Source organism: Pleurodeles waltl, chromosome 7 (genome assembly GCF_031143425.1).
Source record: "Pleurodeles waltl isolate 20211129_DDA chromosome 7, aPleWal1.hap1.20221129, whole genome shotgun sequence".
Taxonomy (NCBI): domain Eukaryota; kingdom Metazoa; phylum Chordata; class Amphibia; order Caudata; family Salamandridae; genus Pleurodeles; species Pleurodeles waltl.
This window is the reverse complement of record NC_090446.1, coordinates 85,046,041-85,322,264: the sequence shown is the minus strand read 5'-3', so window position 1 is coordinate 85,322,264 and position 276,224 is coordinate 85,046,041. Positions and strand designations below refer to the sequence as shown.

At 45.0% G+C, this 276,224-nt stretch overlaps 1 protein-coding gene and 2 long non-coding RNA genes across 3 annotated transcripts; 2 read left to right on the top strand and 1 right to left on the bottom strand.

Annotated features, from left to right (window-relative positions):
* Nucleotides 1-32,820: 32,820 nt before the first annotated feature.
* LOC138247203 (uncharacterized) lies at nucleotides 32,821-171,489 on the bottom strand. The gene is made up of 3 exons (XR_011194360.1): nucleotides 171,293-171,489; nucleotides 162,348-162,426; nucleotides 32,821-33,937 (listed from the first exon to the last, which is right to left on the bottom strand). It is a non-coding gene; the product is annotated as an uncharacterized lncRNA (long non-coding RNA).
* On the top strand, nucleotides 44,102-70,502 carry LOC138247202 (uncharacterized). The gene is made up of 3 exons (XR_011194359.1): nucleotides 44,102-44,203; nucleotides 44,637-44,701; nucleotides 70,283-70,502. It is a non-coding gene; the product is annotated as an uncharacterized lncRNA (long non-coding RNA).
* A 39,700-nt stretch (nucleotides 171,490-211,189) lies between the features above and the next one.
* Nucleotides 211,190-270,875, top strand: COPS7A (COP9 signalosome subunit 7A). The gene is made up of 8 exons (XM_069243079.1): nucleotides 211,190-211,337; nucleotides 229,703-229,883; nucleotides 230,229-230,304; nucleotides 241,166-241,254; nucleotides 245,386-245,588; nucleotides 256,781-256,886; nucleotides 257,978-258,141; nucleotides 269,226-270,875. The coding sequence occupies exons 1-8, from the start codon at nucleotides 211,321-211,323 to the stop codon at nucleotides 269,263-269,265; spliced, it is 876 nt and encodes a 291-aa protein (XP_069099180.1). The 5' UTR covers nucleotides 211,190-211,320; the 3' UTR covers nucleotides 269,266-270,875.
* Nucleotides 270,876-276,224: the final 5,349 nt, after the last annotated feature.

The window sequence follows — 276,224 nt, the reverse complement described above, 5'->3', positions numbered from 1 at the left end:
TATATTTAGCCCCTGTTACACCACGGGGATTATAAAATCAGTACTATTTCACATATGTGTCTCTTTAGGTGGCTATTTAGGGTTCGAGCTATTAGATATAACGAACAGATGCAGCATGCTTAGGGGCATATTTATAGCTTGGGTAGCATCACTCTTGCACGCAATGTGACACATGCGTGATGCAAGCCCAAAATGCGATTTATGAAGCCACGTAAGGCCATGCTGCGTGGCTCTGAGTGGCTTCTTAATAAGGGAGTAAAGCAACGCAGTGTAAATCACTGTGTTGCGTTACTCTCCACTAGGGAGGCCTAGGGCCCAGTAGGGAGGGGGTTGCGTTGGTGTTCTCACGCAACATCCATGGATTTTGACGCACTCCCAGAGTTACCAAAAGTGGTAGATCTTGGAATGCACCAACATGCTACGCCTCCCCAGATGAGGCGTAAAGAAAGAAAAATACTTAATTTCTCCTCGATTTTTCCTCTTTCTATGTGCGCTACAATTTGTAGCGCACATAGACAGAGGTAAGTGCCTGCGGGGATTGTTTTTGTGCAGGAAGGTATCCCTTCTTGCATAAAAACAGTCCACCCTACAATGCAGTCCCCCGTGCCCCATAGTGCACGTTGGCGCTAGGCAGCCAAAATGATGCCAGCGCAGGGACAAAGACAGGAATACGCCTTATTCTTTTTAATATGTCGCCTTCCTGCCCTTTCCCTGTGACGTAGCACAGCGCCGCAAGGTGACATGCCGCGCTGCATCACTCTTTTACAAATATGCCCCTTAGTATTTTTCTAAAACAGGAATGCCTTCTAGGATTATTCACTGCTTGGAAAACAGTGTCTGTGACATATACTTGGGATTTCATGGCCAGGTAGGAAAGATTCTTCACTCCTAAGTTAAACAGCATTGAACGTCTGTTTCCTGTTGCAGACAAAAGACACTGCAACTCCCTCTCCTCCCCCCATTAAATGAAGATGATGACACAATCTAAGCAAAACTGTCACAACTTTCAGGGACTGATTACAAACAGTTTAAAAACTAACCAGCTAAGTAATGAAAACTGTCAGGTGCATGGCTGCACCCCTTATGCAGCAATTTTAATATCTTTTTGATCTGGTTGAGCTAGACACATTTTTAGAAAATATTTGCAAACTATCGGGCAGACTGTAGATAGTCTGTCAAAAACACGAAATCAATATTTATGCAGAAAGGGCAGAGCTGCATAAACAGATCTTTCCAGTGGTCCTGCCTGTGATTGGATCTAAGTTTAGGTTAAATTGACTGTTCTCGGAGTTGGGCCACAGGCCCAGCCCTCAGAGACAAGGCTGTGCTGAGTTCTAGTGGAGAACTGAGCCTTCTGCCTGTCTATGAGGCTGAGGAGGGCACAGAATGCAGAGCAGGGAGAGATGTTCAGTTTCTAATGAGCTCCCTTGAAGCTTCATCACTTACTGGTTCACAAAGACTGGTCTGATATCCAGCCCCAAGCCTAATTACCAGGTCCTTGTGATCCCAATATATCAAATGAGCACAGGAACAGAAAACTTGCCCTGGCTCAGATTCTGCCAACTGCTTTTGTCCACTAGGAAAGAGGTAATGATTCCACTCTGAGTTAGGGGAGGGGTGTACCAAAGATGGGATATCTGGACAGCCTGTGCACTGTGACCACAATGAGCTTTAATAGTATTAAAAACTGAGGATAACAACCTCTTGTACCTGGGGAGGGGTCAAAAAGAGTGTTTAGAAGTTACCAAACCAGGTAGTCTATGCTCCTCCCAGTATTAAACATTTGAATAACTGGGCAGTTAGCGTCATTTATTGGAAAATTAGAACCGATTATTCTGAATCTTTCTAACGCCATATTGTGTAAATTAAGTGAAAATCTACTGTATTGTTACCAGTGTCCTCAAGTTCTGGTGGACTAGGTGGGGGGAGACCCAGGGCGCCTTCTTTCACCCCGCACTATCACAATGGCCTGGGCGGAGCTTGCGTCTGTCCAATCAGAGATCCAGATTCCGCACGCGGCCTGTGTCCACAAGGGCACATTCCATATACACAGAACGGCGGGGCTGGAAAGGAAGGAGAAGTAACTGGACCCATAACACCCATCTGCCATGAAAGTGGGCGTGGCCCCACATATGAGGGGCTGGACTGGTCCAGTGCCCATTTACTCCCCTTCTCATTGTCTCCAGGCTTCCAAAAGATACCTTTCTACAAGCAGCAGAAGCATTCACGGTGCACACCCCCTGTTACCACCCATCAACTATATTTAAGTCTGAAGTAAAGTAATTAAAACTATTTGATTTAGAGTATGAGGTTTAAAACCCATTGTTTGCAGGAAGGAGGCAATGCACAGTTAATGCCAGTAAAGTAAGACCATTGCTTGATTTACGCCGGTGTTTGCAGGGTGTGAGCATAGGGACTTATTTTTGGGGACTAAGGCACACATTGTCCCAGGGCGAGAATAGAAAGATAGACTACGGAGGGAGAGAAAAATAGGGAAATTTGGCAATGGAAAAAGCAGGGGTTAAAAACAACCTGCAAGAGAAAAAAAAGAGAGAGGAGGCGTAGAGTTTTGGAAAAAAGGCGTGAGTCAAAAGTAGGCAGCCTTAGTACTCAATGCCCATGACCTCAAAGGAGACCTTTGGTTCACTGCATTTTTTTCAAACTAAGCCCTGGCTGGGCTGCCCATCGGGCATCCAAAACACCTTCTGAAACAGGGTGGCCAGGTGACAGGACCTACCAGGCCCAAGAAGGTGCTCCAAGCCTGCCCCAGAGTTTTTACTAAATTAAATAGATATCCTGGTTTTACAGGAATTTTCATACCAGCGGGAATCAAGGCAGTGATGAGTATTTTTAAAAACGTAAAGCTGTCCTTCATCAGTCACAGTCATGCGCCGCAGCGGGGGGGTCTGCAGGGCCCGCAGGCGCTACCCATTAGCTGTATGCAGTGACTACAAGATGCAGCCGAACCTTGGTGATGCTCCGAGCTGAACACGCTGAGTTAAAAAAACACGAACGGGTGTATTTATTAAAGCCCCAGAATAAGCCTGCGCTGCTCGGCATTACGGATAACCCAGCCCCGGAATCCATCACTTTGCCGTGTAGCAGGCAGAGTCTCTGGCTGAAAAAGCTTTGATCTGCTCGCTTCCTGCTGCAAAAGCAGCAGAGCTTCTGTCTGGGAAAACAGCTTTGAACAGTGAAATGCTAAACAATTTTCAAAGTGGGTTGAAATAGCTCACATTGTGTGCACGCATTTTGGGGACCGAAGTCCTCAGCCTGCCTTGGTGAAGCCCCGCTGCCCTCCGCAGGTAGGTTTTTCTTGATATAAATGTGTATTTTTCCTCTAGTGGGCTTGGCACTCAGGTGAGCACTTTGAGATTATTCCTGTTTCAGGCTTGCCAAGTATCAGACCTGGGCTCTGATGAGGGCTAATGCTATCCTCTGCACTCCGCTGGTGGGCGCCTGCGTCTTTATCCATGCCCACCCCTGTGGTGGTACTTCCAAGAGATAGCCCACTATAAAAGCCTGTGGAGGTGCATGGAACTGCGGGTGTGTATGCATGTGGGCCATTCTGCATGTTGGCATGCATATGTGCATCCGTCCATCCCTTAGACTCCGCGTGTGCAGTGCTACATAAAATGGTGGTTGCCTTTGCGTGAAGACGCCAGTGTCCGTTTCCAGCCCGCGTGGTCACCAGAGCGAGGATTCTGTGTGTATGCATGTGGGCCATCCTGCATGTTGGCATGCATATGTGCATCCGTCCATCCCTTAGACTCCGCGTGTGCAGTGCTACATAAAATGGTGGTTGCCTTTGCGTGAAGACGCCAGTGTCCGTTTCCAGCCCGCGGGGGTCACCAGAGAGAGGATTCTGTGTGTATGCATGTAGGCCATCCTGCATGTTGGCATGCATATGTGCATCCGTCCATCCCTTAGACTCCACGTGCGCAGTGCTACATAAAATGGTGGTTGCCTTTGCATGAAGACGCCAGTGTCCGTTTCCAGCCCGCGGGGTCACCAGAGCGAGGATTCTGTGTGTATGCATGTGGGCCATCCTGCATGTTGGCATGCATATGTGCATCCGTCCATCCCTTAGACTCCGCGTGTGCAGTGCTACACAAAATGGTGGTTGCCTTTGCATGAAGACGCCAGTGTCCGTTTCCAGCCCGCGGGGTCACCAGTCTTCTCATTTAACATTTCAGTATTGTTGCTCTGGGTTGACCATCATCCCTGGGTGAGTCCCAAGAAAGAACAAATTTCCCTGCTAATATATACTTTTCACACACAGCTACGGCCATTGTTGTGTATTGTCATGAGCACCATCTCCACAATGTCATTCACAGATATCTGGTACCATGGTTCTGTTGCTACCAACAGCATATCTTGTCTAAATGTGTTTATCCTGCTTAATAAATAAATAAGTAATCACTAGAAAGCGGGCATATTGGTTCTCTTGCGAGAAATACAAGCCTCACGAAGACCCCCTTAAATCTGACGCAAAGGGAGTGATTTAGAGTTTGGCGGAAACAGTACTTCTGATATAAAAGCAGCGGACAGCGTGTCCATAATATTTAGCGTGTATGGTCTGAATAGGTCGGTCGGAATAGGGCAGACAGGATATCAACCAATTTTTTCTAGATGTTCCATAAACAGAAAACTCTACAAATCTGCCCTAGGGTCCCTCTTCAACATTTCTCCTGAACCTGTGGACATTTCCAGCTTCTCCCGCCCCTTCTACCAGTCTCAGAGAAGCTGGCATAAGCCCTATGGCCCTCTACACCCAGATTATGGAGTGCAATGGTTTGCCTACAATCAGCTGAAGATTATTGGTCACCATTGGCTATCACTTCTTTCCAAATGCTTTGTTCCTCTGCTTCTGTGGCATCGCTGGAATACCTTAGTCCCTCATAAACACTGGTATTTGGGAAATATTTTTACTTCCTTTAAGAGAACTTAAAGCAAGAAACCAAAACATGAGATAAAATAACTAGTCAATAAAAGAAACTATTGAAATAGTAAGGTCACGGAGAGAAGTATTTACGAAGACCTTAGGAACAGTGGTTGGTGACTGCTTCATTTGACATCCACACCTGAAATAAAATGCAATGACGATGGGAGGGAACAGGGACGCGGGCACGCAACATGATGGACCTAAGGGAGGTGGAGAATAGACAAGAGTGTGATAAAAAGGGTGGAAGAATGGGAAGATATGGAAATAGCAAAACAATTAAAGCCATTAACAACAACACAAACTACTGTAAAAAAACAACTGATAGAATAAATCAGAATTTTCTGGAGATGTAGGTGTTCTGCAGTCTAAAATGGTCCATAGCCTTGGTGCATTCTGATAACAAACAAAACATTAGGCCAGTTTGCAAGAGAATCTGGTTGAAACGAGACATAAGTTTGCCCCGGTGAGCAAAGATGCATTCTAGCTTATACTTTCCATGGAGCTCCCTCCATGGCAGAGGTGATCTTCCCAGGTCACAAGCAGACAAAGTCCTGGTGACTTTGGATGATCTTGAGGTTGGACAAGTATTAGGAATACACAAAAGAAGGAATATATACGCCAATGACCGGCATATTAGTTGGATCCCAGTGATTTGTTTCTTTGACTTGTGTTCTACGGTTAATCTATCAGAGTATCTTGAGTTCCTTGCCTGTATCTTGATTGGCTCAGGAGCTCAGTACCTCAATCCATCAGCCATAAAGTCATTCCCTCATACTTACCTAAAACGTTTGTGTGTACAGATTTGTTTTCTCAAATACTGAACTTTTGTTTTATATTTTGTGTAAATGATCTGTTGGATTTGTACTCCACAAACTAAAGGCCAGATGTGTCGGGATGCTGTACTTACTACCGAGACGGGTTCCTAGGTGTACCTCTCTTTCTATTTTGCTGTTTTCCCCAAAACTCTTCGATCTCACTCCGGGCAGTGGCCTATCGACTGGTCAATTTAGCAGTTTCTGTAAAATTGACACCTTTGTACTGTTTCTGGAGCTTATCTCCTTCTCCTTAAGTTGTTATAATACTCCTTTGATTTACAGCAACTGCTCTTTCTGGTGATGGCTACATCCTTCCTGGTTATGAAAAAGGCTCCTCCATAGACCTAAAGCCTTCATGCCCTTTCAAGAGTTGATTGCAAACTCCCTAGTCCTAGTTACACCAGCATCTTCTTTGATTATTACCATAATGGTGATTAATGCTTGGTATGTGTATATGATCAGCTACACCAGGACCAGGGAGGCTTGATCCTACTGAGTGAGGGACAATGAGTGGCCATATCCACTCGAGGCACAGTGCCTCTTTCTATCTTTTCCCTCTTTCCATTAATACCCTTGGTTGTAAGTGTACACTTATTGAACCGTCTCTGGCCCGAAGCGTTCACATCTCGTCATCGCCCTCAGAATTTGTAACATCCGCAAAACTAAGGCCCATATTTATACTTTTTTTAGCGCCACATTTGCGTCATTTTTTGACGCAAAAGCGGCGCAAATTTGCAAAATACAATTGTATTTTGTAAGTTTGTGCCGTTTTTGCGTCAAAAAGCTGCGCAAATGCGGCGCTAAAAAAGTTTAAATATGGGCCTAAGGGTCTAACTCTCAAAAGAATGAATACGTTTCATCAACATTAAAAAAACAAACGATGTCGTGTTGATGCTTGTGGTTCACCACGGTTTACCATTTGTGATGCATGATTGTTGATCTTTTTGATAAAAAAGATGAAATCTACATCAATGCAATTCCTTCAGTCCCCCCTTGTTGAGGCCTATTCAGCTGAATATTATGATCTCAGGTGTTGAAAAGGCAAGGAACATCACGGTGGTTACACTGTTGTAATCTATCTGTCTTATGGGACCGTCCACACTTGTAATAAGAACTAGTTAAGTGCTTCTAAAACCGCCTTGCTCCAAGACTCGAAGGTCGCTTTGTTAGACCTATGGTTGCAATTCGCTAGCAATATATGGGCGGTTTCAGAGGGGTCTCCAGCTGCACAAATAATCACCGGTCGCCTGAAATGTCTGCATTAGTTGGGCAGTGACTCTTTGAACTTCTCTCTTCTCCAGGATAACAGTAAAAATACCAGGAAGCATCCTGGTGTCACCAGGCCAGTGACACCATTTCCTTGAAGACAATATAGCCTCCTAGCCCACGGCCGAGGGCTGCAAGGCTATTCGAACATTTCACCCACTAACGTTAGAATGTTCTAAATGAAAAAAGGAGAAACATAGAGACAAACATTGGAATATTGGATCTCGGGGCGTATATCAGCCATTGTAAGCCAGGAACTACCCCTTGGCCTGCAGTGGGGCTCTCAGCATTCCAGTATTCTCATTGGAGTTATGTCATTTGTGGAGGCAGGTTGCTTGCTCCAGACAACCGCTTTGCAGCTGTGTCGAGTGATCTCTTCAGCTGGGTAAAAGGTAGGCCACCCTACCATATCTTTCTTTCAGACATGCAGAAAGTCTTAAGTGGAAAGCATCTTCTTGCCGTAGATCTCAGGGTATGTGATGTCCACGTCACGCATAAAATAGGTGGTTATTTACTTATAATGCCCTTAAGTGATGCCAACCGTAACTGCTGCTCTCTTCGAGTGCCTACCTTCCTGCTAGATGGTCCACAAATTATTTTGTGCTGATTGTGCCTAGTTCGGTCTATCATCATACCATTATGTTATTGACACATTAGGATGTCTCATTTGGAGCATTTTAGTTTTTTTTTTCATGGATCGCTGTGTCCGTGTCAGTTTTGCTCTAATATTTGTGTCATGATTGTTGAATATCAACCACAACTTTATCTGTTTCTTCAATGTTACTTCTTTTTAAGTGGTTATTCTGCACTAATATGTGACTAGCTTCCATTGTGTGTAACAAGGACAGCCTTGTACCCTGTCAACTGTATCATGAAACCTTTACAAATTCCGTGGCAAAATATCCAGAACTAACGCTGGCATATCATTTGGCACCGATGACATTAGCATCTAAAAATAACTTTGATGGGTCCAACCAAAATGGTTTCCCCTTTGTTCCTGTCACACATTTTTCATCCTCTCTCCCGTTTCTAAATCCAAACTTCACATTAAAGTTGTTTCCTATTAATGGAGGAGATGGCTTTCCTGCGAGCTAGTCTCATAATATCTAGTCTGTAAATATAAAAATATAACGCAACCATGCTAGATAACGTGACTATGCATTGTATTTGTTTTGCAGATGACTCAATCAACTGCTCGGGTTTATGTTCCCCACCATAACTGTATTTCATGCTTTGTACTGTTTCTGCCTTTATGTACGGCATTTCTGCTTGAAATGTTAGCCTGATCATGTTAAATAAGGAAAGAAGGAAAGGAAGAAAGAAGAAAAGAAAGAAAAATGAAGGAAGAAAGAAAAGAGAAAGAAAGACAAAGGAAGGAAGAAAGAGAAGAAAGAAAGAAAGAAAGAAAGAAAGAAAGAAAGAAAGAAAGAAAGAAAGAAAGAAAGAAAGAAAGAAAGAAAGAAAGAAAGAAAAAAAGAAGGAAGAAAGGAAGAGAGGAAGAACGAAAGAAATGAAATTTCTGCTTGAAATTTTTGTCTGATCATGTTAAATAAGGAAAGAAAGAAAGGAAGAAAGAAGGAAAGAACGAAAGAAAGAAAAGAGAAAGAAAGACTAAGAAAGAAAGAGAGAAAAGAGAAAGAAAGAAAGAAAGAAAAGAGAAAGAAAGAAAGAAAGAATCTTCACATTAAAGTTGTTTCCTATTAATGGAGAGATGGCTTTCCTGCGAGCTAGTCTCATAATATCTAGTCTGTAAATATAAAAATATATTGAAACCATGCTAGATAACGTGACTATGCATTGTATTTGTTTTGCAGATGACTCAATCATCTGCTCGGGTTTATGTTCCCCACCATAACTGTATTTCATGCTTTGTACTGTTTCTGCCTTTAGTACGGCATTTCTGCTTCAAATGTTAGCCTGATCATGTTAAATAAGGACAGAAAGGATGAAAGAAAGAAAAACGAAGGAAGGAAGAAAGAAAGAAAAGAGAAAGAAAGAAAGACAAAAGAAAGAAAGAAAAAGGAAGGAAGAAAGAAAGAAAAGAAAGAAAAGAGAAAGAAAAGAAAGGAAGAAAAGAGAAAGAAAGAAAGAAAGAAAGAAAGAAAGAAAGAAGCAAAGAAAGAAAGAAAGAAAGAAAGAAAGAAAGAAAGAAAGAAAGAAAGGAAAGAAAGAAATCCACCACCTTTTGTACACTGTTTGATGGTATATAGGCAACAATGTAAAGCAATGCCTGGGGAGTCTACCCAGCAGGCATGCACTCTTTTTGAAATGGGGAAGATCAACTTAATGAGGTGATACACAAAAGCACAGTGTATATGTGAAGTTGTCCTAGAGGAGAACGCTTTTACATTCTCTTAAATACTTTTGTGACTTTGTCCAAATGCTCCCACTCCCTATTAGTGAAAGTGCAAAGAGGGCACAGTCCTTCCCAGTTGAACTAACTGTGCATGAACAGTTCCTGAATTTTCACATTTTAATCCCATGTTAGATGTTTTGAGGGAACTATAAAGGCATATAAGGATATGTAAAACAGTACTACAGGAGTACTCTTTTGAGAGCTCTTACATGCCTTTTGGTAGAATTTACAAACAAATGTTAGAAAATGTAAAAGACAACTACAGAGGTATACTTTTTTTGTACTATTACATGTCTTTGTGAATCATCTCCTTTGTATTATTGATTTTTAAATGCCGTATTTACTTACATATCACTTTTATCAATATATCTTAATGAAAGCTGTCAGTATTTCAAACGAAATGCTGATTAACCAAAAAGTTCCATCTTATGCTTTTCAAAAAAGCTTCCCTTCATCAGGAGAATTATTTCACCTCTAAACAAAGTAATCACAAAGTATTTTTAGGTTTAACGTAAGAGAAAATTAGAATGTCAAATTACTTACATTGTATTGGATAGCACAATTCACACTTACCTTCTAAAGGCGATTGTTAGTTCATGTATGTAAGTCAGAGTTGTTCATCTCATTGTTGTGTTTTATTCGTCTTCCCAGGTCTTCTTTTCTATTTTTTGAATAGTAAATAAGGGGTAGTTCCACATGGAGTTTTGGTACTTAGAGTTCAAATTGCATTTGATTTTAGATAAATAATTTGAGTTATAGAAAATACAGCCAGCATTGCTCTTCATTAAGCCCACCTGGGCTGAATTTGTTCAGTAGTCCCATCCATTAAAGCTCATTTTCTGCAATAGTTTTGCATAGCTATACCACTTATTTAGATTCACACTTGTTCACAGATTTGATGCAAGTATTGTGAAATTTGACGTTTCTGCTCAATCCAGCGCTGCATTAGAATTAGTTTTTGTGGTTTTATTTTTCTTATTGTTCACTTGCACTCACTTATTCTCACTTTAAAATTTCCTTTACATTTGACCCATACACCCCCTCCCAAACAGTCATTTTATAAGATATTTCACATCCTCATTGTGTGCGCTTGAAATTCAATTAATTGTCCAGCTTAGGGATGCTGTCTTCGAGGTCCTTTGATAATTGTAATGCACTTAACCCGCCTTAAACATGGAGATGTTAATGTTTTAGTGTCATTTGTAATCGCATCTATTGCTTTATGTCTCTCTCATGTGGGACTTTTGTTTCTAAACTGATATTGGTTTTTCCTTTTTAACAATATATATATCCAGGAAATTCTGTAGTATCTTCCTTTTTCTCAATAGTTGTTTCTTATTTCATTTGATTGCATCTTGTGGATTTGCCTTTCTAATCTGATCGCCGCAGCCATTTTATTTGTCTATGCTAACTGCAGCACCAGGTTGAACCACTTCTGACGCATGGAGCTTCACACTTATGTTGACTGTAGTATGCAAGGCGTTTTTTCGTATCAGTTTGAGTCACATGATCTCAATTGGTATATAAGAAGAATATATCTATACATTTGTTCTGTGAGTGTGCATATTTCAATATTTCTGCTCACGGGGTGCATTGGTGGACCCTTGTTACTCTACTCGGTGAATTCATAGATTAGCGACTTTTAATTTTATTAAACTTGTTTAGGATTCAAGTAGACTTGAGACTTTATTTTTTTGACAGTGTAATGTCCTACAAATTGGAATTTTTTGTTTTGACTCTTCAGCTACATATGAAAACCTTCCTCGCTTGTTATTATTGTCACGCATCTCAGCAACGTTTTCAAACTTCTTAATAATTTCTCTCTCCTGTTTTTATAAGTATCTTCGTTGATTGTTGTCCAGCAATCCCTAACAACTGAGTGATTATGGATTATCCAGAAGCTGGTGAACACTCTCAATCCATCATTAAGCTTCAGACACAGGAGATTTTAATGAATTATTATCCATTGGCCTGATCATACTGTCCAAGCAGCGGAACGTGGGGTTCCCAACTCGTAGATCGAACATTATTGGATAAAGCACTGCTTGGAGATATTCCAAGAATCATAGAGTCCTCTATATTACTGCCTCATGTCTAAAGGTTTGCCGGTGAATCCCTAATGCGTTGAGTCCACTGCCAATGTCTCATCTCAGGCTCCCCTAGGTTAATTGCAGGAGGTACAAGGCAGGAGAGAGAGAGAGACAGAGAGAAGAGGGAAGAGGGTGTGAGAGAGAGGATGGCTGGGAAAAAAGAGACTAGGAAAGCTAGGAAAGGGGGTAGGGAGGGTTTGAGCATGTTTTCAGTGCTGCTGCTTTTGGTTCCTCAGTCAGCTGTGGTCAGGAGGTGCACTCTAAGCACAGAGATGCACTGAGCGGGAGGCTGTGCGTGGACCTTGTTGGTGGCAGACAGGGGCACAACTCAACTACACCCGCACTTCGAGGAGGGTCTTACAGATGAACCAGTGGAGGTGGGGCTTACACTCCAACCAATGCGGCAGAGCAATCCTTAGATACAATTCAAGAAAATCGAGTGATAAATTGTGCATTTTAAATGGATATGTCAAGCCTCATACAATTACATTTTTTAGCACATTTCAAATTGTTTCTAAGCTATTGACAGGGATCCTTTTAAAAGGGAACTTGTAATTTGACAGCTAAAAAGCAGCTTCCACAGATTTCAATACAAAACTCTTTAGAAACTGTTTTCACACCATTATTTCAAGACCAAGACCACTTTGCCAATGCTCAGGAAATTCCTTCTGTAAAATTACAGTGAGGTATGAAATATTTTTAATCCCATCTTCGGAAACACATTCCTGTCTGACTGTTGACCAAAGGAACGTGTTCAGTTGGCTCATCAGGACATTGCAACACATGCTTGTTTGAGGCCACGCACATGTACAGTCTCAGACTATTGAGCTTAGTGGGTGGGTTAATACTCTTGTTTTCAGGATGTGTGAACAACAAGGCACAGGTTTGATTCTCAATGCACCCTCCATTCCCCCTGAGATTGAATAGGTAAATGCTAATGAGTTGGTCATATTACCAACTTTGGATTACTCTGCCAGGAATCTGTGCTCTCCTAAATCAAGTTAAATAGCCACTGCACCCCACACTGAGCAGTTCTCATATGAGATGACAAAGTTGCCGCCACGCAGGAGGACATGAGGTCTAAAGTACTGGCAAAAAAAGATAATGAGATTTGGGTATCAGCATGCAAAAGATACAAGTATTACTTCAAGTTCCAGAACATATACAATGTGTGGCTGATGGGCAGTGTCCTCCAAAGAGGTCACTCCAACATAAAAATAAATTGTGCCTCCTATTAGCATATGTTGCCATCACAACAACAATGCTTTCACTTCTGAAGCCCCCAGCACCTAAAAAGTCAAATACACTAAAATGTAAATGTTTTTAAATCCTGCAGGGGCACGTGCATCATAAAATTCAACATCTGTTATGAATTCTTCCACAATCCCTTCAAGAATGACCATATTCTGTATCATGGTTGTTCCTGAATGCATGTACTAACTCTATCAACTAGCCAGTCTTGGGTAGGTAAAAGGACAACCGTGAAAAGGGCACGAGAGAAACACCAAGCAGACAGCATTGTTACGAGGTGACATTGTACCACTAGAACAAGTAGTGAGCACAGTGGTGTTTTCATTGTGCACGGAGTGAGCATTGTTAACCTATTAAACGCAATATCACAGTTATGTTGCTTTTGACAGATCAAGGCTTAGACAGCAGAATAAGATTTCACAAGCATTTTGCTGCCAGGCTACACTAGTCTGATGAGGCAAGGCACAGCAGTGCGACGCGTTCACAAGGGGAGCCCTGGTGTTCTGCCTCTGCATTGACACCTTCCTGGCTAAAAAGCACACAATGCATATGTTAATGCAAATTCTACATCTGCCTTACAATGTACTCTGAGAAACTGATCATAGAGGCGTTTGCTCTAAGAGGCAGAGGTATGCCTCAGATTATACATAAATTACATGTTCAGGCTTCGCATAGCTGAACTATCTCTCATTGTACCCGTAGGTCAGACTCCAGACAATGCAGCAGTCCCTTAGGTAACAATCCTCCATTACCAAAGGGAAGGAGTCAAAACCCACCATTTCTGCTCAATTATTTACAAAATTGCCACTCACCTTGTGTTTAGGTCCTGAGGTCACCCACTAAATATATTGAAAGCCTTCAGATGCAGCTTTTGGCGTGTCTCAAATTTCTGGAAATTCATGACTAGTCAAGCCTCCATATTCCGAACAGCTCAAGCTTGTAAATAGCTGGTTCGGGAAGGCCAAATTAGCATGCAATGCCATAGAAATGGCAGTGCCATTAACAACGGTAGCTAACAAGCAGCACAAGATGAAACTGACACAACTGCAATGGCAGGATGAGGCAGGTCGGGAGACCATCATCATAATATTGTATATTGTCTGAGAACATTCAATACAGACACAGTGACAGTCTTAAAGGCATATTTACAAGAAAGTGGTGCATCAGCTATGATGCGCCTCTTTTCTTGCACCCCCGCGCCTTGCTAATGTCACCATGCTAGTGCCGTATTTACAATACAACCCACCATGGTGCACGTTAGCACAATAGTGTGAAACCTTTTGACACTATTGTGACGCGTTAGTCAAAAAGTTCCAAAAATGATGGCGCTAGTCCAACAATGCGTGGGGAGGCCCTTTGGAAACATTGGGAGCATCACTTTAATGCCTGCCTCGGGCAAGCATTAAAAATGACGGGAAAAATGGTGCAATGAATTTTCGTAAATTTCCCTGCGCCATTTTTCTGGGCCTCTTAACGGGGGAACGCCTCCTTGCATACATTATGCCTGGCGCAGGAATGATACTGTGCAAGGGGTTACAAAGTGGCGCAATGCTTGCCCTACAAGACCATTGGTCTATGGAATGAAAAACAATATCTCCTTGTGGATAATACTTACCTGTAAGAAACTTGGGGCCCATCATTTGATATAATGCTCTCAGGCAATCCCTCCCTGGATAACACAATGACACCTTCAGATGTCACTTTCTGAATCTTTCTTTTACTTCAGGCTATTTTGAAAAGCAATTTATTGGAACTATACCAAATGCCTCCTTATGTAGCAAGACAGGAAAAGCGTCCATCAATATCGATACCCAGTTGTCACCATGGTCCCAAAAGAAATCCATTTATTTTGATTCCACCACACAACCCTTAGCTGATTTATCACTGTTGGAACACAAGCCACAATGCTTTAACACAGAATCTGTGGAATCTCATTTCTCCTTGGTGCCAACTTGTGCCTATTGGGCCCTGTGATGCACAATGACAATTGGGCCTGCTTCTGTTGAACACCGTATAATGCTAGATTAGCTAGGCCTTTGAGATGTGTTGATCTCTCTTGGAACGCATTATACTGCAAGGCTTGCTAACGTTAAAGCCATCACGAGACATCACTGCATGCTGCTTGAGCAATCCTCACTTTCAAAAGTACTAACGTATGCACTTATTGTTCCTATTTCTCTTAATACAGATGTATCACGCTCTATTAGATTCATAGGACATATTGTGAAAGTTCCTTGTCTATGATCTTACCCCTTATATGGAGCGTTATGAAGAATAAATGATAAATCACGTGTGCTTAATTGCAAATTTGATCATGTGTCGGTATCAAGAACCAATGAAATGTATTAATGTGCTTGCGGTTTAATTGTATAAAAGATCATGTATAACTTCCTCTTTTAGACTGTTTGAGCTGAACTAAGGCTCCTGAGTCTCCGTGTCTCCTTTTCTTGCACCTGTTGCTAATTTTATCAATCGCCGGCATCCCTTGAAAATCCCCATATGGTTGGTACTGCCACACCTATAACATTGGGAACCTTCTTTTTTATTCTTGGACTCAGTCACTTCCAATTTTTGATTTGTCCCCATTCCTGTTTTGTCCCTACCACGTAAACATCACTGATTTTTCCCTAATATCCTGTACAATTTTTTCTCAATTCTCAAGGTCCTTGCCATGTTTACAGTTGCCTTCAGGTTTAGATCAGAACAAACCCATAGTCTTCCTTGCACTTATTTCTGGTCTTCATCAAAACGTGGCCTTTGAGCATCTCTTCATATGCTTTTTGTTCAAAATCGCAAGAAGTATCCTCCAAGAAAGCCTCTTACCAAATCTTCCCAGGGCATGGATATGTCCCCATATGTTGAAGGAAGGATGGTGGCTGTGCAATGGAAGCCATACCCCGTAGAGTCATTACAGTCTGCAAAAAAAATCTAAGATCAAGAATAGAAGTCACCATTGTCTAATGCATTCACACTGGGTTTAGACGAGAAATTCAAGTATAGCAAAAGAAAGGCAATAAGGCTCCTTATAACTGGAACACATGCTCATTAATCTTACAACCATCACACTGGTATAGATTCAAAGCAAGCGAATGTCAAGAATACGGTTTAAGTTTCGCACAATAACTTGCAACTGAGAAATAACTATTGAGCGCTCCAATCACTATTGCCATCCATTCCATTGCTTGCTTGTAAGATATTTATGAACCTGCACAATGTTTAAATCCATTACCAAGCATTCACTGCAAATACACAAATATATTTGCCGGAGTACCACAAAAGGATCTTCAAACGCCTGGACCAAAAATGGCCACCATTCAGGGTCACATTGCGTAACCCCGCCAGCCAGTAATGTCACCAATGAGATGTCTCTCATGATGTCTAGGCAGCATGCTCATGGTGGCTTGTACCAGAGCTTTGCGTACACTCCAAGCTCCACCCCAAAGTTGCGGGTGAATATTATGGCAAGAAACTGTGGTAGCTGGCAACAGACTGACAGCTCCAGCACTGACAAAAGGCTTCAAATTCAACACTCTGATCTTGTTGTGATCAGTCATCATGGTCGCCAGATCTTCCCTCCTCGCCCCATCCTCATCAACATTGAGGAAAGGAATCACTTCGAGGCCAGGAATAGTGCATACAAGCCAACATTTTGAACCTGGAAAGAATTGACAAAAATCAAGGGCATTTATTTTCCTTATTGACTTACATTGAAGCTGAGATTTTAGGTGGGAAGCAGCCAAAATAGAACTATTATGGGCTTTAAAATCTGGGAGTCTCCCGTCTGAATCAGGCACGCCGCCCAATCCCAATTGTTCTTCGAAGCTCCTCACCCAACCATCCCACATTCCACCATGTACTCGTGCTCCAGCGCCTCACCACAGATTCCTAAAACAATTTAGCTAAGTGGTGTACCCGAATATCATTTCTCTGAATGCAGACAATTACTTAGAAAAGCAGGAGGTTATCCACTAAGAATGCTAGAGAAAACAGTTGTAAATAGGAAATAATATCCCCTAGTTTTAGAACCACTTTGCCTAATTATTAGCAAGTCCCTGGAGTAAAAATCAAGTACATTAAATGTTCACCTAACAAGAAAGCCCTTTTCCAATTGAACGAGAGTACATTTGCTGCCGAAATAAATTACTATGCTCTGGTATCAACTGCTACGTAAAAAAACAAGCTATTATTATAGCAATTTATTCATCTTTGGGGAAATATTAGTATTTTGCCATTCTGGAAATACAGTTATTTTTTTGCAGACCTTCAGTTCTCAAACAACCTGAATCTTAGCGGATAACAAAAACAGCGGGTTCTGTTTTTTTAAGGAATTGTTCTATGAATTTACAATCAGTTCACAACGGATGCATTAAACGCTGATGGCTCGGGTGGGGGGGCATTAATGATTCTTTGTGTGTAGAAGGTATGGTGTGGTGGATAAGTCGCGGCCTTTGGAACAAGAAGGCATTTGCTTGAATCCCAGCTTCCTAACTTGACACATTGTGTTATCCTTAGCAAATCACTGTTATGTCTTCCCAGTAGAATTTAATGCATACATTTATTTGAGGAAACATGATGCTCTTGGCTGGACTTGGCCATAACTATGTCTTGCTCACTGTGACCCAATTGCCAAATCGACGACCTGGTTCCTCCCCTGAACTGGACACAGGCGGCTCCTCCATTATAGCTGAGCCGAGCATCGCCCCGCTATTGAAAATGTGCCCAGGTACTGCCCAGAGATGAAAAATAAAATAGTGATAAAGTTAATTTATCACCATTTTATTTTTCATTCTCTGCCCTTAATCGAATGTCAGGACGGGGCGGGGCTACCTACGTGCCCGCAGCGGGGAGGAGTGGTGGGCTGCCTGTGCCCTTGTTTAGAGTGCACATGTCCCTTTGGCCGCCCGTCTTGCCAGATATGTGCAATTTAAACCTCACAACTGACCTGTCTCAGACAGCTGGGTTGAGAGCAAGCACGGGACTCCAGTGCCCTCGAGAGCGCTGAGAGAGGCCGTTCCCGCCATCCTGACACATCTCTCATGCTAGTCTAACAACATGAGAACCGCGCCAGGATTGGTTAAGGGAGTTGGAGCCTGGACAGAAGATGGAAACCAGAGTGTGGAGGACGTCAACTTGCACGAAAGGTAAGTTATTTTTATTTTATTTGTTTTATGCACCCCCTCCTTTGAATGCCCCACACTCGCAGAAGTTGTCGGCCGCCCCTGGAACTGGATTGTGGTAATGTGGAATGCCAGCTCATTAACAGCTCCGCACACACCTGAATTCACTTCTTGTGGTCCAGTCTCACACTGGCGCACCCTCAAAAATCTGATCTGTATTTGAAAAGGTGGGATTTCAAGGCCGCGTCAATTTTCGTAGCTGGGACACCAGGCTACAGAGGAAAGCAGAAACGGCAAAGGTTGCAGTCTGGATATCTCATACTAAATACTAAGTTACAAGAATACTGCGACCAAAATATAGGAGGAGGAGGTAAGTACATATAGGTAGGTATACATTTATTATTCCTATATCCACATTCCCTCCCCCCCCCCAAAAAAAAAAAAAATATATGTATATATAAATATATATGTGTGTGTGTGTATATATATATATATATACATATATATATATTAAAGTGGGGGAAATCTTATACTCTCTTTCATATATTATTTTAATTAATAAATCCCTTCGCCACCCTAAATACCTTCACTACCCATTACTGCTATCTCTCCTAAAACCCTTAGAAACTTATATACTACTTTTTATCCCTCTTTATGGCACGGTGCCATCCTCACTGAGCTGTAAATTGACAAAAGCCTTTCACCACCCCAGACACAGATTTAAAGATTGTGCTGTATAAGTGGCAAAAGTCAATTTCTAGCTCGGCGTGGATGGCACTGTGCTAATCCTATGCTTAACATCTTTGCTAAAAAACAGGCATTTGAGGTGAGCAAATCTAGAGTGTCGCTGGTGTTTCAGGGTGCTCCTCACTGGAACTGCTCTCCACCTAAACCTGGGAACTACCCAGAGTTCTCTCTTCTTTTTTGCATAATGTATGTGTTGACTTATACTGGATGCTCCCTTGTGTCTGGACAAAGCTATACCTCCCTGATGAGCTATAATAATAGCAAACACGTGTCAGAGGCTGCTTTTGCTCGTTCTAGGTTGGCATGGATGGTATTATACCAATCCAAAACTGTAATACTGTGCCTGGAGTGGTGAAAGGCTTTTGTCATTGTACAGTTCGGTGACTGTGCCAATACTATGCTAAAGATTGAAAGACTGTGGGTGGATCCCCGCCACGCGCGGTGTTGTCATCATCATGTCATTTCAGATGCTGCAATGATGTTATCAATGATGTCATAGAACATGTCATGAGTGATGCAATATGTGAGGAATTAGCAGTGCATGGTGATGGTGCGGGCTACACTTATTTTAGGGCATGAGTTACGGTTACTTGAGATAACTATAACTGGTGAACGCATTTTTGGAACACCCCCCCCCCCATTTTTCTCATTCCAAGCTTGACAAATCACCTTGGGGTTCTGAATGACATCATAGTCAACTCCAGTTTTGCTCTCATTTTCTATTTGATGTCACTCAGAACCCCTCAGTGAAAAACATTCCTGTAATTTACTGTTACGCATCTATTTTTCTATACATAAGTGATTATCATAGACATTGCGCGCAGCTCTGTAGTAAGGATGCCGTGGGGCACTAGAACAAGAAAGGACAATGATTTATTGCTTTCCAGTGATCTTCATTAGGCCGATTCATGTTCCATCTGTCACAGCCCTACATTCCCTCCCGTAGTCCCTCCTACCTCTTCTTCAGCACATGGTAATTTTATATCAGCAGATCAGGAAGAAGGGAGGAATCTACTTGTGGTTTTGTGGAAATGGTGCTTCCTTGATAGTGAAAACAGAAGAAATAGTTAGATATGAAACTGTCTAGAAAGTGCAGAACTCTTCAACTTGTAAGGTCTATGGTAGGGAGGATGGGGGAAGGGGTGATATACATAAGTTTGGTTTCAGTAAAAAAAAAAACAGAGCCACGGAAAGCATCCCTCCTTAAGCAGATGTGTTGAGATGTCAGCTGGACATCCGGTCAAGTACAGATTTCACGAGAGTAGTGGTTTTGCAATCAAGACTTTGAATGCTCCATGGGAAAGGTTGCTTCTCACTGTGTGTCAGGAGTTTCACTCCTTCATGGGACTCCGCGAGAAAGCTGGTTTAAGTGTTTTTTTAATCCTTACTAATAGGGATTTTGAGGAGGTGGCTACCTGAACACCAAAGAGAGTTGTTCCTGCTCCTTTTGTCAGTTTATCGCCCAGACATTGGATTTTATGCACCATGCATGTCTGATTAATTATGTCCCTGCTCCAAAAGGCAGGCTTTTAAGGAAGATTCAGCATGTGGTGATCTGGGCTCATCATCGGAATCGTTGGTCTTGCATCATCATGGAGGGCAACCTTCAGAAGGGTGGGATGCAGTCTGAGGATGCTTCTTAGTAATGCATTCCCATACTAAATCCTAGTAAACAGTCCTAGAACAAATGCATTTTAAAATCTTTATCTTTTATGTTGCTGGGGCTCAAAGCCCACACCACAAATTTACAGCACTATAACGAGGTCCTCTGGGGGTTGCTCAAACAAACTGAGTTTTGCTAGATACATAAAAATGTAATAATACTTTAATGAAGCTATTATATTATTACATATAGCATGGGTCTCCCGGTTGTGGTTCATCTGAATTCTTTGTCATTAGCTTTAGATCGTTAAGACTCTAAACTAAAAAGATTCTGCCATGCTTGTGTGCACACAACGACTCTCTGGTGGTGTCTCGTGAATTTTACATGGTCTGCATACACAAAGATATGCACTCACACGCTGATCGTCCACAAAGCGGAGAGAAGTGCTGGTTTGTTGATGTAAGGTTCAAGTAGAGTATGGGCATTCCAGGATCATGCCATTGTACTGATTGCTTCCTGGACCTCACCAGAGCTTGATGAAGCTAATCACGTGACCTGGGCTCCACCAGTCATGTTGTGAACATGGCTGCCATTGGAGGTTGCGTCACTCATGTGATGGGTGGAGCTCTATGTGCCTGCTCAGGAAATTAGAAGTTTTGAGGCGTGGTTCAAGGGCATGAGCTGATCTCAGAAAATCTGGATACGTCTACACAGGTGGAAGGTCTGCTGCTTGATTATGGTGTGTTTAAGCTGGTTGTTGATTGTTGGTGTTTCATGGAGTTGGGGTGTGAAGGAATAGAATAGTCTCAGCTCCTCTTTTTAACTGTGCTTGTTTTGTCATCAACTCACACTGTGACTGGAGTAGCTGTGAAGGCACAAGGCAAATAGTATTAACTAGCTAACTAGAGCATTACGAGGTGGGATGCGAAGTGGGGCTATGGACAAAGTCAGAGGCCTGCATGCAAAGTCCCATATTTAGGGCCTTCTGGAGATAGAACATTGTTTCAGATCAAAGGAGGTTCTTGCCTTGGCCAACATCATGATGCTGTAATTTCAAATATACTAGAGGTGAGATGACCTGAATGTGGGGTCCTGAATGTGGTGGCCTGTACATGGGGACTTCAAATTAGGGGCAACTGAAAGTGTGTATCCAGTCGTGGCTAGTGGCAGGGCAAAGTGGCGGCGGGGGTGGGGGGAGCTGAGCAAAAAAATAATAATAATTAAAAAAGAAACTTACCTCAGTCCCCACTGCATCGCCACATTGCAGCACCGCCACTCTTCAGGTCTCCAACTCTCTACTGCAGGCAGGCACAGGCTCCAATCCTGCCCTGTGGCCAATCCTGACACTGCTCTCATTCTGCTAGAAGCATGAGAGCAGTGTCAGGATTGGCCTAAGCGTTCTGGCTTTGTGCTCCAAGCAGACTGGGAGCATGTGCCTTCTTCTCAAACCCGGCAACGCAGCTCGGGTTGGAGACAGTTCAGTGCGCATGTGGGTTTGGCCGTCCGAGACGGTCAGCCAAACTGACATGCTCACTGAGGGGAGACCACACCACTCCCCCTCCCTGCCTGTCACCCCCCATGGCCTCCCTCCCTTGAAAAATAAAACGATTACAAACATGGTTTATTATTGTTTTATTTTTCAAGTTTTGCAGATGCTGCAGCTTGCAGGGGGGGAAGCTCCACCGCCATAGTGGCGGAGCCACCGCTCTGGGTACCTGAATGTTGTACAATGGATGTTAATCCATAATGAAGAACACTGAGAGATGTGGAATATGCAGGCTTAAATGGTACCAGCGGGGATATCATCTTTACGGTGCATCCTTTACTATTCATCACTTTACCATGCAGTTATTACCATACCGGTACGTACCACAAAGATGTCAATACCCTGCAGCTAAGTATTATGCAGGCTGTTTTGGCCACTTTACAACATGTGACTTTATCATGCTGATAAGTTATTTTTTTTAATGACATAAGGCCGTGTGCAGTGGGGGGGTTGACCGCCTGCAGGGAATTGGCAGCAGGGCGAGGCCAGTACAGGCCCGGCAGCCAATCACATGCACCGCACTACCAAAGGGCATGAACACCAGGAGTCGGCCACCTACGTGGGGTTGGCTGCCTGTAGGCAATGCAAAAGGTACGCTCAGTGAGGCAGTCGGGTGAATTTGATAAACAAAATCTCAGAAATTCACTGAAAAAACAGGTTAAAATGACTTTATAATTAGGTCTGGAAATAAGATCTTACTTTATGTTTTGAAAAACTCCAGAAATTAATAATATAAAAAATAATGTTTTAAAAAAAAAACACTGAAATTCACCAGTTCTAGTGCACTAAGTTAACTATAACTTGTGCCCCCACCATGCTCCGCTTATGACCTCACATATTATATCATTCATGACCTGTTCAATTATATAATTGATGACATCTCCGATGACACCTCAAATGGGTGGGAGTAAAGGGTAGCAAGCGGGTGTTAGGGCAGGGATAGCTAAGAGTAAATGGTAGAATAGATTTTTTAGAGTTCAGGGATAAGTAGGGGTGAGGCGTAGTAAAGGGTTTTTAGGTTTCAGGGCCGAATGGGGGTAAATGCTAGTAAAGTTTGTTTTTTCCGATTCAGAGATGAGTAGTGGTAAAGAGCACTATACTGTAGGTTTCTAAGGGTTTCGGGACAGATAATGCTAAAGTTTAGTGATGGGTGTTTATGGTGGCAAGTAGATTTAATTTATTAAAAATGTATATAAAAGAAAGGAGGTACAAGGATTCCCCAATAAAAAAATGTAGAAATATGTATGTACAGACACACACATAAACATATATATATGCATATAGCAAGACAATAATATATACGTTTATAAACAAGACTTTACATGAAAGTCATATTTCAAACGACTATATATATTTCTTTTTAATAAAAAACTACCTATCACGAAAGATGCATTGTAAAGGTATATATATTGTAAAGGGATGTAATGTCAATGTAATTGCAGTCTGATTACCGCATAGTAATGCCCTGAATTGTTACAACTGATATTCCTGCTGACACACTTTATATTCCCAGGAGTTTCTCCCTATGGATGTGAATTAAGTTTACTACCAAGAAGGAGGTTCGCCCATGAAGGACGTTTGCCCTGCACTTCCCTAAAGGTAATATACTCACCATTTTTCACTCGGCCTACCTCTATCAAGTCCAGTGCTTAATTTGAGCCAGGGGTTTCCGGTGTGGGGCACCTGCACTTATTTTCTGCATTAGCATTAACTGTGAGCAAAAGACACATATGGGAAAGACGGAGGAAGAGAAAAAGCGAAAAAGCGTCACAAAGGGAGAAAGCAGAAAGCTCCAAGAGTGAGCTGAAGGGGCAGGGAGTGGCTGTAAATGGATTAAAGAGGCCCGAGATGGCTTTAGGATTACGCTGCCTCAGTATGCAGTGCTCACACATTTAATTCCAGCCCCGCGTGTTTCAGAGAAGAGCTATGGGCACCGGCACGTTTATATTCACAAATTAAGCAATGATTCACGTCTCTCCACTTTCTCTCCTCCTCTTTGTGAACCTACCATCCCTCTCTTCCGGTTTCTCTCCCTCCCTCTCCACCTCTGTCCTCGCCGCCATTCCCCCCCTTCTGCCTCCTCGCCGCTCCTCGTCCCCTCTTCTCCCCTGGGCCCTGCGCCTCTCTCCCTTGGACACCTGTTGCCTAATGAATTCATCTTTCTTCACGCTGCTTTTAATAAGAGAAGGTGCAGCAACGCGGAACAGATCTGTGGTCTCCCGCGGCTGTCACCGCCTCCCGGGCTCCGCCTGCCCTTCCCCCGCCCTCCCAGCATCTCTCTCTCTCCAGCAGATCCCGTCTCTCTCCAGAGCCTGCCCTGCTCCCCACTCTGGCTTGGTTTCTAAGTTTCTACTTCCCTTTCGCTCTTGTCCCATTCAGTCTCCCCCATATCCTTAACCCTCCCCTCCCCCCTCCCTAACCTTGATCTGAACACCTCTCACCAGACTACATTGTTTGTACCCGGCCCCCTCCCTCGCTGCTCCTCTTCCTCTCATTTACTCTACAAACTTTCACTGCTCCACTGCCCCAATTTCTCTCCCCTCATGGCTTCTCAGGAAAAATATATGTTGCAATGTGGGTACTCCCTTTCAACTACCAACAATCTTTTGGGGCATCTTATTGCAATCTGGCATCCTCTTGCGGCAGTTTTAGTGATGCCATACAGAAGCTGTTTCCACTGGCTTTCATGTTGCGATGGTCGTGTGCATAAAACAAAACCCCAACCACATCCTTATTTCTGATGCAATCTTATGGTATAAGTCTACTACCCGTCCCGGGGATTTCCCGCCCTTTCCTGTCGAGGGCTCCATTACTGTAGCCCAAGGACTAAGATTCCTGAAATCAAGAGCACTGACAGAATTATTTAACTTCCTGGTTTCTGCCTAGTGAACTTTCTTCAAGGGGCTGCAGTTATGACTGGCCCTGGAGAGCTCTGCCCCTGGTAGATGTGCTCACTATCGTTAGAGGAATGTTAGTGGAGGTCACTCTAGTAGGTCTCTCTGAAGCCATGCAAGTCTCCCTCCTGGCTGTTATCATAACTCGGGACATGGAGAGCCTGAGGCGATGCTGTTGGTACTGGAAAGACCTTTCAGCCCAGGAAGCTTTGCCAAAGAAAGAACCATTGGCCCAAGGCACACTCTTCTAGTCCCTCAATTTTTAGTCTGCTGGGATTGCACAGCTGTCTGCAGGACCTATTGTTACTAATTCTTTAAAATATGCTTAGAGTGGGCTTTCGCTGCACCCAGACAGGTATCAACATCCCACCCTATGCAACTGGCTGTTTGGCGTATCATTCAGCCTCCTATACAGAAATGCAATGCATGAGAAAAGATTTTACATCTGAAAAGTACACTGTCTCATCACACATTAAATTTGCTATCTCATAGATGCAACATAGACAGCAAGCGATGGTTTGTGCCATTTGTTCACTGGCGCAGTCTTTGCTTTATCCAGGGCTCAAAACACAACCAAGACGTATTGTTTTTTCCAATGCTTGCAAGGTTTTGAGTTCATATGCCAAACTGATGTGGTTGTGCATGTGCGGCTACTGGCTTTGTGAGTGACTGAATGCTACTGCCCTGCATAAGGATGGGAGTCCAGCTCCTTCTCCATAGTTCTTAAATTGTATTTACTGAAGAAAGCAAATTGTGTCATGTCGGCAATCATTTTGAAGGTAGGCAGCGGGGCTAACATCTCCTAGCAGGGGTTTCTTCTACTGTTGCTCCCCTGTCCCTACCAGATCATGGTGCAGACCAAGGAGGAACCTCAAAGCAACCAGCTCATAGAGATACTGGTGAGTGAAGACCCCACTTCCGGTAAAACAGAAGAACCCTGCTTATCACACATGCAATGCACCTCACCGTCAGTCATTCACAGCTGTGGAGTTGTATGGGATCAACAGATGTAAAACTGTATCATACGTCTCACAAAAGCCTCCTCTCTCCTCTAGTCACTCATTCCCCTTCTGACCCTCCTCGTCAAATCAAACCTCTACATTCCCCCCTCTTCCCACTCCGCCGCCCTCCAACCCTCCACATCTCATTCATCTTCCTACCATCTTCACCACTTTCTGCCATGATCTTCCTCTTTTATCCAACCACACTGTGTACCTCTTAAGTTCCCCATATCCTTCTGTTTTCTCATCCCATACTTCATCCTATATCCTCACACACATCACAGCTTTCACCTTCAGCCACTACAGAGCATATCAACTACTTCTCCACTCCATCACACTCCCCAAGCCACCTTAAACAAACTAACAAAAGAACTTGACAGGTTTACTCTCACTTACCGTCTCTACTTTCTCTCCATAGTAATCCCAGCCCTGTCCTCTCTTCTCTCGCCTCCCAGCCTCTTCTCATCATAGATATACAATTCCTTTCACACCTTCTAACGTTGCTCATCTGTCCTCTCCCAAAACCCAATCTTACCCTACCCCGTCTCCTGCCACTACTATCACTGTCGGGGCCCATGCCAACACCCTGACGCCAGGTGAGTCTTTCCCATCTCTGCCTCAACTCACATATCTAACCTCTTGTTTACTTCTCAACGTCTGCAGTCCCTTACCTTTAACCATCTTCAACCCTCGAGCTACCTACCTCTCCCTGGTTGAGGTGCCTCTCCTGAGTAAAATTCCTTTGAAATCTGATTCCTTCACCAGCTTTAAAATTTAGGAGAACTTTAAAAACTTGGGTCTTTGTTCAATAACCTCTTTCGGTGCCCTTTACCATGTGATATCTGCTTCCAGGCGCCAGGAGACTCCTCTGAGAGATAGCTGCGCTATATAAAACCTCATGAATGAATAAATCAATGCAATTCACGAAAGGTGAACATGAATCACTTTAACAAACCTGATTCCTAGCTCAGAGCTGGATCACATATTCATCACCAAAACCTGGTTAAGGGACAATAATGTCCCTGTCCTCCAAGAAACCACACAAGGAAACCAGAGGGGGATTAGCAATGGTTTCATGGACATCTCAGAAACATCAAGCTTCCAAAAATGTGACACACCTCAACTACCTTTCCTCATTCATTACCGGTCTTATATAGACCTCCAATGAAGAAGGGGCATGCATTTATTTAATTGTAAAGGCCTTAGTTGTGAAAGATTGATTGATGAAAGTGTAAGTGGAAGTTCTTGAAAACTAGCCTTCACCGCTTGCTTAGAGGAAAACAGCATCCAGTTTTTAGAGGGTCAGATCATGAAAGAAGTAGCTTGAGATCAGATCTTTAGGCGATATTAAACTGAGCACATGTTCCTCCTTGGAAGAGGAGGGAAAGCCCTGATGCTCCCAGAAAGTTTTTTTGAACAGGACGGAATAGGAATGGTTTCAAGTTTTTTTTTGTTTTTAGTTTCAAGGTTAGATATATTCTTGGGCACCTAACATTCCAGATTTGGGCTCCCCATGCAAGTATTTAATTCCCGCTCTGCTCCTATTGCTTAAATCTGACCACGCTTTAGGACTGGAGTTTATCTTCTGTTCCCTAGTCTTCGAATTTTATCTACTGAATCTTGATACTGTAGTTCTTGCAGTAGTTCTGGTCAAGACTGAATGGTATGCATTATTGGATGGGAGCGGTTGCTGAGAAATTGGTGACAGGTAATGGTCTGGCATCTCTGACCTGTATTGGATAAGGTATGTCTAGTGTGCACTAAGTGGTCAAGTCGTATTTCTTATCATTAGGTTATGTTAGTAACACTGTGACAGCTACTTATGTGGCATATATATATACCATATGTAAACTGGTGAGCAGGTATCTCAAACATGTATGTTCATTGTTGGGCTGCCCTCTGTGCTTTATGTGTCCATATCTACGCACTCCCTTGAAGTCAGGCTGACTCAGCCTCTTACAATCCTCGTCCTTTACAGAGATTTAATGCATGAGACCCCCTTACCTGCAGGGAATACAAATAAAATCATTTTATGACAAGCTTTGGATGGCCCAGCAGTGTGAAAAATGGGTGAAATGTTCATCCTTGTTGCAAAATGCCAAACTTCAGTAATTTCTTTGAGAGCAGAAAAATAGTCACAGAAGACACCAAATGCATGTTTATTGTAGAAAATGAATCTCTGTACAGTTAATATATATATAAATTGCACCATAGAACTCAAGTTGTCAGAGCCTTGCATGCATAGTAAACACCATGATGCTAGTCTACATTTCCATTAAGAATGTTAGTCATAACCTAAGAGGATATCCATCGGACCGGGGCAATGGCGGACTCTTGGGCCGCAGAGGGGCATGCTGGGAGATAAGCAGATGCAGAGCCTAAGGGTGGCAGCAGGCTAAGACTGTTTCTGGGCACCAGTCTGCAGGGAATGTCATACCCTGGAAGGATACCATTACCTCTTCGTCCCCTTCCCTAGGAAATGAGCCATACATGCCTCCACAGACACTTTTCTAAGCCCAAATTCCTGTAAAAACTATACTTAACACAAACCCCACCTCTCCCTCCTGGTACATATAGCTCTGGCTTACCTGGAAACAGCCTGTAATATTCCAAGCTTCATATTCACTTGAATTAAATACCTGAGGCGGGAGGAAGGGATGTAATTATTGGATCACGAAGTCCGGACTCAAAGTAATGACATTACCGGTAAGTAATCTATGCAGTTAGAGCCTTGAGAGGGAAGACTGAGGCAGGCTCATTGGGAGCCGTGCTGGGACAGGCTGCGGGAGTAGGTCCGGCAGAAATTTCATTTTCTACCGTGTAATCTTGCATAATTTGGGGAATTTCATGTTACACTTTTTACACCAAATTCTCAAAATAATTTCAGTACGCCACATGCAGTGCTTAATCTGTAAATAAAAAGGTGCCGGTGCCCAAAGCCCTCCTCTTAAAAACGCGGCTGCTGCAATTAAATGTGCGAACACGGAATACTGAGACAGCGTAATCCTGAAGCCATCTCGGACCTCTTCAATCCATTTAAAGCCACTCCCTGCCCCTTCAGCTCACACCTGCAGCTTTCTGCTTTCACTCATTGTGACGCTTTTTCATTTTTCTCTTCCTCCGTCTTTCCCATATGTGTCTTTTGCTCGCAGCAAATGCAAAGAGGCAGAAGACTAAGCGCTGGCCCTCAAAAAACTACAAGCACAAATTAAGCACTTGCCACATGAAGTAATTGCAGAGTTCGCAACATAGCTAAAGTTTATCCTTAGGCTGTTGTTTCTGGCACTTCTGTTTTGTGCTCCAAAATATAGTGCTGAATGATAGTTTTGCGTTTCGCGTAATTTTTGCAGAATTTTCCTACATATGCATAGCAAATTGTGCAAATTTTGTACACACCCCTACTTGAGAGGCAAAGTTAGTCCCTCTGTGGTCTGTTTTAGAAAGTCAGCCATGATCTTCACCAAGTGTCTGTCTGTCAAAGAGACCTCATTTGCCTTTCTCAACCTGTCCCTCACAGATGGGCCGGCCTCCCTCAGGGGCCCTCCCAGCTGATCTCAGGGGCTCTGTCCCTCAGAGGGTTGGCGCCACACCGCTCCCTCCCAGCTAATCTGAGGCAAGGAGGGAGCATCGATTTTTCCCGCGCTCGCCGGCATAACCTCGAGCTCTATCTTCCTGCACTCGACCCCGGCCCTAATCTTCTGCTCTTAATAGGACATCAAATTGATTCATAACTGGAACAGATGCCGAAAGGAACACGGAGCCTGGATTAAAACCTTAGAGGCCATCCATAAATGTGAAATATATTCTGCATGCGCAGAGCTGTGCCGGCTCCTGAAACCACAACTTCAGGAGTAATGGAGACCTCGACAGGAAAAGGGCGGGAAAAACCCAGGATAGGACGCCTACGACTAGGAAGGTTGTTTTTTAAAGCGCTACACCTGTGTGTGAATCATCGGTAAAGTTCACAGGTATGTTGGAGTACAAGTGATGGAGGATGTCTAGAGGTGGGTGAGCAAAGAATTTAACAGGGCGAGCAGAGCCAAGGCTGTATTTCTTTAACATGTGGACGTTTTGACATGAACACGTCACATTATAGCACTGCGCTGAGAAGTACCTATTAAATGTAATAGTTTCTAAACATAAACTTAAAAACCCTTCTGCCTTTGTCCCCACACTGGCGACAGAGCCATTGTTAGTGAACCGAGCGGCAAGACAGTTGTCATGAGAACCCTGTGTGTGGCCCATATTATTACAGAGCAACATTACAGTCTATTTAATCAAACACAATAGTTTTTTTTACAGCTTTTATTCTGAACTCATTTGAAAGAGCACACAATTTAAGCAGGGAGGCCTCGATTTATGCATGTTTTCTGGTTTCACTTTGTACAAATCCGCTACTAAATGGGTATCTATTTGTCTCTCCTTCTTGTGTCAATGCTTTGTATTTATCTCTTTGCACATTTTTGTGTAGCTTTGAAACAGCTTTAACACAACCTGAAGGTATAGTAGGTCTTTACACGGGCACCAGTTACATAGCACACAATCACATTCATTTTTTTAGGCACTGCTAGCCTAAGGGCCTGAATTAGATTTTGTTGGACAAAATATGAATCCCATTATTCCCACAGGAAATAATGGAATTTATATTTCGGCGGACGGGATATCCATCTCCGTTCTGACGGAGTAAGCCATCCACCAAAATCTAAATCAGGCCCTTAAGTGATTTACCCAGAATCACAGGATGTTGAACCAAGGCCAAGACTGGAACCTTGTTCGTCAGCTTCAGTCAGAAGCTCTGTCCGTAACCACATCCTGGGGAGGGTAAGGATGACTGGCAGGAGCCACATGAAAGCTCAGCTGGGCTTGATTTTCCAACAAGACCTCAAGCTGAGTCAGAGCCAGGCTTCAGGCTAGAGCTTTCAGTGAGTAATCGCCTCTAAGCATGTCATATTTTAGATAAAATGCACACATGAATAGGATGCAGCTCCCAAGGAGAAGTTTTCATTTGTATCATCAGATATATAAATATACTGCCACAGCTGCCAAGTGACCACAGTTGTGGGTTCATGCGTGTTACGGTCTTTCCTTAGTGTCTAACGGCCTTCATTAGAGTGTGCCAGAACAGAACATCACTGTGAAAAGGCATATGTCTAATTAGGCTCCATTACATCTTGTAGAGGTGAAAGAACCTGCAAGTTTCTGATGGTAGAGTCTCAATGAGTGACCTATCTAGTGTTTAATTTGTTAAAAGATAAGTGCCCAAGGTATTTAATGACCAGCCACTGCAGGTTGTACACCCTGTGAGTGGTGCAAACTGCTGTGCCACCATTACCCAGGCAAGGTACTGTTTATTTGAACTTTCATGTTAGTGAATTCTGAATTAAGCTGCTGATGTGCTCTGTAAAAAAAGACAGACATCGCCACCATGTGGATGACTGTCAGAAAGAAGTGCCAGTTTTGAGCAATAGTAGACCGGCAAACACTAGCACAAATTAAGCACCTGGCCAATCCTCCACAGGACCACAGCCTTTTCATCTGAAGATGAATTGGACCCCACCATGTACACTTTTCTTATCAATAATTTTATTGGAAATATTGCACTTATATTTTCAATTATGTCATAGATGATGTCATGACTGATGCCATGGGGCAAATAGCACTGCATGGCAAGGGTGTGAGCTATAGTTACCTTAGGGCACCAGATATAGTGTATGATATGATATTATAACCATAGCTGTTGGATTTGTGTAGTTTTTTGTGTATATAATCGGAACCCAACAATAACGCCTGTGTAACCTTTGTTTTTAGTGAATTTCTAAGGTTTTTTTTAACACAAAGATTTAATTACCATATGTTAATGCAACAGCCGCAGTGTACAGCCTTTAGGAGTGTGCAGCGTGGGATAGGCGGCAGGGTCTGGTCGCACTGTTAGTGGCTGTATGGGTGTGTGACTGGGTGTGTGTGGTTGTGTGGGTGTGTAAGTGTATGAGTGGGTGTGTGAGTGCATGTGTGAGAGGCTGTGTGAGTCTGTGAGTGGCTGTGTGAGTGTTTTCTTGGGTCTGTGAGTGGCTGTATGGGTGTGTGAATGGGTGTGTGAGTGGGTGTGCGAGTGAATAAGTGGGTATGTGAGTGGGTGAATGGGTGTATCAGTGGGTGCATGAATGGCTGTGTGGGTCTGTGGGTGGGTGAACAAGTAGTTTTGTAGGTCTGTGAGTGGGTGTGTGAGTGGCTGTATGGGTGTGGGAGTTGTTGTGTGGGTGTATAGGCAGGTGTGGAAGTGTGTGAGTGGATGTGTGTGTTTCTGTGAGGGTCTGTGACTGGGTGAGATAGTGGTTTTGTCGGTATGTGAGGAGGTGTGAAAGTTTAAAATAGTGTGTTTGAGTGAGTGGCTCTGTGGGTGGGTGTATTTTTTGTTTGTCTGGGTCTAGATCCCCGGATCTGTCACGGATTCACATGATGGGCAGCACTGAGCGCCGCAGAGGATCCACAGATCCTTGCGCACCCCCAAAAATGTTTTTGGACAATTTCTTTCCTGGTACCTCCACCCTGACCTCTTCTATCAGTTTTCAATGTTATTTTTCCTGCCAGTAATTGTGTCCAGAATAACAAAATAATGTCAGCAACTTTCCTGCCAGGATGTGGCAAACCAATCACTACATTGCTGTTGGCATGTGGTTCTGCAGATCCGCTGCAGTGGATCCACGGTAGATCTGAGTCTCTAGCTATATATGATTGTTTTTATTTAAATACTTCAAAACTATTTAACAAATTTACACCAAATTACAAAAAGAGATCTTTCCTGACCAAGATCTAGCTTTCTGCCAAATATGGTGTAATTCCGTTCAGCAGTTTGGGTTGTAATCATGCCTAAAATCCCTAAAGGAAATTATATGGGGGAAATGCGTTTTGGGGCCCCCTCTTTTCTCGGGTCCTGCTTGATCAATCACCCCAAAACTTTGCAGACAGCAGCTGAATTAACTGGTACACTAGCTTAGAAAATGTCATGAAGATTTGTGAAGCAGAGCCAAAGTTATAAGCAAAGCAAAAAACACACTACAGAAACCAGATCCTAAATATAACTGCCTACTGGCAACCACCAGTTCGTAATAAATATAAATGTATATACTAAAATTCCCAAAAATCACAAGAGATGACAAGGACTCCAAAATCTGGGTACAGATATCAGTGTTTAATATGTTGGCTTCTCAAACGCGTTTCGGCCGTAGCCTTGCTCACGGTTACCAGTCGAGGTAATTACAGCCATGTTTAAAGTGAAATAATGTGGAAATCAAAAACAGACTACCACTGGTACCTCATACTAGTGTAGTAAACAGCCACCATCTTAGCATGTTGCAATTCACATCAAGAATAGTAAAACATTGGTTACAGTTTGTCAAATATTCAATTGGTAGAAACATAAGTCACAAAAAATATCACAAACAATATGTATCAGTACATATATGATGTCATGAATATCAAGACTGCTCGTTCAAATAAACATGTAACCAAATGTAATATTGGTTTCTATGTTCGCCGTTCAATTAATATGCATATTGTTGATTTGATCCATAATGGTGCAAATAAACAAATGATGTGTCCTTGACTATGATTTATCAGTACAAATGACTTGACTTGTGTCAGTAGGATAGAATTCTAACTAGCATACAATGTATCAATTCATGTCCCGAGTGGATACTATGCCTTCCCAGTATGGTATTAGTAGAAAGACAAATTCTATGCACCATGTTGTCACCCTTGTGGGCTAAATATGGTATTAGCAAAGAAGCAAATTGTGCAGTGTTATGTCGGTTTGGTCGAAAAACAAATAAAGTACAGCACTAAATAAAAATATATTTTTCAAGTCCCAAAAGATAAAGTGGTTCTTTAGTGCGCCGTCTCTTGATGTGTATGTCAAGGCCAGTACCACAAATATCACCCATGTGGGCTAATAATAAACTAACCCTGGGGGCAGGTTGCTCATTGTAACAATAACACCAATGGAATAATGACGATTATAAGAACAAACTAGAATCTCGTGTGGGGCAATGCTCAACTGATGCTGAACTATCTCTGGTTGAAGTGTAACTATGCTTTCTGGTGATATTGGAAATGATGATATCTGAGTAAAATGTAAAAAAAGTGAAAGTTAAAAAACTTCAACCTCTAAAAACATATACACCATAACAGTTGAAGCAAACAGGAATATTTACTAATGATAAGAAAGTTGAGCTCAACTGTAGAGTATGGCGGGTCTGTCTCCAAAGATACCCCAAATGGACTGATAGTTCTTCACTGGAATTGAGGCCCTTAGGGATGAAAACATCAAAATTAATGATATGTTTGGATTCCAGAATATAAAGTTTGTGTTCCCTGTCCCCACCTCTAATATCACATCCTATGGTATCAATAACAACAAATTGTGCAAATTTTCATTACATTCATGGTATTACTCAAAATGCCTGGCCACGGGTTACTGACAATAGTTGTGCTTGATTGCTCTCATATGTTCCAGGATTCTCTTTTTGGCCTTGTGTATGGTACTGCCTGCATACAATTTGTCAGAAGGACATGTCAAACAATAAACACAACATTCCGTGTTGCATGTATACAATTTTCTAATCTGATGGTATCCATTTTTTGTAGGTATCCACATTTTTTTGCAGAAGCTTTGCAGTTCATACAACAAAAGGAACCAACAGTATTTAAATTTCTAATGTCATTCACTGTTGTGGTAACCGTTTTAGTACACATGCTGTCTTGTAATGAAGAACATTTACGGAATGTGATTTCAGGTGTGCTATGGACAAACTTGACAATGTTACAGTCAGTTTTTAGCACATCCCATTATTTGTTAAATATACATTTGATCTAGGATACTTAGTGGGAGAAAGTAGTAATAAACCCCATGGCTTGATCCTCACCTGATGTTCCGTCTCATGGGTGTAATAACTGTTTTTTTCTACAGAATTTACAAGAGAAATGACCTGTTGAATGACCTTTTCACTGTAACTCCTCTCTCTGAGACTAGTGTACATGATCCCTTTTTCACAATCAAAATCTATTGGAGTACTACAAATTCTTTTGGCTCTCAGGACCTTGTCATAAGGGATACTGTGGACAAGACATTTGGGGTGGGCACTAGCGGCACACAACAGGCTATAGCCTGCAGTATGTTTGCAATGTAATGTTGAGTTTATAATTTTCCACAAATAATTCAATATCTAAAAATTCAATTTTGTGCTTGTCAATGTGTCAAGTAAACCGTAAATCGAGGTTATTGGAATTGAATTCCCCAATTCAGCTAAGATTGCATCGCCCTTCAAATGATAAAAATGTAATTGATAAAGCGTGTCCAAAGTATCACATGTTCCTCAAATGCAGGTGTGCTATTGGACACCTGTTCCTTCCACCAGCCCACAAAAAGATTTGCGTAGCTGGGGGTGAAACAAGTGCCCATAGCTGTCCCTTGTACTTGCCTATACAATTTGTTATCAAAGAGAAAATAGTTATTGGTCAAACAAAAGTAAATCATATTGATGAGCATTTCTAGATGCAATAGGAGGACAGTGATCTAGCCCTGAAAAAGAGTCTGATCACTCTGATACCCAGCTCATGTTGAATACTAGTATACAGGCTAGCCATATCCAGTGTTATCATAAGAAAGGCCTCCTCCCAATGTAATCCATCAATTATAGTAAGAAAATGGGTAGTTTATTTCAAATATGCTGGCAGGGATGTGACAAAAGGTCTTAAATAGTGATGGATTATAACTCACGCCCTCGCCATGCACAATTTTCTTATCAATAATTTTATTGCAAATTGTGCAGTGATAACATCAAAAATGCCAAAGAAGATGTCATCAATGATATAATATGTGGAGTAATTAGCTGTGCATGGCGAAGGCGCGAGTTATAGTTACCTTAGGGCACGAGTTATAGTTACTTTAAATAACTCTAACTATAACTGCTGAATTTCTTTGGTTTTGTATGAATAAATTCAGAACCTAACTATAATCGACCCTATAACCTTTGTTTTTTTCAGTGAATTTCTACGGTTTTTAATGTAAAGTAATTTTAATTACTTTACATTAATCCAACTACTGCCACACACGGCCACAGGACATGCGCAGTGGGGGTTGGTTGCAGGCCCTGCAGCCAAGCCCTCATAAACACACAACCCTGCACAGCGTGGGGCCTTTGGCCATGAACAGCGGGGGTTGGCCACAGGGCCTGTCTCTGCCAGTGGATCTTTAAGTGGGTATGTGAGTGTCTGAGTCCGTCTCAAAGTGGGTGTGTGAGTCTATAAGTAGGTCTGAGTGGGTGCATGAGTGCCGGAGTGGGTGTGTGAGTGGGTGCATGAGTCTTTGAGTGCATGTATGAGTGAATGAAATAATGTCTGAATAAGCCTATGAATGTTTTTTTTTTGCATATTCTTGAATGTCCTCGAATATTCAAGGATATTCTCGAATATTCACGAATATTACACATGGTGAAGAAAAATCATTTTCAACCCATAAATCAACCCTCAAACACACCTATATCACACCCCTGGAGTCAGGGTACCTCCACCCTGACCCCTTATACCACTTATCATTTCTGTTCTCAGGCCAGGGGACCCTCTCCCATAACATAAAATGGCAGTTGCAACTTCCTAGTCAGGTTGTGGCCAGCCAATCACAGCATTCCTGTTATGCATTCACAAATTTGCCACGATCATCGTGAAAATTTCACGGCCAGAGGTATACAAATGCATTTTCCCTTTAATTTCTCAAAAACTACTGAATGGCTTTACACAAAGTAACTGAAAGCACAACCTGTGTACCGAAATCTAGCTTTCTGCCAAATGTAGTGTAATTCCAGCAAGTGTTTCGATGTGTAGTTGTGTCTAAAGTTCCTATGGAATTCAATGTGGGAAGCACAACTTTTTAGACCCCCCCCCTTTTCCTTAGTCCCTTCTTGACAGATCACACCAAAACTTTCAGTGCACAACAAGAATCACAGGGGCTCTTTTTTTGGAACATTTTGGGAAGATTCGTCAAACGATGCCAAAGATATAGGCAAGCAAAAAACATGTCTTTAATGAAACATGGTCCTAACTATAACTACCTAGTGGCGACCGCCACTAAGTAATATATCTGTCATGTATTTTTAATGTGGATGATGTGTGAGAGTCTATTACAGACATTTAGAAAAGAAATGTGGTGTTTGTTTCATGAAACATCCACTAAAAAGTTACTTTTAAATCACAAAGGACCTCATATGTGAGAAATGGGAGGGTGTCACAGAGATTATGTGCAGTAATATTAGTAAATTGCTGCTGTGTTATAATACTGAAAACACATGTCACTAGCCCTGAATATTAGATGTAAACACATTTAGAATTTGACAGTCTTATACTAAATTTGTTGGGCGCACAAGCAATAAAGTAAAATATATTTACTTTCAGTTTTTCCTTTTGTTTCTAACATTTCATAGTCCAAATATTTTCACATATACAGTTAGACGATTGTGTTGAGTATTGCCATGAGATCATGTCAATATTAAATTCTATTAGATTGGATTGGTGTGGACGTGCAAAGATCTTCCTGCAGTACTAAAAAGCCTCTTCTATCTTAATGCACGAAATGTGATACAGGGATATATTTGGAGATTTGATGGGTGGCGAACACCAGTTATAATCGGTATCTATAATGTTCTCTGATTTGTATTGATGAAGATTAGGTTTGATGATTCACATGGTCTTACTATTGATCCATGCTTTTACTTTGTGCTCTAGAAGCCCTGAAGAAGCAGCGTAATATGCTGTAAAGCACGTATTGGCTGAAAATTAGCAAGCTATTATTTTAGAATACAATGATGTTTAGTTGGTTATTTGCTTTATATTGATATGAATTTAGTATAAAAAATTAAATCTGATAGGGTAACAGACTTTGTCGTGGCAGCTGCGCACGGCCACTTTCATCTTTTTGCCTTGAGCCTAACTACGTTTAGAATTTGGACCAGTGTGTCTGTGCCCCGTCAGTGACGTGGCCAAAGAGGACATGAAAGAGGTAAAATTGGATTATAAATTCAAAGCTGTTACAAACAGGGCCCCCCAGCATATGTTTGGCCCAGGGCTGACAACATCCTTAAGATATCCCTGACTTCAGGTACAATATAATACGCCATAACAACATTGGGCAATGACAAACCACAATGTTGCACATGACAACAATATCATAGCACAATTCACAATAACCTGGTAAAAAAAAAGTGAAGACAGCACTGAAATTAACTACAAAATTCTATTTATTTTTAATGTATACTGTTATGGTTTTCAATCACCTTATGCCTGCTCTATTCAACGTTTCTGCCTGTATCGGGACTCCTTCTGCTCTTAATGACAGAAGCCTTGAGCTCAGCCATGTGCCAGAAAGTGAGCAGCTTGGAGACTGAAACAAGTGACTGTCTATCCAGCCAAGAGCATTTTGAACTTCATCTGTTTGTAGGACATGGTTTAAAGAGGCCTTAAATACCCACCCAGTCAACTCACAGATGTGGGGGAGATATATTTAATAAAATCCAATACCATAAAAGTGTGAATGTTAAAATAAAACTTAGTTTAGGCAGTGGATGTCAATGACGTTTTACAATGGAAATTGATTGTTATCCTTGTCAAAATAATCCTGCCCACTGCTGAAGTAGGGCTGTGAGTGGGGGTGCCCTCGGGATGGTCACTGATTGGCTCAAGACCAAGAAAACACCTTCGGATTGGTCATTAATCCCTATCCTGGATTCAATGTGTTCTAAGACTTTTTTTTTCACTAGGTAACAAGCGACATCTGTAGGAATCTTTTCTTTCTCTGAATAAGCATTTAAAAAACTCAGGAAGGTGCCTGGAGGGAGACGGGTGTAGGACTGCTCCATACCTCTGTACACCATGACATTGCCTGAAATCATCTAAGGACAACAACAGTCTATAGTAAAAGACAGGAACCCAACCCAGGTTCTCTTGCTGTTCCTCAATCCACAATGATACTGGTGAGTTAGATAACTGTTCTAGTGCACACAAGGAGCAATCCTGGTTGCAACCTGAAAACACCTGCAGAAATCAGAAATACTGCATGGCGGCTGACCGATGCAACAGTCATGGATGACAATTAAATGGCAGACAAGAGTAGGGGCTGGTACCAACTGCTTGCACTGTCTAGTAGTACAGAATACAAGTGACTACAAGAATGAGATCTTGAAGCAACTGGCAGATATAGGAAGTTACAGGAAATTTGAACGTGACCCGACGAGTGAGGTGGTAGACTTGATTAAAAGAGTTACAAGTGAGGGTTTGCTGATGGGTTTTCTCACTGATTTGGAATATGATTTTTTGAATAAAAAGAATCCTCGTATCCATATGATTTACTGTAAGGAAATGCCTCCTTGGCATGGTTACCCCCTGACTTTTTGCCTTTGCTGATGCTATGTTTTGAATTGAAAGTGTGCTGAGGCCTGCTAACCAGGCCCCAGCACCAGTGTTCTTTCCCTAACCTGTACTTTTGTATCCACAATTGGCACACCCTGGCATCCAGGTAAGTCCCTTGTAACTGGTACCTCTGGTACCAAGGGCCCTGATGCCAGGGAAGGTCTCTAAGGGCTGCAGCATGTCTTATGCCACCCTGGAGACCCCTCACTCAGCACAGACACACTGCTTACCAGCTTGTGTGTGCTAGTGAGAACAAAACGAGTAAGTCGACATGGCACTCCCCTCAGGGTGCCATGCCAGCCTCTCACTGCCAATGCAGTATAGGTAAGACACCCCTCTAGCAGGCCTTACAGCCCTAAGGCAGGGTGCACTATGCCATAGGTGAGGGCACCAGTGCATGAGCACTGTGCCCCTACAGTGTCTAAGCCAAACCTTAGACATTGTAAGTGCAGGGTAGCCATAAGAGTATATGGTCTGGGAGTCTGTCAAACACGAACTCCACAGCACCATAATGGCTACACTGAAAACTGGGAAGTTTGGTATCAAACTTCTCAGCACAATAAATGCACACTGATGCCAGTGTACATTTTATTGTAAAATACACCCCAGAGGGCACCTTAGAGGTGCCCCCTGAAACCTTAACCGACTATCTGTGTAGGCTGACTGGTTCCAGCAGCCTGCCACAACCGAGACATGTTGCTGGCCCCATGGGGAGAGTGCCTTTGTCACTCTGAGGCCAGTAACAAAGCCTGCACTGGGTGGAGATGCTAACACCTCCCCCAGGCAGGAGCTGTCACACCTGGCGGTGAGCCTCAAAGGCTCACCCCTTTGTGCCAGCACCGCAGGACACTCCAGCTAGTGGAGTTGCCCGCCCCCTCCGGCCACGGCCCCCACTTTTGGCGGCAAGGCCGGAGAAAATAATGAGAACAACAAGGAGGAGTCACTGGCCAATCAGGACAGCCCCTAAGGTGTCCTGAGCTGAAGTGACTCTAACTTTTAGAAATCCTCCATCTTGCAGATGGAGGATTCCCCCAATAGGATTAGGGATGTGACCCCCTCCCCTTGGGAGGAGGCACAAAGAGGGTGTACTCACCCTCAGGGCTAGTAGCCATTGGCTACTAACCCCCCAGACCTAAACACGCCCTTAAATTTAGTATTTAAGGGCTCCCCTGATCCTAAGAATTTAGATTCCTGAAACTACAAGATGAAGAGGACTGCTGAGCTGAAAAACCCCTGCAGAGGAAGAACAGAAGACACCAACTGCTTTGGCCCCAGACTCACCGGCCTGTCTCCTGCCTTCCAAAGAAACCTGCTCCAGCGACGCTTTCCAAGGGACCAGCGACCTCTGAATCCTCTGAGGACTGCCCTGCTTCAGGAAAGACAAGAAACTCCCGAGGACAGCGGCACTGCTCCAAAAGAACTGCAACTTTGTTTCAAGGAGCAGATTTAAAGACCCCTGCAACTCCCCGCAAGAAGCGTGAGACTTGCAACACTGCACCCGGCGACCCCGACTCGACTGGTGGAGAACCAACACCTCAGGGAGGACCCTCCGGCGACTCCAAGACTGTGAGTAACCAAAGTTGTCCTCCCTGAGCCCCCACAGCGACGCCTGCAGAGGGAATCCCGAGGCTCCCCCTGACCGCGACTGCCTGAACTCCATTTCCCGACGGCTGGAAAAGACCCTGCACCCGCAGCCCCCAGCACCGGAAGGAACAGAACTCCTGTGCAGGAGTGACCCCCAGGAGGCCCTCTCCCTTGCCCAGGTGGTGGCTACCCCGAGGAGCCCCCCCCCTTGCCTGCCTGCATCGCTGAAGTGACCCCTTGGTCTCCCATTGAAATCAACAGAGAACCCGACGCGTGGTCCCACACTGCACCCCGCCGCCCCCGCGCTGCTGAGGGTGTACTTTTTGTGCTGACTCGTGTCCCTCCCGGTGCCCTACAAAACCCCCCTGGTCTGCCCTCCGAAGACGCGGGTACTTACCTGCTGGCAGACTGGAACCGGGGCACCCCCTTCTCTCCATTATAGCCTATGTGTTTTGGGCACCTCTTTGACCTTTGCACCTGACCGGCCCTGAGCTGCTGGTGTGATAACTTTAGGGTTGCTCTGAACCCCCAACGGTGGCCTACCTTGGACCCAAAACTGAAACCTGTAAGTGACTTACTTACCTGTGAAACCTAACAATACTTTACCTCCCCCAGGAACTGTGAAAATTGCACTGTGTCCACTTTTAAAACAGCTTATTGTGTTTTATGTAAAAAGTATATATGCTACTGTGATTATTCAAAGTTCCTAAAGTACTTACCTGCAATACCTTTCAAATGAGATATTACATGTAGAATTTGAACCTGTGGTTCTTAAAATAAACTAAGAAAAGATATTTTTCTATAACAAAACCTATTGGCTGGATTTGTCTCTGAGTGTGTGTTCCTCATTTATTGCCTGTGTGTATGTACAACAAATGCTTAACACTACTCCTTGGATAAGCCTACTGCTCGACCACACTACCACAAAATAGAGCATTAGTATTATCTCTTTTTGCCACTATCTTACCTCTAAGGGGAACCCTTGGACTCTGTGCATGCTATTCCTTACTTTGAAATAGCACATACAGAGCCAAATTCCTACATTTACACACTCCCTAAAATACACAAGAATCCTTTAAAATCTCCAGGATGCCCGATTATATCAGGGTGTGGCTCAATTTTATAACCGGTTTGTAAGTATGTTGATTTCTTTTTAAAACCTCTAGTACCAGTGACCGCGGCTTATGTGAGAGATACAATGGAGACTATCAAAATGATTGAAGATTTACATTTTGATTGTGAGAACCAAAGTTTGGTAACAATGGACATTGTTTCATTATACACTAATATCCCTCAGGGACATGCGTTACAGGTGATTAGAGTAACATTGGACGGTAGAGCACAGCCAACGCAAGTGCCTATGGCTTTCATTGTTGATCTATTGGAGATAGCAATGACCAGGAATGTTTTCTTCTTTCAGGGGGATTGTTATTTACAGACGAAAGGAGTAGCTATGGGTGCAACTTTTGAGCTGGATGTAGCGATTTTGTATATGGATAAGTTTGAACAACAGTTTATCTTTGATAGTACACTACCATATTATGCACATATAACCTTATGGAAGCGGTATACAGATGTTGTATTCATGATTTGGACAGGCACGCTGTGTGATCTGTTGGATTTTCATAAATGGCTAAACAGGAGATCAGAGGATATACAATTTACTATACAGTATAGCTCTCTTGAGATACGTTTTTTGGATATAACTATTAGAGTGCAAGAGAACCGACTTTATACCACTCTGTATAGGAAGGAAAGTGAGAAAAACTCTTTTTTACAATATACGAGTCATCATCCCCGCAATTTGAGGGATAATTTGCCTTATGGCCAATTCCTCCGTCTCCGGAGGAATTGTTCCCTGAATCAGGATTATTTTGTGGAATCTGAAGATCTGATGAACCGGTTGCTTATACGGGGTTATCCAAAGGGTGCAGTGAGGAAAGCACGTAAAAGAGCTTGGTTCTGCCATCGAGAGTTTTTACTTGAACTCAGGGTCCGTACAGATTGGGGTAACAACAGGATGATTAATGATACTCCCATGCATTGCTTTTAAGAGGCGCAAGAACATCAAGGATAGGGTGGTTAGCCATTTGCTGGAGGAACCTCTTTGTTGTCGATGTTGAATTTACGGAAGATTGTGGGTCATTTCAAATGTGGATCATGTAAAGCATGTGTACAATGTTTGGAAATGAAAACATTTAAACATAGACGTGTCTGTGACATTCAAAGAACATACTAATTGCAATAGCAATAATGTAATCTATGTAATTAAATGTCCTTGTGATTTAATATATGTCGGGCAGACAAAACAGAAAGTGAAGGTGCGGATTATACAACATTGTTGACCGATTAGATGTAAAACACAAGATGCACCTTTGGTGGATCATTTTACTCATTGGGATGGTTTGTGATTGACAAAATCAATGTCAACCAACGAGGGGGGAGTGTATCAGATAGTCTTAATTTACAAGAATGTAAATGGATTCATCTTTTGGACTCTGTCCTCCAGGGTTTGAATGAATATGAGGAAATAGCAAGACAAACAGCCAGTCTATCGAACGGCTGAGACACCATGGGCCTGATTCTAACTTTGGAGGACGGTGTTAAACCGTCCCAAAAGTGGCGGATATACCACCTACCGTATTACGAGTTCCATAGGATATAATGGACTCGTAATACGGTAGGTGGTATATCCGCCACTTTTGGGACGGTTTAACACCGTCCTCCAAAGTTAGAATCAGGCCCCATGTTCTTGGGTTTAAAGCAAGTATTTTGATCGATTGAGTCTGGGCTATTTTGGTTGATGATATGGCTGAGATCAAGGGACAGTAGGTTTGCCCCGGTGGTACTAGTAATAATATTTAATATTTAATATTACTATTGCAGGTCTGTGGTGGGGTACCATGTGAGAATTGGTTGTCTAGTTTTGGGGTGGATACATTTTCCTCCTAAAGAACTGGGGTTAAACAGGAGAAGTGAAAAGATTGAAGTTGAGCGGCACTAATTTGAAAATAGACTCATTTATGATTTAAGCAGGGATGATTCTGCTTTTCGACTTCTTTGTAGGTCAGCGTTTTTAATCAGTATGCATTATGCGTGGAGTAGTGAGTCTTGAATGACTAAGCAGTGCCCTAGATTGGTCGTGTTGATTCTGCCCTTAACCCCCTCTAGGTCAGCTTTCTCAAACTACCACGCATTATGCGTCGGATGGGGAGTGTCATATACACAAATTGTGCCATGAATTGAATGTTTTGCGTTTTCACAATTGTTGTTTCAATTTAGTTGTCGGGTTTCAATTAGTACTCAGAGAAAGGTGATATGAGCGAGAATGCTGATAGTTTGAATGGTACCTCTCCTTCCGGAGTTATATGTTTAGACGAATGCAAGTATATCCGCATTCTTGACATTTTTGCAGACGACACATGTGTGCGCGTCAACCGAGGATATTTAAACGCAGACTTTTCTCTTGCAGCGTCTTTAGATGACAGAGAGAGGCCTTGCAGACGGACGGAAGCAATACCGGCAAGTAAAAGGTAATGGGCCCTTTGGGGTTTTCCCGATAAAAGAGTTTTCAGTGGTTTAGTTTGGATTGGGTTTCGGTTTTACCTTAAATGAGGCTATGTTTTTGAAGAGTGAGGTATCTGATCATTTGAGGGGTCAGAAAATGTGGCTTTTTAGTGAGTTGGAGTTACAATGAAGCTACTAAGCCTTAATATGTATATAGGCTTTATTTATGCTTGGAGGATGCACAAATGAGACTTGTTAATTTCTGTTTAAGGCAAGAAAATAGAATTGGAAGAAATTATATACTGAAGGTTTCTGGTTTGATTGGGATTCAAGAAGAAAATTGGGATAATTAATCATATGAATTTGGGGTAAAAGTTAGTTGTGAGAATTTTTCGGTGTAAGTGTTTGATTGGCATGCGAGGTGACTAACTGGGTTAGTCTTTTGTTTATGTCTTTTAGATTGGTGGATTGTTCAAGTGATATTGGTGAAGATTGATGTTTTAATGTAATACGGAGAAATGGTGGTGAGTATTAAGAAGGATGATTGTGCAGTGTAGTGTTAAGGAAATTGAGAGGATAATATGAAGGCTGATGTATTATTTTGGATAATTTTCGGTGTCCCCTGTCGATTAGTCCTGAGGGAGACCCGTTGTGGCATCTGGAGTTGGCCCAAGAGCTAGAGGGGGTCGAAACGTCGACGATGGTGCTTTAGCCTGGATTTAGTTTTTTTTTATATGTTTGAAGGACTAAATTGGTGATGGAATCCTGTTTAAAATAATATTTTGATTCAATGTGGTAAAAGGAATAACCAACAGGCTGATATATATTTTTTAGTTTATTTCTTGGATTGGTCTAGTGGGAGATTGACTATCCTTTTTCTTCTTTTCTAAATCACAATCACTTGATCTTTTTGCACTTTGTTCTGTCCTTCTTTTTGTGGTGATACAATGGGGGATTGTATATATTTGAGGAAAGAATTTATTTTGTATATGTAATAAAGGATGTTCTCCTGAATAGGTATGGGTCTGTGCTGCATGTTTGATATGAGGGATGGTGTGATCACGGTGATAATTAGTTCCTTGGGGGTCAATGTTGTTTTGCAATAAGTTTCTACCCAGACCCTTTAGGTTTTCATGGGTTACCCTCTGTGGTTTGTAACAGAAGCCCAGGTCCAAATGGCCATGAAGGCAGCGAAAGGAAGAGCAATCAATGCTGTGATTTCAAAGGGTATGTGATGCTGCTTTTGGCACCACTGGTATTTTGGTGTATCCAAGGCTCCTTTGGCATGTATGTCGCACAATCGAAGCCACAAGCTTCCCTGGGAAACACAGCTCTCCACAATCCACTGTCAAGATAAGAGGTCGGTCACTGTCAATGGACCCACTCTAGGTCCTAATTATTTAAAGCAATGCTTACTTTGAAAAATAATAAATGCCAGTGCCCAAGGTTTAGCGTAGAAACTCATGGTGGGTGGTATTCAAGGTTGCTGTGTCAAATATCAAGGCTGAGTAGCATTGATTCCACCCCGTGCTGCTTTCTTCATCAACAGATACTCCCTTCCCCCTTATCTCACAAGCAAGGATCTTTTTCATCCTCGCTTTCTTTCATTGTCATTGTTTTTCCATCATTCTCTTCCTCCTTCTTTCCCCTGTTGTATTTTTCTTTCTTTGCTCTGGGCTAAAGTCTGATAATGACAAACAAGTGTCAGCACCCAGAAATGAGAGCCAATGGACCCACCTGCAACCACACCCTCAAATTAAGCACTAGTTTAATGGGTTTGTGACCCAAACTCAGAGCCAAACAGGCCATTCTCCCGCTGTAGCATTTCCGCAGTGGGCTGAATCAGAGCAGGAATGTCACGACTCAGCCATAAACCCTATGGCTCCTTTACACTCACAGCCTCCTGCATTGTGGGACTGGTTTGAACAGTTGACTCATTTTGGTTTCTATTATGGCCCTTCCCAAATAACCCTCCTCCAGCCTTGAATCTGTGCCATCCAGGCTTCTGACAAATTGTTATCTGAAAAAAGGAAAACAACCCTGAATCTGTAGGTCTGTCAGTTTAGAACACTCCAGAAAATGTTACGTCCAGATTAAAGGCTCCAATCATGTTTCTCAGTCTTTGCTGCAATACTTACAGCAGCAAATAAAAACAGTCAAACACAAAAAGTACATTTCTCATAAACTTAGTAACCAATCAGAGCATACATCTCCCATTATCTATGAGAAGCACCAAAACTCATCTTGTTTCTTTGCTGCTGCAGCTAAAAATTGAGCCCATCTCTGTGATTGTTTTGACTAAATACTGTAATTAGCATGGTTGGGTTCACCGAATGGTTAGACTGTCATGAATTCATATGTTCTGACTGGGGATTAAACTTGCGCTATGTTTCACACATTTGTGACTCTGTCCACTGCTGTTCTTGGCTAACTGGAATGAGGTCTTGGGGGGAGCACCTCACTGTAGGGTCACAGGGCCACACGGTATGGCGAGGACAAAATGACACACATGCACTCAGGACTGCAGTCTCAAGGGGAACTGCGTCAGCGCAGCCCCGGCTTTATTACGTAAGCTCGGTTCCGCGTTCCGTCCGGACACGCGGAACCTGATACAAAAGAAAAGGAGAGCCCGGGTGACTCTCTACATCCCTCCCATGTTTTACTTCACACAGAAGAGAAGAGAAATATATAGGAAAACTAAAAAACGCAAAATGAGACGGAAACGCAATAATAACAGAACAGAACAAAACAAAAGGATACAAAGTCTCGGGAACAACGCCCCTCTGGTGAGCAGGCGGCGATGATCCAACATTGCTTCCTAGGGCTCCAGAGTACAGACAAAGTCTCTGAGCTCGCTGTTCGGCACCGGGTTGGGGCGTAGATGATAATGTCCACCCCTGGGAAGTGATTCTCCCCGGTCGGCATTTTCACCCAGAGGGTGTCGTGCACTGGGCGCTGCTACCTGAGCACCTTCGGTCTGTACCTCCACAGCCGGGGGCTCAAACATCGAGTCATCGATCTCTCCTTCCTCCTCGGATGTGACTGAAACCCCTGCTCTCCTGAAGTGTGATACGTTCCTGGTTACTCTCTGCCTGCCTCGTGCGGCTGTTATCATGGCACCCCGCACACTGATGACCTGCCAGGCTTCAGGCTCAAATGGAGTTTGGAACTTTCCGCCTGGCCGGCGGTTCTTCACTACCACCATATCTCCTTCCTGAAAGCCCCGGTACCAACCTCGCCGTCGTTCAGTAGCTTTCCGATTAGTGCGTTCTCTGCGTTGCTGAGTGGCTTCGACATCCAGTTCTGGGGGTGTCCACTGAGGACCAGACGGGATGCAATCCCGAGGTGGAACATAAGTGCAGCCGGGGCACACCCTGTAGTGCTGTGAGGTGTCTGGCGATAAGCACCCAGAATTTGCTGTAGACATTGCTCACTGTCTGCTCTTTGTTCAACACCTATTCGGAGGGCTCGGTTTAAAGTTCGCATAAACCTCTCAACATCCCCATTAGCCTGAGGCCAGTAGGGCATGACCTTGCGATGATGTATGGCTAGCCTTCCTTTCTGGTTTCCTTGCCAGCCTCTTACTGACCTGCACACTTTTCGCAAAATTATTGTCTTTGCCGCACTTATCACACATTTTCCCTTTTGCCGGGCACACCATTGGTGGTTTGTGTTCGTACCCACAGCTCCTGCAGGTGCGCGCGCTCTGTCTGACAAAGTTTTTCGTCCTGGCAGTTGACGAGTCTGGATGGCGTCTACCTGCTCTTCTTTCACCTGGACTGGACGTGTGGTTGACGCAGCGGCCAGTGATTGTCCTCTTACTGCCGCCATGGATAGTTTGTGCGTACATGCCAAAACCAAAATGTCGTCGAGGGGCATGCCTTGCTGGCATAGGATGAGCTTCCTTAGTGCGTTCGACCAGCATCCTTGAATAATCTGTGCTCTAATCTCCTCTTGTTGATTGAGGCCTACACACGAACTTGCTAGCTTCCTTAGTCACGCATAGAACATGTCCATTGACTCAACATCCGTCTGCTGAGCCTGCCAGAGTTTGAAGCGTTCAAAGTCTTAGTTCAGCTGTGGATCAAAATGCTTGTTCAGGGCTTCCACTGCCGCATTGAAATCTGACTTATCACCTGTGTTTGGGAGTGCATAGAACAGTTCTTGCAGTTCATCACCCCCCATGAGCAGCATGAAAGATCTGCGCACGACCCCGTCTGTCTTTCTTGTGACGCAGAAGTAGTTTTCTTATCGGTTTAACCATAGGCGCCATCTTGGCGATGCTGTGGCTGGATCAATCAGTTGGCTAAATGGGGGCAGCGCAGTGACTGAGGAGTGAGCACTGGCGCCTGCTTGCACAGGCAGCTGGGGGGTTTCTTGCGGTGGGGCGCTCATGATGTCCTGCGGTCTGCAGGCGCTTTGCTGTTATATTGCAGGTTCCTTTCTTATAGTTTCTCTTTAACGTTTGTGGTATCTGTGTTTTTTTTTTTCTCAGGGTACTTTCCACCTTTTCTTTTCCTCTTTTATTTTCGTCCAAGGCCACTCTTACTTGTAGTTATTATTATCAAGAGAGGAGAAGAAAAAAAATCCTCTTTTTTTTTTCATTACATTTTTTTTCTTGGGGGTCTACCCCTCTTTCTTCATTCCCCTTATGCCTCTTTATTGTACAGTCTTTATTCGTTTTTTTTTCCTCTTCTCTCTTTCTTCTTTTCCTCCTTCCCCTCCCCTTTTCCAGGGTCTTTCAGGGCTTTCTGCCCTTCCTCGTTACTTGCTCGGGGCTCCTGCCCCTCTGGCTCCTGTGCTGCGTTCCCCTCCCTGGGGAATGCAGCCTGAGCGTCGCGTTGCCTAGTACTGGGGCATGCGCGCGTGTGTGTTTAACTGCGCACAGACCCCGCGTGGTGCTGCAGAGCCTTCCGGCGAAGACGCTGTGTTTATACCAGCGCCGTAGGTGAGGCTATTTCCAATCCTTTTCTTGCACGCGGGCCGCGGCAAGGATTCACGGGGCACCAGGCTCGGCCGGGGAGCTCACATGAGATGGAGGCGGGGCATACCTTCCTGGAGCAGGGCGGCGCGCCTCCTTCATATGCGGCCGAGCGCCGTCCTGGCCACGCATTCTTCTGCTTTTCCTCGCACTGCACACGGGCGCTGTGCCAGTCACGTTCTTATTTTCTTTCCGCTGTACAGGGCAGCTCATCTGCGACGCGGGAGTGTCGGAAACCCGCTCGTCACCATTGTAGGGTCACAGGGCCACACGATATGGAGAGGACGAAACGACGCACATGCACACAGGACTGCAGTCTCAAGGGGAACTGCGTCAGCGCAGCCCCGACTTTATTACGTAAGCTTGGTTCCACTTTCCTTCCGGACACGCGGAACCTGATACAAAAGAAAAGGAGAGCCCAGGTGGCTCTCTACACTGACCACCGAGAGGTCTTCCCCTGGGATGACTGGGGAAGTGGAGCAGCCCGATGACTGCTGGGGTTTGGGCTGTGTTTGGCTATTTTATAGCCCACAAGTAAATCACGGGCATTTTTTGTATGACCAGTCGCCATTTGGTTCAGGTGACACAGTGGCTGGTATGAGGTGCAGTAGCGTTTTTGTATTAGTGTTTCTGAGCATATGTTAGTAGCATTTCAGCTTAGTTAGTGTAGGTTATTACGCTTAGTGTAGGTTATTACTTTGTTGCGGTGATGGCGGCAGTGGATGAGGTGGTCCAAGCAATGAGGGAGGGTTCCTCAACGTTCTGGTGGCAAGTATCCAGCCACACGGAGGTTGCCCTGCGCATAGGGCCTTGGAGGTGGTCGCAGCCGCAGTACTGGCATGTTCGCCGCTGCACTGTACTCCTCATGCTATGTCAAACAAGGTAGCTTCCTGGGCCTACTCCCACATGCGGCCATGGGTGTGTGTGAGGCAGGGTGTGGGGCAGCGGGCGAGGCAGGCTGAGGGGCATGTCAGGTACCCAAGCGCCGCCAGTGACACGAGTGCTGCTAAAATGCACTGCGTGAAGGCTGGGGGCACCAGTGCTGTCAGGATGCCCCCGTCAGGCCCCTGGGGGATGCGGCTCTGAGCCAGGATGCGCGCAAGCTGCGCAAGCCCTCTGGAGTGCTCTGAGAGGCCTGTGCACTCAAGAGGTGGGCAGGTCGGTAGGAATGCCCACACAGTATCGGGGAAATGGAGGGGTCAGTGGGAGCTGCAGGTTCAGACCGGGGAGGCTGAGGAGAGACGGGTGGTGATGAAAGAGAGGATCGGTGGGTGGGGCCAAGGTGGCACATATAGACTGCCAATAGTGGGGAAGAGGAGAAGGGTAGGGATGGGTGTTGTATATCAGTAGATGAGGTAGGAATAGAAGACAAGGCAGTATTTCCTAGCCAGTGCATAATTTGTAAATAAAAACGTGCCGGTGCCCAAAGCCCTCCTCTTAAACATGTGGCGGCTGCAATTAAATGTGCGGGCACGGAATACCGAGGCAGTGTAATCTTGAAGCCATCTCGGGCCTCTTTAATCCATTTACAGCCACTCCCTGCCCCTTCAGCTCAGTCTTGCAGATTTCTCCCTTTGTGACGCTTTTTCGTTTTCCCTTCCTCCAGCTTTCCCTTATGTGTCAGTTGCTCGCAGCAAATGCTTGAGGCAGAAGAATAAGCGTCGGCCCTCAAAAATAAGTGCCAGTGCTCAGCACCGGAAGTAACAAGCACAAATTAAGCACTAGTTTTGCAGACCAGTAAGGAACTAATAACCAGCACACCAGGCCTGTCTTATTCCTTTTTGCTGGTGAAGCAGGCAACAGCTATGGCAGGCTCGGGAGAACTCAGTGCACCTCAGTGACCCTGGGGTGAAGATAAGGCAAGGCCCCGGGCAGCCAGCTAGATGTTGGCGTTGGACAGCCAGATCACTGCCTCAAGAAGGTCCGGTGTGGCCTCAATGGTGCCACGAGGAGGAGGATTCAGTGCAACCTCCGGCAGAAAGTCACACAGGATATGACATCCTGCATCTTTGGAGAGCTTAAGAGAGCAGGAAAGGGCCCCTCAGCATTAAATAGAACACAGCCCCTTGGTACATCTGGAGGTATATGCTTAGCAGTGGGCACACACGGATCCCTCACGGACAAGGGTGCCCAAGCTCATTGACGTGTCTATGTTTGATTATGAGGGAGGAAGAATAGAGGAAGGAGAATTGTGGGAAGAGGATGACCCTCAGGTGGCGGAGTCAAGGTGGTGGCACGAAGAGGTGGGGCGGGGTTAGGGGGGACACTCATGAGCCTGTACCGCATATCTTTTAGGTTTCAGGTGATTCGCAAAGGCATGATGGCAAGGTGTAGCAATACGGCAAGAACGGAGGGTGCGGCAGTGGGCTCTGGAGTAAAGACCGACTTTGGTGCCAGGTAAGGATGTGCAGGGAGGGGCGTATGCCACTAAAACGTTATCTATTGGGGTTGAGGCAAAGGAGCCTCATGAGAATAGGGAGTCCTGACTTTGCAGGAGTTTATATGTGAAAGACATGAGAGTGGAGACAGACAGAGGTTGTGGGGGACAAGGAACAGCCTTAGCAACACCCCCAGGAGAGATGAAACACAGGATTCAGACGCCAGTGGGTGTGAAGTCAGGGAAAGAGATAGAGAGGGAGAGCCCATAGTGTTGTCAGGGTAGGCAACAGACAAGAGTTTTGGGGGAGAGACTCGGGGAGGGGAAGCCGGGGGGAGCCCAAGGGTGCATGGAAGACAAGCGAGTTGGAAAGTAAGGAATTGAAGGTTAAGAAAATGCTATAAATGGGAATGTCCAAATCCCTGGGGGCACATCTCATGCTAGCAACCAAAGAAAAGGTGGGAAAGGAGAGTATGTGGAGATGCTGAAGTTGCTGCATAGGGAACTTAGAGAAAAAGAAAGCACAAAAGATAAACAATATGAATTAGCCACATGGCCAAAAGTGCCAGTCACTATAGAAAATTGGACAGTGGCCTTCTCCATTTATGCCAGTGATTACTGTGAAAAAGTACCCAGTGAGGTCTGTGGCGCTCTTTAAATATATCGATGTGATCAGAAAAGCACAGATAAACTATGGGGGTTATATCTGGGTGCAATATGATGAGGGTGTTTGCGTGCACGCTCACAGCCCTGGATCCCAAGGTGCAGCATGGGGGAGATTGACACAGATCTGTGGTAGCACATGATGGATCCAGCCAAATTAGGCAAACCAACTTTTATGGCAAGTGACCTACAAATAATATATTGCCCCTTTCAGGGGTATCAGACCGGACTACATCAACCACCATCTACTCTTCCACCAACCCACCAGACACCTGCGCTCTTCCTCTCTGACCCTGGCACACACCCAAAATCCGGCACAGCTGCAGCAGCGACCACTCTTTTTCCAACATCACCGCCGAGGCCTGGAATGACCTACCCCTCCACTTCCGAACTGCGCCCTCACTGGCAGACTTCAGGAAGAGACTCAAGAACCGCACCCCAGTGCCCAGATACCCCCAGGGGTGGCATTGATGTGCTCTACAAATGACTAATTGATTGATTGATTGATCCCATGTGGGGAGGGGTGGGGGCAACAGGAAAAAGTCACAACAGTACAGCGGGGGGACCAAATAGTCAGGTGGTAGCCTGCTGGGATTTCAGTAGTCCCCGTCTGTCACTGGTGGTGGAGCCTCTTTATTTACCGGTTCGGATGTGAGATGTTCCAACCCATATTTCTGTTCGGTTAATATGTTACGGCCTTGTCGCACATATAATTTGAGCTCCAGGTGGTGCATACGAGATCACAGAAATGATTCATGCACTGTGACTCCAAGGTGATTTATTCACTTAGCGCCTTGTTGGTGCTTCCTACAATATTTCTTGGTCCTGATGATGACCCATTGGTAATCTATTTAACACTGGGGTCAAAACATGAACAACAATTTAATGTGCACTGTTGAAAAATACATAGCAGTTGATTTATGACAAGCAAATGATGGATTCTGCATTACTTGAACAAGGAATCTTTTGACAGCCACATTTGTGCGTGTACATATACTGTAAATAACACTGGTGCACTTTACGTTCACTTACTCACTTGTGCACTGCACCGTCACCTTGTAGGAGCTCCTTATCGCATTTTCATTTTAAGAATTTTATGGTTACTTTGGACATTATAGCGGTCATTACAACATTGGCGGTAAAAGCTGCTTACCGCCGTGCAGAAGACCGCCAACACAGCGCCGCGACCGCGGAAATCCGCCACAGCTATTATGACCCACAGCACGGAATCCGCCAATATTCAGACACCCTCACAAGTCCGCCACACCAAAGGTCAGTGATAAACTGGCGATAACAAAACCTCCACCGTCACGCCAACAGAAATATGCCCACACCATCACGACCCACGAATCCACGCGGCGGTCTTTCAACTGCGGTATTCCATTGGCGGTACACACCGCCTCGCTCAAACTACACACACACATACAAAACACAGCCACATTGGACAAATCGAAATACACACACCTGATACACATACACACCCCACTCCCACACACCCAATACAATATAAAACACACACCCACATCACCCACAAACCCCTACGACCACAATTACTGAGAGAAGGCCAGAGAGATTCACCACCATCAACAATACTAGCATCCACAGGCACACAACACCATCACCCACATAACTTCTACGCATCTCACACTACACACCACTACATATCAGCACACTTATCACCACACACACCACCCCACACATCACCCACACCACCCCATGGCACGGAAAAGACACCCCAGGTTCTCGGAGGAGGAGCTCAGGGTCCTGGTGGAGGAAATCATCCGGGTAGAGCCACAGCTATTCGGATCACAGGTGCAGCACGCCTCAATTGCAAGGAAGATGGAGCTATGGCGAAGAATAGTGGACAGGGTCAACGCAGTGGGACAGCACCCAAGAAATCGGGAGGACATCAGGAAGAGGTGGAACGACCTACAGGGGAAGGTGCGTTCCATTGTCTCAAGACACCACCTTGTGGTTCAGCAGACCCCCACCTCCTCCCCCACAACTAACAACATGGGAGGAGCAGGTCTTGGCGATTCTGCATCCTGAGAGCCTCGCAGGAGTAGGTGGTGGAATGGACTCTGGTAAGTTAAATCTTAACTATTACATCCCCCACCCAACCTGCATACCAGCACATACCCCCACCCTCACCCTCACCCCCAGCACTCCAACTCCTCACACATGTCCAAATATCACAAACCACACATCCTAACACCAAGCCCTGCATGCAACAACAAAGCATGGACACCCATCACTAAAGCATGGCCACTGCACATACCCATACACCCCCCTAAACCATCATCACACAAGGTCCCACACAGGAATGCAAGCACTGGGGTACACGGTCACCCACCCATTGCACACCATGCCACACACAGATGTAATAAACATCCTTTTATACCCCTGCAGTTCCCCTACCCAACATCACCAGACAGGAGGGTCCACACATGTCCACACCACCAACAGAAGAGGCCCATAGTGATGACAGCGCCTCTGTCCAACTGGATCGAGATGACCAGCCTGGCCCATCGGGGACCTCAGGACAGTCCGTTCCCCTGACACTGGCACAGGCCACCACAGAGCTTCCCCCCTCTGGAAACACCAGCACAGCACCCACCCAGTGGGCCCATACCTCCGTCCCCAGGACACGTCAATCAGCAGTGTGTCCACCACTACAGGGAACCCAGGCTAACTCACCACCCCAACAACAACAGGGACCTGGGGGCAGTGGTAGTGGGCACACAGTCCAGGGGACGGAGGCCCAGGAACACAGGGGAACTGGGAGGGCTGCTGTGCGACAGGGGGAGGACAGGCGAAGGGAACCCACTCTCCACAAGGCCCTCTCCAACATCATGGGAGCCTACCACCACTCCCAGGAGACGATGGCAACGGTACTGGCCAAGTTTCAGGAGACCCAGCGCCTGCAGGAGGAGCAGTATTTGGGCTTCAGGGAGGAACTCAGAGCCATGAATTCCACCCTGGGCACCATCGTTGGGGTGCTGAAGGAAGTACCCCTCACCAGGAGGGACACTGTGGCACTACAAGGGGCCCGTGACACTAGCCTGGACGATGAACTGCCCACCACCTCCGCCGGTGCTAGTGGTCAGGAGGCACCGCCACAGGACCACCACACCAGCACCCCACCCCCTGCAAAGGGAGAACCACCTCGCAAACGGTCCCTGAGATCCAGGACAAAGACAGAGAACGATGCCAAGACCCCAGCCAAGAAATTAGACCACCCTGAATGTCATCCTTCTGTCCCACTTTGTCACCCTGTCCATCCTTAAACTGCCCCAGCTCCACTTCCTATGCCCATTTGGACAATGCACCTGTGAGACTAATAGACTGGACTCTGCCATGGACATTCCTCCACCATCACCCCTCACCATTTTACAACCCCCTCCAATATTGAGCACTAAAATAAACACTCTTAAAGCACAAAACAATCTGGAGTCAGTCTGTGATTTCGGAATAGTGTATTAGCAATTACTGTGGCAAAAAGCTCTTTCATTTGTAATGTCAAAATACCTATGTAACACAGCTGCAGTCCATGAGGAAGTGACAACTCAGATACCATACACTGGGTGAAAACGAAAGAAAGTAGAGAGGTAGTAGTGTTTAAGTACATGTAATAGGCAGGTTTGTATTCTTACCTGTTTCACTGGAAATATTGCTGGATCACTGAGTCCCTGTTGTCCATGTCTTCTTCTTCTGCTTCCTCGTCTTCACTGTCCACAGGCTCCACAGCTGCAACAACACCGCCATCTGGACCATCCTCCTGCAGAAAAGGCACCTGCCATCGCAAAGCCAAGTTGTGAAGCATACAGCAGATAACGAGGATCTGGCACACCTTCTTTGGTAAGTAGAATAGGGATCCACCTGTCATATGGAGGCACCTGAACCTGGCCTTCAGGAGGCCGAAGGTCCGTTCGTTCACCCTCCTAGTTCGCCCATGGGCCTCATTGTAGCGTTCGTCTGCCCTTGTACTGGGATTCCTCACTGGGGTCAGTAGCCATGACAGGTTGGGGTAACCAGAGTCACCTGCAAATGGCGAGGGACAATTGTTAGACACACACTAACCTGTAGGGATATCCCCAGACCCAGACAACCATTCCCACTGTCTTGCTTCCAGGTGCTCACCTAATAGCCACACACAGTGCCTCTGGAGTTGACCCATCACATAAGGGATGCTGCTATTCCGCAGGATGTAGGCGTCATGCACTGAGCCAGGGAACTTGGCATTCACATGGGAGATGTACTGGTCTGCCAAACATACCATCTGTACATTCAACGAATTATAACTCTTCTGGTTCCTGTACACATGTTCACTCCTGTGGGGGGGGGGGACCAAACCCACATGGGTCCCATCAATGGCACCTATGATGTTGGGGATATGTCCCAGGGCAATCACCTTTCACTGTAGGCAAATCCTCCACCTGAGGGAAAACGATGTAGCTCCGCATGTGTTTCAGCAGGGCGGACAACACTCTGGACAACACGTTGGAAAACATAGGCTGGGACATCCCTGATGCTATGGCCACTGTTGTTTGAAATGACCCACTTTCAAGGAAATGGAGCACTGACAGCACCTGCACTAGTGGGGGGATTCCTGTGGGATGGCGGATTGCTGACATCAGGTCTGGCTCCAGCTGGGTCCACAGTTCCTGGATTGTGGCACGGTCAAGCCTGTAGGTGATGATCACATGTCTTTCCTCCATTGTCGACAGGGCCACCAACGGTCGGTACACCGGAGGATGCCGCCATCTCCTCACATGTCCCAGCGGACGGTGCCTATGAAGGACAACAGCGAGCACAGAGTCAAACAACTCAGAGGTACGTACCCACAACTTACACAGAACACCAATCATAATCCAAAAAGTGGCCTGTATGCGTGTTGAGGCTAGGCCTAGGTATGTGTGACGCAGTTAAAAATGAAGCCATGTGGGCCCCGGAAATGGTGGCTGCCTGACCTGTAAAGTGGGACAATTGGATGTAAGGTAACTGCGCTGGCGTTGTACACCGTCGCGGTAGGCGGTCGAAGACCACGGCGCAATGCTGCATTGGTTAACATTGGACCCTATGGGTCCCAGGAGCCAATGACGATGTACGCCGGCGGTGACGGTACACACCGCTGCGGACGTGACCGCCATTTTCTATCTGTTCAATCACTCGATACCTGATCTTTGACAGGGGAGGACCTACACTGCAAGTGCTGCTGTGACCTCGGTCTGGAAGAGACAATGGCTCGAGTGTCTGGGGAAAGGGCCCCTGCCTTCACATCGGAGGAGTTGGAGAAACTCATGGATGGGGTCCTCCCCCAGTACACGCTACTCTACGGTCCTCCAGACAAACAGGTAAGTACACTGGGAGCATGCTGTATGGGCTATGCCTGTGTGGAGTTGGGTGGATGTAAGAAGGGGGGGGGAAGAGTGCGGCGTGCATGAAACGACGGTGAGTGCATGTGCCACTTGCCAAGGGTAGTCATGGGGGCCAATGACTGTGATGGTGCAGTTGGTAATAAGTTCCTCTTCCCCCTGTACAATTCATGTAGGACAGCGCCCACCAGAAAAAAATATTTGGTGTGCCATCGCCAAGGACGTCCGGACCCTGGGGGTCTACCACAGACGGAGCACCCACTACCGGAAAAGATGGGAGGACATTCGCCGCTGGAGCAAGAAGATGGCGGAGGCTCAGCTGGGGATGGCCTCCCAACGTGGGAGGGGTGCCCGTCGCACCATGACCCTGCTGATGTTCAGGATCCTGGCGGTGGCGTACCCGGAGTTGGATGGGCGCTTGAGGGCATCACGGCAGCCACAAGGGGGTGAGTACACTCTCATCCTGCTGATTTTGCGTGCAGTGGAGGGGTCTGGGTGGGGGAGATGGGCTGTGGGTTTCCCTAGGCCAGGGCGAGTTTAGCAGGCAAGGTCCCTCCATAAGGCAGGCCATGTGGCACCCCACCCCACCTCTGTAGAGTGCCAAGTACACCTAGTCATGCCCCTGTGTCATCCATGTGTGCAGATGTCGTCCATAGCCTAGTAGGCCATTTCCAAGGAATTGAACAGTGGAGCCCAAGAGAGCGGCGTAGTGCAGGGGGCTTCTGTGTCTGTCGTGTCTGCCAACAGTAGCGGTAATGCATGCACTCAACATGTCTTTCTTCTGTCGTCCCCCCCCCTTTTTGTGGTCTCCCTGTTCTTGTGTGCATTAGCATCATCAGGCGGAGGAGCAGTGGCACCGGAGCAGGAGGGAGCTGCATCCCTCATGGCCCTGGAGGGCGAAACTACGGACTTGGAGTTCACCAGTGGGATGGAGAGCGAGGGGAGCTCCACGGCGGGGACAGGAGCTGACACCAGTGACACAGACTCGTCCTCTGATGGGAGCTCCCTTGCAGTGGCGGCAACATATGTGCCCCCCGCATCTACAGGTACAGCCGCCACCCCCCCTACCAGCACCGCCCTCCCAGCAGCCCCTCAGCCTTTGCCCCGTGCCCGCTCACCCAGGAGGGTGGGCATCACCTTCGCCCCAGGCACCTCAGGCCCTGCCCCAGTCACCCCTGCTGCCCTCAGTGAAGAGGCCATTGACCTCCTCAGGTCCCTCACTGTTGGGCAGTCTACCATTTTGAATGCCATCCAGGGTGTAGAAAGGCAGTTGCAACAAACAAATGCATTCCTGGAGGGCATTCATTCTGGTCAGGCGGCCCTTCAGCGAGCTTTTCAGACTCTGGCCTCAGCACTGATGGCAGCCATTGTTCCCGTCTCTAGCCTCCCCCCTCCAACTTCCTCCACCCAGACCCAATCCCCTGTACCCCAGCCTATCCCAAGCACACCATCAGACCAGCATGCACACACCTCAACACTCAAGGGAAGCTCAGGCAGACATAAGCACCACACATCCCACAGGCACTCACGCAAGCATCACACACATGCAGACACATCAACATCCACTGCCTCCACTGTGTCCCCCTCCTCCTTGTCTCCCTCCTCCCTCCCAGTCTTGTCTCCACTCACACCTGCATGCACTACATCTACAGCCACTACTGCCATCACCAGCACACCCACCACCACATCCCGCTCACGTGCAGTCACCACCCCCACTACCATTCACACGTCCCCTGTGTCCTCTCCCAGTGTGTCTGTGACGCCACCTCCCAAGATACACAAACGCAGGTAGACACCCAGCCAACAGCCATCCACCTCACGATAGCCTCCAGCGCATGCACCTTCACCCAAAGTCAGCAAACGAACACCTCCTACAACCACAACCTCTTCCTCCACTCCCAAACCCCCTCCAGCTACCCGTCCGAGTGTCTCCCAAAAACTTTTCCTGTCCAACCTTGACCTCTTTCCCACACCTCCCCCACCCCGTCTGTCTCCTAGGTCCCAAACTAGCACCTCAGCCACAACATCTCCAGGACCAGAGGTGCCTGTAGTCACCGGAATATGGAGTGCACCGGCCACCAGGGCAGCCAGTGTGGCACGGAGCCACAGCACAGACAGTCCCCCACCTGTGAAGCATCAAAAGCTGGCCAGTGCCCGTCGGGAGAGGGGGAAGACTCCAGCCACCAAAGCCGCTCCCAGGGGTCCCGGTGGGAGTGTGGAGTCAGCTGCGACACCTTCCAAGGTGGGGAAGGGCCACAAGAAACCAGGAAAGTCTGGGAAGAGCAGCACGACGGAGGAGACCACCATTATCCCCACTGCCCAGGGGGCCACAACCGTCATCCCCGCTGCCCAGGAGGCTACAGCCATCATCCCTGTTGCCCAGGAGGCCACTACCATCCACCCCCCCGGGCCAGAGAGGACTGCTAACACAAGCCCTGCTGGGCTAGAGAGGACCACCAGCACAAGCCCCGCTGGGCTAGAGAGGACCGCCAGCACAAGCCCCGCTGGGCCAGAGAGAACCGCCAGCACAAGCCCCGTTGGGCCTGAGAGGACCACCAGCACAAGCCCCGCTGGGCCAGAGAGGACCGGCAGCACAAGCCCCGCTGGGCTAGAGAGGACCGCCAGCACAAGCCCCGCTGGGCCAGAGAGGACCGCCAGCACAAGCCCAGCTGGGCCAGAGAGCACCACCAGCACAAGCCCCGCTGGGCTAGAGAGGACCGCCAGCACAAGCCCCGCTGGGCTAGAGAGGACCGCCAGCACAAGCCCCGCTGGGCCAGAGAGGATCGCCAGCACAAGCCCCGCTGGGCCAAAGAGGACCGCCAGCACAAGTCCCGCTGGGCTAGAGAGGACCGCCAGCACAAGCCCCACTGGGCCAGAAAGGACCGCCAGCAGCTGAGTCACTGCAAAGGAGCCCGCCGCTCCAAGCACTGCTGAACAGGGCACCGCCACTTCAAGCACCGCTAAACAGGGCACCGCCGCCTCAAGCACCGCTGAACAGGTCACCGCCGCCACAAGCACTGATGAACTGGGCACCGCCGCCTCAAGCACCGCTGAACAGGGCACCGCCGCCACAAGCACTGCTGAACTGGGCACCGCCGCCACAAGCACCGCTGAACTGGGCACCGCCGCCTCAAGCACCGCTGAACAGGGCACTGCCGCCACTAGCACCGCTGAACAGGGCACCGCCGCCTCACGCACCGCTGAACAGGGCACCGCCGCTCCAAGCACCACTGAACTGGGCACCGCCGCCTCAAGCACCGCTGAACAGGGCACTGCCGCCACAAGCACCGCTGAACAGGGCACCGCCGCCACAAGCACCGCTGAACAGGGCACCGCCGCCTCAAGCACCGCTGAACAGGGCACCACCGCTCCAAGCACTGCTGAACAGGGCACCGCCGCCTCAAGCACCGCTGAACAGGGCACCGCCGCTCCAAGCACCGCTGAACAGGGCACCGCCGCCTCAAGCACCGCTGGCCCATGAGCGCCAAAGGCACTGACGCTACTGAGTCCGTCACGGGCAGGATGAAGCACTCTGGGCACAAAGCTCCCTCCAGAACCAGTGGAGAGATACATCCACTACCTCTGTCCTTAGCAGGATGAAGCACTCTGGGCACAGGGCCCTCTCCAGAACCAGTGGAGAGATACATCCACTACCTCAGTCCTTAGCAGGATGAAGCACTCTGGGCACCAAGCCCCCTCCAGAGCCAGTGGAGACTGTCATCCACTTGAGAGACTGTGGCTTTGCACTCCCCAGGATTGAACAGTGGGCAACCCACCCACTGTAGAGACTTGAGAGACTGTGGCTTTGCACTCCCCAGGATTGAACAGTGGGCAACCCACCCACTGTATAGACTTGAGAGACTGTGGCTTTGCACGCCCCAGGATGGAACAGTGGGCAACCCACCCACTGTAGAGACTTGAGAAACTGTGGCTTTGCACTCCCCAGGATGGAACAGTGGGCATGTGGCCCTCTCGTGGATTTGGCGTTGTGCACTCAACCGGCTGAGGTGCCCCCCCTTTCCCTCTCCCTGAGGTGCCTGTTTTCTTGCTCTCTGATGCCCCTGCAGTGTTCTCTCCGTCATGGTCGGGGATCTTGTGTGGGCCTCGCCCATACCATGTGGGCCCAGTGTTCCTCTGACTTAATTGGAGCACTACCTGGACTACTATGCTTGGTGTATATTTTGCTTATGGTGTATATATATATTTTTGCCTACTTGATTTTAATATATTACAATGGTTACACTCATTTCCTTTTGTCTTTGCATTCTTCTGGTGGGTTTGGGGGGTGTAACTATCATGTATTAATATGTATTAGTGTGTGCGTTGTAGTGGGTGAGGGTGGGGGTGGGGGTGTTGCATGTGTGTGTCCCTGTTTTTTCCCTCCCCTGTGTCGTAGGTGCAGTACTCACTGTGGTCTTCGCCGCCGGCGTTCGTGCTCTTGGTAGAGGAGCAGGAAGACTATCGCAGGGAGAATTTGGAGTTCCGGCTCCATTGTGTCCTAATTCCTCGTGGGGTGTGTAGAGGTGAGCGTTTTCCCTTCGGAATCCTGTTTCCGCCGTGTTTTTATCCGCTGTGAATCTGCCCTGGAAAAGGTGGCGGATTGACCTGTTGTGATACTGTGGGCGGTACTTTGTCCTCCGCCTGTCTGTTGGCGGTGACCGCCGCACTGTTTGTTTGTACCGCCGTGGCGGTCGGAGTGTTAAAGTGGTTGTCTTTGATGGCAATGCAAATTCTTTACCGCCGGCCTGTTGGCGGTCTTATCGCCGCATTAACACCGACCGCCAGGGTTGTAATGACCACCTATATGTGGAGTCTGTTCCTGATGTGTATTCTTGTAATTTGTAAATTATTTACTAAAGACTTTGATTATTGTAGTATAATAAAAAGAAATATTTTTTATAAAATTGATCTGTAAGTACCTTACCTCTAGTGAGGGTGAATTTTGCCTTTGAGGTCAAGGCTGACATTTCCCCCGCACGGACCATTTTTCGTTTATAAAAAAAACATAATTCAAAAAAGGCCTCTGCACCACAGAGTATTGTAAATTTCAGCATGAATGCCCTTGTTAACTGCTATAGTGAAACGGGCCATTGGCACCAACAACAAGGGAGCATAGGTGTTCAGCAGCATCCAGGAGGGTTGCTCAGGGCCTTGGCGGTAAAAGCCCATACTTATATTAAATTGGATGGACTGGACTTTTGGCTGTCGCAACAGGAGTAGACAGATGACGATATGTTATTGTTGGAGGGTTTCACATGGGGATTCAGATTTGAATACAAAGGCCCAAGGGTGCGTAGGGGGCGGACAATTTGAAATCAGTGAACAAACATAAGCAGGTGGTAAGGGACAAGTTTAGGAAGGAGATACAGGAGGACAGGATGGCAGGTACGTTTGAAGATTTACCCATGGAATACCTGATAGTGCCCCCTATCAGCATGGTCCTGAAAAAAGAGAGGGCAATTCTGCTTGATTCAGCACTTATCATGGACCGAAGCGAGTTCTGTTAATGACTTTATTCTGGAAGAGCAGGTGTCTGCGTCTTTTTCATCTGTGGGCGTGGCTCTTTCTTTGGTGGAAGCGGTCAGATGAGGGCTCTCATGACCAAATGTGACATCAAGTCTGCCATGAGATACAAGTGTGGTTACAAAGGTCAAAAACGAATCAGAGGGGGCAAGGTAAGGCCATCTGGCCCGAGCTTACCCTGTGGCAAATATTTGCCCTGTAAGATAGGGGTCGTTTCTGCTGGCTCGAAGTGCCACAGGAAGGGAAAGTTTTCCAGCATGGTGATGGCAGGACAGTTACAGCATTTCGGCTGTTGGCCATCCTACGCAGGGCACTGATGTTCTTAAGTTTGGACTCTTCGGGTTGTGGTATGCACCTCTTACGAATAGAGATGACAATGGAAGCGAGCAGAAGAGGTTGAACCAGCGCAAACATCATGGGGACAGGCAGATGGGATTCAGACTCTTTTCAGCATTATGCCTGGAATGATGACTGTTGAACCATTGCTAGCTGCCAACTGTTTGCTTGTGTTTTTTAGGTTTGGTTCCTGGCCCGGAGGCTGGTGGCTTGTCTTTGTGGATCGTGAGACATTCTTTCATTAGGTAGGCAGAAAGGCAGGTGAGACAGGGCAGTCACGGCATAAACATGGGCCTCAACCACAACTTGTACCATGTGCACCGGAATGGCAAACGGGGCAAGCATTGGAAAGAGGTTTTACCATGTTTGAACAGGTCGTTACTGAGGGCCCAGTGCCTGGATCTTCTGCTGTCACATCTAGGTGAGAATGGTTTAGTTGCAGAAAAGGTTTGGCTTTGATGTAATCGAGGAAGGAGGACTTGGAGATTCAGAGTCAGTGGTCAGGGTACCACATTGTTTGGACAGAATGTGTGCCTAGGAGGATCTGGTGCGGGCTATTCAGTAAATAGCTACAGACAGGGCCAGGAGAAGGCTCAACAGGGAGATGCAAGCCTTTTGTAGGGGCAGGGGTATAGGTCGGATTGAACACTCGGATTTACAGTATGATGACGCAGAGTTTTTCCGTGGAGATGGGTTGCACTTGTCTGTATTTTACTGCTGAGAGGTGCTAGCTAAGGTGTTGAAGGTCCAGTAGCAGGCTCAGGAAATGGGGCAAGAAAAGTCTGGGCACACCCTTTTTCTGGGTGGCGGTTGGCCGTGAAGTTGCCATGGTTTACAGAAGTTTATGGTTGTTGACAGCAGCCATCCAGGGTGAAAGGAAATGGGTAGACAAGGTGGGCGAGCCAGAAAGTTAAAGGTTCATTAGGAAATTTGGTTAGTTAGAGGTTACACTAAACTAGAATGCAGTTTAAAGTTAGCAGTTGCAGAAATCAGTACTGAAGGAAATAGAGTACTGCAGTATTAAAGTGTTGCAGGAGAAGGAAATATCATGGGTGGAGATACTTGACATAAGTGACCTCTTTGTACTGTGAGGTTTGTAGTACTGTAAGTCAAAAGGCCCAGGATAGTTTTATGTGATGTGCACCTGTTGCAATAAAGCGGCCTTTTTCACACAAACCTGGTGTCAGTGGTCGCTACTGCGTCCCATGCAGGAAATTGAAGGTCCATGTATGTTAAATGTAACCTGATGTCATTTTGCATTTAATGCCCGGATTGGATATGTTGATATGATGCCCCTCCTTGGTATCTGAATCTTCAGCTCTAGGGTGGACGTTTCCTCTTGTTTCAGGTGCTGAGCAGAAGCAGGAGTGAAGGGCCTTGTGGGTAGCTGATGAGGTCACATGGGCACTGTGCCAGGAGCGGTTCCCATCCTGTCGCTCCTCTGGAGTTGTCATCTCTGGTGGCAGCTTGCATTTCCGTGCCCTGCTGGGTTCGATGCCACGGTGCAGCTTCGGGTGGTTAACTCCATGCTGGAGTTTAAGTGACTTTTTATTCTTCTGGAAGTGAAATTTGACCTCCAAGTTATTGGTCCTTTGTCAGACTGAGCAAATAAAGTGGAATCGTTTTGAAGCCTCTGGTTGGGAAAAGGAGATGTATACTCTGATTCGTTGCAGTTTATGGGAAATTTCGTTTTTTGTGCCTGACTGTTTTTATTGGCTGCTGTCAATATTGCATTAAAGATTGAGAAGCATTAGTCTCGTCTCCTGTCCTTGATAGAATAGAACATTTGTATTCACGAAAATGATAAGGGGTTAAGTGGAATACTTTGAAGAAAGTCCTCAACGGGGTGAAGTATAACTTTCTCCTCTAGAAACAGGGTACGCGCAGACCACGCCCCCGTGACTCACCATCATTCACAAGTGTGCCAGTACTCAGCCTTTCTGACAGACAAGGTACAGCATCGTGTCAGCTGGCACTGAATTCCCATGGCACAGACAGAGCGGTTACCACTGGGAGGAACATGCAGTGGGTTCGTCTGGGCACCGAATCATAAACAATTCCATCAGCCAGTCCATTAAATAGTTACACCTCATTATAGCACATACCAGATGAATGCGTGAGATTTTCCTGGGTGCAACCGAGCTTTCATTACCAAGGTCAAAAACATAAGCGAAACATTTTTTTTTTAAATGGCTGGATGCTACCGCAGATGGAATATAGGTGCCCCTATTTAAGATGAAGAGATAAGCCCATAGCAACAATGAAGCGCTTCATTGGGCATCCCCTGCTGGGGAGAGAGCTGAGCTGGCACCCGCACACCCACAGGACAGGCTCCAGGAGCTGGTCCTACGCTCTCATTATCTCTGTGAACCGAAATGTGCTTATTTCCATTCGCAACAAGAGAACAATCTCATTGCCATGGAAACGCACAAAGATGCTCTAACATCAGGCTGCGGACTCGGGAGTCTGACTTACAAGTGGCCTGTTTATATCCCTCTCACTACAGACCTACTGCCTACCCAGAGAGAGAGAGACTGCATCTATGCTTCTCACCACTGACCTAATGCGTCCCACACAAGGAAAGGCAGTCTCTGTCCCTCTCACCACACACCTCCTTCCTCCCCACACAGGAGCACACGAGGAGGCTGCATTCATCCCTCTTACCTCCGAGTTTATCGCCCCACGCAATGAAAGGCAGGACAGCTGTCACTCATAGTCCCTATCCGTGTCAGAACAGCACCGAAAATGCAGAATGCCCTTACACCTAGGGAGAAAACTCCCTGCGCACCATGGTCATTTGTTTTTGTTCAAATACAAACTCACACTTTTCAAGTTTATTGTTTCTGAACTTTAAATTTGCTGAGTGGGTACTTTAACCATGGGAACCCCTCGGCAAACCATCAATGCTTTGAAGGAAGGTGCCATAGCGTGGCTCACTTCAGAGCGCTGAGATTGCCACCATGGAGGTGGGGATCTCTGAATAGGGTGGAAGGTCCTCTCCTAGGGGGTGGTCACCCCAAACCATCCTTACATCAGGTTCTTTGCCTCCACCCGAGTAGTGAAAGCAGTTAAGGTATCTGAGACCATTAAAAAGTGTTTAGAATTGATTTACCAAACACAGCCCCAAACCTTTAAAAATATTCAGGCAAATGGCAGATAATAGTAGGACGGAGAGAAGAGGTGGAGTACTTTGGGGAGGATGATAGGACTTCCTGCAAAGATAGCACCACACAGTAATTATGTAAGCACCTCTTCACTGCACTCTGCACCCCCCCCACGAGCTCAGCCAACCTCAGCCCGAGATGTGCCACTGATGCGTGATGGTGGCTCAGGGTGCAACCTTACAGATGTCAGCTACTGAAACCCCCTCTGAATTCCACCCTCGAGTCTGCAGGCTCCTGGTGGAGGGAGGTGGGAGCAGGTACTTACGTTAAAGAGCCAGGATTATCGTTTCTTCCATCCAGTGGTTTACCGTCGCTGTGAATTCATGTGTGATCCTGTGGCCTGGGCTGAAAGTTGGGAACCGGTGTGTGGATTTCTAGTAGGTGCAAGCATGCTTGATGTGGAGATGCACTCCCGCACTGCACGAGCTGGATCCGCCCCAGGGACAGGAATAGCAGGAGGTCTGGGGACTGTGAAGCACAGGTGCTAATAGTGAGGCTTCCTCTTGGGTTTCTGCAGAGGAGCTATAAAGCACAGTACCTTTCCCATTCTATATCAGGACCGGAGGCGAGGATTCTGCAGATCTTTCTTCACTTTTTATTATAGAGCAAGTTCAAAGTTAAACAAAGAATAAACAGAAAAACTACAAGTTCCATGAAGCCGCCGCCATGGTAACCAGTGTCCAATGAGGATCCGTTCCCAATGCTGGTATAAATATCCCAGAGTGCGTCATACTTCCTCTTTCTTCACTGCTTCAAGCCAGATAAGTGCCTTTCTGCCTCCCAGTTATTACGCGTATTTCTTAACATTGTTTGTTTGCTTTAACACGTTTCTCTTTAGCGTTACTCTGTGGTAGCAACAAGCGTTGCTACGAGCGTGTCTCCGGCGCGGGAGGCGTTCCGCTCGAGCGCTTTTATTTTTTCTTGGAGACACATCCGGCCCGACAGAGGGTGCGCGCTGGTATTTCAACGCGCGTTGAGCGCTCGTGTGTTTTTTCAAACACTTGGCGCTCGTTTTTTTCAATTTCATTTTGGACAAGCACCATGGTGCTTTACCAAACTCCTCAAACCAGTGGTGGAAGTACTGCGGTTACAAGGCATACGTCTCATCATCTATCTGGATGATCTTCTAATGGATCAATCCAGGTCTCAACTCTTATCCAATATGAACACAACTATTGCTCTTTTGCAGGATCTGGGGTTCGTGATCAACCAACAAAAGTCGGAACTTACTCCGGCCCAATCGTTGGTCTTCCTGGGTTTCCTCATAGATTCCCGGTCAGCATCCCTCAGTCTTCCGACCCCAAAGATATCCAAGATAAAGAAGGAACTGAGGAAGGTCCTTCGGCGTGACAGGATTTCGCTACGTCAGTTAGCCAGAGTAGTCGGCCTGCTTTCCTCCTCAATTCAGGCCATTTTTCCAGGCCCCCTACACTACAGAGCCCTTCAACGTCTGAAGGCTTTTCACCTCCGTCGGGGGGTGACGTATTCCGAACTAATCTCCCTGTCTCAGGAGGCAAGGACGGAATTACATTGGTGGCTGGACCACATGGAAGCGTGGAATGGCAGGGCCATTTTCGGGGCCGCCCCGGACCTGGTGATAGAATCGGACGCCAGTCGCCAGGGATGGGGGGCACGATGCCGGGGCATCTCGTTTGGGGGACGCTGGACCCCGCAGGAGCTCACCATGCATATCAATTGTCTGGAACTCCTGGCGGGATCTTTTGCGATCAGATCTCTAACGAGAGACAAGATCTCATGTGTAGTGCTACTATGGATGGACAATGTGTCTGCTGTGCAGTACATAAATCGTTTGGCGGGGACACGATCAAGGGCCGTAGCGGAGCTAGCAAAGGACTTTTGGCATTTTTGCCTACAGCATCAGATCTCTGTCACGGCAGAGTATCTTCCGGGGTCCCAGAATACCTGGGCAGATTGGAATTCCCGGTTTCTCACGGATTCCAGCGACTGGCAACTACATCAATCGATTTTTCAGGCGATCATGGCTCGTTGGGGTCCTTGCTCAGTGGACCTTTTTGCGTCCAGGTGGAATGCTCATCTACCCCTATACTTCAGCTGGCGCCCGGATCCGGGAGCTGCGGCAGCGGATGCGTTTCTCCAGAACTGGAGGCAACTTCAAGGGTATGCTTTCCCCCCTTTCCTTCTTATCCCGCGGGTTGCAGCTCAGGTTCGCCGTCAAGAAGCAACAGTGATCCTGATAACCCCCTGGTGGAGGTCTCAGGCGTGGTTCCCGACTCTGCTGGAACTCTCTTGCGAGTGTCCTATTCGTCTCCCGGTCTTTCCCTAAATTCTCCGGGACCCGTCAGGTTTTTCACACCCCCTGGTCCTTCAGGGCCATCTAACTCTCATGGCTTGGAAGATTTCAGGTCTCTTTGGCAGGGCAGACGACTTTCGCAAGAAGCTAAAAAGTTCATTGCACAGGCCTGGGCCCCTGGAACATGCAAACGATATAGATCCGCGTGGAATAGATGGTCTCGTTGGTGTGTGGGCAAACACTGCGATCCCATGGGGGCCAGTATTACCGACATCATCAATTTCCTTGCAGAATTAGCGGAGTCCGTCCTGGCTTATTGTACGATCAATTCTTTTCGATCAGCTATTTCAGCGGGTCATCCCCCTCTTAATAACCGCCCGATCGGCGAACATCCTTGGATATGTAAACTTCTCAAGGGTATTAGACTCTCCAGACCTCCACAACCTAGATATGCAGAGCTCTGGGATGTAAACATAGTTCTTAATCTTTTATCCTCGTGGCAGGATAATCAGCATCTGTCAAGGAAAGAGTTGTCAGCCAAATTAGCCATGCTTTTGTGCCTCATCTCATGTAAACGGGTGTCAGATGTCAGAGCCCTGGATATATCGGCTCGAGTGTTTACTCCAGAAGGAGTCACTTTTACTATTTCAAGGAGAACGAAGAATAATACCAGGTCAGTAGCCTATCCGGCTTTTCCTAATTCCCCAAAATTATGCGTGGTTAGATGTCTCAAAGTCTATGAAGAAGTGACAGTGGAACTTAGACCTCCAGGTGAAAATCAATTGTTGATTTCCCTAAAGAAACCGTTTAAGGCAGTTTCTTCTCCTTCCATTGCCAGGTGGGTCGGATGGATTTTATCCGAAGCAGGTATCAATATTCAGGTGTTTGGCACTCATTATACTCGGGGGGCCATGGCTTCAAAAGCCATTCAGATGGGGGGTAGATTAGAGGACATCATGCATGCGGCTGATTGGTCTTCTGAATCTACTTTTAAAAGGTTTTATTTTAAACCAATTCATGAAGCAGTCTCATTGGTGGTGGGTAAGCTTTGAACTTGCATAATCCCCGACTCCGGTCCTGATATAGAATGCGAAATTTCCTAGCTATCGTGAAGGAAAGTTTAGATTCTATTAAGGACACGGAGGCGAGGATTATCCCACCCATTACTACTCACAAGTTTTTTTCCCACCCGAACACTTGTAACTTCGTATTATGGTGGTATGCTTGCATTTATCCTCTTATTTATTGTTTTTTCCTTGATCAAATTTCTAGTTAACATTAAGCTGAGTTAGTTGCTATTATAACTGTATTTTCAGATTCAAGTATCTACGACTTGTATGAACTATTCAATTTTGTGACTTGAATACGACATTGTCTTATCATTTTAGTTTCTAATTATACCATTTTTTCGTAGGATCCGAAACTACAACCAATTGAGTCTTCTAGGATTCCTTCCGCAGTGAAGTCGAGGAAGTATGACGCACTCGGGGATATTTATACCGGCATTGGGAACGGATCCTCATTGGACACTGGTTACCATGGCGGCGGCTTCATGAAACTTGTAGTTTTTCTGTTTATTCTTTGTTTAACTTTGAACTTGCTCTATAATAAAAAGTGAAGAAAGATCTGCATAATCCTCGCCTCCGTGTCCTTAATAGAATTGAAACTTTCCTTCACGATAGCTAGGAAATTTCGCATTCTGCTACAGTCACCCATCGTGCGTGTACAGCTTCCCTGTGCTGGTACTACAGGAAGAGAAACCCTGCTTTGATGTCAGCACCCACCAAGGCAGGACGAGGGATCACGAGTGAGTGGCTTCTTGCATCATTCTATTCGCTGCATCCCCATCCCGAGAGGGGGGTCTCACCCCCACTGGGCCCTTGTCAGCGAGGCGACCAGGGCACAAGCCTGAAAAAGACTAATGCATGGACTAATTGGCGTTGTCAATGCGCAATGACGCCACACGGAGTGCCGTCACAGGAAGTGACATTACAGGAAGTGATGTCACAGTGCTATCATATCCCTGATTGTAGAGGGAATCAAATATTTTCCCTTCCCTGTTTCTCCCAACCACCTCCCGTGAAGGACTGAGCAGCGCGTGCACAGTCAAAACATTTCTGAATTCCTTATTTCATGCAAACCTCACTGGAGCGTAGTTGTTCAGGTGGGGTCTGGGCTGCTCCAAAGAAAACCCACCTAACTGGTTTTGGATCCATAAGTAAGCTTCAATAAAGGAAAAGTAAAGAACGAACATGCAGCTTTTCGTAAATGCCCTCAAAAGTTTCTTTTTCATTTTACTATATTTCACCACGAAAGCTTCGGGACATTCGTTTATGTCCACAGTCTTGCACAATATTTGCTCCAGACATAATCAGAAGGGCCTCCAAGATGATATTCCATAAATTGTTAAGCTCGGGTTTGTTTTTATCTGTGCAAGGTTCAAAGTTATCAGTCAACACTGACACTCCTAATACGTTTTTCTGTTGTATTTTGGTGTGAAAAAAGAAACGTTTCCATTATTTAAGACCTTATTACCTCAGGTGTGTGAAATAGATGTAGTTAGCTTTCTCTTAATTTGGTGACGTTTCTGGAAAATTATGCGAAATTACAAGAAATGCAAATAAATCACTTAGGTCTCCATTTTAACGTGACATGTGTCCTCTCGTCAATTTTTAAAGCAGAGGACACATTTGCACTGAAGTGTGAAAAACACAATTATTGTAGACAATGGCTGCTCACATTATGTTTGTCCCATTGTTTCTCCTGCATTACAGATTTGGAGCGTGCTGCGGTGTAGTTACGCGTATGTGAAATTCCTAAAATTATGCAAATTATACATGATCATTTCAATTTCGCTCACATCTATTATCAACCCCTGATGCACTCCCTCCACAAAGGTCCTACCTTTCTGGATACTTGGTGCACAATAGATGCATCCAGACCCCCAGCCCTCCTCAAACAGTGCTAGTCCTCGAAGCAATTGTTTATCAGTCATGTGGAGGAAAAAGCACAGATAAGCCCTTGAAGTGCAGATGCTCACAAATACTGCTAATGGGAAGACATTAACACTGCTCTGAAAGAAGTGGAGATGCTAAACCTACTTCTCACCCAGAACAAGAGGAGTCTGCTCTCTGGTAAACTCTCTACCCTCTTCTGAAGACCCTGTCCACCAGCAGCTTTGACCTGTCTGAGGAGACACAGAAAAAGACCCATGTGCTGGCAATAAAGGGGTGCCAGTGTCATCTCACAATAAAGGGGTACCACCAGCGGTTGAAGTGCATTAAAAAAAGTATGGGAACTGTGATGCTGCATGCAATGGGGTGGGGTCAAAGGTGTGGGTAAAAAAACAAAATATTCTGCTTCACGTAGCTACATATATAATAACTCACGCATTAAATGGAAAAATAAATAGAAAAAATGTTACGTTAATCAGTGGTATGTGCACTATTGTGCATTATGAAATCTCTATTAGTTAATGCACTGAGAGGTCTGTGTGTAACCAGAAAGCCAAAGAATGAATTCTTGACTGGTGCAATGGGGAATTGGGACTTGTGAGTTTTTAGTGCTACAAGGGCCCAGCCTGTGGCGAGATGCACTGAGTGAATGTAAGTCATTATGTTAAACTTTGATTACACGCAGTATTAGACAGACTGCTACCAAATGTGCAATAAGGTTTCTGATAGAAGGGTGCTTCCAAAATATAGATTTTAGTAATACCCAGACTGTAGGTAATGATTTATATTTATTTAACTGCCCTGAAAAGCACGCAATACACAGCTCAGCTGGTAACTCCCTTGCACCACCAGTCTAAAATAATGTGATTTGATCAATTAAACCACTACCTGCTACCAAGCCCCCTTTACATTTGCAGATTAACTAGTTGTGCTCATTTGCATTTCTTTAGGCGAGGAGGCACCCAGACAGGAAGGCCTGTTTATTGTTAAGCTGCCTGCCCCTCCCTGGCCTCATAGCAGAGAAGACTCCCTGAACGAAACTTAAGCTGAAGCATGTGCACAATCAGAGTTTACCATCCCAGGACGGTTATCTTTTAATAAGAAGTGGGGAATCGTTTTTCCATAAATTAAAAAAGTAGGGGCACATCGTGCCCCTACAATCCCACCCACTTTGACCACTGAGTACCACCAAGCCTTTCTTGCCAAAGAGCTAAAAGGGCGGCATCCACTCTCTAAAATTAGTGACTGGAATGCTCACTTATAGGTCTCACACACATAGGTCCGGCAGGCTCTCCCCATCCACGTTATCTAGGGGTGGGCAATTGCAGCAATAGACTCAATTAATGAAACAACATAGCAACAGAATGCTGGAAGCGAAATGTCTATGTAACTGTAGCAACAGAACAAATACAGGACGTGATGATTGGCGGCGTGGGACATTTATTCCTTTTGGCGTTGTGGGGAGGAGTTTAGTTGATGGTTTATGAAATATTAACAGGTTCTGTTACTAGATGGATCACCTCAGAGTTACAGAACTGGAGTGAGGAAGAGGAGGGATGGGCTGATGTGTGTCTGCATAATTTAGGTAGACTGATTTGGTTGTTTGCTGAACTACTGAATATTCCACTTTTTACTTTAGCCTTATGCTGCATATTACTCCGCTCAAGAAAATGTGATGAACATGCTGTCCATAATATGCTGTAGAACCGTCGGACCGCTGCCCTCATCACGTCTTCATCAAAGGGGAAAGCATGTGGCATAACAGCCAGAGCGGTCGCCTGATGGAACTGGGGAACCATGTTTGAGTCTCAGCATTGGCTCAACATCCTGTGATTCTGGGCAAATCATGTAATCTGCCCATGCCTACAAACAAAAATGAATATCTCCTTGTGTGATGTAACTGTTTTTCATGTAAAGCACACCAATTGCTTTGGGTCAAGTTTGCGTTATATAGATAACAAAAACTGAAAAAAGTACTAGACCCCACCAGTGCAGTCCTCACCCTGACCCTTAACAACTCAATCATCACAACCACATACCTGAACACCTGGAAGCATTCCACGGTACTCCCGCTCCTCAAGAAACCCTCACCAGACCTGAAGATGCTACCCAATTCAGGGGTGTGGAATTTATTAAAATATCTACTTGTCCAGGGGACAGGTTGCTTCTCAAAGCTACTTGTCCTGTAAAAAGATCTACTTGTCCCTTTGGTGCCATGTAGTGTGGCGACAAATTATGGCAGCAATTAATAGCCTCTCTGATTATGCCAGGGCTACTACCATAGTAGGGCTTGAATACTTGCAGTTTCAATTCCTACTGTAGCAATTTCCTTATTTTGCCACCTTTCTGCAGATCTGCATACTGGGGCTGGAGGAAGCAGTAAGCAATAGTTCCAGGGCTGGAATGCCTTTGAGTCTGCAAGCCTACTAACCTGCATGTTTTAAAGATTTTTACCAGCTTCTCTCGAATATTTTCCCATAATAAGAAAGTTTGGACATTTACTCCGGACAATAGCAGAATTAGAACTTCTTCCAGAGTTGGGAAGAAAGTGGCTGGAGGGAAAATGAACTTGCAAATGCTTAATAGATTTTCACATGAGCAAATCTACACATCGTATTTACCCATGCTAAAATACAGTTCACAAATATTTTACAGGGGTACGACATATACCATGGGTGCACTTTTGTGACTTTCTTTAAAAATTTGGGGCCACATGTAGGTAGGTTCAGATTTGTGACCTGCAAATTGCGAGTCGCAAATCCGAATGTAGGATGGTGTCCTTGACACCATCTGTGATTCGCAAGGGCTTTGCAAATGCCCACCTCATGAATAATCATGAGGTGGGTCGCAATTTGCGACCCCCTCGCGAATGGTGGCCTGCTGGAGACAGCAGACCACCATGTCTGTGACTGCTTTTCAATAAAGCAGTTTTTTTTTGTAATGCAGCCAGTTTTCCTTAAAGGAAAACAAGATGCATAACAAAAATGAAACGTTTTCGTTTAATTTTTTCAGAGCAGGCAGTGGTCCGCAGGACCACTGCCTGCTCTGAAAAAATGTTTACAGTGACATTCACAATGGGGAAGGGGTCCCATGGGGATCCCTTCCCTTTTGTGAGTGTGTTAGCACCCATTTGAAATGGGTGCAAACTGCGATTGGTTTGCGCCAGCGTTCGCGGTCACAAAACAATCCTACATTGCACTGCGAGTCGCAATTAGGAAGGGAACACCCCTTACTAATTGCGAGTCGCAAACCCGTTTTGTGATTCGGTAAGCAGGTTACTGAATCGCAAAACTGGGTTTGTGCATCGCAATGTGCTTTTTGCATGTCGCAAACAGCGAAAGTCGCTGTTTGCGACATGCAAAAAGCTACCTACATGTGGGTCTTGGTCCCTAATTAGGTCTGGTGTGAACAAAGACATTTTGTTTTTATTAAACTTCTATTTCTCTCTCTTTCGGCTGGCTTTACTGTGAGTGATCGCATTCTGCTCTTCCACAAGGAGCATATTGCCACACAAAGTAGTTTTGTTCAGTGTCAGGAACTACAGTGGCAATCAGTGACGTAACGAAACTGGAGGGTGCCCCTTTGCAAAGAACATGGAGGATCCCCCTCTCCAGACTCACTCAGGGCAGGTGCTGTGCTGAAGGGGCCCCCTGGAGGGCGGCTGCGGGCCTTTGTTATGCCGCTGGTGGCAACGTGTGCTTTTAGAGTTCAAAAACTTTTTGGGGGGTTTTGCCAGTGTTTGTTACAATGTTGAGGGCCTGGTAGCTCCCACAACAATAAAGTGTTACAAAAGCCATGTCAAAACAAGACACGCATTGATGAAACTAAAAGACTTATAAAAATATGTCAGATCAGTTGGCTTTGTCAGTGTTTGTTTATTTTCATGCTTCCTATAATTGTGTTGAAAATGGTTATACTGATTTTCCATTAGAAATATTTTTGGGAAATACTAGCATGCATCAACACATTTTACTAAATGACACTTCATTTGCATATAATCAGAGAGCATTCTGGGAGCATTATACTTAGCCTCTTAGCCTAAACTTTTCAAACATGTATGTACACGTATTTTTTTTTGTACTGGAACCAACGTCAGTAGTGAAGTGTGACCTTAAAACATTTATTTACAGCACTCACTCTAATAATGAAGACTTTCAAATAATGAACCATAAATACAAGTTCGAACAGCATTATCTTTTGGAAACACATTACCTCAACTGCAGAGAGTTCCACACTCTGTAAACAGGCAGCCAAAGGGTTTGTCCTGCAGGGGGTTGGGCCTACTTGTCCCAAGGACAAAACAAACATAAAAACTTGTTGCCCTTGACCAAGATGCGTCGGCAAGAATATAAACAAATGTTTAGCCACCCAGCTCACTGATAACCACCTCTTTGACACCACTCAATCCGGATTCAGTCCCAGCCACAGTACAAAGACCACCCTCATCGACATCTAGATGATCATGGACAGAGGTGACACCGCAGCCCCCATGCTAATGGATCTTTCCACAGCCTTCGCCATTGTCTCTCGCCCTATCCTTATCCAATGACTGCATGAAGCTGGCATCCAAGGTCCCGCACTCTGATGGATTTTCTCATTCTTGACAGGCTGCACCTACCCAGTCAGCCTTGGCCACTTCAACTTGGATGCAATTTACCTTATCTGTGGAGTTTTCAAGAATCCTCATTCAGCCCCAGTCTGTTCCATACCTATATGACCCCACTCACCAGCATCATCGACGCCCACTGAATCAACACCATATCCTGTGACCAAGCTAATACTCTCTTTCTCCTACAAGACGCCAAACACTCAAACCAATTTCACCGGCTGCATGACCAAAGTTTTCAGAAGGATGAAAAACAACTGTCCCAACCTCAACATAGATAAGACAGAAGTAGTAATCTTTGTCAAAGACACCTTGCTCTGGGACTCTACCCGGTGGGGTGCCGAATTCAGACCCACCCACTCCAGGCAATCCAGACAAAGAACCTCAGAATAATAGTAATTGAAGACCAACTCATCACGACTGGCCAAGGGAATGCAGTCTACCTTCCTGCTTCCAGACACTCAAGATGCTTAAGAAGATCTTCAAAAGGCTCCCACAAACACATTGCTAAGCGTCACCCAAGCCCTCATCACCAGGAACGCTATGCTGGAATCAATGCCCAACTGAGCAGAAGACTCCAGACCAAACCAAACTCAGCAGCAAGTTTCGCCCTTAACCTACCACCCTGCACTCACACCATCCCACACCTGAAAACACTCCTTTTGCTCTCAATCCTCAAACGAGCACTCTTGAAGCACCTCACACACATACAGAGCCATGCACAACATCTCTCAACAAGCACATAAACCTTCACAGATCCATCAGACACTTCTGCTCAGCCAGACTCTTCCTTCCATAGACACCCTGCATGTGCAGAACCAGACCCAGTGCTCGTGCCTTGACCTATTTCACTCCTAAGGCCTGGAACGACCTGCCCTGCACATCAGAGCCTCCTCCTCAGTTCTTGAACTCTGCAAGAAACTGAAGGCCTTGCTCTTCACCTGGTCCAGGCCCTGGCTCTGCCCATATAGCTCCTGCTTCAGCACCAGGATACCCTCCCAGGTGACTTGTGCTGTATACAAACAAACCTAACAAAATGTCTCTTCTGGCTTATGTCCTTAGTCACAAACAGACCAGATTGTAAAATACCCAAATAAAATGCTGTTGATGCACCGTTTGCAGAGATATCTGTGTACACAGCAATCTAACCGAGAATAATGATAGAATCGCTCAGGTGCTTAATGTACTTATGACTGTAACTCGCTAGTTGCAGGTTCAATTATCAGATGGTTTCAATGTCAGTGTTCTTGCTGCAGAGCCTTGTGTGTAAAGTCTCTCAGTGAGGGTTGGATAGATTCTTGTGTACCCTGAAGGCCACAAGGGCCGGCTCAAGTTAAGCAGCCCAGCAGGCTGTGCATCCACTTCTAACACAGGTATGCAACCTGCACTACATCAGCTGGAATCCGGGGCAATCTGAACCCAAACTTTAGTTAAGTTTGCATTAAGTGCTTTGTCAATGGTCAGTCTTAACACACATCAATTTACATGAGTCCAATACATTCATAGACATTATTTGTCTCATACATGTTAAATACGATTGTAGGAAGTTGGCTCTGTATGTGCTATTTCAAAGTAAGGAATAGCATGCACAGAGTCCAAGGGTTCCCCTTAGAGGTAAAATAGTGGTAAAAAGAGATAATACTAATGCTCTATTTTGTGGTAGTGTGGTCGAGCAGTAGGCTTATCCAAGGAGTAGTGTTAAGCATTTGTTGTACATACACATAGACAATAAATGAGGTACACACACTCAGAGACAAATCCAGCCAATAGGTTTTGTTATAGAAAAATATATTTTCTTAGTTTATTTTAAGAACCACAGGTTCAAATTTAACATGTAATATCTTGTTTGAAAGGTATTGCAGGTAAGTACATTAGGAACTTTGAATCATTTCAATTGCATGTATACTTTTCAAGTTATTCACAAATAGCTATTTTTAAAGTGGACACAGTGCAATTTTCACAGTTCCTGGGGGAGGTAAGTTTTTGTTAGTTTTACCAGGTAAGTACGACACTTACAGGGTTCAGTTCTTGGTCCAAGGTAGCCCACCGTTGGGGGTTCAGAGCAACCCCAAAGTTACCACACCAGCAGCTCAGGGCCGGTCAGGTGCAGAGTTCAAAGTGGTGCCCAAAACGCATAGGCTTCAATGGAGAGAAGGGGGTGCCCCGGTTCCAGTCTGCCAGCAGGTAAGTACCCGCGTCTTCGGAGGGCAGACCAGGGGGGTTTTGTAGGGCACCGGGGGGGGACACAAGCCCACACAGAAATTTCACCCTCAGCGGCGCGGGGGCGGCCGGGTGCAGTGTTAGAACATGCGTCGGGTTCGCAATGGAAGTCAATGAGAGATCAAGGGATCTCTTCAGCGCTGCAGGCAGGCAAGGGGGGGCTTCCTCGGGGAAACCTCCACTTGGGCAAGGGAGAGGGACTCCTGGGGGTCACTTCTGCAGTGAAAGTCCGGTCCTTCAGGTCCTGGGGGCTGCGGGTGCAGGGTCTTTTCCAGGCGTCGGGACTTAGGTTTCAGAGAGTCGCGGTCAGGGGAAGCCTCGGGATTCCCTCTGCAGGCGGCGCTGTGGGGGCTCAGGGGGGACAGGTTTTGGTACTCACAGTCGTAGAGTAGTCCGGGGGTCCTCCCTGAGGTGTTGGTTCTCCACCAGCCGAGTCGGGGTCGCCGGGTGCAGTGTTGCAAGTCTCACGCTTCTTGCGGGGAGATTGCAGGGTTCTTTAAAGCTGCTCCTTTGGATAAAGTTGCAGTCTTTTTGGAGCAGGTCCGCTGTCCTCGGGAGTTTCTTGTCGTCGTCGAAGCAGGGCAGTCCTCAGAGGATTCAGAGGTCGCTGGTCCCTTTGGAAGGCGTCGCTGGAGCAGAGTTCTTTGGAAGGCAGGAGACAGGCCGGTGAGTTTCTGGAGCCAAGGCAGTTGTTGTCTTCTGGTCTTCCTCTGCAGGGGTTTTCAGCTAGGCAGTCCTTCTTCTTGTAGTTGCAGGAATCTGATTTTCTAGGGTTCAGGGTAGCCCTTAAATACTAAATTTAAGGGCGTGTTTAGGTCTGGGGGGTTAGTAGCCAATGGCTACTAGCCCTGAGGGTGGGTACACCCTCTTTGTGCCTCCTCCCAAGGGGAGGGGGTCACAATCCTAAACCTATTGGGGGAATCCTCCATCTGCAAGATGGAGGATTTCTAAAAGTTAGAGTCACCTCAGCTCAGGACACCTTAGGGGCTGTCCTGACTGGCCAGTGACTCCTCCTTGTTATTCTCATTATTTTCTCCGGCCTTGCCGCCAAAAGTGGGGGCCGGGGCCGGAGGGGGCGGGCAACTCCACTAGCTGGAGTGTCCTGCGGTGCTGTGACAAAGGGGTGAGCCTTTGAGGCTCACCGCCAGGTGTTACAGCTCCTGCCTGGGGGAGGTGTTAGCATCTCCACCCAGTGCAGGCTTTGTTACTGGCCTCAGAGTGACAAAGGCACTCTCCCCATGGGGCCAGCAACATGTCTCTAGTGTGGCAGGCTGCTGGAACTAGTCAGCCTACACAGACAGTCGGTTAAGTTTCAGGGGGCACCTCTAAGGTGCCCTCTGGGGTGTATTTTGCAATAAAATGTACACTGGCATCAGTGTGCATTTATTGTGCTGAGAAGTTTGATACCAAACTTCCCAGTTTTCAGTGTAGCCATTATGGTGCTGTGGAGTTCGTGTTTGACAAACTCCCAGACCATATACTCTTATGGCTACCCTGCACTTACAATGTCTAAGGTTTTGTTTAGACACTGTAGGGGTACAATGCTCATGCACTGGTAGCCTCACCTATGGTATAGTGCACCCTGCCTTAGGGCTGTAAGGCCTGCTAGAGGGGTGACTGACCTATACTTGCATAGGCAGTGAGAGGCTGGCATGGCACCCTGAGGGGAGTGCCATGTCGACTTACTCGTTTTGTTCTCACTAGCACACACAAGCTGGCAAGCAGTGTGTCTGTGCTGAGTGAGAGGTCTCCAGGGTGGCATAAGACATGCTGCAGCCCTTAGAGACCTTCCTTGGCATCAGGGCCCTTGGTACTAGAAGTACCAGTTACAAGGGACTTATCTGGATGCCAGGGTCTGCCAATTGTGGATACAAAAGTACAGGTTAGGGAAAGAACACTGGTGCTGGGGCCTGGTTAGCAGGCCTCAGCACACTTTCAATTGTAAACATAGCATCAGCAAAGGCAAAAAGTCAGGGGGCAACCATGCCAAGGAGGCATTTCCTTACACAACCCCCCCCCAAACGAAAGAGGATGAGACTAACCTTTCCCAAGAGAGTCTTTATTTTCTAAGTGAAAGAACCTGGAAAGGCCATCTGCATTGGCATGGGCAGTCCCAGGTCTGTGTTCCACTATAAAGTCCATTCCCTGTAGGGAGATGGACCACCTCAACAGTTTAGGATTTTCACCTTTCATTTGCATCAGCCATTTGAGAGGTCTGTGGTCAGTTTGAACTAGGAAGTGAGTCCCAAAGAGGTATGGTCTCAGCTTCTTCAGGGACCAAACCACAGCAAAGGCCTCCCTCTCAATGGCACTCCAACGCTGCTCCCTGGGGAGTAACCTCCTGCTAATGAAAGCAACAGGCTGGTCAAGGCCATCATCATTTGTTTGGGACAAAACTGCCCCTATCCCATGTTCAGAGGCATCTGTCTGCACAATGAACTGCTTAGAATAATCTGGAGCTTTTAGAACTGGTGCTGAGCACATTGCTTGTTTCAGGGTGTCAAAGGCCTGTTGGCATTCCACAGTCCAGTTCACTTTCTTGGGCATTTTCTTGGAGGTGAGTTCAGTGAGGGCTGTCACAATGGATCCATATCCCTTCACAAACCTCCTATAATACCCAGTCAAGCCAAGGAATGCCCTGACTTGAGTCTGGGTTTTTGGAGCTACCCAGTCCAGAATAGTCTGGATCTTGGGTTGGAGTGGCTGAACTTGGCCTCCACCTACAAGGTGGCCCAAGTAAACCACAGTTCCCTGCCCTATCTGGCATTTGGATGCCTTGATAGAGAGGCCTGCAGATTGCAGAGCCTTCAAAACCTTCTTCAGGTGGACCAGGTGATCCTGCCAGGTGGAGCTAAAGACAGCAATATCATCAAGATAAGCTGTGCTAAAGGACTCCAAACCAGCAAGGACTTGATTCACCAACCTTTGGAAGGTGGCAGGGGCATTCTTTAAACCAAAGGGCATAACAGTAAACTGATAATGCCCATCAGGTGTGGAGAATGCTGTTTTCTCTTTTGCTCCAGGTGCCATTTTTATTTGCCAGTACCCTGCTGTCAAGTCAAAGGTACTTAATAATTTGGCAGCACCTAATTTGTCTATGAGCTCATCAGCTCTAGGAATTGGATGGGCGTCTGTCTTGGTGACAGAGTTGAGCCCTCTGTAGTCCACACAAAACCTCATCTCTTTCTTTCCATCTTTGGTGTGAGGTTTGGGGACTAAGACCACTGGGCTAGCCCAGGGGCTGTCAGAGCACTCAATTACTCCCAATTCCAGCATCTTGTGGACTTCCACCTTGATGCTTTCCTTAACATGGTCAGACTGTCTAAAAATTTTGTTTTTGACAGGCATGCTGTCTCCTGTGTTCACATCATGGGTACACAGGTGTGTCTGACCAGGGGTTAGGGAGAAGAGTTCAGGAAACTGTTGTAGGACTCTCCTACAATCAGCTTGCTGTTGGCCAGAGAGGGTGTCTGAGTAGATCACTCCATCTACTGAGCCATCTTTTGGGTCTGATGACAGAAGATCAGGGAGAGGTTCACTTTCTGCCTCCTGATCCTCATCTGTTACCATCAACAGATTTACATCAGCCCTGTCATGGAAGAGCTTAAGGCGGTTCACATGGATCACCCTCTTGGGGCTCCTGCTTGTGCCCAGGTCCACCAGGTAGGTGACCTGACTCTTCCTTTCTAGCACTGGGTAAGGGCCACTCCATTTGTCCTGAAGTGCCCAGGGAGCCACAGGCTCCAGAACCCAGACTTTCTGTCCTGGTTGGAACTCAACCATTGCAGCCTTTTGGTCATACCAAAACTTCTGGAGCTGTTGGCTGGCCTCAAGGTTTTTGCTTGCCTTTTCCATGTACTCTGCCATTCTAGAGCGAAGGCCAAGTACATAGTCCACTATGTCCTGTTTAGGCTCATGAAGAGGTCTCTCCCAGCCTTCTTTAACAAGAGCAAGTGGTCCCCTTACAGGGTGACCAAACAGAAGTTCAAAGGGTGAGAATCCTACTCCCTTCTGTGGCACCTCTCTGTAAGCGAAAAGCAGACATGGCAAGAGGACATCCCATCTCCTTTTGAGCTTTTCTGGGAGCCCCATGATCATGCCTTTTAATGTCTTGTTGAATCTCTCAACTAAGCCATTAGTTTGTGGATGGTATGGTGTAGTGAATTTGTAAGTCACTCCACACTCATTCCACATGTGTTTTAGGTATGCTGACATGAAGTTGGTACCTCTGTCAGACACCACCTCCTTAGGGAAACCCACTCTGGTAAAGATACCAATGAGGGCCTTGGCTACTGCAGGGGCAGTAGTCGACCTAAGGGGAATAGCTTCAGGATACCTAGTAGCATGATCCACTACTACTAGGATGTACATATTTCCTGAGGCTGTGGGAGGTTCTAGTGGACCAACTATGTCCACACCCACTCTTTCAAAGGGGACCCCCACCACTGGAAGTGGAATGAGGGGGGCCTTTGGGTGCCCACCTGTCTTACCACTGGATTGACAGGTGGGGCAGGAGAGGCAAAACTCCTTAACCTTGTGGGACATATTGGGCCAGTAGAAGTGGTTGACTAACCTCTCCCACGTCTTGGTTTGTCCCAAATGCCCAGCAAGGGGAATATCATGGGCTAAGGTCAGAATAAACTCTCTGAACGACTGAGGCACTACCACTCTCCTAGTGGCACCAGGTTTGGGGTCTCTGGCCTCAGTGTACAGGAGTCCATCTTCCCAATAGACCCTATGTGTTCCATTTTTCTTGCCCTTGGACTCTTCAGCAGCTTGCTGCCTAAGGCCTTCAAGAGAGGGACAGGTTTCTTGTCCCTTACACAGCTCCTCCCTTGAGGGTCCCCCTGGGCCTAAGAGCTCAACCTGATAAGGTTCAAGTTCCAAAGGCTCAGTTCCCTCAGAGGGCAGAACTTCTTCCTGAGAAGAGAGGTTCTCTTTTTCTGACTGTGTTGCAGTTGGTTTCCCGACTGACCTTCCTTTCCTCTTGGTAGGCTGGGCCATTTTTCCAGACTCCAGCTCTACTTTTTCACCCTGTGCCTTGCACTGTGCTCTTGTTTTTACACACACCAGTTCAGGGATACCCAGCATGGCTGCATGGGTTTTTAGTTCTACCTCAGCCCATGCTGAGGACTCCAGGTCATTTCCAAGCAGACAGTCTACTGGGATGTTTGAGGAGACCACCACCTGTTTCAGGCCATTGACCCCTCCCCATTCTAAAGTTACCATTGCCATGGGATGTGCTTTAGTCTGATTGTCAGCGTTGGTGACTGTATAGGTTTTTCCAGTCAGGTATTGGCCAGGGGAAACCAGTTTCTCTGTCACCATGGTGACACTGGCACCTGTATCCCTCAGGCCCTCTACACTTGTCCCATTAATAAAGAGCTGCTGCCTGTATTTTTGCATGTTAGGCGGCCAGGCAGCTAGTGTGGCTAAATCCACCCCACCCTCAGAGACTAGAGTAGCTTCAGTGTGGACCCTGATTTGCTCTGGGCACACTGTTGATCCCACTTGGAGACTAGCCATTCCAGTGTTACCTGGATTGGAGTTTGGAGTGGAACCTTTCTTGGGACAGGCCTTGTCTCCAGTTTGGTGTCCAGGCTGATTACAGCTACGACACCAGGCCTTTTTGGGATCAAAGTTTTTACCCTTGTACCCAGGATTGTTTTGTGAAGAGGCTCTGGGCCCACCCTCCTGTGCAGGTTTTTGGGGGCCTGTAGAAGACTCTTTACTATTTTTATTTTTGGCTGTCTCACCACCTTTCCCCTGGGGAGGTTTTGTGACCCCTTTCTTTTGGTCACCCCCTGTGGAAGTTTTGGACACCCTAGTCTTGACCCAATGGTCCGCCTTCTTTCCCAATTCTTGGGGAGAAATTGGTCCTAGGTCTACCAGATGCTGATGCAGTTTGTCATTGAAACAATTACTTAACAGGTGTTTTTTCACAAATAAATTGTACAGCCCATCATAATTACTTACACCACTGCCTTGAATCCAACCATCTAGTGTTTTTACTGAGTAGTCTACAAAGTCAACCCAGGTCTGGCTCGAGGATTTTTGAGCCCCCCTGAATCTAATCCTATACTCCTCAGTGGAGAATCCAAAGCCCTCAATCAGGGTACCCTTCATGAGGTCATACGATTCTGCATCTTTTCCAGAGAGTGTGAGGAGTCTATCCCTACACTTTCCTGTGAACATTTCCCAAAGGAGAGCACCCCAGTGAGATCTGTTCACTTTTCTGGTTACACAAGCCCTCTCAAAAGCTGTGAACCATTTGGTGATGTCATCACCATCTTCATATTTAGTTACAATCCCTTTAGGGATTTTCAACATGTCAGGAGAATCTCGGACCCTATTTATGTTGCTGCCACCATTGATGGGTCCTAGGCCCATCTCTTGTCTTTCCCTTTCTATGGCTAGGATCTGTCTTTCCAAAGCCAATCTTTTGGCCATCCTGGCTAACTGGATGTCCTCTTCACTGGAGTTATCCTCAGTGATTTCAGAGTTGTTGGTCCCTCCTGTGAGGGAACCAGCATCTCTGACTATTATTTGTGGAGTCAGGGCTTGAGAAGCCCTGTTCTCCCTAAGTAGGACTGGAGGGGGGGAATTTCCCTCCAAGTCACTATCTTCATCCTCTGTGTTGCCATCCTCAGAGGGGTTGGCTTTTTCAAACTCTGCCAAAAGCTCCTGGAGCTGTACTTTGGTAGGTTTGGAGCCCATTGCTATTTTCTTTAGTTTACAGAGTGACCTTAGCTCTCTCATCTGTAGATGGAGGTAAGGTGTGGTGTCGAGTTCCACCACAGTCACATCTGTGCTAGACATTATGCTTCTAAAAGTTGGAATACTTTTTAAGAAACTAAAACTGGTTCTAGAATCTAATTCAAACTTTTAACAAACTTTTAAACTCTAAAAGAAATGCTAACAGGATCTAACACAAGGCCCTAGCAGGTCTTTTAAGAATTTAGAAAACTTTTCAAATTGCAAAAATCAATTTCTAATGACAATTTTGGAATTTGTCGTGTGATCAGGTATTGGCTGAGTAGTCCAGCAAATGCAAAGTCTTGTACCCCACCGCTGATCCACCAATGTAGGAAGTTGGCTCTGTATGTGCTATTTCAAAGTAAGGAATAGCATGCACAGAGTCCAAGGGTTCCCCTTAGAGGTAAAATAGTGGTAAAAAGAGATAATACTAATGCTCTATTTTGTGGTAGTGTGGTCGAGCAGTAGGCTTATCCAAGGAGTAGTGTTAAGCATTTGTTGTACATACACATAGACAATAAATGAGGTACACACACTCAGAGACAAATCCAGCCAATAGGTTTTGTTATAGAAAAATATATTTTCTTAGTTTATTTTAAGAACCACAGGTTCAAATTTAACATGTAATATCTTGTTTGAAAGGTATTGCAGGTAAGTACATTAGGAACTTTGAATCATTTCAATTGCATGTATACTTTTCAAGTTATTCACAAATAGCTATTTTTAAAGTGGACACTTAGTGCAATTTTCACAGTTCCTGGGGGAGGTAAGTTTTTGTTAGTTTTACCAGGTAAGTACGACACTTACAGGGTTCAGTTCTTGGTCCAAGGTAGCCCACCGTTGGGGGTTCAGAGCAACCCCAAAGCCAAAGTTACCACACCAGCAGCTCAGGGCCGGTCAGGTGCAGAGTTCAAAGTGGTGCCCAAAACGCATAGGCTTCAATGGAGAGAAGGGGGTGCCCCGGTTCCAGTCTGCCAGCAGGCAAGTACCTGCGTCTTCGGAGGGCAGACCAGGGGGGTTTTGTAGGGCACCGGGGGGGACACAAGCCCACACAGAAATTTCACCCTCAGCGGTGCGGGGGCGGCCGGGTGCAGTGTTAGAACAAGCGTCGGGTTCGCAATGGAAGTCAATGAGAGATCAAGGGATCTCTTCAGCGCTGCAGGCAGGCAAGGGGGGGCTTCCTCGGGGAAACCTCCACTTGGGCAAGGGAGAGGGACTCCTGGGGGTCACTTCTGCAGTGAAAGTCCGGTCCTTCAGGTCCTGGGGGCTGCGGGTGCAGGGTCTTTTCCAGGCGTCGGGACTTAGGTTTCAGAGAGTCGCGGTCAGGGGAAGCCTCGGGATTCCCTCTGCAGGCGGCGCTGTGGGGGCTCAGGGGGGACAGGTTTTGGTACTCACAGTCGTAGAGTAGTCCGGGGGTCCTCCCTGAGGTGTTGGTTCTCCACCAGCCGAGTCGGGGTCGCCGGGTGCAGTGTTGCAAGTCTCACGCTTCTTGCGGGGAGATTGCAGGGTTCTTTAAAGCTGCTCCTTTGGATAAAGTTGCAGTCTTTTTGGAGCAGGTCCGCTGTCCTCGGGAGTTTCTTGTCGTCGTCGAAGCAGGGCATTCCTCAGAGGATTCAGAGGTCGCTGGTCCCTTTGGAAGGCGTCGCTGGAGCAGAGTTCTTTGGAAGGCAGGAGACAGGCCGGTGAGTTTCTGGAGCCAAGGCAGTTGTTGTCTTCTGGTCTTCCTCTGCAGGGGTTTTCAGCTAGGCAGTCCTTCTTCTTGTAGTTGCAGGAATCTGATTTTCTAGGGTTCAGGGTAGCCCTTAAATACTAAATTTAAGGGCGTGTTTAGGTCTGGGGGGTTAGTAGCCAATGGCTACTAGCCCTGAGGGTGGGTACACCCTCTTTGTGCCTCCTCCCAAGGGGAGGGGGTCACAATCCTAACCCTATTGGGGGAATCCTCCATCTGCAAGATGGAGGATTTCTAAAAGTTAGAGTCACCTCAGCTCAGGACACCTTAGGGGCTGTCCTGACTGGCCAGTGACTCCTCCTTGTTATTCTCATTATTTTCTCCGGCCTTGCCGCCAAAAGTGGGGGCCGGGGCCGGAGGGGGCGGGCAACTCCACTAGCTGGAGTGTCCTGCGGTGCTGTGACAAAGGGGTGAGCCTTTGAGGCTCACCGCCAGGTGTTACAGCTCCTGCCTGGGGGAGGTGTTAGCATCTCCACCCAGTGCAGGCTTTGTTACTGGCCTCAGAGTGACAAAGGCACTCTCCCCATGGGGCCAGCAACATGTCTCTAGTGTGGCAGGCTGCTGGAACTAGTGAGCCTACACAGACAGTCGGTTAAGTTTCAGGGGGCACCTCTAAGGTGCCCTCTGGGGTGTATTTTGCAATAAAATGTACACTGGCATCAGTGTGCATTTATTGTGCTGAGAAGTTTGATACCAAACTTCCCAGTTTTCAGTGTAGCCATTATGGTGCTGTGGAGTTCGTGTTTGACAAACTCCCAGACCATATACTCTTATGGCTACCCTGCACTTACAATGTCTAAGGTTTTGTTTAGACACTGTAGGGGTACCATGCTCATGCACTGGTACCCTCACCTATGGTATAGTGCACCCTGCCTTAGGGCTGTAAGGCCTGTTAGAGGGGTGACTGACCTATACTTGCATAGGCAGTGAGAGGCTGGCATGGCACCCTGAGGGGAGTGCCATGTCGACTTACTCGTTTTGTTCTCACTAGCACACACAAGCTGGCAAGCAGTGTGTCTGTGCTGAGTGAGAGGTCTCCAGGGTGGCATAAGACATGCTGCAGCCCTTAGAGACCTTCCTTGGCATCAGGGCCCTTGGTACTAGAAGTACCAGTTACAAGGGACTTATCTGGATGCCAGGGTCTGCCAATTGTGGATACAAAAGTACAGGTTAGGGAAAGAACACTGGTGCTGGGGCCTGGTTAGCAGGCCTCAGCACACTTTCAATTGTAAACATAGCATCAGCAAAGGCAAAAAGTCAGGGGGCAACCATGCCAAGGAGGCATTTCCTTACAACGATCTAACTTATTTTTCTGTCTTTTATTGCTGTCGAAGAAACACACATAGATTTCCTAAAATTTAATTAGAACGTTTTTTGTGTTTTTTACATCTTTATAGTAGAACAAGCTCTAGTTTTTTGGTTTGGAGGCAGACTCTATTGAGTGGGGAGGGCACACTGTCTGCATAGAGAATACAATAGAAATGCTACAAATGGAACCGGAACAGGATATTTGCTTACCCAAAATCCTTTGCAGGCAATCCAAAGTTTTCACTGACTTTATGTTTTGTGGAGGTAATTAAGGCCCATATTTATACTTTTTAGCGGTGCATTTGCATCATTTTTTTACGCAAAATGGGCGAAAACTTACAAAATACAATTATGGCCCATATTTATACTTTTTTTGCGCCGCATTTGCCTCATTTTTTGACGCAAAAGTGGCACAAACTTACAAAACACGATTGTATTTTGTAAGTTTGCGCCGCTTTTGCATAACAAAATTACGCAAATGCGGCCCTACAAAAAGTATAAATATGGGCCTAAGTGTGGGCCACAGTAGAACAACTACATGCACACAAGTCTTTCCAGGACAGTACTATTTATTGCCTCCTCACCAGAACACTCTGGGTTAGAAATGCACATCCACCTTAACTGCTACAAAGCATTTACTAAATAAAACACAAGCAAACAATATCTTATAAACGAGAAAAGGCGGTTTGAGGATTCCTTTGGTCTTAGACTTCTGCGCACCGTGTTGCCCTTGTCAATGCTATTTCCAGATTGTGGCCTCCCCCCCCAAAAAATGTTGTAGTTCACTTATTTCATCTTTCGTCACCGTAGTTCTGATTGGTGTATCCTTTCTTTCAGATGTAACAAGAAGTGCTAGAAGAAATATAATTTTCCATTTAATTATACAAGATCAGTATTTCTAAAGTATTATAATTCAAAATTGGCCAAGTTGGCATCAGACACAGAGAGAAAGAAAGTTATGGAAAGATGGAGAGAACGGGAGTGCTGTAAGTGACGAACGTGATATTTGCACACCCATAATCCTTTGGGAACAATAGATTTTTTTTTTACTGAGTTTATGTTTTGCGATCATCAATATTTGGGGCAGACCTTAACTACTACATGGAGACCTTTTCAGGAAAAAATATTCATTACTCTCTCGCCATACTATGGCGTAGAAGTGTACTTATCTGCTTCAAGCATTTCTCAATGGTCAATATTTAATAACTGTTCAATATATTGGAGGCAGCTAAAAAAACAAAGAAATTACTCTGCTTGAGTTCTGTATTGTGGTGGCGGGAAGGCTAGATCGCTGTCTTACCTAAGCAGTAGGAACAAACAAGCTACTCGAAACCCCTCTTAATTTCAGTGGGCTCGGCATTAGAAACAAACTTTGAACTAGATTCACCTGATCATGAATGAGCTGATGTTTATGTTGCATTCATTTAATAAGTTGTCAATGAATTAACAAATGCAAATTTAATTGGATAGTTTGTATAAATGAAATACTATTGCAACATTTTTCTTAAAAGAGAATTGTTATAGTGGTTCCTTACATGAGTGCTCCCTCCCAGACTTCAGAATTCATTGTGGTGTTCTGTTTAGAAGTGTTATTGATTTTGTGAAGATGTTAGGGGCTGAGCCATCTGGGTGGGTTGAGTATTAGCAGGGTCACTTAGACATACTTTTGATGGAATGTTTCTTTACATCCCATAAAAAGACCTGCAATTGAAACTTCCTTATTAGAGTAGGCTTGATTCTATGCAAAGAAACATGTTTAATGGGCACCTTAGCAACAGAGCTTACCTTGAGCCGGTGGTGTCTGGTGCTCGGCACCAGCACGTAATTGTCAACACCGGCACTTATGACAGTCTGCCACATGGTGGCACTGTTTGTCTAATGTAGAGATGAGCACAACATCACTTGTTTATTGATTAAATATACATTAAAAATGACTAATGCCTGCCGCCCAAGTCCTTCTTATAGCTTTGGGGGTCTGGAATAGTCTGGATTGTCACACTTGTAGGAGTGTGATGGCTAGTAGTTGTGGTTGTACTGTCATTGACAGCACTGTCAGGGGCAACAGGTGGTGCACGTTGCAGGGCCTTCTGACGAGGGCACTGGCACCTATTTTGTTACAAATTAAGCACTTCTTGGAAGCATGCTGTGGGTGCACGCTAGGACCCGCTGGAACACATTTAGCACTGCTTCAGCTGGACTTCAGACTGCAGCTCAGCTCTGCATAGATTATTGTGTCTGGGGGTACCCCCAGGCAAGTTGAAGATAAAGAGGGGCCCAGATCAGAACAATGCATGTGGCACCCGAAAAATTCTGGGCTACATTCAAATGAGTTATGTACGATATGGAAATACCAATAAAATAACATAACTTTAAAAGAAATACTGCAAAAGTCAGGATGAAGAAGTGATTAGAAGTGATTGATACTAGCAGTGTGTGAGCACCTGGGGTGAGTGTTGGGGGCAGAGCATAGCATGCGTGCCCCAGTGTATGAAGCTGTAGTCTCCAGCTCTCTCCGTCATGGGAAAGAGGACCCAAGAAGTGGGGGGCCCTGATGCCACCATTCAATTTGGCCCTTGTTGCCCCTTGTCCCTTTCAGCTAAATATTCTCAGCTCTATGCGATCTTCAGAGCTCCCAGTGTCTCCCTCCTACCTCGGGGCTCCCTCCGTCTCACACCGTAGGGGGCAGTCTCTATGATCCTCAACCAGAGCTCTCTCTCACCGTAGGGGGCAGTCTCTATGATCCTCATCCAGAGCTCTCTCTCACCGGAGGGGGCTGTCTCTATGATACTCATCCAGAGCTTCATCTGTCTCACACCAGACCCCCCTCTGTCTCACACTCTAGGGAGCTGTAGCTATGATCCTCTTATAGAGCTCTCTCTCCCTCACCAGAGGGGGCTCATCCAGAGCTTCATCTGTCTCACGCCAGACCCCCGCTGTCTCTCACTGTAGGGAGCTGTCGCTATGAGTCTCATCCCACACTCCACCGCCTGTCTCACACTGTTGGGGGCTGTCTCTATGATCCTCATCCAGAGCTTCATCTGTCTCACACCCCACCGCCTGTCTTACACTGTTGGGGGCTGTCTCTATGATCCTCATCCAGAGCTTCATCTGTCTCACACCCCACCGCCTGTCTCACACTGTTGGGGGCTGTCTCTATGATCCTCATCCAGAGCTCTCTCTCCCTCACAGCGCAGGGGCTGTCTTTACCCTCTCACTCCACAGCTTGTCTCACAATGCAGTGACTGCTCTTCCTTCTTGCCCATCCCACAGGCCCCCTCCCCGCCTAACACATGGCGCCGTCTCTCTGGTTCTCGCACAGCCCTCTCTCTCCCTCTCTCTGCCTCCGTCCGTCTCACTCAGGAGCTCGCCCGCCTCTCTCATTCTCACCCAGAGCCCCCTCTGCCCCCCGGGGGAGGAGGCCGGCGCCTCCCATCTGACCCCAGAGCTGCTGGTAGCCCCGGAGGTATTGTGCGTCTGACTGTCCTCCAGTATCCCAGCATACCATCTTTTCTTCAGAGCATTTGATGTTTTCATCTCCAGGGGCTTATTAAAATGCTGTAGAACATTTCTGTTTACTAATCCCAATAAAGCCTCCCTTCAGCAGCCGCAAGGCTCCAGTGGCAGAGGGGGCCGGCGCGCTGGATAATGAAGTCAGTCCTCAGAAGATCCGGCCCGTCCTCCCTTGGAGGCCCGTCTGCTGCTGGGAGCTGCTGGTTGTCAGCCCTGAGACTCAATGAAACCCTGAAACGCCCCTCAATAAACAGAGGCTTGGTCTCGGCTCAGGGTGGACTCGTTTTCCGCCAGAACCAATAAGTGCATGGTTTTTACTTAGCGCTTCACACCGCAGAACTGCTGCTTCTAAGCACTATAAACAACTGGGCCATATTATACGAAGTGCCAAGGAGGTGCAATGGCGTGCGCGCCCCCGGCGCACTTTGGAATTACAGATGCTTGTGCGGCCCTATCTGTATTATAGGTAGCGCTGGCACACAAATAGCGCTTCTGCTATCACCAGAGAATGTTCCCTCATTTGCATGGGGGCGTGGCTCCATGCAAATGTGTGAATCTCTTTGCCTCGCAGCCATGCTATATTGCAGACGAGGGTGCAGAGGCAAAGAAGCTGTCAGGAGGCGCACTGGCACCTAAAAGGTGGCATACTGTCTGTGTGCCACCCCTGATGGCAGCCTCCTGGGGGGAAGGCGCACCTCTGGACCCACCTGACACCTCCTTGCAGCTGGGTGCACTCACTCCCTGCCTGCAGATCTCTCTCCCCTCTTAGAAGTGCAGGCGTGTTGCCACTTGCACAGTGAAACATGAAGCACTGTTTCAATGCCGCTCCGTTTTTCACTTGAATGCGCTGCCCTGGGTCAGCCCATTGAATGTAATAGGGTTCACTTATTGCATTTGAGCCCGGTGCACCTGTTTTAAGCTGTGCCATGGCACAAACAGAGAACGTGTGCCCTTTGTGTAATAGGGCCCCTGGTGTTACTGTTACCTAATTTAATCGTACTCAATTTACCTACCTTGAAAGGCTAGGCCTGCCCTGCTGGGATTTAAATTGGTGATCTGCACATCATTGCTGGCATCAGCAGCGAGTATTAACTCACTAAGCCAAGGGGCTTCACAGTGCACCCTTGCCACTTGGTAGAAGAGCAGGAAAAGCTCTTCCAAAGGGGTGTGCAGGTCTGTGCAATTAATATTCATGCAGAACACAGTACGCATTTGCCCCTGCCAGGGCTTTCTAGCACCTCTGGGCTGTCTGGGCACAGCTGCACCTGTCCTGGACCATCTGGAGTGTCACTGGCGCCCCCGCGGGGGGGCACCTGCAGCACGAGCTGCACCATGGCAGGGGAGGGCCACAGGCAGGTGCTGTGCAAGAGGGGTGCCAGCACATTGTGTTTCCTTTCACAGTGTCTCTTCTGCTTGCATCCTTCTGGGAAGCAATGTCCTTTTAGCATGCAGTCTCATCCTCGAGGAGCATTAATGTTAGCCCATTAGCAAGGAGATGTTCTCGTTTGCATCTGAAAGGCTGTCTCTGCCGCTCACCCACTGGGCTGTTTAACCCTGGAGGAAACATGCAGAAAAAGCAGGAATTAAACTTTATTTTGCATTTAAATAGTCTGTCGAGTACACTATAACACATAAAGCATCCCTTGCTTTCCCTCCAAGAGCACATTTCTTTCTGAGCCTTGTGTTTCTGCCTTAACTCTTACTTTGTGGGTTCAGAGCACAGAATGCAGTGATGCTAGCTAAAAGCCAGAACTGGCTGGAGGTGTTATGTGTGTCATGAAGTCACGTGTTAACATGTTAAAACGTTACAAAGTCATTTAGTTCATTGCAAAATCTGCTTTTTGAGATATAAAACCAAAAGTAAACTCATATTTTGTGAGGCTTCACTCTTTCTTTCACGTCATGAATTAAAGCAACCATTAGCAGTAGGAACTCTTTTTTGCTTTTAGAAGTGGAAATCTTTTATACCGAACTTCACAACAGCAAAGGTACCCCATGGGCATGCGCAGTGCAACCTTCCATCACGCACATACGTTAAGGACAAGTGGCAGAAGGAGGAGGGACATCTCACGCATACACACACAACACAGGTAGCTGGCACAATAACTAGGGAGTGAGAGGAGTTACATCATTGTTGTGCACTATCCATACACATACAAGAAGCAGAGTGCATCAGGAAAACAGAGCCCAACCGTCAGTAGGATTCCCATCCATCCATGCACTCATGTAGGATGATGCAACTCCACCTACCTAGTGCAGCCTGGTCCTCAGTGGCTTCCGCGAGTCACACTGTGGACACACAGGGTACCTCTGCTCACTGGTTGCACAGTCGCCTAGTAATGGGTGCCCTAGTTTTGGTAAGCTCGCCGCTTTGGCCAATATTTATGGTCCCCCTTTCTTAAACTCTCAGACCTACATTAAAATTATGTGTGTGGGCTAAGCATGTTTTTTACAAGTGTCTTCCTGCCAGAAGATTACCAGTAGAGGGTGGAGGAATGGACAATGCTGCTTTTTCTGTCAACATGTTTTGGTGCTCAAATATTGTCCCTTAGGGGACCAGAACTTCATCAGGACTACAGACATCTCACATCAAATATGGGGGGAATCCCTGTTCATAGAGCACACACTGCAAGTACATTCTATGTATTCTTTTTTGATTCATTAGCAGTGAAAACCCCATCATTCTGCACTGAAAACACCCCTTTGCCATAGAAGAGGTACACCTAGGGCGGAAATAGTGCAAGCATCCCTCTTCAGAGGACAAACATAAGTAGGACAACAGCAGTCAGGCTTCCCCTATCTCAGGATGGGTACAAATTGGGCAGAAGCAGTTCAAGTTTTGCTTCCTCAAAGAATTGGTACAGAATAGTAGCAAAGCAGAATTATTTCTCTCACGGATGGTAACAAATGCAGTCCTCCATTTCCAGCAGAACAGATTAGTACACGTTTCCATCAAACGCAGAACATGTACAGTTAAGGCATGATAACATGCAGGTCAGATCTCTGGAGGGGTTGCCTGACTCACAGAAGGTGGATGGATGAGTGAATCTGCGAGTTCAGACAACAACCTCACTTAGGTGTTATTCTATGTCAACATCCTGGAAATCCCAACTTTTCCACATATTGAGAGGTAGCCATTACGTAGTAGGTCATTGTTATCTGGAGCAGCCGCAGCCTAAATATCTATGCTCTAGACAGGCACACCTGTGGCAATCTCTTTGAACAGGTTTTGAAGGTGTGTGCCAATATCAAGAAAAAGGATAGAGCAGGCCCCTTACTAAAAAGGGGGATGGGGCAACCACATCAATTAAAAGAGAAAAATATTCCCCTAAGCAAACCTTATCCGCACTCTCACTCAATCACATACTCCGCACAAATCATATACTATAAAAGTAACTTTTATACAGTATCACAACAATATAATTCTCACAACTCTATTACAAAAATATACAGAATCATTTATTTGATAATAAATAATCAGAGTAAATATCACTTGGCATAATACATCATAAAACCATGTTTTCAATCCAACCTATATTAAACAGACTCCCTATACATCCACAAAGAAAACCACAACCTCCCTCCCCTTTATTTCAAATTATGATAAAACCAAACCAACCTATAGTATCTGATTTGTGCGGAGTATGTGACTGATTGAGAGTGCGGATAAGGTTTGCTTAGGGGAATATGTTTCTCTTTTATCTGAATGTGTGTGCACCAGGTGTTGTGCATCCCCAGCCTCAGTGCTGCACCTAAATGTTGATGGCCGCGGTTGTGGAGTGTGGTTCGCTGGCATTGCCCACATTATCTGGCCTGTCTTGCTTGTGCTTTACTACATGTATCTTCGAAGTCCGAGTGTGCATAGTTACAGGACTGTGAGAATCGTACTTTATGCATGTGTGTGTTTGTATGTGTGTTTGTCATGTCATGTCAGCATGCAGGCCATTCCTTCTTAAGTGGGGTGGACTTGCTGGAGGGGACACGTCTAGGACAGTGAGCTGTAACATTGTGGTGTTAACATTTGCTCATTCATCTGTTTTGCCTTTGGTACTGTGGTGTTTGTGTAATGGCACAAGGTTTGTTGCAGCTGGGAGTGGGCGGATGCAGGGCACAAAAATAAATGAAGAACTAATGATCCTAGGTAATGTGTGTTGACTTCACAAGAAGTAACACCACAAGAAGTAATACCACATAAGTACACCACAAGAAGTAACACCACAAGAAGTAACACCACAAGAAGAAACACCACAAGAAGAAACACCACAATCGTTTGATCTCTGTCACTGGAAAGGGAATGCATAACAAAGACCAGCTCAAGTATAAACTTTGCTATGGATAAGTTGTGTGATATACATTCATACAATATATGACTATACTATATATGTAATCATATCTAAAGCACATATCTGTTTGTCCATTCACAAAGATGTGAATGTTCTAGTCAACACACGTGTTTACATTTAAAGTACTCTCACCCACTGTTTCTTCACTTGGGATCACACTTGACTCCTCTTTACCAATGATCTGCACGAATCAGCCTTCTTCCTGCTCCTTCCGGAGAAGTCCAGCCCGAACTGTAAAGCCAGGTCCACCCTGAACCGGAACACAAGCAACCCTGGACTGGTTTCCCCTATGGCTCATCAACAGGGTACAGCTTTGTTCCAGTCATAAAGTGTGCACAGGACCCACGTCTGGGCATACTCGTCCCACTTAGGGTGACACACTAAAGAATAAAAAAAAGTGATGGATAGAATTAAATTAATCTCAGCCACTGGTAATTACTCGGGCCGCATCCCAATCCATCGTTATTTTGCACACCATGTCACCTCGGTTATATGCAAATCAGTCTTGTCCCTGCTCCATTTGGAACAGTCCAGCCCAAACTGCCAATCCGGGTCCTCCCTGAACTGGAACACAAGCAACCCAGGACTGGTTTAGCCCAAGTTATCAGCTCATCAGCCAGGTACAGCTTGGATCCAGCAATACAATATGCGCAGGACCCACGTCTAGGCATACTTTCCCCACTAGTGGTGACAAACTAAAGTATGCAAAAGGTAATAAATGGAATGCTTGAATTAATTTCAGCCACTGGTAATTATTGGAGCTGGACACAGCTTGGTTCCAGTGACACAGTGTGCATAGCCAAGGAACCAAGATGTAACTGGCTAATGAGCCCATAACCATTGCGAAAACAGTCCTGGTTGGACCTGGCTTTGCAGTTCGGGCTGGACTGTTCCAGTTGGAGCAGGGTCAAGACTGATTTGGCTGACGGCTGGGTCCAAACTGAGGTGGCATTGTGTGCAAAATTACAAGGCACCGGGATGCGGCCCCAAGTAATTACCAGTGGCTGAGATTAATTCAAGCATTCTGTCCATCGCTTGTTTTTATACTTCTAAAGACGGCAGCAGGTGCACTAATCTTGTCGCATCCGAGCTTTGGCAATGCCGTTCTAGTGCGGGGTTTGCCAGTCCTCCTACTTCCCACTCAAATCTGTGTTACCCATCTTGGCACAGTTCTCTCATCTTAAAGGAAATTAGATCACATCACTGCAAGCCTAACTGATGTACTCTGGGCTCCTACTGAGGCCAGAATAAAGGCTTGGCTTCTCAGTTTAAAATGTAAAGTAGTCCAAGCATCCCATTCACCTTATCTCTCTACTCTTTACAACTATGGGGCGGCACGAGAGGTCCAAGCAAGCCCTCCACTTTGCCTCCCTACTCTTCTAGAACTACCTGGCAGTATGAGAGGTCTCAGAAGCAAAACAATGTTCTTTTGAAAACTCTTAGATACAATACCTCTCATGCACAGCACCAGTGTTTCTCAGGAGCTGCTACTCTCCTCTTGAAATCTCTCTCTGCAGACCTCAGGACCAGACCTACCTGCATCCCCTCTGCCAACACCTAAGGTCCATGTCTTCAGACTGAAGTTAACTAATAAGGTCTAAATGTTATTAAGCTGTATATGGACTTAAGCTTCTTTTCAGATTACAGTTGACTATCGCTGAGTCGAAATGCGGCTCTGACCCTTCATCCTCCCAGGGTCCCCTCTCTTGCTGCTAGTACCATAGCAAAGATGTCATGGGCCCTGGAACAAGCAAGGTAAATGGGCCTTTTAATTGCCACTGGGTAGCAAATGCTGCAATTATCAGGGTTCACTGGGCCCCTAAGGGCTCTGGCCCCCAGTCAGACTGCACCTGTTGCACGAGTGGTAGCTACGACCCTCCTTGATGCTCCTCCCACCCCATCTCCCAACCCTGTGCAATATCTTGCTTGTCTCCTGTTTCCACTCTGGCCCCTGCTCGACCTCCTTGCTTTGGACAATAGCTCGACTCTCGCTCTCATACCACTTCCCCATCTAATTTCCACATCCTCGCCCCATCATCCCCTCAAGTCGTATTCTCTCTGCACCTCTGCTCTTCCCCATCCAGCTCTCTACTTGCATCTCCTTCCATCCCTCCCTTACTGTTTCACTCCTCCTCTCCCCCTCACACCTCACCACTCCTAGCTCCTTCTAAGGTCCTCATGCTCTCCTCCCTACTGCTCCTTTGAGACCCTTTTTCCACCTTCCTGTTTTCACCGACCCTCCTCCCGTCCTCTTCCCCATCCACCTCTCTCCTTGCTTCCCTGTATCGTGACTCCCTCACACTTCACCCTCCTCTCCCCATCTATTCTCTTCTTTCTTTTGCACCCCTCTTAGCCCTTAATTATTCCCTGTTACCCAGTGCTTAATTTGTAAATGAAAAAGTGCCGGTGCCCACAGCGCTGCTCAGAAGCCAACGGCCAGACTTATTAAATGTCAGCATGCCGAATACCAAGAATATGCAGACTGGAATCCACCTCCTGCCTCTTTAATCCACTGCCAGACACTCCCTGCCACTTTAGCTCACTCCTGCAGGTTCCTGCTTTCTCCATTGGAGGTCGTTTTTTTATCTCTTTCTCCTTCTTTACAGTTTGTGTGTTTTTCCACTTTTTTGCTCTCTGGAAATGTCTGATGAAGAAAAATAAGTGCTGGTCCCAAAAAATTATGCCCATGGGCTCCACCAGCAACCACTGCCTCAAATTAAGCACTGCCGTTACCTCCTGTTCATCACTTTGTTTCCTCGTACTGTTTTCTTGTCCAATTTAAGAATCCTGTGCAACGATTCATATTATTTTATAAAGCACCCTTATACTTCTTGGCATTATAAAGCATAATATATACACACATATAATAATTTAATTAGTTGCATAATACTAAATAATGAAGAAATGCCAATATATGCTACACAATTAATAAATTAAGAAACATGGAGATTGTTTTAAGAAATATTAATTAATGCTCTTAATATTTATATTTCAAACTTATTGAGCTGACATCAAGAATGGCATTTGAATTTAAAGGCATTTATCTGTAATAAATGTAAAATGTGATTTGGTTGTAATGTCTGTAACCATGTTGTTATTTTGTAGAGCCAATATACATATAAACAGCATTGCACAGCTGCAGGGCGAAAAATACATCCTGATTAGTGCCCTGAAGTATTTTCCTGACTGCATGACTGCTACAAAAATATAGGAAATAAAATAAATATATTCATATATAAAAATGTGAACTTCATTTCTACGTTTCGTAAAACAAGTTTATGTTTTCCTCCCATAAAGGGAGACTCGCGCTTACAGATGTCTCATAGAGGATTCTTAAATACATCTTTGTAGATTTACACTTAAAATCTTCCATTTTCACTGACCTAATAATATGTGTGGCTCGTATAGTTTTCAACAAAGTCATAAAGGCTTTGGAGTTAATTACTTGACTTCCAGATAGTGTGTTTTAAACTAGAATTACAGCAGAATCGTCCTCTATTTACTGGAGATTTTCACACTTTGATGAGGGGGGGTGTGAAGTTAGGCTACTGGTTTGCATCCATATCTTCAAACAAGCATTTGCAATGAAATAGGTCTTTCATTTTCTTGAGTTAGAGCTATTGGCGTTGTAAATTCATAACTGGACTTTTCTTGCCACATAAATTGGTCAACCCTGCCTCATAATTTCATCTCTTAAAACATATACAATTATCATATAACCTTTAGCAGAAATAAACTTTTGGCTTTAGAGTGTAATGCTCAAAACACCATAACAAAAATATAATTTGGGACGGATTGGAGGGTGAAAGGAAAGAGGAAGTGAGGAGTAAAGATGGAGAGGAGAAGTGGCGTAGTAAGGGTGTCATGGGCCCTGGAGTAAGAAAGGAAAATGGTTGACTGGAATTCGGTAGGAAAATAGAGCAGTAATTAGAGTTGAGTGAGGTCCATAGGACTCTGGGCCCAGGTCCCATTGCAACTATTGCTCTATTGATAACTAGGCCTCAGGAGAGAAACCGGATGTGGCAGAAAAAGAAAGCAAAAGGAATACAACGGACAAAAGAAAGACAGAGAAGGGGGTGCAAAGAAATATAAGAAAGAAAGGAAAGAAAATGAAAACACAGCTAAGAGAAGAAATAGAGCAAATGTGTGAGAAAAAAAAGCAAAGGAAGGTAGCGAACGAAAAATAAAGAGGAAAACATAATTAAAAAAGTGTGAAAAGAAAGAGAAAAGTGAACATTAGAGAAAAAAGAGAGATGGTGAGAGACACAAGCAGTGAAAGAACCAGGGCATGTATGTACCGACACAATTCCCACGGACACAGAGTAGGGAAACCACTTTGACACTTCGGGTCCCGACAAGCAACATATGGCTTCCACATACAGACGGGAAAAATAGGAATGTATAGTAAAACGTGAATTGACAGATAAAGTTAAGAAAAACACTAGAGAAAGGAAGGAAGAAAGAGCTTAAAAAAAAGTGAAAGGATGCATATCAACACAAAGTAAAGAGCAAATAAAAAAGACAAAGAAAGAATGATGGGAAGAGAAAAAATAGTGAAAGAATGAATGCCTGATGAAGAAAAAAGAGAGGAACGAAACAAAGAAAGAAATAACCACGTTTTTACGAGTTGGAAAGAGGAGGTAGGAAGAGGGAAATAAAAAAAGGGGAGAGAAGTAGAAATAAACAGTTGAAAGAAAGAGTGAAAATTAGCGTGTGGATTTTAAGAGGTGGAAAGAGAAAAGTGGGGGAGAAAAAAAAACATTGAGAGTAAACAGAGTAAAGAAAAGTAAGGAATGAGATAGGTGAAACAGACCCTCCCAAATAAAGATGACAGCTGAAACTAGATGTAATTGGCTCCACCACGTCCTCAAACAGAAGTCAGATTGTGAAACAGCAGGGGGCACTGGAGAAGAGCAGGAGGTGCACTAGCAGATTGTAGGTGAAGCAATATTGGGGCGCTTCAGATCAGGATTGGGGGTATAGACAGAGCTGTGTCCCAGCCCAGTGCTGGAATAACAGAAAAGTAGTGGGTAGGGGCGGCTCCTCCGCAATGCGACAGGAGCTCACCCCCCCACCAGCTGCACGAGCTGTAAACCTTTAAAAAAAAAAAAATGATAATAAACAATGTTTATTACTGCTTTATATTTAGGGGCAGGGCAATGGGGGTGGCGAGCACTGAGGGTAGTCCCCAGAGCACTCCCCTCAGTGCGCATGTATGTTTGGCCAGGCTGGCCAAACATTCATGCGCACAAGGGCTCTCTACAACCCAGCACTATGTTGCTGGATTGGCAAGAGCAAGCCCAGGCTGCCAGTCTGCATTGGAGCACCCTGCCAATCAAAACGCTGCTTTGAGCAGCATCATGATTGGCTGCAGGGCAGGCTGGGTGCCTTTCACAATGGCGGCGAGGTTCAGTATGTTTTTTTTTTTGTATTTATTTTTTATTTTTGCTTTATTTCCACCACCCCTGCCCGTCACATTTCTCAGTCGCCAGCCGCGACTGCCAGCAGATGAGGAATGAGAAACGGAGCGCCATGTTATTCCTGGTATTGGAGTAATGGGGTGCTGCATGTTAGGGTTGGGGTACACAAAGAGAGTTGTATGGGGGCTGCAGTACTGGAAGAACTGAGGTGCACTGATGGAGCTGTGTCCGAGGTCCCAGTACTGGAACAGCAGTGTGTACTGACTGTAAGAACTGAGGTGCTCTGGCAGACAGCATGTGTGGGGTTCTGGCACAGGCATGGCTGAGGGGTTTGGAGTGTATGAACTGAGGTGCACTGATGGAGCTGTGCTTGAGGTTCCACTTACTGGAACAGCAGTGTGAACTGAGTGTAAGAACGGAGGTGCTCTGGCAGACAGCGTGTGTGGGATTTATTGCATGGACACGGCTGAGGCGCTTGGAGTGTGTGAACTGAGGTGCACTGATGGAGTTGCGCCCGAGGTCCCAGTACTGGAGCAGCACAGTGTACTGACTGTAAGAACTGAGTTGCTCTAGCAGACAGCATGTGTGGAGTTCTGGCACAGCTGAGGGCTTAGAGTGTGTGAACTGAGGTGCACTGATGGAGCTGCGAGTGGGAACTCAGTATGGAGCAGAAGTGGGCACTGTCTCTAAGGATTGTGGAACCCTTTTAGAGCTGGGTGCCTAAGCTATAAGCAATTACGAGCGATCCTCCACCCTTTGGACCACAGGCAGGCACACTTGGTAAAAAAATCCAGGCCAAGGAAGGGCGGGAGCCAGGCAGCTGAGAGAGGGTGCAGAGAGCCTACAAAAACCAAATGCGACCAAGATAAAAGCCTGATTTATAGCCTTGTTTACAGCTAATCTCAGAGCAAGAATGCTTTGCAAATGAAAAGGGACACTTCCCTGGACAGGAGCAGGAAACAAAGTAAAGAAAGGCCCCTGCAGACCAGATAAACAGGACAACGCGTACTTGTACAGTAGTTGGTCCCTGCTCCCACACAGAAGAAGGAGGGACAAAGAGGCATGATTGACCACTAGCAAGCAAGGATCTTTAAATGACACTGAAGCTAACAAATGAAATAGCTGGAAGCCCACAGAAGAAGGTATACTTCAAAGCATACAAGAGGTTGTACGCTTACGCTCGACCTAAAAAAGAGGACTGAGAGAAATTCTGGTCTAGTATATATTTCCCCTAGTGATAACAATGTCAATAAAGTATACCATCCCATTGTGGGCCCAAGTTACTGTATCAGGTATCCAGACCCAGAGAGGCCAATACTAGTGATACCTACTTGGACCACAAGCCATCACCCACCCAAAGGTGACATGCTTCATCATCGCCCCGCTCCTCGTTGGGCCGGTGCTGCAATGCCCGACTGGCCCCTCAAGGGGGCTCTTTGCCAGAGGTCTTTTTGTAGATGGTAGCCTTAAGGGTTGCAAGTGTGCAACTCTAATGCATTCAGTTTATGTGAGCACCAGTGTTTAAGAGGTTTGGTGAGGAATTGTGCAGTGTAAAATTAACTATAAAACCCCTTTCTTGTATTATTTGTTCTTGGGATTCTATGTTACGATTTGAAAATCTGAAGGAGAATGTCCAGGAAATTAATGTCCCTTATATTCTCACACAATGGTTGTTGGTCAACATATTTCTTGCTCATCCTGTCCCTAAGAATCTAAGGCAATTCGCCAGGACCTTGAAAACTAACTAATCTTCTACTGTGTGGGTTTTCCTATATTGTTCTGAAATAAGTGAACCCTCACACTTTGTAAAATCATACAGACATACAACAGAAATTGTTGTTTGTTGGATTTACTTCACTTACTTAGATGTTTAGTTGCTAGCAAATGCTTATGACCCATATTCCTTAATAAAAGGGCCCTTTTGGGATTTGTGAAGTCTGGGCTGTTCCGAGGTCATTACCCCATTGGGTAGTCCAAGCTTCTGCTTCTATCTGTCTTCCATCTTCCTGAACATATATGAGCTGATGATGAAGCATGCCATCTTGGGCGGGTGAGGGCTTGTGCTCCATATAGCTACCACTATCATTGACCTACCTGGTCTGGATACCTAATACATTAACTAGTAACGTCAACAAAACAGTATTCTTTATTGATGTTGTTACTAGTTTGCATCACTAGAATTAAAGTGCGAAATTTCGAAAAATATGTGTACTTGTCTGGCTGTTTCTGGAACCAGAACCATAGAAATGTTCTGGATAGTCCCAAATTATGTACCATCTCTTTTTTAGGACACAGGGATCCTCACCCACCAAGGTGGCATGCTTCATCATTGGGCTCTGCTCCTCGTCGGGCAGGGGATGCAATATCCCATTGAAGCCTTTCCTTTGTTAATACTATGGTGGGTGCAACAATACAAGTTGGCATGCATGAGGAATGGGTTGCATGTAGTTTAGTAGATGCTGAGGCAATTGCCAATGCATTTATTTAATTCACAAACCAATACAGTCAACACAGTAATGAAACAGTAACCAATGTGCTGTCAATCCATTTCTAAAGATAACAGAAATCTACTAGATCTAAAACCCTAAATATAACTAAAACCCAAATGGGAGTCTTGGAAACAATCCCTGTCTTAAACGTAGCCATGTAGCAACCTACAACAGGCCTTTCAGTGATGCTGCCTGGGAGAGGGATACATAAAGGTGTGGCTCACTGATAAAAGGGCAAACACATGCCTACGGTTGAGGTGATTGGTCGTTGAGACATCCTTTGGGTTTAGCCATGGGTGCAACTGGAGAACCTGCAGTCCAGCCCCAGCCTCACATATCTGTGCTCCAGAGCTTCAATGCCAGTTCAACCTGCAGGGAGTTCTACCTGAAATAATGTATGTTCAAAATTAGGGTGGGTCGATGAGAGTGGGCGTTAATGAGATGTCTTCCAGAAATCAGCAGATGTCCTGTCTGCCCCACTATTGTCACACTTAGTCACTAGTCCATTCACCACAGAGGCTCCAACTTCACAGCGCTACAAGGCCCGCCTTATTAACTGCAGGCCTTCCAATACTGTTTTGCATATTTGTGACTGCCATTAAGGGCATGGTTACCCTCATAAGAAAAAAATTAGAACTGCTCCCCGCATGCTAATTAAACCCCCCTCCGCATCAGGTGACATTGATTTCCTTCTTGTTTTAGAGAAACAAACCTCATGACACCCAAGCCTGATTGCCCTTTGGTTAGTCTCAGAATGGATGGGTTAGTGAGTGAGAGGATGAGAAGGGCAATGGATCAGTAGGTAGATAAATAAATGCTAAAGATGGTGGCCAGACTATGTTGGAGCAGATGACCTCTATATTTCACGCCTGATTAAGGTTGTTCCAAAGGTGCTCAAACAAAAGGAAGTGATGGCCACACTTCTGAGCCTCAAATTCAGGTTTTCTCCAAAATACTCTACTCAAGAGCTTGTAAACAATCAAAAGAACATGCATGGAATCTTATCTAAGTCCTGTTACTTTATTTCCTTCTTCAAGACAACTAGCCAGAAAGTGTTTCATCCGGGATCATCGCCTGGGCTTCATCAGGGATAGAACATAAATAAACAAATACTAAGGCTACCACAAACATAATGGCTCCAAAATCACCAAAATTGTATCATCAAAAACACAAAGGAAACCAAACCTGTGACTCACGAGTCAAGTTTACAGTGTCAACAAATCTAACTATTCCTAACCACTAAAGGTTTTCAATGCAAAGTAGAAAAGCCCATGGAAGCTTAATTACATAGCACATCATCATTAAAGTGGTTGACAGTTCATTAGCAAACCGCTTATTCTGCGGGTCATGCAATCATGTCTATAATTACAAAGTGATAGAGCCAGACAGAACTTCATTAGACGAGTATTGGTGCAAATGGGAGTCGTAATCAACATCCAAGGTCGCGACATACACTCAAACATCTTTGTGAGGTGTCACACTAGGAATGGATTCCTAATATTAATACTAAAGTGATAGTGAGATCCCCCAATAAAATAAACTGAAATGTAATCAGGTTTGCATAGGTTGATAAGCAGTTCCGTGTATGTGTAGCTGGATGGATGAATAGGTACAAGGAGGAGTGGGTAGATGGATGAGTAGTTGGATGGATGAGTGTGTAGTAGGTCATGCGAGTGGATAGTTGTAGGGATGTGTGCATAGGTGCATGGCTCGGTGGATGGCTGTGTGAGTCGGCGGATGCGTGTGTGGGCAGGTGAATGGGCGTGCAGGTGGATGAGTAGAGGAGTATATGTGGAGATGTATGCGTAGGTGGATGAGTAGAAGGATAGATGGATGAATGAATGAACTGAAGGGTATAAAGATGGAAGAGTACCTGGATGGATGTGAAGGCAGAAGAGTATTTGGTTCGACTGATGAGTGCATGAATGGATGAGCGACTAGTTGGATATGTGAATGAATGGGTGGGTGGGGAATGGGTGGCTGAGCATAATCGCTGCATGGCAAGGTGAAGGGATAGATACATGGGTCATTGGACAAATGGGGAGCTTGTGGATGGGTGAGTCAGTGGAAAGGAGGGTAAATGGTCTGGTGAGGAGCTGGATGAATGAGTGCAGGTGGATAAATGGGTGGGTGAGCTGTGGTTGAACGAACAGATACCTACATTTTGTTATCTTTTAGAATTTGTTTTGTGTGCTTTGTTATGTGAATTCTATAATATGTGTACAGCATATGTTTGTCAAACCTTAAAGAAGTATACACAAATTAAAAAGGATAGTTAGATTAATGTTGGGCTTTGCATTAGATGTGTTTCAAACAGAGCACTAGACTCATCCCGAGGCTGGTTCATGGAGTTCAAGCACTAGAACGTGCCTTTAAGACTGGGGGCACAAAAAACATCAGCAGACGCACTTTGAATTCACCGATTGAACTTGTAAGCATTGCAGATCACCGGCATGGCACAGTTAATGTGTAGGGTGTCACGGAAAGTGTCACAAACATGTCATTTCCTCTCGCTAATAGTAACAAGTGTGTCCAGCAGCCAAGCCATAGAAGGAAACTTTGCTCTCTGTATATTTAAATACACACTACAATGAATATAGAAATATACATTCACACTCCAACCACACATTCGGGCCTATGTGTTTGTCTAATAACTGCAAAGAAATTAACATTTAAGGCGACACACAGGCCTACACTTAAAGAATAACGCATTCATTTATCAACATCCATTCATTTCTAGGTCACTTGAGAACCAGGCTGCTGGTCTTTACCTTAAACTTCATAAACAGACGCATCAAACCAGACCTTAAACACTGCACTGGCTCCATGTCAACAGCAGGGTTAAATGTAAGTAGTGCTTAATTTGTAAATAAAAATGTCGGTGCCCAAAGCCCACCTCTTAAACCACGTGGCTTCTGCAATTAAATGTGAGAACACGGAATACCTAGGAGGCGTAATCCTGAAGCCATCTCGGGCCTCTTCAATCCATTTACAGCCACTCGCTGCCCCTTCAGCTCACTCTTGCAGCTTTCTACTTTCTCCCATTGTGACGCTTTTTCGTTTTTCCCTTCCCCGTCTTTCCCATATGTGTCTTTTGCTCGCAACAAATGCTTGAGGCAGAAAAATAAGCTCGGTGCTCCGCACCGGAAACCGCAAGCACAAATTAAGCACTGAATGTAAGGTCTTGTGTCCTGTCTATCCAGCACACTCGGGCAAAGGCCATGCACACCCACAGAAACTGACATCTAATTGCACAGTAACCAGATTCTTTTGCCAGTTTCTGTCCTTGGGAACAACCAATGACCATTCAAGAACCTGACACACAGAGGCCGGACTGGCTGTAGCAGGCATCGGGCATTTCCCTGGGAGGCTGGAAGGGTGGGGGCCGGTTTTGCAGCGGTGAGGGCAAGTTTTCTTTACTGGGGGCCGGTTTTGCAGCAGTGATGCGAACTCGGCCCCCATTAACAAAAGCAGCAGTGCTTCGCACTTGCACCTCCCCCCCCAGCCCCCCACCCCCGACCCAGGGGCTGGTCTGGCAAAATTGCCAGGACTGATTTGGGTTCCCAGTCCGGCCCCGGGCACACAGGTGGCACTGGAAGTGCACGCAGGTACCTCGACTCTGGGACCCACTGAGTCTGAAATTGAAATCCAAAACAAACTAGATGTGGTTCAGGAAACCTATTAAAATCGTATGATTTAGACTTGGGTTCACAAGAACCTGAACCAAAGCAGGGTTCGCGAAGGAAGAATTTCGGACATGGATATCACCTCCTCTGTGGGACTCTTACCCGCTGAAGTTGCGTTGTACTCGTTTACTTCTCCATCAAGCGTTATGACAGCCAGAATGGCACACGTAGCGCTTTATGAGGAGCCATAATAAACAGTGCTTTGAGGGGACACAGAAGCGCCATTGCGCGCTATCCCAGAGTACCTGTTTACTACTGAGAAGCTGACCCATCAAACAGGCTTCAGAAAAAGTACACAAATGGTAGATAACTCCATGGATGTCAGACTATTGGACCACAAAGCACAGGGGCAATGAACTTCAGCATATGTATGCTACCTGGACTAGAGTGCTGCTTTTGAAAGAGTCAACAGAGAGATCCTCTGGAGGGAATGTTTGGCCTGTGGCATACTAGCACCCTTGCCCATCACCATCCGTATATTACACTCAAACACCTAGGCGAGGACCAAGCTCGGAAACTGCACCACATCTCAAGGAAGATACCAACAAACTGGGGGCTCAAGCCAGGCTGTGTCCTCCCCCCACTCTTATTCAACTTGTACACGTCCGACCTGATCACTTCCCTCAAAAGATAAGAACGTTCCGGCCCAAATTAAGTACCTTACACATCCCTTCCTCCAGTATGCAGACTATACCATTTTCCTCGATTGCACCATCATCAGATTACAAATGTCACTAAATAGTTTGCATAATTACGATAACGATAATGAATTAAAACAATCTCAAACCAACTAAGGTTGTGCATTTTGGCAAATCTACCCACCTCGATACATGGTGGATTGGAGGAGAAAAAAATACAACAAACTGATCCTTACTTGTATCAGGGTGTGTCGCAGGACCAAAAATAAAACCTAAATAGCCAAGCACTAGCCATGCGCAGTCGCACTAGATACCTGCAACAACATATAAGGAAATTATATCGGTCCTTACAGAGTCCAACGGGAAAACCCATCCATGAGCTACAAATAAAAATAAATAAAATAACACCTATGAATAAAATTGAAATTATAAATAATTAAATTAAATTAAAGATAAATAAATAAATAAATAAAACAAAAATTTAAATAAAAAAATAAAAACATTCAATATATATATATATACACAAAACACAATAATAAATAAATACAAATAAAATAATATAAATGTACTCTCTTGTAAGCTTTGCTTTGTCTACCCATCACCATATGTCATGTCTCTATCAATCTATCCTCCACCCCCACTCTGACTCATCCCAAACCCATTCTACTACTTTCATCTCCAAAATAACCCTGCCTAAGCTCTTACCTCCTCTAGCGCATCTAGCTCACTCCAAACCTCATTTTACTACTATGATCTCACAAACAACTCTACTAAATTCTCCCTCATTTAGCTCACCTTTTACTCATCCAAAACCCCTCCTGCTACTATGATCTCCCTAACCCTTTCCACAGACTCTTCCATCCTCCATCCCCCCTTTACTAATCCCAAGCCTCATCCTATTACTATAAACTCCCAATTAACACTTCTGGATTCTTCCCTCCTCTATCCCTTCATTACTCTAGTCAATCCAACTAACAAACTCACATATCCTCTGCTCAAATTAACTCATAATAATACTAAAACTGTACTCCTATTTCCCTATACTAATCCACCACTAATTTCACTTGCATTCCGGAGTAGCGTGCTACTCCAGTTCATAAAATACTGTTTCAGACTTAAGACACCAGACCCAGACTCCTTGAAAAAATACATAGAGAAAACTACTTGAACCACCAAAATTCCACACCGTCAATGGCATACAAAATTTGTAGAAAATCCTAGAAGAGATGGCAATGAAGGATGAATGGGACTTGAACACTAGGTACAACCAATTTAAAAAGCCTCCCGAACTGCCACAATTGCCCTTTTACTCTGTAAGAACATTTAGAATTTAGCAAAGATATCCAGAGGGAGATTATTGATGTTGTCATTGTCCTCTCCAGGGCCACGGCTTTATCTGACCACGTGTTTAAAAAAAGCCATCAGATCATAGTTTGTCAGATTTAGATTTCTTCTCACCCCACACCTGTCTCTTAACAACAGTAAGAGATAGTAGTCACTTGACCAATGCAATGCTATGTATATCCTAAGAGGATGTGGGTATCGACAAGAGTCATTAACTGTACCGGCTATTAAAGGCCCGCTTCTGCATTAAAGGCCCGAGCCGGTATAGTCCAGCTAATGCTCCATGGTCTTTAATGGATCGCGCAACATTCCAATGTTCTAATCTGCATTAGGCCTTACTTGCTGGATCTGCGAAAGAAGCTTCTATGATAGGGTGACCAGACGTCCCGGATTTGCCCAGACAGTCCTGGTTTTTGGTCGGGTGTCCCAATAGCTTTCTACATATAAATATATATGTCCCAGTTTAGAGAAGGGGTCAGGTCAGCCAAAGCTCTGCACTTAAAATGCTACTCCTAAATCAGGCCCTCTTTTTGGATAATTCTTATACAGTTTAAAAGATAAGCATCTAATTTCCCAAACCAAGTACACGTTCTCCCAACTTAATTCAGAGTGAAGCAAGTGATCTGCACATGTAGCATGCCACACAGCATGCCTTTCTTTTATGTCATATGCCATTTAAAAAAAAACAATTTAAAAAACGTTCTTTTGTGACTTGCAAATCAGACGTGATCATAAAATGAACTAGCTCAATGGCTCTCAAACTTTTAACGGCTGGGGACCCCCATTTAATCATTTTTGGAATCTGGACCCCCACTGAGTCATTATTGAAAGGTGGGGACCCTGGCTAAGCATTTTCAATGATTTGAATGCAAAACAATACACACAAAATACAGAAAGAAGCATTCATCAAACAATTGCGGGTGTGATGAAAAGAGCTGCCGACTTTGGAGCTGGGGAACCACGTTCGGGTCCCGCATCTGCTAAACGTCCTGTAATTCTGGGCAAGACACTTGGGCCTAATTTAGAGTTTGGTGGAGGGGTTCCTCCGTCACAACAGTGACGGACAACTCATCCACAAAAATAAAAATCTCATAAGATATGATGGGATTAATATTACGGCGGACGGGATATACGTCATCGTTGTTACGGAATACCTTGACCGCCAAACCCTAAATCAGGCCCTTAGTCCCCCCTACTAAAAAATGAATGTGTCTTTGTGTACTGTGACTGGTGCCTATGTAAAGCGCCCAATAACTTTGGGTCGAGTTTGCGCTATATAAAACTGCAAAATATAAAAAGTATATAAATGATTAAATATTATATGAATGTCACAAACAAATCCAAAAAAATACAATTTGATTATTTTTTTTATATACATCTCATTAATCTGTTATTATTTAATTTTCTAAGCAGTCGTGGACCCCCATGAGAAGGCTTCACGGACCCCTAGTGGTCCCAAGACCCCAAGTTAAGAACCACTGTACTAGAACTTCCACAGTCCTAAACCTCTCATGACTTAAATGGAAATGTAATATAGATCAGAACATTTACATTTAATGTCCTCCATAATTACTCAATAAATACCTGCCTAAAGTTGTGCAACGAGTATTACTATTCGTATAATTGTCATACGTTGATAACCTTGTATCTAGTTTTTCTGTTATTCGAGAAAAAGTCCTGGGGTATGGATACAATCACATGTCATTTTAATGTTACTGAACAGTAATTTTGCACCAGTACTGTGCATGTAAGCAGTAAACACCCCTTGGGGTTTTATCACATGCATTTACCATCTGCTCTGAGCAAGTCATAAAGATATGTGCGGGCCTGGTGGTGTGGTAGATGGGTGAGGGAGGGGTTGGATTCTATGGAAAAAAGAGAACGATTTTTTCTAGCGGAACAAAAAGTGTAATAAGGCTTGGAATCTGCTGCAGCCAAAGTTTAATACATTTTTTTCCAGGTGGTTTACCTACAAGAAACATCATATTTATTTCCCCCATACCTAGCAAAACTGGTTGAGGGAACCCAAACAACGTATAATCGGGTGGAGCGAAATAAAAGGCAGCAGAAATTTTGCTCCGCTTAGGTTATAATGAGGTCCGATGTGGACGAGGGCAATCAATACAGTCCTACTTCTATGTCGATGAAATATGCCTGTTATTGTTTTAGAACATCTGGTCACCCTTTTCTACGGCCTGTTTTATAAGGATCACACACAGTTGATGAAGCAACAATTCCATGCCTTGGAGAGATGGATCGTCAATTGATTTGCAGGCTCACATTGACCCAGCAACCAAAAATATAAATAATTGCAATCAGGGCCGGTTTTAGGGCAGTGCGAGAGGTGCGGCCGCACCGGGTGCTCACCTGGAATAGGGGCGCTGACCACAGGAGGGCGCTGTGTTTAGCAATAACTTTCAAACCTGCAATTTAAAAGCACCTGCTGAAAAGTTCCTTGTGCGTCCAGCCTTCCGGAAACAATTATAATGCCAAGATACCTCTTTAATTAATGGTCCTGCTGGGGAAAGAGGTGGGAGTTTTGTCTAGCGCAGCTTTGATTTGCCATAAAGTAGCACAGAGGGTTATTGTGCCTGCTGCAAAGAACAGAACTATATTTTATGTGGATAGCTGAGTGGATTAGTAAAGCAGCCTTTACAAGCGCTTTAAAACAAATGAATGTATGTGAAAGGGGGGCTATGGAGAGATGAGGGGCACTTTTGCCGGGTGATAGTGAGGGAATCCGAGGAGGTAGTCGTGGGGTGGGAGGCGTCAAAAAAGACTGTCGCACAGGGCGCCACCAGCGCTAAAGCTGGACCTGACAGCAATGACGAACAACATCCAATATCTTGCCGGGAAATAACAAAGAACCTGTGATCTCTCCAAGGTCTCCCAATCTTTTCTGCTGAATATCGTCCAAGTTGCGAAATTTCAATTTGCTTCTCTTTGTTTAACTCACAAAGCACTGTTCTGCCAGTTAGGGCTGCCAGTGTCTGTCCTTATATCTCTGTATGATATTCTGAAACACAGAGTGAACTTACTGCACCCACCGGACAGTCACATTAGACTAAGAGAAACTATTGCTGTGGGTAACACTCTAGCGCAACGTTCAGGAGGATGGAGGGAATTGTACACAAGTGCTGCAGCCCACTTGGCAGAGGCACTGCTATTACTACCCAGAAGTACCTTTACTGTTACCCACCATGGGCAGAACTTGCCAGATTGTAATTAGAATATCAGTGCATGGACAAGTGAGTGGAGACACGGTGGGTAAATGGGTAACAGGCAAGAGGGTGAATGAATGTATGAGTAGATGGATGCTTAGGTGCTGATGAATGGGGGAGTCATTATGTGGGTGAATGGGAGAGCTGATAGAAATAGCTGTGTATGGGAATTTGTTTTGTGTACTTCAGACATATCCTCACCAAGGAAATGAGTTGTGACTCGCTAAAAAAAACCTGATATCTTTTGTGATTAAATTATGGTTTATTTCTACAATGTGGCATTCATTTTATTCTATGACCATTAACCATGAGTAAATATACCTCACAGCCACCGGAACGTACTAAAAGGCCATACTACTGGGAGTGTCTGTATTGCACATAACATATAACATATAACATATACAAAATTAAGAACAAATATTTGGATCGTACAAATATACAAAACAACAGGTACAAAAAGTATTTCTACCTATTGCAGAAGTATTTCTACCTATTGTAAATCATATGTTTCTTTTACGCCAACAAAGGGGCGCTCTAGCTTATAAATTAATCAAAATGGGGGTATTCTAGAAGTCATGCAAGGTAAGCTTGTTGGCACGTGATTGAAAATATCTGTTCTCACTGAGTAAAGAAAATGTGCTGGGTGTCCTTGTATTAAATATGGAATGGTTTAGTGTTATTGCTCAGACACGATGTGATGGGAAAGCCCGTAAGTAGCAGCCATTAGCTGTGGTAGTTACTTAATGTAACACTTGTTTACAAGTTCATTATAAAAGCCGGTATTATTAATAATATTATTATTATTATAGTTTCTTGAGCACTCAATTACACAATGGTGTCCTGGCATTAAAGAAAGCAAGATACAATTTCTGCCTAAATCATTTAAACAAGCGTGTTTTTAGAACCTTTACGCCTTCTGATACTTTAGATGTTGGGCTCCATGCGTAGGGCCGGAGGAGGTTTCTTCCAGGCCTGAGTAGTGACCACAGAGGAAGCACCCTCCGAAATTACAGCACAACAAGAAATTGAAGAGGGGTTGAATGAAGGATTCTGGTAGGAATATATGTTTTAAATACATTAAATGTAGCTAGTTTGGTGTGTTTGAACAATGGCTGTACGGCAAAGGTACGAGGCCTTCAATTCACGCCTTTCCTGATCAGGAAGTTTTCTAAGATAGACGGAGACTTTGTCAAATTTGCTTAGATTGAAAATCTGTCTAGCAGCTGGATTCTGAATTAATTGCATTTTTTGCTTTAAATATCTTGGAAAACCTACAGACAATGATCCAGTCTGTTTGAGATCAGGGCTTGGATCAGAGGTTGCCTATCCTGTTGCAAAATAAAAGGAAGAATATTTTTAGTTTCTTTATGATTAAAAAAACAGGTGGTCATGAGTTTCTTAACATGAAATTCGAAGTACAGTTTAGTGTCAAATCCAACACCTACGTTGCAAGCAGCGGTAGCCTACTCTGGGCACAACCCTAACGAATGAGGCAACAAGGCAGAAGACCAACAGGAAGAATTTGCTGAACACCAGTATTTCCATTTTACCCACATTTAGCCGGAGAGATATGGCATTGATCCAGCTAGCCTCTTGAACAAGACAGTTTTAAACAAATTGATTTGGTAAGAGGCCCAGGTTCCTTCCATCTTGATTGAAGCACCCTCACAATAGTTCATCCAAATGGAGATGAAAGGGTTTCCTTGATCGGTCCGTCAGCTTCGGGGTGAACTTGTACCCATCTTTGTTTTAATTCTCTAATCATCACCCCGAAGGCTTTTATTCATTGTCTACATCATCCAGGGGCCTGTAGCCTGGCAACAATGTACTCCACAAGGCCAGCAAAGTTTATGTGAGCCATTTGCGTGAAAAATAATTCCAGTGCTCGCTGCTTAGAACATGGGGTAAAGTCTAAGACATAGTATGGAACAACATTTTAATTTTCAACAACATACATCTGACAGGTGCAATTTGCTTTTACAAGTGATTACATATGGTTCCTGTGTTTGCATTTTCCAACAGCATGAGTGAACCAAACTTTGTTAAAGCCAATAGATCTAAATATTTTGACATATTGGCTTTGCCAATGCTCTGCTGTGAGGTTATGCTCCAGAAGACGAAGGAGCACAAGAGGAGGAGGAGGGAACAGGACAAGAAGAGAAAGGTAAGATATTGAATAAGAAGCAAATGAGAGTGACAATTAAAAACAAGCCAATGGTAAGCAGTGAATGGGCTCGACGCCCGCTGTAAGTTTTTGGTATGGTCCAGAAGAGGTCTTGTGGCGAGATCTAAAAAGCAGATTTGTTACCCTGAATATTCCTTCCTCTCTTGTTCATTACTCTCTCTTACATTTACCTGCCAGGCATGAAAAGGCCCATGTAGTAAATTGTTTTAGTGGCAAATGAGGGAAACCGGAGCTGCTGAGACATTTGACATTAGTGACCTAAAATGAGAGTCCCACAACATGGAACTAGACACACATGCAATTACATCAAGTGCTTGACCTTGAAACACATTCTTCATAGTAGGACCTGGTATTTAACAGCACCATCATGAAAACTGTTTCCACGGTATCTACAGGGCAATGGTCATGTCCTTCTTCAACAGCAATGGGTACAGATTTTACAGTCAGAAGGATCTCTAAGCTATACAAAAAGTTGATTTTATTGCGTAAAAAAAGGGAATGGGGCAATTGTGTCACTATCTTCACGTGTTCCCCCTAAAACCTCACTGTGTTTGATTCTTCTGTCATAATGAATGCACGGGTTGCAGGGGCATTTCTAATGAATTGGGCAGAATTGGTGTAAGTATATCTGGATGCTCGGCAAAGTACTTGACTCCCATAGTGCAATCTGTATTAGTGCCAAACAGTTATAACCAAACACACATGCTACACATGACATTATGGCCATATAGGGGGTTATTCTAACTTTGGAGGAGTGTTAATCCGTCCCAAAAGTGACGGTAAAGTGACGGATATACCACCAGCCGTATTACGAGTTCCATAGGATATAATGGACTCGTAATACGGCTGGTGGTAAATCCGTCACTTTTCTGTCACTTTTGGGACGGATTAACACCTCCTCCAAAGTTAGAATAACCCCCATAGTGTCTTGAAGTGAATTATTGAATTATTATTTAAAAGCATCATGGGAGTTGTGATTTTGTTGGTAATGTATTTATCATAAGACATTTAAATCACATGCCTCCATATCTGTCGAGTTAAGGAAGAATATTAAGAATGTTTCAAGCTTTTTAAAATGTAGTTGTCATGGGCCTTCATCAGGAGCAGATTCGTTTTGTTGCCAATACGTCAGTGTGGGTTCACAGTACAAATTACCACCATATATTGTTCCAAGAATTGTCTCCATTCATAAGTAAGAGTATCAACAGTTTTTTGTAGAAAAGGGTCAATCTTTGGAATTATTATGCTGCAAATATATATTACTGTTCAGCTATGAACCGTTGTCTTCCCTTAGATAACTGTACTGGAGATTTTTCCTTGAATACAAATCTCTCAAAAGACCCCTCTCCCTGGCTTTGCTTCATTGCATAATTGTTAGATTTATGTTTTGTTTTGTTTTTGTGTGAGCGCCACCAATTGCATCATCTGTGCACAATGTTTTGTAAAGATAGGGGCACCGGTCCTGAGGCACCACTTTTCTTGCATTGCCACTGCTCCACTTAACGACACCATGGGGCGCCGTATTTACAATGCGGTGCACCATGGTGGTCATTAGGACAATAGCGTACAAAATGTCGACGCTATTGTGGCGCTTTGCTGCACTAGCGTCAAAATTTTGATACTAGCACAACAAAGCACAGGGAGACCCATTGATTAAAATTGATGCGTCATTTTAATGCCTGCCCTGAGCAGGCGTGAAACATTACGGAAAAAATGGTGCAGTGAAATGCTGTATATTTCACTGCACCATTTTTTTCCGGCCTCCCTGACACCTTAGCGTAAAAAAAAATGACGCTATGGCTGCACAAGGTGGCGCGAGGGGCTTGTAAATATGGCCCATAGTGTTGCACAATTTCATACCCTTCAAGCGAATCTAGTGTTGCAGATTTTCACTTTACACAGAACTTTCAGAATTTAGGTAAATCTGGGACAAAGTTTCAGTTAGGGGTCTAATTAGCGACCCTCACTCCAAAAAAGTGGATACTAAATGCTTTTGATCTATATGATGGTGAGCTGAACCAATGCATATTTCAGAATCCAGTGGGATTAAGACTCACTCAGACAGAGAGGCTACAGTGTCGACTGGCCCAGAGGGCCATAAAGCAGTGCCCAAGGGGCCAGTCGGATAGATCACTGTGTGGCTCGGTTTCTGTGTTGGTTTGTTTTATGGTCTGATGGGCCGGGTTTCCCCATTGGTTTCCCTGATATCGCCCCAAACTCTGTCTGCAGCAAGGAACTGTGTGCAGTCTCCTACACCTTGCAAAACACCTACATACGGCCTGTCATTGCGATGTGAAAACTGATTCGGTAATAGGGGCCACTTTTGTTTTCGTGGCCAGGCCTATTTCCTGTCGACCCTGCTGGTCATTTATCCACGGCTAGTGCGTGAGTCGCCGGTCCCATGTTTTATCGTCTCCAGGGCAACGGGGGCTCATTCCCTCCCGCAGAAGTGGAACAGGGCGGGTTCCTTGAGCCTGCAAGCGGTAGGTGGTGATCCATTTCACTGCATCAACAAAGCAACTGAAAAGGCGCCAAAGTGCCTTAGTGTTCAATAGCGCCTCTTCCGCTTTAGTGCGCATCTGAAGCAGGGCTCCTGGATCAGCGCCTATTGTTACATGCCACAGGCACATTTGTGCGCCGAGATTTGATCTCAGCGCACGGGTTTAAACTCTTGTGCTCCGACCGTGTTATGCGATGCAGCTCTGCGTGTTATCATTGTGCCCTGAGAGCAGTTCGTGTTATCATTGTGCCCTGAGAGCTGTTCCTGTATGTAGGCGCCGAATGAGCTGGTTTTGAAAGCTAATGCAGTTCGCCACCTCCACATCCCTTTTGTTCGTTCAGTGAAAGAGTTCCTTAATGCAGGAGGACAAAGCAGTGCTTAATTTGAGGTGGTGGTTGCCGGTGCGGAGCACCTGCACTTATTTTTCTGCCTCAAGCATTTACTGCGAGCAAAAGACACATATGAAAAAGACGGAGGACGAGATAAAACGAAAAAGTGCCACAATGGGAGAAAGCAGAAAGCTGCAAGAGTGAGCTGAAGGGGCAGGGAGTGGCTGTAAATGATGTAAGAGGCCCGAGATGGCTTCAAGATTACGCTGCCTCAGTATTCTGTGTTCGCTCATTTAATTGCAGCAGCCGCGTGTTTGAGAGGAGGGCTTTGGGCACCGGCAGGTTTTTATTTACAAATTAAGCACTGGGACAAAGTGTGCCTTCCAAGGCTTTGCATGAACTGAAATGAAGTGGGTGACTGTTCTGTACCACCCAGAGGTACAATGGACCAAGGAGGACTGTATATGTCGATCTAAGGCACCCCATAGACTCGTGAGTGTGTTGGATAGGAGAACCTGCTCACTTGCAATCTCCACGATAAACCATGTCCAATAAAGAGATGTCCTCATTCTAGTGCAAATAGTTTATTAATATGAATAGCATGTGATGAATGATTGAATGAATGAGGAGTTTATTAAGCCAGCGGCTACTCAGAAAGGGTGTCCCAGCACTATGCAGAATGTGAGAAAGAAATGGCGTGCAGAGAGACTAAAGAGCATCGAGCCAGGCCTGAAGTTTGTTTCCAAAAGGCCACTCGCCTTCATTTTGGCACAATTCTACTGGAAGCCTATTCCAGGCCTGTGGTCCGAGAAAGGAGATGGACCGGCCTCCTGGTTTAGCTAGACGAACCCAAGGAATTGTGACCAGATGGCCACAGAAGGGCGCAGACTTCTGTTGGGTCTGTAATGGCTTATACTGGAAGACAGATACCCTGGACCAGATAGGTTCATTGCTCTATGCATGTTTCAAAATGTGCTTAGTCTGTGTCTATTTCTGTGCCTTCGCTGTTATTTCTCACCTATACCCTCTGTCCTCTCCTCATCCTCCACTCCCACTTCCTGTTTACCTGTTGGTACCTCCTTCAGAATGTTGATGTCAGTCCAGGGTTTGCTAGTCAGTTGTCCTGCGGCTGAGCCTGGAGGTGACCATTGAGGATAAATCCTTCACACAGTCCTCCTGGTCGCGATGGATTTAAGAGTGCGCTTATTTCTTAGTACCATATACGAGTGGCCAACTATTGAACGAGTTCGAAGGGAGCTTCAGGGTGCAGGGGGTAGGGGGTGTGACACTATGTACCCTTTAACCACAGGAGGCATTACAGGACTGGGACTGTTTCACAGTTCTTGCCTTGCATCAACCTTTATCTGCTGCCATGGAGGGCAATTTGCCAAAGTAACACAGGTAGCGGGGTGTAATGTCACACAACTTTGAACCCTCATGCAACAGAGGCTCCTCCGCTAAGTCCGAGGAGCGTCGCCCCACTGCTTTGTGCAGTGAAGAAAAAGAAAAAAGAAAATGATAATAATGCAATGTTATAATTTTATTTTGCCTTGGGGAGCAGGTTAGGGCGGGGCTGGAGGGGAAGGGCTGGAAGAGGAGTGGTGAGTGCACCATAAGTGCACATGACTGTTTTGCCGGCTGTAGACGGCCGCCCAAATAGCTATGCGCACTTAGTATTTCTCTACCCACCTGGATTGCACAACCGGGAGGAGAAAGTACACAAGGTGCCACTTTCTGTACGAGCGTCGAAGCAGGCCGCTCAGACCAATCACAACTCAGCTGTCATGCTGGTGAGAGTCGGGGAAGAGACGCAAAAGGTAAGTGTTTTTTTTATTTGATTTCATTCTTTTTATACCTCAGACCCGCCAACCGTGTTGAGAAGTAGCCACACTGCCCTCTTGGCATCCCTTGCCCAATTCTTCGTCCTCACCAGTCTCCGATTTGCTGTTGAGGTTTGTAAGGCAGTGCTTAATTTGTGTATGCCGTTGCAGGTGGTGGATACAAGAACTGATCTTAGAGGACCAGGCAGGATTGGACAGGAAGTTATTGACTCAATTGTTAAATAGTTATGAGCTACACTGAAACAATATAATGACTGCCATAATGATGTAATGTTATTTGGTTTTATGAAGAATAAAGATGATGCTATAAACTACAATTATACTGTCTGAGCCATTGGTAATAGAGCATTGAGCAAGTAAAAATAAGTTATGTTGCCGGGGGTTTCCTTTCAATGTAGGATTGGATTGGAAACCAAGGCCCAAATTGATTTAAGAGGGCCTAGCGCCATGTATTGCCACATTAGCGTCATTTTTTTAATGTTGGGACATTATGGCAAAAATGCAGCGCCATATTTACAAAGTGGCGCAATGCATGCATTGCACCACTTTGTAACTCCTTGTGCCACATTATGCCTGCACCAGGCATAATGTATGCACAGGGGGCATTCCCCCGTTGGGGGGTGGGGGGGGGAAGGCACAATGAAATCTAAAAGATTTCTTTGCACCATTTTTAGGGCATTTTTAATGCCTGCACAGAGCAGGCGTTAAAAAGAGGCACACCATTGTTTTCAATGAGCCTCAATGTGCTTTGCAGGCTTAGTGCCAAAATTTGTGGTGCTAATCCTGCGAAGCGCCAAACTAGCATCACGTTTTTAGACCCTAGTTCCCTAACTACCGCCATGGTGCACCATATGTTTAATATGGTGCACACATTGTGGCGTTAGGGGGGGCACTAACAGGTGCAAGAAAAGTGGCACCGCATTGGATGTAGCTCCACTTTTCTTAAATTCGGCCCCAAAATTAGCTCTGTCAAAACATTGAAAGCTGCGCACATTTCAGGAGATAGTGACTAGAGTGGGAGATGGGTCCTTCCCGGTTGGGTTTTGGCACCACAGCCTGGTCTGAGAGTAGCCCCCTAGCGTGCAGTTCTGCAGGAAAACGCAAGAGGGCAGCAGTCGGCAATGGGAGCAGGCCTTCATCGTCATCATCAGACTCTGACCCAGATAAGAGAGAAAGGTATAAAAAGAAGGAGAAAGGAAAAGAGGGTAAAACCGCAAAAAAAAAGAAAAAACAGGGATGAAATACAACCCACAAGAATGAGAAAAAAATACAAAGAGTTGGGCAGTGAAAGAAGGGGCATGTAATGGCATCAAGGCTCGGCCGCCTTGGTATTGGGCAACCCTCGCACTTGGTAGCGACGCTGATGGCCCCCCAAGAAAAACTTGGAGCCCTGCTTTTATTATCTTTATAATTAAGCACTGTACAAGGGTGAGGAATAGTGGTACACAAATACATAAAGTTAGCAGGACTTTCAGAGCTCTGTTTGCCTTGTGTTCCTGCTACCTGCACCTTCCGAGGCGTGGGGCTACCAGGGACACTTTAGTGGTGCCAATGCAGTAGGTTCTGTTTCTTCCTTCTAAAGACAGACTCAGAAGTTTTCAGTGTCCAGTTCAGTGCTTAATTTGTAAATAAAAACGTGCCGGTGCTCAAAGCCCTCCTCTTAAACAAGCAGCTGCTGCAATTAAAAGTGCGAACAGGGAATACTGACGCAGCGTAATCCTGAAGCCATCTCGGACCTCTTCAATCCATTTACAGCCACTCCCTGCCCCTTAAGCTCACTCTTGCAGCTTTCTACTTTCTCCCTTTGTGACACTTTTTTATTTTTCTCTTCCTCCGTCTTTCCCATAAGTGTCTTTTGCTCGCAGCAAATACTTGAGGGAGAAGACTAAGTGCCAGCCCTCAAAAATAAGTGCCGGTGCTCAGCACCGGAAACAGCAAGCACAAATTAAGCACTGGTCCAGTTATGAATTCATAAGCGAGTCTAGGGGTAACCCACCAAGGCTGGAAGCAAAGCAAGCTCAAACACACCGCAAGGAGGGGATGCTTGCCAGTGGAGACGGGGGCACTGTGGTACAGGCTCACTTCAGAAGTAGGCCAGTAGGGTAGCCCGGGTGCCAGGAGTCCTGGTTCAAGCAAGGGAAATGACCCCTTTGTCTGCTCTTGGGGTAGTACAATGCGGCACTTATCAAAGTTTAATCAGCCCCGGTGCTACTGCACCTGCTGCACCAATGGTAGGTACGTCCGTGAACAATCCATCCGGTGTCCGCAGGAGCCCTTTAGCAGGCAAGGTACCAGCGATAATTGACCACCTGCGAGTAAGGGCCCAGGACTGCTTGGATCAGGGATTCAGGGGCCAGCAGAACGGTTTGTTAACCGCGCTCCCATCGAGGAAGCCGTAGGTGGCGATCCATTTTTTTTTTACCGTCGTTTGAATTGCAAATAGATGATTTGTGCAATTTCTGGTAACTGGGAGAAAGTTGAGCTCTAAAGACCTTCTGTTTTATTTCTGCTGCACTAACTTTGTAACTATGGTAACTAATACATTAGGGCTTCAAAAAGCATAAAAAAGTAGCAAACAGGGAACGCACAAGCAACAGGATGGGTGGGTGGCGGGGAGAACCCGGCAGCAATAGAAGCAGCAGGCTCTGTGGATGGCACGTGGGATTTAGGCCACCAGTGCCCACACTGCGCAGCCCTGGTGGCAGTCCACGCCATGCGTCCTGCTGGGCATGGATAACAAGGAGGCCTGAGACAGGAGCCCCTGCTCGGGATGCAGAAGAGGTGAAGAGAGGATGCGGGCCTGGAACATGTCTCAGCAGTTAGGGCGCCTGCCGCATACGTGTGTCCAACCTCTGGGGCGCAGGCTTGAATCCCAAGCCAGACCCCCTCAGCCTTTCCTCTTTAGGACGAGCATCAACACTGTGATTGGTGCCTCAGTAGATACTGGTGGGTTGGTTGGTCCACAGGAAACTAAACCTCTCCATATCTAAAAGCTTGGGTGCACTTTGATGAAACTGCATGCAGTTTGGCAGATGCTTCTATCCTTTTCTTATGGAATTTCATTTAAAATATGACACAGCCTGGTCAGGGGAGGGCAGAGGGCCCTGCAGGGCTTCACTTGTGAAAGAATAAACACTAGGGCACAAAGTTTGGTCAGAAATCCCTGGCCGACATTATTGCAAGTTGTGGGTGTTGAGTACCAAGGATACTTAGTCTTGATTCCACCTGATGCCTCTTTCATCCACAACCTCTTAATCTGACTCTTGCAGGGTCTGTATCTTCCCTGCCTTCTTCCTCTGTCACTATTTTCCGTCATTCTCTTCTCCCTTCTCACCTCTGTTGTTTTTTCCTCTGGTTTGCTCTAAATCAAAGTCTGTTGAATAAAAATAAGCGCTGGGTTCCTAAATTGAGTACCAGTGGGCCCCACCTCCAGCCACCTGCTCAAATTAAGCACAGAGGCAGTGTGACTTGGGATGATCCCAATACTGAAGTATTTACAGCAAACATGGCATAAATACAGACCTTTACACGAAATAATAAATCATTTAAAGATTGGTTTAAATCTGCTGGTAGTCTTTGGGATATGTGTGTTCCAACAAAGGTCTTAATGGCTCTGAAAATAAATCTTTCACATTTTTTTACTGTTAGCTGAAGGCACGTACTCCATTCCGCTGGACACTTTGCTGCCTCCACTGCACAATGTAATCAAACAACACGGCTAGTGCTTGATTTGTATATTAGAAATATTATAATAATAAGTTGCAGAGCCTCATCGGGAGGCCAGTTCAGCATACACCACCCATTGCCCCGCCATCACTGCCGACGGCAGAACCAACACAAGTACTAACACTCAAACTCCTTTCAGTGTGACAATTCTGACTATTCCAGGCACCCAGCATTATAAAAATGGCTTGGGAGGCATGTATTAGTTATTTTTAATGTATATTGAATTAATAAACAACTGGTGTTGTGCTAATTTCTAAATTAGACAGACAGCACCACCCTGTGGCAGATTGTCATAAGTGCTGGTGTTGACAATTAAGTGCCGGTGCCGAGCACCGGAAACCGCCAGCTGAAATTAAGCACTGAACTCTCAGATGCCTGTGCACGTATTGAGGAGACAGGAAGTGGAGAAGCAGGCGCACCCCAGTAAATAAAAAAGACATGGGGCTTAAAGGGCACCACCCATAAAAGAAAAAAGAAGCAGACCGTGGAGGCCCAAATTCACATCCAGGTTGCAATCCATTAAATAAAATAAATTAAGCTTCTCTTTCAAATAATCATAAAAGAGCCGACCTAACTCAATTGTAGTGGTGTACCAGGTTTGGAAAGGCAGGTGTCTGGCATCTGATCACTGACATTGGCCAATCACACAAATGTGCTACAGTGTTTGGGATTCATGGACATAAGTAAAGCATGTGCTTGACTGACGACTGAACATGACTCAGATGATAACTCTGGCTGTTCCATTCGTTTGAGATAAAGTCTGAGTGGCAGTAGAGGGCAGGAAAGAAAGGGGTGTCTGACCACAGGTGGCCTTTAGAGAGTCCCATGGAAGGTGCACTTTGCTGAGCTAGACATTCCTAGGAAGTAGCATCTTCTCATCCCTTGAGAATGAACCCACAGGTTGTGAAGGGCAGTGAGATCCCCTCCAACAACAGAGAAGGAGTCTCTTCATGGCAGTGAGATATTCTCCATCAAAATGCCGAAAAGGAAAATAGAGTGACAATCTCAGAAGGGCAGGGAGATCTCCTCCAAAAAACAGAGAATTAACCCACAGTCTTTGCAGGGCAGTGAGATCTCCTCCATCAACAGAGAATGGACTCACAGGCTCAGCAGGACAGTGAGACCTCCTACAATAACAAAGAAAAGACACGCAATTTTTACAGGGCAGTGAGATCTCCACCAACAGCCCAGAACTGACTCAAAGTCTCAGCAGGGCAATGCGATCTCCACCAGCAGCATAGAATGGACCCGCTGTCTCTTCAGGTAGTGAGATCTCCTCCAACTACACAGAATTAACGGACTCTGCAAGGCAGTGATATCTTCTCCATGAAAACAAAATGTGCTTACAGTTTCTGCACACTGTGAGACCTCCTGCAAAAACATAAAAATCACTCAGTCTCTGCAGGGAAATGAGATCCCCTCCAATAAGACAGAATAGACGTCCAGTCTCTACAGGCACTGAGATCTCCACCACCAACACTCAATGGACCACTCTTTGAGGCAAGGCAGTGACAACTCCTTCAGCAACACACACTTAACTCAGTCTCTTTGGAATAGTGAGATATCTTTCATCAACAGAATGAATCCAGTCTCTGCTGGGACTCGTAGTCTCTTCAAGGCAGTAACATATTTGCCAGCAACATAAAATAGACTCTAAGTTTCTGCAGGGAAGTGAAACCTTCTCCAGCGACACACAATGAACTCATTCTAGAGACCCAGTGGGAGCCTGTCTAACTCCTTACGATGAAGGCCACGAGAATAGAGTCATGGTACTTGATTTTGAGTTTAATTCATGTGCTTTCCTCCTACAATCATGGCAAATATACACCGACTGCCAAGGCAGCAGCTGAAAACCTGCCATATCTAGGATGGCCTGTCAGGGTGGTGGAGGTTTCCCCACCAAAGTGGCTCTATGTATCATGCGAGGAGCCACTTTGACAGAGAAACTTTTGCCTGGGAACTCTTGAGAACATTGTACCAGTACATGAGGGCACTGGGAAAAGTTCCTCAAACTTTAGGGCACTGAAGTAGTAGTCTTCATACCATGCGGGGTGTGATCCAGGGATTGAAGGCAAACTATTCTTACCTTTTCATGAAAGTCTGTCTTCCATTTCAATGGCTGCTTACTATGGAGTTAACTCTGCAGACATGGTAGAGGAACAGTTACCCTAGATTGACCTGCTTTCCACATATTCTGTCTGATGGAGTCAGCACCAAGATAGAGGGCCATGGTACTGTTGGGAGACTTTCAATGATTGGCTCGTCATGTGTCCATAACACCCTGGGATGGACCACCCAGCATGGTATGAGGCTACCACTTCAGAACTGATAATTCACCTCCAGTTTACCAGTGCTCAAGTTTGATGGGGACACTTCTGGTAGAACTGAGAAGCACTTGTGAGTTTTCCAACCAACTCAGCTCTAAATTAATGTTAACAGCCGAATCGATATTACCTTAATTCTCCTACCAATGGATTAAATGTGTCGTCAGCAAAGTGTTTGTTGCCATGGTGGACGCAGCGGGGTCTTTGCTGGTGACATATCCGCTATCTTGCGTAAACTAAAAGGGGAGCTGAAACCCCCGGAAGTGCAGATGGGCAATCGACCGCTTCAAGTCAGATTTCCTGTTACCACCCACCTCTAGCTCAGGCGCATAATTTCTACCTGGCAGTGAGATCCTGCCTGAGGAGGAAGCCACAGCGTCTTCAGAGCAGCGGTGCTGCCCACGCCATGAGAACACAGCCGCGGTCGCTCTTCCACAGTGGGGTCTCTTTTCATCTTTGGTTCGCTGTAGGCTGTGCCACCTATCACGGGCTCAACAAAGGATGCACGGGAATGACTCAGCGCATTAGCATTCACGAGCACACTGGTCCCCTCCTTCAGATACAATCATCTCAATTCAGCTGGAACTTGCTTCTGAAGGAGGCACTGTGGAGGTCTTGCAAGCCGAAGCTAGTTTACTTTGCTATCATCATTTCATCTTTGTGCATTCAATAAAAGACATCACAGCTAAGCGCATACCACATCCGCTTTTGCGCCAAAATGCAGGTAAACCACATTTTATGCCACTTTACATGAGCAATGTTTGACACAATGAAGAGGGTTCTCTTCAAAAGGACCCAGGGATGGATCAAAGGGAAATAGTATTTGCTACAAACCCCTGTGTATAATGAACCAAATGCAGACTCCTTTCAAGATACCATTAGTGTTGCTTGAGTAAGAGATTCTGGCTTTTCAGTTAAAAACTTTATTTATTGATTAGGAGCTTTAAAGAGCACCATCTGTCACATTTTGCCTACTTCACAGAGAGTCAAAGAAGGGGGGAAATCATTTTAGGCCAAAAGGGAGGCCGGAGTCCATCTGAGGGTGGTGGGTGGACAATGTCAAAAGTTGATCACTGGAAGCCCCTCTGCTGTGTTGAATCCAGTTGAAGGCCAATCTGAATAGCTCAGTTTTCCAGAGTTTCCTAGTTTGCATGTAGCTGGATTCAGCTCTCTGTTGTGGATTGAGGGGTCTAACTCCTTAAATGACTGATCAGCTACCAGCTTCTGTAGGTATCCATGGCCTTGCGCCAGAATGCCTTGTGGACATGGATAATACCGTAACCAGCCAAACATCCACTGTGTACGAATGGGGTGCTTAACAGGAGCATTTGATGGTATCTGGCTTACAGATCAACTCACAGCTTCGAGCTGCCTAGTTCTGATTCCTTCGGACGACAGTCAATGATTGTTTTGTACTCCAAGTATGCCAGGATGAGGGTTCTCCGCAGTTTTACTCTGTGATGGGAGGGCAAACAACATGGATGCTTTTTCACAGAAGGGCAAGATGTGTGTCACACTCTTTGACACAGTGATGACCTGGGAAGTGAAAGCAAGATCAGCATCAAAGGGGGTTCCCAGGCTCCTGTATTTTGATGAGGTAAATAGAGGGTTGCCAAAGTGCGAGGGACAGTTTACTGGGACCTGGCAGTGTCTGATTACTAGAATCTTGGTCTCCACACCATTTATGACCAGGAAACTCTCTCTCATCCTGTGGAATATGGGGACCAAGAACAAAGAAATAGTGGTTGGGTCCACTGGCCAGTTTTAAAATACAATGTCTTTGCAGCAGCAGTGTATATTTAGAAGTTCCCCTGGTATTGCTTAAGAGTGGTGCCAAGCGACTTCAGAACTGCTGTTCAAGCCCTCGCACCCTTGCATCTGCATGGTGGTAACATCCTGTTCCATGGTCTCCTAAGCTCCATACCTGCACCCCCTTAATGGTGTCCTCTAGGCTGCTGCATGTCCAATTGAAGGTATGCAGAAGTATGATCACATCAGCCCATCCGGATGAAGCTCCAGGGGCTCCCTTGGAGGCCGCACCATCTTTAAAACCAGATGCACCATTTACAAAGCTATCACAACCAGCGCTCCTGCTTATCTTGCACAGACAAGCTCGCCATCTCCTGTGGTTCTCTGCACCATCACAGCCACGACACAAGCAGACTACAGACTGAGAAGTGTAAAAAAGAAAAAAAACAAGGCAGCAGGCCTGTTCCACCTATGCACCCAGGATCTTGAATAACATTCAATTTCCATGAGAACCGCCTTAGCGCTGCTCACATTTGTGAAAGAGTTGAAGGTGCTTCTCTTTTAAAGAACACATCATCACAATGCATTAACAGTCCACAAACCTGCTATTACTCCTTCGATCTAACTTGTGCTCATCTTTGACCCTGTACAGCATTTTGCTGCCTTTTACTATGTCTGCTGTATAGAAATATCACGTACACTCAGACATGCCAAGATGCTGGAACCAAGAGAGGGCTGGTCTTTGAGGAATTCCATCAGAAGACATGTGGAAGATTCTAATGTACTAATAATGTTTTGCTCGGGTTGATAATAATTCAATTGACCCATTACGGCATGTGACACTTTTGGATGTCCCTCTCCAGTGCTAGAGCCTTTTCAACAGAGTTAAATGGTGAACAGTGTTGTATGTAGTGTTGTAGGACAGGACAATGTGTAAAAACGTTGATCTGGAAATAAGTAGAACAGAAAACTACAAAATAACTAGAACAGAAGTATAATTTAGGATAGACAGAAGATAATTTAAAACGAAGAGTACGAATGAAGCAGATACCAGCTGTTCCAAACCCATCACCAAGTTCAACAAATTACAGTGAGCCACTGATTTACAGGTATTTATCAACAACCAGCATGACAATTCTATCATCACTGACTTGCATCAGGTCAAAGGCGGTAAATGGCGGCAGCCACAATGGAATACACAAACTGGAGCATCTTGTCGAACAACAAAGCCGTTTGGTGATGACAACACTACAAAGCACAAACAGTGAGAAACAGCACCAAGACAATTTAACATAGCTTGGTAACAGGGTAGGTCTAGCTACAGTTTTGGTACAGTGCGGACCCATGGTTGTCCTTTTTGTCTCATGTACTAGCAGCGCAGGGCGGTTGTGGACTCGATGGGAGTGTGCTCGGATCTCAGCAGCAGTGAGGGCCACTGCTGGGAGCTTTAAGGTAGCAACATAAACGTTTGAAAACTGCATAAGGTGTTTCTAGGGATGAAGCACCTTGAAAGAAAGAGACAGGGTTCTTATTGGTTGTGAGCTGAAAAGATCAAACAGGGCACATGAAGGCTTAGAGGGTCTGAGTATGGAGGCCAGCTCGGTGAGTAGAGTGGCAGAGAAGTAAGATGAATAGATTGCATGCGATGAGTAGGACCAGAACCGTACAATCACTGCAATGAAGAAACTAAGGGGCATATCTTCATGGAGAAGTGTGGAGAAGTGTGGCTCAATGGTTAGAGCTATATAACAAAAGTATACTGTTCCAAAACTGTCTGCCTACGTTAGTTATCACGGGCAGGTAATGTCGTTAGGAGTACCCTCAAGCATCAATTCCGACGCTAGGCATCATCATCAGGCTGACTCCTCGCCAGACCGGCACTGCAATATCTGACGGGCCACCACTCAAAGGGTGGTAGGCTCTTTGACCGAAAATGATGTTACTGATCAAGTAGAATCAGTAGAATGTGATACTGTGAACCTGGTAGGTTCCGTGCGGATCAGTGAATATACGGAATGGTTCCGTCTCTGGTCGGAGGTTTGAGCGTCCTCATGATGCCTTATCTCGAAATGGGATGGGCGACCTAATAGATGACTGACTGTGACTATTTAGTCCATACACTGTAAGTGACCTTCCAGCACTTATTGTTATCTGTTTTCAAGGAGAAGTTGTTTTTTGTAAGGTCCTGAAGAAACGCCGCTGGATCTTTTTTAGACCATTCAGGCGTGAAACATGTCGACCTCTCAGTGTTAGGATCGAGTATTTCTCCTTCTTTCCTCACTCTATGTTAAGGAGTATAGGGCACATTACTCCCCTTTAGACTCCTTGATTCATTTTTAATCTTGGCCTGACTCCTATATATAGTATTAAAGACATTTGGTGTTCAGAGCCAATTTTAATACACCTCTTACTCTCCTTTTTTCACCTACAGTATCACATTCTACTGATTCTACTTGATCAGTAACATCATTTTCGGTCAAAGAGCCTACCACCTTTTGAGTGGTGGCCCGTCAGATATTGCAGTGCCGGTCTGGCGAGGAGTCAGCCCGATGATGATGCCTAGCGTCGGAATTGATGCTTGAGGGTACTCCTAACGACATTACCTGCCCGTGATAACTAACGTAGGCAGACAGTTTTGGAACAGTATACTTTTGTTATATAGGTCTATATGTAGGGAGTACGTATACTGGACCTTTAACTCTCCCAGTCCCTCTCCGTTTATTATCAATGGTTAGAGCGGCAGACCCTGAAGCAGAGATCTGGCTCAAGACCAGGGTTCAAGTCCCGCTTCGGCAGGTCTTGGGCTCAATTCCCCTTGACCAGATAATTCTCGCCTCAGTGCCTAATCTAATTCATGGGTCCCACTCTGCAACTCTCGGCAATAGCTTGCTTAATCTCCACAACGGCCCCAACAGCGCTTGGATGCCTGGCTTCACCCTGGGGGTGCTCAGGAGTGGGTGCCTCACAGGGAAAAGCCAGGAGGGGTTCCATAGCGGTATGAGTACAGCGCCTTGAGACCCTAACGGGTGAGTAGTGCGCTATACAAGTGCTAATTTACATTTACATGGACATCAATTCACCAAAATCCGGGGTAACGGAAGTGACATCACACGCCATTTCATCTTTACTTTCAATCTCACACACAGGAGCTACACATCCACACACATTCATTCTTATACACACTGTATTTTACCATAAGCACAGCCTCACCTGCAAACATGCACACAACATACATTTAAATGGGTTTTTTACTTCCCTCACCTACCAAGGAGGGTCATATTCCAGCTAACTGTGCTCCATATTTATGACACGAATAGCGAATAATATATTATTAATCACTATTAATGTAATGAAAAAAACTTTGAAAACATGGAAGTGGAGCCCCAAGCAACCTCCATAGGACAGCTGCCCCTTTGTTCTGAGGCCAAGGGTCGCAAAGGCAGTGCCAGGGGTCGCAAGGGGCAAGCTGAAGGTTGCAGCTATGACCACTGGTGACCCCTAAATGACATCCATGCATATTTTCAAGAAAGTGGTGCATCATACATGATGCACCACTTTTCATGCCTCCCCCTTTACCGGCACCTAACGACACCATAGTAGTCGTTAGCACATTAGCGTCAAAATATTTTACGCTATTGTGGCGCTTTGCTACACTAGCATAAAAAATGTTGACGCTAGAGCAGCAAAGCGCAGAGAGGCCCATTGAACTTAATGGGTGCATCTTTTTAACAACTAATCTGAGCAGGCGCAAACCATTATGCAAAAAATGGCACAGTGAAATCTTGTAAATTTCACTGCACTATTTTTTCATGCCTCCCACCGCTGGAACGCTCTCCTTGCATACATTATGTCTGGCGCAGACATAATGAGGCGCAAGGGGTTACAAAGAAACTTTGTAAATATGGTGCATTGGAAATGCCTACCTACCAACACATTAGGGCCAAAACAAAATGACAGTAATGTGGCACAAGGGGCTTGAAAACATGCCCCAAGATTAAGGACTGCAAACCATAACTCGCATACTATATGCAATGCCTACAACCTCACAAAACTTGTCCGAATAAGTAACAACACCTGAAAGGCCAACATACTTAAATAACAATAGATACTAAAACCAATAAATAATGCTACACTCACAGTTGTCGCTTTCACAATGTTAAGGTTTGGATGGCAGTTGTGTGAGTAATTGATTGCAGTCTTAACCATAACTTGTGAATTTAAGTGTTTTTATAGTTTAAATTCGTGACCATAAACAGTGTTTTTTTAGGTAATGTCCAAGGTGTGCTTTTTAAACATATGTTAAGGTGCTAGAACCAAAGCTTACCATAACTTTTTTTTTTACCTTTACTTTTAAATTTTGGAAAGTATGGTAAATTCACATCGAAGGGGCCTCTGACTGTTAGAAGAGTTGTTACCAGTTCTCATTTTGTAAAAGAAAGAGATGAGGTGGTGGAAAGGCTGCTCAGAAGTCTGCCACCACTGCAAATAAACCTTGAGGCATCGAGTACCAAGGCTGGTAACCTCAAATCAACTGCACGAATCTTTAATCGACTATCAGGCACTCCTTACCCCTTCATCTCCCTCTTACAGGTTCATGCTTTCTTATTTTGTGAGGATTTTTCCATCCTTCTCTTTCTCCGTCTATCCGTTTTGTGTTTTTTCCTCTCTTTTTCTTGGTAAAGCTGATGCATATTTTTTTTTGTTTACAGAAACATAAGTGCCAGTCTCCAAACAAAAAGGGTACTCGTGGCCCCAACCAGCTCAAAATAAAGCACTGGTTATTACTCTCTGTAAAGAGGTTGTTACAGTTAGTCTGTAATGCAGTGAAATGTGTTTTTCTCACGTCAATGTTGCTGTAATCTCGGATTTCTCCTTTGCACTATAGTAATAAAGGTGTGGCTGTGCATTTATTAGCAGAGCTAATCTAAATAACAATTGTTTTTGAGCCACATTTATTTCCACTGCCTTGGAATAAATATACATACGCACATTTTTTACTAAAGTTCAAAGGTACAACTTCTAGATTATTTCCACAGGACAGAAAATGTGTAATGACTAGAAGGCCTTTTACTGCCTCCGAAATTGCATGTAACAATTGTTTTACATGGGTAAATAACTCCCGTACTAGTTACCAAGTCTATGCGGTGTGATCATTTTACCATACTGCTTAAGTACACATATGCACATATATATGTGAGTGTCCGTGTTATTTAAATTTTTATACATGTTAAAACAAAACACATATTACTATGAAACTTTGTTTTTTCAAATCGACTGTCCGGACGCGCTCCACCTTATGTTTAAAGACGGATGGCAGGGGCTTAAAAGTCCCAGTTGGCCGCCTACATGCCTTCCCGGTGTGTGTAGCCAAGCAACAGTGGCTGAAAGATTCAGTTATCCACCTCAAGAGTGTCATGCACCCCTGAGTTTGCAGACAGGTGACACATTCTGACAGTGTTGAATCAGCTGTCAGGATTCGCTCACTCCCCTGTGTTTGCAGACACGTAGCGCTATGTGACAGGGTTGGATCATCTGTCGGGATGCGCTCTCCGCAGCGTTCACAGCCGTGGAACTGTTTCACAAGTCAGAAAAAATGTCATGAAACCCTTGTTCCCCTGCGTTTGCAGCCTAGCGACACTAGAGGGCACCATCTGCCATCACAATGAACTTTCTAGCCCGCATTTGCAGACAGGCGACACACTCTAAGACAGATAAATAAGCTGTCAGCATCTTATGTCTTCCTGTGTTTGCTGACAGCGGGTACGCTCTGACTCGTATGTGACAGGCTGGCGCCAGGAAGTACTTTCTACCCAGTGTTTGCTGCCAGGGAGCACCGTGTGATGGGGTGGGACCAGCTGCCAGTATTCACGTCTTCCCTCGTGTCTCCTGTATGTGTAGCACAATCTGATAGGGCTGAATCGGGAGCCACTTTGTACATGTAGCACTATTTGATAGGGCTGAATCGGGAGTCAGATTTCATGGATAACTCTATCCAATGGGGCTGATTAGGGAGTCAGTTTTCGTGTATTGGAAAACCTGATAGGGCTGAATTGGGAGTCATTTTGTGTGTGCAGCACTATCTGATAGATGAATTGGGAATCACTGTCTGTGTATAGCACAATCCTAGGGGGCTGAGTTGGGAGTCAGTTTGCATGTGTAGTGCTATCTGATAGGGTAAATCGGGAGTCACTTTATATGTAGCACTATCTGACAGGGCTGAATCAGGAGTCACTTTCTATGTAGCACTATCTGATAGGGCTGAATCAGGAGTCACTTCCTATGTTGCATTATCTGATGGGATGTATCAGGAGCCTGTTTCCATGTGTAGCACGATCTGATAGGGCATGGGTACTCGGAAACATTTTTCCAGGGGCTGACCGAGAACCGCATTGATGTTAGAAGGGTGGCGGCTGGGGGTGTGTGTGTGTGGGGGGGGGGGTAGCAGTATGGTGGGTGCAGGGGAAGCAAAGCATGTACATCTAGTTGATGAATTGCACAATGTGAAAGTAGAAAATCTGGGATGAATCCTGGCTTCCCCACTTTACCAAATCATGTGATCCTCTGCAATTGTTTTATTTCACTTTCCTCCTTTTTCTTTATTATTACATATGAGAACCTCAAGGTACAACTTTAGTATGTGCCATATACAAAACCTTATCCTATGTTTAATTTAATAAACACCAGTGTTACTCATGTCTAATAGGATCCCAGGCCACCCAAAGAGTGCACATAACAACTGGCTTGCCTCTTAGTTCACTGTTGGCATTGTTGTCAGAGAGTGGGGTGGAGAATAAATATTTCTGAATTTATGTTTGAAAACTATCACTTTAAAATAAAATACTTTTCAATGCACTTATATAACCTGATATACTAAGGAGAAAGGGCTCTGCATGTTAATAGAAAACACTTATTTTTTTATTTTTGAAGAGACCTTATCATATTTTTATACTGTGCTGCAATGTCTTTAAAAATGAACCTGTTCCTAAAGGGAAAGGTACAGGCCAACCTAGTTACTGCCTTCCTTTACTTCAATTAACATTTAAATGAAGGCTTGCCTGTTTATTTGACATCTTTTTAATCATAGTGCTGAGTCGATTAAACAGCAGCCCAGTGCTGCTGTTGACCGGGGGGTGGCATGTAAAAGTCAGGAGGGCCACATGCGGCCCGAGCCGTACTTTGAGTATCACTGTGACAGGGTGACTAGGGAGTCACTTTATATGTAGCACTATCTGATAGGGTGATTCAGGAGTCAGTTTGCATTTTTAGCACAATCTGATAGGGTGAATCAGGAGTCAGTTTGCATGTATAGCACAATCTGATAGGGTGAATTGGGAGTCAGTTTGCATGTATAGCACAATCTGATAGGGTGAATCGGGAGTCAGTTTGCATGTATAGCACAATCTGATAGGGTGAATCGGGAGTCAGTTTGCATGTATAGCACAATCTGATAGGGTGAATCGGGAGTCACTTTGCAGTTGGCCCTTTTGCCCCGACTTCAAGCACCAGACCTGAGTCCCCTTGACCTGCAGCAATAACGTGCAAGAGGAGAAAGAGCCTTCCCAAGATCAGAGGCTAGTCTCCTCAAAGTCAATAATTCAAGGAGGGTTTTTCCGTTACAGAGGAGCTGGAAGCGGCTTTATTACTGTTAGTCTCTGAAATGAGTTTTATTTCAGAAACTGTAGGAATACCTTTTCAAAACACTGTAATATATCAGTTGTAGCCTGGAAATTTAAGTGTTCAATAAAAACTGCTTCACAACAGACCTGGAGCTAACATCTGGACCGATGCAATCATCTCTGTTGGCTTTTGGGAAAGTCGATGGGGGAGAGGGTGAAAACCTCATTGTGTTCATAGTGCTTTAAAAAAAGTGCCAGGGCCCGCATCAGGATCCCTCTGCAGGTTGCATCACCAATTGCTCCTTCCAGCGCTGCCAATGACAGTACTAACACAACTACTGACCATCTCCTGCCTACAAGTGACAATTCAGGCTATACCAGGCCCCAAGCTATAATAATGGCTTGGGCCAACAGGTATTAGTCATTTTTAATGCATATTGAATTGATAAACAACTGTTATTGTTCCCATCTCTTATTTAGACAAACAGCACCACCATGTGGCTAACTATCATACATGCTGTTTTCAACAATTGAGTGCTGGTGTTCATCACTGAAAACCACCACCTCAAATTAAGAACTGTCCTAGACTGTACTCGCAGGATGTTTCTGGAAGATATAAGGATAAGAATGGTCTCTTTGTCACACTTTATGCTGATATATACATTAGACACTCCAAAGAAATAACCAATCTGCCCCTACTAGATGTGGTGGGAAGATTTAGGACAGTGTGGGATCTGTTGGTTTACTGGATTACAACCTGCGTGTTCTTACTCCGGACAACGTGGCGGCCTCATCTGGAGTAGCCACAAGGGATACCATAAAGGCAGGCCTTGTAATATTTAGTTGTGGTTTTATGCAGCACCAGCAAGAAATAGATGAATAATAATGCATCTTCTGGAACACATCAGGGAGAAAAAAAGGGCACCAATGTACAAAACCCAGTCTGCAGTCAGAGATTCATCTACCCCACTCTGTCCGTCACAAATGTGAGAGTGTCACTGAGCAATACGGTGATAGCACTGGAGCCGCAGAGCACTTTTGAAAGCCTACTAAACTATTGATGAAGGGGGTTTCCAGTTTCAAACCCTGTCATTCATAACATTACAGGGTTTCAGACTGCAAAAACCCTACTTCTTATGTATTAACTCTATTTTGCAGTTTGGAAAAGTTATTCTGAGTTGCAGAATTGGGATAGCGACCCATACCGTATCGTAATTTGGAAGTGACATGAAATGGGCGTTCTTGTCAAATTGCTATTCGGTATAGTTAGAATCATGAGTTGCAATCCCAATTCCATCAAGTTGGTGTGGTAACTAATTCACAACGGGGAAGAGGTTATCTCTGGATTACTTCCAATTTGTGAATTGGGGTGGTAGGCTTGTGAGGAGTAGTTAGTGGTCCAGAGGAACAATGCCTGCTCCCCTCATTTTTTCCGAAACGTTAACTTTTACTTAAAGGAACATGAACTGCCATATAAAAAAAAAAGTTTTCCATTTTGGAATGCAATCAAAGGGATGGTGGTCTGTCTTCCCTTGCAAGTCACTGTTCCTGTGATAGCAGCCAATCACAGGTGGTTGCAAACTGTGGCCTGCCTGATGTAAACTAGTTAGGCAGGAAGGTCTGTGACAAACGGTGATTTGGTATTTTGTGAACTGATCTATGAGTACATAGATCGATTTGCAAAATCTAATTCAAAGCGTACAAAAGACTGGAAACATGAAAACCTCTCCATATGGATCAGACCTGTCCCTGCAGTTCAGTCCCAGTTCTGTCATATGGTATTTTCCAAAAATGGGGAATAATAAAGGACAGGGATTTCAAAAGGGCCTCTGTGTTAAAGTATGAAATGGAAACTCAGTCTGGTCATTTTGGTCTGGAAATGTAACTAATAAACCTAGTCAGAGCATAGCAGGCTTTACTTCATTTTTGCCAGTCCTTTTATTTTGAAATTTACAGTATTTGGAACATATGTTCTCCTGTAGCCAAGCATTTTTGCAAAAAATAGAATCTTAGTACTTCTGGCCACATACTAGGATGATTGTGGGGGCGTTACGCAGGGTGGACCCAGAAGCACTAAAATGAACATGTGAAGAGTTGCACTGGTGGCTGGTAGCACTATGCCTGTACAACTGGATGATTGATTCCTTCACCCCAGAAGCAAAGAAAGCTCTCGGGCAGCATGATCAATGCTCACATATGGCCTGAAGAACAAAGCTATTTGCGGCCATCTAACCTGCAATTCACAAAATCACAGGGTTTGCAACTGCAATTCACTAAATCCACTTTGCCAGCCTGCAAAGCCTTTTTGAACTACAATATGTGTTTTACGATCCATTCCAAATCATAACTAGGAGGGGCGTGAAAAGGTGTGTCGCCACCTAAGTGAGGCACATTTGTATGCATCAATGGCATGCAAGCACAAATGTGGTTGTGAGCTAATGACAAATGACTGACACCTCAAATGAGATGGTAACTTATTCGCATAGGGAAGGGTATCTCCTTCGGACACCTTCCGCTTTCTGAAATTTTTTGCTAAAAGCAGCACCGGCTGCTTTAAGGAACACAGGTTGCCTTAAAAAATTAAGGCCCATATTTATACTTTTTTAGTGCCACATTTGTGCCGCTTTTTGACGCAAACACGGCGCTAACTTACAGAATACAATTGTATTTTACAAGTTTGCACCGATTTTGTGTAAAAAAATGACACAAATGTGGTGCTAAAAAAGTAAAAATATGGGCCTAAGTCTTTAGCCTCAGGCTCACGCCACATCAAATCCAACGTCTCCAGGGGTGTTGCTTGGTCAGTATGATTAGCGGGGGTGCTAGCTTCAGATTTCCTGATAATTACATTAGCAAGTGATGTTAAAATACATTACAGACAAGAAAGAAACACAAGTGGAAAGGGAGAGGAATGCAGATTGGTAGATGTACTAAGTGAGAGAAAGGGCATTATTTTGTGAAATAACCAACATTTTTAAAGTCTTTCCCTACAAAGAGAGGGAGACAGTGTGCATCTGTTTTTGTCCGTATGTTTAAAAATTCCTGATGAAATCCGACAGACACCTCAGCATACCCGACTGAAATCACCTGCACCCAACTATTTATCACAAAATACATTTATTAGGGGTCGTAACACCCCCACATGCCCCGAAGCTACACCCCTGAACTTCTCTGCAATTAATAATTTAATCATTTGTAGTTACAATCTTGAATGTTCATATAGTTTTATTGTTCTTAAACTCCTGGTTAGTCAACAAGTGTTTCCTCATACTCACAACTTCATCAGGGCTCAAAAATATAACATAATACCACTGTTGTTATTTCAACCAGTCCATCTGGTAACAGTAACAACACAGCCCCATGTGACATGCACATGCGATAACTATGATACAAGTCGAATCAATGTAAATTCACAAAAGGAGTAGTGGGAATGGTATGAAATATGTGGGTCCAATAATTAATGACATTATCCTGTGAATACCAAAAGTACATATTTAATCCAATACATATATACATACTGAATAAAGTGAAAGATTGCCACTCTGCCACACTGTGTAATGTATACAAAACACAAACAAATCCCATTACAAAAACAAGTGGTAAGCTGTGTTCCAAACCAAAAAAACCCTATATTAGACCATGCATCTAAACACACCCACTCGGCGTCTCGTGTCAAACCCAACGGAATCATCTCTACCTTAGAAATACTTTTTAACAAATCCTGTAAAAAAGACAAACCTTTGCCTTAAGTAATATACATAACTATCCAAAGCTCAACATTTGCATAACATCACCAAAAGTTTTTTATCTCTTCTCGTAATTCTCTATTTATACTTGCATCACAAAACCAAAAATTGACTCTCGTTCCCTCTCCCAAAAGCGAGTACACTTTTAGAATATAGCTACTGTGTGGCGCGTCTCTTATACTGATAGCCAATCCTCTGCCTGATCATTATGTCCCCATCGTGCACCGAATTCCAAAGTCTTCACGCTCCTCAAAATAGGTTAATATGTTACCTCCAAATTTTACGTCATGAATAGATACCTAGCTTAAATCTTTTCACCCCGACGGCTTCCCAGCGGAGCTCTATCACAAATGTAGTGAGATCATGAGTCCCCACCTGCTCAATATGTACACAGAAGCCGAAAGAGAGGGTTGCTTCCCCACCGGAATTGATCAAGCCACAATAGTGGTGATCCCCAAGTCCCAGCCCCCATCACGCATTTGCTCTGCATACAGACCCATTTCCCTCCTAAACACCGAAATCAAGGTGCTATCGACCGTGCTCACCTCCAGATTGAGAACCGTACTCCCTACATTGATACACCCGGACCAGTGTGGATTTATGCCTGCACGTAGCACTAGGCATTGCATTAGACGCCTACAAGTCACCCTAGCACACCGTGGGACCCTGGCCCGGTCTCCTCTGGTGAGTCTACTGCTCGATTTTGAGAAAGCCTTCGATACCGTTGACTGGTCCTATCTAGAACGGGTCCTACTGGGCAACGGGATCGGTCCGAAGTTCCGAGGTCTTGTGAGACTACTTTACTCTAACCCAACCGCGCGGGTCCGGGTGAATGGAGTGGTCTCGGAACAGTTCCCTATCCGTCGCGGGACCCGCCAGGGATGCCCACTATCCCCTTTGCTGTTCGCACTCACAATGGAACCATTAGCGAAGCTACTGATGGAGGATCCCCTGATTGAGGGATGGTCATGGCCTGCGAGCACGGATGACCGAGTAGCCCTTTAAGCGGACAACGTCCTTGTATACCTATCAAACCCAGCACTAAGCGGCCCACGAGTCCTACAGCTGCTAGACCTCTTTTCACAAGCCTCCAGCCTGAGTTTGAACCCGGGCAAATCTCTACTGGTCCCCCTACATCCCTCCAGAGATTGCATTGACTGGCAGAAAGACATCCCGATCCGGCGTAACAGCTTTAAATATCTCGGCGTGCACATAGCTTTGTTGCCCGATTTAGCATGAGAGCTAAATATCACCCCACTTACAAAGAAAACCAAAGGTGACCTACAGAGATGGCGGAGCCTGCCCCTCAACCTACTCGGTAGAATAGCATTGTACAAAATGATGATACTCCCCAGGTTCCTATATGTACTTCAAAACTTCCCGCACCACGTGCCCCGGAAGTGGTTCAGAGAACTGGAGGCGATGGAGCGTCAGTTGTTATGGCATGGCTCCCGCTTAGACTAGCCCTCAGCACTTGCCAGAGAGATATCCATGACGGCGGGTTGGGGATGTCCAACATCTACCTTTACCATCTCGCAATGCACCTGTTAGTGGTCAATGACTGGCTGAATGGGGGTTGGTCGGACCCAGCCTATAGACTAGAACTCCACACAGTGGGTTATCCTGGGATCTTTGATGCACTTTACGGGGGTCCAGTATCTCGGGATGTCCCGGAGGTGACTAGGATGGTCCTGTTGGGTTGGCGAGCGGCACAGAGGGAGACGGGCTGGTGGAACCGCCTCACCCGGCAGACCCCTCTCCGGCGGGGGAGGCGACTGGCTGAAGTCTCTGCACTGGAAGGCTTCCAAAAATGGGACACCATCGGAATATCCACCCTTGGCGACGTCTGGGGAGGGTCTCATATGCGGTCCTTCGAAGCCCTCCAAGGAATCTATTCATTAAACAAGACCCAATTCCACAAATATCTGCAACTTAGGCATGCCTTACTAGTATATGTCCAGTCAGGAGTTATTATCCCGGAGTATAGTCCCCTAGAGGCAAAAGTTCTAATGGGAGCACTGGGCAAAGGGGGGATCTCCCAGATTTATTGCTCCCTACTCACAAACACCGGGGCCTCCCTGGATGGACTCCACCGGAGATGGGAGGGTTGGGTGGGCCCAATTGAAGAAGAGGATTGGAGGGAGGCGCTGATGGCCCCTCGAACACTGACCATGACATCCCGACTACAAGTGCTGCAGACTTACTATCTACATGCAGCGTACCTCACCCCTAAAAGACTGTTCGGGGCAGGCCTCCAATCCACTGCAGACTGTCCCCGCTGCTCTAACCCTGACGCCGACTTTTACCACATGGTTTGGACCTGCCCAACTATAAAGTCATTCTGGAGAGCGATTATGAGGGAGGTATCCGGGGTGCTGCAATCCGAAGTGGAGGTGGCGCCCATACCACTTCTGCTGGGGGCCATGGAGTGGACAGGGCTGAGTAGAGCAGATCGCACATTCCTGGGGGTGGCTTGCCTGGTGGCCAAAAGGGACATTATGGTCAATTGGAAAGCAGGGGCAGCGCCAGCGCTCGCCGGGTGGAGACGAGGAGTGGACTGGTGTGCACAGTGTGAAAAACCTGTGTACGAGGCAAGGGGGTGCCCGAACAAACACAATAGAATCTGGGGAAAATGGGTGTCTGCACGGGCCAACTAGTATCTCCGGGCCGCACTAGCCGTTCCGGGGGTGTGCCCCAGCGGGTACAAATAACTGAAGGGAGGGAGCTCCGGTTACCCCCCCCCCCTTTTTCCCCTCTATGTGAGAGACATGAAACTGAATGATACTGGACGACGTCCAGGCTGCCCACCTCATAGTTTATGCTACCCTGCATGATGTATTGTTGAATGTACTATGCTACATGTTATTGGATTCTTGTATTTTCGTGTCATGGACCCCACCGGGGCCACAACAGAGTCCGAGCGAATTGTCATGCCGCTACTGCACTATTATGTTGTTTGCTTCTTTTTCTTATACATGTTTTTCTTCCAAAATCAATAAAAGCTCTTTATAAAAAATAAAAAAAATTCTTCTCAACCACTTAGCCCGCACGTTTTTGGATCCTGATATGCTTAACGAGCGCCATTTTAATATAACTATCCTAACAAAACAAGTGAACATAAATAGAATTCTGAGCCTTAGCCTACATTTTAACGATTAAGAAGGACTCTGTCTCATGTGCGACATCCAATTTTATTCAATAATCAACATTCCAAAATCAAGTATGACACAGTCTTGAATCTTGTGTGACACACCTCTATATATTAGAGTGGTAAAATGGGGAAAATAGTGACCCCACTCAGTGGGTAGCAATATGTATTGTGACACAGTGGCAATCTTGCTAACATAATCAGGCATGAAAGTGTCATACCAAAATATTATTACCGTCATTCATATACATAATCAACTACTTGGTGGGTGACCCCTAAATTGGTCTAACACTATGTCAATCATTGAAAAGTCCTCCTATCTAAGTCTCCCAAAAATACTGTAATTCATGATCCCTGTTTAATCCAATCTCCACTGCCTTCAGTCACAAAATCCAAGTTGCTTCCTGCATCTAAGGCACAATTCCCTATTACCACCGTGTGGATCTATGTTTATATGGTCCATATCTCCAGAACTGGAAACTCCTATATTGTCTCTGTGCCGGACATAGCATGGCATGGGCTGCAGTCGGATATCTCACATCCCAAGATTTAAGTGCCGTCCTGTGTTGGCCCACCCTATTCCGCAGTGGCCTAATAGTACTTCCAACATAAATTCTTTCACATTTGCATTTAAAAATGTACCACACAAATTTAGTGCTAGAATTTATATTATATTTAATTTCAAACTCTTGTGAGTCTTCAAAATTACATCTTTTTATTTTGTCTAATGCCCATCTGCATACTCCACAATGTCCACAAGATAAGAAACCAAGGCCTATATTTATATTTTTTGTACTGCGTTTGCGTAATTGTTTGATGCAAAAGCGGTGCAAACGTACAAAATATATTTGTATTTTGCACGTTTGCAGCACTTTTGTGTAAACAAATGACACAAATGCGGTGCAAAAAAGTATTAATATGGGCCCAACTGTATACTGTGATAATCAATCACTTTTCAGTTTCCCTTTAGGGTAACTGGGGCTCAAAAGATTTTTAAATTGTCTACCCTTCCTGAACGTAATATCAGATCTGTTGGAAACGAAATCCTATAGCATTTTGTTCGACTGCAAAATGTGCCAAAGTTTCTGAAGGCAATTGCAAAATCTCTGTGACATCCAAATATAGTCCATAACCAATCTTATCTTCCTAGACTTCACAGTGTTGCATTTGGTATCACTTAGTAAACTTCCTCTACTGATATTCGAACCCCTTTTCTTTGCTCTCCTTATTTTGTGTACATTATGACATTGATGCAAAAATCTCAATTCCATATCATCCAGACGTTTGTGCAACTCCTGTGTGTTACTGCAAATACGTCTGGAATGTAATCTCCCCATAGGATATGGCATTGATCTGGCATTTAGGAGGTGCACTCAATGTGTGTAATATTGAATTACATGATGTTGTTTTCCAAAAAAGTCTATTATGAATTATATTCTCTTTCAAATAGAGTTCCACATCTAAAACCACAATCCGCTCAGCAATATGGTGGTCATTACGAGTTTGGCGGTCTTTTCCGAAGACCGCCACGTTGGTGGACGCTAAAAGACCACAGTGGAGGTGGTAAATCGACCACAGTATCATGAGTCACAAACACAAATCAGCCAGAAAGCAGCCACAAATCTGACACCACCCTCACCGCCATGCCAACATGATACCGCTGAATAAGCAGGTCCCAAGAGCTAACCAAGAAATGGCAATGTCAGTAAAAATACTGATACGTCATCACATATCAGATGTGATCAAATAAATTAAACTCCAATCGCCACAAAGCAATAAATAAACTGTCTGCTGCCAATGCCATACCTGGGTAGCAACCATTCAGCACCATGTCCCAGGTTAGGCAATGTGAAAATGTGAGGCAGATATGAATATCTCTTGTTGCTGTCCACTGGTACCACTGCTAATGTCAGCCGGCAGCAGGTGCCACGAACACCCTGTCCTCCACCAGAAGAAGGCCCTAGTGATGACAGCAACCCTGGATGTCTGGATCTAGAAGATCTTCGTGGCCCATCTGGCACCTCTGGTCAGTCACATTCCACAAGTCTCACTCAGGCCACGCCAGACCACCCCCCCCCCCACTACTGAGACAGATACTACACCAGTCGCCCAATGCCCCCAGACCCGTGTCCCCAGGACACGTCTATTAACAGTGTGCCCATCTGTACAGGGTCTGGAGTCAACACCTACGAGGCAAGATGATGAACGACCTGGTGTAAGTGGAAGTGAGTTCACTGTTCCGGGGACACATGCACAGGGTGCAGGGCCAGTGGGAGGTCATCTGTGGGCCAAGGGGTTGGGCAACCCAGGGAACCGACTGGCCAGGAGGCACTGTCACAAGTCCTGGGAGCATATCAAAATTCCCAGGACAGTATGGGCCAGGTACTCACCACTTTGCAGGAGAAGTAGAGGCTGCAGAGGGAACACCACCAGGAGGCCATGCAGCAGTGGCAGGTCCACAATGCCACCATGGCTTCCATTGCAGGGGGGCTTAAGGAATTAGCCACAATTCTGCATGTGTCATCCAGCCATCAGCAGGCCTCTTCCACTAGCCAGAGTCATGCCCAGCCCTCTACATCTGCTGCAGCTAGAGGACTGGATCCCTGCCAGAGAACTCACAGACCACCAGCACCCCTCCCTCTGCAGCTGAGGAACCCCCCCCCACAAACGTTCCCTGGAGCCAGACATCCTACGGAGACTGTAGCCAAGACCAAAACCACTGCCAGGAAGGGACCCTCTCCTAACATGTCTCCCGTGTGTGCCACTGACACAGCTTGTTGACCTTGGACTGCCATTGCTCCATTTTCCAATGGCCCCACGGATGCTGGACCTGTGCTACTGACTGCTTGGGCCACTACACTGAAGGCTTCGTCCACCATCACCCCACACGTTTGCACTCTCCCTTCCTTTTTGCAATAAGAATAAACACACTTAAACACAGCTGATGTATGTGTGATTTTATTCAATCACTATGCAATGTCTGTACTACAATGTGACAGTGTAAATCCTGTTGAGCATCAGTTTTCATCCAAAGTAGTGTCAGCTTGTTGTAATGTTTCTCAGTGTAAGCGCTTTTTACCATTCACCACCCACCAGTCTCAGTGATAGCGGTCAGCAGCTATTCCATGGATACACCGTAGTGACCACTGCAAGATCTGAAAAAAGGGTAAAACATCCATGGCATACACATTGGAAGTAGATTATTGTCAAACAACATGATCCTGTGTCATATACAATACTAGATTCACAAGCCTCGTGTCCTACAAATACAGCACTGTAATAAACTTTCAACATTACTGCACACATCACACATCCTCAGTAATGGCCTTAGAACATACATCAAGAATAGACCCGTGCCATGTTGTCTGTATGGCACACTCTCCTGCATGGCATCCAGTGCTGGGGAAACTGTCAGGGAGACCCAATCACAGAGGTGAAGTGTGAGGCCATCAGTACAGCCATAACACTACCAACAGCACTTCCCAACTACAGAGGCACTCTGAGTCAAAAATGTGAGTTGGTCAAACCAATCTGAGCAAACATACAGTGGAAACAGAGCAAAGGCAGGAGTACATTAACCGCATATTTCCCTCCTGTACCACTAACCACACTGAGATGACTGAGGCAGAGCAAACCACATACTACTGAACTGAATGTAAGAGATGCCACACTGCACTTTACGAGGTGCTTGTAATAAACTCCACCACAAACCTACCTGACTTTCATTGGAAGTACTGCTGAATCATCTGAGTCCTGGTGTCCACATCATCCTCCTCCTCCATCTTCTGTTCTCTCTGCTGCCACCGGTGCATTGGAACCCCCCTCCTCTTCCAGTAATGGCACATGCCTTCTGAGGGCCAAATTGTGCAGCATGCAGCAGGCCATTACTATCTGGCAGATCTTATTAGGGTAGTAGACCAGGGATTCACTGGACATGTGCAGACAGCGAAATCTTGCTTCAAGAAGGCCAAATGTCCTTTCTATCACTCTTCTTGTCCTTCCATGTGCCTTAAGGTAGATACTGTCAGCCTCTGTCCTCAGATTCCTCACCAGTGTCAACAGCCAGGATAGGTTAGGTTATCCTGAGTCACCTGGGAATAGTGGAATCACACATAACATATGTACAATAATACAGAGGAGAAGGGAAATGATATATGCTGTGACAGACACCAATGAGCCAGCGTCTCTGTCTGTAGTTGTGCCATCAGGTGTGGGACAATTCTGTTCCTCATAATGTAGGCATCATGCACAGATCCAGGGGAACTTGGCAGTCACTTGTGACATATACTGATCAGCGAGGTACACCATCTTCACCTTAATAGAATGAAAACCTTTTCTGTTTCTGTATACCTGTCCATTTATCCTGGGAGGCACCAAAGCAATATGAGTACCATCAGTGGCCCCAATCACATGTGGGATGTGTCCCATTGCATAAAAATCTGCCTTATCTGTGGCCAATTCTGCACCATGTGGGGATTTGATGTAGCTATCAATGTGTATGAGCCAGGCAGATAGAACATCCTTCAACACTAAACTGAACATTGGTTGAGACATACCTGCTGCAAAGCCCGCCGTCACCTGAAATGACCTACTGGCCAAAAAGTGGAGCACTGAAAGCACCTGTACAGTAGTAGGAATTGCATTTGAATGACGATTAGCAGGCATGAGATCTGGCTCCATTTGTGGACACAGTTCTCTGACTGTCACACTATTCAGACGAAGGATGAGCAGTACATGTCGTTCTTCTATTGTAGCCAGGTCAACTTGGGGCCGGTACACGGGTGCATTCCTCTGCCTCCGTATTGGTTGGTCTCTACACATAGCAAACAATACAAGTGTAACAAAGAAAAACATATTGAGAACCCATTTTATCAATCAATGCTGAAATATCAACCTCACAGGCAACCTATTTGCCATCTATGCTCTGGTTGCTCCTACATACTGACGGACATCTAATACAACCCCCTTTCCTTAAACTGTATGTCTACAGCATAAATGTACAATGAATGGAGACATGTGAAGATATGAGTCAAGAAACCATATAGTACAGCACAGTTCCCTAGGTCTGGCAGTTTGTAGCAGAGTTTTGATTATGATAAAAATGGTGTAAAGCATAATCATTTCAGATGAGTAACTTCACAATGTGTAGGGCCTGGCATGTAGTGTGCCAGATCGAGCTATGACGCACATATAACTGGGTAAATGATAAATAATAGTGTAAAATGGCAGCCGCCTGTCCTGCATGCAGAGGATAGATGGAAGTGACCACACTCCGCCAGCGTTAGTCGTCATGGCGGTCAGAACCGCCGTGCAACTCCTCATTGGCTAACATTGTTGTCTATGGGGAACAGGGGCCAATGAAGATCACCACTGCGGCCCTGACCGACATTTTCTTAAAGTCATTTCACTTGACCCCTGACTGTCCAGCTATCAAGACCTCCACTGCTTGAGCTGCTGTGCCCTGTATCTGGAAGGCACATTGGCACGTTCTACAGGGGATTGGTCCCCAACCTTCACACCAGAAGAACTTGGGAAGATTGTGGATGGGGTCTTATCCCTGTATGGATAGTTGTATGGGGCTCCAGATAAACAGGTAAGCACCTTTTCTGTATAGTAGATGCAACATGGTTGTATGTAGCTGCATGTGTGTGTATGCAGTATGTCCTTTTGAGAGTGTTGTGTCATGAAACCTTTATGCGCACATAGGTACGTGTCATGTGTAGCATGACTGTGATATGTATACTGTAGGTAGTCCATTGCTGTAACTGGTTGAGGAGTCTACGTAAATGTGTCCTTATCTCTGTGTCTCCCATGCAGGTCAGCGGCCATCAAAAGATGGGATTGTGGCGAGCCATCGCCAAGAAAGTGTGGACCATGGGGCTCCATAGCCGGCAGAGCACCCACTGCAGAAAGCAATGGGAGGACCTGAGACGCTGGGTCCAGAAGACCGCAAAGGCCCAGCTGGGAACATCCTCCCAATGAGGGAGGGGTGCCCGTCAGACCCTGACCCCCCTAATGGCCCTCATGCAGACAGTGGCCTACCCAGTGTTGGATGGGCGCTTGAGGGCAGCACAGCAGCCACAAGGGAGTGAGTACTCACAGTGTCCTTCATGTAGGTTTTGAGTTGCATAATGATTGTATAGTTTGCTAATAGCTAGTGGATGTCTAAGTAACCTCTGGTCGGGTATGTAGCCGAGGTCCTCATTGTAATGCTTATTGGTATGTCTGATAGGTAGTTGTAAGTTACAGACATGGCTACATATGTAGAGGGCTACATCATGGGACTAAAGTGAAGATTGGTGACTCTCATGTACTGCTGTTTCAACTAGCCTATGTCCAGGCAAATGCAGGTGTTCACACACTGTCATGGGGTAACTGAAGGTGTCCCTAAGTTAACTCCCACACATGGTTTAGTGAGTAGTCACAGTCTGCTGCTGAATCAGTGTAGTGTTGTCGATGGAGGATGCTAGGGGCTTCAAATTGCATGGTCTCTTGTTATCAATAGCCAATCGTATGGTCTGGTGTTTGGCACAGAATACTGAATATTACTTGTGTATTGTTGTAAAGTGTGGCTCATATGTGGTATCAGTGTTGAAATTGACCCTATGCTCCCTTTCTTTCCCCCCCACCCTCCCTTCTTGTCTTCTTCTGTCCTTGTGTGCTTTCGCATTATTAGACGAAGGAGAAGGGGCACCTGCGAGTGGGGAGGCTGCAGCCCACAGACCCAGAAGGAAGAGTCTACTGACGCCGAGGGGCCCAGTGAGTTGGAGGGTGAGGGGAGCACCACGGGGAGACAGTAGCTGCTACATCTGACTCTGATCCTTCTCCAATGGAAGCTCCCTCGTGGTGGTAGACCCCTCTGGGAGTACCCCAGAAACCACATTGTCTGCCACCTCCCTTACCAGCAAGGTCCTCCCAGTAGCTCCCCACCGAGTTGCTCGTGCCCGCTCACCTAGGAAGGTGGGTGTCTCTTTCGCTGCAGGCACCTCTACCCCTGCCCCAGTCAGCCCTGAGGCCCTTAATTAGGAGGTTATTGACCTCCTGAGATCCATCTCTGTGGGGCAGTCAACCATGGTGAATGCCATCCAGGGCCTGCCATCCCAGATGTAGCACAGTAATGCCTACCTGGAAGGCATTCACTCTGCGTTAGCTGGCCTACAGAGATTGTTTAAGGCTCTGGCCTCCTCTTTGACGGCAGCCAGTGTCCCAACTTCTTCTGTGCCCCTTCCAGCTACCTGCGCCCAGTCCCAGAGTCCTCTCCCCCCACCCATCCCAAGCACACCATCAGACCTGCATGCACCAAAGACAACAGACAAGATGCACAAAGACAAATACAAGCACCACAGGTCACATCACAAGCATACACACACCACACACACACACACACACACCAGAAAACACAACAACAGCCACTGCCTTCACTGTCTCCCCCACCACCTCCTCCATCATAGTCACATCACCACTCACATCTGCCAGCACTGCATCCTCACTTTCAGATCCAGCCACAAGTTCAGCCTTGCCAACAATCACCACCAGAGCAGACACGCAGACATGCACTCCATACACCACATCTGCACTGACCACCACCACCATCACACCCACCTTACTTGCAGACACCACCTCAACATACATTCACACAACTTACCTGTCTTGTCCCAGCCTCTCTTCCCCCTCCTCCCAAGACACATAAACGCCCCCACTCACCCACCCAACAGTCATCCACCTCACACATGCACACTTTGCATGCACCTACATCCAAGTCCAGCACACCTACACATCCTACAACCACTCCCTCTACCTCCACTCCCAAACCTGTTCCCACAATCCACCCCACTGTTCCTAAAAACCTTTTGTATTCCCGCCTTGACCAGTTGCCTCCTCCAGCCCAACCCTGTGTTGTCCCTAAGCATCATGTTCCCCTCCCCCAGCCCTGTCCCTTATGCTCCCATTCCTCCCATGGCCCCCTAGTGTTTCCCATGTCCCTCCCCCAGCCAAAAAGCCTCCTTCTAAGAAAACAACTGTGCCTGCTCCAAACCCACTCCCCCACCATCTAAACCTCAGCCCAAACTCCACCCCCTCCCAAACCAAAGGACAAGGACCCCCCTTCCAAACTAAAACCCCTGCCACCACCCCCACCCCCTGATCCCTGAGGTGCCGGCCTGCCCCATTGATGTCCCTGCCTAGTGGAAGCCATGAGGCTCTGAGGAGTCAAGTTGGGGCAACATCATGCCCACGTGTGCATATTGCACTTGTTGGACAGGCCAATGGCCCATTCTTGTAAATAGGTTTATATTTTATTCATATCCTTCTCACCTTCTAATACATCTGCCCAACTGATGACGTTGGTGTCGATTTCAGTGACTTGTCCGGCCTTTAATTTTGTGAGCTTATGTTATTTCTGTTTTTTTTAGAAGTTTTTCATCCATGTGTATGCTATGTGTGTGCCGTATGTTGGGAGTGGTGTGTAAGTTTTGGTTGTGCCTGTCTGTGATTTGTGTGTGCTTGTGTGTTTGTGGCTCTGTATGTGTATCGGGATGGGTGTATGTATATGTGTGTGCATGTGCATCTCAGACCGTGGCGGGGGGGTGTGTTGCGTGTAGGTGGGTAACTCTCCCCTTCCCTCCCTTGTGTGCTAGACAACTGTACTCACGGTTGTCGTCTTCATCTCCGTTGCTGGTCCTGTACTTGGATTGAATGGTAGAGCATTGGGAAAACTTCCAGTTCTGGTTCCATGTCGGCCGCGGACTCATCTGTGTTCCTGGAGGTGAGTGTCCCCTTATGTACTAATCGTTTCCGCCAGGCTTTTTGTGGCGGTCGGTCCACCCCGGAAATCGGGGTGGTCTGCTGACTCGTAATGTGGTGGGCAGTGAAAATCTTTTCGTTGGCCTGGGGATGGCAACCGCCGTCGGCGGCAGTCGGACCACACTGGCGGTGATATGGCTGTGTTTGGGTATGTTCACCGCCGCAGTTGTAATATGGCAGTCTTCCCCGTTGGCCTGGTGGCAGACCGACCGCCACCGCCATGGCAGTCAGATGACCGCCAAATTCATAATGAAGGCCTATATGTATAGGTAAATCGTAAATTGTAATCATTCCTATTCAAGTACTCACAAAAGTCCCGGAGTTGCGTAGTGTTACCTGCCCAAATCATGAAACAGTCATCTATAAAATTACCCCAGTACAGAATATACTCCATCCATTTGCCCTGCGTGGGCCCCAGATCCACTCCTCCTCCACCCACCCGCCTCATAAAGAGGTTCACATAGGAAGGCGCGAACCTTGAAGCCATTGCAGTCCCTTGTAACTGTCTATACCATTCATTTTTTTTTAAAAACACATTGTTATTCAAAATCAACTCTGTAATCTCTAACAGCATCTTTGTGTGATCCCATAGACTAGCAGACCTATCACTCAAAATCTGTTGTAATGCATTCAACGCTAGTTCATGACCAATACTTGTATACAGTGAGACAACAACACGTTTCACCATAAGCATACCTGAGTCCCATGTAATATCATTCAACAGACTTAATATATGCTTAGTGTTCTTAAAGTACAAAGGTAAAATCTTAACAAAAGGTTGCAAGAATACATAATACATACAAACCTGCCATGTCCACCTGGCAGGCATATTATTTCAAGTGAAGGGGGGCCAACGGAAAGAATTTCTGAATTTGTAGATATATTCTTGCAACCTTTTGTTAAGAATGTACCTTTGTACATTAAGGACACTAAACATATATTAAGTCTACTGAATGATATTATATGCTATATTAGGGGCGGCGGATGCGGCCTACTCTGCCCTACACCTGAAGGCCAATCAGCACCAGGGAAGTGCACTCCCCGCCTCCTGTAGGCTGCTGCGGCCACGCTATTAAGATGCCTTACCAGCAGAACAGCCTGCTCCCAACAGGGGCAGAGGAGAGTGAAGAGAAGCACAGCACTGTCAGCTACATGGAGCATGCGCGACACCACCTGGGCCCCTACTGGGAGACAATACCTTCAGCAACTACTCCATTGATAGCTCGATCAAACTGTGCCACCACTCTGAGAGGTCCACAGCCCCGAAGAGGAAATGCCACATAAAAGAGACAAGGAAACATGAAGATTGAACTGCAAAAACAAACCTCACACATGATAAACCAGTAGCTGTGATCCTTAAACTTTGGGAGTGGAAGAAGACAGACCCACTTTGTTCTGAGAACACGACTGTGGTTTCTGGAGGACTACCTATACACTCTGACAAGGAGTATATCTGACATATCGTGAATGACTTGCCATTGGTCTCGGGAACATCTTCTGAGGGGATCTGGACACTGCTAGACACCACGCTGCTAGGGAAAGACACTACTAGGGCTCCCAAGACCACTCCGTGTTTGCAAACTGTCGTTCTCCCACGTACTGCATTTTCTGGGACTTGCTCACACCAACATTAGCACGAGGTGCTCCCTCCAGGTGTCAAGATCATTTTTTACTCTACTGTGCAGGATGTCTCGAAGAGGTAGCCCGTACAGGGGCTGACATATAACCCCTGGACGTGCGTAGCAGGCTTGGACGTGGTGGACTCCATCTCTATATTTGGGCTGGGACTTTCAACAGTTTAACTCCCACCTCATGCCTCCAGCAAGCACCATACTCGACAGGGGATGCCCATAGAATGACAAGACATCGGCACAGACTTGTGGAGGGCGAGAAGACCAGTCGAGAGACGGTGAAGTGGATGCCTCTGATGGCTATCTGACAACTATGTTAGCGGAGCACACCCCCAAGTTTGATGAACTATTATCTGCACTTCTTGATATTAAATCCACATTGGGATCTAAGATTGACACGTTGCACATATATATGGGGCACATGCACGAGGACCACAAGAAATTAAAGAAAGAGTCGACAACATGGAATTGCTGCTGGCATCCCTACGCCCCTCTATTTTGAATGCTGGAAAACAACTGGAAGTCCTACAAGATGAAGTCAGCTTCCTTCAGAAATGGGTAGAAGACCAAGAGGGTAGGTCAAGACGCAATAGTGTACAAATAGTAGGTCTCTCGGAGAACGTTGAAGGGGCAAGCATGGAACTCTATCTGGAAGACTGGTCCGCTAACACCATCCTCAAGGGTAAACGTCAGTGTATTTCTCAGTTGAACAAGCTCTCAGAGTCCCAGGCAGCCCCCCCCTTCCTGGTGCTCCCCCCACCCAGGGGTTGCCCGCCGCAACAGGAGGCAGTATTGGTGGTGCTTCCTAAACCAGATAGGGACCCCCTGTTATTAGTCTTCTACCGTCCACTTTCACTGTTGAACACAAATTACAAAATCCTTGGTAAATTATTAGCCAACCATCTGATTCCCATAGTTAAACACGTAATACATCCCGACCAAAACGGGTTCATACCTGGTAGGAATATGTTTTTGAACCGTTGTGGCCTAATCTCACTAATAGACTCGGCAGAAGCCACAGGTGCCCACCCCTGGGTTGCTTCCTTCAACATTGAGGAGGCATTCGACACCCTAGGGTGGCAATATCTCAAGGAAGTTCTTTGCCAATTTGGAATCGGACCCAGGTTTCTGAACTGGATAACATTATTATATAATTCATCACTAGCCTGAGTGAAAACTAGTTCAATTAGACCAGGTCCATTCGGTATGGATCATGGCACATGCAGGGTTGTCCCATGTCCCTGATCATCTTTGCACTGGCCATGGAACCCTTGGCATGTGCACTTAAAAAACAGGCTCCTTACTGGGGGTTTTGTGCAGGGATTCGCTGGCACATAATATCAATGTATGCAGATGATGCCCTTGTATATCTTGGAGATGATAATGCAGTGATCCTCCACCTAATGGCGTAGCTGGAAGGCTTTGGAGACGCCTCTGGTTTGTAGGATAATTGGGAGAAATCTGATTTGTTCCGGCTCAAATTTCTATCAACAGAAGAACGGCAGGCGTTACCACACACCTTACTCCCCTGGTCCTATGACTCAATTAAATACTTGGGGGTGCGTGTATATCACACGCATACTGATCTGGTGGAAGGTAATTCAGGCAGGGTAATAGCAAGGGTGCAGGCCTCCCTGCCAATCTGGACGAACTTGGAGTCCATGGAGCGTGTAGCTACATCTAAGATGTTACTCCAACCTAGATTACTGCATTTTTTAGCCCTCCCTATGTTAGTGCCTGAAACGGATATTCCAACATCTACGTTGACTCCTGATTGCCCTCATATGGGGCAAAGGCAGAAGACGTGTAGCGCTCACTAAAATATATGTGCCCTTGGAGGAGAGGGGTTTGGGTGCACCAAATTATGAATATTATTATGCAGCTGCACAGCTCCAGTGGCCTACTTGCTGGGTGGCGAACCACGATTTAATCAAATTGAACTGGCAGTCTGGGAGCTGCATTTAACCCGGGTATCACAGTGGCTATGGGGATCCGACACGGGAGCCACTTCAACCACTGAAAACATTTTAATGTGAATGGTAAACGCGTGTTGGGTCAAATATGTGATCAGAGCTCACCCGTTCCCCCTACGCACCAGCATTGCCTTTATGGGTGATGCCAGAGTGCGCAGACCTTGGCTCCAGATTGGACGCACACGGTTGGAAGAAATCTGGGCTTACACCATGGGGAGACCTCTTCAACCATAAAATACTCTACATTTGACAGCTTAGAAGCTGATTATGGCATATCTCCGGGCTCCTTCTTAATTCATGCTGCATTGATGAGACACCTTTACAAAACCTGGCACAGAACACATGAGGAACCGGACTACTGGAAGTCCATCAGCTAGTATTGTTCCGCGGGGGCAAACTGCCATGCTATCACGCAGTTGTACACAGCAATATGTGCAGACTGAATTGTACCACTCAGTGCTTATTTTGTAAATAAAAAGGTGCCGGTGCTCAAAGCCCTCCTCTTAAACCCGCGGCTGCTGCAATTAAATGTGTGAACATGGAATACTGGGAATACTGAGCCAGCGTAATCCTGAAGCCTTCTCGGCCCTCTTCAATCCATTTACAGCCACTCCCTGGCACTCCAGCTCACTCTTGCAGCTTTCTGCTTTCTCTCATTGTGACGCTTTTTCGTTTTTCTCTTCCTTCGTCTTTCCCACGTGTCTTTTTTTTGCAGTAAATGCTTGAGGCAGAAAACTAAGCGCCGGCCCTCAGAAATAAGTGCCGGTGTCCGCACCGGAAACAACAAGCACAAATTAAGCACTGGTACCACTCCTCTCACTATGTGCTTACTGGGACAAAGTCTTGGACACAAGACTTACGCACCAACAATGGGCACAGTGCCTGGTACTACCGAAAATTGTCTCCATAAACGCACGCCTTAAATATACTCAATTTAATTATTTACATCATATATGCCTCACGCCTGCGAAGCTGTCCCACATGTACTCAGGGGCCTCCAGCGCATGCCCCCGATGCCAGGATACTGGGGCTGACCTTGTACATACGGTTTGGGTATGCCCCAGGCTTGCCCCCTATTGGGAAGGGGTGGAGGTGCTCCTCACTGAGGCCCTGGGCCACACATGCGAGACAAATGCCTTGCGCTTCCTGTTGGGCGGTCACAGCCCAATCAACAACCTGTACACCTCTAAATAAGTTTGTGGTTTGGTCTTGGAGAAGCGGGGAACAGCTAAGGAAACCCACCCCACCACTGCCTCAGTGGTTAGTGGTCCTGGGAAAAAACACACTATCTAGCAAGAGGCTCAAAAAACATGCTGCCCTGGGACACCAGAGCCTGACATCCTCTTAACTGGCAAAAATACGTAGAAGTAGTAGAGGCCAAAATTGTCAATACACAACACTAACAGCTCATTGTACACTAAATAGAAATAGAAGGTAATGCCCCAGGGGAGCTGCCTCCTAATGAGAGTGTCCCCACTCTGGCATGGGTGATGGGTGGTAGGCACTGGCTCGTCAGGGCTGTGAGATGGCGGTGCCCTCCCCCGGAACCCCCACCACCCCTCTTTCCATAGGAGGGAGGGGTGATATTGCTACATCCACAGTTGAAATTGTTATTATTACTCTGATAATCTCGATTACAGTATGATTTGCATCATACATTATATGGCTTGAAGTAACCTCAACAGGACACCCGGAATCCCCACCAAACTCTTAATAACAATGATACATTTATGTACCGTATTAATGCACACTGAAGATGATACCAAATGTGTCATGCATACTTTGTGATTTGTCAATGTCTAAGTTGCAAATAAAAATATATTTTAAAAAACGTATAAGCGGACACACAAGAACCTTGAGGGCTCATAGCTCCTGGGAAGGGCAGCCAGGGATGTATTACAATTTGTTAGCACTGATTACTAGTCACAAGACAGCACTATGGAGGCCACTAATATGGTGTCGCAAGAGGGCAATTACTACCAGGTCTGGAGACATGGGCGTCATCCACATTATAATCTGGGGATGGGAAGAACTGAAGAGCAATGTTTGCTTTACTGCTGCATTCATCGCACAAAGGATCCCCTAAAACTGGAATATCTGCTTATACTGGAAGGAAATGGGTAAACGAAGGAATGGGGCCCAAGTAAAAGCGAGAGATTATGGAAAAGGGCCTAGATTGTCTCTCCTACTCGTTTCCTTTACTTTATATCTAAATAGAAGAGTTTATGTAACACTGAGTAGTGATACTGACGTGACAGGTATGTACACATACATCAGCTATAAACATTACATGGCAATGAACACATCAAAATTTAATTAATCCGGAATGAACTTTGTTCAGTATGTTTAATTATTTTTTATTAATATTTTTTTTTGTTTCTGCTTCATCACCATACCTAAGGAGTAGCAGCAAAGCGCCCGATTTGCTCATTTAACCCGTCCCATGCCCTCCTTTCAGATTTCTACAAACATGGGGCGACCCCGCTGCAACCTCCCGTTCTTCCGTCCTTGTATTACGCTCTGCTACCATCCAGCCCCAACGCCCCGGAGGACAAACCCATCATCTCTCTAACATCCCTCTGCCACTGTTCTTTAGGGCTCGTCTACCAGACACTGCAAGCAGTCTGTCGGTGAAAATACCTACTGTCAATTACACAGGGCTCAGAGCCCACCCACTGCTTACCATTGGTTGGCTTTATTGACACTCTCATTTACTTGATTTTTATTTGTTAGCTTGTGTGGGTTTTCCTTCCTCTTCTTGTATTTGTCACTCCCCTGGAGCATGGGCACACTGCTTGATCCCTTCCACTCTTTGCCTTTCGAGCACTACTTTTTTCTGTTCGGTAGCACCAGTATTGTAGCAAATTTTTTGTTTTCTTTAGCCATCGGTGATGCTGTACAGCATGTCTAAAAACCACTGGCAAAGCACACAGGTGAGACCTATTGGTTTTGTCATTATCTTACTGCATCCCTCTGGCATTCGGCATCCCTGCAATACCTCCCCCCACACCTCATCCTGCTCTCTACTCAATATTGGATCGGCAATTCCCAACTATACATCCCAATTTGCAGCTCACGTCTCATTGCTGGTTCCATCTGTCTCTGAGTTTTGTTACATGCTGGAGCTGTCCCGCGTCACTGTGACTTAAAAGTATTATAATTTAAGATAATATATATCATCTAAGTAGGTATGAGCAGAGTAAACTGCATTGTTCTTACCTCTATAAACTTACCTCCATGATATATCAATGCGATATCCTGTAGTCAAATTTATGGCGGAATACCTTAGTGATGGCAGAACAGTATGGCAAGGTTAAGCGGGGTTCATTCTTAATGTCATCTTCAAGAGTGCACCCAAACCTTTTGGGTGTGGTCTTCAAAAAGAAGACTTACTTGTGTTATTATTTATAGTATCAAACTATTTAAAATATGAATGGAGATAATAAGTGATAATGCAGTGAGTGAGGAAAAACACCAATCAGCATGCTCTTTCCCTGATTGAAGTGACATTAAAGTGCTTGCCCAGAAGGACTTTAATGCACACAATTTCTTCTTCATTCTCTACTTGATCCTTCACCATGCACAGTACCAAACTGCTGCTTCCTCTTCCCATGAGACCCTGAACGCAGAGTTTGCACTCTCTTCCCTAAGGCTCTGATCTAAGCTGCAGTCGGATAGAGAACAGCCATCAGGCAGCTGGAAATATCAATTCTTTGGAAGAAGAGTGCTAAATTAATGGGGAAATGTGCTGTGGCTGTGACAGGAACCTGGTAAACACTACACACAAAGTAGGCCTGGGTAAGCGAACTCTGCAAAGTGACCAAAAAACTATACCACGCTACATGGAGTTCCGCAAGTGGCAGAGTCCATTAGATCACGCTGTTCACACTGATTTTTAGCACCGGGTGTTTGTCCCGCGCTCACACCTCAAGAGAGGGCTGCTTCTTTTCCGCTGCTCGTGTAGATTTTCTACTCGAGCAGCAGCTTTCTCAATGTGAACAGAAGGTTTCTCAATCCAAACGGTCGCGACCATCCGCGATCACCCGCACTGAGAAATCTCGCTGGGAGGTGGTCTGGAGTAAGATTTTCCTCGCTTGCCTACTTAATATTGGCGATCGCGAACGAGGAAAAACTCCACTCAGCTACAGGTAGTTTTTCGGAACTCTGAGATCTAAGCGGAGCGAGTAGTGGGAAAACCTCTGAAAACTTCGTGAGTGGAGCGGAGCTCACCGCCCACCTCTAACACAAACCACTTTAATTAACCAGCATGTCATTTAACAGCATTCAGGTGCTTTGAGTTGCATGACTGGTGCATTCGTAAGGAATCAATGTGATTCCAGGGAATCAATGTGTAGAAGTTGGATAGGATTGCTGCTTGTCAGAATGTAAAGCCCACATTCTTTTCTGACATCCTGAAATCCTTAACAGGGCTCAATAGTGATTGTCAACATGGGCACATTATATGCTCATGCATATATTTTACATGGAAGACCATTTCTAGTTCTGGTTTCCTTTGTTTTAAAAAGTACGAAGCCATTCCCTCCATTGTTGTGAAACTTGTTGTTCCCCATTAAGGACAATGCAGTATTTTAGACACAACCAGGTTACTGCCAGCCAGCAATAAGCACACCTTTTCACTATTTCTTCAACTTTAAGGACATTGAAAATCCTATTGTCCTAGATTCACAACATAGATCACAAGTTCAAATTGTTATTAAAAGGAAATGTTTTTCATATATTTAGTTAGTATAAAATTGTGTTGCCCTTACAAAATATTATAATTCTGTTGTAATTGATTCACTGTATTATTGTAATTCACCCTGTGTCATTCTGTACAACTTATTATTTTTTCAGTCAAATTTTGTTTTGAGGTTTACATATTTCCTAGGTAAGAGCACGATATTTGATTTGGAGTTCAGTTATCTCAGAAAAAGAGTAACACATTTATTCCCATGACCACTATGCTCTATTGAACCTACCAGTTCGTAAACGACCAAGCACAATTCGCACCCACACTTTCAAGGCACTGCATAACACTGGTCCAGCATACCTTAACAATTGCATCTCTTTTTTTCGCAAAATGTACAGGCACCTCCACTCGTCCGAACTCCTACTCGCATACATCCCATGCATACAAAAGAAACAGATCTGGCAGTTGACCCTTCGCCTGCACCACACTTAGGGCCAGATGTAGCAATGTCAGAATTTGCAATTCTGAAATTGCGAGTCGGTGCGACTCGCAATTTCAGAATCGCAAATCCTGATGCAGAACGGTGTCTCAGAGACCGTCTGCGACTCGCTATGGGGTCGCAAAGACCCACCTCATTAATATTAATGAGGTGGGTCGCATTTTGCGACCCCATAGCGTGTCCCTGCACTCACAGGGATGGTGGCCTGCTGAAGTCAGCAGACCTCCATGTCTGTGACTGCTTTTTAAATAAAGCAGTTTTTTATTTTATTTTGCAGCCCGTTTTCCTTAAAGGAAAACGAGTTGCAAAATAAAAAAAATTACGAAACTGTTTGGTTTCGTTTTTTCAGAGTAGGCAGTGGTTCATTGGACCACTGCCTGCTCTGAAAAACACTTTTTGGCAACATTCACAAAGGGGAAGGGGTCCCACTGGTGGTAACTGCGAATTGCTTTGCGACCGCATTCACAGTCACAAAGCAATTCTGCATTGCGATGTGAGTCGCAAATAGGAAGGGAACATCCCTTCCTATTTGCGAGTCGCATTCACAATTTGCAAGTCGGTACCGACTCGCAAATTGTGAATGTGCATCGCAAAAGGCTTTTTGCATGGCGCAAACTGCGATTTTCGCAGTTTGCACCATGCAAACAGCTTTCTACATCTGGCCCTTAAAGTGGACAGCCTGATGCTAAAAATAAGAGCACCTTCCTCACTTCTTGTATTCTGCAAGAAGCTGGAGACCTGCCTCTTTGATTAGTCCCACTAGGCCCTAGGGGTGCCTAGACTCACACCTGCTCAGCACAGGATGCCCTTCCGGGTGATAGTACGCTCTACAAATCTGCATAACATAAGATGATATGTTACACGTCAGTGATTGGCGCATGTGCTTAAGAGCTGCTGACGTTAGGGTACGCGTAGAGTAACATGCGTGGAGACTGAGGGCATGATTAAGACCTTGGCAGGTGGGATACTCCATCACAAATGTGGCGGATATCCCATCCCGATGTTTTGCAAGTTCCCATTGGATACAATGGAACTTGTAATACAGTCGACAGGATATCCGTCACCTGTTTGAAGAAGTATCCTATTCACCAAGGTCGTAATCAGGCCCTGAGTGTGCATGAGTTCATTTAGAACAATGACTGTTAATCATTGATTAACATTTTGACAGGGGCAAAATAGGCGTTGTTAATCGTTTCTTAAGCAAATGTAAAGTATTTATCAAATGTGATTTTTAGAAACAGAATATTTATAATAGTAAAGGACGTAGGTTTAAATAATGTTTTTTTCTTATGATCATAAAAGAGTTTTGTATGGGAAGAGGGGTGAGTCTTGAGTCCTCTCACTGATCCTATGAGCCTGGTCAGTGTTGCCTGCAGACTTTGAGATTCACTATGAAAACCTCCAAGACTGGTCTGTTTCTCCCAGTTGTGGGTCTTCTCTGTGCAGGTCTTCGTGGAGAGGTGGAGATGAGTCATGCAACCTTCTGCCAAAACGATGCGAATGTTAGTCAGATGCTTATGCATACTGTGGGGCATATTTACAAGACTCCTTGCCCCACATTAGCGTAATTTATTTACGCTAATGTGGCATTAGGTAGGTATTTCCGACAATCCATATTTACAAAGTGGTGCAATGTTTGCATTGCATCACTTTGTAATCCCTTGTGCCACATTATGCCTGTGCCAGGCATAATGTATGCAAGGGGGACATTCACCCCCAGGAAGACCTTAAAAAATTGCGCATTGAAATCTACAAGATTTCATGTCGACATTTTTTGCGTAATTTTTTATGCTGCCTAAGGCAGGCGTTAAAGTGACGCACCCATATTAATCTATGGGCCTCCCATTACTTTGAAGGATTAGCACCATCCTTTTTGTTGCTAATCCTGCAAAGCGCGACAATAGCATTAAAATTTTTGTTGCTATTGTTCTAATGTGCGTCATGGTGTGCCGTATTGTAAATATGGGGCACACATGGGGTAGTTCGAGTGGCGCAGGACAACCCAAGAAAAGTGGCCCCTCAGGAGTGATGCGTCCCTTTCTTGTAAATATGCCCATATGTTTGTCCAGTCCAGGTCCCTTGTGATGCCTTGTCCTTGTGTCCTGTTAACCATGTCTCCCCGTCTCTACCAGTTTGTGTCTCTTCGCCCATTTCTTCCTGTCTCGTAACTCACTCTCCCCCTCTCTGTTGGTCCACATGTCTTCTTGTTCCAGAATTCCTGGACACACTGACCTCTTCCTTCCCTGTTCCTATGCCTTTGTCTCTGCCATGTTTCCCTGTTCCCATCTCTCCATGTTCCTTTTCCCCAGAGTCCCTCTGTTACTCTGTCTCCCTGTAGCATACATGCCAACATTTCAAAACTGGAAAGTAGGAGATTTCGGAAAACAATCTGAGGAATGTATTTTTACTATTAACTTACTGAAGGAGAGGCGATTTTAGATGGGAGACACATAAAATAACGCCATTTTGTATTTTAAAAAATCGTGAATCTCCCACCTGAATCAGATCTGTTGGCATGTATGTCGTAGTCCAGCCTTCCTGTCCACGCCATACCTTATCCCCACGTTTTCCTGCCCTTTGGTGAAAAAGAACATGTATGTAAGTCATTTTATTAAAAGCAAATGCACTTTTGTACTTTTAACCAGTATACAAGCAATGGAGACAAAAAGCAGTGTTACCATTTCCAATAATAATCAATTGCATCAAAAATAAAAATAAATACATCAACATTAACAGCTGTTGCATAGCTAATACAAGCAAATCTTGGTTCTGGCTGGTTTGACAAACTGAGATGTATATTTCATTTATTTTAAAAAAACAGGCAATAGGATTGCAAGTAAAAAGCAGGACAGTCTGAGAGGACTCAGGCTGAGTGTTGCTGGTACATTTCTATTTTTCATTGCAGAGTTTATTCAAATAAATTCACACAGAACCCTAAAACATAAAATTCACAGGCATTTAAGTCACCATGCAAAAGGTAACACTGCATTGTTTTTATGTAGGTTGCAAAATGAAACAGCTACAGAATGGAATGTTCGGCGGATAAGGGAGTACGCACCAGCTGCCTCAGTGCATGTTGTGTGAGCGAAAGCTAGTGCTTAATTTGAGCCAGTAGTTGCCATGGGGGGGGCACTGGCACTTATTTTTGGGCCTGGCACTTATTTCTGCACATTAGACATTTGCAGAGAGGCCAACAGAGGGCAAAACAAGCAAAATAAAAAGACGGATGAAATGACATACGGAAAATCCATCAGCAAGGGAGAAAGCAGACACCTGTAAAAGTGGATTAGCAGGCCAGGAAGTGCCTGGTACTGAATTAAAGAGGCCTGATGTGGATTTAGGACTGTGCACCCTTGTTATTCGAGCTCCTACATTTAATAGAACCAGCCGTGAGTGTCTGAGCTGCACGTTGGGCGCCAGCACTTGTTATTTTACAAATAAATAAAGCACAGGCAAAAGCGATCCCCATTGCCTTTCACCATCTCTCCCGCCCACCTCTGGCATTCTGTAAGGAATACTGCACATCCTTACCGGAGGTAGATTTGATAAAAGATTAAATTTCATAAGAGGCAGACTTGGGCATACATACCAAATTTTCAGTTTGCTCATGTGTGACATTTTCATGTTTTCAAGGTGACTATGTGTGACATTTCAGTGCCTTATGTACAAGGTTACTGGAATTGTGCAGTAGGGAAATCACCAAATTATGTGGCAAGGTTGATTAAATTATGCGGGCAAGAAAAGGCAAACTAGGCAAAATAATGCAGCACATTTTCTGATACTATTATTTTGCTAGCAGGGCCCAAGCCCAGGATGCCTAGAGGAGCACATTTAGAGGAACATTGAGTTGATATAGGTAACAGCAGCTGTTCATTTTCTTTATAAAACTTGATTTTCTTTGTTAGTCACCCTACAGTCCCCTTTCTGCCCTTCCCATCTCCTCCCTATCCATAAATGTCAATTCAGCAAAATGCCAGGGAGGAGTGGAGGTGACATCACACGCCCTTTAACCTTTACTTTCACACACTCACATGCTTACATACACACACATTTATACATACACACACTCGTTCTCTCATAAGCACACTCACTTGTAAGTGAGCTCACAACATACACTTAATATCATGCTTTACTTACCCCAGCTGCCAGGGAGGGTCATATTCCAGCAAACTGTAATCTATTCTTCATTACACTAATTGTGAATAATAACACATTATATGCTATTGCTATAATAAAGGATTGACACAAAACAAGGAAAGTGTGGCTTCCCTAGTGTGTCTGGGACTGGTTTTTCCACCTTTGAGGCCAGGGGTCGCAAAGGCAGTGCCAGGGGTCGCAAGGGGCAAGCCGGGGGACAGCTGCGACCCATGGTGACCCCTAAATGACGTTCATGTTCTTATCCACATCCCCTCCCATGGCCTCTCACCTGCAATTTAGCATCTGGACAGGTGATTCAGGTGAAGGTGGAGATGGGATTTGTGGTCACTGCTGAGGTAATAATCCTGGATCTGCCTGCAAACACACTAAGAACCACACACTCAGCTCAGCAGCAGGAGAAAGGAGTAAGAGTGAGGGAATATAGAAGGTCAGGGACAGGGAAGGTAGCAGGGCGCAAGCCTTCCATCCTCTCATCACCAGACAGCAACATTGCCCCCTTTCTCTCCCAGACTTGCCCCACACATCCCCTGCTGGAGATCTTCTGCTGAAGTCAGTGGCTGCAGCTAGAAGGGCACCAATGAATATATTATTCATGAGTGGGTGAGATTTCTAAATCAGCAGGATTCTGGAAACAACAGTGTCAGGCAGCAGAACAAGTTTTCCTTATTCTCACAGAAAGTGTAGTTCAGTAGCAGCTCTATTAACCTGTGCCTTGGTGATAGCTCATACTGTGCTTAGAAAAGACAGAAGTGTACAGCTGGTGGCGGGGAGTTGGAGGTGGTGGATTAGGAGGGGCTCCAAATTTGGTTTACCCCGGCACTATTTGAGCAAAGACCAGCCCTGTCAGCAAGTCAAGACTTTGCCTAGAAAATGTAATGTTGCAATCTGGAACTTGTAAGGTTGTGTTTTTTAACACTGCTGACTAACAAGTCAGAGCCCGTGGTATAACATTAGCCCCGTAGCCTCTGCGGGGCGGGGCGAGCTTCAGGGGGCCCCCTCAGCACAGTACAGTACAGCACAGTACATTAGACCGGGCGGCGGATACCTGACCTGTGAGCTCCTGGCTGGGTCCGCGGGTAGCGCAGGGGGTCCCTCCATATATAGGGTACCCAGATTTTGAAAAGAAAAACCGGGACAAGTTAGACATAAAAGTAGGACTAAAGCCTTTAGTCTAACTTTTATATCTGGCCTGTCCTATATATATATATATATATATACACACACACACACACACACACATAAAAGTAGGACTAATGCCTTTAGTCTAACTTTTATATCTGGCCTGTCCTGTGTGTGTGTGTATATATATATACACACACACACACACACCTACCCGTCCTACTTTTATGTCTAACTTGTCCCGGTTTTTCTTTTCAAAATCTGGGTACCCTATACATGGAGGGACCCCCTGCGCTACCCGCGGACCCAGCCAGGAGCTCACAGGCCAGGTGTCCGGCGCCCGGTCTAATGTACTGTGCTGAGGGGGCCCCCTATATATATATATATACACACACACACAGGAGCAGGCAGCCGAAGTTTTTAAGACTCTAGACGTGCATGTGAAAGGCGAACATACCTTTCACTTCTGATTCGCAGGTTGACCTGACCTTTGTCCCAAAAACCGGGACATTTATTTCAAATTAACAAAGGGGTTGGCCTGACCTTTGTCCTTAAAACTGGGACATTTATGTAAAATGAACAAAAGCGTTGGGACACTGGGACAGTCCTCTGAAATCCGTGACTGTCCTGGGAAATCCGGGACGTCTGGTCACCCTATCCATGTACGTTGCAGGGGGTTCCCCTCAAGTTTCGCTAGGCCACTGTTCAGCACTTGTTGAAGATGTCACACTTGACACCATAGGCTTCGCCACATAAATGTTCCTTGTCTTTAGTTAAACAACAAGTAGCAGGTGCTATTGGGGGGAGTGCGGAGGTGGACAGTGTACTGTACATTTCAACATGGAAATGCACTCAAACTGAGCAATATGAAAACTAATGCCAGCAGCTTTACTGACCAAAAAAAGAAACAAGTCTGATATGTATCCTCTCCAATTGATAGTTGTTGGTCCACGGGCTGCTGAGGTCATTGGTACTTCTCAATGACACCATCTCTGCAGGGACACAGTGACCCTGCAAGGGGTGCATACAGTTTCTGGAATACCACAGCTGCTGATCAGCACTTCTCACGGGGCTGGAATACCCGTACAGAGAGAAATGCACAAACTACCCTGGATGCTGAGGTCTCTAGTCCAGTGGTTCCCAACCTGTGGTCCAGGGACCGCTGGGGGTCTGTGAAGCCTCCCTCAGGGGGTCCGCAACTGCTTAGAAAATGAAATAGTATTAACAGATTAGGTTCCCAGCTTTCAGGAATGACTCAGTGGGGGGGGTCCCCGTAATCCAATAAAGATTTGGAGGGGTCCCCGTGCTCCAGTAAAGATAAAGTGGGGGTCCACAAAAATCAAAAGGTTGGAAACCACTGCTTGCCGCGTAGTGTCAGTAGGCCAAGACTCACTGAATGAAAACACACACTAACCTTCTTCCCAGCAGGGGTACAAGCTCTACAGTCTATTTACAATAAAATAAAGTGTCCTGAAGTCTGCTCAACAAGACAAAAAAAGACAAAATCATGTGATGCTTCAGTTTGTTCACACCCTTCTCTTAGGGAACGTATTCTAAGGAAATGAGAATGTAAAACAGAAAATGTCAATCTCAGTAATGTGACTATCGCGAGACTTTGAAGGAGGACAGATAACATTGAGGGATTGCAGGAGCTCTCAGCCTCCCGTCCCCAGCACTAGGCGGTATCTATCTGTACTGCTGGGGTGCAGGGCAGGCATTGCTGGCTGTGAGGACCAGATCCTACATACTGCAGTGCTTAATTTGTCAAAAAAACGTGCTGTGCCCAAAGCTCTCCACTGAGAAACGCGGCTGCTGCAATTAAATGTGCGAGTCCAGAATACTGAGGCAGCGTAATCCTGAAGCAATCTCAGGCCTCTTTAATCTATTAACAGGCACTCACTGCCTCTTTGGCTCACTCCTGCAGCTCTCTGCTTTCTCCCTTTGTAGTGCTTTTCCGTCTTTCTTCCTCCGTCTTTCCCATTAGTGTATTTTGCGCGCAGTAAATGCCTGATGCAGCAAACTAAGTGCCGGCCCTTAAAAATAAGTGCTAATGCCCTGCACCGGAAACCACTGGCTCAAATTAAGCACTGATGTACTGCCTCCCACTGACAGCAGAACGCATACACTAAAAGTTTTTCTCCCCTGTGGGACATCGCTGCACAGCTCTTCTTCCTCTTACCTTTCACTTTCAAAGTCCCAGCAGCTCTTTGTTCCGTGTGCCAGTCACTGCACCTGACCATGGTCTAGCGAAGTGAAAGTACCCACAAATTTAGCAATGTCCTTAACTAAGCAATCACCAAATAACTGTCCCTTTGCTAGGGGACCCGCTTCAGCAGACGCCAAATGAACAAGTTGAGGGTAAATGCGAAGTAGGACAGATTTACATCTTTCGGAGGCCAGGGCGCAGTTTTATTGTCAAAGAAACAGACGACTCGTTGGGTCCATCCGGGCAGAACTTCTGGGTGAATGGATGCACCAGTTTCCTTCTCTTGAAGTTCCAGTTCTAGAATCTTGGCTAGCGCGCCAGAAATGTCCTGGAGCTTGTCCTGACATACCCGCAAGCCCTATCAATACCCTTCTTAGGGTCTTTGTTGTACTTTTTAAGGAAAGTCACCATGGTGGCATCAGTTTCAGGGGTGACAGCAGCCTTATGAGGTAGGTCAGGACGGGGGCATTTGGATTTTAATCTGGATCTGACCTCTTTCTCAAATCCTTTCCTAATATGCAATTGTATATATTAAGCCACTGCCGGGGGTGGAGCCCAATCAGAGAAACGGGGATGAACAATATCAGAGGGTTCAAAGGTCAAAGGAGAGTGATTGGAATGGGAGGAGGATTATGTGCGTTTTTTGGATCCTTTCCAGAGAAGAATCTGAAGAATTGGACTAATATCTGAAGGAGGGGCTGAGACTAGAGGGATAGACATTTTAGGGGCAGCATCCGCTGCATACGTATGTTTGGGGAGGGAGGGCTGGGACAGTCTGGCCAGGGTGGTAGAATGGGGCCATGGCTGGTCAGAAAGGAAAGAAGGGGTGGAAGATAAATCCCCAGGGGGAGAGGGGGAATTACAGTCCCAGAAAGCTTGTCTAGATGTTTGGATAAAGGCTGAAGGGCTGAAGAAATTGCCTTATCCAGAGATTTTTGAACAGAGGAGTCAATTACTTGTTTCATGCAAGGGTCAAAATAATAATCTTCATCTTCGTTGGGGCCATAAAGTTCAAGGCCCTGTTCATAGGACTCATAGTACGACATGGTAATGGCCAATTTCGGAATCTACAGTCCGAGAGGGAAGCAAGGGTCCTCCAAACTGAAACCAAATAATTCAGGGGTGCAGGAGTTAAATACAAAGAGACCCAATCAAATTATTGAAGCCCCAGCCTTCCTTAGGTTTGGGACGTCAGTGGAGTGCAGCTGGCCCAAATGTTTTTAATTAATCTCTAAGGATTAATTGTCCCAGAAAAGGCTATGCAATGCCCCTTATATGCAGACAAACAGGTCCAGAACAATGTTCTGCGTGTATGAAAATCCCCCCGTTATTGCAGCCTGGGGAAGGCGTCTTTCTGCATGTAGAGCGGACATACGAGCGCAAGGAGCATCACGGATGCCCCTCTCTTGCACAGCGTGATCGCGTAGCCCAATTGGGCTACGTTGCACGTCTTCGAACTGAGATAGGCCTAGGAAGGCCCGGCAATGCACTGCTTGAGCGAGGACGGAGTTACACGGCCAGGGCAGTCTGAAACTGAGAGGCAAGGAGGGGAAGGGGAGGAGATCAGAGAGAAAAATACTATCAATACATAAATCAATAGGCTCAACGCGCACCTGTAATGAATGAACAGACTTGACCCAAGGGGTCGGGTGAAAGAAGCGGCACGTCGCTGCACAAAAAACACAACCCGGCAAGTAATAAACCTTAGTATAAATAATACAAGTGTAATGGCATAAACTAAATGGAGAGGCACTTATTTTGAATGCGGAGCAGCAAAGAAAGAGGAAGTCAGATGGCGCCTCTCTATTTTGTAGAATGTGTTGGGCTTCTATTGGTGGGTTATCTGAGAGGCGTGGTTCAAAGCCTCTGGTTTATAGTGTTTTCTGTTTTTTAATTGGCTGCTGTTTTGGAGTAGTAAAGATTGAGAAGCATAACCCTTGCCTCTGTGTCCTTAATAGAATCTAAAATTCTTAATGCAAAGCTAGAAAATGTTGTATTCCCAATACAAAAATGTCAGAGGAGCACTTCTGAGTCATAGAAGGAAGTGCTAGTACTATTTAAGTCAAATGTCGCTAGCAGTTCCCTTGTGTAGCAAAGCTTGGGGATACTGCAAATGTATCTTACTCTACGACCACTTCATACCATTCCCTTGTTTCTACTTGTGTCTGTGCATGTTTTTAACATTGTACAGTTATTGTTGTTTTTTTTTTTTCTTCTTAATGTGTTTTTTCCTCTCTCAAGACTTCATAAGTATTGTCTTGGAAGAACGTCATTATTTCTTATTTCTGACACCTTACTTTGCATCATCTGGCTACCTGTAGTTCTTTAGAGGTAGTAAGATCAGTGGTGTACCAATGGCCCCCACAGCCCCCGCGGTGCAGGAGGCCTCCTCTGGAACTGTGCAAGGGTGGCAAGCCCCTGGCAAGAGAGCTCCTGAATGGGTCCAGAGCGCGGGTGGTCCTCCATGAATTTTGCAGGGGGGCCCCCTCGGGTTTCATTACGTGACTGGGTAAGATGGCATAAGGAACGGACTGCTACTATCATTCTTTCTCAAAGAAAAGAGGGTAGAGAAAGACAGAGGTAAGACCTGCTATTGGCAGGATGCAAAGCCTCAAAAGTAATATAAAGCAAGATTTGAAAAGTATAATATGATCCTCCGGTCTTGCCTTAAAACATTTAGCTCCCTCTGCAACTAAGACTGATACGCAAGATCTATATGTTGCTACTCAGCCTCTCGCACAACAAGTACAGTCCTTGGCTGTTGAAAATGTGGCTTTATGCCAAATAGTAGCATCTTGTAGTAAAATTTGCTGGAGATCCAAAGCTGTTAAGGAAATTTCTTAAGACTTGCGCAATTCAGTTTGCATCACTTTAATAATGATTGGTCTAAAGTGGGGTTTATTAGAAGTTATCTTTCAGGAAATGCCCTTTCACGAGCTACTCCCATTGTCACTTCGGACAATGTAATGTTAGTTACCTATAAGTCCTTCTTGAAGATATTTAAAGAGATGCTTGAATGTGCAGATTATGTCATTTCTGCCAAAAAGTCCCCTACAAATTGTTATCAAAGAAATCTTGACATGCTCTTATATATAAATTGTTTCAAAACATTCACTTTAACAACAGGTTGTTTCGAATAAACACAACTCCCCATTTTCACACGCGGTTTATGGGATGGCGTAAAGGATGAGTTATCCAGAGGAGCCAGACCTCAGTCCTTGAAAGTCCTTATGGATATGTCCTCCGTGACTAAGTAGCGGATTATTCTGAGAACGGCAGAAAGATGAAAGGGCTCATCTTTTCATTCCAGACCTCGCTCAGTGATCTCCAAGATGCCTTATCCTCCTGATGGGGATGTGTCAGAGCCTTTGCAAATAGGGAAAGTGAATGGCTGTCAGAAATTGGATTATTATTTAGAGTGGGTGACTATTCACCTCAAGGAATAATCGTAACACTTGTCAGGGTGAACCCCCTAAGTCACTAAATTAACCTGATCTGAACTCTGTGATAGCTGTGATACAGAACAAATAGGCTTAAATTAGGCAATTTGTAAATTACTTCTTCAGTTCTAAAACGATAATAAGATTGAAAAGTAACAAAAAGACATCCTGAACTGAATTAGAAAAATAGAATAAAATATGTAATAAATAAAAATACACCAAGATGACAAAAAAACAACAGGGAACCCGAGTTATGAAGTTTTAAAGTTTTAAGCAGGAATAGCACCAAGAGGCTAAAGTGTCAATGATAGTCAGTGGTCGCACCAGGAACACAGGTGCTATTGACACCGACCACAATAAATATATTTTAGTATATAATGATATATATATATATATGTGTGTGTGTGTGTGTATATAGATTATATTTATAAAATATATTTATATGTGTGTGTGTGTGTGTGTGTATATATATATATATATATATATATATATATATATATATATATATATCCACTTACACTTTGCGGTTTGCCGGCGTGCTTCCTGAACGCTGGTGGTGCCATGAATGGCGCTATCGCTGGCGCCTAAACATACCACCACTCCTCACTCCAAATAAGAAGGGTCCGGCATTCGAAGACGTGGAGAGCATAACTTTTATTAAGACACCATCGGAACAAAAGGAACGCGTTTCAGCTGGTAATCCAGCCTTTATGAACCTGCGAGGCACCATGTTCCATGGCTTTAAATGCACCCTTGAAAATAGACATAGACAAAATCCTTCATCTCAGCTTTAAATGCACCCTTGAAAATAGACATAGACAAAATCCTTCATCTCAACTTTAAATGCACTCTTAAAAATAGACATAGACAAAATTCTTCATCACAGCTTTAAATGCACCCTTGAAAATAGACATAGACATCTCTAAAATGTTTTTCAAATACCATTTCGCATTGGGCATCTCAATAAAGCAAAAGGGTTCTGTGAAAACATAACAAACGATAGTATTGCGTTTTTTTTTAATAGTTCACTCTATTTAGCTGTGAAAATAATGACTTCTAATAGTTCCCAAAGTAGTGATAATGTCTCTGCTCCAGTTCATCCGCAAATATAAATCGGATTTACTCCTCGCTCCGCTTATAAATCAACACTTCATTTCCGTACCGGTAGAATGAAATGCTCACACGTGCTGGGCCGCTTAGCTAACTATTCGAGGCACCGCCTGGTACCCGGCACGAACACCCTTCACCTGCACCCGTCAAATCCAAATGTTTCCAGCAGGGAATCAAGCACTTGAGTACGCACCACTTAGCGATATTACAAAGTGTTTTACGTCTCATTAACCTACACCTGCTTGTTATTGCTCCTGCAGGTGTCTCAATTTTTATGATTTGTGCTTTTCTTAAGGAAGGCTGCTCCCTGTGGCAAATCTCAAATCCGATGTTACCATCCTTCCAGGTTACCACCGCTCGGAGCTATCATCGCTGTTCTCCCTGCGGTGCCCAGCTCCTAACACAGTGCAAGGCCTGACCGCTGGTGAAGCCGTGAGTGGCCCTACCGCTGGCGCCTAAACATCTTCGGGTGCCGGAACCCCCCTTATTTGGAGTGAGGAGTAGTGGTATATATATGTGTATATATGTGTATATATATATATATATATATATATATATATATATATATATATATATATATATACCCAGAACTATAAATAGGTGGGGACTAAGAACTAATTGGCAAAGAAAATGCACAGAGACAACACACAAAGTGAGGTCACAGAAGTGCTGTCACAGTCGTATTATATTTCTCACTTTAAAGGGAAGTGGCCTATTTTACAGTCAAAGCTAAAAAGCTAAGTTACAATCATTATTATTTATGTATGTAAATATATGTATTAATATCTAAACCACACATGTATGTACACCTACCAGTTGGCTGTGAATGCAAAGCAGTGAATGTTTTTGAAAATGTAGGAACTTACATGCAGAGTAATGCACGTACTTAGATTATAAAATCCTGGGCACAGCTACTTTGCTGAAATGTAAGTAAATATAATTGAAAGCATAAATATATTTCTCAAGAAGCTATTCATGGTTAAAGGTATGATGTAAAGCAGTGGTTCCCAACCTTTTGACTCCTGAGGACCCCCAATGAATCATTACTGGAAGCCGGGGACCCCCAGCAATTTATACGATTTAATTTTCAAACATTAAAACAGTAATTCGCAAAAAATACAACAAGTACACACCAAACAAATACTCATATTACTAAAGATAAAATTCTTTTATATTGAAAAAAAGATGCAAAAATCGAAACATTTTATTGGGAAGGTTGACGCTGCATTTCGGCAACTACCTTTTCAATGTTGGGTTCTATTTAGAAAAGGTGAATCCTCAGGTCAGATTCTACATTCCCAGAGCGATTTCTCTTTTTAATTTTTAGGGATGCTAGATCTGAGAAAGCTTTTTCACATAAATAAGTGAAGCGGAAATGAAATAAACCATAAGGGCCTCTCATCTCTCCCTTTTACAAGTACTTAATTTGTTTTATAGCACCTCTCATACCACTGTAGGGTGTCAGGGCACTTTACAGGGGACTACAAGGTGTAGGATTCACGCCATCCACACTGGTAGGTATTTTCTAAGAGTGCTTGGTCCGGAGAAGCACAAACTTAGAATTCAGAACACAGCACAGTGATTAGCGATGACGTTAGCACAGTGCTTAATTTGTAAATAAAAATGTGCCGGTGCCCAAAGCCCTCCTCTTAAACATGCGGCTGCTGCAATTAAATGTGGGTACACGGAATCCTGAGGCAGCAGAATACTGAACCATCTTGGGCCTCTTCAATCCATATAAAGCCACTCCCTGTCACTTCAGCTCACTCTAGCAGCTTTCTACTTTCTCCCTTTGTGACACTTTTTTGTTTTTCCCTTCCTCCGTCTTTCCCATATGTGATTTTTGCTCGTAGCAAATGCTTGAGGCAGAAGAATAAGCCCCGGCCCTCAAAAATAAGTGCCGGTGTTCAGCACCGGAAACAACAAGCACAAATTGAGCAATGCGTTAGCAATAAGAATGTATTTCTACACAAGCAAACCTTTTTTAGCAGCATAAGGAAAATGAAAGACTAGGAAAAAAACAACTTTCTAATTTGTGCCATGCGGTTTGCATGCAGCTCTTTAATGGCAGTTCACAGCTCACTGTGCTAAATTACGATTATGAACTGCATAGTAACAAAAGAATCTCTGTGACAAAAGCAGTAACCAACTGTGCCATGCTCATAAAATACTGGTTTTTGCATGATACACATTCTTTGCAGCAGGCATATTAACCATCTGCGCTACCTTTGAGTCAAAACTGCCACTGCACAAAACTCGCATCTCTCTCCAGCAGATACATTAATCACTTGAGTTAGCTTGACACTTTTATTTTTGAAGTACAAGGAGCTTTGCAGTCAGTTTAAAACTGCTCAACAAAGGAAGTAATAAATATAAAAACACGCACAGACGTGTTTGTCAGAGGCCCCAGCTGGAAAAGTGCCATCGTCCCAGCCCCCCGGACCCCTTGGGAATGTGTCACGTACCCCTGGGGGTCCGCGGACCACAGGTTGGGAACCACTGAAATAAACCATAAGGGCCTCTCATCTCTCCCTAGCCTCTCTTTCACAAGTACTTCATTTGTTTTATAGCACCTCTCATACCACTGTAGGGTGTCAGGGCACTTTACAGGGGACTACAAGGTGTAGGATTCACGTCATCCACACTGGTAGGTATTTTCTAAGAGTGGTTGGTCCGGAGAAGCACAAACTTAGAATTCAGAACACAGCACAGTGATTAGCAATGACGTTAGCACAGTGCTTAATTTGTAAATAAAAATGTGCCGGTGCCCAAAGCCCTCCTCTTAAACATGCGGCTGCTGCAATTAAATGTGGGTACACGGAATCCTGAGGCAGCAGAATCCTGAACCATCTTGGGCCTCTTCAATCCATATAAAGCCACTGCCTGCCCCTTCAGCTCACTCTAGCAGCTTTCTACTTTCTCCCTTTGTGACACTTTTTTGTTTTTCCCTTCCTCCGTCTTTCCCATATGTGATTTTTGCTCGTAGCAAATGCTTGAGGCAGAAGAATAAGCCCCGGCCCTCAAAAATAAGTGCCGGGGCTCAGCACCGGAAACAACATGCACAAATTGAGCAATGCGTTAGCAATAAGAATGTATTTCTACACAAGCAAACCTTTTTTAGCAGCATAAGGAAAATGAAAGACTAGGAAAAAAACAACTTTCTAATTTGTGCCATGCGGTTTGCATGCAGCTCTTTAATGGCAGTTCACAGCTCACTGTGCTAAATTACAATTATGAACTGCATAGTAACAAAAGAATCTCTGTGACAAAAGCAGTAACCAACTGTGCCATGCTCATAAAATACTGGTTTTTGCATGATACACATTCTTTGCAGCAGGCATATTAACCATCTGCGCTACCTTTGAGTCAAAACTGCCACTGCACAAAACTCGCATCTCTCTCCAGCAGATACATTAATCACTTGAGTTAGCTTGGCACTTTTATTTTTGAAGTACAAGGAGCTTTGCAGTCAGCTTAAAACTACTCAACAAAGGAAGTAATAAATATAAAAACACGCAAGGACGTGTTTGTCAGAGGCCCCAGCTGGAAAAGTGCCTTCCTCCCAGCCCAGGACTGCGGACCCCCTGGGAATGTGTCACGGACGCCTGCTTAATGGCTTTCTACAACTGGCCCCAAGTCTAGAAGTGTAATCCTGTGGAAAGTTTGGGAAACAGAAGATGAAAAAGGTGAAATAGGCCTAAATTGAGAGATCTGTTCTGTAGCTCACTGCCAGTGCATTTGGTGAGAGCCCCATTTCACCCCACCAAAAAACACACATCACCACTGGAGCGGAGACGCATGTCTGTCTGACATGGGTATTGCCCCCTTGACTGCTGCTGGGATAGTAAAATACAGCTACTGTCGGTGTTAAATAGGCACATCAGAGCTCTGAGCCCCGGTGCCACTGCACTTGCTGCACCAGTGGTAGCTACGTTTTCTACAAGACGCGCTTCATATTTTTACATAAACATGTGCCTGTTGTGTGTACACACACCCAATAAGGCGTGGGCGTACGAGACAGAATGAGAAACATCTAATGATGAGTATTTCCAGACTGAGCGAGGCCCCCTTAAAACTGGACCATCTGGCAGTGGTGCCTCTAAAAATATCTTTTGGGGTGGGGGCACCGATAAAACTGATGGGGGCACCTATACATAGCATTGCCACTTGTGATGAGCTGTGCACAACATGTGCTTGTGAATTGCAGCCCTGCCAAGTTTCCCAGGTCCGTTCGTGATGTACAGCGCAATTCCAGGCAATTTCTTTGAATTCTGCGATTGTAGTCTTGTTTTTTCCCCATTATACAACAGGACTACAACTCCCAGAATGCAAATAAAACACATGGCATGTAGCAACACATCCCGGGACTGGGAAACTTGACAACTATGGAACTGACGATTACAGATTTGGCCTATATGAATGCAGGAACCGATTAAGGCTGTCGGACGGGGAGTCCCTAACGCAATGAATGTCCCGCACGGTTTGTGGCGAGAGTGCTCTAAGATGGCAGCGAAATCTACAACCGCCTCCCGGTGACTTTACGCATCAGTTTACGCATCCTCTGGTCCCTGTCGCCGGGACTGCAACCCTCCTGCAGCAGCCGGACATGGCAAACACAGAGAGCGCAGCCGTGAACCCTGGCGGGAAGCCGACATCACAGCCCCGGGAAGCTGCGCCCCTAGGGGCTAGTTTTAGGAGGCGCAGTCACTGGCAGTCACTCTTTGGAAGGGAAGATGTTTGTTTCATGTGCGCTCTATCAACTGTAATAGAACTGCACACTCATAGACTAGTCCCCCAGATGTACCCCAGCTTTCAAAGCCATCAAGATACACATTTATTGTGCGCAGTATTTATTTCATTTTCAACAAATAAAGTGCGAAGACATGCCGCAAAGCCTGAGAGCACCATGTTTACTAGGGCTAGATGTACAAATATTTTAGCGGAAACATGTTTTAGAAAAGTGGTTTTGAAATGGCTATTAAATCGCCCTTTGGAAATGGCGTGTTTAGGGTGTTTCTTACACATTTCTATTCAGTATTCTACGTATCAATGGTTTACAACAGGAATTCCGGTCGGAAGCCATGGATCAATAAATCAATCAATCAGTGTTTGTAAAGCGCAACTACTCACCTGTTAGGATCTCAAGGCGCTGGCGGGGGGAGTGTAGCATTTACTGGTGGTTCTTTAAAAAAGCCATGTCTTCATTCCTCCGTGAAGCTGAGGAGGGTGGTGGTTTGTCTGATGTGGATGGGTAGGGCGTCCCAGGCGGTGGCTGCGAGGTAGGGAAAGGAGCGTCCCCCTGTTCTGGTTTTCCTGATGCGGGGTACTTCTGCGAGAGAGAGCTGCGCTGAGCGTACGGTCCTGTGGGGTACGTGGGGGTTGAGTCGCTGGTTCAGGTATGCTGGTCCGGTGTTGTGGAGAGCTATGTTGTGTACCCCCACAAGTTGTGGTGCTCAGTGATTCACAAAGGGTAAGGAGACCCCTTGCACCCCTCCCCTTTGGGAATCGGTGTGGCAGCAGTTGGGGAAGCAGGCAGTGGGAAAGCAAGGTAAGGTGGTCTACTGTCCCTCTTAAGCCACCATCACTGAGGTTGTAGCCAATCGCAGAGGTCGCAAACAGCGACCTGCCTCGTGAATGTGAATTAGACAGATTGTTCTGCGACCTGTGCAATTTGGTATTTTCTAAACCGATCTATTTGTTTATAGGTTGGTTTGCAAAACCTGATGCGTTCACAAAACATCAGTGCACTATTTGCAAAAGTTTTTTTAAATAAATGTAATGTCAGTATAACTACTCCCTTATTACTTATATGATGTTATATTCTTTTGTTCTGTTCTATGCCAAATACATTTTATAGGACACAAAAAATAGACTTCTAAACACCCACAAAGTATAAAGAGCCACAATAGCGTGTGACACAGCATTGTGAGTTAAGCCCGTGCTGCGGCCATCTGTACGCAACCCGTCGGTGATAAGTTCAACTCGCTGAGATATGAACAATGTCCACTTATTACATTCAAGAGTTACAACTCACAACTCATAAATGTCCTCTAAGCTGAAGGACAAGAAAGTACATCTCTCAAGTTATTCGAGGTACTTGGACACGTTTGCTGTGTTATGTGGAAAGTCAGTGTGAAGCAGGAGCCACGTTTTATTAAAAATAGGTAACCCGGAAAGGCCAACTATAAAAACAAGTGAGTTGAAAATAGCTCGTGCAGCAGGCAGCTCTACAACATCCTCTATCAACACCTCAAGGGTTTGAACTATGTGATTATTTGGGCAACTTGAGTTCAAAGTCTACTTTTGGAAAAAAGTAACACCTTTTGTGTCACCCTACGCTGCAGCATGGAAACCAAAGAGTAAATGGGTATGTATACAAATCTCACCTGCCCTCCTACAGGCCGCGGTACGGGCAGACGTGCCCTCATTCTGCCCACCCTAGAGCAGTCCTGCATCCCGGGGAAGGATGCTGCATCCTCAGGTTGGTTGAGATGGTGCTCAGTTGCTGAATGAGTGAGAGGAGTGGGTGATGAGGCTCGAGTAGGGACACCGCAAACCCTGAACTAATGGTAGATGCTCCACGTCCCTTAAAATGCTCACAGATTTTTTCAAATATGTGAGGAATTCAGAAATGGAGAGATCTTCCTAGGACTACACAATAGGCATAAGGATTAGAACTCGTATCTCGTGGTCCCGTGGGCAACATCAAGTACTTGGCCACAGGGCAACAATTTGCCCTGAACAATGAGGACTAGAATGCTAACCACAATACCAGGACTTCACACCGACCTGCCATCCCTGACTGAGCCACGGTGTGCATCCTTCCTGTCCATGTAGTTGTGACAGTCCACTGCCCTGTGCTTACTTCGTCTCCCAGTGGGTGGCCCTCTTGGCACAGACATTAGGCCTTGTCATCTGGCCTCGTTCAGAATCAAGAAAACTACAGCAAACCTAATAGCCTTCAAGTGCACACCCTTCTTGTATGTATTAACACTTCTGCCAGATAGCGGAACTGTGGCACACACCTGGATGTAAAGTGGTTTACTCCAGATCATACTTCTGTGTTGAGTCGCGATACTGACATTATAAATCAGGGATTATGGCACTCGTCATTATTCAACTACTAGAGCACATTTCATCCCTAGGAACCAGGCTAACCCCCCTCACAGGTCCCAGGAGCCACCAGGATCCCTGGCTAGACCCAGTTACAGTGACTAGTAACTTCAGCCCCCTTGCCCTACCAACCATGATAAAGTCACTGCCTAGAAGTGAGAGTTTTCTACAGCTCCATTCCTCTTGCCTCACCTGTGTGGCATTAAACAACTGCTGGCAAGATATATTAGTCAGATTGATGCTCACCACTGCCATCTGCAGCAATCTACGGGTCCTGACTTTAAATCCTGACAGTCCAGGTCAACCTTTCATCCTTCCAATGTTGCCAAACCGATTGTAATGAAACCAGCTAATCGGTACATCTGTGATGTACAGCACCCAGAAGTGGCAGAAGAGTGTTTTAAAGTGCTACATAAAAACATATTACTATTAATGCTGCGCTATGCCAAGGCCATACCTTATCCCCACTTTCTGGCCTGCATGGATGAGCCTACTTCGGGCATGGCCAGCTCACAACACATTGTGAATTGCCCTTGTTACATGGATGTTACATTTTATCCTACAGTATATCTGCCCCTGTCTCACTTTTAACAGTCTGGTCAGGGGTGACGATAACTGGTGGGGCGCAGTGGGGGGTTGGGTGAGCCATGTGGGTTCAGGGCAGCTTGGAGTCCACTTGCTTTCAAGCCTCAATTAAAACACACACAGGTACACTGGGGTGCAGATTTTATTTTAACACCTTTCAAATCAGTCTACTGGGGCTTCAGAACCTTAAGCCATCATCACCCAACAACACAGGTCCATAAAACAGTGAGAAAATTCACCCCACAAGGAGTAGACTAGAGTGAAAAGGCAACGTAAAAAAAACACCTTAAAGCATTGAAGGTGGCCAAGAAAGTATAAATTAGGATTGAGATCATAATGGAGAAAATTACTATCAGAGCATGGGCTTTTGTAATACCAGTGATTTTGTGCACTTGATTTGATCCTGCTGTTTACACATTTTTTGGCTGAAGTCACCTCACCATCACTGAATCACTGACATCACCCCACCCTTCTTTTCCCAGCGCCTAGATACACTCATGGGTTGTTAGCAAGCTATACAAATCCTGATTGATTGATTGATCCTCTGAGAAGTCTTCACCCTCCCAACTTCCTGATCAGTGTTTATTTCTTGGATGACGTAGTCAGCATGGGGGTGCCAGTGCACACATAAGGGGTGTTGTGTAATATTTGGGATCCCCTGGAATTCGAATATGCCCTGCCCTTCGGCAACGTCTAGAAGCTAAACACTCTGTGGCGGCTGCTACTGAACCGGAGTGGCGCGGCAGGGGGGTGGGGTTTTTGGGCGTGGTGGCAGAGGGGGTATAATGGGATAATAAAAATAAAGAAAAAAAACACTCACCTCTTTACTACGGAGACATGTTTGTCTCCTCTGTCTTTTTCCTGGAAGCACACAGGCTTCCAGGCCCCCCTCCAATCACAACGCTGCTGTCAGCAGCATGAGAGCAGTGCCTTGATTGGTCTGAGCGCCCTGCTTTGATGCTCACACAGGGAGTTGCACCCTGTGTACTTTCTCGTCCCAGGTGTTCAATACAGCCGGTTGGAGAAATGCAAAGTGCGCATGTGTGTTTGGCCGTCCGAACACGGCAGGTGAAACACACATGGGCACTTATGGTGCACCACCCACTCTCCCTCCAGCCCCGCCCTAACCTGACACCCTGAAAAATGAAATGATAATAATGCTTTGGTATCATCATTTTATTTTTCCTTCCCCTTCTTCTGAAAGCCTTAGCGGAGGGGGCCCCCATCCGACTAAACACCTGCTGGCTGGAACAGACAGAAGAAGCAGATCTCTTCTCTAAAGCTGAATTACTGGATACACAATTCTATGGGATCTCACATTCAGCTCAGGCTATGCATTATGTGACACTTGCCAGGGGCTACAGAGGTTCACTGATGTGCAAGAGACAGAGAAACCAGGTGAATATAGAGACTGAACAGAACATAAAAGACAAAAGGAAATGGCTGCCTCAAGGTGAAGAGAGAATGAAGCAAAGGAAAATACTGAGTGAAAAAAAAATTAAATAGAAAAATGAAATAAACAAAAAGGGACAAGAATATAAGGAAATGAGACACAATGACAGAAAGGAGAACAAGCATTTGCAATGCAATAGGTCTCGCATATTTAGAACAAGTTAATTGTCATCTTTAGACGACAGCACCCACAAGCAAAAACAAAAGAAAACATGCATGGAAATTGAGTAAAGATGACTTGGCAAAATAAAAAGTTAGCTTTAAAAAATAAAACTTTGCAATTTTGTTTCTCCTGCTGGGCACGTTTTTGCCAGTCACAAGCCTTCTGTTTGCGGGGCACTAGAACTTAAAAAGAACAAACAGTACCTTGATCACCTCAGGGGCAGCAGATGGGCAGTAATTAGGTTGCATCAATTAGTGCTTGATCCCGGCTCCACACAGAGGATTGGAAATTATGCCAGACATGCCTTGACAAATTACGAGGCTATAAATAAGAGTGCCACGCAAACCAACAAATGGTGAGTGACAGGCGGGCTCCAAGCCCTTTAATGTACACAACAGAGTCTCACAAGCAAGACACATGCGCTAGCCCATGCACTCGCTGACGCATGCACTCGCAGGCTTGACCCCAAAAAAAGAAAGCCGAGGGGGCGTTCTCGTCTGGGGAGAAGGGATTAAGGGGGAAGGGAGAGACAAACTAGGTGAAACTGATGGAAGCCATTTTTGGCTTTCTGTAATGAAACGTTTTTCAAAGCTACAGGAAGGGCAGCAATGGCGGAAGTTTCCCTAAATTCCTACAATAATGATGAACTAACTGAATGTTATGTGTGATATCAGTCCTTCCTTTTTAGCCTTCACCGAGTTGCATTTTGGGACTTGTATTTTGTCTTGTAAGACTGAAACTATGGGCTAAAAATTGTAGCAAGCAAAGTACTTTTGAGGCTAAAAGGGAAGATTGACTGGCAAATAAATTCTAAGGGTTAAGTAAGGACATCAGCAGTGCAATATTCACCAACTCACATAGAACCAGGGCAAGGGCGCTGGTTGCTGGTAGCAACTGTAGGGCTTCACTGGCTACAGTACACGCTTCTCTTGTCCTATAACATTGTGCAATCCTCATTTCACAGGATTTAAAAATGAGTAAATAAGACAACATGGCCATAGAGAGACCAATAGGAATGTGGAGTGTAGAGGGTAAGATGCTCAATTGTAGGGTTATTTATATAGTGCTTCCATATCCCACGTGAGAACTAAAGCACCTTTCAGGGTGGTCTGGTTGCATTATTTACATGGACCTTCATAACCCTTGCATGGTTGTGAAGCACTCCACTTTTCATCGGGTTACTGGGTGGTCTTAGAAATGCATGATTTGAGAGGGTGTTTTCCTAAGGATAGGCTTGTAGGAGAAATGCCTGCTGCACCTGAGGGATGACAGTGTGGTGGACGCAGGATACACTGCGCGTTGCTGTACCTAAGAATGGGTGTTTATTACCAGTCGATGAAGAGGGTTATTTTATGAAGGTACAGTGTACACATCACTGTTGAAGTATCAAAAACGCAGTACTGCTTTCAGGTTTGTAGAACACTTTTGAAATGTGTCCAATTGAGAAGGTGTGATTTAAATAGTGTGCTCATCTGGTGGTTTCTTCTATAGTACTGTGTCTGCTTCTAGAATACAAATCAGATTGTGTCCAGTTTCAAAGAGTACACCAAGTGTTTTGCCCAGTTCTTGATGTCTTATCTGCAGTACTTTTCCTAATTTTAGAAGTGATGTATTTGATATTATGTCCAAATTGGAGCCACATCTTAAGAGACTACTGCTAGTTCTACTTTAGGTACCACCTCACAAGTTCTGTGTTCATTTGTGAGGCTGCACATGCATTGTTACGTCTCATACCGGAGTCCACTACTGATGTATTGGAACTAGTTCTGGAGGTCACATTTGGAGTCAAGCGGCCTGTTCCAGGTGGCTACCTTTGTTATTTGGCTTAAAGAGACCACCTCCAATATATTGTGTCCAATTCTGTGGGCTACCTCCCAGTTGGAAATATCAATTCTGAAGGCCTTATCCTGGAGTGGTGCATTTTTTTATGCAGGCCCAAACTAAAGAGTTAAGTTACTTTCTTGAGGACATTTCTGACCCGCTGTGTCTGTTTCTGATATCTACTCTGGTTAAAGTTACGTCTGAATACAGTGTCCAGTTTATGATGCCTCATCCGGTATACTTCTAATGGTTTTAGATGACACATCCTGCATGTTGTGTCCAGTGAGGAAGCCAGGGATAGAGTTGGCCAATAGGAGATGCTTCATTTTGAGTATTGTTTCCAATGCTCACAGCCAGGTCTCATGAGTTGCTTCTCTTTGTAAAGGCCGCTTAAGGCACATTGTGGCCATTGCTGGGCAGCACCACCGGCATACTCTCTAATATGTCTGTTGGCTCATTTGGTCTATTGTGTGAATTTCGGAAAATATTTGCACTTCTGAAAGAAGATGACAAGCAAACTGGGAGAAGAAGCTGATTAAGATTAGTCAGTTAGCAAGTTAGCGTATAATATATTCCTACTCTTGCACATTCTCCTGAGATCATAAATAGCCTACATCTAGAGTATATGTAAGGTGGTTCTGGAGTCACTCATCTTTTAACTTGTCTGATACATTTAATGGGCTGGACTCTGCAAATATAATGGCTGATTGATTACTATAATATCTCATATCCCCTACTCTTCAAGGGTTACCTTTTAGTTAAATGCAAACTGAAATGGACTTTTCTTAGAAAGGAGAGTACAATTTGTTATATACCTTTCTTTTACTATTACACAAGCTGTCACATACGTTTTTATAGGAGATACCATATATAATGGCCCATGTAGTTCTATTACACAAGCTGTCATATACATTTTTGTAGGAAACACCATATATAATGACCCATGTAGTTCTATATTTGTCATCCACCAGTGTTAAAATGTTAACTATTGCTGATACAGCATATGAAATGACCTCACTTTGGGCCGCTGAAGAGAGTATTTGTTTGCCTAAAGCCAACCTTCTTCATATTCTCTGATGTCTTTTTGTTTGGGGATATCAAATATAATGGCTGATAGTTTGCTGCAGTATCTCATATCATTAAAGAGCTATCTTTTAGTAATAAACCATTTGAAATAGATTTTTTATTTGATAGGAAATTACAGTGCGTTTAGGTATTTATTTTTACTATTCAACAAGTTTCTCATCCCGTTTCTGATGAGAATACCAGAAATAATGGCCCTTTTAGTGCTGTATTGCATTGGAACCTGGAATCCCTGTATAAAAAGCTGTCTCTAATGACCTTATTACAGTCAAGTTGTGAAGTCTGTTGTCACCTGTAATACGAAAATGATGTAGCTGCTGAACTGTAATAGTTTATTGCAATTGAGCTGTGACCTCACAATGCCTGCTCTGTTGCCAGAATTCAAAGTGAAAGACAGGTCACATGGCATAATTTCTGCTGTTGTTCAAACAACAATCTTCATATCTGTTTTTCTAAAATGAACAGTGATCATCAGAAAATATATATCTATGACAGAATGTTTATTTTTGCACACTATGGGTCATTACAGTTAACATAAAACCACTCTTAATGTTTCTACAGGTTCTGAAGTACAATATTTTTAATCTTAAACTGATTGTGATATCTTTTGCAACAAAAACATCTGCTTTTTGGTGTGTTTAATTTCACAATACAGATTTGGCTTTTATTCTTCAGGTTTGCACCCATACTATCTCTTTCATATAAAAGAGCAATGCATCAAGGATTTAAGCAGATTTAAAAATAATAAAACACAATCTTCAAATTGTTAAACGGATATTGCAGGTCATGTCAGAGTTCCATTACTTTATACAACGTCAGCTTTGTTCCTCTATATGGTCATGGAACTCCATGGTGACTTGTAATATCATTAGAAGATATGGCAAGGGATACTTTTTCCAATACATCCAAAGTATTCCCTAGTTTTCAAGGGTTAATACTTCCTTTTATGCAATTTGACATGGTCTTATATTGACTGGGTAATTACAGTATTTTTCTGCTTTATGTCACCATTTTATTTTATTTCTCTTCTAATATTTTTTTGTATGGGATACCAAATATATAGTATGGTATTTTGAATCCCCTACTTTTGAATCTTTTTTTTAAATATTGAATCCCCTACTTTTTAAGAGTTACCTTTTAGTGAAACCCCAAATGAAATTGTCTTTTGTTCAATAGGAGAGTAGAAAAGGTTAATTTTATGCTTTTTTTTACTACTTCACAAGTTTCACATCCTATTTTGTCAGGTATGCAAAATATAATGGCCCTATGAAAAGTAATATATGTTGTATCTCTAGTTTTCAATGAGTAACTCTTGTACTTACTTTTAACAGGGTCTTATATTGGCTAGGTGAATGAAGCATTTTCAGCCTAATGTCACCCTTCCTCATGTTTACCACTGTGTTTTTGGGTGGGGATGATACGAAATATAACAGCTGATGTGTTGCTCTGCTATCACATATACCCTGCTGTAGAAGGGCTTCCTTTTAGTAACCCACCAATTGAAATTGCCTTTAATTCGTTAGGAGATTTCAGTAAATGTATTTTCTTCTTTTTCACTATCCCACAAGCTTTAGATGATATTGTTGAGGTAGATATCAAGTACAATGGCTCAGATAGTGCTAGAACACTGTATAATCCCTTCCTTTCAAGAGATAACCAATATACCACTTACAGTGGTCTTACATGGGCTAGGTGTCTAGAGCAATGTCATGTCCTTTGACCCCAATGACCCAGTACTGAAGAAGGCACACCATAGGCTAGTTTCCACAGCCCCTGAAAGTGGACGGCAGGCCTAATGACAAATGGCAACTGTAAAGAAATGGCTTCCTGTTGCAGTTACCCCCCACTTTTTGCTTGATACTGATGCTGACTTGACTGAGAAGTGTGCTGGGACCCTGCTAACCAGGCCCCAGCACCAGTGTTCTTTCACCTAAAATGTACCATTGTTTCCACAATTGGCACAACCCTGGCACCTAGGTAGGTCCCTTGTAACTGGTACCCCTGGTACCAAGGGCCCTGATGCCAGGAAAGGTCTCTAAGGGCTGCAGCATGTCTTCTGCCACCCTAGGGACCCCTCACTCAGCACAGACACACTGCTTGCCAGCTTGTGTGTGTTGGTGGGGAGAAAATGACTAAGTCGACATGGCACTCCCCTCAGGGTGCCATGCCAACCTCACACTGCCTGTGGCATAGGTAAGTCACCCCTCTAGCAGGCCTTACAGCCCTAAGGCAGGGTGCCCTATACCACAGGTGAGGGCATATGTGCATGAGCACTATGCCCCTACAGTGTCTAAGCAAAACCTTAGACATTGTAAGTGCAGGGTAGCCATAAGAATATATGGTCTGGGAGTCTGTCAAAAACGAACTCCACAGCTCCATAATGGCTACACTGAATACTGGGAAGTTTAGTATCAAACTTCTCAGAATGATAAACCCACACTGATGCCAGTGTTGGATTTATTAAAAAATGCACACAGAGGGCATCTTAGAGATGCCCCCTGTATTTTACCTAATTGTTCAGTGCAGGACTGACTGGTCTGTGCCAGCCTGCTGCTGAGAGACGAGTTTCTGACCCCATGCGGTGAGAGCCTTTGTGCTCTCTGAGGACAGAAACAAAGCCTGCTCTGGGTGGAGGTGCTTCACACCTCCCCCTTGCAGGAACTGTAACACCTAGCAGTGAGCTTCAAAGGCTCAAGCTTCGTGTTACAATGCCCCAGGGCACTCCAGCTAGTGGAGATGCCCGCCCCCTGGACCCAGCCCCCACTTTTGGCGGCAAGTCCAGGAGAGATAATGAGAAAAACAAGGAGGAGTCACTGGCCAGTCAGGACAGCCCCTAAGGTGTCCTGAGCTGAGGTGACTCTGACTTTTAGAAATCCTCCATCTTGTAGAAGGAGGATTCACCCAATAGGGATAGGATTGTGACCCCCTCCCCTTGGGAGGAGGCACAAAGAGGGTGTACCCACCCTCAGGGCTAGTAGCCATTGGCTACTAACCCCCCAGACCTAAACACGCCCTTAAATTTAGTATTTAAGGGCTCCCCTGAACCTAAGAATTTAGATTCCTGAAACTACAAGAAGAAGAGGACTACTGAGCTGAAAAACCCCTGCAGAGGAAGAATAGAAGACACCAACTGCTTTGGCCCCAGACTTACCGGCCTGTCTCCTGCCTTCCAAAGAAACCTGCTCCAGCGACGCTTTCCAAGGGACCAGCGACCTCTGAATCCTCTGAGGACTGCCCTGCTTCAAGAAAGACAAGAAACTCCTGAGGACAGCGGCACTGCTCCAAAAGAGCTGCAACTTTGTTACAGAGGAGCATATTTAAAGACCCCTGCAAATCCCCGCAAGAAGCGTGAGACTTGCAACACTGCACCCGGCGACCCCGACTCGACTGTTGGAGAACCAACACCTCAGGGAGGACCCTCCGGCGACTCCGAGACCGTGAGTAACCAAAGTTGTCCCCCCTGAGCCCCCACAGCGACGCCTGCAGAGGGAATCCCGAGGCTCCCCCTGACCGCGACTGCCTGAACCTAAAGTCCCGGCGGCTGGAAAAGACCCTGCACCCGCAGCCCCCAGCACCTGAAGGAACGAAACTTCTGTGCAGGAGTGACCCCCAGGAGGCCCTCTCCCTTGCCCAGGTGGTGGCTACCCCGAGGAGCCCCCCCCCTTGCCTGCCTGCACCGCTGAAGAGACCCCTTGGTCTCTCATTGAAAACCATTAAAAACCCGACGCGTGTTTGCACACTGCACCCGGCGGCCGCCGCGCTGCTGAGGGTGTACTTTTTGTGCTGACTTGTGTCCCCCCCAGTGCCCTACAAAACCCCCCTGGTCTGCCCTCCGAAGACGCGGGTACTTACCTGCTGGCAGACTGGAACCGGGGCACCCCCTTCTCTCCATTGAAGCATATGTGTTTTGGGCACCTCTTTGACCTCTGCACCTGACCGGCCCATAGCTGCTGGTGTGGTAACTTTGGGGTTGCTCTGAACCCCCAATGGTGGGCTACCTTGGACCCAAAACTGAGACCTGTAAGTGATTTACTTACCTGTTAAAAATAACAATACTTTACCTCCCCCAGGAACTGTGAAAATTGCAGTGTCCACTTTTAAAACAGCTTATTGTGTTTTATGTAAAAAGTATATATGCTACTGTGATTATTCAAAGTTCCTAAAGTACTTACCTGCAATACCTTTCAAATGAGATATTACATGTAGAATTTGAACCTGTGGTTCTTAAAATAAACTAAGAAAATATATTTTTCTATAACAAAACCTATTGGCTGGATTTGTCTCTGAGTGTGTGTTCCTCATTTATTGCCTGTGTGTATGTACAACAAATGCTTAACACTACTCCTTGGATAAGCCTACTGCTCAACCACACTACCACAAAATAGAGCATTAGTATTATCTCTTTTTGCCACTATCTTACCTCTAAGGGGAACCCTTGGACTCTGTGCATGCTATTCCTTACTTTGAAATAGCACATACAGAGCCAACTTCCTACAGCAACCATTCTAGCTATGAGAAAAGTTATACTTCTACTCAAGCTGAGTCAATGGCCACTGCAGAGACAGCCACAGGAGCAAAGACGGCCTTCCCATTTCCTGTGTTCAGCTGCCACCGGCCAGGAGAAGTGTCTGTGCAGCGATGCCTGTACTCATGCTGGAGGAGAGCCAGGCCTGCACAGTCCTAACACTGAGGCCCTCATTACGACCCTGGCGGGCGGCGGAGGCCGCCCGCCAGGATTCCGCCCTCCATAATACCGCTCCGCGGTCAGAAGACCGCGGAGGGTATTATGAGTTTTTCCCTGGGCTGGCGGGCGGTCTCCAAAAGACCGCCCGCCAGCCCAGGGAAAAACTCCCTTCCCACGAGGATGCCGGCTCGTAATCGAGCCGGCGGAGTGGGAAGGTGCGACGGGTGCTACTGCATCCGTCGCGTATTTCACTGTCTGCAAGGCAGACAGTGAAATACATTTTGGGGCCCTCTTACGGGGGCCTCTGCAGTGCCCATGCCGTTGGCATGGGCACTGCAGGGGCCCCCAGGGGCCCCGCGACTTCCCCTCCCGCCATCCGGTTCCCGGCGGGAGAACCGCCAGGAACTGGATGGCGGGAGGGGGAGTCGGAATCCCCAAGCCGGCGCAGCAAGCTGCGCCGGCTTGGAGGATTCCTTGGGGGCAGCGGGAAACCGGCGGGAGACCGCCGGTTTCCCTTCTCTGACCGCGGCGGCCGCGGGGCACCGCCGGCCTGTCGGCGGTGCTCCCGCGTGCCGCGGCCCTGGCGGTTACAAACCGCCAGGGTCGTAATGAGGGCCTGAGTCTCTTCTTTCCTTTCACATCCTCTATGCAATGCATGAACAAGAGCATGAGCAGGGAGCCAGGATGAAGCGCTCCTCAGCTAAAGAAGTTCTATTGACTGGTGGACACAGGGGGCGTGAAAGGGAGGTGAAATGATGGAGCAGATTGGCCAAATGGTGTGGGCACCTGAGAGGTCTATTGTAGCTGTTGCCCCAGTGGTGTGTCCCACACTGGCTTGAGCTTCCTCCTGCTGCTGATTCCACAACACAGCTGATCTAGAGCCCATTGCTGACCTTCCAGCAATCTCACCTTGTTCCATTTCACACCACAAGACCGGTTCTCCGGGGGAGGTGACTTTTGATGCACACATAGGTATATGTCCCTCACTGAAGTAACGTCACCCAACTTCATCTCATACCACAAGACCAATTCTAATGAGGGAGTGACTTCTGCCTACATAGCTCTTTGAACTTAGTGTTCAGACTTCTTTTTAAGTTCTTTAAATTCATGAAGTACTTTTTCCTGTCATTATCTTTCCTTCTAACCCTACTGAGGAGCAGTAATATCAGCCGCCTGGCACAGATGCCAAACATGTTTTAAGCTAAAACGTCTAAGATGTTACTGCCACATTAAGCCAGAAGATGGAAATCTGTCCCAATTAGCACATCTCACACCACACAGGGGTTGAAAGCAAGCTGAAATAGAATGGATGTGACATCCACATTCTCGTTTCTAACATCCTAATGTGTAACATTAAGGAAAGTGTCATGAATTTGAGACTGCTCTCTTCTGCAAACGGAACCAAATGTGCTTTCTGGTTACCGCTGATTTTCCCTTCCAGTTATCATCTATTCAATGACAGTCTGTACCGTTTCCCTTCCATAGTTATGTTTTTAGGTTGAGCATAGCAGCGCATAAGTGCTGCTTTTCCGACGTCTCTGCATGTGTCTGGGCTTTTAACCACCCCCACCGCACGCCCATTACTATCACTCGTTCATGAGCTTGCCTTTCAAAAATCCTTGGTTTTCATTGGTAAATGTTTGTCCCAACTTGGGGCGGTATTTGTTACTGCCTTAGCCATCGACCCTGTTACATGGATAATTGCACTTTTGCTGATAACTTTGACTGCAAGCTAACTTCTTTTTCCTTTTGTGTCTCTCCTCAGTGCTCACACTGATGGCGGCGGTGGTGCTTTGAATCAGCTTGCTTCTGTCAACTATTTTACTTTTTATTTTCAGTTTGTGTGGCAAGAAAAGTCCATCCTCCTGCAGTTCTTTCCTACCACGTTGCAGTCCCCTCAATGTCTTACGTTGAGTACATGAAAGTTGTTGTTAGGGTGTGCAATGGAGGCAGCTCCTTCCTGGAGCATCATAATGTGAGTTCTGCCTTATCCTGCTTTAGGCCTTCCTGAAAGAAGGTGGTGGACAGATGTACAACATCCAGATGCTCAACTGCATAAATTATAGATCCCATAATCCTGAGTGCAATGGGGACAGGGCCAAGATGTAGGTAAAAAAGAAAACATTCTACAACTATTTCATTAGCATATCAGCATGGCCCGAGCCTGCAGCCTTTTTCCAAAAATGATCACCCCCATTGACTTGCACTGAATGCCTGATTGTGTGCTGGAATTCAGCGGTGTACAATGCAGTATCGTAGAATGCAGTGGCGCAGATTAGAGTGATGCATACTAGAGTGCAGTAGTGCAGAGTGAAGTGGTACAGAGTGGAGTGGTGCAGACTGCGCAAAGAGGAATGGCACATACTAGAGTAGTGCAGTAGAGCAGAGTGGCATAGAGTGTGTAGGAAAGTACCCTCTTTTTGGCATGGTAACTCCCACTTTTTACTTCATGTCAGTATGTTTTGACTGCGTTCAATGAGATCCGGCTTTGCAGGACCCCAGTGACTGTGCTCTCTCTCTCTAAACTTGATTGCTGGGACTTCACACACCCCACATTTCGAATACCGGTGCCCCCATATATGTCCCTAGTATATGGTACCCCTGGCATTGGGGCACCAGGGGTTCCCCATGGGCTGCAGCATGTATTATGCCACCCATAGGAGCCCATGTAAAATGTGTTTGCAGGCCTGCCATTGCAGCCTATGTAAAAAGGTACATCCTTTCACTTCAGGTCACTGCACCAGGTCACTGTAAGTCACCCCCTATGGTAGGCCCTCCTAGCCCAGAGGGCAGGATGCAGGTACCTGTGTGTGAGTGCACACATGCATGAGCAGAGGTGCCCCCACGAACTCCAGTTCCATTTTCCTGGACTTCGTGAGTGCGGGGACGCCATTTTACGCATGTACTGGACATAGGTCACTACCTACGTCCAGCTACATAATGGTAACTCCAAACCTGGGCATGTTAGGTATCAAACATGTTGGAATCATATCCCAATTCTGTTGCCAGTATTAGTTGTATGATTCCAGGCACTTGGGGGCTCCTTAAAGGACCCCCAGCATTGCTCCTACCAGCTTTCTGGGGTTTTGGTGGCAGTCCATGCTGCTGCCACCCCTCAGGTGGGTTTCTATCCTCCTGCTGCATGACCAGCTCATACCCAGGAAGACAGAACAAAGGATTTCCTTTGGAAGAGGGAGGTGAAACCCTCTCACTTTGGAAATAGGTGTTACATGGCTTGGGATGGTAGCCTCCCCAAGCCACTGGCATGCTTTGAAGGGCACATTTGGTGCCCTCCTTGCATAAACCAGTCTGCACCAGTTCAGGGTCCTCCAGTCCCTGCTCTGGCATGAAAATGGACAATAGAAAGGAGAGTAACCACTCCCCTGTCCATCACCACCCCATAGGTGGTGCCCAGAGCTCCTCCAGGCGGCCACTTGATTCTGCCATCTTGAACCCGAGGTGGGCAGAGGCCTCTGGGACCATCTGAGTGGCCAGGTCAGGCAGGTGTCATCAGAGCCCCCTCTTGATAGGTGGTCACCTTGCTAGGTGACCAATCCCCCTTCCAGGGCTATTTAGGGACTCCCTCTTGGGTGGGTCCTCAGATTCAATGTGCAAGGCTACAGCAGGACTCCTCTGCAAGGTTTACTTCAACTTCTGGCCACTGGAACCGCTGGAACCACAACTGCACTCCAAAGAAACCTACAATCTGCAGCTACAGCTACAACTCTGCTCTGCAACATTGTTTCTCCGGCTCCTTTCAGCAACTGTAACATTTCCCCAGCTGGGCATCTTCTGAGGGTGGAAAGTCTCAGTCTGCACCAAGAAGCAAGGAGGAATCTCCCTTGGAGTGAAGGAGTCACTCCCCTGCATCTGCAGGCAACAACTGCCACGACGACCGGCTGCGTGGATCTCGTGTCTTGCTGAGCTGTGTGGATCCTGCATCAAGGGTTGTCCCCTTGGTCCTCTCTGCCAGCTGTCTAACTTTGGTGACAAGTCCTTGCCTCTCCACGCAGGACAGTACCCCCGTGCACAGCGTCTCTTGCAATTACCAAGGTTTGTTGGCATCTCCTCCAAGGGATCTTCAGACTCCATGTAGTCCTGTACCCAGCACTTTTCCCTGCAATGCACAGCTCTCTGCATGTTTCTCCTGCGACGTGAGACTCCTTTCTAGGTGTGCTGTGTGGGACTCCCGCAACTCCAATGCTTTTTGCCTATGGGTCATCTGTGGGGGCTGCTTCCTCTTCTTGTGACTCTTCTGGTCGCTGATGGTCACCCGGGACTCTCTTCCATGGGTTGAGTCCCCCGGGATCTTGCTGGTCTCCGGTAGCTCCACTTTTCTTCATTTGTGACATTTGCCAAGGTTTGTTGGTGGTGTTCTTGCACCACAGACCGACTGCAATTCTTCATCCAGTGTGGGATGTCGACTGCATCACTCAGGAACTTTTTAATTGCTCCAGGGCTCACCATTGACCAGATTCTGCATCCAGAGATGGGTGGGTAGTGGCTCCTGCCACCACCGGACACTCCAACGTGAACTGGACTTCGTCCTCTTCTTTTCCAGGTCTTCCTCTTCCAGGATCCACCTTTGGTTTCTTATTTGGGTCTTGCAATATCCTTCTCTGAAGTCCTTTTGGTGGGTTTGGGGAGAACCAGTTACATAGCTCTTTTCTCCTGGTCGCTGGGGGACAGTCTGGTAATTACCTAGTTGGCTTACTAGTTCCTCCAGCTCCCTTCTACCGAACCGATCCCACTTCCTTGGGTGGGGACTTGACTTTCGCATTCCAGTTTCGTAGTATATGGTTTGCCCCCCCCCCCCCACCCCAGCCAGGCCTTCAGTATTGTCTATTGCTTTTGCTCTTTCTATTGCATTCTATGCAAATTCTTGACCGCTATTTTACATAGAATAGTGTGTTTTACTTACCTCCAGTTGGATTATTGTCTATATAGTATTTAAGCATTCGTATCACTACCTTTATTTTTGTAACACTGTGTGGTTATTTCATGTATGTAAGTGCTGTGTAACTATAGTGGTATTGCATAAGCTTTGCATGTCTCCTAGATAAGTCTTGGCTGCTCATCCACAGCAACATCTAGGGAGCCCTGGCTCCCTAGACACTGACTGCACCTCACTAATAGGAGATACCTGGACCTGGTATAAAGTGATAAGACCATAGGTATGCACCACACACCAGGCCAGCTGCCTACAGAGTGCAGTGGCATAGAGTAGTGCAGAGTGGAGGAAAGTTGAGTGATGCAGAGGGCAGTGGCACAGATTAGAGTTGAGTGGCATAGAGTACAGTAGCACAGAGTGTAGAGTAAAGTTGAGTGCCATAAAATGCAGTAGCATAGAGTGGCGCAGAGTAGTGAAGCATAAAGTGGTGCAGAGTAGAGTATAGTACAATAGAGTACAGTAGTGTAAAGTGGAGTAGTGCAGAGTAGAGTGTCAGAGTGCAATGTTGGAGAGTAGGGTGTCTGAGTGCAGTGGTGTAGATTTGAGTACAATGGTGTAGACTGCAGTGGCATAGTGTATAGTGATGCAGCGTACAATGCAGTGACATAGAATTCAGTTGTGTAGAGTGCAGTGATGCAGAGTACACTGCAGTGGCATATAGTGCAGTGGTATAGAATGCAGTTGTGTAGAGTGCAGTGGTCAAGAGTAGGATGGTGTAGCATGCAGTGGCATAGAGTGGAGCGGTGCAGAATGGAATAGAGTGACATAGAGTGCAGTGGCATAGAGTAGATTATTTCAGAATAGAGTGAAGTGGCATAGAGTTCAGTGGTGCAGGGAAGAGTGCAGTTGCGTAGAGTGGCATAAAGTGGTGTAGAGTGCAGTGGTGCAGAGTAGATTAGAGTGGCATACAGTTGATTGGCATAGACTGCATGCGCATAGAGTTGAATCTTACGGAGTAAAGTGCATTGGCGTAGAGTGTATTGACATACAGTGCAGTGGTGTAGAGTGCTGCTGATTGGCATAGAGTACAGTGTTGTAGAGTGGGATTGTGCAAAGTAAATTGGTGTGGCCTAAGCTGAAGTGGTGTAGAGTGCAATGGTGAAGAGTGCAGTGGAGTAGAGTGGCAAAGAGTGCATTGGCATAAAGTGGAGTGGTACAGGGTAGAGTAGAGAGGCGCAGCATAAAATACAGGCAAAGAGTGCAGTGGTGTGGAGTGGTGCAGAATAGAGTGCAGTGGGGTGGAGTGGTGCAGAGTAGAGTGGAGTGGCATAGAGTGGAGTACTCATGGTGTGGTAGCACAATGCCATTACAAACAACACATTTTCAATTGAAATGACCATTACGTTTGCACAGACATACAGTTGTACTAATAAAACTATACAGTGCACAACTGAGAATGTGTAAAAATGGCATCACCTAGTTTAATGATTTGTTTTGATCACATTAAAGTATTTGTTTCTACAAACTTCAGAAATTCAAAAAAAATTGCTTAATTTGTGCGTTCATAATTCTGATATATTCTGAAATACATACACAGTTCATTTAAACATTCTCGTGTGCTAGAAAAAAACTCTTTCCTACCCCTAGTATCCAGGAAGATTGTCACATAAATCCTCTCATTTTGAAGTTAGAGAAAGAAAAGTAAACAAATGAGCTTGGAAGACAGCACCTAACATTTGACCTGGGTCTTACAAACCACAAAGCCAACGGTAATAAACAAGCGGAATGCATTCCTAGGTCCGCTTTCTGAAAGTCCCCAATATGTTGTTAGTTAACCAGACAGCTGCACTGTCTGGTAGGCCATGACCTACAAAGGAGGACAGGGAGGGTGGGAGGAGCAGCAAATATCGAGTTGAAGGCAAGGAGGATCCACAATTGTAATTATTATAATTGTAATTACAATCTTCCTAAACTTTCAGCCTTTCAGGCATTTCTGTACAATATACTGCTCTCTCATTATTCACATGGATTGTGTCAAGGCTCCTTGTTGGCCAATTAGACATATGGCATGCAGTATAAATAAAAGCCCACAGGTGAGAGACTCGCCCACGTCCCCTCCTCGATCTAGTGAAGGTGGAGCTTCATGGGGATGGTAAAGCTGTGCAGAATGTTGCCTCGAAACCAAGAAGTCAGCCTGGGTGTACATGGTGTGGTCTGAACATTGCCAGTATGGAAACTTTTCATTAGAATCCAGCAGCAATACCTCCTTGGATAACAAAACATCTTCCACACAGGAGAAGAAGCTAGAACTCTATCCAAGTGTCTATCTGCAAACGCACTTCAAGATGCTGCCACCATTTGGCTCTGGCACTGTCTTCTCAGATTAAAAAACCTTCTGGCTCACTCTGTTTACAAGAGTTGTGGAGGGCAAAGGATGTGGCTTTAAGTGAGGGCTGCTGACTGTGAAAATGGTGAACCAGGTTTGAGACCTGGTGTTAGCTCACCATCCTGTGATTCTGGGCAAATCACTTAACCACTCCAAAAGAATGAATACAACCATGTGTAATGTAACTATTGCTCAATAAAAAGCACTCCCATGCACATGCGTCTGATTTCCCACCAGGTATAGAATCAAAACAGGAGAGAGTGGAAAGGAACACTACTGAGGAGCATAGGGGTTCTTGCACAGAAACACGCTGTTCTTGGGATTTGGGAGGGGCAGAAGAGGAGACGGCTAGATAAAACATGTTCCCTCATGGGGTAAAATAGTTCATGATTAGCAAGCACTGCTGGAAGATAAAAGAAGCCAGTCAGAAAGGTGGTATAAAGGCTATGCTCCACTGGAGAGTTTAAGACAAGCTGGACAGGCTAAAACAGATAGAGCTAGCCAACAGAAAGAAATCAAATGTGAGTGACAAAACAAAAAACCATGGGTAAGCAATGGTCAGAATTCATTCCTAGGTCAGCTTTGAGAATGTCTCCAGTATGCCTTTGCAATCAGACATCTGAGCTGCCTGCTAGGCTTCAACATAAAAACGACTTTGTGCAATACTGTTGCAGTACTATTGCAACCATGTTTTTTGCCTGGTGTCTTTCGTGTACCTCTAAGGATGTCCCTTTCGCTTCCCTGGTCAAGCTAATTGCTTTAATTAGAACAGGCATATAGGAAAATATGGTTATTCTTCTTAAAGGAAAATTGGAGAAATTTGGAGTAAATTATGCATTTTATAAAGTGCATTGCCCCTACAAGATTTAAAAACATCACATATTTTATTGAATTTGGCACTGTCTGGGCTGGAGGCATAAGAATTGAATTGAAAGTGTGGTTGCTAACATAATATACGCTATTAAGAGGCACAATGTCTGTTTCTATTGGAGTGACCTCTTTGCGGGTCTTTGAATATCAGTCACACATTCTATTTTTTTTAGAGCTTGAAAGAATACTTGTATCCTTTGCATGCTAAAACAACATTCATTGTAAAGACAGTTTACTTTTTTCACCAGTTCTTTAGGCCTTGTGACTTCTTGAATGGGTTGGGAATTGACAGCTATTTTACTATGATTTAAAATAGCACAGATGGCATCAGATTAATGGCACAGTAATTACCATGTAGTAACCAATCTCAAGAGGAATGGAAAATGCATTACAAATTAAACTTAAGATTCTATGTCAGGACCAAAGACTCAGGTTATGCTTCCCCATTTTTACTGCATCATTTTGATAGCAGCAAAATACATTCAAGAAAAAACTTAAACTACATTTTCCATGAACACTAAGACCACATCACAATCACCAGCTCTAATCACCATGAAGCTAGTCCTTTAGGAATTGACCCCACCATTCTTTGATGCTGCACAGCCAGAAAAGTACATTTGTTTCTTCACTGTTTCAGTATTTCTGTGCTTAATTTGGGTTATGACATTCATTATCGTGTTGAACCTGAGGTTCGTTACCCTGTTGTCTAACTCTCATCTGTATTGCCGCTCTGCCATGCTTTGAGTGTTTTGTCTCCGTATGGCGTTCATGTGTTTAACGCGCGTTGTCTCTCTGCATTAACCTGTTTTCCCCTACAGAGACAGCACAGTCTGCCTCCTGATTGTCAATGATCTTGGATGCTGATTTGAAAGGTAGAGGGGGACACGCTCGTCCCTAGGACGATGTTATCACTTCTTCTGTGTTCATGAGGGCATTTCGTATGCATGCGCGCTGTGAGGCTATGAACTTTTCAGGAGATCGTGGGAATTTCAGATGCATTGTAGCGTTGCATCTCCTCGCTACTTGACTTTGGCCCACATTGCTCTCTAGTGAAGCCCTGCTGCACCAGAGTTTGCTCGGGTAGTGATAATTCCTTAAGGCTTTGCCTAGAGTGTCTTCACAGGTGGCTCCCTCCAACCTCTAGTTACTTACAATCTACCTGTTTGGGGTTATACACTCCCATTGAATTAATCATGGTAGGAGGTTACCCCTCCTCCTTGGCTGCTGGAAAGTGGTTTGTTCCACCAATTGGGTACCAGAATGTCCCAATACGATCCTTTTGAAGAAAATATTGAATCCTTCCAGGACGTGCCTGAAGGCTCCCTGGAGCAGGACCTTGTGGAGGCCTTAGATTTGAGTGACCAGCAGTCGGTGAATAGAACTCTGGCTAGGGCTTTGAGACCTTTTAACTAGCAACTGTGAGGCTGCGCCCCCAGCAGGGCTGGATCCCTGCAATCTCCACTTTGAAGGATAATGCTGTTCCTACACCTAAGCCGAGCAAAGCTCAGCCCCAATCCACTAGAAAGTCTCATTCCGAAGCTTTTAAAAAATTGCCTGGTACCTTGATTGGCGACCATGGCTTCAGCATCATTCAGCAAACCATTGAGTGTTTCCTCGCCCTCTGGTCTTCCCACAAAAGATTCATTGGTTGACATTGATTTGATCTCACAATCCAGTGATAATGCCCAAGAAGATGAACCTAGACCGAGCAAAAAGAAACGCTCTGAGCACCTGAGTTAACCCTTTTAAGGTCTTGAACATGGTAGATTTCGAAGCCAATTACATTGTACATTACCGGTCATTTAGCTGGGATCCCCCTCAAGAAGGGGCAGCCTATGTGCAGGTGCACATTAGGTGGATCTTTGAGAAAGAGGTCAGATCCTGACCATGCAGAGTGCCTTAGATTGGACCTCCCTGGCATAGTTACTGAGAGCCCTGAGGTGAACCCTATGAATGCCAATTTCATGAAAAAGTATTCTAAGGATCTTGACAGAGCTTGGTGTAACTGTCAAGCAAATTTTGGCACAAGTCGAGCCCCCTGGCAGATTCTCGAGCTTGCCTATCAAGCAAAAGACTCTTCTATCTCCATAGACCTGGATGTCCTAGGCGGTTGAGCCCAGTGTGCCATGTGTCAATTAAAGAATGTAAATTGTGCTTGTTGGAAATGGCCCTTTTTGCAGGGTTATCCCTAAACTTTTAACCTTCTTCCTTCTATTTTTTCTGATTTGTTTTTGCTGTTTTATTGCCTCTGCGCACTTTACCATTGCAGATCAGTGCTAAAGTGCATGTGCTCCTGATGTAAATTGTATTGGTGATTGATTTATCTGTGATTGGCATATTTAATTTAGTGGTAAGTCCCTAGTAAAGTGCACTAGGGTGCCCAGGGCCTGTAAATCAAATGCTACTAGTGGGCCTGAAGCACTGAGTGTGCTACCCACATTAGTAGCCCTGTAAACATGCCTCAGATCTGTCACTGCAGTGTCTGTGTGTGCGGTTTCAAACTGCCAATTCGACCTGACATGTACCCACTTGCCGGGCCCAAACCTCCCCTTTTTGTTTACAGGTAAGGCACCCCTAAGGTAGGCCCTAGGTAGCCCTCAGGGCAGGGTGCAATGTATGTTAAAGGTAGGGTATGTACTGATGTACTGATGCTTTTTGCATGCCCTGACAGTGGACTACTGCCAAATTCGGTTTTCACTGTTGCAAGGCCTGTGTCTCTCATAGGTTAACATGGGAACTTCCTTTAAGTATCTTTTAAGTGCAGATCCCATTAGGAGCAGATAGGGATGTAGAGTTTGGGGTCTCTGAACTCACAATTTAAAAATACAACTTTTGGTAAAGTTTTTTTTCAGATTGTCAATTTGAAAATTCCACTTTTAGAAAGTGGGATTTTTTCTTGTTTAAACCATTCTGTACCTCTGCCTGCTTGTATTTTCCACGTCTGGGTCAGACTGACATTTGGGCTGTTGTGAATTCCCTCTAGACAGTGACGCAAAAGGCACTGGGGTGTAGCCTGCATATCCTAATGAGTCTCCTGGGCTAGGAAGGGGAGGGAGGAGCAGATACTTACACCTGAAAGGGCTGTGCCTGTCCTCATACAATGCAGCCTCCAACCCCTAGATGTGTGTCTGGGGCCAGGCCTGGGCAAGGCAGGATCTTGTGAACAACAGACTTTCTTTTGAATTTTGCATACTTCAAAGGCAGAAAGGGGTATAAGTAGTGGACTCAAAACCCCAGACTTTTAGAAATCGTCTGGATCAAGGGCAACCTCTGCCAAGGAGAAGAGCTGAAGAGCTGGAGGAGGAGTACTGCCCCTTTGCTGTGTGTGCTTTGCTGGGTTGGCTGGAAGACTTCAGCTTCATCTTTCTAAAGCACTGTGAACTGTGTGTTTTGTTCTGCAACAGAAGAAAAACCACCATGACGCAGTCAATGACGCCGCTGCCTGCACTGTAACCTGGCGCACAGAGCTGTATCTCAAGTTGCACTGCAACCCTAGTCCCACCGACGCTGCTACCTGATGCCGTCACTGAGCCCCTGCTTGCACCGTGACCTGTGGGCCCCGCACTCCACATTGCTTTGCTCACACTGCAGCCTTGGTATCTCCGACGATGATGCTCTGTGCTGACACAGATGCTGCTGGCTGCACAGTAGCACATGGACACCGCTCGTGAGGTACACAAAGCACTGTCCCATCCTGCACTGCAACCCCGGTCCACCGACGTAAAAGCCATTGACTCTAGTGTCGTCAACAGATGCCCCTGTCTGCACCGTGACTTGTGGGCGCAGCACATAGCCCGCCCCGTGTCGAACCGCCACCTTGGGCCTACTGACAAACAGCACTTCAGCAATAACGACGACGCTGGCTGCACCACGATCTGGAGACACTGCACGTTTCACCACCCCACTGCACACCACAGCCCTGGTCTCACTGAGGCGCCAGACGCTGTCACCGAGTCGATGGCTGCACCGTGGCCTGTGGGCACCACACATCGCATCATCCCGCTTCGTACCACAGCCCCAACGCCATCCACGCCAGCGCTCCCGACTTCGTCATCAGCCCGGGGTTAAATCTGCAACGCTTGTGACTTCAAGGGCCAGGTGACCCCCGCACTGACCTCCGGAACCGACTCCTGCGATGCCCACCTCTGGATCTCATCGCAAAGATCACGATGCCCTGCATATCCAAGGTACTGTCTCTGAGGGTCATCCTGACACCGCAGCTGGCCCCTGACACTGTGGCTGGCCTGAACTGTTGGATTTGTTGTTCATGAAGGCTTGTTAGCCCCAGGCAGAGCTATCAACTTTAAGGAACTGTATTTTAAGTTAATTCTTGCAAAATTAATATCTCTATTATTGTATGTTGGATTTTTCTTTTTTTGGTCTTATTTTAAACAGATAACTATTATTTTTTTCTAAAACTTGTGTGGTGTCCTTTTGTAGTGTTTTCACTGTATTACTGTGTGTTATGTGCAAATGCTTTACACATTGCTTCTGAGATACGCCTTACTACTCTTCAGGCCGTGGATTCTATCAAGGCTCCAAGCAAGAGTATTCACCTCATGGTTGGGGAGGATAGTATAACCCTGCCTCTGGCACCATGTTTTTTCCCTCTCGTTCCCTGTCGTCTTTGCGGTGTGACGGTCATACCTCGGGCCACAGGTGCTGCAGCGGGGTCGGGTGTCCTGGATGATGGGGATATGGCACTCAGGACTCACGCTGTGGGGGGACTTTGTGGGCGCTGCAGGGGAGTCGGGCCTGCGGCGCCGGTCACTGCACTCAGCATGGATCATGGCCCCGGTGCAGGCAGTGTCATGGAGTCGTACAGTGGTAATGGTTCCAAAGTCGCTCTGGAGTCAATGTACTTGGTTTCTTCTTGGTTTCTCCAGAACTCACTTCCAAGTGCCCAGAGACTGGATTTGGCACCACTTAGCAAGTCAGTAGTCTCAGCAAGAAAGCCCAGGGGCTAGCAGATGAAGTCTTTGATATCCCCAAGACTACTAACAGGAAACAAGCTCATTTCGGCCCTTGGAGAACCTTTGGAAGCAGGATGTAGAAAGCAAAGTCCAGTCCTTTCACTCCTAGGACAGAAGCTGCAGGCCAGCACAGCAAAGCAACAGGCAGAGTGACAGTCCCTCCTACAGCATCCAGGTCTTCTTCCTGGCAGAATGTACTTAGCCCAGAAGGATTCTAAAGTTGTGAGGTCCGAGGTCCAATATTTATCATCATTTCTGCCTTTGAAGTAGGCAAACTTCAAAGGAGTCGCTGTAGTGTAGAAGATCCTGCCTTTCCTGCCCTGGCCTCAGACACACTCCAGGGGGTTGGAGTCTGCTTTTTGTAAGGACAGACACAGCCCTATTCAGGTGCAAGTGTCAGCTCCTCCCACCACCCTAGGCCAGGAAGACCTATCAGGATATGCTCAGCACACCTCAGCTCCCTTTGTGTGACCGTCTAGAGTGAATTCACAAACAGCTCAACTGTCATCCCGACCCAGACATGTATTGCAGCAGACAGGCAGAGGAACAGAATGGTTTAGAAAGAAAATGCCCACTTTCTAAAAGTGGCATTTTTAAACTTACAATCTAAAAACCAGCTTCACCAAAATATGTATTTCTAAATTAATCTCTATCTACTCCCAAGGGAAACTACACTTAAAAGATATTTCAAGGTAATCCCCATTTTAACCTATGGGAGAGATGGGCCTTGCAATGCCGGATTTGGCAGTCAGGGATGTGTAATTCCTATCGCCCAATGCCCAGGACATATTGTTTGAGGTCAAGGGCAACAAGCTTTCATGTTTATTTTGTTCTTGGGACAGGTAGGCCCAGCCCCCTGCAACACAAGCTCTTTGGCTGCCAGTTTACAGCGAGGGGAACTGTCTGTAGTTCCGAGTATGTGTCCATATACTAATGCCGTTCGAACTTGTATTTATGGTTCATTAATTAAAATCCTTCATTATTAGGGCGAGAGCTGTAAATAAACGTTTTAAGGTCACACTGCACTACTGGCAGTGGTTCCAGTAAAAAAAAAAGTGTACACACATTTGAAAAGTTTAACAATTTGAGGAAATGTATAATGCTCCCAGACTGCTCTCTGATTAGATGCAAATGTTTGCCAAAGCTTTGCTTTCAAAATAAAATGTTCAGAAAAAAATGCAAGTAGCAAAACAAAAACATTTCACTACTATGACATTTTAGGTGCTATTTCCTTGAAGTGTCAGAAAAACGTGTTGATGCATGCTAGCATTTCCAAAAAATATTCCTAATGGAAAATCAGTATAACCATTTTAAACAAGATAATGGGAAGCATGAAAGTAAACAAGCACTGGCAAAGCCAACCGATCTGACATCTGAGTCTTTTGGTTTCATCAATGTGTGCTTTTTTACATGGCTTTTGAAACACTTAGGGGCATATTTAAGAACCACCTTTCTTGCGTCCTTTGCCGCCTCATACGGTAACCATGTATGCGCCGTCTTTAAAATACACACACCATGGCGCAGGGTAGAGGGGAAATAGCGTCATTTATGACGCTATTGATGTACTCTGCAGGAGTGGTGCCAAAACTTTGGTGCTACTCCCGCAGAGTATGTTGGGCCCATTATAAATAATGGTATGCCCTCATTTAATGCCTGCTCTTAGCAGGCTTTGAAAGTGCCCAAGAAAATGGCCCAAGAAAATCTCTTAGATTTCCTAGTGCCATTTTTTTGCCCCCCATAACGGGGGAACGCACCCCCTTGCATACATTATGTCTGGCTCAGGCATAATGTGGTGCAAGGGTTTACAGAGTGGCGCAACGCATGCATTGCGCCACTTTGTAAAGAAACATTAGCATCAAATAAATGATGGCGCTAGGGGCTTTTAAGTATGCTCCTTTATTGTTGTGGGAGCTGCCAGGTACTCACAACTTTAACAAACACTGGCAAAAAGAAAAAAGGTTTTTGGTCCAAAAAGCACACATCGCCACCAATGGCGTAACAAAGGCCCTGCAGCCCCCCTCCTGGGAGCCCTTCAGCACAGCACCTGCCCTGAGTAAGTCTAGAGGGAAGGGGGTGGGTGGGTGCTCCATGTTCTTTGCAAGGGGGCCCCTTCCAGTTTCGTTATGCCACTGATTGCCACAGTAGTTCCTGACTCTGGTAGTTCCTGGCACTGAACAAAACTACTTTGTGTGTCAATATGCTCTTTGTGGAAGAGCAGAATGCAATCACTTACAGTAAAGCCAGCCAATAGAGAGAAAAACAGAAGGTTAATATAAACAAAATGTCTTTCTTAACACTAGACCTAATTAGGGACCAGGAAATTGTGCTCATAGAAAACATTTGTGAACTGTATTTTAGCACGAGCAAATATGCATGTGTAGATTTGCTCATGTGAAAATCTATTGAGCGTTTACAAGTTCACTTTCCCTCCACCCACTTTTTTCCCAAATCTGGAAGAACTTCTACTTCTGCCATTGTCAGGAGTACATTTCCAATCTTTCTCATTATTGGAAAAGATTAGAAAGGAGCTGGTGAAAATCCTTAAAACATGCAAGTTAGTAGGTTTGAAGACTCAAAGGCATTCCAGCCCTGGAACTACTGCTTACTGCTTCCTCCAGCCCAAGTATGTAGATTTGTGTATGGTGGCAAAATAAGGAAATTGCTACGGTAGGGATTGAAATAACAAGAATTCAAGCTCTACTATAGCAGTAGCCCTGGCATAATTAGAGAGGCTATTATCAGAGCTCTTACATAATGAGATTGCTGCTATAATTTGTTGCTGCACTACACAGCGCCAGAGGGACAAGTTGATTTTTTTACAGGACAAGTAGATTTAAGAAGCAACCTGTCCCATGGACAAGTAGATATTTTATTAAATTCCACATCCCGAGTATTTCACTATTAGCACATGTAAAACACACCAGTATTTGTCCTGACTATTTAATACACTGCACCCTGACCATGGAGCTGCCTTGGGCCTACCTTGGGGTGATTTACATGTATTAAAAGGGAAAGTGTGGGCATGACAAGTTGGTGCACTTGCCAAGTCGAACTGGCAGTTTAAAACCGCACATTCAGACACTGCAGTGGCAGGCTTGAGAGAGGTTTACAGGGCTACTCGTGTGGGTGGCACAATCAGTGCTGCAGGCCTACTAGTAGTATTTGATTCACACGCCCTGGACGCACATAGTAAACTTTATTAGTGACTTACTAGTAAATCAAATATGCCAATCATGGATAAACCAATTACCAATACAATTTAGACAGAGAGCACTTGCACTTTAGCACTGACCAGGAGTGGTAAAGTGCCCAGAGTTCTAAAGCCAACAAAAACAGGTCAGAACAAACAGGAGGAAGGAGGCAAAAAGCTTGTGGATGACCCTGCAAAAAGCGTCAGGTCAAACAATGCCTCATAGTGTATGAAGCGTGTACTAGCAAATTCAGTTTGGAGCTGAGGCCAACTGTTGATCATGTTACAGAAGAATTTTAAACCTGTGGCACTGGTCATTTTAAAAGTTGTGAAGAAAAGGGGGGAAAATTATAGGGATAGGCGCTAAAAGAATATCACCAAAACATTACTTTAACAATAGATAGTAAATACGGTGCTCCCGAACGGAGGGTCCTCCCAGCACCTCCAGTGTTTCTCCAATAGGAAAAACCAAACTGATTCAAAAGGCTAGGGCACTCATATGAAATAAGATAAGAGTCTGTACAGTTAGGTTCTTGGTCTTCGGAAAATCAATATATAATCCAAGCAGAGTTAAAGTTCAGTGCCTTTATTCTTGTGCGAGGTTTTCATGCATGTTCATCACATCAGAAAGATTCCATATGTGGTCATCATAACAACATCCAACAGCCAACACGTGTTTCGTCTCAGAGAAATTAATCTCATTGACTTCCTCAGGGCAAAATATAAGTAAGGTGTTAACATGAATGGATGGCTTATCCTAATCAAGTAAAACTCTTCAAGATAATGTACGATCAATAGAGAAAGAGTAGTGGGAATCACGTGACGGGGTCAAAACACTATTATCCCCGAGTCTTTGTGAGGGAGTGCTCATAAGTCAGCACGTATGGATCCAAAATCTTTTACGGTGCGATCTATAAACAAAACAGTTCTTTTGGGTAAATTCTTGTGTTGGGAGCGCTGACTTATGAGCACTCCCTCACGAAGACTCGGGATAATAGTGTTTTGCCCCCGTCACGTGATTCCCACTACTCTTTCTCTATTGATCGTACATTATCTTAAAGAGTTTTACTTGATTAGGATAAGGCATCTATTCATGTTAACACCTTACTTATATTTTGCCCTGAGGAAGTCAATGAGATTAATTTCTCGGAGACGAAATACGTGTTGGCTGTTGGATGTTGTTGTGATGACCACATATGGAATATTTCTGATGTGATGAACATGTATGAAAACCTCGCACAAGAATAAAGACACTGAACTTTAACTCTGCTTGGATTATATATTGATTTTCCGAAGACCAAGAACCTAACTGTACAGACTCTTATCTTATTTCATACGAGTGCCCTGGCCTTTTGAAGCACCTGTCATTTTAGCCAGATGGGTGCGTTGGCTTTTGTCCGAGGCACGTATAACTACTTCAGTTTTTGGTGCCCACTCTGCTAGGGGAGCGATGGTGTCCAGGGCATTCGCTTTGGGTTCACATCTGGACAACATCATAAACAGGCCGATTGGTCCTCAGAAACTACTTTCAAGACTTTTTATTATAAGCCTATTGTGGTTGGGTGCTACAGTGGTGGTAGCGCAGCTTTAAACGAGCCTCTGGTCCGGACACAGAATATAAAATTTTGTTTAGCTTACACGTAAATAATTTTTAATTCTATTAGGGACATGGAGATGAGGATTATCCCACCCTGGCATGTTGTATATGACTTTTTAGGGTCGAGCCTGCTTTGCATGCGCTCGCGCATGCGTATAACAGGGAGACTCTTTAATATTTAGAAAAGGGCTCCGAGCCCTATCAACTTCACGTCAGTGCTTTTTATTGGTTCGTGGGCTTCCCTAATTAAATCGGCTTGCTTTCATTAGTCGAAGGCACGCATAGGTCATGCCTTTTCTGGTAGCTAGCCCTCCTCGAGCGCAGCGACCAAGTACAGAAAACATGCGAGGCTCGCTGTTTTCCATCCAGCTGGTGGACTTTTTTTTTAACTAATTTACGAGCCCGATCTCGCTTGGCAGAAGTCGAGCGCTTTACCTACTTGATTTAACTTTTTCGGGTTACGTGCATAAATGTACTTTTGCCCGATAGGTGAAAAGTCGGGTTAGGAGTTTACAACGCGATCGGCTCTAACACGAGCAAACGTGAGACCTGATGCATTGTAACTGCTTGTTTATTATTATGTTTGTGCATACTGTAAGAATACATAATGTGATTGCATTGTTATGTTTGCCGTCATTCATGAGATAATTGTAAACAAATTCTGAGGCTGGAAAACTCCAAATTCCTGATGGCTGATGATGATGGACCAGGGCTGGATCCTACCTTATACAACATGGCATTATCCACTCTCGAGAGAACCAGTTCTGTTCCAGATCACCTTGAAGTTATCAAGGCTGGAGATCAGTTAGCCCTTTGCTGGGGCTTTTTTGACTTGACATGGTTACAATATAGAATGGCTATTAGCCTAAAGGTTTTTTTTTTTCGTTATGTTTGCAAAGAAAGAGGATCCATAATGGTAGGTTGATGCTTAAAGGACTGGCTTCATGGTGATTAGCGCATGTGGTGGTGATATGATCTTAGGGTTCATGTGAAATGAGGTTTAAGAAAAGATAGAGAAGTAGGAATACTCCTTGCATGAGTGTCCTTAATAGAATTGCAAATTCTTGGTGCGTAAGTTGGAAAACATTTTGTCAGCCACACACCGTAAAATCAGTAAGTTTCATATTCTGAGCCAATTATATGTGTTCAGCCTCTAACATCCCAATGAGCAAAATGAAACAACCCCTTGGTCAACAGTCAAGAAGTAGACCCTTTCTGAAAACTGAATTAAAAATATTTCATGGGTTTGTCATTTCATAGAAAGGATTTTCAGAGAATTGTTAAAAAGAAGACCATGGTCTTAAATCAACTTTCTGAAAACTGGTTCTAAAGTACTTTATACTGAAGTCAGTTGAAGCAGTTTCTTTTTAAATATGCAATCACTCCTTCCCTTTTGCAAATCTCTGCCATTTGCCTATAAAAATTGAAAACTCTACAAAAACATGTTTGTTCTAATCATATTGGCACACATGCCAACCATCTCAATTGAGGCGGGAGTCTATTGATTTCAAGGCTAGTCTTCTGTCTCTTGAATCCTGCATGCAGAAACCCGTATCAGAGTTTTGTTAACATTGCTAAAAATAATACCTCTCAAGAATGCTCCAATCAATCCCCACAAGAACTAACTCTGACATCAAAGATTAACGCTTTGGTCTTAACTCCTGGAGTGGGAAATTATAGCATGTATCAGGCCCAGTGTTTTATTTTTGCAATTTTACATTGTGCAAACAAAAACAGAGCTTAAAACTCTGTTTTTGTTTGCACTATATTATTAAACTGACAAAAATTAAATGCTGATTGTCAACATGCATTCAAATAGACTCAACTGAGGCAGATTATCGCCGCTTAAATATAAATTTGTGAGGAAAATACACGCTCTTATTTTTTTTTTAATATCCCACCTGTCTTCTCTAAATTGTAGGCATATATGTACTGGGTTTGAACAATACGTTTAAAATGAACAATTTATCACTCTATTTTCTTCCACTGACTCTAAGGATACGCTGCATTATTTACCTAGGTTTTTAATCTTTTTATTGCAGGAAAAACAACCAAGAAGAAACACTGTGGCAAAAGCATCATACACAATAGCACCATGACATAGCCGAAGGAGTTGCAAAGACCCATCATTGTTTGAAAATCTCTCCGCCGACCACCCACTCCCAACAAAAATTCACAGGGTGATTCCAGTGGACAGGCTCTCCAAACGCAAAGCATCAATGCCAGCACTCATAAGGCGATGGGGAGGCGATAGGAAGGGGTAACAAGAAGTCCACCTCTACAGTAATTCCCCCCTTCATACATCACCCTTTCAGCCAGCACGAACTAGTCCATATCATTCTCCCAGGCATGCGCTTGGGGCACTCCGCCACACTACTTTAACTATTAGTCCCGACCAGTTTGGTTTGCCTGAACTCACAAACCTCCTGCCAGGTTTGTGTCTAATTGCTCCCCAAATTATGAAAACTACTAAGCAACCAGATACTTCCAGGACAGGGCTCGAAAAATCTACTGACAACTCAGACAACTCACTATGGGGAGTTTTATTTTATGAGGTCAAGCTATTTTTAGATTCCACTCGACCCTTCTGGGGAATGGACAAACAAGGGGTGTTCTGTTCAGTCAGAAACTGAATTAGCAATTAAGATGCCTTTAAATCTTATTCTTGCCACATTTGCTCTGTGTTCAAAGACAGAGGTCAAAAGTCAGTTTGTCTTCTTGCAATGAAAATACTTTTCCTTGTGACTGCAGAGAACCAGGATTTTGTAAGGTGAATTGTCTGACTTAGGTAAAATTAAAGGCTTTTGGTATCAGGTTTATCCTAACACACAACATTTATATAACTCAATCAACTTTACAAACATTTCAAAATATATTTCAGTAACTGTGAAAGACTATTTTTGAACTTGTGAGTGATGAACCAAATATTTTAATAGGATGGAAAAAAAGTCAGAACACTACTTGGTGATGTGCAAATGAGAACTGTTTTCTGAAACACAATTTTACAGATTGTTAACACACTATGGGCCTCATTCTGACTTTAGCGATACCGCTGCGCAGTCAAAAGACCGCCGCGGTAATTCTGAGTTTCACGCTGGGCTGGTGGGCGACTGCCAGAAGGCCGCCCGCCAGCCCAGCGGGAAACCCCCTTCCACGAGGATGCCGGCTCCGAATGGAGCCGGCGGAGTGGAAATGGTGCGACTGGTGCAGTTGCACCCGTCGCGATTTTCAGTGTCTGCTATGCAGACACTGAAAATCTTGGTGGGGCCCTGTTAGGGGGCCCCTGCAGTGCCCATGCCATTGGCATGGGCACTGCAGGGGCCCCACGACACCTGTTACCGCCAACCAGGTTCTGGTGGTCAGAACCGCCAGGACAAGGCTGGCGGTAAGGGGGTCGGAATCCCCATGGCGGCGCTGCCTGCAGCGCCGCCATGGAGGATTCCTCAGGCCAGGGGAAAACCGGCGGGAAACCGCCAGTTTCCCTTTTCTGACTGCGGCTTTACCGCTGCGGTCAGAATTGGCCTGGATGCACCGCCAGCCTGTTGGCGGTGCATCCGTGGTCCCCGGCCCTGGCGGTCCATGACCGCCAGGGTCGTAATGACCCCCTATATAGTTTTATCAGGAAAGCTGCAAGTTAGTCAGTAGGTTTTTGGACATTTCTTTGAAATTTACTGTCTGTAAATGACAGTGCTCAACCACATCATGCTTTAATAATATAATTATTAAAAGTGAGTGTTTAAACATAAACTGAGACACACTCCTGCCCTGATGGCAAAGCAAATCGTAAACTAAGAGGCAAGGTGCGCATGGATCATGCGTACCCTATATATATGGGCTAGATTGATTATACATGGTGTAAACATGTTGTGTGTTTAATCAAACAAAAGAGGAATTTTATTTTTAACAGCAGAAACGCTGAACTCACATATTTGAAGGTGCACTCATATGTGAGAATGAAGACAAAGGTGACTGTAAAATACAATATTTGCCTAGGATCACACAATCAATTATATTACAGTTAGGTCGAGTGGTTTATTCAAGCTACTCGACCTGCAGGTCTAGTAACATTATTATGATTTTTCCAGGCCTGCAGGAGTATGTTGCTCGACCTCATACTAATAGCATACAGGAAGAAATAATCCGCGTGAAAGAATAATCCCTTCAGCTGTTCACACGACTCTGCAGATGAGAAAGGAATATTTGTGTAAAAAAAAAATTTTAAAAAAAATTAAAACTCCACTATCAAAGTGCCACCGCTCCCATTCACTCTAGGCAATGGGCGGATGGAGTCCGCCGGTCGTCCTTATGTGTGGGTGGGCGGGGCTATAAGGTACAGCCGTCCAATGAAAAACTAAGGTTGACACGTGCCAAAGTGCACGGGCTACCCTGCAACCGCCTTTGCTGGCGACAGAACGATCACTTCCGGAGAATGCTCGCAGCGTCTTCCGGGGCAGTAGGCGGTTCCAACTGGACCGGAAGTCAGCCTTTGCCGGGTGGGTTATTTCTGTAACCAATCGCAGAAATTGAGAGGTTGTGAGACTTTCGTCGACACGCCCCGTAGCCTGTCAATCACTGTAGTTTCCTCCGATTGCTTAGCAAAGCGGAGCTGGCTGAATGTTTACGATCTGATGTCAGGTGGCGTTGGGTAAGGCCTTAATCTCGATGTGTGTCAGATATATTCGCTGCCTGCCGCATTACCCCCCGGTCCCGTAGTCCCCTTTGATGTACATCGTGTATACTGACAAGCTGTGGTCGCACTAATCCGCCGACTGATCACAATCTGCATACTAACGACTGTAAAGTCGTACCCTGTCCAGTTGAACTCTGCGAAACGTTATGCTACATCGACTGTTTAATCCTCTTCCTGCGATCGAAGTCCCTTCATTTCCCACTTTAATGATGTGCCTTGCTTACGTGATTTGTGGCGCGTTTCCTGCACCAGTGGCAGTTTTGAAGTCACTTCCTGTTCTCTGTTGTGATGTCCTGCTTCAGGAATAAGTTAGAAGTCCCAGCTATGACATCACTTCCTCGGTGTCTGGCGTCCAAGTGACTGTAACTGCATTTACACAGGGCCTCTGTGGTGTCATCTTGGTCTCAAGTGGTTGCCGAGATACTACGTGCCCAAGTGACATGTTATTTGACATTACAGCTGACTTCGTTTACGAACCCCATAATCTGAGGCTTGAAAGTATAGTGGGGAGAGACAAATATCTGGCCGTGGGGCAACTAGAGGTTGCATATGAATGAAGGGCCCCGGAAGAACCGGGGCATTGTCAAGCGCTCTCCTTTTTCCAAATGAAAGAAAAACAGTAACCAAACACGAAACGAAAAAGTGAAGTGATGTTTTCCTAGCTGAATTTCACAGTTCTCTGTGTTAAGGAAGCTTAATCTGAGCCTGATCATGCTGTACAGTACCTCGTTGTGATAACAATTCCTTAACTGAAGTTGGATGGTTTTTCTGAAATAAGTTCGTTATTTATGTCAAAGTAGCTGAATTATGTTTGCCCATGACTTGAGTGTTTAACTGCCTTAATTTTGATTTTGTAGTAGGTGAACATGATGTATTTATTTGAACCCTTGTAGTTTGTTATTTATAGTTTCAACACAATTGCCTTATGATTATATTAAAATACACTTAACTTGCAAGTTAATTTGCTCAGATGCCAAAACAGCAAGTAAAATCAAATTACAATATCGACTCTGTACTTGTACCTATCCAAAAGTGGAAAGGTAAGAAAGTGCTAGTAAATTAGTAGCTGCTCTTACTCAGCAGTTTTTCATGGACCCACATCAATTCCTGTTGCATTCATGCAGATAGGCACAACTAGCAATATTGGTATTCCCATTTGTTAGCATACAACAGTAGTTAACGATGTCTACAATTTAGTGTCAGTGGGAATCCAAGAATCACTTAACTAATGCATTTCTGGTTCTGAAAATACCGTTTTGTTCCGTAAGATTCCCAATGCGCCTTCCATTAAACCAATAAACTTTAATTCATGTTTTTTTTTTTGCTCTGGCACCTTTCGTGATCTAATCACACTTGGTTTGCTTGCATTGTTTCTAGAAAAAATCTTCCATAGTTTTGGGGCCGAACTATTGTACTATGCAAATTTTGCAAGCCAGCATCATTACTAACTAAGCTTTTGAATGGCAACTTTGCGGAAAACGTTGCCTAAGCCTATCAAACTGGATCAATGGAGTTATCATTTAAAGGTCAGAATTAGAGCCTTCTCTCTGTTCACTGGTCCAGTTTCTCAAATTCACTACAGTTTGTGATCACGGCAAACCATTTTATCGCACTATGATACATTTTCCTTAGCTGCACACTTAGAAAACATCTAGAAGTAACTTGGTAGAGTGTGTTGAATAACCATATTTTACAGTGATGTGTGTTAAAGCTAGAAAGAGTTTCTAAACCTTCTCGATGTACACGTGCCTACTAGGGAGCACTGATATGTTCTATTAAAATGATATGTGATGGTTACCCTTTAATATTAGGTAAAATTTTATTGCAACCATTGCACTGCCGTGTTCGGACAGCAGCTTGTCTTTTAGCTTCTTCTTTTTTACTTTTGGACTGTGCTGGCAATAAACATTTTAAGAAAAGTAGCCATTGCAGCATCGTACCAAAGCCAGAACGTTTGACTTTGCCAGTGTTGTTTAATACTACAAACCAAGTTCTATAGTATTCTTCTCTCTCTCTTTTATTTTTTTTAATTTTTTTAAGGGATGGGTTTCTTAATGTAGCAGATTTACAGGTTCGCTACTCTTTGCTTTAGTCCCTGGTATCTTCGTTGTGAGGATGAATGGATGCAGCTCCCCATCGGCCAGCACATTTGCTTCGTTGGCAGAAACTTTTAGATGAAATAAGCAGAAAGCAGCAACTGTGAATGCAACTGCTAGGCAGTGATTTGACTTGGTCATTGCGCATCGGCGTCCTTGTCATCACTCACCCTGTTTCCCTGTCTAGCAAACAGATATAGTTCCACACTCTAATGGCTTTCAGCAGGCACTGGCTGCTCTACTTGCACTCCAAAGTAAAGTTAATATTCTGTAGTAATCCTTATTTTTTTGGGTGTGGACTAAGGGGAGCTTTGGTGCCAATTAATTTAAAACACACTGTGTTGCTGTACGTTTGGTATTTGGGTAATGGGGACAGCTCATCGAGGCAGTCCCTTTTGAAAACACTATAATTGCCATACTACAAGGGGCAGAGTAAACCTGGTCTAGGTTCTGGAACTATGGTCATGAGTGATGTCTCTAGTTGAAGGCTGACTCCTCCTGGTTTGTTGAGGTAGCCATATGATCCCATGAGCACCCACATTGATTTTCCAAGTTGTTTTTTTGATAAAACAATATTTTTATTTGAAACAGTAATTTGTATCCGCATTTCAAGCGGACGCAGGCATGCTTAGTTGGCTATTGCGTGACACTGCCTGCTACTTTGCTTGTAAAACTATCTGTGATCCTGGCCTCCAAATATGTCATGCAAGAGAAACATGCAGTGAAAAGAGAGTTTGACAGCTGTGGGCTTATCTAAGCCTTAGCATCTATGACCATGCATGGCTAAGGGACGTGTGTGCACAGTCCTCCCTATCCCGCAGATGGTTTCTGCAGGTAAAGGAGTCATACCTTATTTTGTATTTGTAAATATTGTCAGTTATTTAGCATCAGGAGACAAATCTCAAAGCCATGTCCGACCTGTAAAATCTAGAAAGGCCCCAAGCAGAGTATCATAAGGCATTTATAGAAAACAACTTCCTCTTGGGAAGGGTTTATTGGTGTTGAACAAGTATTATTGTTCCAGTTGACCCATAAATTAAAAAGAAAGCTTTTAAGGTCGTTCTGAATTTCAGGAGAGAAGCATTGCTTCTCAGGTTAAATGGTAGATAATACCAACATCTTACTGCAACACTTGAGAATGCTCTGTCCTCAATTCTGGTGGTGCACGATTTGGGGAACCTTTAACAAACATTGTTTTGCTGATCTTATTGCTCCCTGGAGTCTACGCCACGCAAATCCTTGGCCATAACAGCCAGAAAATGACCAACTATGGCTTTATCTACCATTGTCATGGATTTGAAAATTGTTCTGGAATTCACTGACCGTAATAAGGAGATTTATTTTAGCTTTGCAGACAGGCAAACGTCCTGAAGTCGCACATGAGTCGCGCTGATGTGTTTTGTATTAGTTGTAGTTGTGAACTATGTTTTTCAGAGCTGCCAAAAGAACCGCAGTGCATAGTCCAGCTAAGATTGAACAATTGCATTGGGTACCAGACATTTAAGTTTTGAGTCAAGAGAAGGGAAAATATGACTTTGCAACTTTAAATGATAAAACAGTTTTTAATATAGACGCTTGATGAGTATCTAAGGGCAGTTTACAGTCTTTAAGAATCTCCAGGTTGTGGACAAAAGTAGCTGGTTTTGGAAAAGAACCCATACAAGGAGGCCAATTTACGTCCTCTGATGTCACTTTCGGGGAGGTGACAAGAAGCTCTGTCTTGTCTTCATTCTATTTGAGTTAGTTTTTTCCTTCCACCTTCATGTGATAGGCTATCGACTAGAAGAGAGCTAGAACTAGCCTGAGGCAAAGTATTCTTCTGGTTGATGCCATTTTGCTGGGGTGATTTACCAGAACTAAATGTGTCTTAGATTTGGATTGTCAACATGCACATGGAGGTGTGCTGGCCTGTCGTGTGAGAGCCATGCAAACCTTAACTTACCTTAAAGAGAAAGCAGCATCTGATAATCATTGAAGGGAACCGACTGACACATTATTCAGTTCCACGTAGAAGCAACAAAACAATGCAGAGCTAATGCCCTCAGTCGATGCTGAGTTCATGATATTCCAGTGAATAGCTCACTTAGTATTGAAATCCTGAAAAAGAAAATAGCTGCGTCTTTTCCATCCCACAGTGACAATGAGCTTGGCGATGAAGGCAAAACTCCTTTGTCCCTCACTGTCCCAAGTCTTTGAAAGCAGTCATTTCTTATGTCACATCACTGATATAGCAGAACCTATTTAGTCCACCAAGGTTTTTTCACAAATGACCAACTGTTTTTTGGATTTTTTCAGTGAGCAATCTCACTAACCGAGCATCACTGCAATTGGCCTGACTGTGTTAGCTGCCAGTGTTTGTCTTTTAAGATAATGCATTTGCTATCTACCTAGGGAAGAACACTGGGCTGGTTACACGTGAACACACATATGTACAGGCTGCATGTGCAAGACTATCATTGTGAGCAGTATCTGGGCATGGATAGCCTGTCTCAGAAGAGACTTGAAGTATTAGTACTGACCTGGCGTAGGCCTTATAATCTGAGCGGGCATTCATAGTGTAGGATTTACTGGAAAATCTGTGGTGTTTCACTCTATTAAACATTATAGGCAGGACCACTTGAATAATGCAATTGTGCGGCCATAGCGATTTTCATATAATTGTAGATTTTTCACCAAATCCATCATCTGCCGCACAATCTGTAGATTTTAACAACAAAAAAAATGTTTCTTGCTCAAATTGTTCAAAAGGTACTAAAAACACAGCAGCACATGTTGTGGTGCAGTCGAAGACAGTTTGCAAAGTTTTGCTAGTCACCTTTTTGTAGCTCATAGTTATATTTAGGTGTTAAACTGGTACTAATGAAGTGCCACCAATGCCCAGACGGTGTTAACAAGTTTCAAAATTACAAAATAATAAAGTAATACGATCACAAAATGTGTTGCTTAATACTGCATAAGTTGCCTTTCCTTGCCGTATAATTGACTTAACCCTACCACATAATTTGGCTCTCCTTTACGCCTAATTGCAGTGGAATTGAAATCTTCCCCACAGTACAGTTTTGTTCCACTTAGGCAACAGGGCCCAGCCAGGTATCACACTGGGGTAAACCATGAACTCCAAGTTTGAATTTTCAGCGACCAGTAACCCACATCCTCATCTTAGGGGACTTCAAGATTTGTCATTTTTCTCTTGCTTATAATTAAAATTTCAGGCCTTAGGCCCCCTTACTGGGTCAAGTTAGTTATTCTGCTCCCTAGCAGAGAGATCAGAGGACTTTGCCACACAAAATGGCAAAGAAAGCGATTGACTAGGTCCCTCAGAAAGAAAGGCCAAGGAGAAAATCTGCATCTGATAACTAGCTTGTTTATCGCACAGCACTCAGTGGGGACAGTCCATAACCACTGGAACAAAGGAGTGACTCCAAACCTCTGGTCTAAGTCTGGAGAGCCCACATTTGAAGGTTTAATGGGAATGGATCAGGTACCCCATTTCTTTTGTTGACCCTCATTTCTCTCATGTTGCTGACCCACCCTTTCTCTTGTGCTTAACCCCATTCTTTCATTTTGCTGAGTCCCTTTTCCAGTTACAGCCTTTAGTTCCTATTGCTCTCTCCCTCTGTCATCAATGGTCATTTTACTCTGTGAGCTCCTCTCTCGCATGACTGTTTTTCTTTTTTGCCATCATTGCTTACCTTTTTTATTGTTGCTTGCTTCTCCCTTCACCTCGCTCTTGTGTCACTCCCTCTGTATTCTCAAACCGTTTTCACTGTAACGCTGCCCCCACTTCTATCACTTATTGCACATCAAACCTACATCTTCCATGTTTCCTTCCCCTGTGTACTTCAGGGTTTCTGAGCCCTTCTCTCCATCACTCACCCCCTTTCTCTCGCATCCCTATCTGAATCACCCCTAGTCTCAAGCGCCTCCAGTTGTTTCAGTTGCCATTATTCGTGGCACTAACACCTCCCCTTACACTTCCTCCTCTCATCACTGCCCACCAGCTGAAACGCTGGTCATGGTGTGGTTTAACTAGCCGAAAAAGTTACTTACCTTCAGTAACAAATTGTCTGGTAGAGACATATTCTAGTTGCAGATTCCTTACCTTAGAATTTCCTCCAGGCATCAGAGTGAATCCGGAGATTTTTCTTCGAACAGTATCCTTGCGCGCCGTCTGTGGCATCAGTCAACTCGGCGTCCATCATTGGTGTCGTGGTGGCCATGATGACATCGCAGTCGCATATAGGCACCACCCGACACGCTGATGTCTTACTTTTCACGACTTTCCACGCCAGAGGCGCAGAGCCATGAGAAACATTGAGATTGGTGCACCAGTACTAGGGCCCTCAAAGGGAGGCCCTATCCCTAGAAATCAGTTTGCAGAGTGGGGAGGATAGGTGGGTCGATAAGGAATCTTCAACTACAATATGTCTGTATCAGATAATTTGTTATCAAAGGTAAGTAACTTGTTCATCTGATAGAGACTTCTAGTTGCAGATTCCTTACCTTAGAATAGATACCCAAGCAATACCATCCCCGGAGGTGAGTCTGCGAACCAAGATCATACTAGGAAGTCCAGCAGGAACATACAGCCAAAATAGCCGTCCCTGCAGACCTGACTGTCCAGGCAGTAGTGTTTGGTGAACATGCGCAGGGATGCCTATGTTGCTGCCTGGCAGATGTCCAGGACTGGAACTCAGCATGCCAACACAGTGGTTGCAGCTGTTGCTCTGATGGAGTGAGCACACAAAACCTCAGGGAGCTGCTTCTTAGCCCAAGCGTAGCATAATTTGATGCAGAGAGCAACCTATCTAGAGATGGTTCTCTTCTGCACCGCCTGGTCTTTCTTTGCACCCACATATCCCACAAATAGTTGATCGTCCACCTAGATGTCTTTGACACGATTGAGGTAGAACGCCAATGCTGTTTTTGGATCCAGGCGGTGGAGTCTCTCCTCCTCACAATAAGGATGTTGGGCGGGGGAGGGGGGGGCAGATTAAAAAGTAGGCAATGTGATGGATTGACCTACAGAAAGAGCCTGACTACTTTAGGGAGGAAAAATGCCCTAGTACGAAACACCACTTTATCAGGATGGAAAGAGTTGAAGGATTGCTTTGAAGAAAGAGTTTGTAGCTCACTTACTCTCCTTGCAGAGCTGATGGCCACAAAGAAGGTTGGTTTTAAGGTGAGGAGCCGAAGAGGCTCAAAAGGAGCACACATGAGGAAAGTAAGTACTAGTTTCAAATCCCACTGGGGCATTATGAAGGTGGTAGGCGGTAACATGTGGGTAACACCTTTTAGGAATCACGCCACAATGGGAGATTTACACAAGAAGGGTTGATCAGGAAGTCTGACAGGGGTGTGGCATTTATTAAAATATCTACTTGTCCAGGGTACAGTTTTCTTCTCAAATCTACTTGTCCTGTAAAAAGATCTACTTGTCCCTTTGGTGCCATGTAGTGTGGCTCCAAATAATGGCAGAAATCTCATTATGTAAGAGCTCTGATAATAGCCTCTCTGATTATGCCAGGGCTACTACCATAGTAGGGCTTGAATACTTGCAGTTTCAATCCCTACTATAGCAATTTCCTTATTTTGCCACCTTTCTGCAGATCTGCATACTGGGGCTGGAGGAAGCAGTAAGCAATAGTTCCAGGGCTGGAATGCCTTTAAGTCTGCAAACCTACTAACCTGCATGTTTTAAAGATTTTCACCAGCTTCTCTCTAATATTTTCCATAATAAGAAAGGTTGGACATTTACTCCTGACAATGGCAGAATTAGAACTTCTTCCAGGGTTGGGAAGAAAGTGGCTGGAGGGAAAATGAACTTGCAAATGCTCAATAGATTTTCACATGAGCAAATCAGCACATGCGTATTTACCCATGCTAAAATACAGTTCACAAATATTTTATAGGGGTACGACATATACCATGGGTGCACTTTTGTGACTTTCTTTAAGAATCTGGGGCCACATGTAGGTAGGTTCAGATTTGCGACCCGCAAATTGCGAGTCAGAGCGACTCGCAATTTGCGAGTCGCAAATCCGAATGTAGGATGGTGTCCCTGACACCATCTGTGATTCGCAGGGGCTTCACAAATGCCCACCTCATGAATAATCATGAGGTGGGTCACAATTTGCGACCCCCTTGCGAATGGCGGCCCTCACAGGGATGGTGGCCTGCTGGAGACAGCAGACCACCATGTCTGTGACTGCTTTTCAATAAAGCAGTTTTTTGTTTTTGTAATGCAGCCCGTTTTCCTTAAAGGAAAACAAGATGCATTACAAAAATGAAAAATGAAACGTTTTCGATTCATTTTTTCAGAGCCGGCAGTGGTCCATAGGACCACTGCCGGCTCTGAAAAAATGTTTACAGTGACATTCACAATGGGGAAGGGGTCCCATGGGGACCCCTTCCCTTTTGCGAAAGTGTTAGCACCCATTTGAAATGGGTGCAAACTGCGATTGGTTTGCGCCCACGTTCGCAAAACAATCCTACATTGCACTGCGAGTCGCAATTAGGAAGGGAACACCCCTTCCTAATTGCGAGTCGCAAACCCGTTTTGCGATTCGATAACCAGGTTACCGAATCGCAAAACTGGGTTTGTGCACCGCAATGTGCTTTTTGCACGTCGCAAACAGTGAAAGTCACTGTTTGCGACATGCAGAAAGCTACCTACCTGTGGGTCTTGGTCCCTAATTAGGTCCGGTGTTAACAAAGACATTTTGTTTTTATTAAACTTCTATTTCTCTCTCTTTCGGCTGGCTTTACTGTGAGTGATCGCATTCTGCTCTTCCACAAGGAGCATATTGGCACACAAAGTAGTTTTGTTCAGTGTCAGGAACTACAGTGGCAATCAGTGACATAACGAAACTGGAGGGTGCACACTTTGCAAAGAACATGGAGGAGCCCCCTCTCCAGACTCACTCAGGGCATGTGCTGTGCTGAAGGGGCCCCCTGGAGGGCGGCTGCGGGGCCTTTGTTATGCCACTGGTGGCAACGTGTGTTTTTAGAGTTCAAAAACGTTTTGGGGTTTTTTTGCCAGTGTTTGTTACAATGTTGAGGGCCTGGTAGCTCCCACAACAATAAAGTGTTACAAAAGCCATGTCAAAACAAGACACGCATTGATGAAACTAAAAGACTTATAAAAATATGTCAGATCAGTTGGCTTTGTCAGTGTTTGGTTATTTTCATGCTTCCCATAATCGTGTTGAAAATGGTTACACTGATTTTCCATTAGAAATATTTTTGGGAAGTACTAGCATGCATCCAAACATTTTACTAAATGACACTTCATTTGCATCTAATCAGAGAGCAATCTGGGAACATTATACTTAGCCTCATAGCCTAAACTTTTCAAACATGTGTATACACGTTTTTCTTTTTTTTGTACTGGAACCAACGTCAGTAGTGAAGTGTGACCTTAAAACATTTATTTACAGCACTCACCCTAATAATGAAGTCTTTCAAATAATGAACCATAAATACAAGTTCGAACAGCATTATCTTTTGAAAACACATTACCTCAACTGCAGAGAGTTCCAGACTCTATAAACAGGCAGCCAAAGGGTTTGTGCTGCAGAGGGTTGGGCCTACTTGTCCCAAGGACAAAGTAAACATAAAAACTTGTTGCCCTTGACCCCAAACAAGATGTCCTAGGCGATAGGAATTCCACATCCCCGAGTCTGAGGAAAGCAGAGATTGCAGACAGATAGCCCTTAAGGATGCCCAAAGCAGAGACGTACTGGGCAAGAGAGAGAATAAACAAGAGGACCTCAAACATAGGTGCAAAAAGAGGATCAGTGGTTTTGAAGGTACACTGTGCTACATTTATGGCAACAACAGGCGTATACCGTTATAGTGGAGGGGTGCCTGGCTGCCAAGATATCATCACAGACTTAAGGCGGAAGGTCGAAAGCTGTCAACTTCCACAGCTCAATCTCCATGCAAAAAGATGAAGACTGGACAGGTTCGGGTGGAAAACCTTCCCCTGCTGCTGCAACATAAGATCCTCCCAAAGAGGCAGCCTGAATAGCTCGGGATACCATACTCTCCATGCCCAGACTGGAGCCACAAGAATTACTTGGGCCCAGTCGTTCTTGATCTTCTTGAGAATGCTGGGCAGAAAGGCATACAAGAGGCCCGAGTTCCACTTAAGAAGACAGCGTCGCTGAGCGAGTGCCTCTTTGGAAACTCCAACGTGTAAAACAGCTGACATTGCTTGTTCTCTGTGGAGGCAAACTGATCTAACCAAGGCTCTCCCCACTGCAGAAAGAGACCCTGCGCCATCTCCACATGGAACGCCATTCGTGATCGACCATGCAAAGACGGGTGAGTTCATCTGTTCTGGCGTTCAAAGAGCCCGCCAGATGTTGAGCCACCAGGGATATACTCGGACATTCCAGCCTTGTCCAGAGAACAGGGCCTCTTGACAAAGGGTCCACAACTCTACCCCGCCCTGCTTGTTGCAGTACCACATGGCGGTGGTGTCGTCCGTGAACACCTGCACCATTTTCCCTTGGAGAGAGGGAAGGAATGCTTTCAATGCAAGCCTGATCGCCCTGAGCTCCAGAAGACTGATGTGAAGCCCGGACCCAGCCTCTGATCTCTGCCTCTCCCATGTGGCCACCCCGACCCAGGAGTGACACACCCGTCACCACTGTCTGATCTGGTTGGGGAAGGGAGAGGGATCTGCTTCTGACCCGATCTCGGTTCGTTAACCACCAGTGCAGATCTTGTGCAGTTCCCTCCGAGATCTGCACCATGTTGGAGAGATTCCTCTGATGCTGCGCCCACTGGAACTTCAAGTCCCAATGCAGTGCCCGCATATGCCATCTTGTTTGTGTGACATGCAGGAGGACATGAGGCCCAGCAGCCTGAGTCATTCTCACTGAAACCCAAGATACAGGCTTAAACATCAGTATCATAGCCTAATATCCTGGACTCTCTGCTCAGGAGGACAAGCCTGAAACTGCACTATGTCCAGAACAGCTCTGAAGAAAGGGAGCATCTGAGAGGGAGTCAGGTGTGACTTTGGCATGTTTATAGTGAACCCCAGCGAAAGCAGGAGGTCTCCCGTAGTCTGAGGTAGGAAACGACAGCCTGGAGTGAGCCCACCTTCAACAGCCAGTCGTTGAGGTAGGGGGAAGACTGAAACCCCAAGCTGGCGCATATGAGCTACACCATCTCCATCACTTTTGTGAACACCCGAGGGGCACTGGTAAGGCCAAAGGGGAACAAGGTGAACTGAAAGTGCTTGTGACCAGCCACGAACCTCAGGTAACGTCTGTGGGCAGGCAGGACGGGGAATATGGAAATAGGTGTCCTCCAAGTTCAACGCTGCCATCCGGGGTCCAGGGTAGAAAGGACCTGAGCCAGAGTGAGCATTTTGAGCTTTTCCTTCCTGAGGTAGAGATTGAAGGCCCAAAGGTCTAAGTTCAGACGAAGGCCCTTGCCCTTTTTGGGCACCAGACGGTAGTGGGAATAACAACCATGGCCTACTCCTGGCACATGGACCCTCTCTATGGCTCCCTTGGCCAAAGGAGCCATAACTCCCTCGTGGAGAAGTGCCAAGTGATCCTCCTTCATCTGATCGTAGGATGGTGGCCTGGAAGGAGGTGTAGTCTTGAAGGGGAGAGAGTAACCACTTCGGAAGATTTGCAAGACCGACCTGTCTGTCGTGATGGAGTCAAAGTGGGGAGGTGATGGCAGATCCTGCCACCAACGTGTCCAGGATGGAGTGACGTACTAGGAAGGTTTGGAGGCTGCTGTGGGAGGGGTGGTGGACTGGGCCGACCACTGGCTACCTGATCCTCGGGGATGTTGGATCCCGCGTCTACAGCCACGCAGAGGCTTGGCAGCATGTGCGGCAAATTGACTAAGGGAAATGGACGCGGTTGGGTGCCCCATCCACAGCAACGAAAAGCGGAGTAAGGGGGCGAGGAGCAGCTGCGAGGCCAAGGAACCTTGCCATAGCCCTGGACTCCTCAAAGCACACAAGCACTGAGTCCACTTTGTCTCCTAAGAAATGGGTGCCATCGAAGGACATGACCGTAAGTGATTGCTGGACATCCCCTGAAAAGCAAGAGATGTTCAACAAAGGGTGGCGCCGAAGGGCCACTGATGATGCAGTCGATCTGCCAACTGAGTTGGTGGTGTCCAGTTCACATTGAATCGTGAACTTGGCTGTGTCTCTCCCGTCAGCAACAGCTTGGGACAAAATGACCCGGTCCTCCTGCGGGACCCTTGGCAGCACCTGTGCGACCGTATCCCATAAAGTATGGGTATTAACGCCCCAAAAGGCATGCGGTGTTCACGGACTGTTATGCCAGACCGGAGTAAGAGAACATTTTCTTCTCAAGTTGGTCCAGTCTTTTTTGATTCCCTGTCCAGGGGTGCGGAAGGGAATGCGCCAGTAAAGCAAGAAGCCTGAATGATTAAGCTCTCAGGTACAGCATGTTAGGTCAGGATTTTAGAGTTATAAGGCGCAGGCCTATGGCCGCAGGCGATTGTCCTGTTGATAGGAGCCCCTGTGCTGGGTTTAGACCACGTCCCAGCAGGACATCAGTGAGGGCCTCATTGAAAGGAAGCAGGGGTTCTGATATGGAAGCCCGGGCTGAAGCACCTCAGTCAGGAGGTTAGTCCTGACCGTCACTGAAGGCAGCTTGAGGCAAAGGACCTCGGCCGCCCTTCTTACCACCATTGAATAGGAGGCTCCCTCCTCTGTAGCTTGATTTTTCAGGGAGAAAGCATGCCAGAGTCAGGGGAGGTATTCAACACACTGGCTTCAAGCATCAGCTTCTGCACCGTCCCTGCGAAAGGTCGCAATGGCACAACTGGCGTCAGGTCGGTTCCAGAAATGGATCCTGGGGTGGCCTCCGGAGCCAAGGCCAAAGTCGCTGGCGCAGAACTCAAAGGGGGAGCCCCGCCCACCCTAGTGGGCTGGAGGGCATCACAGGACGGTCGGTCTGCCCAAATATGAGGTGCATGGCCTCATAAATGTGAGTTGGACAGGGGTGACTCCGGTTCCCGGAAACTCGGGAGGACACAGAGCCAAGCCAGAAGCAGTCTCAGAGGATGGAGGCCCGCCGTGTCGCATCGGTCGAGCAACTGGGTGAAGTCGAGGAACGCTTGTACTTCTTCGACTTCTTCTTGTGACCCGAATGTCCCAAGGACTTGAAGTGGGATGAGGACGAGAGGTGTTGGCTCTGCGAACGGTCTTGAGTGAGACCAGGAGCAACGCAGAGCCGACTGCTGGCCGCCATTAGCTTTAGGGACTGCTCCCTGAAATTCTTCAGGTTTATGGCCTGGCAGTCGGAGCATGACCTTGGGTCGTGGTTGCGCGCCAGACACCACAAGCACACAAGGTGTGGATCTGTCACCGACATCATGCAGTGAGAGGAGTCACACTGCTTGAATCCAGTCTTACGGACATCTTGATGCACCAAGAAGTCAAAAAGTTTGACAGAAGGGTCGAAAAGTAGTAAAAAAGCGACTGAGGATAGCTGTTCTCCAGATCTGCGGGTAGGCAGGTGTGGAAAGAAAAGAACTGACGTCAGTGTGCTGGGGTGGCGCCTATGTACAACTGCAACATCATCACAGCGACCATGACGCCAACAATGGACGCGGAGTCGACTGCCGGCGCACAAGGATACTGCTTGAAGAAATTGTCTGGATCAAGGCTGATGGCTGGGGGAAATTCTTAGGTAAAGAATCTGCAACCAGAAGTCTCTCAGATGGATATGTTACTGATGTTTCCCCCAGTACTACTGGCTTTTTAGGGGCCTGCTGAAGGACAGTTCTCTCCCATTGTCCTTATTTGCTGTATATGAAATTAGCTAACCTAATTGAATATGCCATTCTTCTGCCCACTTATTCTTCAACCTTTGCCACTGGAATACACTCTCGGAATATGAGGGATCCTCACAGTACAGGCACAATTAGTCCAAAGCTGGCTTATCTCGTAAAATGACAGTGGTAAGTACATCTCAATCACTGAGTGGGCGTCTTTCAGTCTCTTTAAATATGTTGTGTTTTGTTCACAGTCTGCTGCCTTTAAGGAAACATTTTTTGTTTTGTTTTTGCCGCTGTGGTACTTGTGCTCCCACTTGACATGATGACAACTTGCCAGGAGGACAGGCTCCTCATTTTACAACCTCTGGTATGGGCTGTCCTGCAGACCACAGCAGTCATTTTATGTCAACAGTCACTGGCTGTTTTTAGGTTGAACATAGCAGTGTGCAAGCGCTGCTCTTCCAAAGTGTTGGTGTGTATCTGGGCTTTTAACCACTCCCACCTCACGCCCATCACTAACGCTCGTCGTGGGCTTGCCCTTCAAATATCCTTTAATGACATTGATAACTTCTTTACGTTTGTCCCTCCTTGGGGAGGTTTTGTTACCGCCTTGGCCATCGCCCCTATTACATGGCTAATTGCACTTCTGCCGATTAATTTGCCTGCAAGCGAACAACTTCTTATTTTTGTGTCTCCTTCACGCTGATGCTCATGGCGCTGTGAATCGATTTGCTTATGTGAAACTTTTTACTTTTCATTTTCAGTTTATGTGGCAAGAAAAGTCCGTTTAGGAGTTTACAACTCTAATAACTCTAATGCGGGCAAATGCGAGCCCCATTGTATCGCAAATGCTTATTTGATAGAGGGGTGACGCTGATTGTCTTGCCCTGTTACGCTTCCCCTCCATAGTGGCACATCTGTTCTCCACATCTGGGACACACTGTCTCAGTCTCTACCTCACTGCTTGTGATGAGGCCAGCAGTTTTGAGGATGATGACCTTCTTTGATTCCCAATGTCTTTCTTTGTCACCGTACTTCTCCTCCTTGAATTCCCCCATTGTCTTTTTATGCTTCATAGCTGTCTGTAATCGAGGATTCTCATCCGCACAGCAGGGCACAGTTACAGGGTGTAGTTACATATATTTTCCCACCAGAGACCTGCTTTTGTTTTGATCACTCCAAGAAGAAGCATTCTTGGAATTCCTGGCTCTAAGCATCTTCTCACTCCACAGGCGAGCTCGTGGTCACCTGAGCCAAAGGAAAGGTCTTAGAGTCAAGGCTCAGATTTCAGAAGTTCTCAGGGTATTGCTGCGTCTTGTTAACTTTGATGGTTAATCCATTTTCTAGAGCGATATGTGTGCATTCTCTGGCCACAGGCTAGAAGATTGTAAACTAGCATAGATGGTACATTTGCTTGTTTATGGGCATAACATATAGGTGACAGATTTGCAGTTTATGTGGAACAACCCAGTGCATTACTGCTTTTGCTGCGGAAATACCATTAAAGAGCAACATGTAACCCATAAAGGATATGCTGAAAAGCTTGTACATAGGTTTTTATTCGGTCATTATTACAACTTTCTTGAAGTGATTCTACTTAGGTAATTATAAAAATGTATTACTAAGTGCTAAATAAAAGTTTTTTTTGTAATTACACATTTAGATACACCTTACATAAGCTACAAAGACCTACGCTTCTTGCACACAGAGCTTGGGAGTGACCAAACCCAAATCGTAGTTTGTATGTTTACAGCTTGTGTAGTGACGTGCAGCGTTTGCATATTTATAACTTGTGCAGTGTAGTGACATGCTGCACGTCTTTGCTTTCGCTGCGATGGACATCTGTCTGAGTTTAGCATCAAGGTATTTCAATCCATACACTGCAGGCTTGGCCTGGGAACGGGTCAGATTCTGGCTGCGGAAGGTATTATTTATGAGGCAGCTGGATCCAGCGTTTTCTTTCTCTACCTGTGTCCCAGTACAGTCACCGAGCCTATTCTGGACAAAGGCAGCAGCGCTCACACACTCTGTGTGGATCTTCGTTTGAGCATCTGCCTGCGCGGGGCTGGTGGGCCCCTTTCCTCCCTCTTGGTCACAGTGAACTAATGTTGACAAAGAGTTGTCTTTTCAGTCTTTGAGTTGTTGTTCCTAGGCTGGATCGCTCCAATGTTTCCTGGTCTGGGTCATTCCCTGGGCTTGCTGGGGTGCATAGCTCACAAAAGTTCATTCATTTTAACATGTGCTACCTGTGCTTGGCTCAGGAGCCCAAAGTCACTCCTCATTTCAAAATGGAGGAGCCGAATACTGGTACAGTGAGGCATTTTATCAGTTAAGCTGCCAGAGGATAATTTTGTTCGTGTCTTTTTCACTTTTCGTCGTTTGCATCTTTATTCCTGTGGATATCTGTCATTTGTAAATGTCTGGTGCGCAAGTGTAATCACGTTGGTAGCTGCAATAGAGACCATTTGTGCAGCACACAATAACTTGCTTGCTACATAGTAGTCAAGGTTATTCTAAAGATGTTACTCTAATTATTGGAGTGCAGTGTAATTAATTTATATCGCTTATTACCTTGACAAGACACCTTACCAAATAATATGTTACAAAATAGTATTTTGTTTCAGTTCTTCTACTATTATAGATTAGGCAATTGGCCAGGAAAGACCTTACATACCAAAGTCGGGTTAGACTTTAACAATGCAACATTTGAGTTCCATTTGTCAACGCTTTGCACTGGGTTTGTATCACAAAAGTGATTCAAACCCACACAAAATGTTGAATTCGGGATTCACTTATGTTTGTGCTGGGAAGTAGCCCCAAATTAGCACAAAGTCGTGCTTCGTGCCATGGATCATACTTGGGCAGTGCCATGCAGCCACTCACGGATTTTGATGCAAATCCCTATCTGCTAATATTGGTTGGCGCCAATAACGTACACTTCCTCTAGGCAGGGGTAACAGTGGAGAAAGGTTTTCTTTACTCAAAACGTTTCTAATTTTGCACGTGTGCTTTTCTGTACAGTACACATAAGAAGCTAGAAACGTCTTAAACTATGTCATAGCATTATGTTGTTCTGAAGTTCAAAACCAATGTTTGACCTCACACGCACTCCATTACATAATAGGGCTAGAGTATGTACATTAGCTAAAGTGTGCCAGCTCTCTCAGGCAGAGAGAGAAAGTGTAACACTTAGATATTGTGTTGTTCTGCTCTCCCTTTCACACAGCTGTGGTTGATCAGTGTTGGAAGAGTTCTTTCTAAATGTGTCCCTGCTCCTGTTTATCTCGCTGATTTAGTGGAACTAAGCGGGATTGGTAAAATGTAAGCCATATGACACACATACAATATGCCAGTACAGCTTTAGCATTGTATTTATAATAAAAATCCCTATGCACTGGCAAACCAAAGCAGTTAGACTGTCTGTCACTGAATGCACCCATTCTGATTCTGCTCTGCCTGACCCTCCCGCCTTGCTGCTCTGTCCAGTGGACCTTCACTTTAAATCCCACCTCCACAGCATCCCTGTTTGAGGGTTCCCAGAGTTATGTTTTTTCCACTTCCAGCACTGGTTCCATCTGTGATCCTTTGACACATCACTCCTCCCGCCAATGTCAGATAAAAAGGAGCAGCCTGTTGCCCTTCAAGCGTATTAGCCAGCATTTAACAGAAAGGTGGAGAGTTCTCCCTGATGAATACAGGCACTGCAGTGTGTCCCCCAGTGTTCGCGCACTGCACCAGGGACACAGTGCAGTAATAATTTTAGTCGCAGCTCAGAAATAACTGCTGGATGACACAATGAAACAACTACTTGAATTCTTTCATGCTGCATATGTTGTTACCCAACTGATGTATTTTCTTATCAGTAGGAGGAGGAGAAGATCAAATTGATTACGTTTGTTACACAAGTCCAGAAATGCAAAATGGAACTGTATTTTTCAATGAAAGGGCTTTGTCAGCTAGCACAGATAAACCTTATTGTTGTAATTTAACCATGTGTAAAATATCTTTCACATAAGGACTTTTTGACACTTGTTTAATCAAAACTGTGGAAATAACGTTTACAAAGTTTGTGAGTTAGATGATGTTTGGCTTAAGAGGTGTCCTCATCACATAAGTCACCCTGTGCTAATAATTTAACATAAAAGATAGCATCAATTCTTTTAAATAAAAATGGAAGAATATAATTTCAAATCTCTTCACATTTAATTTGAAAGGAAATCATTAGTATTGTTGCTAACCTTTTAATCAATTTGTCAGCTATGGTATTGAAGCAACTTTATTGCCAAAACTGCCAAGTGAGCTCATTAAGTTCTTTTTTGACATGATTCGCATTCACAGAACTGTTCAAACGTGTGACATTTGAGGTTTACTACTCTGCGTTTATGTGATTTCTGTCCTATTGGCCGAACCTCTCCTTTCATTTCCTCCTCGTAGTCTTGGCATGATGGAAGAAATGGCAACTGAGGTGAGGGTGTCCAATACAAACCAAGAGCAGTTTCTTCTGCTGGCCAAGTCTGCAAAGGGGACAGCTCTAGCTACCCTCATCTCTCAGGTCCTGGAGGCGCCTGGGGTCTATGTTTTTGGAGAGCTTCTCGACATGCAAAATGTGAAAGAGGTAAGTGTGCGCTCTGCTATTCCAGTACTACGCAGTGTCTCTAACGCACCTCGATCCCCAACTGTAGCATTTCCTGCTGTGTCAGTGTGGTAAGACAACACATTGCTCTGACAAAAGGCCATAGGTGTGACCGATAGCACTGTTTACTATTCCAGTGTTGCACATTAAACCAGGCTGAGCCTTTGCCCCGCATCTGTAGCTCTGTGTTATTTTATAGTGACACCTACACTCCACTCTACCAGTGCGCCCCATTCCCAAACATATTTTGCTATTCCGGTGCATCATTGCCACTCATTTATTACAATGATCTGGAATGCTTTTCTTGCTTTTGTTGACTTTTTGCAGCTGGCATCTGGGGATCACGCTGCCACCTTCCGGCTTCTAACAGTCTTTGCCTACGGAACATACTGTGATTACATGGGTACGTAGTTACTTTTTACATTCCACTCAGATGAGCTTGTGAAGTAAATGAAAGAAAGAAGTTCCAACATGGATGATATATAATTATGGACATGTTATTGACAATGTGTTCCAAGCGCGTTCGACTTTCATGCAGTGTGAGTAATTTTGCACAGTAATGAACTAAACAAAGTAGTTAAACTGAGGCAAGACTATAATGGGTCAGTAATCACTTTTAAAGAATAGCCCTGCAGAACGGCATTTGCACTGTGTAGTCTCAAGTGTTAAATGGTATATTACAGAATCTGAACAAGACGGTACACTCACAAATTATCATTAGTAAATTTGTAAACGTTAGTGATTCTAGAAGCCATTATTGGATTGCCTAGTGGTTATTTTTATATATCTTAAAGGTTTTCAGATTGCGATTGAGGGAACGAGTAATCAAACCTGTTGCTGGAGTATTTAATATATTTTTAGAGGTTAAAATTGAGTGTTCCAAAATCATTCCCTGTTGTGTTTGGTAACCTTGGTAGACTGTGTGTGCGTTGTGATGCCAGATTCTTATACGTATCACCAAACCTTTACTCCAGAGTTACCATTTTAACATTTGAGCCAGAACCATAACAAAGTTTTCTTAGTGAATTTCTAGCGCCTTTGTACTATATATATATATATATATATATATATATATATATATATATATATTTTATAATTGGCTATGCACTGCAGGGTTTGGCCACAGTGCCTGATATTTGGCCCTGCTCAGCACCCAATATGCCATGAGAGGCCAACCCTGGTTGTGCCGCACATTTGGCAGTAAGCAGTGGTCGTTGGTTGGAGGGCCTGGCCTACATTTAGGCCTCACGGCCAACTCAGCACAGACTGACAACAAGTGCTGCACCCAGCCTTTGGCTGTCTATAGCAGGGGATGGAGGGCGACCCTGGCCCATGTCCAGGCCCAGTATCCAAACCACCGCAGGCCACCAACCCCTACTGAACAGAATCCCACCTTTTTTTGATGCAATGATGTGGTTGAATTTCTTCACGCTATTCAGGCATGCTCATAGTGTAGGTTATTAGAGTCTGATTTGAGGCAATTAAAATATTTGAAAGGCCTCACGTAAAAATGCATTTATTAATTCAGGAAACAAAGCAACACATCAGGTTCTGGATTTCTGCAGGTACATGTTAGATTGAAGATCTTTGGGCATGCACACTTTTGTTCTTTTGAGTTTGATGTTTTTAGTACCATTGCGGTGGGTAGTACCTATTAAGTGCCAAAGGAGTTTGGTTTGTATTTTGTGGCTTGTAAAATGTCATTATTAGTATTCTCTCCAACATCTTCTCATGTACAGTTTTCCTTAAGTAGGCATTTTGTTTCCTCTGGCTATCTTAAACACAGAATGTCACGCAGGGTGAAAATCGTTTTTGGTGTTAATCATTCATCCACTAATATTATTAACCACAGTTACTTGGCTTTTGCTCTGGATGCCTTTTGCCTTGTAGAGCGCTTGAGAAATAAATACTTTTAACTCTTTAGTCATCTCTTCACCTTGTGGAATGAGGGTGAATCTGTATGTTCCCTGATGATCATCCGAGCCCGAGGATAATGTGCAATATTACAAATAGAATAACGGTTCGCTATGGACTCGTTTTGAAACAACATTCAAGAGTATACACATATATAATCGATCTGGAAATGGAGAACAATAATTCAATCATTTTAGACAAACCAAGCAACGAATTGAGTTATTCAATACATTTATTTTACACGTTGCAATGCTGTTTGGTGACGTTAATGTTCTAAACTGTAATCACACGGCGCAGCAAACATGGGAAAAAGTGACGTGTATATATAGACAGACCAATTACTTTTAGTTCTCGGAAATTATTTGAAATAAGTAGTCAGCAAGTATTTATGTTTGCCTAAGTCAAAAGCATTTTGAACCCTACTGTTAGTTGGAGGTCATCGGGACTGGAGAATAGTGAAGTGCACTATGGTCTAGGAAGAGTATTGAGGGAAAATGAATTGAAAATTGATAATTTACAATGGCGGGAGATTTGTTAGTTAAGGAATAAATCAAAAGAAACGTGCAAGGGCCAGACCGTCCGTGATGTATAAATTGATGTTGCATCTCTACTAATTTGCACGGGGCCTGCAAGAAGAGAGTACACCTACCAAAAAAATCGGAGGTAGGGTGGAAAACAAGGCAATTGAAAGGAGTAAGCTACTCAACCCAATCACAACAAGCATTTGCAATGCAACGGGTCTCGCATTTGCTCGAGTTAGAGCTATTAGCATTGTAAACTCCTAACCAGACTTTTCTTGCCACTTAATTTAAAAGAAAAAAACTAGCGCGATCTCGCTGCGTGGAAAATAAAAAAGATAAAGTAGTGAAGAAACTAGGCTGAAAACATGGAACCTCGTATGTTTTCATTAGTTAGCCAGTGTTCTCAAGGACGGCTAAACACCGGAAAAGGCATGACGTATGCATGCCTTTCACTAATGAAATCAAGCGATTTTAAAAGGCAAGCCCACGAACCAATGAAAGTGATAGGCGTGGTTAAAAGCCCAAAGAGAGATTACAACAGGGAATGAGCACTTGGTCGCTTGACCATAAAAATGAGTCAATTGTGTGATTTATGGTGTAGATTATGCTTGAGAAATAATCAGAAAGAAGGCATCAGAAGGGCAAAGTGATACATGAGAAGAATTAATGCAGATAAAAAGGTATAATGAAAGAGGGAGTCAGTAATTAGCCCAGCCGGAGGGGTTAAGCTACAGAAAAAATGGCGGCCAAAAACCTTACTTCTCACTCTTGAATACTAGAGGAAAATTCTGCAGTTGCGTATGTGATGTCTGCAGTCATTTCAGTGTTAGGGCAGCCAGACTAATTAAGGTGCCTACTGTGGTGGGTAGAAGCCAGCAAGTAGCCCGGTTCAATGATGTGTGACACAATGAGGAAGCCAACAGTGGGGTGGAGGGGGTCAAATAAATTAGGTACGTATTCCAGTAAATGGACAAATGGGAATAAAAATGACTGATTGTCCCCAAGAAGTGGGGCTAATTCAAAACCATGCCCTTTTCTATTCTCTTTAATTAATTGTGGGTCTGTTGTATATCAGAAAGTTTGTCTACAGCAGTGGTTCCTCACCTGTGGTCCGGGGACCCCTGGGGGTCTGTGAAGCCTTCTCAGGGGGTCCGCGACTGCTTAGAAAATTAAATAATATTAACAGGTTAGGTCCCCAGTTTTCTGTAATGACTCAGTGGGGGGGTACCCGGATTCCAGTAATGATTCAGTGGGTGTCCCCGTGTTCCAATAATGATGACGTGGATTCCACAGAAGTCAGTGTCGGGAACCACGGTGTCTACAGTACCCATAAACTGACTCCAGTCTTGGTTAAGGATCTGGAATCTCTGCGGGGTAGATGTACTGGTTTCCGGCTGCTCAGTGCAACACATGCAGAATATGGGACATGAGGCAGTGGCACGTTTCAGCTGTCAGTGTTGTGGCATAAGAATACCTAATGACATTAAGCTTGTTCCCCTTCTCTGCTACCACTCATTAAGTGCAAAACACTGTCAAGCAACAAAAGCTAAATGAACGGACAATGCTGATGATAATTATTATCAAAACGAAATATATAGATTTTTAAGTGAAGAAATTAATGGCGAGGTTTTTCTAGTAGTCTTTAAATCCCTGACTTCATAATACTGTTACTGCTGTTCGGTTACAAAAAAAGAAAAGATGAAACTCCCAGAGATATCTGCAAAGTTTCGGAGGGTTCCTCAGAGTGGCTGATGAGACCACCGGAGGCAAAACCAGGAGAGAAAAGCAACAAAGGCATTCAAAAATTGCCAACCCGGAACATTAGTCTTAATCTAACATAATTACATCCATCTGGAGCCTCATCCCATGTGATCATTCTACATTAATTGGTATGGGTATGAAAGTGGTTTTGTAGTGTTGGAGTGGAATGCCGGGTGGTCTAATTTAACTTATATACTTGATATGTCATATATGCTTGCTGAAAAAAATCATGCTCTATATGAATAAAGAAAGTAATTCAAAATAATGGCATGTGTGGGGCCGCTCGATTTTGGCATAATTATGTATATTAAGATTAATGTTCCAGGGAGGCAGTTTTTGAATGCCCTTACAGAGCTGCTGGTTCAATTTTAATTCGAGGCGAATTGGGAGTCAGTAATCAACATGATTTCTCTTTAGATGCAGTAGGTCCGATCTGTTTCTGCCACCTGGTGAAATACGTGTACACTTTGGTGTCTCTCGCACCCGTTTGGTGGGAATTGTTGCAGTAGAGTGGTAAATGTTTGCTGCAAGTGATCTGCCATGTTGTGTAATGAACTAGAAGCTGAGGTTATTTTTTGTTGTTGTATTTTTCAGTGACATTTTTGCCCATGTGTTATCCCGACCTATACATACAAGAATAATTAAAATACGTTTCTTAGCATTAGAACACTGCAGTAAGTGTTTTGCTGCAGGATATTTTGAGTTTGTGGCTGATTTTGCATAGATGTGTGCAACAGAGCAGAAGGCGCTTCTTGTCACTCCACTTCCTCTCCAAGGCAGCCTGTTGCGGGGTCATAGGACCTTCCCATGTTAAGTCTGAAGGGAATTTTCCATCCCCTAATCATCCTCTGGCTCTAGCTACAGAGATCAAACATTGGGGAATGTTCTTCACGCCCATAACTACAGATGGCGTGGAATAAGCCTGAGCAAAATTTCAATTACACCTGTGTAATTGGAGTCATTTTGGTATTTTTGGGTAATTTTTTAACACAAGCAGCATTTCATGTAGAGTTTTTAACCAAGAGGACCGCTTGGGTAATTTTTCGAGTGCGAGATGGATTTTGTGTGATTAGACGTTGTTTCACATAATTTTGGTTAATAATGATGTACAAATTTACATGAGTTGCTCTCACCCCTAGAGTGGAACCGAGAGCAACTACAGATTACCTTCCTTGTCGTATGCAGCGTTTGTCACACATGGTCACCGCTGCAGAAGCGTACTCCTTTACCACACCATCATTCCTGGAAAACTGCCCCCTCGCTCCCCCACCTGTCGCTCAAAGGGACCTCAACGGAGAGAGACATTTAATCGCCTGTAAAATATAAACTAATGGAAGTCTTGGTGTGGAAGACCACTTTATAGAAGCAGCAAGCGCACTGAGGCATCTCCTTTATGATGACGCAAAATGTAACAGCCGTGTCTATTTTCGCTCTTACAAGAAATTAAAATCATCATGTGTGTAACGCACATCTGCTAAATCTCTAAGGCGCACTACAGCCGTTCATCCAATAATAGACTTGTCCAATGAATTTGAGTGTACAGAATAAAACACACCAAATGCTGATGTTCTATCTGAACAATTGTCAGGTATATTGCTCCCAGTGCACCCTAAGGCACTGTTATTTGTTGCACCATTGAGACAGTGAAGAATATGGCTTTCTCATGTATCAGATTTTGTGATGTTGTATCTGGGAAGTCATAAAGCAGCAGCTAAATTTATCTAGAGGTGTGCAGCACACAAGATCTCACTGAGCTACTGTGTGCATTCGGGCCTGCTATCATTGAGCACCCGAGCAGAGTGATGAAAGGGGTGCTTGTATGCAGAGCATGACTGGACCCCTACATTGAACGAGCTCCTGGTAGAGGAAGTGATAATGGCAGGCTAGCGTTAACGCTTGTCTTTAATGTCTGGTCACTTTTCAGCTCTATCTGGAATAAGGAAATATGGAATTGGGACCTGTACTCAGGCTTCCCCATGTAACTATGTGCCGCTCTGGACTATTTCCTCACAGTGACATAGGGTAAAATGGTTGGCTGAGGGATTTGTTGTACTGGTGGGGGTCTGCAGCAGGCAGGGCTTGGTGATGCTCGCTTACCAGGTAGCAGAGGGCCTGTTAGACGCGCGCTGGCTTGGAATGTGAGATTATGTATCTACTTTTCAGGTCGCTTGGATCTGCCTACGCAGTGCAGTCACACTCCAGTGGGCTTGTAGGGGGCAAATCAATGCTCTTTGATCTCTAAGTATCTGTGATCGGACAGCTCTGTAGTAAACTGGTGTGTAATACTTCAGAAAATGATTCAGATGATTTCCTTCTCACTTGACAGTTTGGCATGTGAAGTGTGCAGCTTTTCCCTTCAGCGCGTATGATTTGCATACATTTCAGATGGAAGTTCTCCCTTTCAAGTTCACACAGTGGATACTGACAAGAACAGAAGAGGACACAGTTCTGGGTTGTTAGTGCAGGTGCTGTGACCACTGCTGTGACACTGGTCCCGTGATCAGGCCAGGGTCCTCTGGGCATGTGAGCCGTGCACTTCGACAAACTCAATTCTGCCCCCCTGTATCAGTGTAGGCCATGGATACCTGAGGGACATAAGTCACTGCCTTTCACCCATGCTCATTGTGATCTGATTGGACAGACGACGGGTAGACCATTGCACTAGATGGTCCTTCTTCAGGTTCTCTACCATTTTGCTTATGGTGTTGTGAGTTCGGATGGAGTGTATGACTTTTTTTTTTTGCAGTTTATTTGTTACATTTTTTTTTTATTTTTATGTGGAAGCAAATACAGTATATTTAAAAAATATATAACATTATAATATAAATTAAAAATGTTTTTTAATAGTTTTACATTTTATATATGTATATAAACATAAATATATACGTGTTTAAATCAGTAAATATTCATATATTTTTAAATATTAATCACAAATATTTAAGCTTTACTGTGTTTTAACTATAGATATTTTTTTAAATAACATTTTTGCATTTTTTTCGATATTAGTGTAAAACGATATATTTTTTTCCCAAAATGTTTGTACTTACCTGTATATGTATAGAAAAACTATATTTTTTTGTGTTCGATATTCTTGTATCATGATATTTCTGGTGTCTATATTATGTCATTGAACCCATTTCTAATGCTTCATTTTCCTGCCAATGCCTTTCTGGTCAGTGAAATTAAATTCAAGCCGTATGTGCGCTTAAAATAGGATCCAAAACAAGAGGGAATGCCTAAGTGTACCAAACAATGTGTATATGCAGTCATGGCTTAAGAAGTGTTGAACACGGGCTAAAAGTATAAGTAAATAAAGAATGAATCTCAAAGATCTGGCCTGTTTGACAGAGCACGTGGCTGAACAGACCTAGACAAATTTCATGCTTTCCTTTCAGAAATTCTGTATTAAATGTGCAGGAGTGTATAGCAGGTGAGCAAAACAACTCCTTACTTAACATAGGCATTGCACCTTCAAACTTAGACATTAGCGATTACACATTTGACAATGTACATACAAAATATATATGTCTTTAACACATAAACGTTTCTCGTGGGAGGGACAACCACCAGGCCCACTCCCCTGGGCCACACACCCCATCAGGTCCAGACTAGTTAAAATATCCATGTCCATCTGGCTCCCTTCCACCACTTATTATATCCTGTCCTTGTATGTAGATTTTAAACCTTTCAAAGTTTTGTTAATAATTATCTCAGTTGACATTAAAGTGCTGGTCCTGCTTGCGTAAGAAGCAAGTTGGAGGATTGTAGCAGGAAAATAGAGTAAAGTGCAAATGTAAGTTTCACCTATGCTATGTGCTGCCAGGCTACTCGGCTCCTACTCACGACCTGCTCACAGGAGGATAGTTACAGATACAACCTACATTTTACTTCGCCAGGTAGGAAATTGTCCATTTGCCAAGTCATTATTCACAGCACTTTGGCACGAGAATCAAAGTGGATGCTAAACTTGTTGCTTTGCTCATTCGCATAACTTGGGCTAGTTGGAAATCTGCAGCTCTCAGCGAATATTCTTTGAACGTCACTAGGAATGCTACCTACATAACAATGAATTTTAATATTTCTAGGCTGAAAGTAGGGTTCCCTAAAAAGGAGACTCACACACTCAAATCGAATACCAGACAGGGTTCTGATTTTTGCACAAAAAAAAATCCTTTTAGCAGACCACGTAGTTTACAATTTGTATACAAACTCATTAAAAAATGTAAAGAAAATAATTAATGCATGGGATCCGTTTTTGGCTATTAACCATCTGAGCTCTGAGTGTGAAACAGTGGGCCCTTGTTTGGTATTCAGCTTTCAAGTGTAGAATTTCTCCAACAGTTGCTCAAACAAAAGTCTTTATTTTCCTCAGATTTCACAATCTAGGGTTTAGACCCATATTGGCACTGGATTTTGTCATTTTGTTGGAAAGCAACCAACAGATTATTCTTTCACACATCGTGGGCCTAGGTTTGCTAAGTGCAACGTTAAAACAGTACTGCCTTAGGCTTAATCAGCAGCAAGAGATTAGGCGTCGTTGAGGGGAAACTAGATGCTTTTCTTCAGAGCCACCAAACTCAATAAATATCTGTTCCACATCCCTTCTTTCTGTATTGCATCGTGCCTGCATATGCTGTCCCAAATCCTTTTGGGTCGAGCATGCAAGCGCTATGGCCTGTTTTAATCTCTCTGTGGGTTTTTAACCACGCCCACTCTTGCTAGTCATTCTTTGTTGTGCTTGTTTTAAATGCTTCATTTTTATTGGTGCATATTGTGAAATGTCCCTCCTTTGTGTGGGGAGTTCCTTACCAGACTATTTCACAAGTGAACATTTTTGTTGGCCATCACACTATGTCAAGCTTCCTCCTGTTACAGTGTGTGATGGCCCCTCCTCCGGTTTTGGTTTGCCTTTCATTCCAGCCGCGATCCTTTGTAGACATTCAAGCAGGGTGCCAATAACTCTTGCTCTCACCATCCTGGCGGCTGTGGCGCTTTGAATCGGCTCGCTTCTATCAACTGTTTTACTTTTCATTTTCAATTTATGTGGCAAGAAAAGTCCAGTTGGGAATTTACAACGCTAATAGCTCTAACCCCAGCAAACGTGAGACCCATTGCATTGCAAATGCTCGTTTGTGTATGAGGCCTCCCAGCATGAATTGCTCCACCCTTTCACATGTTACCACCATCCTTTAATTGGAGTATCTCTAGTGGATAAAAATACACCACTGTCACTTTACTGTATTTGATATTACAAGGGCGTTTGGAGGTCATCAATCCACATCTTTATTATATTTACATTGTCTTTATACACTGCTATTGAGTTGTGTCTGCTGCATGGCTCTCAATATGATTATAATATATCCGAGTCAAATGGTGAAGTTCAATATTGCATTTGGAGGGCAGAGTCTTCATACATGAGTCTGGAACCTTTCAGGAATGAGGAAAGTTCCTTTTTGTCATGTTAGTCCTTTAAGTTACAGTCACAGCACGTAAATCCTGTTATGGATCCATTTTCTCTCCGAATGTAATCCGCACCCATGCATTACCGACACCAACAATCTAAGCCTCATCATATTGTCATAGCATCTGCACTCTGTATTCTACAACATGCTCACTCAGCCCTTACACACAGAGGCAAGCCACATCACTACATCTATGATGGACTGTGATGCAGGGACGGTCTGTTAGATCTGTTACCACGTTTGAATAAAGTACAATGTCTGCATATTAGAGGTATTAATATGCTTTGCATTATATTTAACTAATTTAGTGTGAGCCAGCCACAATATGCTTTAAATGTGTGACCTTCAGAATGTAGGATATTCCCACAGTGTGATCAGTTCCCCGCAGAACTGTCCCAATGTCTGTCTGGTTCCCAAGTCTTCAAACTAGTGAGTCATGATGCTCACTTAAAATTGAGCAGGCCTCGGCTTATAATACTGGGAAGAATTAAGGTGTTTAATGTGTTTGTTGCAAAGTACTGACTAATCTACAGGGCACAAGTTTGAGTCCTTGTAAGAAAGCCCAAACATGTCATGCTGTGATTGCTAAGATCAAGAAGCAGCCTGCAGTTCCGAGGTTTCAGTCCTTGGTAAAAACAACTGTGGAATTAGCATCTGCCTCCCATGATCAAATTCTCTAGAAATTAACATCCAAATATCAAGAAAGTATTCCGTGTATTTTGTGTGGTACACATACTTAGAATTTGTGTAATTATTCACGTAGACCTAGACCATATTATGCACGAGTCTGCTGTGTCTTGCTTGCCTCCATCCCTTCATTTGCAGTCCTTTGGTGGGATCACAAACAGTATGCTGCCTGTTTACTAATAATGGGGCGGTATTCTACGAATCCCATAAAATGGCTATTTCATGGTGCTATACATTAGTACATCCCTCACAGGGCAAAGTGAACGTCAGTCGCAAAGCATTCCGTGTGCGACCTAACTTTAAGTACTCTGGCCTTGTATGTTAAAAGATATGGTAAACAAATAGGCATATGACTAATCATTCTTGTCATGTTGCTGCCAGGCACTAGCAATGCACATTTGCAATCCTTATGTCATTTCTCGCTCACAACTCCACCATGTCGAGCACGGAGAGCTGGGCAATTTAAAACCACAAATAGAAGCTGTAAACATAAGCTTTGGGGATTGTGGACAGACAATTCTGGAAGTAGTGGGTGCCGATCAATGTACGCAAGTGCTTGGACACCAATCTTGACAGGCTTCCCTTCTTCGGTCAGTGTTAGGCACCACCACCAAGGTCTTTACACTTTCTTTATCACCCAGAGATACAAAATGTGGAGCATTTCACAGAGAGAACAGCCCTATTCAGTCCAGTAGATCTTTAATGTGGGCAGTTTAAACAGTCTGTTTGGCGAGGTTTAGCTGGTCCTCTGAACACATTAAATATCTAAAGAAGTGCCCTCGTTCATTACTCCAGAGCTTGTTCCAGAATAGACACTGAAAGGTGTCTTCAGTCATACAGATGTTTAAAGAGTCTCTTAGTCATTTATGTACCTTTATATGCGTCTAATAGTTCTCTTTTCTGTTTGGGATGCTGTCAGCTGAGTCCTCGACCCTTCCTGCACTCAATGATGCACAGAAGAACAAGCTGAGGCACCTGTCTGTGGTGACGCTGGCTGCAAAGGTGAAGGTAAGTGTCTTTCTGCTGTGTAGAGGCAGGGCAGTGGACAGAGCGATGACTGGTGGGGACTCCCAACTCATCATCAGCATTTATACATTGAACCCGGAGAATTCCTTTAGCGTGTCCTCATCTGTCTCTCACGTTTTTTCTGTTCAACTGCATCTTGTTCTGCTCCCGGCAGTCTTTTAAATGTCTGTTAATTTGTCATGCAGGTACTGGTGCCTCCTTTGTTTCGGTGTCTAAACCAGCCAGGGCCCTGCCCAGATACATATGCTTAGAACAACTATGAACATCCAGGCTGCACAGCATTCATTTAAAAAAAACATTTTAAAGTACTAAACACACTTTGGGCCTCATTATGTGTTTGGAAGGCGGCAGAGGCCACCCGCAAAACACACTGGGCCAGAAAACCGCCACTCCGGTTTTCCACCTGCCGGTCCCATTACATGTCTCCAGCTGGCCGGCGGGCAGAAACGATGTTTTTGCCTGCCGGCCTAGTGGGACACACACCACAACATTGATGCCGGTTGTAATAGAGCTGGCTGCAATGTTGCAGTGTGTCGCACCTGTCGCGCTTTTCACTGTCCATAATTCGGACAGTGAAATGCGCAAAGGGGCTGTCCATGGGGGCCCCTGCACTGCTCATGCCAAGTGCATGGGCAGTGCAGGGGCCCCCATGGGGCCTCTGACACCCACTTTCAGCCAGCCACTGCATGGCGGTGAGAAATGCGCTGGTGGAAAGGGGACTCGTAATCCCCATGGCTTCGCTGCTTGCAGCACTGCCCTGGTGGATTGAGACCGCCGGCACCACCAGGCTGTCGGCTGGCAGCAACCTGGCAGTGTCAGCGATCCGACCGTGGGGATTCCGCCACGGTCGTGATGTGACGTCCTAGTGCCGCCAGGGTCGAAATGGGGCCCTTTATTTTCTTCAAAAGAATGAACACAGGAAATTGTGTCCATGATACTTAGAAACCCATTTTAAAAGGCATGTGTGTTCTCACCCTTTATTTAAGGTTCACTTGCCTTGCTGATTCACAGTGTGTATACTTGGCCTTGTATACGCTTGTTTTTTTGATAAGGCAGAAAATACGCCCTGGTGGACACTTGTGTTTAGAGTTTTTATCGCTTTCAATTATATTTGACACTTTCTGTGGTTTAACTAATTTTCACATCCTGTTTTTAACCACATTAGTCCTACTTGATTAGCATTTTCTTTCTGGTAAGTCTGAAGGGCCTGTTCTTTCATGGAGCTATTTTTTCAATCTTGTCTTTTAATCTTTACACTGTTTGAGCATTTCATCTGAATTGCTATGAGAATGTTGGCTTGCTTCAGGCGTCTCTGGGAAGCTTTTGAAAGTGAATTTCTGTATTTCTTTTGGTTTTCCTCTTGACTTTGGAATCCTGTCAACCCTCTGTAGCGTTAGATGAGGATAAACATCTGTATTTCAGTTACACTACAGTAATGAACTGTGCACTGTCCCTCCTACTCCAGGGTCCCCACTCTTCCTTCTGACAGATTATTTCTCTCCCTCTTGAGTTCGGCGTGGAGAGTTTAATCTTTACACCCTTCAGCAGAATGTTTCCTTCACAGCACGATATCTCACAGATTTAAAACTGGCCCTACTCCAACACCGACGGTCTTCTTCTTCACGTGGAGGGCATAGAGATGCCTGTGCACATGTGGAGGTTTTAGGAATGTTTTTCACTTTCCACTTGTAGCTCTTTAGCACCTGGTGTAGATGAGCCTGCCATGTATTGTATATACAATGGGGGACATGTATTTGTACAGGAACGGAGCGTTGGGCTCCAATTCATTCAGGACAGAAGATGTATAAGAACCTTCCTTGGTATACTTCAGTACCATACTTTCTATGTAGCACCTTCACCTGATGCAAGGTAATTACATTCAGGCTTAGGAAAGATCTCCACTTTCCACTATGGGGTCCTATTTCTATTTATTATTTCATCCACAGTCAGTAGATTGGGGTTTGGTACTCATCCAGCGTACAATATTTTTACTTCTATCCTCTTGGCACTGCCTTCCCAGTGACTGCTCAGCATCTAACAGTGCTGGGTTTTTGGAATGCATCATCAATGAAGAAGATTCCCTTTGGTACTTAGAAATAGACATGTTTCGAGCTTTGTTGAGCAATGTAGCTAGACAGCAGCTGATAATCCCACTGAAGGTCTTTTTATTATTTAAAATATGCAAAAGGCAGTAGGCATGCCATATTTATTGTGAAAAGCATATGCAAAAGCCATAAGGCAGCTCAGGGTGGGTTAATATTACACTAGCTTTAAGTTGATAGAGCAGTATTTTATTACATGGAATCTTACATATTACTGTAGTAGGCAAGAGGTTTGCAGTTGGTTATCCTCCCTGACAAACCCAAAGGTAAAATATTTCCACGTTGATAATCATAGTTAGGGTCTCAAAGGAGGGGTTGTGTTTTGTTTTGTAACTCTAAATGTGTGTATCTTAGTAATTTTACTACTGTATGCCTGATAGGCATATACTCAATGCATTAGGCGTGAGCTGGTTATGGTGACAAGCCAGTGATAAATGATATAGGCCTCTTTGGCTCACTTGGAAAAATTATGTCAAGTGATATAGCTCTGATCTGTTAATTATGAAAAGTTATGTTAGAGGCAGTAAGCCTGATTTATTTATTGTGGAATTCATTTGATAAAGCCAGGAGGACTGTAAGGGTTGATTGTTCTCTCGCTGTGTTAAAGTCTGTCCTAAGGGCTGTAAACCGATAATTGTATCATGAAATGTTGTGGTTTATCATAGCTGATACAGGTTTTTAGTGTTGGTTACCCCCTATGTTCAGACCATTGGGGTTGACGTTTTATAATATGATAACCCTTGTTAGGCTTTTGTGAGAGGTATTGTATATTGTTCTGACAGCTGTAAATGTGCACATACTTGTAATGTTAAAACTGTATGTCTGGTTCTTGCTAGCTTATACACAGTACAGTAGGCCTGAGTTGCGCAAAGTGATAAGTTATTGCAAAAATGTTGGATGTCAAAGATCTGACGCATTTATTATGAAAAATTGTGACATAAGCAGTAGGCAGACTTATTTCTTGTGAAAAGGATATCCAAATATATTGTGTTACTTCCCTTATGTTTACACAATGAGTTATTACATCAAGAGTACCTTTGCATCACAGTTTGTTACATCAAAGATGTCTTTATTTCTCCAGTGTGTTGGTAAGTATGAGGAGGGAATTCCACAGCTTTGTTGAAGAACTTGAAAAGGGATATTCTCCTTGTATGGTACTTTACCTTTTGGAATGTATAGCATAGTTTGGTTGGCAGATCCAAGCTACAGAAAATGTTGGCACTAATGGAAGACAGTAGGGTCTCTCAGCCCAAGTTACTTGTGCACAAAGCAGAGTGAATAAAACTCAATTAGCTCTTTAACAGGAAGTAGATGCAACCGTTTGTGAGGGAGGGGTCTGTTATGGTCTTGTCAGTGAAAGCTCAGAAGATCTTGCACAGCCACATTTTGGAGTGGCCGAGTTCGGCCACAAGATATGTACTCCAAAGCATGCGATGTTTGCAAAGTCTACCCATCATGTTACAACTGCCACAGTTACCCATTTGATAACAGTACAAGTTCACAATACTCATTTTCTGCAGTAAACCTTATTGCACCGTGAGACTATTTCCGCAATCTATTTCATATGAGAAAGAGCTGCCATTGGGCTCAAGTCTGCTCTTCAGACGTTCTCCAAATGTGTGGCAGTAATGGTAGCGTATCTGAGACGAATGAAGATATTCATATATCTTAACTAGTCAGAAAAGGGGGCCCAGCAAATCTGAGAATATACCACCCTTAGAAGAACAGATCTTTGTCCAGTCTGTCATTCAACAATACAGTGGGAAAGTGACTCTTGAGAGCACCCTGGGAGAGGGCAGCTTCAGGATCTCTTAAAGGAGAAGTGTCAAATTATGGGCATATTTTCTTTAGCGACTGCTTTAGATATTAAACTTTAATTGTAAAAATGTTTTGTACTGCACAATCGTGGAGATGCTCTACTATTAAGAAATGTGAAAAATATCTACGATGGGGAGCTAAGATTACAAGTTATGGTCGTTTCTTTGCTGACCCAATTCTTTCCCCTTTGCAGTGCATCCCATACTCTGTGCTGCTTGAGAAGCTGTACCTGAAGAATGTGCGCCAGCTGGAGGATCTCATTATTGAGGCAATCTACGCAGATGTGGTGCGTGGCACCCTTGACCAGCGCAACCAGCGGCTTGAGGTGGACTACAGCATTGGGCGGGACATCAGGAGGGAGGACTTGAGCACCATTGCCCGCACGCTTCAGGACTGGTGAGGGTTAATATCTGTTCCTACCTTTTTCCCCTGTCTTTTTCACTGTTCATTCAGCTCTTTTTTTGCTCAAGCATGTACAGTGGAAAGTATGTAGGCTTCCATATCACTGCCTAGAAAAACACAACCACCTTTCAGATCGACTGTCTTTGCAAACTCTGGTACTACTAAACCTGAGAAACAAGGAGCACCCTTTGTGTATCTTCAAGATCTGTGCCCTGCTATACATCAAATCCACCAAGATAACTAAATTTTGTTGAACACTGATCACTGTAGTATGCAGTGATCAACCATCATAAGTTCAGTTTTTCTGAAGATCAGTAGTTTGCATACCATTGAACTGGGTAATGGTAGATTGTGTTATTTTCAGTGCTTAAAAATGGCAGAAGGGCAGTATATAGTGCTAAAAAATATACATTTATTATAAAGCAATTTATGGTTCTAGAAGCATGAATATTTCTTAAAAATTAAACACATTTTGTGTCTAACCAACTAGTTTTATTGTTCAGTTATTTGTCTAACTGTTAGACAAATCATCTATCTTCAGGAAAACTCACAAAGGTCCCTTTACGTAACGGCAATTAGGAGGACCCTTCCTGTGACAGCACTGTGTACATGCATGTAATTCGGTTAAAACAGGTTTCGCCAAACAGTCGATTGTGAGCTACCAGTAGCTCCCAGACTCCTTCAGAGTAGCTCATAGCCTTAGGTTCATTTTTTAATAAATACAGGGGCAGATTTTTTCTTTTAAAGCTAAGGGAAGGCTTTGTTTTAAAGTATTCTCTTCAGGCTGCAGTTAGCTGGGCCTGAAAATGAGCAGTGCTGGAGTCAGATTTATGCCCTAGGGCACAGAGGTGAACAACTGAAGCACTAAAGTATTTAACTCTTGAATGAAAGACCTTGTCAACTCCGAATTGGAGGTGAGAACAAAATTGTTTCCCAAACGTTTAAGTCGTAGAAATTTAAAAAGAAAAATTATCTTATGATTAAGTAAACTTTTCATTTTCATTTTCTCAAATTGATTTCAAAGTTTTGCATTTACAAACAGCAGGCCTCTTGCTCTCAGTAGCCAGTAGAACACTGTGCGATATTTATTACTGAAAAATACTGTAACTGTTTAAATGGAAGGATGTTTAAATGGGAGAAATTTCAAGTGCAGAAATTTTTTCCACATTATGAACATTTTTGCACTTTAAATTCCTCCCATTTGAAAAAATGATTGTATGTGTGTTATACATGTTAGAGTACTACATATAGCAACAGGTATTTCCTATGCCACAAGTACATATGACACCGGCTCTCAGTTACCCATACATATATATCCCATTCATTCACACAGATGTTTATACATCCCCAAAGACCACACTCTCATTGCCACACGTGGCAGCCTTGTCATGGTGCCCCTTGTCAAAGTATTTTTTTCAAACCATAGTATCTGGCTCTACCGCCATTATGGTTAAAGTCAAGGAAACTGTGCGTGGGGGTGTCAGTAATAATACACTATTGGCTTGGCCTTCAGTAGCTCATGATGGTTGGACAAAACCCCAATCCTTTGTTCAAAAGTTTCAACATGTCAGGTGATAAGTCTTTTTTAGATATATTCACCACATTGCTATCTAACTCTAAAGAGGAACTCATGTCTTTTTGTCCTGTGATCTCATTTTCATACCCAAGTACGGTTCGCCTGCCCTTTCCTCTTTTCCCTCTTCTTGTCTTCCTCCCAGACTTCTCTTTTGGTTCTGTTCTCAATTGCCCTGTTTTATCCTTTTAAGCTCTTGTAAAAAAGCACCCCCTTGTGCATCCAACTTTAATGTCTGTACCTCCACCCATCCATATCACTAGAACTAGTTGTCAAACTGCTTCTGGAAGTTGTTGCTGAATCCATAGAATTCATCGATTGTGCTCTAGATGCCACATTTCTTTACCAAATGGTCATATTTACTTGAAAATGTGAATACTCTACCATTCAAATAATCCAACTCATCTCTCTTTAGTTTTCTAGCTTTTCTATGTTTGATCTCATCCTTAAATTTTGTAAATTATGGAAGGCAGGAAGTCCTTTGTTGATTTCTTTCGCACACAGAGGGCGGGTTTATTAAAGCAACACATTTAGTTTAAACTGAGACGAGTCCGTCTACACTGTTTACGGATGGTATGAAGTCCTTCTTCTATTTCTATGTATCCTGCGGGTGGTTTTAAACGCCGATGAGGAGATCACTTTCCTCTCTGTGGATATCCGACGTACTGGCGGACGGAATGTAATTAAGGAAGGAGCAGGTGAGAGTTTAATGGGATAGAAGTATGAATTCTGTCCTTGGTAGTTCAATTAGGGTTATTAACTTGCGATAAAATTTCTAGGATATGCTGTGTTCTGTGTCTAAGGCATCCAGAAACAGAATTTAAGGACTAATCGTGCGCGTTTAGGTAAGCGGCATGAGTTTAATCATTGCCTAGCTAGGTTTATTGATTAGAGTTGGATACATTGGTTGCTACTAATGTAGAAATTGTTTCCTAGTATAAAGGATTATTTATGGCAAGAAAACACACACGATAAAAAGGATTATTGAGAGGTACGAGTTTATCTCCTACGCATGTGTGTATTTGAAGGTGTGAGGATATATTAATTTTATTATTACACTTTTTAGCATGTTCTTTTACATGTTATAATGGACACAGTTGTGTGGGTCAGTGTTTGAGAAATGGGTTTAAATTAATCACAGTAATATAGAAACACAAAAGAAATAATCATTATATATAAATAGGCAGGGACACTTTGAAATGTTGGCATGAACTCGCTATTGTATAATTAATCATGGTTTTCACATGGAAGCATGTATGAAGCATTTCACTTTGGAGGGTGAGGGAGTTAACTAGCAATTTTATAATCGATGTTAATTATATATACAATGAAAATGTTTGTTGTAGGAAGTCCTGATGAAGTCAAGGGGTATTCCCCAGACGAAACATGTGTTGACAGATGGAGTTGTGAATAATTTTTTAAGCCAAATCTCAAGAGGAATTAAACTTTTTCTGATTCAACTTATGAACTTTGTTTGGATGAGGACTTTAATTTACAAGAAAAAGAATTATTAGAGTTGCTTAACGTTTAGCGTGTGCCGCTACAACAGTTCTGTTACGAACTGGGAGGAACTGCATGATTACTATAACATGCTATACATGATCAGTATCAGTAAAGATGCGTCCTGTGGGGGGACAGGTATGTGAAGTGTACTGATAAGTGATCGGGTCGTTACTACTTTGTCTCAATCTTTATGAGAATGTAAACAAATCAGTACTGGGGATTGATAGCTAAATTCTGAACATACAGGCTGACTTCACTTTAATAACAATGTGCATAGCACAACTATTTGGGTAGCTGAAGAGATAACTTGTACATTAATAGGGACCGAGGAGGGAGACACTTGACTTGACTGGTGTAACCATTAGGAAATTCCTGATAGCCTCCCGACAGACATTAATCATAGAAACACCTTTATTTGAACCCAGAGACTCACTATCTATTTAGTGTGTCTTCCTTTAATCAAAGCCTGGAATTCCTTCCTGAACTTATACCAAGACTGCCAAGCAAATTGCCAGTTGAATCAACCTGCTATTGGACACGAAGAGACGTCCGTGTCCCTTGCACATAAACCCACTAAATTGCAAATTGAAAGTAGACACTCTAAAGTGTTTTTTTTTTTTTTTTTTTTTTTTTTTAAATCCAAGTTAATTTAGAATGCTCTATTCAATCCAAAAGGCAGGATGGAAATGACAAATGGAGAAGTTGATCCTGCAAGGAGCACAGTGCCCTTTTTGGAGGTAGGGGTGATTTTGGGATTGGAGAGGGGGAATGACAAGGCACCAGGATCTCTGAAAGGAATCTGAGGTAAAATGGACCATCTTGAGTATGAGTAGCTAAGGTGACAAATACAAGTATACCACATTTGAATTTACTGTGCACTTTATCAAAGGGGTCCCTAGAGAGCATTGAGAACCAGATGAAAATTCCAGTTGAGTATAAAGGACCTAACCCTTGGGCTGGACAAGTCAAGCCTATAGACCCAAAACTGCATGTTGCACTGGGAGGCTGAACAAAAAGAAACCAATCACCAAACCCCTCTTAAAAAAAAATCATGGCTGACAGGGGGGAGCATTTGTATTTTATATTATGGCACATAGAGTCCAGCACCAGTGACTACATAAAGATCACAACTGGGCCAACTGGGATCTCTAAACATGGAGTCTTCTGTCTATCAGGGTGAAGGACGTAATGTCCTCTGACCCACTGATGAATAGAGGTAATACCACCATACTATATGTGTGGCCCTCTCTTTTGTGTCTTAGGGAAACGGGGTGGTGGGAAACCCTTATTGCTGGCATTAGTTGATAAGGTCATTGAGGGAGGTTCCACATCTATTCCTGTTCTGAGTTTTTCTCAGCTGAGCCTTCCTTGAGGATAACTGGAAATATGAGAGCACCCTGGAGTCAAGTGGTGCTATACTTCCAAGAACAGACGCTACAAGGCAAGGTTATGCCGGACTAGTAGATAAAGCCTGATATAAGGAACTAATGTTTGGCAGCTCAGCGTCTCTTCCTCAGTAGGACGCTCTTATCTTATAGGGGTTGAGGAGAAGGAGTACAGTGTCTGAAGGTGTGTATATGGAAATTGTCCATACCCGAGGAGGCAGAAAGAAAACCTTTCCATCAAGGGGCTTGAACGTTAGACCAATAAACACTATTTTGGCAGGCTACAGTTTGGGACTCCAGTTATTCAAAAGCCATACAGTAGTCTGAGAGTGCATGATAGATGTTGAGGGGCTGCTTGAATCAGGCAGTCCGTTGTCAGGGATGTTTGGTTATCCTCGGCATGGAAGATTGCCACCAACAGAGCTGGGACCTTGCTAACCAGCTTTGCAGCTGACTACAGCTCTAAATGCATGACCCTGAGCAGAAACTTCACACCGGAGATCATGGACTTCGGAAATTACTAGTGGGCTGTGAAAATAGGCATCATGAATGTCTATATAAAGGCATACATTATCCGGGTGATTGTGACAGACATGCAGCCCACCCCTCGGCTGGATTCTGATACTTATGGTTCTCCATAATGGAATCTTCAATTTTTCTTGCTGCAGTCATGAATGTGTTTTGGTACAAAGTTGTTCTCTTTGCCTTAAATGGACCTAGTTGCCTTTTTGAAGTGCACACTGGTGTTGGCAATATGTTAAAGAGGCCGGGGCTGTTTATCTAACTGTACCCTGGCTTTGAAGTTTGAAAAGAAGCCTCCTATTCATAAAGCATAACAAGGTTTTTGTCGACAGTCACTTTTGCAAGAGCCTCCAGACCAGTTTTCCCACTCACAGCCCACTACTACTGTGGGCCACCTATTACCTGCGGTCATTTTTGGGCACTCTAGAAAGGAAACATTTTCTTCTGGGGCAAGACTTTCTTCTAGCCAGCAATAAAGTCTTTACATTTTTCACTTACATGGGCTCAGTGACAACATGCATATTCTCCTTCTGAAATTTTGACTGATCACAAGACTGTTCCAAAAATGTCCTATCCATCAATCGAGACATGTTTCATTGGGATTTAAACAGACGAAGACAACACTGAACTCTCCTAACAAGCAAGGTTGACATGATTGAGAAACCAGTTCATAGAAGCGTAAACTATTTTGTGCTGTCTGATGACAAACTATTTCTAATAGCAGATTGTAGTGGCTTGTGGTCAAGACTTGGCGAATTGAGCAGGAATTCTAGAGTTCTGTCGTGATGTGTGGGAATGGGTTGACACTTGCTGCCTGTTGTGAAGATTGCCAGGAAAAGGAAGACATCACACACCTGTTTTAGAAATAGCAGGGGTCTGTGGATGAGATGAGATGACAGGACTTGGACCAGTATTAGGGGCCTTTGGTTTAGACGGCGTACAGTTGGCAGCCTGTAGAGAAGTGTGATTGGGACAAATGGCTGACAGAAGTGGCTTTCACCAAGTGTCTGAACTGATGCTAGTTGGGGCTGAATCTGGAGTGGTTGTAAAATATTAATGGTCTCCTACTAGGGCTGTTGTTGACGTTTATCCTTTATAATATACAGAGACCAACCAATACCTAGCCTGTTGTTTTTGACTTTTGTATTTTTGGGAAGTTTTTATTTTTATTTTTAATCAAACTTCACTAAATCACAAGTACGTGATGGGCTACAAAAGTTTCCCTAACACAAATAATCTGATACAGAACAGGTGGAGCTGCAGTGCAAATCCTCCTCACTCTTTATCTCTCTCATATGCACTCTATCTTGCTGACTCACTCTCGCTCCCTCCACACACTCTCCCTTACGCAGTCACCCACAAAAGACACCATAAATTCATTAGTAGTGCAAGTTGGCTTCCCTCAGATACACAGAGCAGGAACAATATGGAAAGCATCCATGCCTGCTTCTTCACGTAACGAGTACATTTGCAACACCAATGTATCATACACAGAACAGAAATGACAAGGGAAGTAGTGGTGGACATTGTCTTACACACTCCTAAAAGGAGCAGCCTGTGCAGTAGTGGTGCAAGCTTCTGCCCCGAGTATAGCAGAGTTACAACAGAGGCAGCAGAAGTGAACGCTTGCAGCACATAAACTAAATAGGCGCTATCAGGAGTGCAGCCATGCCTCACCTACACACAATTTGAACATCAGCATGTTCTTGAATGCAAGTTTGTGACCCAGTGTTTGAGGTCACCCTGTATGTGGCAGGTGTGCCTAGAAGTGATTCCTGAGGAGGCCAGTATAACCAAAACCAGGTTGGGGGTTGCTTGTGTTCTCTGTCAGAGGAAACATAGTCTAGCAGTTTGAACTGAACCGTTTCTATTACAGCAGGAACCGGGCAGATTTGCATAGGTTTGTCCCAGGTTTGTTGTGGCGTAGCGAACAAAAACTTGGCTGGAGTTTAGGCTAAATTACCAGTGTTTAATATTAATCCAAGCATTCCATCACACAGGGCTGTGAACTCCTTCAGTTATAGAGAGATAACAGAGTGAAGTAATTCACAGAAAATGGATGAGAGAACAAAAGACTCTTCACACCTTGAAATAATACATGTAAAAATAATGCATCAAAAAACATTAGCTGGTTCTTTCAAAGAGTCCACTTAGTGAAGCGAAATGCCCCAGCACAAAAATATGTAGAGAGTAGTACATTTAAGACAATTTCCACAGACTAAATTAATTTACTGTGATGAAGAACAAGGTTTGTCATGACCGGAAGGTTTTAAAAAAAAATGATTTAAACATTCTGACATGTCACTTTCCAAGCCCTTTTCCAGTCCCAAAAATAATATAAATAGTTTTTATTAGGTTCTTTTGTGGCACAGTCTAATTGCTTCATAGGTTTAAAAATAAGTACTACCAACCCTGGAGGAATAAAACGCTGGTTTGGTCCCGCTGGGACTGCAGTCTTTTATCATGTAGCCTAGTCTCCATGGACGTGTTTCCTGTTATTTTCACCATACACCAGCATGCTATGAGGCTATCGTGCTATGAATGACAGACTGAGCATCATGGGGAAAGGGATATAATGGGACACAGGGCCAGGGATTCCAAACGACCTAGGCAGGGGAATAGAGAAGAGGGACCAGGCAGCTTCATCCCTGCACTTTGTTGGCACTACATAGCTACTATTTTAGCGCAAACTATACTCATACCAAGACATTGAAAAGAAGGGTTGCTGTATGTTCATAGTGGTGTTGCCATACAGGGTGGGATGGTAGGAATGTCGGGAACAGGCGGTAAGCATCATAGGAGTGAAGCGGCGGTCCTGAACTGGGCACAGGCAGATGGAGAGGGACAGACACCGAAAGCCCTCTAGGCAGAGCAGAACATGACACAGATGATGTTTGTCTGAACCAGACTCATGCAAGGGGTACGGGTTTTGAGAAATGTGTGACTGTAAATGAGATGCAGGCAAGAAGGTAAGGGAGAGTAGACAGGGTGCTTTTAAGCTCTATTGATTCTTGAGCTGTTTCATTGTTCATACGTGGTACAGCTCAGGGCATCCCTTCTAGGCACAGTACTCCAAGCAAAAGAAGGACTAGAATGAAAAACAAACATTTGCAATGCAGTAGGTCTTGCATTTTCTTGAGTTAGAGCTATTGACATTGTAAATTCATAACTGGACTTTTGTTGCCACATAAATTGGTCAACCCTGCTTCATATTTTGGTCTTTTCCTGCCATATAATTCCAGTGGCCTAGCATTTAACTAAAGCACTTCCTTTTACCTTCTTCCTCTATCTTAAAACGTTTGCAGTTATCATACAAACCTTTATCAGAAATACACTTTTGGCATTGGGGTGTAATACTCAAAACACCATTACAAAAATATAATTTGGGACAGATTGGAGGGTGAACGGAAAGAGGGAGTTGAGGGTAAAGATGGAGAGTACAAGTGGCGTAGTAAGGGTGTAATGGGCCCTGGAATAAGAAAGGAAAATGGTGACTGCAATGCCAGTAGGAAAATACAGCAGTAATTAGAGTTGAGTGAGGTCCATAGGCCTCTGGGCCCCGGTGTCACTGCAACTTTTGCTCCATTAATAACTAGGCCTCAGGAGAGAAACCGGATGTGGCAGAAAAAGAGAAGCAAAATGAAGAAAGAGAAGGGGGTCGCAAAGAAATAAAAGAAGCGAAAGAAAGAATGAAAAACAACTAAGAATAAATAGAGCAAACGTGTGAGACATAAGAAAAAAGAGAAGGGACCTAGCATACGAAAGATAAAGAGGAAAAAATAATGAAAGAAGTGTGAAGGGAAAGAGAAAAACGAACATTAGAGGGAAAAAAGAGAGATGGTGAGAGAAACAAGCAGCGAAAGCACCAGGGCATGTTTGTACTGACACATTTCCTACAGACACAGAATGGGACAATCACTTTCACACTTCGGGTTCTGACAAGTAACTTGGAGCTTCCACATACAGACAGTAAAAAGAGGGAATTTTAGTAAAATGTGAATTGAGAGATAAATATAAGAAAAACACCAGAGGAAGGATGGAAGAAAGATTTTTTTTAAAAAGTGAAAGGACACATACCAAGTCAAAGGAAAGAACAAATAAATAAAAACATAGCAGGAATGAAGGGAAGAGAAAAATAGTGGAAAAATGATCGCCAGATGAAGAAAAAAGAAAGGACTGAAACAATGAAAGAAATAACCAAGTTTTTGCGAATTTGAAAGAGGAGGTAGCAAGAGGATGATGGAAATAAAAAAAGGGAGAGGAGTACAAATAAACAGTTGAAAGAAAGAGCGAAACTGTTGATGTGTGGATTTTAAGAGCTGGAAAGAGAAAAGTGGGGGAGAAAGAAAACATTGGGAGTAAACGGAGTAAAGGAAAGAACGGGGTGATGAAACAGACCCTCCCAAATACAGATGGCAGCTAAGAATAGATGTAATTGGCTCCCCCACGTCCTCAAACAGAACTTAGAGTGTGGATCAGCAGGGGCCACTGCCGAACAGCAAGTGGTGCATTAGCAGACTTGTATGTAAACCCCAATACAGCAATTTTGGGGTGCTTCAGATCAGGATTGAAGGTATAGACAGAGCTTTTTCCTGGCCCACTGCTGGAATAACCAAAAAGCAGGGGTTGAGGAATGAGAAACGAAGCGCCTTGTAATTCCTGGTATTGGAATAATTGGGCGCTGCAGGTTAGGGTTGAGGTGCACTGACAGAGTTGTATGTGGGCTGCAGGAATAGAATAGTAACTGGCACACAAGGTCAGAAGTGAGGTCTGTTAATAGAGCTATGTGTGGAATCTAGTATTAATGTGCCAGTGTTGCAGTGTGTTAGCATGGAGGTGCCCTGATGAAGCTGCGAATGGGGCCCAGTATGGAAGTGGCATTGCCTCTGAACCACAGAAGCGAGAAGTCCTGAAGGGCGCATGTGTGTGAGCCTTAGTACTAAGAAGAAACGTGCACTGTGTTAGAACTGATGGATTCTGGCGGAGCTTTGATAGTTCCTATCAACAGTGGTGTTGGATGTTAGGCTTGAGGTTCACTGGCTAAGCTGTGTTTTGCTCTTTTGGGTCCAGTATTGGCTTGGCAGTGGGACTGAATATGAGAAGTGAGCTGCTGTAATGGAACTGTATGTGAGTGGGGTCCCAGTATAGTAAAGGAAGTGACATTGCGGGGGTAGAACTGCGCTGAGGTCCTAGTACTGAAACACCAGAGTATACCGACTGTAAGAACTGAGGTACTTTGGCAGACAGAGTGTGTAGGGTTGTGGCATGGGCACGGCTGAGGGCTTGGAGTGTGTGAATTGAGGTGCACTTATGGAGCTGCGCCTGAGGTCCCAGTACTGGAGCAGCAGAGAGTACTGACTGCAAGAACTGAGGTGCTCTGACAGACAGCCTGTGTGGGGTTCTTGGCACTGGCACAGCTGAGGGCTTTTAGTGTGTGAACTGAGGTGCACTGATGGAGCTACGAGTGGAATCCCAGTATGGAGCACAAGTGGGCACTGTTTCTAAGGATCGTGGAGCCCTGGTAGCGCTGGGTGCCAAGTCCAGAAGCAGTTACAAGCGATCCTCCGCCCTTGCTCTCAGCACACAGGCAGGCACACTTGATAAAGAAAATCCAAGCCAAGGAAGAGCAGGAGCCAGGCAGCTGAGAAAGGGTGCAGAGAGTACACAAAGACCAAATGTGACCAAGATAGCAGCCTGATTTATAGCCTTGTTTACAGCTAAGCTCAGTGGAAGAATGCTCTCCAAATGAAAAAGGAAGCTACCCTGGACAGGAGCAGGAAACAAGGTAAAAATAAGTCCTCTATGGACCAGATAAACAGGAAAAAGCGTAAATATACAGTAGTTGGTCCCTGCTCCCCCACAGAAGAAGGCGGAACAAAGAGGCATGACTGACCACTAGCAAGCAGGATTTTTAAATGACACTGAAACTAACAAATGAAATAGCTGGAAGCCCACAGAAGAAGTATACTTAAAAGTATACAAGAGGTTGTATGCTTATGCTCAACCTAAAAACTACCTCTTTGGTCAATAGAGCAAACACCATACAAAGGCGCAAATCATTCACACAAGTGATGTCTATACACCATGTCACACATAATGGAAGGTTCACCATTCATGAACAGAAATTCTCCCTCCCTGATTAGCTGGCCACTAATCTTTCTGTTTTTCTTATTTTACCCTAAATACTTCTCTCACCCTTTCAGGTGCCAGGGATGTGAGGCTATGCTAGGTGGGATCGAAGAGCAAGTCAGCCGCGCCAATCATCAGAAGGAGCAACATCTGAGTGTCACCCAGCAGATCGAGGCAGAGGTGGGTATTCAAAGGAATGGTGGTATAGTCTCATCTGGTGGTTTGGCATGTATGATTGCTTAGAAGAGTTCAGGTATCAGCATTAAAAGGGACTTCCCCAGATGTAGTAGTAGATGATTTATAAGGGAAGCGACATAAGTCATTGGGTAAACAAGGATGACAAACTTACTGAGAGCTAATGACCATGAAAATATAAGGCATATCATTGCTTCCTAGTGCTAAGAAATAATATAAATGGAAGAATGTGTAATATGGCAAAATATTTTATTAGCCCATGGTCATATCTGTGGACAGGAATAGACTGATTGCAAGTTCAGTGGTAGCCCCCAACCACTGATAGATTAAGAAAAACTCAGTGGAGTCTCTGCGTGTAATTACAAAGATGATATGACAGGCTATTGTAAGTACCCTTGGCTGTAACAATGGCAAAGGGGGCAGAATGTTAACCTCCATGCATACAGCTAGCTAAACAGAAATGTAATAGGCTTATTTCTAAGATAGCTTGCTTTAAAAGTGGAATTCTTAGTCATGTAGACAGATCTGCTCCCTATGAATCACCAATCAAGAAGACAGGGTAAGCGTCCCAGACTATCTTTATTTTACAGACAAACGCACTAGAGGTGAACAGTTAATTTGAGTCTTTGGCCACAGAGAGTTGCCCTGCGGTTTGGCATTATTGCGAGTGAAGAGGTTTCAGGAGAGAGTGCCAAGAACAATTGAGACAGCAAGAGTACTGAAAGGGCAAGCTCAAGCATGTCAAACAAATAATCACAACCCATTGCTGATAATATTTGAGGTCACCTTTGCTAACTCCCCTTAGTATGCCTAGGATACGTTACAGCTATTGTTCCTGTGAAGGGTGGAAACTATATGGGAGTTTTCCACTGTTGAGATTACAGAAAGGCTGGAATGGATGGATAATTGATCATCCACAAACATGAGAAAGACTATGTACCTAGAAATCTTTCAAGGAGGGGCCTTTGCAGTTCCAGGAATGATGTTTATTATATCCAGAACACAGTGGGATGCATCGGGAGGAAAGGAGGCAGTTGCCAGGCAGTTACTACAGTGTACGTCTTCTTCTTCTACAGGTGGCAAACTTAAAGAAGACCATCAAGGTGACAACTGCCGCCGCCACGGCTGCAGCAGTGGCAGTGACCTCACAGGACCCTGAACAACACATGGTGGAAATGAGGGAACCCGCTGCTGGTTCCAACCAGAGACAGCCCAGCAAGAAAGCTGCAAAGGGCAAAGGGTGAGGCATGGCTATAGCCCGCTACCCCTCCCCGCCCCCAGCAGGAGACTCTTCACAGAACAACTGATGGGGGAGGAGGGCATTTGTGACAGCCCCCTCATATACCCCCCTACCCCCATGAACTCGGCATGAACCAGCCTAGACTCTCCCCTGGTGCCACCTTGAGTACCAATACTCCTTTAATGGAGTGAGGTGATTGATTGGCACATCTTTGTTAAAGAGTATTTGCTAAATGGAGGAGCCAGTTTGTTGCAGTCTTTGCATAGAATGGAGTGATGGCTGATGTTTTCTCGTACAATTATGTCTGCTGTTTCTGACCTTTCATAGCATGGAGTGAGTTAAGATGTATTTATAGAGTGCAGTATCATGGGGAGTAATTGAATTTCTTTTGGCAACACCATTGAATAGAATGAAGGGGGAATGTTGAGGTTTGTAGTGTTAATGGAGTTTGCGTTGATTACTTGATCTGGGGAGTTATCGCACTGCCATTGTTTTTTAAGTTATAAAGGGAGCAGTTGCTGAAGCATTTGTGTATACTCATTGAATTCTTTTGGCTCACATTTGATGAGAATCAGACGACCTGATTGGCAGATCTCTTTTAATAGAATGGAGGTGGTTAATGGAGAATAATTTCACAGGTTTTCATCTCTGGGCAGCTGAGAGAGCTGCTTATGTGTGGAACATTAAACATTCATTGCTCGCTTGCATTAACTTAGAGTAGCCTTCAAGTCTCTGATTGGTTGATGTTGTAGAAGAGGTGATTGCATGAGTGAGTGAACAGAGATTATTGTGTTTTATTAAAGTCCAGGAAAAATGCATTTATCAACTTTCGTTGGTGCAGTGTGTTTTGTTGTTGTTCGTGACTCATTCCTTTCCCATATTTGTCTGAACCATGAGGCGTTCTGGGGATCGCAGGGACATGTGTCTGTGGGGCGAGAGCAGGCCCTTGTGTGATGTTATCCTAAAAATAAAGGCCTATAAACTTGAAAAGAAAGACTCCTTTGTGATTGAAAAAGCACTTTGTGCAACAATATAGTCACTTGGGATAATCGCTTAAAAAAGTGAGGAGCTTCAAAGTTGAGCTCCTGATGTCATCACACCATGATGGAGACAAGAACACAGCTTCATCCAGCTGTAAAGAGTACACGGCTCCTGGAGAGAAGACAAACGAAGTAGTCTTCTGACATTCCATAAAGATGGGGAGGCAGCTCTCTATTGATGCATAGGTCTTTTACGAGGAAGGCATCATCCAATGGTTCTGGAAAGTCAGTGAAATGGCAGAGATGGGTGAAGACATGATATTTGTCTTAAGTTCATGTATCCCTCCCAAATGCCAATGGTGACACCTAAATTGCTCTTATTAATAATAATAGATACGTATTCTTTTCTTCTTGACAAAACAAGTTATAATTATAGTTTGGCAGTACCCTTGTTAGTGAGAGTGAGATTTGATGATCTCTTTAGGTTAGTGATAGTTCCTGCTGTTGCTAGGTGGAGACTGTTTAAGAGGGCTCATAGTTCAGAAATATGTGGGATCTACATTTATAACTTTGTTGGAGTATGGTTGGGTGTGTTTTGGTTCCACTTGTTGGATGTTGAAGTTGGGAAGTGATTTTCTTTGCATAATTTCTTGTTTGTGGAAGGGCCTGTGAAAGATGCACTTAAGAAAGGTTGTTAGAAGAGGAGTTTGGGCTGATGGCCTTTGAAGTGTCCTCCTTTACTTGAAGCATTTGTACTGAGTGTACTTTGGAGGTCTGTCTGACAAAGAATGTTTGAGTTGTTGTTCTTATCTTGTCGTAGAGTTGGGATACGTTGGGGGGCTCCTCACTGGTGGAAGGAACTGAGGTGGTAGATTATCTATACTAGTTTTTCTCCGAATTCTATTTGAAGAAGGGATAGATAGTCAAGGTTTATTGATAGCAAAAGGAAAGTCAATTGATTATCCTCATTGTAGCTGCAGTACCTGGAAGTAGATGTTGAATTAGTTTGTGAGGCATTTCTTTTGGGTAAATACCTCTGGTACCCATTTCATCAACTTCAGGCTCTTTCAGGGTACTCTTGTAAAAAAATAGGTATTTCCTGTTAGTGGAAAGTGTTGGAGGAGATGCATTCCAAATCACTTTGTTGGCGAATGCAGTTGGGATAGATGTCCTCATCAGGTACTCCTGAAGGGTGAAGAAGGTGGGGTTCCATTGGTATTTGTAGATAGTGTTGATTTATTTGGAAAGGCTCTCATTTATGTACGATTTTAGCTAGATTATCCTTTTTTTCAAAATATTTACTATAAACATTTTGCAGCGAGAACAACAACAACAACGAGGCAAAAGGCTCAAACTAGGAAAAGGAGAGGGAAAGGGCAAAGCCAAGATATAGCATTGTTTACATCCAGAAAAATGATACAAACGTCATCTTGTCTCTACAAGACTATTTCAGGTGTATATATAGCCTTTGCATTTGCAGCAGAGTTCTGGTCACTTATTGACATTTATTCTGGGGAGGAGTATGCAGTGGCATCCAAGACTTCGGTGGGCATAAAGTTCACTTCTGCCTCTGGCAAAGTCCCCACTCCGCCAGGGACGGGATTAGGCTCTGTCTGTTTCAGGAAGGTTCCCAGATGTCTTACGGGTGGGATCTGATGCATGAGGTCTCAATAAGTGAAGGCTGTTCCTGGCAGTACACTGTGTCCTTCAGCCAAGTTCCAACTTTAGGGGTGAGCCGGTGACCCTAGTGTATGGCTTCACGTCATTTAGCCAATAATAGCAACGTGGCAGTGAGTCGATGGACATCAGGCGGAGCAAATTTAACATAGCCCAGAAAGCTGACCAGGGGGAATATGTGGGGGCAAATGGCATGTTACCTTAGTCAAGTCACTGTACACCGCAGTCCAGTAGTCGGTGACCCCGGGGCACTCCAATGCCAAATGGAGAAAGTTGGCCTTCAGGATAGCTCATCTACGGCAGTGTGCCTCCTCCACCAGCCCCACGCGATGTAGTTGCACCAAAATACAGTATGGTTCATGTAGAAATTTGAAATGTATGAGTCGAAGCCTATAGTTAGGTGAGAGGGCTTCTGTTTGTCTACAGCAGTAGTTCCATTGAACATCACTCTGGGATGAGTCCAAATCCAGTGTCCAAGCAGCATATGCCATGAAATATGCCCTGGCGCCCCTTGCATTTTGGAGTACAATCGAGTGATAAGTTTGCGAGGCTGTGAGGTTCGTTACTATGTGTTCTAGCGCATGGAGTGTGGGGGGCTGTGCAGCAAACGTGGCATGTAGTGCAGCATGTGGCTCGTGATATAGGAGGATATCTAGTGCGGTGGGTTGAGGGCTCTTATTCTCACTGAATAGGGTTAGGAATTCGCCATTGGGGTATAGGTCTGGAAAGGTGGTCAGGCCTTGTGCAAGGGCTCTTGCTCTATCTAGCACCTTCATCTAGTGGTGGTAGCAAGAGGTTGCGCTCTATCTGGATAGAGGGAGCATACAGGCAAGATAACTGAGCACGGAGACACATGCCATCCCATGCTTCTCTGTGCCAACGGAGACAGGATACTGTGCCAGTTTCGGCTCTCAGTGGTTTATAAGTTTGGTATAGCCCTGAAGCTAAAGGGCCTGCCGCCCAATCTGCCTTCACCTTTGTGTGAGGCTGAAAGCGCATGGTATACAGCAAGTAGTGGATGAATTGAGCTTGTGCGCAGTACACGTATGGGGTCAGGGTGCGTTCAGGCCCCTCTCTTAGAACAGTAGGGTGAGTGTCTCCCATGTAACTCGTGGCTGCTTTTCTGCCCTGACTAAGGAGATCAAATTGGAGTGCAGGCGTTGCAAAAAAAAAAAGGACAGTAGGTGGGATCGAGAGGTTGATGAAGAAATAGAGAAATTTAGGCAAGACGATCATCTTCGCAATAGCGATCCGTCCTGCCACGAACAATGGCAAACAAGTCCAAGCTCGGATTCGCTCCTCCAGCCATGTCATGGCGCGGCCTTAATTGGTACTCCAGAGTTCCTCTGTATCTCGTCTAAGCCATACACCCAGATAGCGCACCAAAGCAGTGATCCATTGTAGTAGATACTCTGAGTCTTTTGGCCTTGTTTCCGAGGTGAGGGGGAAAAGGATGGATTTGCCCCCAGTTAATATGTATACCCGCCGAATCTAATGGTCTCACAAATTATGGGATCTAAGTTCATTAAGGGCTCTCATATATATAATGTGATATTGTCAGTGTACATAGAGGCCAGAATCCCTCAAACTGTGAAACTGAGGCCCCTATGAGCATGATGCTCCCGGAGTTTGGCGGACAACGGTTCCATAGCTATAGCAAATAGGACTGGGCATAAGGGACATCCCTGCCTCATGCCTTGCATCACAGATAGGGTGCGGGTAGCATCCTGTTAAGTCCGAGAAGCGCCATCCACGAGGCTTATCAAAGGACGATTAGCCATATGAAGTGATGAGTAAGGCCCAGTCATGGGATCAGGCACAAAAGCTGTGGCCACTTCATAGAGTCAAACTTCTTAGTGGCTTCTAATAGTGCGGCCATGGCAGTGAACTGGGGCTCAAGAGCGTGCATGATGGCAAGCATCAGGCGGAGGCTGTGGATCGGCCAGGCACAAATGCCGACTGATCCAGGCGGACGATATCAGGTAGCAGCGGGAGCTACCAATTTGTGAGTAGTTCAGAAAAACTCTTATTGTCTACATTAATCATTGAGAATGGATGGTACAAATCGCACCAGTTGGCCCAGTGGAAGTACATCGGATATCAATGAACCTTCATAGACGGCTGAGAGATTTGGGACCAAGAAGGCATCATGTTCTTTATAAGAGGAGGTGGTTAGTCCATCTATCGTCGCCTTATCACTAGGGAGGCCCTGAATGACCTGAGTCACTTCCTCCACCTTGAATGGCGTCTCCAGGTACATGCAGTGAGCCTGGTCAAGCCAGAGTAGCTGAATGGCATCTAAGTAAGCTGTCGGATCGTCCAGGTTGGGTGAGGACGCGCTGTGGAACTGGGAATAGGAGACCATGGTCTGGAGCAGGCCTTCAGGAGAAGTTTGTGTATTGGTGTATTATGCTGTTAATTTATAAGCTCCATGACGTAGGCTGAAGTCCACGGTTTCTCGAGCATATTGGCTAGTGTCTTCCTGGGGAAATCACCTTCGCCATAACGCTGCACAGTTGCCTCCCTATGTAAGTGTTTGGGTTTCCCTCTGGGCCTCCTCATTGTATTTAGTGAGTTTCTCCCTAATAGCTGGAAAAGTATGGGAGGCATTGGTCTCATTGAGCTCCAGTTCTGAAGAGCGGAGGTCACGCAGTCAATCGTGTGCGTATCGTCTTGCGTAAGCCTGATTGTTTAGCAATGCATACTCCGTGTATCATAGCTTTGACCCTCCCATAGTGTTGATGATGAGGTCACCGGGCCCTCTTTGTAATCATAATAAAAGGATAGCCTTTCAGACTTCATCTCGAAAGACCGGGTCATGCAGGGCGTTTGGGGGGGGGGGGGGTAGATGCCAGCTGAAGGAGCATGGAGAGGTCAGCGAAAGGGAGAGCTCCAGTAATACAGGAGCATGATCTTAGAGGGTGAGGGGCAAATGTAGCACATCAGTGACCCAAGTGAGGTCATCTCGGGTGAGCAGCCAAAAGTCTATCCGGGACCAGGCGCTAAGCGCCACCGTGACGCAGGTGCTCTCAGTGGCATCTGCATGAATCAGCTGCCAAATATCGGTCAAACCATTATCATGCATAAGAATGCGGATTTGCGCTGTGTCGTGGGGCCGCCGAGATGTGCCAACGTGATCTACATCATCATCTAGGACAACATTGAAGTTGTCCCCCCCCATACTACAGCTCCTAGACCCAAGTTGGCGATCAGGCCCGAGACCTCGGTGAAGAACATTGGACTGTCCATGTTAGGACCATAAATAACAGAGTGTATACGGAGTGTGCTGTGATTATGACACATAACCCATTAGTATCCCAGATTTTCTGTCCTGTATGTCAGGGTAGTCCCTTGTGCAGGAGTATGGCGGTTCCCCTGGCATGGTTGGAGTATAGTGATGCATGTGTTTCAGCGTACCATCCTGCGCAGAGGTGGTGAGCAGTAGTCGGGGTCGGGTAGATCTCCTGCAGAAAGCGGCTGTCTATATGAGGTCCGTTTATGTAAGCATGATCAAACTGTGCCTTTTGCTGAGCATTTAGCTTGTGGATGTTAGACATCCAATAGTGTTTAGTGTAGGAAGGGCTATGTGGCAATCCTAGGAGGGGTCTAATGCCATGTGCTTGACCGACATGGAGGCTTTTGTGTGTAGTGGCCTGCCTAATATAGGACATAAGGGAAAGGGGCAGAAAAACACAAACTTCAAAACGGAGCCACACCCTACACCCACCTCAACCCCAAAACATGGTTGTGTCCCGCATCCCACCCTCCTCAACAACAAATCAGAGTGATGGGAGTCATCCTATGAGGTGTCAGAGGGCTGGGCCACCTGCCCAGTCGGGAAGGGACCTGGTGGTGCACAGGGGTTGGGGCGGGGGAGTTGGGGTGCTGGGGGACACCTCAATTGGAGTCGGTGCAGAGAGTAAGAGCTGTGAGCAGGTCTGGAGGGATAAAGGATGTTCTTCACAGTATAGGGCATTGGCTGGGTGGCCGCAGGGGGAACAAGGAAGGTTCTTGAGCTTAGGCGTGGTCATACACGGGGAAACATTCCCGCTGGAAATCCTGCAGGATCTCATTGTCGCTGAGGCAGCAGTCCTACTGTTGCACTGCAGTCGCTTGTGGACCATCCTTGGGGGGCTCCCAACTGTTTAGCGAATTTCAGCGCTGCTTTGGCGACAGTAAAGAAATGTTGATTGATTCCTTTCATGCTGGATCCGCAGCTTTGCGGGATAGAGCAAAGAGTAAGTGACGTCCACTTCTTGGAGCAGTCTCTTAACCATGGTAGTGTGGTGTTCACGAGGGAGACAGAGGATCACGTCATGGTCATGGTAGTTGAGGAGTCTTTCGATAATGGGTCTAGCCAGAGCACCCGTGGGAGGTTGTGGTCCCAGCGAGCTATGTGCCTGCTCCACTATGAAAACCTCCAATAAGGCATCCATAAAAAGCATGTGCAGCATTCTTTCAGCTAAGACTTCCATTCTGTCAATGGCTGTGGATTCGGGTATCCCTAGAATGCAGATGTTATTGTGATGGGACCGTACTTCTAAGTCCTGGTTCTGCCTTATAACCTCTAAAACATTATCCATCTGAAGCAAGTGCTCTCCAGCAGCCGTTTGCCCATCCTCAGCGTCCAAAGCACTGGATTCCAGTTGGTCCAGACGACCCTCATGCTTGTCCACTCTTTCTTTGATATGATCAATTCGACTTGTTAGAAGTTCAATTTTGACATTGATGCTGCGTAAACTGTTTTGGACGTCCACTAAAAATGCCTTCAAATCAAGGTCCTGTACGGGGATCTCTGTGGCTGTTCTGGGGTGTCCCGCTCTCCTCCTTCCCGGTCTGCTGCCTTCCATCGGAAGCCAGTTGGACTGTTACGCCTCTGACTTGCCAATGTGGCACGAGTTTGGGGGGTGTCGCTTGGCATGTCCTGATCCCACGGCCCAGGAGGCACGAGCAGATGCCGACATCAAGGCCCCCAGTGAGGTCTGTGAAGTCTAGTGGGGAAATATTGTGCGGGTTAAGCTGGGCATGGCTGGATCCTCAACTTGCGTTTGTGCAGGTATCCGTGGAAGAGTTTGCTTATGACTAGTGACCCACTTTAGGCCCTGCCATGCCCCAGCACCAGTAGGGCACGAGCAGGTCAGAAGGTATTATGAGGGGATCAACAATCTCAGCATGCGCCAGCCCTGTCAGCGGCAGCAAGGCTTGCAGGGAGCAGGAAGCACAGGGGGCTCAGTCATGTTTCAAACAGAGGGTTGCAGGGCAAAAACTTTGAGGTGCTGCGGGTCAGGGTTCCTCTGGGCTTTGTTCAGGGCCAAAAAAAACATTAGGGTGGTGTTATCTCTGCTTTGCAGTTCCAAGTGAGGGGCCCCTGGGATGGCAGGTCTCAGATAAATCAAGTCAAGGGAGCACCCTTATAGTAATCATAGATGTGAGCTCATGTTGGTTCATAGACCTACCATGGCTGCTCCACGTTCTCCGCTGGTTCACCTGGCACCTCATGGAATTAGGAGAATGGGCGTTGCTGATCAGGCCCGGGCAAGAAGGCTAACCTTCCTCAGCTGAGTAGAGTTTTTTGCGTAAGGGCCCCAGGAGAAACGCTGGTCGCACCTATGTCCAGGGTCCGCTGCAATTAGGCTGCTTCATGGCAGCGTGTCCACAGCTTACTGTCCGTGCAACCACCCACAGCGCAGCAGACTACCTCCGGACTGCCCCGCAGAGCCCTGTACAGCAATCCAAGGGTTCCCCATGCACCTGGGAGGAAGATCGGGGAGCCTGGGCGTCTCAACAAATGAGGGTGACGGCCATGACAGCGAGTCTTGTCCAAATCAGCTCGTAGCTCAGGGGAGGGGCTTATGCCACACAACAGGCTTCAATGTAGGCCACAGAAATGTCTGCCTCTCAGAAGCTGCTTTGGGGGTGAAGCCTGCTACAGGACTAATACTGACATGTGCACTGCTTCTTGGGGCAGAAGGGCATATCTTTAGCGGCGCCGATTCCAGTCCCTCACCAAACATAAATGCTGGATTTAAGAGTTGGCTGGCAGAGCCGAGCTAGGCAGCGCCCATCTTGCTGCCAGGCTCTCTTTCACCCTCCACTGAGCTAGATGCTCTTTGTAGTAAGAAGTTCACATTGACACTCTTAGTATAATCTATTTAAGGGAACACACAATTTCAGATTATCATTGGTGGAAAAACTGGGAAAGTTGTCATTTGGTGGTTAGTTAGCTTGTGGGGAAAAGAAGCTGGGTGAACATCCTTCTCATTAGAAGGAGTAGAGGTAGGGGCTTGTTGTAGATAGTGTGCTTAGGAATCAATGTGTTTTGGAGAGTCTTATCGAGGGCTAAATAGTTGAGTGAAATGCTCTTTAAAGGTTACTTTCTTGGGGATAACGTTAGGTTAGATTCTCCGTGTGGATTCCTTTTGGGGGAGCCTTGGTTTAGATATCCTGTATATGTTATATGAAATAAAATGTGCAGTTAATGTTTTTAATTTTCTCTGACCAGGATGGAGGCTGACGAGAGGTCCTCTGGAGAGTGTTTTGGTTAAAAGATGAGGATTGGTGTACCTGTGGATTTTTACTGGTTACTAATGAAATAATTCTGGTTGTTGCTATTTGGTTGCTCTCTTATTTAGAGGAAGTTTGAATCAGCACTCTTAGGAAGTTATCTAGCTGTGAAGAAGTTGGTTTAAGGCATGCTCTGAAGTTTGTCATTGGCAGGGATCCCTTGCAGGCATGTGTTTGGATGCTTTATCCATTAAAGGGTAGCTATAACATCATCGCATGCACACTCTGAAATCAATTTCTGCAGTTAAAAAATATATTGTTGCTAGAGCTAACTCATCCTGCTACTCTAGGCTGTCCGTAGATCATAAAGAAGAGAGGTGCAAATAATGTTTGTACCTACAGACTTTTAGGGCCTTGAATAATCCTCACAGGGGGATGAATATAAATCAGTTGAGGGATGATAACTTCTATGCTGTCATTTTCTTCTTTGGCCATACCTCACACATGCAATAAGATATATGTTGTTGACGATCAATTAAAGGGCCTTTTTCAAAGCAGTAAATTGGTTGAATCTTCAAAATATTCTCTTTGTTCTTAATTTGAATCATTTTGGATGTTTCTGAGTTCCTTACATCCCATAAGTATACCATTGTAATTTGTCTACTAGTTGGATAACTGGTAGTGTGGGTTGAGAGCGCAGTGCCTTTTAGCTTTGCTATCCATGTATTTGCAACCATGATTTTTGCAAAACCAACTTCTGTTTGAATTTGATTGCTGTGTGACACATTGTACGTAATTGTAGAATTCTGTTAGTTCAGTGTGCTTGCTGCTGACCTGTAATTGTACAAAAAGGCACTGAGTTTTCCATGTTTTCTGAACAAAATTGAGTGAACATAATTGAGAAAACATGTTCAATGTAAGTTTCATTGAGAAGGTGTTTTAGTATATCCTCAGTTGAAGTGCAGTGGTTTGGACGAAGTTATGTGAGATGTATTTGGAGATACTTTGATTGGGTAAAGATAAAATACTTGTACTAACTTTTTCTGCTTGGAAAGGAATTGTATAAGAAACATTTTGGAGTTGAGTATTTTACGGTTCATCGGTTAGGAAGGAGTAGAATAGAGGCTAATTTGATATCCTCCCATTAAGAATACATCAGATCACATATTCACTTTGATCAGATAAATAGTTTACATGCTGTTGTTAGGTTTATGTGGTGGGGTACATATTTTTGTTGGTTTGGGGTAAAAGCTTAATGGACATTTTATTTGGGAATGGAGGTGGCCTTTGTAGGGTCCTTGGGTGTGGTATATATGCTATTTTTGGGTGGTATCTGTGCAGTAATAGCTGATGTAATTCTTTTTTTTTAAGTAGGTAGTTGATGGAGAAGCTTAGCTAGACTTTCTTCCATATTTCTCTCTGAAGATAGAGGCCTTATTTTGATATTGTGAGTTTGAAAGGCAGTTTGGGTTAGTGTTTTTGAGGTTTTGTGGTGGGTAAAAATGTGTATAAGTATTTTTGGTGGTTTCATGTTTGGCAAGAATTTGGTATAGATGGTTTAAAGTTTCTATTGCTGGGGAAGAGAATATTTAGGTGTACTTTAAATGTTGTTTTGTTATGAGGATGTCCCTTGGATGTTTTCTAGTTAATAAAGAATCAGGCTAGATATTATTTTGTGGTACTGATAGTGTGTTAGTGTTACATAGGGAGGGCACATGTGTCTCCGATGGATCTTCTGCTGCAATGGGGATGATGGGGGTAGATTTTCTTGAGTGGTTTTACATTTATTTCTATTGTGTTGAAAACCTGGGAGGATGAACACTCTTTTAAAGTTCTGAACACTGTGGAAGGGGAGGGTGGATGTCATTTGGAGGTTCTCTCACTGATTTGGATTTCTTCTGGTTTTTGTGTTTTTTATTACAGACTTCGGGGAAGCGCGAAGATCTGGTCCAAGTCAAACTAGCCACCACTTTCAATCTTCTTAGCGAGCAAGAGAGGAGAATTTAGACAGCATGAACTGGAGGAGAGAGGGACGGGGAAGAAGAGGAGATGGCAATAGTGTTGGAGGATGTGGAGCAATTGCATTTTGCAAATAAGCAATTGGGTTACGCTTGGAGGAAAGGGTGAAAATGCAGTGGTGAGTGAAGAACAGAAATAGTCTTGGGAAGTGCAAAGATGCAATAACAGTGGTAAAACTAGGCGAGGGTTATAGAATGAATGAGGGGGCACAGAGTGAGCGTGAAATTAAACCATTTGCACAAACCTAGGTCCAGAGGGCAAGGGCTTATTGATGGCTGGCTCTAAGGTGTGGGAATGGTGGAAATAAACATAGGAGAAAGGACATGAGATGAGGAACTCGAGGGAACAGATAGTGATTTGAAGAACCCCTTTGAATCCCCATGTCTTGATCTGCTATTGTCTTTTTCTCCGTAAATGCTCCATACTGTACCTTGTCTGTGATCTCCCTCTATGACTGTAGTCCTGTTCCACTCTCCTCCTCTTTTTTCTTTGTCCTCCCCAAACACCCACCTCCAGAGGTAAATATTAGAGCCCTAGAGATAGTGTGGCTGATTTTAGGAGGTCAAGATGAAAAGGGACAGTGAAACTTTGATGACTGTTGGAGAAAGAAACTTTGGCACGATCATGTCCTAATCACCACTGAGGCACCATGCTACCTCTCATTCTGCCTTCCTCCCACACCATCTGCACTAAAGATACCATGGACACAACAAAATTGGTTAATGCCTGTGTGACAAAAAACTTCACGTAGCATTCTCTCGACCCTCCACCCCACAATGAGCAATATCATTGCATGGACTTCTCCAAACCTGCTACCACCACTGTATTGGCTGTGCCATCAGTGCCTAGACTTCTGGTAGGATAGATATCCACCATGAAAACTGAGATGAGACACCAATCAGCTCAACCTAATGCAACCCTGTGACAGACAACCTCAGCCATCTTACAAAATCTGGGATTAATATCTTCTAGTATTGCACTGTATTTTGGGATACACACACTCTGCCATTGCTCAGAATTCTGTAATGGACTAACTCCCATATCACACTGAATTATTGGGTGGATAACCTATAAAATTATATAGAATCCTGATATACAACACCCGCCTTTCAGATAGAATTCTGGAATCGGCGACTGCTTCTATCACAAGTAACTATGTGGGCAAGGAAGCCTGCCATGGAATATTGGCACAATCCGCCTCCTTAGGATGCATTCCTGAGATGAGTGATCTATGCCGCAGCATGTAACCTGGGATGGATACACCACTGTCGCCACATTGAACCCTGGAATCTTTTAAGTTCTCTATATAGGTCTGTAGAATTGTTGACCTCACATCTTAAAGAGAACCAAGTGATGACCCTTCCATTGTGCTGCATGGATTCCTGGTAAAGATGATGTCTGCAACTACCACTGCATGGAAACCTAGGAAAACATATTCCACTACTAACTGCACTTTGAGAAAAAAATTTTCCTTTAATTTGGAATCAGTTTTGAGAAAATATCTAAATATATATATATATCTATATAGAAGTCTATTAAAGTATCTAAGATGCCCCTGGTTGTCCTAGTGTTCTGTACCTTTCTGTTGTTTTGGTCTAAGCAAGCAGGGTTTGTAGTACAATAGTGAGGCGGCATTATGCAGTAGGGTGTGTTGGGACAGTCATACTGAAATACAGTATGAGGTTAAGGGAGGGAGATAGACTTTACATGGAAGTGAAGGGGGATGACTGAGAGTCTGAAAGAGAACATAGTTTTGTGTAGGGTGAGGGGACAGATGAGATGATGAGTAGAAAAAAAGTCTTGAGGGTGCTGAAAAATGAGAATGGGCGAGTCACTTGGAGTGCACTGGGGAGGTGGGCTGAATGTGTTTGCAGGTAATTAAGTGAATGAAGTTCACTTGGAAGTGGGAGACTGTCCTGGAAAAATGATTGAGGAGTAGTATGACAATCAAAGTAACAGAGTAGTAGAACAAGATAATGTGTAAATGAAGGAGCACTGGAAAAGGCAGGCAGACAGTAGGTATGAATTCAGTGCGCTTGAAGGACATACACCAGCAGAAATGGAGCCCTGATCTATCTGCTCCTGCAGAAAAGGTGTGAATGCCCCAACCGCTAAGGCCTGAATTATAAGGAACAAAATCAGTTACCAGGTCCAGCTGCTCCAAAAACGACCAAAAACATCACCAATCCAGCATGATGTTCGGTCCTAAAATGCCACGTCATATCTAGTCAATGCCATGGAGTCTTTATACGAGCCTCACTTGGGAGAAGTGGTGGTACCCTCCCCCACTCACATAAATGAAAGAATCAAACAAGGATCTCCCCTGGGCGAACAAAAGCCCTGCAGGGGTGTCCAGCTAAGCAGCGGTCTGCATAAAATGCCCTTTTGCAGAAAGCTGTGCTGTTTAGACCAGTCTGTTCAGTATGTTTTTTTGGCTTCCAGAAATGGTAAGTTGTTGACAAACAGTAAAGTTTGTGTTGAAATTTAAGGTCTGGAGCATGTAAAGCCATGGATCACGTGCTTTGTACACTATTACCATCTACTGTTGGCCTTGGAACATTACAAACTGTTTTGTCACCCCCCCCACTGATACCCACAGTGTAACAGTACACAGATAACCCAACCGGCCAATATCAAAGCTTGTTAATGGAACATCTCCCAGGAGGGGACAATGACTTTGCAGATCTCCTTTCTCTGACTCATCAGCAAACAAAAGTGGGAGTTCAGCTCACAGGAGCTCAGTCATTACTTTCAGCGTTCCGGCACCCACATGACATGTTTGCATCCTGCAGAACAAAAATGCCTAACCTTCAAATCTAATGAATTCTCCTGCTGTCCCTGGGCAATGTTATGTGGATATATATATATATATATATGTTCGGTGGCATGTGTAGCTGCAGATACACATGCTGTGCATTATCCTGCCATCTAGTGCTGGGCTCGGAGTATTACAAGTTGTTTTTCTTCAAAGAAGTATTTTCGAGTCACGAGACCGAGGGACTCCTCCCTATCGGCTCCATTGCTCATGGGCGTCGACTCCATCTTAGATTGGTTTCTTTCCGCCATCGGGTTCGGACGTGTTCCTCTTCGCTCCATATTTCGAATCGGGAAAGTTAGCTAAATATCGAAAATTTGACGGTATTGTTATCGTTCGGTACCGGGTTAGTGTATCGGCACCGACATCAAGAGCGCTCCGGCGGCCCTTCAGGGCTTCCGTTCTTCGGCGGGGCCTGGTCGGCCCGACCACATCCATCGTCGAAGACTAATGGACCGGACCCCCTCATGCTTCTGTCCGAAGTGCCACTCGAAGTATCCCTATACAGACCAACACATGGTCTGTAATCTGTGTTTGTCACAGAACACAGGGAGGATACTTGTGAGGCTTGTCGAACGTTTCGATCTAAAAAGACCCTATGTGATCAAGCGAGAAGACTGCAAATGGCGTCGACACCGAGAGAACAACTCGACGTCGGAGAGGAGGAAAGAATTTCCATCCAGCGAACGGACTCTGACAAATCCGAAAGTGAGCGACCCTCGACGATGCAGAGAACAGTGAGTAGAACTGCCCCGTCCAAAACTCACACAAAGATCGTTAAGGCCAAGGGGACGCCACTGCCAGCAGGCCATGGCTTAACCCATCGAAAGAAGGTGACCAAACATCGGCACCGAAAAAGGCCAGAGATTTGCCGAAGACTTCTGACTCCGGTCGAGATTCCGTCACCGAACGATCTCGACACCGAGAGTTCGACTCACCCAAAGTGAGAAAAATATCGTCAGAACCGAAAAATACATTTTCTGAAACATCGGTACCGAAAAAAGCGGCTTCGGAGCGGAAAAGAAGCTCTTACACAGAAGAGCAAGGACTTTCCAGCCAAATGCATGAAAGACACAGGTTTGAGCAGGAAATAAGTATGGATGAACCAGACCATACGCAAAGGAGGTTGCATATCTAGAAAGAGACTGGAAAAATACAAACTCTTCCTCCAATTAAAACCAAAAGAAAACTGGCATTTCAGGAGACAGAAATGCAGCCGAAGACGAAGGCGGCTAGAGAAAAATCCCCCCACCACCAAGGTTTTCACCACAACCTTCCCCACTACACTCACCACCACTGTCTCCAGTGGGAACACCTCCAATGCAGTCACCTACACATACAGGGATGACACAGGATGATCCTGATGCATGGGACTTATATGATACACCAGTATCAGATAACAGTCCAGATTGTTACCCAACAAAGCCGTCACCTCCAGAGGACAGTACTGCATATACGCAGGTACTATCCAGGGCAGCTACGTTCCAAAATGTAGCGATGCATTCTGAGCCAATAGAGGATGATTTCCTGTTCAACATTTTGGCATCCACCCACGCTTCCTACCAAAGTCTGCCAATGCTCCCGGGTATGATCAAACATGCAAAACAGGTATTCCAGGAGACAGTTAAAGGAAGGGCTATCACGCCTAGGATGGAGAAGACGTACAAGCCTCCCCCAACGGATCCTGTGTTTATAACACAACAACTTACACCGGACTCGGTGGCTGTAGGAGCAGCAAGAAAGAGGTAAAACTCTCAATCGTCAGGAGACGCTCCACCGCCTGACAAAGAGAGTAGAAAGTTTGACGCAGCGGGCAAACGAGTGGCAGCACAGGCAGCCAATCAATGGCGGATCGCTAATTCGCAAGCCCTACTTGCTCGCTACGATAGGGCACACTGGGACGAGATGCAACACATTATACAACACTTGCCCAAAGAACACCAGAAACGTGCCCAGCGGGTTGTGGAAGAAGGACAGGCAATATCCAACAACCAAATAAGGTCCGCACTAGACTCTGCAGACACGGCAGCACGAATGGTCAACACTGCGGTAACCATTCGCAGGCATGCGTGGTTAAGAAGCTCTGGATTCAAGCCAGAAATCCAACAAGCGGTGTTGAACATGCCTTTTACCCAAGAACAATTGTTTGGGCCGGAAGTGGACACAGCAATTGAAAAGTTAAAGAAAGACACGGACAAAGCCAAAGCCATGGACGCGCTCTACTCCCCACAAGGCAGAGGCACATTTAGAAAGCCACAATTTAGAGGGGGTTTTCGAATGCAAACACCAGAGCCTTCCACCCCACAAACCAGACCCACCTATCAGGCACAATACCAGAGGCGAGGGTTTCGTGGCTCATATAGAGGAGGACAATTCCCGAGAGGAAGGGGAAAGTTCCAGACGCCTAAAACAAGCCAAACCAAACAGTGACTCCAATGTCACAAAACCCCAACACTTATCACCAGTGGGGGGGAGACTTACTGCATACTATCAGAACTGGACACACATTACCACAGACGCATGGGTCCTAGCCATTATCCAACATGGTTATTTCATAGAATTCACAAATTTCCCGCCAGATGTGCCCCCAAGGGCACACAATCTGTCCAAACAACACTTAGACCTATTTCAAATAGAGGTCCAAGTACTATTACAAAAACAAGCAATAGAGTTAGTACCCAACCATCAGAAAGGAACAGGCGTCTACTCACTATATTTCCGAATTCCAAAGAAGGACAAAACGTTAAGACCTATCTTAGATCTCAGAACACTGAATCTCTTCATCAAGTCAGACCACTTCCACATGGTAACACTTCAAGACGTGGTTCCCTCACTAAAAAAGGAGGACTACATGTCAACATTGGATCTCAAGGATGCGTACTTTCACATACCCATCCATCCTTCTCACAGAAAATACTTAAGGTTTGTAATACACGGCGTACGCTCACATAAGGAGACCGCACATGCACGTATTCCCATACTTAGACGACTGGCTAATAAAAACCAGCACTCAACAACAGTGTCTTCTTCACACGCAATACGTTATAGAAACTCTACACAAACTAGGGTTCTCTATAAATTACCAGAAATCACATCTGCAACCATCCCAAATACAACAATACTTGGGAGCAACACTCAACACACAAAAAGCAATTGCCACTCCAAGTCCACAAAGGGTCCAAGCGTTCCAAAATATAACATCAAGCATACAGTCAAACCAACACTACCCAGTAAGGTATGTAATGAAACGTCTAGGCATGATGTCTTCATGCATAGCCATTGTCCCAAATGCAAGATTACACATGCAGCCCTTACAACAGTGCCTAGCAAAACAATGGACACAAGCACAGGGTCAACTGCAAGATCTAGTGTTGATAGACCGCCAAACACACTTCTCGCTTCAATGGTGGAACCCTATAAATTTAAACCAAGGGCGGCCATTCCAAGACCCAGTGCCTCAAGCTGTGATCACAACAGATGCTTCCATGATGGGGTGGGGAGCACACCTCTACAATCACAGCACACAGGGGCAATGGGACAATCAACAAAAACAACTCCACATAAATCATTTGGAACTGCTAGCAGCGTTTCTAGCAGTAAAAGCATTCCAACCACTAGTAGCCCACAAACACATTCTTGTCAAAACCGACAACATGACAACAATGTATTATCTCAATAAACAAGGGGGGGACACACTCGTCACAACTGTGTCTCTTAGCACAAAAAATTTGGCATTGGGCAATTCACAATCACATTCGCCTGATAGCACAATACATCCCAGGCATTCAGAACCAGTTAGCCGACAATCTCAGTCGAGATCACCAGCAAACTCACGAATGGGAAATTCATCCCCAGATCCTACAGGATCACTTCCTCCACTGGGGAACACCAAACATAGACCTATTTGCAACAAAAGAAAACGCAAAATGCCAAAACTTTGCGTCCAGGTACCCGCACCCTCAATCCAAGGGCAATGCACTATGGATCAGTTGGTCAGGGATATTTGCTTACGCTTTTCCCTCTCTCCCACTCATTCCTTATCTGGTCAACAAACTAAGTCAAAACAAACTCAAACTAATACTCATAGC

What these genes read in the sequence shown, in the direction of transcription:
- COPS7A (XM_069243079.1), top strand. An exon ending in ACATGCAAAATGTGAAAGAG is followed by an intron (nt 229,884 to 230,228) that starts GTAAGTGTGCGC and finishes GACTTTTTGCAG; the next exon opens with CTGGCATCTGGGGATCACGC. An exon ending in CGCTGGCTGCAAAGGTGAAG is followed by an intron (nt 241,255 to 245,385) that starts GTAAGTGTCTTT and finishes TCCCCTTTGCAG; the next exon opens with TGCATCCCATACTCTGTGCT.